Here is a 288,358-nt window from a genome sequence, read left to right on the forward strand (position 1 = left end):
GAACACCTCTCTTTTGGTGACGCGAGGGTCAAAACGTTCCTGTATGGCAGGGGGGTCGTTTCCACACCAGCCCAGAAGTTATAGAATGCGCTTCCTCTCAACCTACGAGCAAGCACACCTCTCTCTGTTTTTGAATGGGGCTTGAAAGCAGCTCTCTTTTGCCGAGTCCCATTTGCCTTACAATGATCGCGGCTGTTTCTCGTCCTTCTTTTTCTTGTTATGTATGTACATCCTGTTTAGCGCCCCAATTCCTACGGGCTCGGTCTTTATGTGCTATATAAATAAAATAAATACATAAATAAACCAGGACACCGCGGGCTGCAGACAGACCCGCTGCAACCCAATCCATTCTAGATCCTGAACAGGAGGCCATGGTTTTCAACCTCCTCCACAGCTTCCACCAAAAGCACAGCAGCCCCCCGTAGACAGAGACAGCTGGTGGGATAGTCTCGTGTTGATGCTCCCTCGGCCGTTCTCCTGTAACCTGCCCCCACCAACGGATGCAAAACGTTAATGCCTGGGCCATTGTACTTGGCCCCTCTCCGCTCCTGCCAGCAAGTCACAGAATACAGATTGAAACCCTTGCACAGTGATGGAGAAAGACAGCTGGCCCGCTGGCTGGCGACCCGGATGGATGGTCCGTTGGGGACAGTGATGACACAACGCTGATAGCCTTCACAGCTCCAGCTCCTCGTTGCCAAAATGTTGTAGGGTCCTTCCCAGTCCCTAAGAACTACACCCAGGGATGTCATTTAGGGGTTGCGACCCCTGAGTTCTCCCTTGCTACCCCTATTGTCTCTCTTGCTACCCCTGAAAAATCTTTTTCTTTTTTACTTTTTTTGTGTGTAATGCAAGCTCCTGGGCTATGGCCAGCGCCATGTGGCTCTTTGCTTCTGGAGTGGCTGGCTTTCTTGTTCAGGTATCTTAAAAAAATTGAAAAAATACAAAAAACAGGGGTTCCACAAGTGTAACACTTTCAGCACTGACCCTAAATAAGAAAGAATAGGATTACCAAATAATGGCCCTCATTACGATACTGGCGCTAAACCATGGCGCTATTAGCACCATGGTTGGTGCCGGTATCGTAACGAGTCCGCCAATGTTCAATGGGGAATTACCACCCCATTCCAAGGTTGGTGGGGCGGTAATTCCCCATGGAATATTGGCCATTCCCATTTTTGCCCCATAGGGCTCAATGGGACTGGGGAAGGCGCTAAGTACGGTACCGCAAATTGCGGTACCGTACTTAGCACCAAGGTCCCTTTGCGGGTCCCTACTTTAACGGCTGGTCTAGACCAGCCGTTCAGGTCGGGTCCCGCAAAGGGACCTCGTAGTAAGGCGCTAAGTGTTTAACGGCGCCGCAGCCTTTTACAGCGCCGTTAAACACTTAGCGCCAGGGTCCTAATGAGGGCCAATGTGTCTTTCTGGAATTCTATACAATAATTGCTAGACTCATTAAAGGTTTATTTCAGGTACACTTCAGGGGGTGAGTCACTGATTTAGTCTGTTCTTAAACACCTCAACTCAGCCTTCCATCCTTCTGAGGTCTATAAATGAGTACCGATACAGGTTGGGTGATATTGGATGTACATTTATTCTATATAAAGCTCTTAAGCGTAAGTGCTCTCTAATAACACATCATTATCATTTGGCCCTGAACATCTTCTTGCATTCACAGGGCCTCATTACGACCCCGGCGCTAAACCATGGTGCTATTAGCACCATGGTCCATGCCGGGGTCCGCCATGGTGAATATCGGAATTACCGCCCCATTCCAAGGTTGGCGGGGCGGTTATTACCCATTCACCATGGCTCCTTTTCCCATTCCCATTTTTGGCCCATAGGGCTCAATGGGAATGGGGAAGGCGCTAATTACGGCACCGTAAATTACGATGCCGTAATTAGCTCGTAGGTCCCTTTGCAGGATGGTTTTTTAACGCCTGCTAAAAGCCTTCTACAACCTCAAATCTTTAGCCCAACTTTGGCCCTCTTTGGACAGCACTACCTGTGCCATGATTGCCTGCGCTATCATTGGGGCCAAACTGGACTATTGTGCTAGCGTTCTGCTGGGGGTAGCCAAAGGGGAAAAAAGCAGGCGTTAAAGTGCAACCCGCAAAGGGACCTCATAATCAGGCGTTAAGGGTTTAACGGCGCCGACACCTTTTACGGCGCCGTTAACCCCTTAACGCCTGGGTTGTAATGAGGACCACAGTAATTTGGTAATATGGGCCTACACACTGATCTTAATGATGCATATGGTGATCCATTTTTGTATGAAATGTACATCACATTATACGGATATCGTAACCATATTTTTCGTAGTGTACTTAGGAACAATGCTATGTGATGCCACTTCCTGTTTTGTCAAGGAGTGAAAGGTCGTGTTCCATCGGTTCTGGTGAAATCACTTCAGGGTGGGGTCAAATGACATCACTTCTTGTGATGTTATCAGAGGTCAAGAGTCGTGTCCTGTCACTTCTGCTACCCCTGAAATGTTGGTGAAATGACACCCCTGACTAAGCCTGGGCAAGTAAGTATAATTTGTGCCTGTATTGTGCCAGGTACAGGTAAGTAAGTACCTATGTGAGAAACCTCTGGCATCCAGCACCAAGCCAGCTACAAGACTGTCAGTCTGGGGAATCCAGACGTGGGCCCCTTGCTCACAATTCTTGGAGAGGCACAGCTCCACCCTACTGATGAGGTCCAACCAGACCGAAACACGTGGCTGGGGATGCTGTTGGTACTCTTGGTCAGAGGAGAATTGACAAGCATTTCGGTGCTGGACTGCCCCAGGGCAGGACAAAGACTGATATGTTTTGTATATTTCTCCTCTGTGAAAGATAGTGAGCTAAAGAATCTGGGTAAGGCTCTCGTAACCAGGACTAATGTCTGGCAGACGGACTCCCAGGACCCTCCTTGTTAATATGCATAATTTAAGTAACTTTGGGTCTCACCCTAAGTTACTAGGGCAATCCGGACCTGGACTCCTTGCTCACTATTCTTGGAGAGGCACAGCTCCACCCTACTGATGAGGTCAAACCAGACCGAAAAACGTGTCTGGGGTTGCTGTGGTGCTCTTGTTCAGAGGAGAATTGCCCAGCATTTTGGTGCTGGACTGCCCCAGTGCAGGACAAAGACTGATATGTTTTGGATATTTCTCCTCTGTGAAAGATAGTGTGCTAAAGAATCTGGGTAAGGCTCTCGTAACCAATGTCTGGCAGAGGGACTCCCAGGACTCCCCTTGTTAATTTGCATAGTTTAAGTAACTTTGGGTCTCACTCTAAGTTACTAGGGGAATCCTGACTTGGACCCCTTGCTCACTATTCTTAGAGAGACACAGCTCCACCCTACTGATGAGGTCCAACCAGACTGAAATGTGTTTCTGGGGTTGCTGTTGGAACTCTTGTTCAGAGGTGAATTGCCTAGCATTTAGGTGCTGGACTGCCACAGGGCAGGACAAATACTGATATGTTTTGGATATTTCTCCTCTGTGAAAGATAGTGACCTAAAGAATCTGGGTAAGGCTCTCATTACCAGGACTAATGTCGGGCAGAAGGACTCCCTGGACCCCCTTGTTAATTTGCATAATTTAAGTAACGTTGGGTCTCACCCTAAGTTCTAGGGGAATCCAGACGTGGACCCCTTGCTCACTATTCTCAGTGAGACACAGCTGCACCCTACTGATGAGGTCCAACCAGACTGAAACGTGTGTCTGGGGTTGCTGTTTGTACTTTTGTTCAGAGGAGAATTGCCTAGCATTTCGGTGCTGGGCTACCCCAGGGCAGGACAAATACTGATATGTTTTGGATATTTCACCTCTGTGAGAGAAAGTGAGCTAAAGACTCTGGGTAAGGCTCTCGTAACCAGGACTAATATCTGGCAGAGGGACTCCCAGGAGCCCCCTTGTTAATTTGCACTCTGTGGAACACCCCAGAGGCCAACACTCCACATTCCAGCCACACACCAACATTCCAGCATTCTTACATACAGAAGACCAGTCAGCTGCAAAGCAGAATACTACATGCTTCACCTGACCTGGTCACCTAAGTTCAATAGTTTAGGTGCATTTTTTCCAATTAGAGTGACTAGTTGTGTTATGAGTCAGAGTCTGTTCTATCACAGACGTCCTTTCAAAACGTGTTAAAGCTTCAGAATTCCAGAAACTGCATCCAGCAACACCCACAAAAGCTCCTGAAGGTTTGTGGAAATAGTAACCATTCACATGAACAAAGAAAGTACTTATTTGGATTATTTCAATGAAATGCATACTATACATTCTAAAAATACATTTAAGTCTGTACAAAGGATAATTCCCTCAAGATATGTGCAATAAACATGCACATTTTCTCTTTTACCAATGTCCACTGAAGTGCCAGTCTATTGGCACATGAATATCACGCAGGCACGTTTTCCTAATTCACAAGGCTCACAATAGCCCAGTCACTGGGCCTCATTACGAGGTTGGAGGTAGCTTTGCCGGTTTTACCGGCAAGACTACCTCCAAACTCGCATCCGAGTCGGTCACCCGCAAATGGGCAATTACCGGGCTATTCCGGCCCAGCCAGACCCAGTAATTGCCCTTTCGCGGGTGCCGGGCCCGGTACATCTCCATTCCCATTTGAGGCCCAAAGGGCTCAATGGGAATGGGGAGTATGGTAGCACCGGTACCGTTAATAACGGTACCGGTGCTACTATCATGTTCTGCTCACGGGTGCCGGTACGGCCACCAGGTCAGACCTGCAGAACTCCTAGTATGGCGGTACAGTAGCAATGGTGCCGGTAGCAATACTGGCGCCGTTGTTGCCTTACCGCCGAACGTTCAACTTCTACTCTGATAAAAAGCCACTAATTAGTACTCAGCACCTCAGCACCTCAGCACCAAATAATTAGTTGGAAGAACATGACTTCGCGCCATTGCCAAAGATCTCTGGAATACCCCGCCCCCATCACCCTGCACATTGGACAAAATCAGAATTTGAGGAAATTCGAATCAAATCTGAACCATGGCTTCTTGGCAAAGTCAGCCGCTGAATTAATTATTCTCAACAGAGATTGGCAGAGTCTTCCCCCTGACACTCCTCTGCATTGTTACTCACTGTGTGGAGTGCCCTTGAAGGCCACCTGCGAGATTACCATAATTGATAAAATGCCCTCCTTGTCTCCCCTTTCTCCACCCTTCGCCCCCAATCACCTGAGCTTTGAAGCAGCTTGCTCTCCATGAAGCAAATTACAAAGCCCCAATAAAAAAAAATAAAAAAAATACTAATTGACTATAATATAAATATCGTTCGAGTTTTATTTAGAAAAATAATGACAAACTATCTGAACCTTTGCTTAGAAATGTTGCTTTTATTCAATGTCTTTGATTTTTTTTGTATTCTCATGTATATTGATCAAAAAAACTGATTACATTCAGAATCATGAAACATTTTACAGAATAAAAAAAAAACATTGTGTTCACAGTGAGGGAAGTGCAACTACACAAGTTCACATACAGAAAATAGGTCATAGATCCAGGAATCTATCCCAGATATCCTCATACAGGTCACGTTTTTTCTTCCTAAATGAGATCACTCTTTCCATTTTAGACATCTTCACCAAATCTGTCATCCATTCCGATATTGAGGGTGTATGCTCACTTTTCCAATTCCTCAGAACAATTTTCTTTGCAGAGAGCGAAGCTCTAAAGAACCAATATCTCTGCGGAAATGACAAATCTGCGATCAGATCCTCCTCCCCTAGAATAACACTCTAATAATCAAAGTCCACTTCAATCAATGCACACATAAAAAGTACAAATCTTCTGTTTTCTTCTAAAGTTTGTCGAAAGCCACCCCTAAAGTACTAGAAGTGTTTGGGGAGTTGCTAGAGCCGGCAACAGGTTACAAAGAGGTGATCTAAAATGTGAGTGTGTTTTTGACATACCAAATGAAGACACAGCAGGGTATTTCAATGATAGATTTTCTCATTTTAAATACCATTGATATTTAATTGAATACATTCATATTTAATGTTCATTTCACAAAGCAATGTTAATACCATAAAAACAATTTCTGTTAAAAGAACAGCAGCATTTCTATTGAAAATCCCTTTTAATAAAAACATGTTTCTCACATTTAAGCAGATCTAGAAATTAATAGTGAGTACGCAGTGCGGCCTGAAGCTGAGTATTGATGATGCTATGCTTTTAGTGGTATGAGGGCAGGCAGCTATTGAGGGAGCAGCAGCACTGTAAATGATTCAAGGTTGGTTTTCGCTGGGGAACATTTTCAGTGAAGATTCATAAACAACTCTTTTTAGTGGGATATTTGGAGGTGATTTGGGGGGTTCACCCCCACGAAAAGGTTTAAAAAATGTTTTGGAATTTACAGCACGTTTGATGACATGGGGTTAAAAGCCGTACAATTTATAACGGCTGCTCTCAGGTAACACATGAAAATCCTACAGATATCAAGTCACCAACAGTGCACAGAAGCATTTTACATATTTGCCTAATCCCTGTGTCCACAATATATTCCAGCATTGCCACTGTAAATCACTTTCTAGGTGCTATGCTCAAAATATATGCCGCCATTGCCGTTGCAAATCAGTTTCACGATCCTGTGCCGTAACATATAGTAGCATTTCTACTTTAAATGTTAGCAATGCTAGGGTATATCATTTTCATGAAGATCGACCCACCCCCACGATGTAGACCAGCAACCATACTAAAATTCACTTCCGCGAGGCTTCACCCACAATATATACCAGTATTGCCAAGGTAAATATCTTTCAGTGGAGAAGTAACCAAAGTACAGACACCCCTTTAGCAGATTGCTTATGTCGTCTTTGCTTCAAAGATATTAAAGCAGTCCGGCATATCCTTACTAGTTGCCCAGTACTGAAGAGCCAATATTTGAGAAGCTGTAAGTAATTGGTAGGCTGGTTTAACTGCATTGAATTGGAACATTTTTGGAGTACACTAATTGGTGTAGAATCAGTGGTGATCACTGCAGCAGCCTTCCATGTTTGGAAGGTAGAGCTGAAGCAAATTGACTCCACATAAATCCTTTTAATGCCAAGAAGATGGAAATGCCAGATGCTGCTCTTAACCGTTATTTATTTTTATAGTAATGCACTATGTTGGCAATGAGAAGATGAAATGTTAAAGCAATGAATATTATTGTGAGTATTTTCATTTGTTTTCTTTTATCCTCTTTATTTTTTCTTCTTTTTGATTTGTATATATATATATATATATATATATATGTATACTACAAAAAAAACTTTGTAGAGGGGACGTTATGGTTAAGTTGCCCTACCAAAAACCTGTGCAGGTCACTAAAAAAATAATTTCAACCTACCCTTTATGGTTCAAATTAACACCGAAAACCCCCTGAAATTCGACAGTTATGGAAACCTAAGCCCCCAAACCTGCCACCGCCCCTGTGCACTGCAAACACTAACACCCAGACCCTGAAAGATGTCATCTCAAATGTCACTGATGACATCACTGACGACATCACATGTTTAGTCCGTTTGTTTTCATTCCCTGCCATATATATATATATATATGTGTACATTCAGTAAAAAAACTTTGTTAAAGGAATGTTATACTTCACAGTGAAACCAAAAAACACTGCTCATTCCCCCATTATGGTAAGCTAAGCAACCATAACTCACACCATCTACGCACATTGCTAAGACCAACACCCAGGACATTAAAGATGACATCACAAACATCAAATGTTTTCATTGTGGAAGGAGGACATGCCAACATCTCTTAAAAAGGCACAAACATCCTTATTCACATTGCATCTCGATTCCTCCATTTGTGGACCAAAAGCAGAAGAACGCAGCCATATTTGTCTTTGTGCAATACAGGAAAAAAGTATTTGACAATTTGGAAACATGTCCATGAGCTTCGCAAGGCCTTCCTTCATTGCAAATTGAAAGAAATTCCAGAGACATGGCCTAAACTGTTTCCTCCGAAATGAATGATAAGTATAATTGGAGGACGCTCTGTCAGTAAAGTAACACAGAGAGGTACCAAGTCCAGCAACCTCATACCACGCACGCCATGCCAGTGCACTTCCACATGAGGAAATCCGAGATCTGCAGAATAACTGCAGCTTTCTGCATGCACCTTAAACCAATGTATCCATGAGTCTCCTAAAATCCAGATAATCTGTTTTTGAGCATGGCTGTGTGGTCTCCTGTCAGGGAGAAGACGGTCTTACTAAAGTGCGCTGTTCAGAACACACCTACTGAACTTTATCGACCAATCCCTAGCTCCGCTCATTCTCATTTGCATGCGTCTCCACCCCTGAATCCCTGTTGGTGATATGCGCTGGCGGCAAAGTACCGCCATGTTCGCGGACATGTATAGGATCAGAGCGTGACAACGGTACATTAAAGTGTTATTCCCCTTTTTCCCCTTTAAGGTGGGCTCTGAAAAGAGCCATTTTTTTTATTTTTGGCCAGTTACCGTACAGCCATCTGTTATTTTATTTATTTTTTTGTATTTTTGTATTTTTGTCCTTGCTTTACTCCTACAACCATTACAGAAACTTCTCTAAAGCAAGCCTTACGTTCCAAAATAACATCGCATTTCCCAAAGAAGATAGCACAACACCATCTGCTTCAAAATAATCTGCATTGCTTGAAGCAATGTTATCGTTGCTGCAGAAAAACATACCAGCTCGTAACATGAATGCACACATGCTGCGATTGATGATACACCTCCCAATACTTTGATCTGGACAGAAAACAGAATTGTTGTCCCATTTTACTCTAGTAAAGGAGTAAAGCAGAAAAAATTACTTTCGTTGTTGGGAAGATGGTTATGAGTGCTTCAACCAACTGTGCCATAGCTGCCAACAAAGTACGTGAACTCACGTATCCCAAATGGGAAGCACTGTAGAGCAAAATTACCACAAGAGAAGTGGTCATTGTATGGATGTCTCTGCAAACTTGCAGAATTGCCGCAGCATTGGCATCAGAGTCAGCGCTCCACACCACCTCCACTCCTCTCACATCGAAATGGTGTGCCACATGCCTACTCTCGGCATAGTGTTGTAAGCCATGCACAAAAATGTTTCCAAGCACCAAAACCCTGACCCTCTCCACCTCTGCCATCTTCAGTGTACGCACCGTCTTTCGACACAAAAGAGTAATGTGAACATCTGATTGGCTGATGCCTACAGTCCCCTTTCCATGCAGGATTTGCTGTAGAAACCCGTATGTGACACGCCCTACCTGTGGACAAGCATTGCCTACTTGCGGCACGTAACTCTTGCCCAGTCCTTCCACCATTTCCACAGCGGTAGCAAGTCGAGTCCCTCATTGGACACAACCAAGCAGTCACACAACCATCCACCAATCATATTGAACATCGCTAATTCTAACTCCGTCATCAACATTGCGCACTTCAAAATTACTGTCGATGATTCTGAATGGAAGTTGCATATCATTGCAAAGCACCTACTTCACAAGCTACTGTGCAAGTATTGCGAATTTCTATGTACAGCTCCATGCATGCGCACATGCATGAGTATAAAATACAGGTATGTATATTGTAATCAGAGAACATGTGCAACCCTTATGATTTAATTTAGACAAATTAATGCTGCTAAATGTGCATAGGCAATACATACCAACGTTCCCCCTTTTAAGTGCAAGATGTCCAATTTATCATTGACAAACCGCACAACTGCTTACTGTCTTCCGCATAACCTATACATACGTTGCAAGCATACCTATTTAGGGCGGAACTCAATTTTGTATGTGAAAATGTCGGAGTTGTGTGCTGTGTACGGGCTACAGTAATGCTACTTGCAATGTAATCGTATGAGAAAAGTAAGCGCTCCCGATTGCTGTGGTGACATCTCCCTCTGAGGGTCTCCCAATTTCTCAGCATCGTTCTTTTAATTTGCAAGTAGAACATTTTTCCCCATTACTACTGTGCCCTATCGCTTACAAACCTCTCTCCTATACATATACACAATGTAGAAAACAAGGCATTTCCATAAACTTAAAATTGTTAGCAATTTTGAAGGACTTTCAAGTACCATATTGCAAATACCATGCAAAGACTGCACAGGGTGAAGTGAAATGCACACATATACTGGGTTGAAATATGAAAGTAGACTGCTGTGACGAAAGAAGCACAATTAATGTGTGCAGGATCATCACTGCTGTAAACACACAAAGTAATTGATTTTGTTTTTTTGCACAGCAGTGAAGACTACTCTCCTGAGAATCAACAGCATCTACACTGCGGACGACATATCCGAAGAAATCGGGTTATTTTGCAAAAAAAAGTAAGTACAGTACTACCTTTATATTGTAACTACTCCTCAAAGAGGCTGTGTGGGTTATTTGTTTATTTTAGGCGCCAAAGCAAACATTGATTTCTAAACCATTCCACCTACAAATATCCATTTATTGAACAAAGAATAACAGGCAGACTGGCTCACAAATCCATGTGTGTTTGGAACTCAAATAACATATTTAATCCTTAGAAGGTTAGATTTAGAAAAGAAGTTGCTGTTGCAAGTTTATGGCATTTCGTTTATTAATAATGGTTCTCGTCACAAGTAGCTAACTTTGTACTCTCATCTGAAGCACATTGTAGTAGTATACAAACAATAAAGTAGCCTTACCAAATCATTGCAAGAGTCCAATGCACATCGACACACCATGACAAAGAGCGTCCCCATCAGACTCATGCACACATGCACACAGCACACAGACATTGGACAACAGACCAAAGTATACTTTTTTTTTTTCAACAGACACCAAAGAATGCCTACCAAAAAGCAACTCCGTAGAAAGGAATGCAAAAGTAGAGCAAATAAAAATAAAAGTGCCCAATGTAAGCATCTACCTGTTGTAGAATTTGTAGAGAATGTTGGAACAAACCAGCTAATGCAGTTGGTTAGCAAAACAAAGGAAGTCTCAACTACCGAAACTTTACCTCCTCCATCAAAATGTGTCACAAAACACAAAAATGTTGTCAAAAAACGACTACCAGTACAGCTAACAATGCTCCTAATAATCCTGATAGTGTAACAAGAACGCATAGTAAAAAAAGTATTTTATCAAAAATGTTTCGTCACAGAGTCCTTCAGAATCTACTAAGAAGAGGACCAAAATCATTCTCACCCCTTAAAACCTACCGTAGAAAGTTAATCCTACAAGCTCTCGTGGACAGGGCAATCCTTCTCAAAAGGAAGTTGTTTATATTAGTGTTAAATAGGATGAAAGCACTAACAAAACTAAGTACTAAACTACAAAAGAAACTCAGCAATAAACGGAATGTGAACAAAAATAATTTCTTACATGTTTGTGGTGGTGAATGGAGTCACACAACAACTACAGAACCATATTTTAATGAAGAAGCATACAAACAAAATCAAACAAACACAATTGCCATCCATAGCAGTGGACGAGGGCATGAGAAAATCAATACTACCATCATGGAACAAGAAACACTGCTTACACATGTATTCCCTGAAAGCTCAGAATTACCTCTCGATTCAGCAGAACCACACGGTCCAGTATACAAATGGCCATGCACATCAATGTTTACCATTCCAAACAAAGCATTCAAATCTTTACGTCAGTTCCTCAATCGATATGTAAAAAGTAAAGACAAAAGTAGAATGAAAGTGCTGCAAAATATGGATATTTGTCCAGTGCGGAAATACACAGCACTAAAAGGACGTTCATTAGCCTGCATTTCTGGGCCTATTTGCAAAAGCACCTTCCATGATATCAAAAGGATATCAATACATCATTCCAGTGTAAGAAATCTAGTGTATAAAATATACTATGCAAAACGTCCAGCTTCAGAATTAGGCAATTTAAATACCACTCTTCTGCATGGTACACCCAAATACTCACAAGAAGAAATTGACTGTATTCAGAGAAAGTATTTGAGTGAGAGCCACTTACAAAATGCAACAGTTTTAGAACATAGTAGCAACAATTCTGCACATAGCAACCTTCTATTACACACATACAGAAAAGAAATAGTAACATTTAAAAGGTCATCGTCTGAAGTACCAAACCGTGTGTGTGTGTGTGTGTGTGTGTGTGTGTGTGTGTGTGTGTGTGTGTGTGTGTGTGTGTGTGTGTGTGTGTGTGTGTGTGTGTGTGTGTGTGTTGCCGCAGAACGTTTTACAAAAGGAACACAAAAATGTGAACATAGCATACAAAATAGAAGAAAATGAATATTCTAAATGGTTTGAATTAGCTCTCTACCTTTTAGCAGAAAACAAATATGAACTAACTGAACGCCTAATATGTTGCAGTTACTGTACTACAAAATTAGACAACAACCACACTCCTTCACGTGCTATTACAAATAATTTGGAATTGTTTCCATTACCAAAAGTCCTGCAACAGCTCTATTTGTATGAGAGCATAATAATTCAATCAGTTCACCCATTTCAAGCAATTATACACCTTAATCCAAAAACAGCAAAATTACCTTCCTCTGAATTGGTGAATGGCATTTGTGGCAAGTAGTTTATTTGCCATTCAATCTAATGGAAAATGTACACACTCTAGGAGTGGAACGTTCAATAGAACATTCTTTAATAGTCTTGGTAAATGGAGTACCAATAAAGGACAAAAAAATTTGGCAACAATTAGTGGACTTACACAAAGTTAGACAAGCATTGCAATACCTAAAAGACAATAATGAATACTACAAGGAAATAAATATTGATGAAAGCTTAAGGGAAACAACTGAAATAATTCAAGAGCCATCAGAAACTGGACAATTCGAACTTCTGGATCCTGCTACAGTATCCACTTTTTTGGACCATTAGATAATTCACCCATTGCATTCCAATGAAAGCATAGATGATGCACTAGAAACTTACCAAATGCGACAAACCAAAGGGTCACCAATGAGTATATGGGAAAAAAGTATAGAAGCACGTGCTTTTCCACTGCTATTTCCTACTGGCAAAGGTGGAAGATACGATGATAGACCCACTCAGATTGGGGCATCAGAATACCGTTCATTACGAATGTATTCGCAAGATTACAGATTTAGACAAAATGTGGAATACATATTGCACCTACTCTACGAAAGTGAATTAGCACACATTCTTAAATCTGGTACCCACTTTCAAAATATGTCAGCTATGCAGTTAATACAAAAAGTACAGGAAAAAGATGATGTTTTACAATCAAGTATAACAAATGTGTTTGCAAACATGCGTGGTACAAAGGAATACTGGTTCTGATGGCACGGAGACGTGCGTTGCATGATCAGAAACCTTGGACCACCGACTTGGTTTGTTAAGCTAAGACGCGCCGAATATGCATGGGAAGATTTACATGAGTTCCTACGCATGGCAAACAGCAACAAAAACAACATAGATATATTAACACCTGGAGAACTTTGCTCTCTAGATCCAGTTAAGGTGTCAAGATATTTTCATCATCGTTTCATTGCCATGCTACACCTTATTTGCAATAAAACTGTTCCTCCCCTTGGAGAAGTGCACCACTTCTTTTGGAGAAAAGAATATCAAGGGAGAGGAGCACCACATATTCACATGCTTTTATAAATCAAAGGTGCACCGAAATTTGGTCACAACAGTGACAGCACTATTTTGCAGTTTATCCAAAAATATGTCACTTGTGAAATCCCTTCTCAACAGACACATAGTGAGCTGCATTCACAGATTTGACAATTTCAAAGACACAAATGTGGCAAATATTGTTGCAGCAAATAAAAAACAAAGGTAAATACTACACCAAATGCCGCTTTGGTTTCCCTAGACCAGTTACAGAAACAGGTGAAGTAAACAACTTCATGTCTTCAGTTCGACATAGTGTTAAAGGTAAATCACATAAGAACACGTATTACATAAAAAGAAGGAAAGAAATAAAATATATCAATGATTACAATGCAATAATTGCCCTCTTATGTAATGCAAACATAGTTGTGCAGTACATTGCAAACAATTCAACTGCTGTTGCACGATATGTTACAGCCTACTTAACAAAAGCACAAAAAACAGAGCTTCAAGACCTCTGGGATGACCTAGCATCAGACAAAACATTATCACAGAAATTGTACAGCCTAGGCATAAAAATGTTCTCTCATAGAGAATGTGGCTCCTATGAAGCAGCAGATCGTTTAACCGGTACTGCTTTGTATGGACAATCAGACAACATAGTATGGCTCAGTATTGGTCCTGCAAAATCTACATCTTTTGAGGACATAGAAACAATTGCCAGAAATGATCCCAACAGCCAAGACATTCTAAAAAACTATTTACTGGACACATACTATCCGAACAGGAGTAGAACTCTGGAAAGCTTGTGTCTATACCACATAGCTCAAAACTTTGCATACAAAAATAATGTAAAACCCAATGAAAGCAAACGTAGATATAGAGTGACCGATTGTGAAGGAAGCTTAGTGAAACTTACCAAACAACGCTTAATTAATCATGTAAAATTGTCATTAAAAACGCCTCAACAGAAAGAACTATATTACATGTCGCTGTTACAACTTTTCAAACCATGGAGAAAAGAAGAAGACATACTAGAAAACTATGACTGCTATGAAGATGCTTTCAAAGGAAATGAAAGAGCTATCAAGGATGTGAACTTTACGCAGTACAAAACAATGTTACACAATGAGCAGCAATAGGAAGAAGAACTTCAGGCCCAACTAGATAAGGACTCTTCTGACAGTTGTCAACTTTCTGTAACAGGAAGTCAAGAACCACTAGGACAACCACTAATAGCAAATGAGGCTGAAGTAGCTATACAACAAGCAAAACCTAACAACGATCGGTGCACCATTTTTGAAGACTTAACAAAACAAATTGTACATGGTGTACAACACAAAAATAAAGAATTAATGTACGTGCCAAAATTACAAACATATACTGCTGTATGTCAGTGGTGAAGCTGGATCAGGGAAATCATTCTTAATCAAAATCATCAGCAAGTTCCTCCAACAATTGACAAACAACAAACTGTCAGCTGTTGTAATGGCCCCCACCGGTTTAGCTGCCTACAACATAGGCGGTGTCACTTTACACCAATTACTACTACTTCCGTAGAGCATCAAAACAAATTAGACTATTACAAACCTTCTGCAGAAGCTGCAATGGAACTACACAGAGTATTGAAACAAATGAAAATGCTACTAATAGATGAAGTGAGCATGGTCTCCAACCTAATGTTGGCCTTGATTCATCTCAGATTGCAAGAAGTACTTAAAAGTAACAACGAAGAACTCTTTGCAGGGAAACACATTATCGTTTTCGGAGATCTTCTACAATTGACACCAGTGAAAGGTGAACCGATTTTAAAAACCTTAGGCCACAAACTCTGCCGGAAAACTGTTGGTAACATAGGTAATGTTAACCTTTGGCAACATTTCCAATATAGAGAATTAACTGAGAACATGCAGCAATCTGCAGATCTCACTTATACCAACATCTTAAAAAGTTAGAGTTGGTGTATTATCGCAAGAAGCACAAGTTGTATTGAAAAACCGGCACATACATGCACTTTATGGCGACAATGCATGTGCAACTGATGTTATGGAACAAATAGCGCACAAAAATATCAATTGTATGGCCTTAATGCCAACTCTTGCAAGCTGTTTCAAATTCAATGAAACAATGTTAAATAAAGAAATGCAAACAATACTGGAAATTAGCGCCAAAGACAAACTAGACGTACATGGTATAACAGTACCCATGTGTGAGCAAGCCACAACAAGACTAAATAGTTTAGAAAATTCAATCTCCAACACAGCTGGGTTGGAAAAAATATTGAAATTATCCTTAAATTGTAGACTAATGCTTAAACGTAACCTTGACGTAGAGCAAGGGCTAGTTAATGGAGCACTGAGCACAGTTGTTGGCTTTCAATCATACCCACATGATAGCAACATTCAGTTTGTCAATATTCGCTTTGATAAAGTTTCAGAAGTGAAAAGGATAGGGCGCTCAATTGCTCGATTCCTTCTCTCCAAAGACATGTATGTACGTAGAGACCAATTTTCTCTAACTCTTGCATATGCAGTTACCATTCATAAATCCCAAGGTCTTACCCTAGACAAAGCATTGATAGATATAGGAAACACAGCCTTTAAGGAAGGCATGAGCTATGTAGGATTATCACGCTTACGTACACTTGACGGTCTATTGCTAATGAACTTTGATGCAAGTAAAGTCAAAGCTGATATTCCTTGCATTCTAAAATACAATAGATTGCGTTCACTGTACACCCCTCATCTGAAACAATACCCTGTTCCAGATAAAGTAAAACGTGTTAAAAGAAAACTAAATGAAACAGAAATACAACAGAATCCAACAGCAAATTCTGGAAAGAAAAGAAAAGAAGCTAAAGTTTCATCAATCACCGCAAACATAGAAGAACCTATTAGGGAATGTAAACCAGGGACGTCGGCAAAGAAGCAACAGAAATTCCGAAAAATGCACTTAGATACAGAACTTGCAGGACCATTCAAATTTGCAAATGAAAGTGGGTTACGTTGCTATGCAAATGTAGCAATTAATATTCTATTTCAATTGCCACCAATTGTTAACAATATTTACCTGCACAGTACAGACCAATTGTGTTTGCAAATGTTAGTGCTGCATAGAAATGCAACAAGCAATCCTGACAAGACATACAGTGTTCATGGAGTAAGGCAACAATTGGACGACTGTGCTGGAATGGTGAGATTCACTATGAACTCACAAGAAGATCCACAAGAATTTCTAATGTACATACTATTAGTATTGGAAAACAAAAGCATACCTGTAAATGAAATCTTCCAGATTTCGTACATGTGGAAACATACATGCACTCTCTGTAGCAAAGTGATACAGGAAGAAATCCCAAATGAGCGATTTGTGTATGTTTCCATACCAAATTGTGAGAGCATTCCATTTCAGCAACTTGTACAAAATGCAAACCATGGCAGATTATGTACTATTTGCAATTCAGAAAACCACACCACCTTACTGATACAATCACATAATGCCTACATAATACTTATGCGTCTACGTTATAATGCAGATGGCACCAAAAACAACCGCAAACTGACTGGATTCACACACGGTCAAGTGTCACTTGGAAAGAAAACCTTTACAACAGTAGGTATAATCTACCATGCAGGAGCTACAACCGATGCAGGTCACTACACTGCATACATTAAAAAGAATTGTGGATGGTTTGAATTTAATGATAGCACCATTACTCTAAAGCAGAGATTGCCAGCTAATCTTAAAAATTGCGTATTTAATGTTCTTAAAGACAAAATTTACGAAATAATGTGTACTTCATGATTTAAAAAAAAAATTATGTGAAAGACTACAAACAGTTAGAATACGCCAACAGGTATCTAACTACCCAAGAGGATGTCGGAATGACACAAATAAATGAATATCACAGATCGTTGGGAACAAATGCACAGGTAGAATACGCCTACAGGTATCTAACTGTTGTTAAAAATCAGCAGGAAGGCAACAAACATAACATTAATCAGAAAGATGAAGGAAACACTCAAAGGAAACAAGGAAGTAGTTAGTACCATAGTAAATGAAGGTTTTTTTTATCGGACAAGGATTTTTTTTCCCCAGACCCAAGGATTAGAAAAGCAAACACAGAAACTGAGCGCAATGCACAGTACACTGGTTTGTAAACTAAATATGAGGGTAAAAAAAAATGTAAACTGTCTATTAAGCAATGTAGTAAATTTTCAAATAATGCAAAGACCAACATACCTGTTTCTTTTATCACAGAAATGGAAGAAGGGATACTTACGCCAAGTACGATAACCATTTAAAAATTGTATGTGAATTCTGAACAAAGTAAGGAGTAAGTATATTGGCAGTCATTTTCTACACATGCAAATCTACACGTCTAATCTATGGTACTAATATGCTGCAGTGCCTGTAGGCTGGCCCTTGCATCTTCGGTGTGTAACCTACCATCTAACCCTTACGACCAAGGTACAAGGAGTATAGGTCCTAGCCACAACCATCGCTGCATATCAAACCCATGGTCCTTGTAAATTAGCTACTTATAAATTTACTTTTTCGGACCATCGTCTGCAGCCATGCAGCCAAGACTCTAGGGCGTCCACACAACTAGCGCATTACACCACACCCATATTCACTTGTAACTCCACTGCTTATGACTTCAGTCTTGGGTGCATGACCTTTGGGCATGCAGTCAAGAGTCTGGGTCCTGGCTAGAAACACCACAGCATATCGGAACCATTGTGCCTTGTCATTTTACTATGTACAAACCTGGTTTTGGGAGCATGGCCTTTGGCGTTTCGCGGCGTTACTTGCCGCTTGCCCACAACACCCATGTTCCACCACCATAGTGTTTAAATACATAGAGCATGCCTGCAGACATCGAAATGGGACATGGGGATCGAACAACCATGAACATAGAAGAACTGACTTAATTGTATTAGTAATGCCGGCGGCCATCTTTGAAAAGGGCTTAGTCCCTACATAATAGAGCTACTTAATCCGTGATTAAATAATCATGTCAGAGTCTTCTCTTCACTCAATATGAATTAACCACACAGCTAATACATTACATTAGTTCTAATGTGGTCCCTTCATTGAAACACGGTCCAATCGCTATAATGCCTTGTGGCTAGCAGCAACAATTGCACATTCTCTTTAATTAAAGTGCCCCATGCCGTCACACATAAAGTGCATTGTGCATAATAAAGTGACTAGTGCTAGCAGCTTGCTAAAGTGCCTAATGCTTCAGTGCATATCAGCCTCTGATTTTCATAAAGTGCTTAGTGCTTTCAACTTCAATTCAGTATGAAGATCTATTTTTACTATTGGACCAAGTTACAACCCCAATTCTTTGTCTTCAATGTCAGTAGTCTGCGGTAATGTCAATTCACAATAATAAAAATAGTAAAGAACAAACCCTACATGGTGACTTCTAAAAAGTGCATAAAAACCCAAAACACAACAACATATTATCAAAATGCAGTTAAAAATACGCAACAATAATGGATTTTCACTTATTAAAACCCAATTATGAAATCACTTTATATCAGTCAGTCCTTATTGGTAAGAAGTGCCAGATTCTTTTATAATAGTGCTGATGCTAGTGCCCTAAGAAAGTATATAATTCTTCGTCAATATTGTGACCTTTCGGTTGTTTCGTTTCAAAGTCTAAGATGCAACGGGTTTCTTGTTGTCAGAGCTTTTTTTCTCAGTCTCTCCCTCTCGGGCCATTTTCAATTGCATGGATTCCGATGAAAGCAAAACTGTCCATGTTGCTTTCGTGGCATTCAGTAAAATGTTTTGCCATGGGATAGTTTGCATCTTTATTTTGTATAGCTCTTACATGTTGTTGTACCCTTATTTTTAATTTACATTTGGTGCTCCCCACGTACCACTTTTTGCATTTGCACATCAGAATATACACTACGTATTTAGTGTCACACGTGATTTTTTCATTAATATACTCAGTTAATCTTGTTATTGGATGCTCAAAAGTGGCACAGTTCTTAGCAAATTTGCACATATTGCACCTTGTGCATTTGTGAAAACCTTTCTTCCGATTGGTCAATCAGGCACTGGCATTCTTGGCTTCTTCTTTATCCATAAAGCTGTGGACCAATTTGTCTTTAATTGAAGTATTTCTTCTGAAACTGATATATGGATGTTTTTTCAGCAAGCCACCGATATCCTTATCAATGGTTAAAACTTTCCAATGTCTCTATAACACACGTTTCACCTCTGTTGTTTGGCTGTCATACGTTAGTATGAGACGCACTTCCTCATTCTCGTTACTCATTGCTTTTTCTTTGTCTGCCAAGAGAATTTGTCTATCATGACTTCTGGCTTTTAAATTCGCTCTTTCGATTACTTTTTTAGGGTAACACTGTTGTCGAAATCCTCTTGCTGTGATTTTGCTTTCTGCATCGTATGTTTCTAGAGTTGTGCTGTTCCTTCTTATCCTTACAAACTCACCATATGGTACACTCCAGAGTAAGCTCTTTGGTTGCCCACTCTTGGCATGTAGTGGTGTGTTCGATCCTGTGGGTTTTCTGTGTAGTTCACACGTTAAAGTTTGCTCCACTATTCTTAAATTAACATCCACGAAGGTTATAAACGAATAACTGTGGGTTTCCGTGAATCTTAGATTATTATTATTTTGGTTCAGTAGCTTTACAAAATCCAACCAGCCATCCTCAGTCCCTTTCCAAATTACAAATAAGTCATTTATATATCGAAGCCACATTAACCACATTTAAGTCAATTCATGACAATTCATGATTCTGTTCTGTCCATACTTCTGCAGCTTCCCAGGCACCCATAGTCAAGTTGGCATAAAATGGGGCAAATGTTGTGCCCATAGCCGTGCCCTGTATTTGCCTGAAATACTCTTCATTGAAGACAAAGATGTTATTGGTGAGGCAGAGATCAATCATTTCTACAATCATTTGCATGTGTTCCAGGTAATTGAGAGACCTGGTGTTCAGATATCTCTCACATGCTTTTTTGCCATAGTTATGTCCAATTGACGTGTACAAAGACACCACGTCCATTGTCGCCATCATGAAGTTGGATTCCCAGGGTATATTGTTTACTCGTGTTAGAAAGTCCTTTGTATCTTTGAGATAGGAAGGTAACGAGGAGACGAAAGACAAAAGAGTTTCATCTATGAATTTCAACATGTTCTCCAACACTGACCCCACTAGGGAAACAATCGGTCTTCCCGGTTGTTTTTTGCTGTTCTATGTATTTTTGGAAGAAAATATATGGTTGGTGTGACAGAGTTAGTCGTTTGTAGAAATTTGCAATTTTCTTCAGTAAGAATGCCTTTTTGTTCCCAAACTGCTACAAATTTCTTTACCTTTTCTTCTAATGCTTTTGTTGGATTTTTTTCCCATCTTTCATAGCATTGTATTTTGAAATGTTGGTTTTAAATCAGATATTAATGTTGGTGTTTATATGTGCTTAAGGTTTGTTTTAATAACCAGACGCACAATAAATAATAAAAAAAAATATTTGCTAACAAGGCAAGGGTACATCACTTCCATGTAGCTGCATCCACAGTCTGTGTCAACAATGGAAGGGTAAATCATTTTCATGAAGCTGCACCCACAAAATATGTCAGTTTTGCCCATAATGGCAAGAATGTCACTGTAAGAAACCATGGCCCTCATTACGAGTATGGCGGTCCGGAAATAAGGGCGCTGGTAGCAATGTACCAGTACTCTTTCCGTTCTGCCAAACTACAACAATGCTGATAGGGGCCATGGATCCCCCCGCTGGATTTTCAGGCCACTACCAGCATGGTTGTCTGGGAAGCACTGGTACCGTTGTTGAACGGAAAATCATATTGTGCCTCCTTTACTGTATATATTGGCCTAAGCCCAGTCGCTCTGCGAAGAAATCCACGTTGCAAGGTTCTGACCTTAGATCGATTAAGCCGCCATTTTTAGGTTCATCCGCCATTTTGATTCTCGCTCCAAAGTCACCCTGTGTTATAAAATGGTGGACAGTGTTCTTCTGTTAGTAACATGGCCGTCTTGACCTCTGTATGCAAGTTAATGCCTAAACTGCTCGTAGGCCAAATGTTAGGGTCATGTAATAAGACCTTGTCCTTCGTTGACCTATAGATCGAGTATTACCTGTGCCAACATAACTGATCCGCGAGCATATATTAAGCACAATGTTGTGTAAATACTAAACGAGAACACTTGTTGAACTGCATTGTATTAAAATATGTACTAAGGCTTATGTTAAATCCGAGAATATACTGTTGCTATTGTGATTTGTTGATCATATAAACTGAAGGTGATCCATATGCATATAGCTGGGTGAGTCAGAGGTGAACTCGGCACAAACCCTAGATTCGAAATTATTAACGTACAGAGGGACTGAACATCATGTTACAAAACTGTATAAAAGAGCGAATATTCTGATGTACAGTCCCGCTCACTTCTCACATCGAAAGGGCTGGTATTCGTTGTGGTGTACTGAGGGCCAGATAGCTATCTGATTACTTTGTTCCTTTGAAAACTGTTCAGTTACTTTGAATAAAGATCTGTGTATCTTTGTAAACCCGCGTTTGGTGTATTTCCTTTTGTGGTACTCAGCCTCGATATTTCCTTTTGTTTTTACAGATGGCGCCCGAATAGGGACCCACAAGATTGATGCCAGCTCGTTGAAGGTTAACACGGCTATCGGACCGGGATCGGATGGTGTAAAGGGGGCCCCTTTCTTGGATGAGAAGCAACACCTCAGCAGCGCTGCACGACCCGATCCCCGGACGGTGAGCACGTGGTCCGAGTCGGCATCTTGACGAGGGTCCATATATCGAGACGGGCAGATTTGCCGAAAAGGATTGATCAGGTGAGTCGTGACCCGATTCTTAAGTATCCTGATAATTTGTTTTGGCGTATTGCACTCGCAAGTTCAATTATTGACCAGGTAACACCAATATTCTGATATGCCTGGGAAATTGTCTGCCTGCTTCAGGGCATTATTCCGCAAGGACAGACAATCTTTGGAATTTGGCCAACCGGCACCAATGGAGGGTTCGCCGGCGTGTACTATGTACTGTAAGCACGGCATTGGTAGTATAGTATTTAAGGATATTGGCACAGACAAACTAGACATGCTTCCGAACTTCAGTGGCCAATCAATGGTAGTTTTGAAATCCCTCGTATTGAATACTTAGAATCTATATTATTGAAGAAAAAGGCTAGACCTGCAGCATTTGACGTATTACAGAATTGGAAGAAAGAAGCTTTGCAGCAGCTTAAAAGTAGAGAAAGTAATGCGCGCCCGCCGTCATATGACAAACGCCGAAAAAGCGTTGTTGTATGACCAAAATAAACAGTCTGAGTCAGTTAGGAATATGGATAGGGCTTTTTCACTTGGTATCCAAAAGATCTATCCTTCTAAAGACTTTCATGTTTCTGATGAACTTATCGATAAATTGTTAAATGAACGAAGGCCTGGTGCCACTGCGCCACCTTCGTATGTTGCTCTCTCTGCCGCTTTGCCTCTCCCTGCTGTTATTCCTCCTATTGTTCCACCTGCTGTTCATTTTCATCCAGTTGTTGTTCCTCCTCTTGTCGTTGCTCCTCCATCTGTTCCTCCACCTTTGCCTGCTGTGCCAGTAATAGTACCTCCGTTCCTCAATGTTCAAAATTTGCCTACTCTCCCTCTTCCAAGTGGTTTGACACCGCTTGTAGTAGATCGGGGAGCGGGATCAAGGGTTGTTACTCGTAATACTGTCTCTCCAGAGAAGAAACGTGAGTTAACTGTGTGGGCTAAGCATTGTATGGAGAAGGGTGAACAAGCTAGTGTTCTTGCCACACTTTCTAATATAGACAATTTTCCTGAGAAAAACGTTTTTATTAAAGGATTAGGAATTCATGTATGTGTAATGTTGAACAGGCTACATGATATAGATCTCCCACAAGGGTTGAGGGATCTGAATAATTTAGCATTTTCTAGAGATACTGCGGAGAAGGTGCAAGAGCATGTTGAGAGGATTCTTGAGTATAGATGGGAGCTGGAAAGGTTACAGTATGATGATGAAGATGGAGATAGTTTGGACGTTATGTTCGTGCAGAAACGGTTCCTTCCTTGTCGTAAATCGATAACTGAGGAAACGCAAATTTGATTAGGTGGATCTCAGATACGTCGATAACTCCCGTTGAAGTATATGACACGTAAAGTCAGTATACGCCAGAAATGCAGAGGAAAGTGATACATGTAATGGTAGAGTACCTACAGGATGACTGTGTAAAAAGAAAGGTTTGTTGTCCCGCAGAGTTATTGAGTATTTATAAGAGAGCTTTTACGGTTGACACTTCTTCAGCTGCTTTAGCGCTTGATATGGCTCTGTTGCTTAGTAAGTGTTCGGAGTTGCCTACTTCTCAGTTGCCTATGAGAGAGGTTCCTCCGACACTTGTCCCAAAAGTCGAGGTTCCAGCGGATGTCGGAACGGGTGCGCAAGCCTATGAAATTCCTGCCCATTATGTATCACAGTTTGTTCACGTCCCGTTCTCAAGACAGGAAGTGTACACCATTAAACAATACATTCCCAACATTAGGAAAAATCCGACAGGGTTTTATAAAGAAATAGAGTCTGTCTTGCAATCATCGGTATTCACTTTAAGTGATATCGACTTGTTATTTCCCGTACTTCTGCCTGTCGACTTGTGGAAACAGATTAGAACTGTAGATGATGTGCCAGGGTTAGCAGATACATGGACTAACATGATAAGACTCGATGGAGAAAGGCCAGCTGGCGAAAGACCGCCTCAGGTAATATTAACTTTGCCTGATAGGATAGTTACGAAAATTGAAAACTATAATTCCTGTGAAGAGAATTATTTGGGACAAGCTTACTGCCTGTGTCCAAGGGAAGTCTGAGGGTGCTACCGAGTTCTTCAATCTGTTCGAACAGGTATTTTCAGATTTCAGTGGACAAGATTTAGGCACAGAGTCTGGGAAAAGATTATTCGTGGACAAATTTGTGTGTGGATTGCTGCCTGACACCCAGTCGGCCATTATGTCCTCCGAGAGTGCTTGGCAAGCGAAATCTCAGTCAGAAGTATTGCACATGGCTAAGTACTGCGAGAATCGTGTCAATAATGAAAAAGAAAGAGTCAAGAAGAGAAATGGAGACTTAAAGACGAAAGTATTATTACAGCAAATTGCTAGAGGCCCTAGAGGGGGTAATTCGCAATTTAGAGGTGATTACGTTCCACAAGGAAATGCGCCCCTGGGTCCTGTAAACATTAACCAGTGTGCTTATTTTAGACAAGAGGGTCATTGGCGTACACAATGCCCGATCCTCCAGCAGAGGTCAAATAACACATTTGGAAATATGGGTAGAAGATCCAGAGGTTGCCCAGGTGTAGGGGGTCCTAGTAGAGGTCAGTTTTCACATGATTCACAGCAACCTTTTTTGCAGGACAATCAGGCATCAAGTGTGGATGATAGAAACATTTTTGATCATCCTTCTGCTGCTTACGTCTCTGATGAACTTCCTTTTGACAACATTCTGTTCCGTTAGGATTGCCCAAAGCAGGGTTTGGAACCAACGCCTATTCCCGTTAATCAGAAAGGTCCCTACGTTGAGATGTTAGTGAGAAATAGGAAACATCTATTCTTGATAGATACGGGGGAACAGAAGTGTTCCATTGATCATTCACAGGTTCCAAACATTCCACTGTCAGGGCAAACCAATGTTTCTGTAGGGTTTTCTGGCACACCAGTTGTCTGTCCGGTTTCTTCGCCGGTACCTATTACTTTGGGTCCATTCATGGACCACTGTTCATTTCTTTTGACTACGAATTGTGGGGAGAATTTGTTGGGGTTGAATCTGTTGAAGGAATTAAATGCGGTAATTCATTGTTCTTCTGATGAAGTGCATTTGACGATTTCACCACAGCAACTTTCTGTCTCCCAATTCTTGACCAGACCTTTGCCGCCGGAATTCAGTGATGTTCCGGAGTGTTTATGGGCAATAGACGACAATGATGTCGGTGTTTTGCAAATTTAACCTGTTCAAATTGTCTTGAAACATGGAGTAAAGCTGCCACGTATTCCACAGTATAAGATTTCAGTCGATGGTGAGCAAGCTTTGAAATGCATCGTCTCCGATTCTGTGCATCGAGGGGTGATTGGGGAAATGCAGGTAGTTTGTCCAATAGTCCGATTTTGACCGTTTACAAGAAAGGTGATAATGCAATTCTTTTTTGTTTCATAATTGATTTATGTGCCATCAACAAGATCGTTGCTCCACAATTTCCAATTGTGCCTGATATGACGACAATAATAACTATGATCCCGGCTTCAGCCACATATTTTAGTGTCGTGGATCTAAAGAACGCTTTCTTTAGCATTCCAATACACAAAGACAGTAGATACCTGTTCACGTTCACCTTAGGGGGGACGTTCATTTACCTTCACTCGTGCACTACAAGGTTACATGGAAAGCCTGAGCATTTATAGTAGGGCTTTGAAAGAGCAGCTCGATACTCTTGAGTTGCCCTCTACTTGTACACTACTTCAATATGTTGATGACTTGCTTTTAGCTGCTGACTCAGAGAGCGCTTGTAAGGAGGGCACTGTGTTGTTGCTTATTCACTTGGCTAAACAGGGACACAAAGCTTTGCTTAAAAATGTCAATACTGGTGTCAGGAGGTCGCCTATTTTGGCTATCTCCTGTCAAAGGAGGGGAGACGGCTGAACGGATAAAACTTATTTCTAGCATGTCTGTCCCAAATACGCAGAAGGAAGTTAGAGCTTGATAGGAATGGCTTCTTAATGTAAGCAGTGAATCCCCAACTTCTCACTAGTGATTAAACCAATGTTGGCCTTGACGAAGAAGGGCATTTCTTCGCCATTACCGTGGAAATTGGTACACCAGCATGCATTTGATTTGCTCAAGACTGCATTGTGCTCGGCACCAGTTTTGGGCACACCAAACTATGAAAAGGCCTTTGTGTTGTATGTGCACGAATGTGATGGATGTGCTTTTGCTGAATTAATGCAGGAACATTGAGGGAAGAATAGGCCGTGCGGCTACTTTTCTTCTGCCGTTGATCCTGTAGCATGTGCTTTGCCAAGATGTTTGCGAGCTGTCGCTGCTGCGTATGTAAAACAGAGTGAGAGAATGGTCCTAGGCCATGCTTTAACCCTGATGGTACCTCACTCTGTAGATGTTCTACTGAACAGAACTCAAACGCAACACCTCACCTCGGCACGATTAACGAGATATGAATTAATCTTGTTTGCACCGCACATACAAATTAAAAGGTGCTGTGTTCTTAATGTGGCTGAACTTTTACCTTTCCCACAAGGTACTGCTTGCAGTGATGAGGAGCAACATGACTGCCTTTACACTACCGAACAAGAAACAAAGGGTAGAATCGATCTGAAAGATAGTCCTTTTAGCAATCCACAAAGGGTGCTGTTTTGCGATGGCTCCTGCTTCAAACTTCCGGATGGTACATCCACAGCTGCTTATGCAATCACTACATTGAGCACGATTGTGGAAACCAAGAGAATTACGTATAACTCTGCGCAGGCCGCAGAGATTATAGCATTGACCCGAGTTTATGAACTTTCCGAAGGGCTTACAGTAAACATATATACTGACAGTCAGTACGCTTTTGGGGTGGTTCATGACTTCGGTAGACTTTGGCCAAAAAGAGGTTTCTTGACCTCACAAGGTACTAAAATCCAACATGGCTCCTTGATAGTACAGCTACTCTCAGCACTTGCACTCCCTACTCAGCTAGCTATCATAAAATGCGCAGCGCATCAGTAAATTGTAGATCATGTAGGAAAAGGGAAAGCTTTTGCTGATAGCCAAACAGACTGCCACTGATCTCTCTTCAGAAATGTATACTTTAAGGGAAGCCACAAATGCCTGTACAATGGATGAGGTTATTGATTCCGTAAGGGATATCCAAGCCGATGCCACACTAGAAGTGTCTGAGAAATGGGCTGAGGGCTTGGGGAAACTGGATGATGATGGGTGTTGGGTGGACAAAGTTGAAGGGAAATGGTTACTGCCTGATGCATACATTATGATGGGTTGTTATGGCTCATGGTCCCACACACATATGTGCTCATAAGATTACTGAAATGTTGCAAAAAGTATGGGTAAATGACAAAATCCCTAAAATAGCTGAACGCTTTGTTCATGGATGCATGATTTGTTTGAAGCATAATGTGGGAAAGGGCACATCAACTCCTAGAGGTAGCTTTGGTCCACCTTCTGTTCCCTTTGAGGTTATTTATTTTGATTTTATTGAGATGGAGCGTTGTAATAGTTTTAAATATGTGTTAGTCGTAATCTGTGCGTTTAGCAAATGGGTTGAGGCTTATCCTGTCAAAGATGCCACAGCTATGACCACGGCAAAGTCTATGTTAAAGGAATATTTTCCAAGGTTTGGGTTACCGAGAGTCATCTGGTCGGATAATGGTCCATATTTTATCGCTGCTGTAATTCTGCAGATATGCGCGGGATTACAGATCAATAAACGGTTCCATTCGGCTAGACACGCTCAGAGTGCGGGACTAGTGGAAAGACACAACAGCATCATCAAGAACAAGCTTGCTAAAACGTGTGCCGGCACCAAACTAAAATGGCTGGACGCCTTAGCGATCGTGTTATTATCTATGCGAACAACCCCTCAAACTAAGACTGGGCTCTCTCCTTTTGAGGTGGTTATGGGGAGGCCAGCTAATATTTGGAATGTTCCGAAGTCTCGCTCTTTACTAGATGTCGAAAACGTACTTCTCTCTGATTACTGTGGCCAGTTAACTAAACATCTGTATTTGATTTATCATCAGGTGCGAGAGGCTTTACCTGTACGGTACGAAGGTCCCGGTCACAGCATACGACCAGGGGAGTTGGTCCTCGTGAAATCATTTGAGCGATCTTCTTTCCTCGCACCACGTTGGCGGGCCCCTTCCAAGTCCTGCTGGTCACACAGACGGCGGTGCGGGTAGCAGGCCGGAAACACTGGATCCACGCGACGCACACCAAGAGGATTCCACACCCAGTGCCACATGCTACAGAAGACACAGAACCCCTTACCAGTACTGCAACCAATGATTTTGAAGCAGTAAATAGCATCGAGAGTGTATCGGAGACTCTCCCTGAGTCTGTGAGGCCTGGGGAAACAGCAACTTCGTCTCCACATTCTCCGACAGTTTTGTCTTGTGAATTTGTTCCGGATCTTGCATCCGATCCTGCTTTGGATTCGTCGCTTCCAGCGGGAAATGACGACACGTTGTTAACAGATCACTCAGTACCAGGAAGCACAAGGTACGATCTACGTCCGAGGAAATAGACTTACTGCATGGTTCGGGTATCGAAGGAAATCATCAAAGGGCTTGTCCTTTTAGGGCCGATCATTTGCATAGAAAGGGGATTCTGTTGGCTAGTGTTTGTGGAAGGACTAAGAAAACGCTCGGCCTGGAGGTCGCCAGCAAACTAACATTGGTGCTTTCGTTTGAAGATTACAATGCCTGCAACCGCTTCCGCTCGTACAGGACTGTTAAGAGAACGTGTGACCAGCTGCCAGAATGGACAATACACTGTGTGGGCCCCGAAAACGTATTGCTGTCTTGTGATAATGTTAATTGGTTTCGCAATAATCATTGTTTTAGGTTGCTGGTATTTAGAAGAAGTACATCCGTTTGAGAATTTGTTGCCTACTGAAAATGTACCTACTGTTTCTACTCCTTTTTTGTATCTGCATACTTTATCTCCTAGAGACTCTCAGCACAGTCAGAATTATCACAACAACACACTTTTTCTCATCATGAATGCTACACATGCCATTTTTAACAAATCTAATTGCTGGGTCTGCTCACATTTACCGCAACATGGGGATAAGGGGCTAGGTTGGTATATTCATCCTCTACCTTTGACAACTGCATGTTATGCTTCTCTTAGAGCACTATTCTTTGGCCGATGGAACTATAGCATCTCGGGGAACTTTGATGGGATTAACTTGAACGATTTCGAAAAAAGTGTTATGACGCCTCTGGGATGCTTGCTTTTTGCAAATAGGAGTAAGCTTAATGTTGCTTCTATTAGGCCATCTGATAGACTGTCCATCCTTTTCAATCTTTGATTTCCTTTAAGATGGCTCCTATAGGCAATAGGGATGCCACACCTCCTTCCTACACTGTTAATCATAGCCCCGATTCAGTTTCTTTCTGTATACAAAGGAATGGTACTCAGTTAATTGTTGATTTTAAAGGTTGCGCCAATATTGTGAATTTGACTGGTGAGGACCGACCTTTGTATGTAGGCGAACCTGTCTACTTTCCTGGGAGATGTAGCTGAATCCTTTGTGCCATTTTGGGGTCAAATAATGAACTCTGAAGATATCAGGAGACTAGCGAGAGTACTGCAGAAGACCATCAACCGGACCGCTGACATACTCTATAATATGACTCTAGAACAGAAAGCAATAAGGTTAGTAGCCGGATCAGAACCGGATGGCACTAAATATCATCCTGGCTGAACGTGGTGGAGTATGTAAATTAGTGGGGTCTGCTTGCTGTGTTTTTGTGCCAGATTCCTCCCCAACTATCATCAAGGCAATACCGAATCTGCATGTCCTACGTTCAGAAATGCATGTTCCCGGGGGAAACTGGGATCTTAGCGCTTTGTTCTGGGACTTCTTGCGATCTTGGGGATGGAAATTACTTTCGGTCTTGCTGATCATTTTAGGTATTTTATTGTGTCTTTGTTGTTGTATACAATGTCTTCCGGGTATATGTTCAATGCTAGGAGGATGTTGTGCACAGGCGACGGGTTCATTAGGACGCAAGGTATATGCTCCAGATAAGAGCTCCAACGAATATGTGCTGAAATTTTAGTATCTGATCTTATGGCAATTGACATCTCCAAAGTGATTCAGTATGTATGGACATTGAGACGTGGAGTTACTCGTGAAGTGACTAGAAGTAGTATAGCGCTTGGCTTAGGCCAAAAGAAGGGTTTGTTGAACGGAAAATCATATTGTGCCTCCTTTACTGTATATATTGGCCTAAGCCCAGTCGCTCTGCGAAGAAATCCCTGTTGCAAGGTTCTGACCTTAGATCGATTAAGCTGCCATTTTTAGGTTCATCTGCCATTTTGATTCTCGCTCCAAAGTCACCTTGTGTTCTAAAATGGTGGACAGTGTTCTTCTGTTAGTAACATGGCCGTCTTGACCTCTGTATGCAAGTTAATGCCTAAACTGCCCATAGGCCAAATGTTAGGGTCATGTAATAAGACCTTGTCCTTCGTTGACCTATAGATCGAGGATTACCTGTGCCAACGTAACTGATCCGCGAGCATATATTAAGCACAATGTTGTGTAAATACTAAACGAGAACACTTGTTGAACTGCATTGTATTAAAATATGTACTAAGGCTTATGTTAAATCCGAGAATATACTGTTGCTATTGTGATTTGTTGATCATATAAACTGAAGGTGATCCATATGCATATAGCTGGGCGAGTCAGAGGTGAACTCGGCACGAACCCTAGATTCGGAATTATTAACGTACAGAGGGGCTGATATAAAAAAACTGTATAAAAGAGCGAATATTTTTATGTACAGTCCCACTCACCTCTCACATCGAACGGGCTGGTATTTGTTGTGGTGTACTGAGGGCCAGATAGCTATCTGATTACTTTGTTCCATTGAAAACTGTTCAGTTACTTTGAATAAAGATCTGTGAATCTTTGTAAACCTGCGTTTGGTGTATTTCCTTTTGTGGTACTCAGCCTCGATATTTCCTTTTTCTTTTACACCGTAGCACCGGTGCTGGTGCTTCCATGTCCCCATTTCCATGGAGTTCTATGGGACATGGAAATGGGGAGTAACCATTACCGCCGTCACTTTTGATATTCCAGTGGCACCGGTCATCAGGCAGCAGTATGGCTGTTAAGGGGTTGCCAGAAACCCGCCACCTACCGATGGGTTTTCCGGGCACCTGTTAATGAGTGCCCATGATATGCTAGGCATGCCAGTATGTGCTAGTACTCTCATGTAATTACACACTTATCATGGCTTTTCTCACAATGCCAGTAACAGCACTGTTCAAAATTCCATGCTGTCTGTGCCCATAAAAGCAAGTATCACCATTAAACAGCACATTCATCATGTTGGTATAATGCCAGTAATTCTACTGTAAGAAACATGTCCATATTGGTTTTCCAAATATTGTCAGTAGCTCCATCTAAGAACACACCTATCATGGTTTTGCCTGTAGTGTACGAATGGCACTTTAAAATTACATGTCGATGCTGCCTCCCAGTTTTCATGGCCAGAATCTGGTACCCTCCCTGTTGCAATCATACATCATCTCCTCAACCCCTGACGCAATCATCCACCCTCCTTCCCAACTCCTCCCAAAGACACGTTGCACAAACACACTTCGCTCACATCAGCACACACATGCATGCTGCTGCACTCATTCACACAAGGACACATTCACTTGCAGACACATCCACACACGTTTTCTAACAGACAACACCTCGCATGCAAACATTCGTGCATGAATGCATGCATACACAATGCTATTTCTTAGTACTGATTTCCGGTTTCACTGATGCTGCTTCAGCTTCCTTGCTTCCACATGCTGAACCAGACGGCCTGCTGCCACCTCTCCCAGCCGGCCAAGTGGCCTGTCAATCAGGATATGCTGTCTGCGCACAGATTGAAAGGAGGTATTGCAAGACCTCTGACACCCTACCGGCCTCTAAATCTAAATGCTTGGGACTTCTGCATGGAGCCCTTCACCACACAGCACTACTCACTGATTTTCTCCCAATTGGTTTATTTTCACCTTAGTTTATTGTGTGGGAGCGAGGGTCCAGCAGGCCCCTCTCTGCCTTCACTTGTCAGTACAAAGCTTGGACCAAGTGCCTCCAGTGGTGGGTTCGGCCCTTGCCCTTATGCGAATGTAACTTTCGTTGACTTTCGTGTAGCTGCGACCACTGAGCAGGACACAGGGCATCCTTCTTTTGTGCCCCCTTTCGACTCCATCTTGGTGACCAGGCCTCACTGCGATAGTACAAAACACCTCTCTCCCTCTCCTCACTGCGATCAGGCACACAGAGCACATGGCCCCCACCTTCGTTCCCACTCTGACTGGAAAACTCTGCGGCTCCATTCTCACACTGAAGCCGGAGGTATTTGCAACAACTAATAAATGCATCACATCAGTCTTCCTCTGAGATCACTGTCCTGCATGTGAACCAGCATGAACTAAGCACATAGCTCGTTCATCTCCACAAACGTGTCCTTGCCCCCGCACCCTCGCCAATGGAAACTTACTGCCATTCTGACCCTGTGTCCCTGCAAGATATTCCTTTCATGTGCCAGACCGATGACCATGCTATGAGGCCCACCCAACAGACCCCCAACTAACATTAGACCCCTGCTGCAGTATATCGTGCCTAATACTAACAAATGCCACATACCTGAGATTCTTGTGAGACTAACCCCACAGTTCAATGAGAGTATTATAGTGTGAAGACCCTTAAACCTGTGACCTGTATAACCCAAATGTTATAGATGATGTAGACACCTGTGTGATTTGTATAGTGACATGATAAACTACTGAGGGTCTTTTGATCAACCATTATATAGTGCATGCATTATTTAGAATGTATTCATTAGCTTAGATAGTGACCACCCTGCTTCACGGTGACCTGACCTTCGCCCATTTGAAGCACAGATACCTGACGTCCATCCTCCCGCCAAACAAGCAACCAACCAGGAGGAGGAGATGATGCCCACACCTAAGACACCACCCTGGCTGACCAATCCGGGTCCAACGTAGCATCATATGTTATATATGACAATGTGCCTAATGTGCCTATATGTACTGTAACATTAATTTTGCCAGAGCGCTCTCAGAGATCTAGATAAACTTTTCCTTGGACTCTCGCAGCCTGCTCTCTTTGCCTTATTCCCCGCCTGGGGTGTGTCTGTTTTATTTTCTTGCACGTGTAAGTCGGGAAGGGCACAAACATTTGGTGACCCCCTGCGACGTGATTCAGAGAGGTGCCTCGAGGTTCGCACTGTGCAGTGAGATCCGGGATGCCCCCCAGCAAAACCATCGCCTCCGCGGCCGACCAGCCTGTGCGCACTACAAGAAAGGGTCAAGGGTTCCCGGTTGACGAATACCCGACTGAAAAGCTGCTCGCCGAGCCGGGCCACAGCTTGGTTGGGATGCGGATCACCTGACTGAACACGTGAGTGTCGGTTGCGAAGGTTACCAAGGAAAGGTAAGGGGGAATAGGAGGGAACAGGTGGTAATGGGTTATAGGGAGGAGTAGGGCCTGTGTGAGTGATGATGAGACTTTTCTGATCTGTCCTTTATATGGCCATTAGGTTTTGTGAGAAGTGAAAAGAAGAAGAGAAGAGGTATCCTAGCCCGAACGGGGTGGAAGGCGGCGCCGCGTAGCATTGTCTCGTCCAGTGCAGATAAAATAAGAGAAGATAAAGAGAAAATAGTAGGGGTCTCGTATATTGAGTAGACTCGGAGTAGTTATTTAGAATATTCTTTTTCCGTGTAAGATAGAATTCTTGGGGAAGAGTAAAAGGGTGTAAGAGATGGGGAGCGAATGAGAAGAGAAGGTGGAAAGGGGAAAAGTTTGGTAACGGGAACAAAGAGGAATTAAAATCGCGCAGCTAATGCATGTGCATGTTATGTGTTATATGTGTTTCCATGTTCTGTCTATTGTTTTGGTCAAAAGTATCAAAGTATTGTAATTGATTTATTGGTAAAGTGGTACACATGCAAAAGTGAACTGTTGAATTTGGAAATGCAATAATTACAAAAGTAACAGTGAATGTTGGTACATAAAAATTACTAGTAATTGAGAAGCACTTGATATATTGTTGGTCTAAAGGAAAGGACGAGTGGGTGGAACGGTGATTAGGGGGAGAAAACATTGTCATGTGGGAATAACACCACTAGCTCATATTTGTCAACACCTTCCATTCATAGTGAAAAGATACAAAAGTACCATGATCAATGGTTGACAGAGATAAAAGGAGACAGTGTAACGCCAATTTGGCCAGAAGGAGGGTCATTTGATAAGAGAGTGTTAGATTTAGTGTCTACGCACTTGCTAGCAAGATATAAGGGGAAGCATTTACAGAATAGAAGGGAAGTGCTGGATCTATGGCGAATTGCTTGAGGAAGTGACCCCCACAGCAGAGGTAGGTACAGAGAGACCAACTGAAAAACAAAAATCACAGGAAGAGGTAAGCGGGACGCCAAAGGGCGAGTGCACAACAACCACAGCTGAGGGTGATATAACCAAAATATATCCGTTAATGACAAGACCAGCAGTAGGATACAGCGAGCCCCTGTACATACCAGCATGTCCCACCCCCACTCGCTCAAATGGAGCGGTAGCTACAGCACCACCACCCTATGACAAAGGAGGTCTGTATGGCCCAACGAGTGCACCCCCCGTGAATTTAGCACACTTGACATGAGAATTAGACCACCAGCTAGCGCATGCACAAATGGAGATAACACGGCTGAGGGCACTCTGCGATAAGCGCCAAATGCTGCCTGGGGGAGGGGAGGTGCCTCCATTATGCGTAACAGATCTCTCACCCCCACCAAGCACAACAAGAGAACTAGGACCAACAACACCAGAGCCAGTACGATCCATAACGTCCCAAGGGGCACACATACCACAAGGGCGAGAAAAGGAGTGAGGATCAGGGGAGTTCCTGTTTCATCTGAATGACAAACCAGTGAGGATTATATGTCCAGCTACTCCAGAAAGCCAGCAAGGGGAAAGACAGGAGGAGAATGGCGAAGAAAATACAGAAATAGAAGAGATATGGAGTGACTTAGATGAATACGAGGAAGCAGCAGCCGCAGTGGGATCTCCACTACCATTGCAGCTCGACGATTGGGACGAACCATCACCACCACGATGGCAGGGTAGATTAAGACAGCAAACAGGGAACATGTTGGTGAATAAAATCAAGAAAGGGACGGTAAGTAAAACAGGAAAGAAACATAAGTTACAAATGTCACTGATACATAAGGGAGCAGGTAGGCCACACTATATCCCATGGGCCCAAATGGACAAAAATAACTTGTTGAAAGTTCTCCCTCCACTATCGGGAGGGGCCGGGAAATGGATACACGCGTTCGAAAAAAACACAGCAGGGGTGCCACTAGCAATAGGCAATGTAAAAAGTTTGTTAGTGTCGGCAGTTGGCGATCAGGATGACGCAGTATGGGAGAAGACAGGATTCCCAGGAGTAACAATGACTTGTGACCGCCATGACGGATCACCGTTCAACAATGTTCGAGCACAAGTATGGGACGCATTGTGGCGCACGTTTCCAGACATTCCAGATTTACATTTAGTGCAGTGTACAATTCATACTACGGGTGCAAGATTTGTGGAGAAGCGAAACTGGCACGGCGTGGAACCAGTCCACCGCCTTGTTTTATTTTATCATCAAAAAAGGGCTTTCGAAGGAGGTACAGAAGGCCTTGGACAAAATAGCTGGGATAGAAGCCAAGGGTTGGCCTGAGATTCAGAGTATAATTGTACACCACTGCAGGAGGATCAAAGAGAGGGAAAAGGAGATAGCACAGAAAAGGATGGCAGACGAAGCGAAACTGGTGCAGAACAAATTGGTGAAGGTCGCCGCCGTAAACGCCAGCATAGCCGTAGATAGAGAAAACGAGAGGGATGAAGGCGCGGGAAGTAGGCCAGTGACAATAGCGGTGTTGCGGACGGCAGGAGAACAAGGACCGTGGAATGGAGAGGATTCATACAGCGGACCACAGTGGCAAGAAAGACCAGCAAGAGGAAGAGGTGGGTACCGTGGCCAGCAAGGAGGATTTGGGGGTATGGGGAATAGAGGATTTGGTGGGCAGGGAATGAGAGGAGGACCGCAAGGGTCTTGTTGGAACTGTGGGAGATGGGGACATTATTCAAGGGATTGCAGAATGCGGCCTTCAGGGTATTTCCAAGGGCAGCAGCCCATGGAAAATGAACAAGGATGGGGATGCCCACACCCAGGTAGCCCCTATGGGCTACCAATGGGAGGGGGAAGACAACAAGACCAGTGCTATAATGAACCCCAAATGCAGCAAAGACAGCAACCGCCACAACCGCATCACAGCGCACAGCAACCCATGGCGAGAAAAAACGCTGTAGGCAATGCAAATAGTAACTGTTTCACAATGGCTGCAAATGGCGCACCTGTGCTATTCCGCGGCGTGACAGTGGTCGGAGACAATGTCTTTTCAGTACCAGGGCAAGAAAGGTATGCATACTAGGACAGCCCACAGGGAACACTTGCGTGTCCAGTCCTATCCACCACCCTACCTGCAGAAAAGGAACCACTAGTGGGGGCAGAGATAGGAAACAAGCAGTTTATCTTCATGGTAGACTCGGGAGCAGAGAAATCATGTCTTATGGAAGGGCGGTTTCTGCTTTCAGGCAGGAATTTTGAAACGCAGGGGTTCTCTGGGGCTATTTTAAAAGTTCCTTACACTAAAGATCTTGATATAACGGTAGTGGGAAAAACTGTGCGCGCACCCTTACTGTACCATGAAGACGCGCCAATCAATTTACTGGGCAGAGATTTGCTAAGTAAATTGAACATGACCATTTCATTTACTGAGCAGGGAATAGTGTGCTCAACCCCAAGAGTATGCCCAGTACGAGCAATGTTGATGATTAGCACAGTGATGAATGAAGTTGTGGTGCGAGGAATACCCTTAGACATGTTTATTTATGGCATCAAAGTATTAGCCCGAGTGGTACCAGAGATAACGAGAAAGGAATGGAGAACACCATCAGATTTTATATTCCGCCCAATTGCACACACAGATGTTGTGCCAGGCACGATCATGTCCATAGAAATCGAGGCAGTTCAGGTATCAAGCAAATGCATTGTGGTCATAGGATTGGACGCGCATGGGTGTGAGTGGAGAACTGTGTTATGCATAGACCCCAATATAATGCTAAGAGACTTAACTGATGAGGAATTATTCACTGATAACGAAGATGACAGAGAGATAATAATGGAAATAAGCATACCATGTGACATCATGATTCAGTACAGAGAGGTACACAACCCACTTATGGCTAGCATTAATGCCCTGCCGACAATATTTGAGGAAGACATGGCTAAGGTGGCGCCTGAAATTTGGACTACAGGCCCCCACGATGTAGGATTACTCCATGAGGTGACATCAATAAAGATAAAACTAAAACCAGGTGCCATACCGCCACGGGTGAAACAATACCCCATATCCAGAGAAGCAGAAGAAGGGATTAGGGAAACAATAAATGCACTCGTAAAACAAGGTATTATAGTGCCATCAAACTCCCCCTGTAACACGGCTATCTTCCCGATCAAAAAAGCAAAGGGAGGGGTGTGTAGGATGATCCAAGATCTCCGCCCACTCAATTACGTCATCCAAAAATAGTTCTCATTAGTGCCTAACCCGGCATCAATACTGTGCAGCATACCCAAAGAATCTACATGTTTTACTGTGGTGGATTTGAAGAATGCTTTCTTCTCCATACCACTCGACCCAGGCTCGCAGTACCTGACAGCATTCACACTAGGAAACACTAGGAAACAATAGGTATGAACATCGCAGACTCCCACAGGGGTATTGTGAAAGCCCCAGCATTTTCAACAGAGTATTGCGTGAAGATATTGTAAACATAGATTTAGAGAGAACCATTATACAATACGTAGACGATGTACTCGTCTGCAGACCCACAGAAGAAAAGTGCAGAGAAGACTCTATAACACTAGTAAATGTGTTGGCTGCCAAGGGGTTTAAAGTGGACAAAGGAAAATTGCAATACTGCCGGGCTGACGTTGTATACCTCGGACAGCTAATATCAAAAGATGGGAAACGGATACTCCCAGACAGGGCAGCTGCTATACGCAACATGATCATACCTAAAACAGTTAAAGAAATGCAAAAATTCCTCGGTATATGTAATTATTGGCGAGCATGGATCCTTGATTACGCAACATACACATGCCCATTGCTACAAGCATTGAAGGAAGCACAGAAGAGTAAGGCCCCAATAAAATGGACACATGACATGATGGCACAGTACTTTAGATTAAAAGACCTCATTGCAGATGCACCAGTACTCGCGAACGCATATTATGAGAGGGAATTTTTCTTATTTTCACACTGCAATGGAACACTGATGACAGCAGTGCTCACACAGTAAACATCATTAGGACACAAACCATTGGCCTATTACAGCGGAACATTAGATGCAGTGATGCAAGGACACTTCGCGTGCGAACAGTCCCTCGCTGCAGCAGCTTTCGCCATTGAAAAAAGCACACAATTGTGATGGGATGTTCAGTAACACTATATGCAGAACACTCCTTATTTGCAATTCTTGAGAGGTCAAAATCAACATTAACAACACAGAGAGCAACAGCATATGAGATAATAATTTCGAGCCCCAACATACATGTTGTCCGGTGCAAAACAGTAAACCCAGCAACATTTATTACAGAACCATGCACCACAGAGGACATGCAAGAACACGACTGCACCACCTATGAAGGGGAGGGCGATGACATTCCCAAAGCGAGCGAAAACGCCCTGAAGGAAGGAGAGATATATTTCATAGATGGATCAGCATCGATAAACCTTGAAACGGGGGAGAAGCATGTAGGAATGGCCGTAGTACGCATGGAGGAAGATGGCTATGAAACAATTGTCCAGAAGGGCCTCCCGTCCCATTACTACACACAAGCAGCAGAACTAACTGCATTGATTGAGGCACTGCATACAGCCAAAGGATGCACAGTAACAATATACTCAGACTCAGCATATGCAACAACCACAGTCCATTCAGGCCTATCCCGCTGGCGTAGGAGGGGGTTCAGAAGAGCAGATGGCTCACCAGTACAGCACGCCGCACTGTTGGCTGAACTGATAGCAGAACCATCAGTAGTGGCAGTGGTGAAATGCCATGCCCATACCAACAACACAGATGCAGTCTCATTGGGAAACGGGGCAGTCGACGCAGCAGCAAAGGAGGCCTCGTATTTCAATACAACACCAGCAGTCGAGTGCGTTGTAAAATCAGCCATTACAGAGCCATTGGAAGGGGCGTATAGTAACACACCAATAGCGCAGATAATAGAACTACAAAGGAGAGCACCACAGGAGGAGCAAGAGTTGTGGAGCAAACGGGGGTGCAAACAATCAGCCACAGACCTAATTTGGAGACAGGAGACAACAGGAAAGGTAGTGATGCCAGTAGAATTGCTAGAGGTAGCATTCCAACAGCTGCACTTCCCAGCCCAAGTAGCAAAACAACATATTGCCGCAGACATCCAGGAACATTAGTTTGTCCCCAATTTACAGGAACATTTGTCAAAATTTGTAGTAGAATGCACAACATGCCAAACATACACTTCAGGAATGACATTGAGAACACTGCGTGGCACCCTGCCACGACCAGTAGGACCATTTAGAGAACTACACATAGATTACGCTGACATTGGAGAGCGATGTGACGGAGCAAGGTATTTAATTGTAGTGGTATGTCCTTTTTCAAGGTGGGTGGAAGCGGGTCCATGTCCCCAACCAGACGCGAGTTGTGCGGCAAAGTTCTTGGTGCGAGAGGTCTTTTCTCGTTGGGGAATATGTGATGTGATAAGATCAGACAACGGCACACACTTTGTGAATGACCTTTTCAAGGAAGTGACGTCACTCTTGGGGGTGAAACACAAACTGTGTTCCATTTATCATCCGATGGCGAATGGAATGGTGGAAAAGATCAACAGATTACTAAAGAGTAAACTATCAAAATTGTGTAATACGCTGAAAAAGAATTGGGTGTATTGCTTACCCATAGCACTGTTTCAACTCAGAACGCAACCATGCAAGGACCACCATATGAGCCCCCATGAGATTGTGACTGGGAGGCGAATACACACACCGCTCTCCCCGATTAGGAGAGCATCAGACGCGCACAGAGCTGCCACAGTGCTGGGGGAGGAATTTAAGAATACCTGACCCAACTGACACGCGTAGTACGCAGCATAGCACGACAAATTGCACCACTATTTACTGAGAATGCAGGTTAATACTAACATGCCAGCTGCAGACAGCCCAAGCGTGCCACTTATGCCAGGAGCACAAATCTACGTTAGAAGCTATGTGAGGAGATGGAATTCACTGAGGTGCCATGACCCCTACGAGGTCATTTATAGTACGCCCACTGCAGTTAAAGTTAAGGGACTGAAATATTGGGTGCACCTCTCAGATGTGAGGAGGGCACGCGATAGAGCACTCCCTCAGACTGAACAGGAATGCGCAAGCAGCACCGAGGATGAGGTTCAGACACAATGATAATGTGATTTAAGTAAATAGAACATGCAAAGGGCAAAGTGACGACACGCCCTCTGGTTAAAATGAACTATGTCCATGTCATTTTTCTCCTTCCACTTTCTTTTCACCACTATCTCTCTCTCTCATTATTGACATGAAATGCTTAAAGCAAAGGACGTAATTAAGATAACAGTGAACAAAGTGAATAGCAGAAATGAGTGAATAATGAAAAAGTAAATATGTAGATATTCTGGTGACTTAACAACTTTGTATCGCCCTTCCAGGTGGCAAATGGACCAACGCAGCGCAATCACTGAAAACACCATTATGTTAGATAGTGATAGGGATGCCATTAGGGCTAATAGGTTCAGCAATGTTGCATGTGTTTTGAAATGTGCTGCAGTTTTGTTTTCAGTGATGTTGTTTTTCATGGCCTGGTACTATACACTTTTATCTTTGGTTAATGACATGCACAAGGGGGGTAGCGGGGCTAACTTGATACAAGAAGGTTCGCACTTAATATGGACTGGAGTAAAGACAATGTGGAAAGAAACGAATGACATTGATGCTAATGATACAAATGCAATGAAACCTTCAGAACACTCTGCCGCCGATCCAACCAGTGTGTCCTTGTTACATCCGAGTATAAATATAAGTAATGATTATGAATTGAATATATATGATGGCAACTACTCTTGGCCAAGCAACGTAGCTAACACAAGCTCGCATGCACAAATAACAGTAGAGCCTACCTCATATTACGCTGCTGCCACTAATGAATACACACATGATGACATATTTAACTGTACTGACACAGCTTGGGCGGGCATGTTCCCAATACACTACCAAAGAGTGAAGAGCCACAAGGAGGGAGGGAGAAGGAGAAAGAGGAGGGGGGCAGAAGGGAAAAGACATGACATTTATCATGACCTGGGGTTGGATGAGATAGAAGACCCCCGCAACCCAGATCAATCAAACAAGTGGTACTCGGACATGAGTGCCACGGCAAAACAGGCGACACATGAGAGCTGTTACGTTTGTTCGCTCATACCACATGCATCAGGGACACCAAAAATGTTAGTGCCACAGGAAGTGCCCTTGTCGGAGGCCCAGTGTTTGATTCATTTGGTTTTGTGCAGGATAAAAAGCACCTTCCAAGTGCACACCGTCACAATGGAAAAACTGGAAAATGAGAGAACATGCACAAACAGACGCCAAGGAGTAATTTGCCTTAAGGAACCATTTCTTGTTATCAAAGGGACGAGATATGCAGAAAATAAATGGCATGAGGAAACTATCGAATGCAAAGCAGAAGCACTCCGAGGGCTATCCAATGACACCTTCCAATGGATAAAGGAAGTATGTGCCCCCATCTGGTCGCAACATGTCACGAAGCTAACGTTGGTCACAGCGTTGAAAAAACCTATCAAAATACAGAAAGAAGTACCACATGAACTGTGTTTCCATGGGGAAGGAAGAGTGAACAGGGGGGAAATAAAGAAATGCAACAAGACGGTAATCAAACCTGACATGAAGAAAGGCACCGCTGCACTAATGGACATGTACTGGATTTGCAGCAAACAAGCCTATCTACACCTCCCAACAGCATGGAAAGGTACATGTGCCTTGGCCACCCTCCACACAGCCCTGATGGTAATACCAGAGAGTCATATACACGTAAAAGAAGGAGAATCGGCTGGCATATCGGCAGCAGGGCAATAGGCTGAACCATCGACAGCGTCCCAACAACTGATAACAGAAGCTCCAACTTACGAACTATTGTCAGAATATGAACTGAAGAAAAAACTAACACGAAGTAAAAGGTCCTCCAATTACATCTCATCCGAATCATCGAAACTCCTTGCTGAGATCCCACAGAAGTACAAGCTCTTTTCATCAGCAGAGACATTTTTCGCATCACTCCTTGTCCCGGGACTCCAAGCACGAACAAACACCAAATGGTTGCAGATAGTGCGCTGGGAGCTCATCCAACTGGCTAACGACACTGAAGAAGGGTTCAACGTTATAAAAATAGAGCTCCGTTTACTGCGCCTAATGACAATGCAAAACAGATATGTTCTAGATCTCCTCACGGCAATGGACGGTGGTGTTTGCTGAAAAATTGGGGGGGCGTTTGCACGTTCGTGCCAACTGAAGATGCTGATAACGGGACACTCTCACATGTGATAACAGCAGTACACAATTTAGGAGAGAGGATGAGAACAGAAGGAGGCGCAGAAGAAAGCACATGGTTCAACAATCTGTTCAGCTGGATACCATCATGGGTAAACGTGGCAATGAAAATGCTCGTCCCCATCATCGTCTTTGTGCTCCTATTCTTCTGTGTGTGCCAACTGGGTGTTGTGAAAAGACCATGCCTACCTCAACTATGATGATGGTAACAATGGGCCAACCGACAACGGTAGCTACTATGATAGACGCACAAATACAAACAGGGGAATACAACACACCACAATACAGGATGACAGCCATTTACAGGCAATACGGGGACAGGGTTGATAATTTACACCACACAACAATAAAGGAACCAACGGAGCTGTAATGGTACAGAGAGGTATGGGTGGACTTAGATGGAGATGGTGGGATCTACTTAATGTGTACACCAGACGAATATGCCAGAAGAGGGACTAGCCTAAGAAGTGTGTGCAGGGCGTGGATGCCAATAAAAGGCAACCCGCGTGGGACGAAGCAGTCGCAGAGGCTGAGTACTACCGAAGGGAGAATGAAAAGAATAAAAAATAAAATATTTGTTACTTTAGATGTAACGAAAGGGGGGAATGTGTGGGAGTGAGAGGCCAGCAGGCCCCTCTCTGCCTTCACTTCTAAGTACAAAGCTTGGACCAAGTGCCTCCAGTGGTGGGTTCGCCCCTTGCCCTTATGCAAATTTAACTTTTGTTGACTTTCGTGTAGCTGGGACCATTGAGCAGGACACAGGGCATCCATCTTTTGTGCCCCCTTTCGACTGCTTCTTGGTGACCAGGCCTCACTGCGATAGTACAAAACGCCTCTCTCACTCTCCTCACTGCGATCAGGCACACAGAGCACATGGCCCCCACCTTCGTTCCCACTCTGACTGGAAAACTCTGCGGCTCCATTCTCACGCTGAAGCCTGAGGTATTTGCAACAACTAATAAATGTATCACATCAGTCTTCCTCTGACATCACTGTCTTGCATGTGAACCAGCATGAACTAAGCACATAGCTCGTTCATCTCCACAAACGTGTCCTTGCCCCCGCACCCTCACCAATGGAAACTTACTGCCATTCTGACCCTGTGTCCCTGCAAGATATTCCTTTCATGTGCCAGACCGCTGACCATGCTATGAGGCCCACCCAACAGACCCCCAACTAACATTAGACCCCTGCTGCAGTATATCGTGCCTAATACTAATAAAATGCCACATACCTGAGATTCTTGTGAGACTAACCCCACAGTTCAATGAGAGTATTATAGTGGTCAAGACCCTTAAACCTGTGACCTGTATAACCCAAATGTTATAGATGGTGTAGACACCTGTGTGATTTGTATAGTGACATGATAAACTACTGAGGGTCTTTTGATCAACCATTATTTAGTGCATGCATTATTTAGAATGTATTCATTAGCTTAGATAGTGACCACCCTGCTTCACGGCGACCTGACCTTCACCCATTTGGAGCACAGATATCTGACATCAATCCTCCCGCCAACCAAGCAACCAACCAGGAGGAGGAGATGATGCCCACACCTAAGACACCACCCTGGCTGACCAATCCGGGTCCAACATTGCATCATATGTTAGATATGACAATGTGCCTATATAATGTACTGTAACATTAATTTTGCCAGAGCGCTCTCAGAGATCTAGATCAACTTTTCCTTGGACTCTTGCAGCCTGCTCTCTTTGCCTTATTCCCTGCCCGGGGTGTGTCTGTTTTATTTTCTTGCACGTGTAAGTCGGGGAGGGCACAAACATTTGGTGACCCCTGCGACGTGACTAGGAGAGGTGCCTCTCCCAATTGTTATCCAAAATTGTAAAGCACCCAGAAATGGGATCATCACTTGTATTCTTCTTCATATGTACATTAGTATTTTTCAAATCATCTCCTGTTCTGTTCAATAAAATACAAAATGAATACTGACATCCCTATATTGTGGAAATGGACTGTAAAATTAAAATAACGTGATAGACGGTGAATGCATGGCACCACTTAATGTTTAAGATATACCAATGGCTTTCTAGGAGATGAAACAGTCGTATCTGATGTCCTTAATGCACTGAAGTAGAACACTCTTAATGTGAGGTTGACAAACCATTGTGGTAAATGAGGAATAAATGTCCTATACATTTGCATTCAGGTTGTAAATGAGAGTCGTAAAAGAAAACTGCATTGAAAGAATTTAGGTCTTCATCTGCCAGAATATCGCCCAACGCAATTACTGTTACCGCCACTTGGTCCGGCCGTATTACCATTGGATTACAAGTGGCAGTGTAAGTCCCCATTTTGAGTCCATAGGACTCAATGGGGCATTTTTTCCACAATTACTGCAGCGGTAAATGTGCCACAGTAATTGCACTGAAAATGGGCAGAAAGTCCGCAGATTTACCTCCAGCTCAGAGCTCGAGGTGAATCCTCCAGCTTTCCCACAAACTCGTAATTGGGTGGTGCCGTAATTCAGTGCATTTTTATTGCACCGCCCAACTCATGATGAGGCGCATAATTGCATTATTTTTTCAATGAGTCATCAGACCAAGAGTACCAGCAACAGTATCCTGTTTGATGAATGTATTACAGCAAATATAGATTATAGACTATGCTCATAGAATAAAGACTTCAGGCCTCATCACGAGTTTGGAGGAAGCCATGCCCTTAACTCTGGTCCGGGTTCCCTGAATGGCGAAATACCGGGCCATTCCGACCTTGGAGGTCCCGGTATTTCCCCATTCAAGGAAACCAGACCCGGATCATCCCCATTCCCATTTGAGCCCCCATAGGGCTCAATGGGAATGGTAAGCATGCTAGGAATGGGCTCGTTAATGACGGGCCTGTTGTTAGCATGCTGGGCCGCTCGTGGGACCCGCTAAGGACGTCTGGTAAAACCAGACGTCCAGAGCGGGTCCCGCGAGCGGTAAGGGGTTAATGGCTCCGGCACCCTTGCCAGTGCCATTAACCCCTTACCACCCGCCTCGTAATGAGGCCCTTCGTAATGGTTGTCAGTTGTACGAACATGTGATTTGCTAAATAATGTCAACAGAAGGAATGTTAGCTTAGCTCTTAAAAAGATTAGAACTTTTCGAAGAGATGACCCATGTGTGACCAAGCCAGGTAATGTGTAAATAAAGAATCACACAGTTGCTTCTGAACCAGGTTTTCGACTCGTAGTGCACAAGTCAGAAGAATGTCATATCAAATTGAAACCGTCACAAAGCATGAGCATTTCTATTTTGGTACATCAATGCAGCCACATGTCTTTTCAGACTATGTAAACACGTAGCCTTCTCCTGTGCTTGCCCTGCAACATGGGGAGAATAGGCACAGGAACAAGAACAACCAAACCTTTATGGATCAGGATGCCTTGTGTTATGTTGCATATCCACCACTCCATGCATTTTGAATGTGGGGAAAATGCACTTTTTATGAAAGAGCCCATACGCAACATGCATATGCTTTATAAACATATGTACCCTAGGTTGTGTAGATTGTCAAGACGGTGAGTTATATTGGAGACATTGCCATCGTCTGCCCAGCCATTGGCATTGCAACAAAATAAGAAGAGGGCAAACCGAATAGCCACTGGAGCAATCAAGCATGCTGCCTGTGAGAGATATGTAGTACCTTGGGGGTCTGTAAAGAATATTCAGGTGGAGGGTATACATGTGTCAGAGCTCACAGGATGCAGTAATGCTTCAGGATTCATGAGTGGTGCAGGGAGAGTGTATGCACTTCAGCTTATCACAGACTATCACAGCCGCTCCAGCTGCCCATCCTGCCATTCTGTTAATATGAACACATCTGTTGCCTTCAGGCCCTGCTAGAGCTATAGTGGGGCCAACACTAAACTGGAGATCGGTTTCTGTGATAAACAAAACGCCAACATTATGTTTCTCAATGAGAGTAGGCATATACATTGAATTCTTAACTAAAAGCCTGCCATTAATAAGCAAATAGTTGCACAATTGTGCAGGCAGAGGGAAGTGGGTATGTGTTGTGGGCAGTGCAGTGGTGTCAGGCTAGTGCAAATACATGAGGCACAAAGGCTATTTACAGGTGTGCTGAGGCTGGGGGGTGGGGGGGTGGTCTGCCCTGTCCTATACACTTCCAATCCATGGGCAAGCACAGAGGAGCATGCCTTAAGCACACATTCAGCGTGCCTGCTGTCCGTCCTCCCCACAGCTGAAATGAAAAGTGTGTAAGGCCATCTGATCCCCTCGCCCACTCTCAGCAGGCTGTGCCGATGGGATCAGCAGAGAAGCCAAGGCATCCTATACCAATGCAAGCAGGTGAGAGGAGTGGGCCAGTCTAACCACTGTGGTCCCGTAGTACTTGCATACAACTTTAACAAGTTCCCCTGGTGTAACAGCAGCTCAGCTGAGCCAGGCACGGTCAGAGACAGAAACCGGTGCTGGCTTTGCAAAGGCTGCTCCAGCAGAACCTTGGGAAATGAGATATGATTGGTTATTTATAACACGCTTAATACCCAGAGGTTTCTAGACGCAGACCCGGGGATCGAACCTGTGTTGCCCAGTGTAGTCTTGCTTCCACCGTTACCGCCGCTGAGCTATCCCCTCGAGACATGACATGAACAGGGATCTCAAGGAAACAGTAACATGTTGCTGGGACAGTACACCTTAGCACTGCATACATTCGAATGTGGAATCGTTATTTAATGGATTAAACCTTAATGAAGTTATTGGGGGTTTTAAGTGTTTTTATTAAAGTGAAATATGGCTAAAGCTCCTAAAATTCAAAAAGCGTAAGGAAAATCAAGATTAGCTTTGCTGGCACAGGTAACTCCGCATTTTGTCTTTACTTGATCAGTACAATTAGTGCAAATAAACTGAGTGATAAGAGACAACCTTGCCGGTATCCTGGCGGTAGAGTCGCCAGGATACCGGCAAAGGCTATTACCATTTCCGCCACTCGGTCCGGCGGCATTGCCGCCTGATTACGAGTGCCGGCGGTGCGGTGCAAATCCCCATTCATGGAGTCCCATTGGAATCCATGTGGGGATGGTGGCGGTAATGAGGGTTTTTATTGCCAGTAGGGTGCCAGAGTAACCTCCAGCTTTTAGCTAGAGGTAAGCCAAGGTGCCGACCGGCAAACCCGTAGTCGGGCGGTCTGGTAAAGTGCCGGTATTTGCGGATACCGGCACCTTTTTACTGGACCGCACAAATCTGAATGAGCCCCAGTATTATTACAATTAGATAGAGGAAGAGTCCACCATGACGCGCTATCTAAAGTTTGATAATATTGTTATTTTAGAATCCCACATTGTTTGTATGTTGTTGCAGTGTGCTGAAGTACGTTGCTGTGCAGAGATGTGGTCGTCTGAGTTTCTGTAGGAGAAGATTGGCAGAAAAATGAGGTTTTAGTATTGGGTTAGCAGGTTTTTTTCACCTCTTTGCTTTGGTTTCTGTGGTTTCTTTGGTTTCTGAGGTATATATATTCAGGGAAAAAAACATTAGTTGAAGTGCAGTTAAGGTGAGTAAACTTAACGCAACAAAACTCTTGAAATTCAGTGCATTGCGAAACATAGCACCAGCTTAACTCAGCACATTTCAAGGGTTTTGTTATACCATCGTTTTTTTTAATGCCCAATGTATATTTTTCAACTCCACTGCCCATGGCCTGGTTTCATGGCCAGTGACCACAACCTTTGGCTATTCCCACTGTATATTTTTTGCTGCCACTGTCCCTGGCCGTGGCCACCGTATATTTTTCGGTGCCACTGGCCATGGCCTTCGCCACAGTCTTCGGCCATGCCTACTGTATATTTTTCAGCACCACTGTCCATGGCCTTAGTCCATGGCTAACACACATGGCCTTTGGCCGGGCCCACTGTATTTTTCAAATCACTCCCTGCTCGTGCGCACTCTCTATCTTTTGACAGTACGGCCTTCAGCCGTGCCTACTATTTTCTTTAACACTAACAGGCCACTGTATATTTTACAAAACTACCAGGCCTTCAACTGTTTAAAATGCTACCAAGCAATGGGCAGTGATTTTTCTCCCCTAACGTCACTGTAGCTGTACAAAAATATACATTTTTTATTAATAAAATTCTATAGCTGCAGGTCCATTGTAACAAACTACAAATACTGTTGGTTATACCCTTGGTTATTTGTAGTCATTATAGCTGCAGTTATCAGGAAAAAAGGTGGCTCTCCCAGACTCTCACCAAGTGCCCCCCTCATGTGTGCCTGCTCCTCCATTCCCCTGATGCCCTCTCCCATTCCCTCCACAACACTTGTTGTTTCTGTGATGCAGTTTCAATGGAAATGTCGGGTAGCCGCGGTTATACCCCAGGTTATACCCACGGGTATGTGAAAAATGTTTGAGCCTCGTGTTGCAAACCTACCCACTCGCTGACCTCTGACCCCCAAATTTCACTTGGTGTCCTCTTGCATCAGCCCCAACTCTAGTCTGATGGCATTTGCATGTTTCTTGACCTGCAAATTACTTTTTTCTGCATTTCATTTTTCCGATACCTTCGGCTGTAAACTGGAGTATAACCGTGGCTACCTCGTGCAATGAGAATAAAAGATGGCAGCTGCTTCATTTGTAAACATCCGGATAATCACTATATTCAGGCATATATGGTTAGTTGTTTTGCAGAAAAGGACACTCCCTTCTCCATCAAATATTTAAAAAGTACAGGATGCAATAAGCACAAACCACACAAGGATTGCGAGTCAAACCTGGTCCAAATCTGTCCAACAGTTTCGGCTGTGCAGTCGAAAGAAAATCATTTGCTACTGAATTGTAAAGGTTCCCAATACTGCATCTCATCACTTCTTAATGTTTTAGTGTGCCTTCTTGAAGACCTGCTTAGAGACTAAAGTTGTTCGATTACCCAAACTGAGGCAGAAATATATCCATGTGTCTTATTATGGCCATTCTAGGGCTATGTCCCAACCACAATGTAAGCAATTCGATCAGTCGTTAGGAAAAGGCCCACCACTTTCAACAAGCGTTCACTTCTCAGCCCTTGTGCACTGTCCCTCCCTCGCGACCATACCGCACAATGGGCCTAAGTCCACGTTTGGCACTGCGGAAAAAAGAACTGTAGAATTGCCTCCAAATTTACTTCAACTTTGGAGGTAAAGTGGGGATAAATCTACAGCACTTGGCTTGAGGTATTTTCTCCACTGTCCATCCAAATAATATTGAAATGATCACTGGTGGAACTCCTACTGGTGGCAACTCCTTGAACTCCAGTGAAGTCCAATGGACTCCATAATGTAGATTAACACCACTTTGCAGACCCTCCAGCTTATAGCGATTTTGCGATCCCGCAAAATGCCACGAGAACGGCCGTTTAGCGCAAAATGCCGCAAAAACTGCCGTTTTGTGCACAAACAGCATCTTAAAAAAAAAAAAAATTTTTTTTAAATATATTTTTTTAAGTAATCTGCAAAAATTACTGTTTTAAAAAAAATAATGCCCAGGGTGCCAGGTTCTCAACTTTTTTTTTTACACAAGAAATGAAATGCGCTAACACATCTCATCACTTGCGCCCCAAAAAAGTGCAGCCCAATCCACAAGGAACACATGAATGGGCACATTTTATATGCGTGCCGATTCAGATGGCCTTTTTCACCTCCTTGATCAAATAAAGTGGCGTTTCTGTCAATTTAAAAGTGCATCCCTCATTTCCAAGCAGGATGCACTTTTAAATGTGCAGAAATTGTAGGCAACCCTACGCGCACGGGATGTGGGGCTGCCACTGCATGACAGGGGCCCTCATTACAACACCGGCGCTAAACCATGGCACTATTAGCACCATGGTTGCTGCCAGTATTGTAACGAGTCCGCCATGGTGAAATGGGGAAGTACCACCCCATTCCTAGGTTGGCGGGGCGGTACTTTCCCATTTCACCATGGCCCTTCCCCATTCCCATTTTTGCCCCATAGGGCATAATGGGAATGGGGAAGGCGGTAATTACGGTACCGCAAATTGCGGTACCGTAATTAGCACCAAGGTCCCTTTGCGGGTCCATTCCTTAACGGCTGGTAGAACCAGCCGTTAAGGTGGGAACCCGCAAAGGGACCTCGTAATAAGGCGCTAGGGGATTACTGGTACCCTTACCGGTACCGGTAATCCCTTAGCGCCAGGGTCGTAATGAGGCCCAGGGACTTTCCTGACCCTGTCATGCATTTCTTTTAAGGTATGAACTGCTGCTGTCGCTTGCATTTCTGTTCCTCAAACAGGATAAAAATGCATTTTTTGGGTCGCATTTTACAGTGGCACGCACCTGGGGGGCCTTCCCCTGTGAATGGCGCTGGGAGCTTGCAGAACACTGTCGGGAGAGCGATTCTATTCAAAGTACTGGCCATTTTGATGACAAAAATCTGTCGAATGTTACAATTTGACCTATTTCTTCCAGTACTATTCAATAGATTTTGATAAATACTGAACATGTGTTGCGGGGGTGTCACCTGCTCCGCATGTTCAGTATTTTTGGTCTAGGGTGGTTGCAGAAGTGTTTTCCCCTTTTTCCTCAAAATTGGAGGTGGGGACAGAAAAAAAAGAAAATAACGAAAAAGGGACCCTTTAGAGTCGGATCCGACCCGCGTTCGAGGGACGGATCTGGCACCGCAGGGTTGCAGGGGAAGCGGCAGCGACCAAGCAGTTAAGTAGGGGAGGGGGTGGGGTGGTGGTGAAAGGAACATTTTGTGTTCTTTGGGTGAAGTGCAAATCAATTTGCAGCCAAATTGACTACGGGCAATTCCACCGCAAATAATTACACTTCGGTCAAACAACCCAGAACACCATTCAAGGCAGCTGGCCAGCGCACAATTTGCGCACCAGCTCAAGCCTGTGGAAATGCGCCGGTCACCTTTGAGAATAAGGTGACCTGCTCATTTCCAAAAATGGGTTGTCTAAAAATAGCATATCCTCCGTTCTAATGCCCCATTATTTGAGGAACTGGGTCAAAATCTACATTTAAAGAAAATAAAAAAATGGTTACACTATGAGAGAGAGGGAGAGTGATGGGTGAGATGTGAAGTGATGGGCAAGAAAGCAGAGGGAGAGCAGTGGGTCAGAGGAGGAAGCGCTGCACAAGAGAGCACAGGAAGCAGTGATGCGGTGGGCGAGAAATCTGAGAGTGAGCAGAGGTACAGAAAGTAGAGGGAGCGTGTGGTCAGTGAGCCAGAAAGCAGAGAGGAAGCGGTTGGCCAGAAAGAGGCAGTGAGCTGCAGATTGGGAAAAAGGATGAGGGAAGAGTGCGATAGCATGGGAGAAAGGATGCAAGATGCAGAAGCAGCACAAAAGAATGAAGGACTGTATATTGCGGGAGGAATTGTAGAGTGTAAGGTGTGAGTTGGGAGTATGATTTGGAGTGGGGCAGGGGCTGGGCAGTGCACATTGTGGCTTGACAGTGTGACCTAGCACGTGAGTATTTGTATGACAGAGTGAGAGGTTAAGTATTGTAAGTTGTAATAGAGAGTTGGTGAGATGTGTGTTGGTGAGAGAGGCGTGTGGGTGTTTGGGGGATTGGAGCACATAGAAGGGGAATATTACCCTGGCTCTCTTGTAGCCTTGCACTCTGCCTATTTCTTGCAATGTGGCAACCTTACACCCTCCAGTTAATACAAAATGTCCCGCAAAAATGCCGCAATAAATAAAGGTTTGTGCCGCAAAATTTGCCATTTCATGCCGCAAAATCCTGGAAGGTCTGACTTTGGAAACTGGAGGATTTGCCTTTAGTTCAGAGGTGTTAACATGCTGGAAATGGTTGATCCATAAACATACCAAAGATCAATCCAGCAAAGCAGAGAAGTCTAAGCATCTTGATGACTCAAAGTATTGACGGCACAGATGCAGATAGACTAAACAAATTGGAAAGTTTCAGCGATTGAAGAATTGGGCCAGGCCAAATTTATCAATTCATGCAAATATAAAAGGGGGACAGTGTAAACAGTTCACAGAGGAGACCAGGGCAGAGCAATGTGTTTTAAGACTCAGGCACTTATGGACTAGGGAAAAGGTTTCAAATAAAGTTGGCTGCATGACGACCCGGTTAACATATACATGTGTGCCACTTTTTCTGTGCCCTGACGCTTGGACACAGTAGTTCAATGCCATCTGATCCTGCGTGCTTTCCTAGGAAGGGTCTCAAAGCCAAACACTGTCAAGCATAGGATAACTGTCATTGCAAACAGTATTTCAACACTTTGGGGCTGATTCATGGAATTATTTGCGCCGGAAAACGGGGATTTGTGCGCCATTCTGCTTGCAAATCCCCATTTGTTAAACACGGATGATTCAGCCCCGTTTAAATCGTCCTACCGGTTAGCGGCATGCTGCAGCAAGGAGTATAGATACGGAACTTTTTCCAGGCGCTCATTGGCAGAAACTATACACCTGTGCTGTGTACAGTTTTAGCACTAGTGCAAACATGCCTCTAGTGCAAAAAAACACATTCTTTGAATGCATGTTTGCCACAGGGCACTGTTAGAACTAGCGCTTATTAGCACGAGGGCAAACTGCTAATGGTGTGCAAAATTGAACTTGCACTAGTGCAATGCTTCTGTAATGAGGCCCCAGATGACCCTATGCAGTAGAGTTTAAAAATAAAAAAAAAAGCAGAAATAGCTATTTCCCCCAAACTTCACAGTTTTAGCACTTGACAAAGCGTTCAATATATCTATTTAAATATCCCATGGTGGAAATTTGCCAGCGTGTCCTTATTGCAAAGTCTTCTCGTCCTCTCGCAGGTGTGGAGCCGGCTGCGGTCCTTCAGAAATTCACTCTGATGTTTGTGAAACTTGCGAAAGATGGATTGGGCCTCATTCCGAGTACGGCGCTAACCAATGGCGCTATTAACGCCTTGGTTGACGCCGAACCCGGACCGGCAGCGCCTTGGTGGATGGCGGAATCACCGCCCCATTCCAAGGTTGGCGGGGCGGTAATTCCCCATTCACCAAGGCTCTTCCCCACTCCCAAATGAGCCCCCATAGGGCTCAATGTGAATGGGGAAGAGGCAAATAACGGTGACCGTTCATTACGGTCACCGTTATTGGCTTGGAGGCCCCTTTGCGCCCTCGACTTTAACACCTGCTCACAGCAGGCGTTAAGGGCGAGGGCGCAGAGGGAACTCGGAGTATGGTGGTAAGGGAATACCGCCATCGGTCTCGTTACCGGTCGCCGCTATCCCTTACCGCCATACTCGGAATGAGGCCCATTGTGTCAAAAGTATCCTGGGAGAGGGGGTGAGGCTGAAGCATGCTCCTGACCCGGACCCCTCCTTCCTCTAAGGAGACTCGGAAATGAATGTATCCCTTTAACAGGCAGTGAGTCTCCCCAGCAAACGATGAGCTGAGCCGAGCTGGGAGGAGAGTCATGGTCCGGGAGCAAAGCAACAAGGGGAATGAAGGGGAGAGGATGACAAATTGGGCTAGAAAAATGGCCTTGAAAATCGCACCTGGGAGAACAGAACATTACTCCATTTAATTTTAGCTCCTGGAGGGTGAGGGCCTTGGAAAGTGATTGATTTATTCTAATTTGCTGTCCTAATCTTTAGGGGAACACAGAGAGCGTGCTGCTCTCAAGCTGTAGACCGAATGCAAGATCACTTTTTTTCTGAGCTCGCACCAGGGATATACAATATTTTTCTTTTAATTGTTTCAGGACAGGTGGTGGCAGAATTTCTGCGTGTATCTTGCATTTCTTTGCAATATCATGGAACATTAAATAGGACTATATATATGCAATACCAAACTTTTAACAATCAATAAAATAGGCAACTTGGTACAACATCTCTACATATATATGTTATGGTTAAGTTGCTAAATCCATAGGAAGACCACTTTTACGGCGGTTTATAACTTTGAGGAATCCTCAACAAACTCTGCAATAAAAGTATGTGGCTGGCTGTACATTTTTACTGCAAGTTTGGTGAGGTTTTGTGAAGGGAGGGCAAAGTTATAGGGGGTCCCAATTTTTTTTTTTCCATAGACTGAATGGGCAAAAACTTTGCGCACGGCCACAGCCCAAACGGCTGGACAGATTTTAACCAAATTTGCGGCAGGAGCCGGGGCTTGGTTTCAAAAGCATGCCTTTGTGTGTTTGGTGGAAATATGACTACTACTTTTGTTGCAAAGAACTGAACTGCATGTCTAAACAAATTAGTGATATCTGGTTCCGCTCAGCGGACCCATTTCCCTGTTCACTCCGTGGACAAACGTCTTATTGGCTTGGAGTACGCTGTGATGTCGGCGAACATTGGGCGCGACCAGTGGTTGGCTGGAGGGAAGTGTGCTGTGCGTCAAAGTTTTTGGGACACGCTGCCATGGTGTATCGGAGGATAGTGTGGCACCGAAAGGGACTGACAAACATAATGTACAGCGTGTTGTGGCGGGAAGAAGGGATGGAAAGGGTGGGGGACAAAGAAGTGGTTCATTTGAGATGTTTGATTATTAGGTGGACTAAGACGGTGGTGTGCCTGCAGTATCTGTGCATACTGCTCCAATTTGCTGGTCCCTGCACAGGTGACTACCATATGTGGTGATTGCAGGCAGCCTTCGTTACGGCACAATAGCTCTTACCGTGGTGACTGGTGGGAGCTGAATTGCAGAAGCAGAGTGCATTGCAAAACATATATTACCCCATATGGTGGGAAGAAGGGATAGAAAGGTTAGGAGAGCGAGAAGTGGTTCATCTGAGACATGTCAATAGGTGGACGAAGACTTTGTTGTGCCTGCACTATCCGTACATACAGCACAAATTTGCGGGTCACTAAAGAGGCCGCTACCATCTGTGCAGCATGCAGGCAGGCTTTGTTACTTGACAATAGCTGGTGCAGAGATCTCTTTCCGTGGGGACTTGTGGGAGCGCAATTGCAGAAGGGGAGTGCATTGCACATGACATGCACATTGTAAGATAGCATGTACTCTGGTGTATTGCATGGGGTAAGCCTGTAGGCCCCCTTCGCTTCACGGATGGAGGCCGTGCCCCGCCAACTATGTGCCATGGAAGCAATAGGTTTGACATTGTTGCCTTCTGTGTGAGGTTCGTCAGCATTGCATACATTGTTCATTCCATGGGTGTGGCGTTTGGTAGCACATCCTACAGTGTTTACTCCAAGGCTGAAGCTAATGGAGTGAACAGTTCTGCAGTGTGTGCACTGAGTGCAGTGTTGGAATACTGTCAGTTTAGACGAGGGTAGGGTTGAAGTGCATCTTCCATGTGCTTGGATACTGCAGTGTGTGAAGTGGGTGCAATATGTAAATAGTGTATGCATAGATTTGGATAGGGGTGAACTGCATATGTCATAGGATTGTGTAGTGTCCATTGCACGGAGTGCTGACTGCTGTACTGCACTATGAGGCATTGCTTTTGTGTACGAAATACAGTGCTGGGAGCAGGGCCACTGTTGTGAACATTTTTTTTGTTTGGTTGGCAGTAACATCATACTACGTGAATGAAAGTGGGTATGGGTGCCGGAGGCTGTGTTATGTTTGTTTATAGATTCTGCTAACTGTTGCATGTTGCCATGCATAGCTGTATTACGGTGCAGAGGTTGGGTAGAAGTGGCGGTGGCTGTGGTATGTGTGTGGAGTATGGTACTTGGTCAAATGGTGCCATGCATTGCTACATTACATTGCAGTGGGTGTGGGCAAGTCCTAGACTATTGGGTACATGGCCAAAGGCGAAGCCATGCACCCAATAGTCTAGGCCTTGCCCACACCCACCGCTGCAATGCAGTTTAGACTGCATCTGTCAGAGGGTGCTCACCTTTACCGAATGGTTGTGTAGCACATTGTAGACTTCCTAGAGCAGCAGAAGTCAGCTGACATGCATATATTGTTAGTTGGTTCGGTTGGCAGTAACACCATCGTATGTGAATGAAAGTGGGTAGGGGTGCCGGAGGCTGTGTAAAGTTTGTAGTTTTTGCTAAAAAGGTACATGTTTTTATGCATAGCTGTATAACGGTGCAGAGGTTGGGTAGGAGTGCCGGTGGCTCTGGTATGTGTGTGGAATGTGGTACTTGGTGACATGCTGCCATGAATGGCTGGATTACATTGCGGTGGGTGTGGACAAATCCTAGACTATTGGGTGCATGGCCAAAGGCCGTAGGTGGTAAGCCATGCACCCAAAAGCCAGCGCCTTGGCCACACCCACCACAGCAATGCTGTTTTGACTGCATCTCTCAGAGGGTGGTCACCTTTACAGAATGGTTGTGGAGCACATCTTACTCTTCATTGCGCACCTGAAGTGTGCTGGCATGCTTATATTGTTGGTTCCATGGGTGGGGTCATTGTTAGAACATCCTACGGTTTTCGGTGTATGGCTGGATATTGTGCAGTGAAAAGCCCTGCACTGTGGCCAATGGGCACAGTTTGGAACACTGTCAGTATAGAAGAGGGTAAGGTTGAAGTGAATCTTCTTTGTGCTTGGATATTCTGGTCTGTGTAGCTTCCTGGGAGTAGGCACAATGTTGTGAAGATTGTGTGGTTTAGTTGGTAGTGACACAATACTTTGGGAATGGAAGTGGGTAGGGGTGGCAGAGGCAGTGGTATGTTTGTGGAATCTGCCAACTGTTACATGTTTGCATGCATCGCTGTGTTATGGTACTGGGGTTGAATAGAAGTGCCGCTGGCGATGTTACGTTTGTGGATTCGGTGCAACATCACTTACAGGGAAAACCAATGTGGCCTGCTATTCTGTTCTGTAAAACTACAAACTGATTGCGGATGTGGCCTTTTGTAGGGCTGCTGTTGAGAACTTGCACCCGGAAAAGAGGCCTACATTGTTGAAAAACAAATATACATGTGCAATGGCACATTTTGGTGTGTTTGTAAGCATGTCATTTCCAGAAAACACCCAGTACATTGCACAACACTGTAATTTTCCGCTGTCACAGCGTGGGTGCGGTCGCATGGTGTGGTTGCAACTTTTATAGCTACCTGTAGGACCTGGGTGGGCAGCTCCAACTAATTAAAGTTTGTTTGCATATGCTGCACAATGGTGGTGTTATCAGGACACAGAGGAACAGATACACATGCATGTACTTGCACAACGAACAAACGTTCGCTCCCACACGTAATTATAGGTGGTGCACAACATGCAGAAATGCGGGTCATGCTGGCGTCATACGGATGCCTCCATTGCCATTGCGGCTAGGCCGTGCAGGTGCGGTGTCCATAGGACACCTACCTTTTTCTTAATTGCTTAGTCATAATAGCATTTAAAAAAAATAAAATACTGCATATGCACTGAGCAACACTTTAAATATCAACATCAATATCAATGTTTACTTGCACACATTGATACACACCAATAGGAAAGGGAAGGGGTAGCAGAAGTGGATGCTTATTGTGGGGAATTGGGAATTTGCACAAGTTGGTTGTGAGGGGAAGAAGGGATTGAGGTATCATCGTCACGTATCCCATCACATGGATTTTGAGGGGCTGGCGGGCTGTGACATGGGAAAGGGGTACATGTGCAGGTCTAGCAGTGCTGTTTTAGGGGGAAGGGGAGTGCATTGCACATGACATGCACATTGTAAGATAGCATGTACTCTGGTGTGTTGCATGGGGTAAGCCTGTAGGCCCCCTTCGCTTCACGGATGGAGGCCGTGCCCCGCCAACTATGTGCCATGGAAGCAATAGGTTTGACATTGTTGCCTTCTGTGTGAGGTTCGTCAGCATTGCATACATTGTTCATTCCATGGGTGTGGCGTTTGGTAGCACATCCTACAGTGTTTACTCCAAGGCTGAAGCTAATGGAGTGAACAGTTCTGCAGTGTGTGCACTGAGTGCAGTGTTGGAATACTGTCAGTTTAGACGAGGGTAGGGTTGAAGTGCATCTTCCATGTGCTTGGATACTGCAGTGTGTGAAGTGGGTGCAATATGTAAATAGTGTATGCATAGATTTGGATAGGGGTGAACTGCATATGTCATAGGATTGTGTAGTGTCCATTGCACGGAGTGCTGACTGCTGTACTGCACTATGAGGCATTGCTTTTGTGTACGAAATACAGTGCTGGGAGCAGGGCCACTGTTGTGAACATTTTTTTTGTTTGGTTGGCAGTAACATCATACTACGTGAATGAAAGTGGGTATGGGTGCCGGAGGCTGTGTTATGTTTGTTTATAGATTCTGCTAACTGTTGCATGTTGCCATGCATAGCTGTATTACGGTGCAGAGGTTGGGTAGAAGTGGCGGTGGCTGTGGTACGTGTGTGGAGTATGGTACTTGGTCAAATGGTGCCATGCATTGCTACATTACATTGCAGTGGGTGTGGGCAAGTCCTAGACTATTGGGTACATGGCCAAAGGCGAAGCCATGCACCCAATAGTCTAGGCCTTGCCCACACCCACCGCTGCAATGCAGTTTAGACTGCATCTGTCAGAGGGTGCTCACCTTTACCGAATGGTTGTGTAGCACATTGTAGACTTCCTAGAGCAGCAGAAGTCAGCTGACATGCATATATTGTTAGTTGGTTCGGTTGGCAGTAACACCATCGTATGTGAATGAAAGTGGGTAGGGGTGCCGGAGGCTGTGTAAAGTTTGTAGTTTTTGCTAAAAAGGTACATGTTTTTATGCATAGCTGTATAACGGTGCAGAGGTTGGGTAGGAGTGCCGGTGGCTCTGGTATGTGTGTGGAATGTGGTACTTGGTGACATGCTGCCATGAATGGCTGGATTACATTGCGGTGGGTGTGGACAAATCCTAGACTATTGGGTGCATGGCCAAAGGCCGTAGGTGGTAAGCCATGCACCCAAAAGCCAGCGCCTTGGCCACACCCACCACAGCAATGCTGTTTTGACTGCATCTCTCAGAGGGTGGTCACCTTTACAGAATGGTTGTGGAGCACATCTTACTCTTCATTGCGCACCTGAAGTGTGCTGGCATGCTTATATTGTTGGTTCCATGGGTGGGGTCATTGTTAGAACATCCTACGGTTTTCGGTGTATGGCTGGATATTGTGCAGTGAAAAGCCCTGCACTGTGGCCAATGGGCACAGTGTTGGAACACTGTCAGTATAGAAGAGGGTAAGGTTGAAGTGAATCTTCTTTGTGCTTGGATATTCTGGTCTGTGTAGCTTCCTGGGAGTAGGCACAATGTTGTGAAGATTGTGTGGTTTAGTTGGTAGTGACACAATACTTTGGGAATAGAAGTGGGTAGGGGTGGCAGAGGCAGTGGTATGTTTGTGGAATCTGCCAACTGTTACATGTTTGCATGCATCGCTGTGTTATGGTACTGGGGTTGAATAGAAGTGCCGCTGGCGATGTTACGTTTCTGGATTCGGTGCAACATCACTTACAGGGAAAACCAATGTGGCCTGCTATTCTGTTCTGTAAAACTACAAACTGATTGCGGATGTGGCCTTTTGTAGGGCTGCTGTTGAGAACTTGCACCCGGAAAAGAGGCCTACATTGTTGAAAAACAAATATACATGTGCAATGGCACATTTTGGTGTGTTTGTAAGCATGTAATTTCCAGAAAACACCCAGTACATTGCACAACACTGTAATTTTCCGCTGTCACAGCGTGGGTGCGGTCGCATGGTGTGGTTGCAACTTTTATAGCTACCTGTAGGACCTGGGTGGGCAGCTCCAACTAATTAAAGTTTGTTTGCATATGCTGCACAATGGTGGTGTTATCAGGACACAGAGGAACAGATACACATGCATGTACTTGCACAACGAACAAACGTTCGCTCCCACACGTAATTATAGGTGGTGCACAACATGCAGAAATGCGGGTCATGCTGGCGTCATACGGATGCCTCCATTGTCATTGCGGCTAGGCCGTGCAGGTGCGGTGTCCATAGGACACCTACCTTTTTCTTAATTGCTTAGTCATAATAGCATTTAAAAAAAAAAAAATACTGCATTTACACTGAGCAACACTTTAAATATCAACATCAATATCAATGTTTACTTGCACACATTGATACACACCAATAGGAAAGGGAAGGGGTAGCAGAAGTGGATGCTTATTGTGGGGAATTGGGAATTTGCACAAGTTGGTTGTGAGGGGAAGAAGGGATTGAGGTATCATCGTCACGTATCCCATCACATGGATTTTGAGGGGCTGGCGGGCTGTGACATGGGAAAGGGGTACATGTGCAGGTCTAGCAGTGCTGTTTTATTTTGTGCATAATAAACCCTTGTACGCAATCTTTTAAGGCAGCACCTTTGTTCACCAATTCTTCCATTTTGGCTTCCAGGCTGTCCATTTTGGTATACTGCTTACCTTCATGCACAGAAATGTTTGCTGTGTTTTAGACTTCCTTCATCCCCTATGTATATGTATCAAATGATGTGACTGTACCCTAAGGAAAGTAGTGCAAGAACATATGAAAAGGGTAACATCTACAATATAGTACCGTTTGATTTTTTATTTCCTGACTGTCAGTGAAGAAAACCACCTAGCCTAGATATGTTAGTGAACAAAAAAGAGGGAGCCAGACATGTGATGTCATCCGTGATGTCATCAATGACATGTGTGATGTCTTGTTTGATGTCATGGGTGTTAGTCTTAGCAGTGCACAATGGTGGCGCGAGTTATGGTTCCTTAAGTTACCATAATTGGTGAATTTCTGGTTTGTTTGGGGTTTTACTTGGAACCATAATATGGATAGGTTGTTATTGGTGCAAAGTAAGTGTAATGTTCCTTTCAAGTACTTGTTGCACTGAATTTAATAGGTTTTTCTTAGGGCAACTGAAACATATCGTCCCTTTAACAACAATGTTTGTCTGTGAATGTCATAGCTTTTTAGTAGTGTAACTTACCCATAATGTCACTTTAACAACGTTTTTGTCAGTGTGTATATATTTACATATATATATATATATGTATATACACACACACACAAGCAAATATATATACTGTACCAAGTTGCTTATATATATTAATATCTATATATGTATTATTAATATTATTTGAATTATTATGTTTTTTATACTATGGCAGCTCACCTCTGGTTCCATCTGATGTTACCGAACACTGTTATACAAAACACTGGTATACCAAGTAGATTTACCAAAATGTTTTTTTGGTTATTTTTGTTTTTATTTTTGGGCCCCCCAAGCCACTGTTTTTTTCCTTGTTGTATCCTAACCACCACTCTACCTGTTTTACCCCTTTACCCCAAACCCCTATCTATTTAAAAAAAAATGCTGAAACTTTTTTTTCTGTAATATATATTCGGTATTACAGTGTTCTGTAAAACCTATTTGGTAACATCACTGGATACCCTCACCACTGTAGTAGACTCAAAGCGCATAAACTGTGTCTGAGATAAGGTGCATTACGTTCTACCCAGGGACACCAGGACCTTAGTCTGCTTAGGATCTATTGACTGGAAAATATGTGTAATATGAGAAGAGATGCCCTCAGCTTGGTGCGCTTTTATAAATGCCTAAAAAAAGTTTTGGGTTGGGGAAATAAAAAGAGAGAGATCTGTTGAAGTACAGTCTAGTGTGGAGCATCATAAGTTGTCTGAGTGTGTCAAATATATGTTTATAAGCACCATGTTTTATAGATATATGTATATATGTATTCAGTGAAAAAACTTTGTTAAAGAGAAGTTATGGTTGCAAGTAAAACCGAAAAACCCTTGAAATTCGCCAGTTATGGTAAGCTAAGCAACCATAACTCGCGCCACCACCGTGCACTGCTAAGACTAACACCCAGGACATCAAAGATGACATCACAACTGTCATTGATGACATCACTAATGACATCACATGTCTGGCTCCCCCTTTTTTCCTTTACTGACATTCTGGCTCCCCCTTTTTTCCTTTACTGACATTTCTAGGCCACATGGTTTTCTTCAGTAACAGTCAGGAATTAAAAGTGGAAAAGGTAGTATATTTGTATACTTATCCATCAAGTATGTTCTTACAACAATTCCCTTAGCATCCAGTCATATCATATGAAACATATACATAGGGGAAGACACAAGCTTGAAAGACAGCAATCCTTTCTGTGCATTAAAATCAGTAGAGTTGTCAGCACTTTCTGATAGTTCTGTTGTTTTTTATTACTGTACTTTCCCTGTATATGTTCCTATTTTTATATCTTGTATTCACACTACTTTCCTTAGAGTCCAGGCACATCATGTGATATATATACATAGGGTAAGTAGCAGGTTTGAAACAGAGCAATCATTTCTCTGCATAAAGGTAATCAGTTAGGTTATGAACACTTTTTGCTACTACTGCTGTTTTTTTTCTTACTTTAATTTCCTTGTATATACTCATATTTGTATGTGGTGTTGTCTCTTTGTGTTTTGTCTATAATAATGCAATTATGTAGTAAGTGGGTTTTATTATCTACTTATCACATGTTTCACAGTATGCAAAAGTCTAATAAGAAAACAGTTATCATTTCACTATTCATCATGGCAAGTTTATGAATATTGCACCTCCATCATGTATGCTGCACACAATGCCTATGTTTCTACATGAGCACCTTAGTATACTGGAAGGACGAATTAGCACTTGATATTTATTCCAATAATCCTTGACATATTTTTATTAAAATTACAATAAGAAACCCTTGTACAGACTTTTCATGAAAGATACATGCACATGTGATGTCATCAGTGATGTCATCAATGACATTTGTGATGTCATCTTTGATGTCCTGGGTGTTAGTCTTAGCAGTGCACGGTGGTGGCGCGAGTTATGGTTGCTTAGCTTACCATAACTGGCGAATTTCAAGGGTTTTTCGGTTTTACTTGCAACCATAACGTCCCTTTAACAACGTTTTTTCACTGAATTTCATAGGTTTTTAGTAGCACAACTTAACCATAACGTCCCTTTAACAAAGTTTTTTCACAGAATTTCATAGGTTTTTAGTAGCAAAGCTTAACAATAGTAACTTTGACTTTATGTACATGTAATATGGAACATACTGAACCACTTCTACTGAATGTAAGGTCCGCAAACATTTTTGATGTCCGCGGACATATTCGGACAACAGTACCACTACCTAAAAAGTCTTGGGGGGGGGTATGTTTAATTGTTATATTACAACATGATAACATTTAAAAAATTCACAAAGTAGTACACATACATATTATATGTAGTAATGCATAAGAAATGTAACCCATACATATACCGCACTAACCATTCATTTAAATACAATATATTCTAAAATGGAATATACCAAGATAAGATAAATAGGCTTCCAACATAATTACCTCACAGACACTCCACAACTAAGACCAAGACCAGACCTACAGAGTACTCAGAACATATTTTACCTGAAATAGAAAGTGTACATCATTTTACTCATATCTTTATAAACGTTCTGTATTAGATTAAAAAAAAAATATTATATTTTTTTTTTCTCACAGAAATGTCTAGTACTCTGAAATGGCTAGAGGAGCACTTCCCACATGACGAAATGTCAGAAAATAGTGAAGCTAATGGTACACACTTTACAATATAAACCATTTAATTGTTATTATTTTATATATATTTAACATATATATTTCTTTTTGTACAGAGCATACCAAAATAGAAAATATGTCTGAAGAAACTGTTATGGAAAACACGCTTGACAGCTTAAAAGAAAAAATGGATTTATTATTGAGCAATTTTAATAATTTGAAAACTTTTGTTGAGGATCATTTTAAAACAAAAACCTCATACCATTGTCCCACATGTACTTGTCCCCCCTCACCATATCCCAGTCAATTATCCCCAAACCCTCTCCATAATCCAAAATGTTTTGATGAGACTTCCATCCCTTCTTCACCTGATACCAATCATGTTGAAACCCCTGATTCTCCTGTTTTTGTTTCTGTTTCTGCCTCACCTTCTCTGTCATAAATTATTAATATATGTGAAATAAAGTTAAATTTTTATATTGTGTTGTAATTACTTCCCATTTTTTATTTTTTTAAAAACAGTGTAGATGTCCGCAGACAGCGCGGGTGTTCTGAAATGTTCGTAAATAAACAAAAATGGAGGGGTCCTGAAGAACACAATACCTGTCTGTATTGTTCGCTAGAAAGTTGAAACTGTTCTTCGAACCCAATTGGTGTCCTAAAATGTTCGTAATTAAACGAAAATGGAGGTGTCCTAAAGAACACTATACCTGTCCGTACTATTCGCTAGCAAGTTGAAACTGTTCTAAGAACACAAGCGATGTCCTGAAATGTTCGTAATTAAACGAAAATGGAGGTGTCCTAAAGAACACTATACCTGTCCGTACTGTTCGCTAGCAAGTTGAAACTGTTCTAAGAACACAAGCGGTGTCCTGAAATGTTCGTAATTAAACGAAAATGGAGGTGTCCTAAAGAACACTATACCTGTCCGTACTGTTCGCTAGCAAGTTCAAACTGTTCTAAGAACCCAATTGGTGTCCTGAAATGTTCGTAATTAAACGAAAATCGAGGTGTCTTAAAGAACACTATACCTGTCCGTAATGTTCACTAGCAAGTTAAACTGTTCTAAGAACACAAATGATGTCCTGAAAAGTTTGTAATCAAACGAAAATGGAAGTGTCTTAAAGAACACTATATCTGTCCGTTGTGTTCGCTAGCAAGTTTAAACTGTTCTAGAACATACGCAATGTCCAGGAATGTTTGTTTGATGTGTGATGCACTTTTAATTAATTCAGGACCCGAACACTGTCTGTAGAACATCAACGCGCATGCGCAAACCAATGTCCGTGCATTTGGTGTCCTGCAGACAGGAGCTTCATTCGCAGACCTGTTCGCGAAGGGATCATGTGACCGCGCCCATGCTGATCGCGTGTTCTGAATGCGGACACTTTTCGTGTCCCCGAACAATTTAAAAGTACATTTTCGAGTAATCCACAATATTTTTCCATAAAAACTCATCATGGCACAAGTCCTGAGTTTCTACATATCTTTTGAAACTTTTTGAACCCTTTTTTGTGTTCGATATGTCCGCGGACAGCACGCATGTCCGCGAACCACGTACAAGAACCCCTATAAAAGACCACACCCTAGAGCTTATTCTAATTGTGTTTCTGGCTATTCTTCAGAGCACAGCTTTTTCTCCAGCAACTTGCTGATTACACCATCGAGATGGCATCCCTGGCTGCAGAACTGTCACCTGGTGCTGCACCTGCTTCAGCACCACCCCACCCCCTCCACCACCACCACCTTCCCAAGGGCCTGAAGAGCGGAACAGGAGTGAGGATGCAGAGGAGGAAGAAGAGCATGATGAGAATGAGGTAGAGGAAATCCCTACTACGCGCACTAGACGTGAGTCTTGGGTGTGGCGGTTATTTTCCATTTATGGGAATGGTCCTAAGGCTTGTGCGAACCATGTTATCTGCAATGAGTGCAAAATGATACTCAGTCGCAGGAAGCACGGTTCGTACAGCTTTGGGACCATGACCATGAAGCGACACCTGAGGTCATTTCACTCTGGGGCTATTCGTAAGGTTGTACCTTGCGAAGAACGTAGTAGGTTGATTTCCTCTACTTCATCCTCCGTTTCTGATCCTGTCACCACAAGGACCACCTCTGTGGGACAGCGTCTTCCTCAAGCTGCCTCACAGGCCATACAGAATTCTGATGACCCTTACCTTTCGAGGGTCACAGTTGTATGTATGTACTGTGACACTGTACTCTGCAGGGGGGAGCGACTTTGGAGTGCTTTTGAGACTATCGTCTCAGAGCACAAGAAGAACTGCTCACTACCCAAATAAAAACCACTCTACATCTTCCTCTCTCAGCTCGCCCTTTCTTATCCCTGTGGTTGGCGTCCCCCCTTTTACCTTCCTTTCCCCTCCTCTCCTAGTGTGTCGTGTCTAAAAACCCCCCAAAAAAATACAAAATTACAAAAATCAAAATAAATAAGGCTCTTTTCAGAGCCAGCTTTCACAGTTAAAAAATAGAAGTGAAGATAAATAAAGCAGGGCCCTTTGTATTTCTTAAAAGTCCATGGACAGTCGCGAGCATTAAAAAATTGGGGTGCTACCCTATTGTTACCATTGCATTTTTCTCTGGGAGGAAGTGGTGGCTCTGAAAAGAGCCTTTGGGAGGTGTTTGTATGTCAAAAATAAAAACACTTAACACCTACTTCAAAATGGATGCTGTATTTCTAAAAAAGGTCGCAATGCATTTTGTACATTTCTCAGAAAAATCTGATTGCCAGCATAAGTAAGATGGACTCCATCTCTGCGAAAAATGTATGTACTACGAAACATAATATTTTCATTGTGAAAAGAGGACATGCCAAAATCTCTTAGAAATGCACAAACAGCCTTATTAACATTGCGCCTTGCTTTTTCCATTTGTGAACCAAATGAAGAAGAACGAAGCCACATTTGTCTCTGCGTAATCCGTGAAAATATTACTTGAGAATTAGGAAACATGTCCATGACTTTCCCAAGTCCTTCTTTCATAGCAAATTGCAAAGAAATTCCAGACACATGTCCTAAACTGTTCCCTCCACAATGAATTACAATTATGTCTGGATGTTGCTTTGTTTCCAAAGTAGCACAGAGAGGTAGCAAGTCCAACCACTTCATTCCACGTACTCCATGCCAGTGTACATCCACATGTGGAAATCCAAGATCTACAGCTACTCCATAGCTTTCTGCATGCACCTTCAACCAATGCATCCACGAATCTCCCAAAATCCAAACAATCTGTTTTCTGAAACACACAGCCATAGCTATCTGTTGTTCTCTCAGCAAAAAGAGTATCTGAGAAACTCTCTCCTGGCACAACATACCTACTAAACTTTCCTGACCAATCCCTTTCACTGCTCATTCTCATTTGCATGACTTCTGAACCCAAAAATCCCCGGATGTAACTCCCGATGTCCGCGAACTGCCGCCATGTCCGCGGACATATCGTAACATGAACAGCCCTTCTACCATTTCCACTTCACTCTCTGTGCCATTCCCTCATTGGATGTAGCTAAGAAATCATATGACCATGCACAAATCACATTCAAGACCTCTACATCTAACTACAACATCATAGATCAGCAATGCAAATGTACTGTGAATCTCTCTGAGTACAAGTGTCATATCATTGGCAAGCACCATCTACAAGAAATACTGTACAAGTCTCCAAGATTTCTACTTGCAGCTCCATGCATATCCATATGCATGAACACAAACTACAGGTATGCATATTTTCTGTACAGTACATGAACACATTTTCAAACTGACTTTTAGCTTGTGTAATCTGTAAAACGAATCTACTGTCTTTTTTCCAATTTCCTAAAATCAACTATCACTTATAAACCTTTATACTATTTACTTTCTTTATACACACACTATCAAATCATGTTAAACTAACATTTTTTAAATGAAATTTATAGACTACATATATTCAAACAAAATTGCATGCATGCACACTCTATGTTCAAATCTCAAAAAATAATACTTATACAATTACATTTATTTATTTATTTATTTATTTATTTATTTATTTATTTATTTGATTACTTTAATTTAAGCATGACATTAAGGCACTATTACCTAGAACAGCTTAGTTACAGAAATGGTGGTATTCAGTGGTACATTATGAATTTCACAAGAAATACTAAAGATATTTTGTTTGTTACAGTTACTCATTACAATACAATTTGTTAATTAAGAACATATATGTATTGAACTGGTGCGACGTATCTTATGTGAATAAGATAGTTTTAATGGTTTTAAGGAAGGCGCTGAGGATTTCAATTAAAAAAATCAATATCTAAATTAAAAACAATACTATATACAAACAAAATTACTAATTTGTTTCTTTTACAATTGCAGTGAAGACCATTCTCCTGAAAAGAAGCAGCGAATTTCAAGAACAAAGAAGAACTAAGAATTAAACTGCTCATTTTAGAAAAAAAGTAAGTAGAATATCACCATAATATTTGTATTATTACTCAAACATACTGTAAAGTTAATTCATGCTATTTCTGTGCCTAAAAATAGAGATTGTGCACCATTCTGTCCAAAAATCCCCATGTCTTAAAAAGCAATTTACAGCCAGAATGGCACACAAATTCCGACTTTTGGACAGACAAATTACCCAACTCAACCTCTAGAATTTTCATATTATAGAACAAACAGCTGTTTTTATTGTATACATTAGATTTACTATTTGTACTTCTCCACACCACTAGCTTATTATTTTCTGTCATCTGAATCTGAGTTTAGTAACATATTAATTGAAGAATACACATCCCTAGTTGTAGTTCCCAATGCACAATCAGACACCATTACATACATCATCTTACTCAAACACTCATGCACACAGCACACATACATTGCAGAACACCCCAACCCATACCTTCTTTATTTTTTTCAACAGACCCTAAAGAATGCCTACCAAAAGTCAAGTCCGTAAAAAGCAACGCAGAAGTAGAGCAAATGAAAATAAAAGTGTCCAACATAAGCATCCATCTCTAGCAAAATTTGTAAAAAAAAAGTTGAAACAAAACAGCTAATACAGTCATTTAGTGAAACACAAGAAGTTTCAAGTACAAACACTTTGCCTCCTCTATCAAAATGTAAAACAAACCAAAAAACAATTAACAGAAAATCAGCTATCACTACAGATAAAGCTACTTCTTTAAATTTCAATATAGTGCAAAGTAAGCATACCAAGAAAAGTATTTTAGCCAAAATGTTCCGTCACAAAGTCCTTCAAAATCTTATAAAAACAGGAGAGAAATCAGGTTCAATGCTTAAAACCTATCGTAGGAAATTAATTTTAGAAGCGTTGATAGATAGTGCAATTCTTCTCAAAAGAAAGTTATTTATTTTAGTGTTAAACAAAACGAAACCACTAACAAAACTAATAACCAAATTACAAAAAAGACTTCTCAATAAACGAAATGTCAACAGAAAGAACTTCTTAAGTATCTGCGGAGGTGAATGGAGTCACACTACGAGCACAGAACCATACTTTAATGAAGAAGCGTACAAACAAAAGCAAACAAATACAATTGCCATACATAGCAGTAGTCGAGGTTATGAAAAAGTTAATACCATAATGGAACAAGAAGTACTCCTTACAAAAATATGCCCTGAAAACTTAGAATTACCCCTCCATTCAACTGAATCAGAACGTCTAGTGTACAAATGGCCATGCTATGTAACATTCCCAAACAATTTTTCAAGTCTTTACGCCAATTCCTCAATCAATATGTAAAAAGCAAAGACAAAATCAAAATTAAACTACTGCAAAATATGGATACCTGCCCAGTGCGCAAATACACAGGACTACACGGACATTCATTGGCCTGCCTTACAGGACCTACTTGTAAAACCACCTTCCATGATATCAAAAGAATATCAACACATCATTCAACTATAAGAAATCTAGTCTATAAACTGTACTATGCTAAAAGACCTGCTTTAGCACTAGCAAATTTAAATAACATTCTTCTGCATAGTACAGCGAAAGACCTACTTCAAGGAATTGACTATATCCAGAAAAAATATTTTGGAAGTGAAACCCATTTACAGAATGAAATAGCTTTAAACCAAATTATCAACAATTCTACACATGGCAACCTTTTGCTAAACACATACAAAAAAGAAATACTAAAATTTAAAAGTACATCAGCTGAAGTACCAAACCATGTATGTGTATGTTGCCACAGAACTTTTTATAAAAGTAACACGAAAACTGTAGACCTATCATATAAAATAGAAGACATTGAAGATTCTAAATGGTTTGAATTAGCTCTCTACCTTGTAGCAGAAAACAAATACAAAATAAGTGACCCCTTAATACTTTGCAGTTACTACACTACAAAACTTGACAACAACCAAACTCCTTCACGTGCTATCACAAATAATTTGGAATTATACCCACTACCAAAACCCCTACAACAACTTAATTTATATGAGAGCATCATAATTCAAACAGTACACCCATTTCAAGCAATAATACGCCTTCATCCAAAAACAGCAAAATTACCTCCCTCTGAATTGGTAAAAGGCATTCGTGGAAAAGTAGTTTATTTACCATTAGATCTAAAAGAAAATGTGCATACTCTAGGAGTGCAACGTCCAATGCAGCATCCTTTAATTATCTTAGTAAATGGAGTACCTACAAAAGACAAAAAAATACGGCAACAGCTGGTAGATTTACATAAAGTTAGACAAGCCTTACAATATCTTAAAGAGAATAATGAATATTACAAAGAAATTAATATTGAAGAAAACTTGAAAGATACAACTGAAATAATTCAAGAAACACAAGAAGCTGGTCAATTTGAGCTACTAGATCCTGCTACAATATCAAATACTTTAGACCATTATACAATTTATCCTTTGCACTCTAATGGCACCATAGAAGATGCACTGGAAACATACCAAATGCGTCAAACAAAAGGATCACCAATCAGCATATGGGAAAAAAGTATAGAAGCACGTGCTTTTCCTCTACTCTTTCCTACTGGCAAAGGAGGAAAGTATGATGATAGACCTATTCAAATATCAGCTTCGGAATACCGCTCATTACGGATGTATTCTGAAGATCCCAGATTTAGAAAAAATGTGGAATACATATTCCACCTACTCTTTGAAAGTGAACTAGCAACTTTATGTTACGGAGTTGCACACATATTAAAATCAGGATCACACTTTCAAAATATGACAGCTACACAATTATTACAAAAAGTGCAACAAAAGGATGAGGTTTTACAATCAAATATTACAAATCTATTAGCAAATATGCGTGGTACTAAAGAGTACTGGTTTTGACGTCATGGAGATGTACGTTGTATGATCAGAAACCACCCACCCACTTGGTTTGTTACATTAAGTTGTGCAGAATATGCATGGCAAGATTTACATGATTTCCTACGCAAATCAAATAAAAACAAAACAAACATAGATATACTAATACCAGGAGAACTTTGTTCTTTGGATCCTGTTAATGTTTCAAGATATTTTCACCATCGCTTCATTGCTATGCTACATTTTATTTGTAATAAAACTGTTACTCCCCTTGGAGAAGTGCAACACTTCTTTTGGAGAAAAGAATACCAAGCCAGAGGAGCACCACATATCCACATGCTTTTATGGATTAAAGATGCTCCTAAATTTGGTCAAGACAGTGATGCCACTGTTTTACAGTTTATTGAAAAATATCTCACTTGTGAAATTCCATCAGAATCCACAAATCTTCATGCACAAATTTTACAATTTCAAAGATATAAATGTGGCAAATATTGTCGTCACAAATACAAAAACAAAGGGAAATACTACACCAAATGCTGATTTGGTTTCCCTAGACCAGTTACAAATACAGGTCAAGTGAACAACCTCATGTCTTCAGTTAGACATAGTGTTAAAGTTAAGTCACCTAAAAATACATATTACATAAAAAGAAAAGAAGAAGAAAAATATATCAATGATTATAATGCAATCATTGCCCACTTATGGAATGCAAACATAGATGTGCAGTACATTGCAGACAATTCTACTGCAGTTGCACGATATGTCACAGCATACTTAACCAAAGCAGAAAAGACAGAGCTCCAAGACCTCTGGAATGACCTGTCATCAGATAAAACAGTGTCTCAGAAATTATACAGCTTGGGCATAAAAATGCTCTCCCATAGAGAATGTGGATCATATGAAGCAGCTGATCGTTTAACTGGTACTGCATTGTATGGTAAATCTGAAAATATAGTATGGCTAAGTCTTAGTCCAGCTAAATCTAGAAAAAGAGTTCTAAAAACATACGAAGATATAGAAACAATAGCCAAACATGATCCCAACAGCCAAGACATTTTAAAAAACAATTTATTGGACACATACTACCCAAACAGAAGTAATACTTTGGAAACCATGTGTCTATACAACATAGACCAAAACTACACATACAAAAATAATATAAAACCTGATGAAAAAAAAGGTAAATACAAAGTGACAAACTGTGAAGGCAGCTTAGTTAAACTCACTAAACCAAATTTAATTAATCATATCAAATTGTCATTGGAGACTCCTCAACATAAAGGAATATATTACATGTCCCTGCTACAACTCTTTAAACCATGGAGAAAAGAAGAAGAAATACTAGAAAACTATGACTCATATGAAGATGCTTTCAAAGCAAATGAAAGCACTATAACTGATGTAAACTTTACACAATACAAAACAAGTTAACCTTCTGTAACAGGAAGCCAAGAACCACTTGGAGAACCACTAATGATAAATGAGGCAGAATTAGCTATGATAGAAGTAGAAAACACCATGTGTCAGCATGAAGATAAAGAAGACTTAACTATACTACAATCAAAACTAAACAACGAACAACGTAGCATTTTTGAAGAAGTAACAAAACAAATTGCATATGGTGTACAACATGAAAATAAAGAATGTTCCTGCCATAATTATAAACCTATACTACTGTACGTCAGTGGGGAAGCTGGTTCTGGCAAAACATTCCTAATCAAAATCATCAGTAAATTCCTTCAACAATTGACAAACAACAAACTGTCAGCTGTTGTCACTGCCCCCACAGGTTTAGCTGCCTACAACATAGGTGGTGTCACTTTACACCGATTACTACTATTGCCAGTAGAACACCAGAACAAATTAGACTATTACAAACTTTCTGCAGAAGCTGCAATTGAACTAGGCAGAGTATTGAAACAAATGAAAATGCTACTAATAGATGAAGGGAGCATGGTCTCCAAACTAATGTTGGCTTTGATTCACCTCAGATTACAAGAAGTACTGAAAACAAACTATGAAGAGCTCTTTGCAGGAAAACACATTATTGTTTTCGGAGATCTTCTTAAATTGACACCAGTAAAAGGTGAGCCTATTTTTAAAACATTAGGACACAAACTCTGCCGTAAAACTGTTGGCAGCATTGGAAATGTCAACCTTTGGCAACATTTCCAATACAGAGAATTAAAAGAAAACATGCGGCAATCTGCAGATCTCACTTATGCTAACATCTTTAAAAGTATCAGAGTTGGTATACTCTCTAAAGAAGCAGAAACAATATTGAAAACCAGGCAAATTAATGCACTTTATGGCGATAATGCATGTGCTACAGATGTTATGGAACAATTAGCCCACAAAATGTCAATTGTCAAATGGCCATGCACCGAACACTCTATGCTCTGGCCACAACCACCGCAGCATATCACACCCATAGAGTAAAACATTTCAACTATGGCCTATGGAAACGTTTAATGCCAGCGGACATCACCAGTGTTCTTAGAACACTTTCAATTTGCCAGCGAAAAATACGGACAGCGTCTTCAGAACACCCCCTACAAACATTTCAGGACAACGCAAGAGTTCTTAGAACACTTTCAACTTGCCATCGAACAATACGGACAGCGTCTTCAGGACACCCCCTATGAACATTTCAGGACACCGCGAGAATTCTTAGAACACTTTCAACTCGACAACGAACAATCCGGACAGCGTCCTCAGGAGACCCCCTAAGAACATTTCAGGACAACGCGTGTGTTCTTAGAACACACCCCCATTTTGTTTATGTGCGAACATTTCAGGACCACGCGAGAGTTCTTAGAACACTTTCAACTTGACAACGAACAATACCGACAGCATCCTCAGAACACCCCCATTTTGTTTATTTGCGAACATTTCAGGACACCCGAGTGTTCTTAGAACACTTTCAACTTGCTATCGAACAATACAGACAGCGTCTTCAGGACACCCCCTGCGAACATTTCAGGACACCACGAGAGTTCTTAGAACACTTTCAACTCGACAACGAACAATACGGACAACGTCCTCAGGACACCCCCTACGAACATTTCAGGACAACGCCTGTGTTCTTAGAACACACCCCCATTTTGTTTATTTACGAACATTTCAGGACACCGAGACAGTTCTTAGAACACTTTCAACTTGCCATCGAACAATACGGACAGCGTCTTCAGGACACCCCCTACGAACATTTCAGGACACCGCGAGAGTTCTTAGAACACTTCAGGACAACACGTGTGTTCTTAGAACACACCCCCATTTTGTTTATGTGCGAACATTTCAGGACAACACAAGAGTTCTTAGAACACTTTCAACTTGACAATGAACAATACGGACAGCGTCCTCAGAACACCCGCATTTTGTTTATTTGCGAACATTTCAGGACACCCTGAGTGTTCTTAGAACACTTTTAACTTGCCATCGAACAATATGGACAGCGTCTTCAGGACACCCCCTGCAAACATTTCAGGACACCTAGACAGTTCTCAGAACACTTTCAACTTGCCGTCGAACAATACGGACAGCGTCTTCAGGACACCCCCATCGAACATTTCAGGACAACGCGAGAGTTCTTAGAACACTTTCAACTTGACAACGAACAATACGGACAGCGTCATCAGAACACCCCCATTTTGTTTATTTGAGAACATTTCAGAACACCCCGAGTGTTCTTAGAACACATTCAACTTGCCACAGAACAATACAGACAGTGTCCCCAGAACACCCCATTTTGTTTATTTGCGAACATTTCAGGACACCCCGAGTGTTCTTAGAACACATTCAACTTGCCACAGAACAATACGGACAGTGTCCCCAGAACACCCCCATTTTGTTTATTTGCAAACATTTCAGGACACTGTGAGTGTTCTTAGAACAGTTTCAGCTTGCTTGCGAACAAAACGGACACATATTGAGTCCTCAGAACACCCCCCATTTAGTTTATTTAGAACATTTCAGAACACCCGTGATGTCCGCAGACAAATCGAACACAAAAAGAATGTCTACCACATAAAAAAGCACAACATTTAACCTATCACATACCCTTCCATCCTCCCCAAACACTTCTACACACCAACACACTCTACTAAATACACATTTTGAACAAACTTTCACCGCGCTGTCCGCGGACGTCCGCGAATCCAAGATGGCGGGCGCTACCGAAAATCTGACACGCTTCACGCTTAACACCGTCCAATCAGCGAACACGGTGCTTGTCCGCGGACATCACGCAAGCCGATTGGCCAATCAGGACACTGTCCGCGGAGCGAACAGGGAAGTGTGTCCACGGACCGAACACAGATATCACTTATTTTTGTTTACCTACTTTTTGGTCATTTTTTAAAAAACTACTGGATGGATTTTCACCAAATTTGCAAAAGCACGCTTTCGGGACCAAGCCGCTGCTCCTGGTCCAAATTTGGTGAAAATCCGTCCAGCGGTTTGGGCTGTAGGCGCGAGCAAACATTTTTTCCCATTCAGTCTATGGGAAAAAAAGACATTTTGGAACCCCCCCTATAACTTTCCCCCCCCTGGACGAATCCTCACCAAACTTCGCAAACAAATTCGGAGTGGGCCATATACTTTATTTGCAAAGTTTGGTGTAGATTCGTCCAGGGGGAGAGAAGTTATAAGCCGCCCAAAAGTGCTCTTCCTATGGAAACAGCAACTTAACCATAACTACATGGCCACTACTGTGGCCATGTAATATTTATATATATATTTTACAGGGAATGCTTTAGCAGCCCTGTAGTTATGGTTAAGTTGCTCATAGAAAGAACACATTTTGAGTGGCTTATAACTTTGCCCGGCCAGGATAAATCATCACCAACCTTTTAAAAATAAAGTATATTGCCCCCTTGGAATGATTCTGCGAAGTGTGGTGCAGTTTCATTAAGGGGGGCAAAGTTATAGGGGGTCCCAAAATGAGTGGAAATCCTCATAGATTTAATAGAGAAAAATGATTTGCTCACGCTTACAGTCCAAACCACTGGACACATTTTCAAAAAATGTGCACCAGCAATGGTACTTTGGTCTCGAAAGCATGCTTTTGTAAATGTGGTGTATATCCGTCCAGTAGTTTATTTTTCTTTAATGGCCAATAAGTAGGTAAAAATTGATTTGTGATATCTGGGTCCAGTCCACAGACTCACTTCCCTATTCGGGTCCGCAAACAGCCTCTGGGCCAATTAGGGGGCAGCATGATGTCCGCAGACATCGTACGCGCCCGTTGATTGAATGCTCTAACAACCCAACAATTCTGTTGTATGCTTTTGTCACCAATGGACATTTTTAGCATACACCTGCTAGGCAGGAGATATTTGGAATTTCGGGTTTCCAGGGCTACTTCTCATTTTTCAATTAGTTTAAGTGTGGGAATGGTCTGATCCTTTTGGAGTTTCTGGAATAATGCTTCGCTGATGAAGCTTCTTCTATTTTTCAGGCATACTCTGGCGAGAACAGGCTCCTCCCCCTCATTTTTCTGAATGGGGAAAAAAAGCTGCCCACCCTTTATCTGGATGTAGGTCAAACTTTGAGCTGGTGTTTCACCTTTTTTCATAATGGGATTTGGGTTTTCCTCTGATTTTGGACTGGTATATCATTTCAAAGTATTCCCTTCCAGTGTGGAATGCTACTTAAAATGGGGAGGGAGGTTGATTTTCAAGAATGGAGAAGGGTTCCCATCACCAGTTTGTTCTCCTGCAGAGATGACAGTGATGTCTGAGACTTGATTGTTCCTGAAATGAAATTCTATTTTGTCAGACTGTTGTTCAATCATGTGGCATGTGCCATTCAAACTCACATAATGTGTGCCTTGTTTTAGTTTGATTGGCTAGTTAGTCTGGGTCCAGAGTCATTCAGGGGTGATAACCTCCGGAGGTCATTCCCAAATAGAAAAGGTGTGCCCTCTGGAGTCACAACTATCACTGGGTGTTACACCCTGCATTGCCTAATTTTTATTTCCAGATCTGCAATCCCTTAGACGGAAATATCATTCCCATCGAAGTTTTGGAGGTGTCCGGGAAGAGGTGTGAGGGGAATTTAATGACTCTCCCCCTTCCTGAATTTAGTTAGTTAGTTAGTTATTTGTATTTTGAAAGCGCTCACACAGTCCGCGGGCATCGAGGCGCTGTTAGAGGAATTGTTTGTTGTTTAGTTGCGTATTTATAATGCGCTTAAATACACGGAGGTTTGTAAGCGCGGACTCAGGGATCGAACCTGTGTTGCTTTGTGTCGTTTTGCTTCCAAGGCGAACACGTTGCCGCTGAGCTAGTTGGTCAAAGGCCTTTTTGGACAGGAGGGTAGCTTGGGATCCAGTATCCACCAGCGCTGATAATGCACAGTGACCCTGTACCTTGACAGAAGCATAACATCTTCCTTCTCTCTCCTCAACGGGGCAAATCAAATTTGCATTATGCGCCAGCTTGACAGTTAACTTTTTTATATTGAACTCCGACACTGTGTGATCTTGGACATTTTTCAGTGTCGGAATCCGGGAATCTGTATGCATTTATTTTACATCCAGACAAACCTGGAGTTGGGGGATCCTCTTTCTCCCCTGATTTTTTGCTGCCTGGAGACAGTATCCAGAACCTATTTAGAGGGAGGATAGCTCAGTGATTTCTGGGTCCTCTGGGTGAAATTGTTTGGGTTTAAGAGCTTCTTGCTCTGGGTCAGTTGCCTTACTTACCCCATCAAGATCAGGGTCTTTTGGGACACATTTTTCCTTGGGAGTGATACCTCCATCCGTGAAAGAGAAGATTTTCTTCCCTGAATCCTCCAAGGATTCTTCGCCTTTGAAAGGAATGATGCAGACTTCCTCCACAAAGTGGGTCTTCTGTTTCTTTCTCCTACTTACTCTCTGTTCTTTAGGTACCAGCTTTTCGGGGGTAGAAGGTTCATGTTCAGGATCAGGGGTTTCCAGGGGTTTTGTTTCAGTGGGAAACGAAGCTTCCTCTAGGGCTTGGCATCTCCCTTCCACCCAGGCCCCCTCCTCTGGAACCTGTTGGTTGTCAGAGTTTTCTTCCTGTCATTGCTCCACGTGGGAATCAGACCCGGGTATTGAGTTATTCTGGGCAGCAGTTTCCAGTTGAGGGTTCTGCTGAACCTTCAACATGCAACCCAGGTCTTGTTTTAATTGTTGGACTTGTTGCTCCAGTTGTGAAATTTGTTCTGGTTGCTAGGGAGGTTTGGATTCATACCTTTGCTGTTCCCGGAAACGGTAGCTGTCCCTTCTTCTGCAGTAGCTTGGGTATCCCTTCTCCCGGGTTTGCGAATCTGTTGTCCTGAAAGCAGGGAGAGAGAGGAGGATGATTCTGGAAATTAGGGTTTAAAGGGTATCTGGGAAAAAAGCTTAGGTTGGGGGGTGGAGTATTACGTCCCTCCCGAGGGAAGTTTTCTGGGAAGTTTTCCGGGGCAGTGCTTACTTGGTCGGGCCCCACTTTCTGTGCTTGGGGAGTATAGATATACCCCAGGATCGGTATGTTACCTTGTATCTCAGACTGATGTTTGTGGCAGGGTCAGATAGAGCATTGGTCTGGCATCCTGCCTGGCTACCACCCATTTGGTTTTGATGTAAGGGTCTCCTTTGCCTCTCGTTCTGCTTATTGGTAGAAGCAGTATTTTTAGACCTCCCCGTCTCCAAGTCCAATGGGGGAGTATTTTTCACCTCCACTACCTTTGCTGCGACAGGTGTGTTTGAAGTTTTTATTTTTTGGTTATTCTTATATTCAGAGGACTTTTGGACCTCATAAATCCTGGTGGCCTGTTCAATCACCCAATCCAGGGTCCTGCGCTCATAGCAATCCCTTACTAGTTGGGTCATTATGTATTTTGGGAGCGCATGAAAACATGTGTTGATGAATTCCTGGCTATTGGTGCTCACCCACCTGGAGGTCTGGGCAAATGCTTGTGTCAGCTACCGCACAAACTCTCTAGGTGCTTGGCCTTCCCCACACTGCAGGTTGTATGCCGCCTTGCGGGCCTCCTGCAGGTACCTATGAATTGAGAAATGTTTAAGAATGGCCGCCTTACAGGGGGATGCTTTTTGGTGATCTTTTTCCTCCAGCCATGCAAAGAAGAGAAATCAGGGGAGAATGTCCACTTAGCAAATTCCATGCAATTTCTATCATTTGTAATACCAAATGATCTCATCATTCATATGTACATGGTACTGACGGGCTTCTTATCCCCTTTAATATGATTCTGGTATGGGCTCACTGGGACACACAATGCTCTATTTATTAAGGAAAATGAAATCCTATGTTAATCAGTCAATGCTTCACATGTGCCCCTCAGTTTCACAATAACGCCCACATTTTTTTCAAGTTTCATTTCTCTTCTGTTCTGTGACCTGACTCGAACATCTGTCCATCAGCAGGGTCTGTTTCTACACAGTGTTTGAAAATCCATTAGTAGCTTTGAAGGCCATTTCTTGAGTTCGAGTCAGCCCTAAAAGGGTCATTTCTGTTGGCTACTAATGCACAGTTAATGGTGAGGCTTGGCCTTAAAGGTCATTTCTGCTGGCGGTGTTATCTACAGCCTCCTCAATTCTGATCTAATTCTCTGTAATTCTTAGCATTTAAACTTAAAACCGGGCCTGCTTTTCCTGGTGGGCCCAGCCCAAAGGTCTTGAGGTCACAGTTTCATTTCAGTGGAAAGACACAAGCTGCATCCATACTTCTGAAAGTGCAGCTTTTAAATCAACAAGATGTGTTTAAATGCAGCCTTTAGCATTGTATCTGGACAAGTTGTTTAATAATCTTTACAGTCCTGCTCTGGCTATATCCAATGGCAATTTATTTTTAAATGGACACCAAATTTGTTGAGAGAGCTACATTTCCATCGAAGTTGAATACCCTTCAGACATCTTAAACCCCAAACTAATACATTCAAAAGGTTTATACATAGTGTGAAAACAGAAATGAAATATCGAGGCTGAGTACCCCAAAAGGAAATACACCGAACACGGGTTACAAAGGAACATACAAAGTACTTTATTTTATACTGAATCCAGTTACAAAAACAGAGCAAAATCAGATAGCTATCGGCCCTCAGTACAACACAACGAACTCCAGCGTGGTTCAATGTGTTCAGTGAGAGACGTTGTACATTAGAATGCATTTGCTTTTTATATATTTGGTGGGCGCGATGTCCAGCCCCACTTCGGGTTAATATTCCTTTGATTACATCACCTGATCTAGAGTTCGTGCCAAGTCTCAAATAACCGATTATAACTGGTTTGCCTTTAATACATGTATCAACAAGCGTATGCAATAACTGTGTATTCTAAAGTTTTCCATGCAGGCCTTCTTAAACATTAATACAATGTAGTTAACAGATGTTCTTCGTTCAGTATTTGAATACATTGTCTCAACATATGCTCGTGGATTAGTTTCATTGCACGAGTAATCCTTCTACACATAGGTCAACAAAGGACAAGGTCTCAGTTCACGACCTCAACAAGTGGCCTGCAGGCAAATTACACATTAGCTATGTACAGAGGTCAAGACGGCCATGTTGTATTCTAGAATGACATCGTCCACCATTTTAGCTCACAGGGTGACTTTTACACAACGAATCCTAAAATGGCGATTTGACCTAAAATGGCGGCTTACATGGATTTAAGGTCAGGACCTTGCAACACAGATTTCTTTCGCAAGCGACTTTCGAGCAGCTTGGCGTAGGCCAATATCAATATATTTATTACAATAGGAGGCACGATATACTTTCTATTTCGACAAACCCTCCTTTTGACCTATGCCAAGTGCTAAAACTACTTTGGATCTCCTTGCAAATAACTCCATGCATCATTGTCCATGCACCCTGAATCACTATCGGAAATATCTATTGCCATTAGGTCTTTTGCTAAAATATCATTCAATACATATTCTTTGGAAGTCTTATCTGGGGCATACACTTTATGTCCTATGGAACCTATCGCTTGTGCGCAACATCCCCCTAGCATTGAACACATACCAGGCAGACACTGAATACAGCAACAAAGAAACAGCAGGATTCCCAAAATGATTAATAAGACCGAAAGTACCTTCCAACCCCAAGATCGCAAGAAGTCCCAGAACCAAGCGCTCAGATCCCAGTTTCCCTCGGGAACATGCACTTCAGAACTAAGGACGTGCAGATTCTGTATTGCCTTGAAGATAGTTGGGGAGGAATCTGGTGCAAAAACACAGCAAGCGGACCCCACTAATTTGCATACTCCACCACGCTCAGCTAGAATGACATCTAATGCCATTCGATTTTAAAGTGCTACTAATCTTATCACCTTTTGTTCTAACGTCATATTATAGAGTATGTCCGTGGTCCGGTTGATGGTTCTCTCCAGTACTCTCGCTAGTTTTCTGATATCTTCTGAATTCGCTATCTGCCCCCAAAATGGCACAACTGATTTAGCAATATCTCCCAAGACTCGTGCTGTGGTGTCGCCATTCCCATCCCGCCGTGGACGAGCCTTCGAAACTTCTTTTGTACTAGCTATAAACACCCCAGGTAACAGGATCCCTAAATAACACTTTTACAAAGGTAGCGGGCGCCCCTCTCTCGCAAGAACAGACATGATAACCTGTTCAGTGGTTATTAACCACTTGAGAGTTCGCAGCCACTGCTTTTACTCACTGTGCCTTTCACAGATGGGAAATATCCATTTGCATATCAGTCTTTGTCCTGCCCAGGGGCAGTCCAGCACCGAAATACAATGGCAACTCCAATCTGAACGAGAGTACCACCAGCAACCCCATACACGTGTTTCACCCTTGTTGGGGATCATCAGTGAGGTGAAGCTGATGCCTCTCTAAGCACAGTGAGAGGGAGACCACGTCTGGTTGCCCCCAGGAGACCTAGGGTTACCAATCCCAGGTTCCTTAACAAATAGTTTTACAAAGGTAGCGGGCGCCCCTCTCTCGCAAGAACAGACATGATAACCTGTTCAGTGGTTATTAACCACTTGAGAGTTCGCAGCCACTGCTTTTACTCACTGTGCCTTTCACAGATGGGAAATATCCATTTGCATATCAGTCTTTGTCCTGCCCAGGGGCAGTCCAGCACCGAAATACAATGGCAACTCCAATCTGAACGAGAGTACCACCAGCAACCCCATACACGTGTTTCACCCTTGTTGGGGATCATCAGTGAGGTGAAGCTGATGCCTCTCTAAGCACAGTGAGAGGGAGACCACGTCTGGTTGCCCCCAGGAGACCTAGGGTTACCAATCCCAGGTTCCTTAACAAATAGTTTTACAAAGGTAGCGGGCGCCCCTCTCTCGCAAGAACAGACATGATAACCTGTTCAGTGGTTATTAACCACTTGAGAGTTCGCAGCCACTGCTTTTACTCACTGTGCCTTTCACAGATGGGAAATATCCATTTGCATATCAGTCTTTGTCCTGCCCAGGGGCAGTCCAGCACCGAAATACAATGGCAACTCCAATCTGAACGAGAGTACCACCAGCAACCCCATACACGTGTTTCACCCTTGTTGGGGATCATCAGTGAGGTGAAGCTGATGCCTCTCTAAGCACAGTGAGAGGGAGACCACGTCTGGTTGCCCCCAGGAGACCTAGGGTTACCAATCCCAGGTTCCTTAACAAATAGTTTTACAAAGGTAGCGGGCGCCCCTCTCTCGCAAGAACAGACATGATAACCTGTTCAGTGGTTATTAACCACTTGAGAGTTCGCAGCCACTGCTTTTACTCACTGTGCCTTTCACAGATGGGAAATATCCATTTGCATATCAGTCTTTGTCCTGCCCAGGGGCAGTCCAGCACCGAAATACAATGGCAACTCCAATCTGAACGAGAGTACCACCAGCAACCCCATACACGTGTTTCACCCTTGTTGGGGATCATCAGTGAGGTGAAGCTGATGCCTCTCTAAGCACAGTGAGAGGGAGACCACGTCTGGTTGCCCCCAGGAGACCTAGGGTTACCAATCCCAGGTTCCTTAACAAATAGTTTTACAAAGGTAGCGGGCGCCCCTCTCTCGCAAGAACAGACATGATAACCTGTTCAGTGGTTATTAACCACTTGAGAGTTCGCAGCCACTGCTTTTACTCACTGTGCCTTTCACAGATGGGAAATATCCATTTGCATATCAGTCTTTGTCCTGCCCAGGGGCAGTCCAGCACCGAAATACAATGGCAACTCCAATCTGAACGAGAGTACCACCAGCAACCCCATACACGTGTTTCACCCTTGTTGGGGATCATCAGTGAGGTGAAGCTGATGCCTCTCTAAGCACAGTGAGAGGGAGACCACGTCTGGTTGCCCCCAGGAGACCTAGGGTTACCAATCCCAGGTTCCTTAACAAATAGTTTTACAAAGGTAGCGGGCGCCCCTCTCTCGCAAGAACAGACATGATAACCTGTTCAGTGGTTATTAACCACTTGAGAGTTCGCAGCCACTGCTTTTACTCACTGTGCCTTTCACAGATGGGAAATATCCATTTGCATATCAGTCTTTGTCCTGCCCAGGGGCAGTCCAGCACCGAAATACAATGGCAACTCCAATCTGAACGAGAGTACCACCAGCAACCCCATACACGTGTTTCACCCTTGTTGGGGATCATCAGTGAGGTGAAGCTGATGCCTCTCTAAGCACAGTGAGAGGGAGACCACGTCTGGTTGCCCCCAGGAGACCTAGGGTTACCAATCCCAGGTTCCTTAACAAATAGTTTTACAAAGGTAGCGGGCGCCCCTCTCTCGCAAGAACAGACATGATAACCTGTTCAGTGGTTATTAACCACTTGAGAGTTCGCAGCCACTGCTTTTACTCACTGTGCCTTTCACAGATGGGAAATATCCATTTGCATATCAGTCTTTGTCCTGCCCAGGGGCAGTCCAGCACCGAAATACAATGGCAACTCCAATCTGAACGAGAGTACCACCAGCAACCCCATACACGTGTTTCACCCTTGTTGGGGATCATCAGTGAGGTGAAGCTGATGCCTCTCTAAGCACAGTGAGAGGGAGACCACGTCTGGTTGCCCCCAGGAGACCTAGGGTTACCAATCCCAGGTTCCTTAACAAATAGTTTTACAAAGGTAGCGGGCGCCCCTCTCTCGCAAGAACAGACATGATAACCTGTTCAGTGGTTATTAACCACTTGAGAGTTCGCAGCCACTGCTTTTACTCACTGTGCCTTTCACAGATGGGAAATATCCATTTGCATATCAGTCTTTGTCCTGCCCAGGGGCAGTCCAGCACCGAAATACAATGGCAACTCCAATCTGAACGAGAGTACCACCAGCAACCCCATACACGTGTTTCACCCTTGTTGGGGATCATCAGTGAGGTGAAGCTGATGCCTCTCTAAGCACAGTGAGAGGGAGACCACGTCTGGTTGCCCCCAGGAGACCTAGGGTTACCAATCCCAGGTTCCTTAACAAATAGTTTTACAAAGGTAGCGGGCGCCCCTCTCTCGCAAGAACAGACATGATAACCTGTTCAGTGGTTATTAACCACTTGAGAGTTCACAGCCACTGCTTTTACTCACTGTGCCTTTCACAGATGGGAAATATCCATTTGCATATCAGTCTTTGTCCTGCCCAGGGGCAGTCCAGCACCGAAATACAATGGCAACTCCAATCTGAACGAGAGTACCACCAGCAACCCCATACACGTGTTTCACCCTTGTTGGGGATCATCAGTGAGGTGAAGCTGATGCCTCTCTAAGCACAGTGAGAGGGAGACCACGTCTGGTTGCCCCCAGGAGACCTAGGGTTACCAATCCCAGGTTCCTTAACAAATAGTTTTACAAAGGTAGCGGGCGCCCCTCTCTCGCAAGAACAGACATGATAACCTGTTCAGTGGTTATTAACCACTTGAGAGTTCGCAGCCACTGCTTTTACTCACTGTGCCTTTCACAGATGGGAAATATCCATTTGCATATCAGTCTTTGTCCTGCCCAGGGGCAGTCCAGCACCGAAATACAATGGCAACTCCAATCTGAACGAGAGTACCACCAGCAACCCCATACACGTGTTTCACCCTTGTTGGGGATCATCAGTGAGGTGAAGCTGATGCCTCTCTAAGCACAGTGAGAGGGAGACCACGTCTGGTTGCCCCCAGGAGACCTAGGGTTACCAATCCCAGGTTCCTTAACAAATAGTTTTACAAAGGTAGCGGGCGCCCCTCTCTCGCAAGAACAGACATGATAACCTGTTCAGTGGTTATTAACCACTTGAGAGTTCGCAGCCACTGCTTTTACTCACTGTGCCTTTCACAGATGGGAAATATCCATTTGCATATCAGTCTTTGTCCTGCCCAGGGGCAGTCCAGCACCGAAATACAATGGCAACTCCAATCTGAACGAGAGTACCACCAGCAACCCCATACACGTGTTTCACCCTTGTTGGGGATCATCAGTGAGGTGAAGCTGATGCCTCTCTAAGCACAGTGAGAGGGAGACCACGTCTGGTTGCCCCCAGGAGACCTAGGGTTACCAATCCCAGGTTCCTTAACAAATAGTTTTACAAAGGTAGCGGGCGCCCCTCTCTCGCAAGAACAGACATGATAACCTGTTCAGTGGTTATTAACCACTTGAGAGTTCGCAGCCACTGCTTTTACTCACTGTGCCTTTCACAGATGGGAAATATCCATTTGCATATCAGTCTTTGTCCTGCCCAGGGGCAGTCCAGCACCGAAATACAATGGCAACTCCAATCTGAACGAGAGTACCACCAGCAACCCCATACACGTGTTTCACCCTTGTTGGGGATCATCAGTGAGGTGAAGCTGATGCCTCTCTAAGCACAGTGAGAGGGAGACCACGTCTGGTTGCCCCCAGGAGACCTAGGGTTACCAATCCCAGGTTCCTTAACAAATAGTTTTACAAAGGTAGCGGGCGCCCCTCTCTCGCAAGAACAGACATGATAACCTGTTCAGTGGTTATTAACCACTTGAGAGTTCGCAGCCACTGCTTTTACTCACTGTGCCTTTCACAGATGGGAAATATCCATTTGCATATCAGTCTTTGTCCTGCCCAGGGGCAGTCCAGCACCGAAATACAATGGCAACTCCAATCTGAACGAGAGTACCACCAGCAACCCCATACACGTGTTTCACCCTTGTTGGGGATCATCAGTGAGGTGAAGCTGATGCCTCTCTAAGCACAGTGACCCTAGGTCTCCTGGGGGCAACCAGACGTGGTCTCCCTCTCACTGTGTTTAGAGAGGCATCAGCTTCACCTCACTGATGATCCCCAACAAGGGTGAAACACGTGTATGGGGTTGCTGGTGGTACTCTCGTTCAGATTGGAGTTGCCATTGTATTTCGGTGCTGGACTGCCCCTGGGCAGGACAAAGACTGATATGCAAATGGATATTTCCCATCTGTGAAAGGCACAGTGAGTAAAAGCAGTGGCTGCGAACTCTCAAGTGGTTAATAACCACTGAACAGGTTATCATGTCTGTTCTTGCGAGAGAGGGGCGCCCGCTACCTTTGTATAACTATTTTTTAAGGAACCTGGGATTGGTAACCCTAGGTCTCCTGGGGGCAACCAGACGTGGTCTCCCTCTCACTGTGTTTAGAGAGGCATCAGCTTCACCTCACTGATGATCCCCAACAAGGGTGAAACACGTGTATGGGGTTGCTGGTGGTACTCTCGTTCAGATTGGAGTTGCCATTGTATTTCGGTGCTGGACTGCCCCTGGGCAGGACAAAGACTGATATGCAAATGGATATTTCCCATCTGTGAAAGGCACAGTGAGTAAAAGCAGTGGCTGCGAACTCTCAAGTGGTTAATAACCACTGAACAGGTTATCATGTCTGTTCTTGCGAGAGAGGGGCGCCCGCTACCTTTGTATAACTATTTTTTAAGGAACCTGGGATTGGTAACCCTAGGTCTCCTGGGGGCAACCAGACGTGGTCTCCCTCTCACTGTGTTTAGAGAGGCATCAGCTTCACCTCACTGATGATCCCCAACAAGGGTGAAACACGTGTATGGGGTTGCTGGTGGTACTCTCGTTCAGATTGGAGTTGCCATTGTATTTCGGTGCTGGACTGCCCCTGGGCAGGACAAAGACTGATATGCAAATGGATATTTCCCATCTGTGAAAGGCACAGTGAGTAAAAGCAGTGGCTGCGAACTCTCAAGTGGTTAATAACCACTGAACAGGTTATCATGTCTGTTCTTGCGAGAGAGGGGCGCCCGCTACCTTTGTATAACTATTTTTTAAGGAACCTGGGATTGGTAACCCTAGGTCTCCTGGGGGCAACCAGACGTGGTCTCCCTCTCACTGTGTTTAGAGAGGCATCAGCTTCACCTCACTGATGATCCCCAACAAGGGTGAAACACGTGTATGGGGTTGCTGGTGGTACTCTCGTTCAGATTGGAGTTGCCATTGTATTTCGGTGCTGGACTGCCCCTGGGCAGGACAAAGACTGATATGCAAATGGATATTTCCCATCTGTGAAAGGCACAGTGAGTAAAAGCAGTGGCTGCGAACTCTCAAGTGGTTAATAACCACTGAACAGGTTATCATGTCTGTTCTTGCGAGAGAGGGGCGCCCGCTACCTTTGTATAACTATTTTTTAAGGAACCTGGGATTGGTAACCCTAGGTCTCCTGGGGGCAACCAGACGTGGTCTCCCTCTCACTGTGTTTAGAGAGGCATCAGCTTCACCTCACTGATGATCCCCAACAAGGGTGAAACACGTGTATGGGGTTGCTGGTGGTACTCTCGTTCAGATTGGAGTTGCCATTGTATTTCGGTGCTGGACTGCCCCTGGGCAGGACAAAGACTGATATGCAAATGGATATTTCCCATCTGTGAAAGGCACAGTGAGTAAAAGCAGTGGCTGCGAACTCTCAAGTGGTTAATAACCACTGAACAGGTTATCATGTCTGTTCTTGCGAGAGAGGGGCGCCCGCTACCTTTGTATAACTATTTTTTAAGGAACCTGGGATTGGTAACCCTAGGTCTCCTGGGGGCAACCAGACGTGGTCTCCCTCTCACTGTGTTTAGAGAGGCATCAGCTTCACCTCACTGATGATCCCCAACAAGGGTGAAACACGTGTATGGGGTTGCTGGTGGTACTCTCGTTCAGATTGGAGTTGCCATTGTATTTCGGTGCTGGACTGCCCCTGGGCAGGACAAAGACTGATATGCAAATGGATATTTCCCATCTGTGAAAGGCACAGTGAGTAAAAGCAGTGGCTGCGAACTCTCAAGTGGTTAATAACCACTGAACAGGTTATCATGTCTGTTCTTGCGAGAGAGGGGCGCCCGCTACCTTTGTATAACTATTTTTTAAGGAACCTGGGATTGGTAACCCTAGGTCTCCTGGGGGCAACCAGACGTGGTCTCCCTCTCACTGTGTTTAGAGAGGCATCAGCTTCACCTCACTGATGATCCCCAACAAGGGTGAAACACGTGTATGGGGTTGCTGGTGGTACTCTCGTTCAGATTGGAGTTGCCATTGTATTTCGGTGCTGGACTGCCCCTGGGCAGGACAAAGACTGATATGCAAATGGATATTTCCCATCTGTGAAAGGCACAGTGAGTAAAAGCAGTGGCTGCGAACTCTCAAGTGGTTAATAACCACTGAACAGGTTATCATGTCTGTTCTTGCGAGAGAGGGGCGCCCGCTACCTTTGTATAACTATTTTTTAAGGAACCTGGGATTGGTAACCCTAGGTCTCCTGGGGGCAACCAGACGTGGTCTCCCTCTCACTGTGTTTAGAGAGGCATCAGCTTCACCTCACTGATGATCCCCAACAAGGGTGAAACACGTGTATGGGGTTGCTGGTGGTACTCTCGTTCAGATTGGAGTTGCCATTGTATTTCGGTGCTGGACTGCCCCTGGGCAGGACAAAGACTGATATGCAAATGGATATTTCCCATCTGTGAAAGGCACAGTGAGTAAAAGCAGTGGCTGCGAACTCTCAAGTGGTTAATAACCACTGAACAGGTTATCATGTCTGTTCTTGCGAGAGAGGGGCGCCCGCTACCTTTGTATAACTATTTTTTAAGGAACCTGGGATTGGTAACCCTAGGTCTCCTGGGGGCAACCAGACGTGGTCTCCCTCTCACTGTGTTTAGAGAGGCATCAGCTTCACCTCACTGATGATCCCCAACAAGGGTGAAACACGTGTATGGGGTTGCTGGTGGTACTCTCGTTCAGATTGGAGTTGCCATTGTATTTCGGTGCTGGACTGCCCCTGGGCAGGACAAAGACTGATATGCAAATGGATATTTCCCATCTGTGAAAGGCACAGTGAGTAAAAGCAGTGGCTGCGAACTCTCAAGTGGTTAATAACCACTGAACAGGTTATCATGTCTGTTCTTGCGAGAGAGGGGCGCCCGCTACCTTTGTATAACTATTTTTTAAGGAACCTGGGATTGGTAACCCTAGGTCTCCTGGGGGCAACCAGACGTGGTCTCCCTCTCACTGTGTTTAGAGAGGCATCAGCTTCACCTCACTGATGATCCCCAACAAGGGTGAAACACGTGTATGGGGTTGCTGGTGGTACTCTCGTTCAGATTGGAGTTGCCATTGTATTTCGGTGCTGGACTGCCCCTGGGCAGGACAAAGACTGATATGCAAATGGATATTTCCCATCTGTGAAAGGCACAGTGAGTAAAAGCAGTGGCTGCGAACTCTCAAGTGGTTAATAACCACTGAACAGGTTATCATGTCTGTTCTTGCGAGAGAGGGGCGCCCGCTACCTTTGTATAACTATTTTTTAAGGAACCTGGGATTGGTAACCCTAGGTCTCCTGGGGGCAACCAGACGTGGTCTCCCTCTCACTGTGTTTAGAGAGGCATCAGCTTCACCTCACTGATGATCCCCAACAAGGGTGAAACACGTGTATGGGGTTGCTGGTGGTACTCTCGTTCAGATTGGAGTTGCCATTGTATTTCGGTGCTGGACTGCCCCTGGGCAGGACAAAGACTGATATGCAAATGGATATTTCCCATCTGTGAAAGGCACAGTGAGTAAAAGCAGTGGCTGCGAACTCTCAAGTGGTTAATAACCACTGAACAGGTTATCATGTCTGTTCTTGCGAGAGAGGGGCGCCCGCTACCTTTGTATAACTATTTTTTAAGGAACCTGGGATTGGTAACCCTAGGTCTCCTGGGGGCAACCAGACGTGGTCTCCCTCTCACTGTGTTTAGAGAGGCATCAGCTTCACCTCACTGATGATCCCCAACAAGGGTGAAACACGTGTATGGGGTTGCTGGTGGTACTCTCGTTCAGATTGGAGTTGCCATTGTATTTCGGTGCTGGACTGCCCCTGGGCAGGACAAAGACTGATATGCAAATGGATATTTCCCATCTGTGAAAGGCACAGTGAGTAAAAGCAGTGGCTGCGAACTCTCAAGTGGTTAATAACCACTGAACAGGTTATCATGTCTGTTCTTGCGAGAGAGGGGCGCCCGCTACCTTTGTATATCCCTAAATAACAGGTTCCCTGCCAATCCCTGGGCAACCATGGGAATGCTACATTACCGCAGACAAAGTAGACAGGTTTGCCTACATACAGAGGTCTGTTCTCCCCAGTCAAATTTGCAACGTTGGCACAACCTAGAAAATTTCCCATTGACTGAATTCCATTCCTCTGTATGTAAAAAGAAACTGAATCAGGGCTATGGTTAACAGTGTAAGAAGGAGGCATGGCATCCTTATTGCCTATCAGAGCCATTTTAAAGAAAATCAAAGATTGGAAAGGACGAGACAGTTTATCAGAAGGCCTAATAAAAGCAACATTCGGTTTACTCCTATTTGCAAAAAGCGAGCATCCCAGGGGAGTCAAAACACGTTTCTCAAAACTATTAATCCCTGAGATGCTATCATTCCATCGGCCAAAGAACAGTGCTGTAAGAGAAGCATAGCAGGCAGTTGTCAACGGTAAAGGATGAATATACCAACCTAGCCCCTTATCCCCGTGTTGCGGTAAATGTGAGCAGACCCAGCAGTTGGATTTATTAAAAATGGCCTGTGTAGCATTCATGATAATTAGTAGAGTGTTATTGTGGTACCTTCGTCTGTGCTGGGAATCCCAAGGGGATAAAGTATGCAAATGTACAAAGGGAGTAGGAACAATAGGTACACTTTCAGTAGGCAACAAAAGTTCTAAAGAGTGAGTTTCCTCGAGGTACCACAATCCTAAAGCAGCGACTATTAAAAAACCAAATATCATTATAAGAATACAGAAATACGTTTTCGGGGCCTGGGCATTTTGTCCATTGTCCCGGTTGGTCACCCCCTTATTTACAAGTCCCATACGAGCGGTGGCGGGCATCGTAGTCTTCAAACAAACACTCCAAAGTTTGTTGCTGGCGACCTCCCGGTCGAGCGACTTCTTAGTCCTTCCACCACCCCAGCCAACAGAATCCCCTTTCTCAAATTTGGGCAAAAAGCAAGCCCTCGATGACTCTTTTCCTTCTCCGAATGCACAGCTGAACCGTGCCGTAAATCTATCTTCGTGGTCATAGGTTATATCGTACTTTTCCTGGTACTGATTGATCCGGAAACAATATGTCGTCACTTCCTGCTGGAAGCAACGTGTCGGAGCCAAGTGAAGAGGCTGAATTGGAAACAGCCATTTCCGGGTGAAAAATGTGTGGAGAGTGCGGAGACAAAATGGCAACTTCCCCAAGCCTCCCAGGCTCAGAGATATTCTCCGACACACTCTCAGTGCTGCTTACTGATTTGGGATCATTGGTTGCAGTATCAGCAAGGGGTTCTGTGTCTTCTGTAACGTGGGGCACAGGGTGAGGAAGTTTCTTGATGTGCGACGCGTGGATCCAGTTCTTTCGTCCAGCGACCCGCACCGCTGTCTGGGTGACCAACAGGACTTGGAATGGCCCACGCCAGCGAGGCACGAGGCAGGAGGTGCGCTCAAATGATTTGACGAGCACCCAACTCCCAGGCCGTATGCCGTGGCCCAGGCCCTCGTATCGCCCAGGTAAAGCTTCTCGTACCTGGAGATAAATCAAATACAGGTTTTTAGTCAATTGGCTACAATAATCTGAAAGTAGTACATTTTCAACATTCTTTAAAGTTCGACATTTTGGAAGGTTCCAGATATTGGCAGGTCTCCCCATTACCACCTCAAATGGAGAGAGCCAAGTCTTAGTTTGAGGGGTTGTACGCATGGCTAGTAACACGATCGGTAAGGCGTCCGGCCAGTTTAGTTTGGTGCCGGCACACGTCTTACCGAGCTTGTTCTTGATGATACTGTTGTGTCTTTCTACTAGTCCGGCGCTCTGAGCATGTATGGCCGAATGGAACCATTTGTCAATTCGTAATGCTGTATATATCTGTAGAATTACAGCGGCGACAAAATGTGGACCATTGTCCAACCAGATAACTCTCGGCAAACCGAACCGGGGGAAGTATTCTGTTAACATGGTTTTCGCAGTGGTCATGGCTGTAGCATCTTTAACAGGGAAAGCCTCAACCCATTTACTAAAGGCACAAATGACCACGAGGACATACTTTAGATTGTTGCATCGTTCCATTTCAATGAAATCAAAGTGAATAACTTCGAAGGGGTCAGAAGGTGGCCCAAAACTTCCCCTTGGAGTTGATGTCCCCTTTCCCACATTGTGTTGTAGGCAAATCATGCAGTTCTGGACATAGCGTTGGGCAATTTTCGAAATCTTGTCATTTGCCCAAACTTTTTCTAACATTTTCGTAACCTGCTGGGCACAAACATGTGTAGGGCCGTGTGCCATGACAACCATCATCATGACATAGGCATCAGGTAACAGCCATTTTCCTTCGACCATGTCCACCCAACACCCATCATCATCAAGTTTCCCCAAGCCTTCAGCCCACCTCTTAGACTCTTCCATTGTGGCATCAGCTTGGATATCCCGTACAGACCCAACACCATCATCCATTACATAGGCATCTACAGTCTCCCTTGAAACATACATCTCCGTGAAGACATCTGTGGCAGTTTGTCTAGCTATCTGATCAGTGAAAGCATTCCCTTTTCCGATATCATCTACAATCTTTCGATGTGCTGCACATTTCATAACTGCTAACTGAGTAGGGAGCGCAAGCGCTGAGAGTAGTTGTACTATTAGGGAGCCATGTTGAATTTTGGTGCCATGCGAAGTTAGGAACCCTCTCTCCGACCAAAGTCTCCCAAAGTTGTTAACCACCCCAAAGGCATACTGACTATCAGTATATATATTTACTGCAAGCCCATCGGAAAGTTCACAAGCTCGGGTCAATGCTATAATCTCTGTGGCCTGCGCAGAATTATGCGTGATTCTCTTAGTTTCCACAACCGTGCTCAATGTAGTGATTGCATAAGCGGCTGTGGATGTACCATCCAGAAGTTTAAAGCAGGAGCCGTCACGAAAAGCCAACATCGGTTTGATCACTAGTGAAAAATTTGGGATCCATAACCTACAGTAAGAAGCCATACCTATCAAGGCCCTAACTTCCTTCTATGTATTTGGGACAGACATGCCAGAAATGTGTTTTATTCTTTCAGGTGTCAATCTTCTTCCTTCCTTTGACAGGAGATAGCCTAAATAGGCGACCTCCTGACAACAATATTGACATTTTTAAACAAAGCTTTCTGACCATGCTTAGCTAGATGAATAAGTAATAACACAGTGCCCTCCTTACAGGCACTCTCAGAGTCAGCAGCTAGAAGCAAATCGTCAACGTACTGAAGCAAAGTACAGGTAGAGGGCAATTCAAGGATATCAAGTTGTTCTTTCAAAGCCCTACTATAAATACTAGGACTCTCTGTGTACCCTTGAGGTGCACGAGTAAAGGTAAACGAGCGTCCCCCTAAGGTGAACGCGAACAAATATCTACTATCCTTGTGTATAGGAATACTAAAGAACGCATTCTTTAAGTCCACAACACTAAAGTAAGTAGCTGTAGCTGGAATCATGGTTAGGATTGTCGTTACATCAGGCACAATTGGAAATTGTGGTGCCACAACTTTATTAATGGCACGTAAATCAATTATAAAACGGAATGTAATTACATTATCGCCTTTCTTTTACACGGGTAAAATTGGACTATTACACAAACTTCCTGGAATTTCTTCAATCACCCCGCGATGCACAAAATCGGAAACAATACATTTCAAAGGTCGCTCACCCTCAACCGAAATCTTATACTGGGGAATGCGTGGCAGCTCAATTCCATGTTTCAAAACTATTTTGACAGGCTCAATCTGTAAAACACCAACATCATTGTCGTCGACAGCCCACAAGCTCTCTGGTACATTAATGAATTCTGGAGGCGAAGGTCTAGTCAAGAATTGCGAGGCAGAAAATTGCTGTGGTGAAATCGTCAAGCGCACTCCATCAGAAGAACAATAAATCGCTGCATTCAATTCTTTTAACAAATTCAACCCCAGCAAGTTCTTTCCGCAATCCGAAGTCAACAGGAATGGACACTGGTCCGTAAAGGGACCCAAAGAGATAGATACCGGCATAGAAACCGGACAAACAACTGGTGTACCAGAAAACCCTACAGAAACATTGGTTTGCCCTGACAGTGGAATGTTTGGAACCCGCAAATGATCAATGGAATACTTCTGTGCTCCAGTATCTATCAAAAACTGATGTTTCCTATTTCCTACCACCATTTCAACGTAGGGACCTTTCTGATTGACGGGAATAGGTGTAGGTTCCAAACCCTGCTTCGGGCAATCCTAACGAAACAGAATATCATCAAAAGGAAGCTCTTCAGATAAATATGCAGCAGAAGGATGATCAAATATGTTCCTGGTGTCCACACTCGGAGTCTGATTGTCCTGCGAAAAAGGTTGCTGAGGGTCCTGTGTAAACTGACCTCTACCAGGGCCCCATACGCCCGGGCGACCTCTGGATCGCCTACCCATATTACCAAATGTATTATTCGACCTTTATTGAAGGACGGGGCATTGTGCTCGCCAATGACCCTCTCGATGACAATAAGCGCACTGGTTAATGTTCACAGGACCCAAGGGCACATTCCCCTGCGGGACATACTGACCTCTAACCTGAGAACTACCCCCTCTGGGGCCCCTAACAATTTGCTGCAATAGCACTTTAGTTTTTAAATCGCCTTTCCGTTTTTTCAATCCTATCTTTTTCATTATTGACACGATTCTCATAGTACTGAGCCATGTGCAGTACTTCTGATTGTGATTTCGCCTGCCAAGCGCTCTCAGAAGACATACAGGCCGATTCATGGAATAATTAGCGCGGCGCAAGTGGGCAAAAACGTGCGATTCGCAGTGGAATAGCGAAAATCACAGTGCAATTGTGAAAATCGCACGAAAAGCAGCGCACGTCGATTCATGGAAGGCCGTGCGCGAGAAAACCAGCGGATGTGCGATAAAAAAGTGCGCGGCGCACGTTGGCGCACAGGCCATCTAACAGCGTGCGCCAGGTCACAGCGAAAATCGCACAGGCCACAGCGAAATTCGCACATAGCGCGGCGCACGCAACAAAAGTAGGCGGAACACGGGCGTAACACTCGGAATGGGGAACAACTTGCCAAAACGTGGGCGTCACGGGGGAAGTACAGGGCACAAGTGCGCGGAACGCCCACACGCTCGCCTACAACACGTATTCATGGAATAGAATAGGGCAAAAAAGCGCACGCTCAAACCAGCGCAGAGGCACAAACACGACCGCCACAAGAAAGCAGGCGGTAGCGTCTCTGCGGCTGTAAGAAATGTGCTCCAAAAGGTGCGCCAACAAATAGCACCTATATACTGCCATGATGAATGTCCCATACTGTGGCCCTCCAGGAAAAATGACGTGCAAAGGGGTACCCACAAACACGGACACCCGCTGACAAAAAATACGTGTGCGTGTATACCGGGGTGCGCGGGAAGTCTAACACGCGATTTCAGCAGGGTACGTGCATCACAGGGGTTCGCGTGAAGTTATTCACGCGATCGGGCCTGGGGGAGCGGGCTACGTGTATTTCAGGGGTTCGCGTGAAGTTTCACACGCGATCGGGTCTGGGGGAGCGGGCTATGTGTATTACAGGGGTTCGCGTGAAGTTCCTCACGCGATCGGGCCTGGGGGAGCGTGCTACGTGTATATCAGGGGTGCCCGGGAAGTTCCACACGCGAATAGCCTGGGGGCGCGTGTATTCCAGGGGTGCGCGTGAAGTTCCACACGCGAATAGCCTGGGCGGGTGTATTTCAGGGGTGCGCGGGAAGTTCCACACGCGAATAGCCTGGGCGGGTGTATTTCAGGGGTGCGCGGGAAGTTCCACACGCGAATAGCCTGGGGGCGCGTGTATTCCAGGGGTGCGCGTGAAGTTCCACATGCGAATAGCCTGGGCGCGTGTATTTCAGGGGTGCGCGGGAAGTTCCACACGCGAATAGCCTGGGCGCGTGTATTTCAGGGGTGCGCGGGAAGTTCCACACGCGAATAGCCTGGGCGCGTGTATTTCAGGGGTGCGCGGGAAGTTCCACACGCGAATAGCCTGGGCGCGTGTATTTCAGGGGTGCGCGGGAAGTTCCACACGCGAATAGCCTGGGGGCGCGTGTATTTCAGGGGTGCGCGGGAAGTTCCACACGCGAATAGCCTGGGCGCGTGTATTTCAGGGGTGCGCGGGAAGTTCCACACGCGAATAGCCTGGGGGCGCGTGTATTTCAGGGGTGCCCGGGAAGTTCCACACGCGAATAGCCTGGGCGCGTGTATTTCAGGGGTGCGCGGGAAGTTCCACACGCGAATAGCCTGGGCGCGTGTATTTCAGGGGTGCGCGGGAAGTTCCACACGCGAATAGCCTGGGCGCGTGTATTTCAGGGGTGCGTGGGAAGTTCCACATGCGAATAGCCTGGGCGCGTGTATTTCAGGGGTGCGCGGGAAGTTCCACACGCGAATAGCCTGGATGCTTGTATTTCAGGGGTGCGCGGGAAGTTCCACACGCGAATAGCCTGGGCGCGTGTATATCAGGGGTGCGCGGGAAGTTCCACATGTGATTTGACAGTGTGGGTCCTCCCAGGTGTACCCTGTACACCCCCCACGGGCCCTGCAGGCAGCCCACACCACAGGGGACTACCCTGCATCCCTGGTCATGTCCCGCAGGCAGCCTACCCACCATGGGCATGCCCCCCAGCAAAGGCACATATCTCCTTGAACTAATGAACACCAACTCATGTCCCCTTGCACCCCCACCCCCCAGCACTGTGGGGCACCTGCCAGCAGGCCCCCACCCATGTCCAACTCATGTCCCCCACCACCCCCACCCCCCAGCACTGTGGGGCACCTGCCAGCAGGCCCCCACCCATGTCCAACTCATGTCTCCCACCACCCCCACCCCCCAGCCACCAGGGTCACCCTCCACCAGGCCCCCACTCATGTCTCCCACCACCCCCACCCCCCAGCCACCAGGGGCACCCTCCACCAGGCCCCCACTCATGTCTCCCATCACCCCCACACCCCAGCAGTGCAGGGTCACCCTCCACCAGGCCCCCACTCATGTCTCCCACCACCCCCACCCCCCAGCCACCAGGGGCACCCTCCTCCAGGCCCCCACTCATGTCACCCACCACCCCCACACCCCAGCAGTGCAGGGTCACCCTCCACCAGGCCCCCACTCATGTCTCCCACCACCCCCAAGCCACCAGGGGCACCCTCCACCAGGCCCCCACTCATGTCTCCCACCACCCCCAAACCCCAGCAGTGCAGGGTCACCCTCCACCAGGCCCCCACTCATGTCTCCCACCACCCCCACCCCCCAGCCACCAGGGGCACCCTCCACCAGGCCCCCACTCATGTCTCCCACCACCCCCAAACCCCAGCAGTGCAGGGTCACCCTCCACCAGGCCCCCACTCATGTCTCCCACCACCCCCACCCCCCAGCCACCAGGGGCACCCTCCACCAGGCCCCCACTCATGTCACCCACCACCCCCACCCCCCAGCCACCAGGGGCACCCTCCACCAGGCCCCCACTCATGTCTCCCACCACCCCCAAACCCCAGCAGTGCAGGGTCACCCTCCACCAGGCCCCCACTCATGTCACCCACCACCCCCACCCCCCAGCCACCAGGGGCACCCTCCACCAGGCCCCCACTCATGTCTCCCACCACCCCCAGCCACCAGGGTCACCCTCCACCAGGCCCCCACTCATGTCTCCCACCACCCCCACACCCCAGCAGTGCAGGGTCACCCTCCACCAGGCCCCCACTCATGTCACCCACCACCCCACCCCCCAGACACCAGGGGCACCCTCCACCAGGCCCCCACTCATGTCTCCCACCACCCCCAAACCCCAGCAGTGCAGGGTGACCCTCCACCAGGCCCCCACTCATGTCTCCCACCACCCCCACCCCCCAGCCACCAGGGGCACCCTCCACCAGGCCCCCACTCATGTCTCCCACCACCCCCAAACCCCAGCAGTGCAGGGTCACCCTCCACCAGGCCCCCACTCATGTCACCCACCACCCCCACCCCCCAGCCACCAGGGGCACCCTCCACCAGGCCCCCACTCATGTCTCCCACCACCCCCACCCCCCAGCCACCAGGGTCAGCCTCCACCAGGCCCCCACTCATGTCTCCCACCACCCCCACACCCCAGCAGTGCAGGGTCACCCTCCACCAGGCCCCCACTCATGTCTCCCACCACCCCCACCCCCCAGCCACCAGGGGCACCCTCCACCAGGCCCCCACTCATGTCTCCCACCACCCCCACCCCCCAGCCACCAGGGTCAGCCTCCACCAGGCCCCCACTCATGTCTCCCACCACCCCCACACCCCAGCAGTGCAGGGTCACCCTCCACCAGGCCCCCACTCATGTCACCCACCACCCCCACCCCCCAGCCACCAGGGGCACCCTCCACCAGGCCCCCACTCATGTCTCCCACCACCCCCAAACCCCAGCAGTGCAGGGTCACCCTCCACCAGGCCCCCACTCATGTCTCCCACCACCCCCACCCCCCAGCCACCAGGGGCACCCTCCACCAGGCCCCCACTCATGTCTCCCACCACCCCCAAACCCCAGCAGTGCAGGGTCACCCTCCACCAGGCCCCCACTCATGTCTCCCACCACCCCCACCCCCCAGCCACCAGGGGCACCCTCCACCATGCCCCCACTCATGTCTCCCACCACCCCCAAACCCCAGCAGTGCAGGGTCACCCTCCACCAGGCCCCCACTCATGTCTCCCACCACCCCCACCCCCCAGCCACCAGGGGCACCCTCCACCAGGCCCCCACTCATGTCTCCCACCACCCCCACCCCCCCAGCACTGTGGGGCACCTGCCAGCAGGCCCCCACCCATGTCCAATCCATGCCCCCCTGCACCTGGGTCCCAACATTCCCCAATCATGTCCGTAATGCCCATCCTCCCCTGCCAAAAGGCCCAACCAACTATCACACCCACCCACATATCAAAGGCAATTAAATGTTACACCCCCAATTTAAATAATGCAATTGAACACATGTCTGTCACACACAATGGCTGCAAGTGAATGACAAAACACCCAACATGACATGCCTGAAAGCAATGAGATGATACGACACATTGAAGATTAAAAAAATAATATGTATTGAACAGCAAGTAGAATGGAAATGAAATAAGAAAAAACACAAAGCAAATCAAACAAAACAAGATGAATGTCCAAGAAAATAATCTGAAAAATTAAAATAAGCCAATGAAGAACCATGAAGAAGATCATCCTGGGTCCATGAGCCCAACCAAATTAAACCTAACTATGACTACTAACTAAAAACTGAACTATATACAAAAAAGTGGTGCATTGTCCAATCGCAACCAAAAAAAAATCAAAAAAACAGGAAACCTAACCCTAACTATACAACTATATACAAAGGCAGCGGGCTATTCGGACGGCTCACTGGTTGTTGTCATGGGCCAGGGCATCATCGAACTCCTGGTCAATGGCTTGGAGGCGGGCATGTTCCCTGGCCCCGAGGTCCCGCAGGGATAACGCAGTGTCAGCCGCCTCAGCGCCCTCCGCATGGAGTCCTCCGCCCTGACCATCGTGAGCCGTTCCTCCTCTGCCCGCTGCCGCTCCGCACCTATCCGCTGGCACAACCGCTCCCACACGGAAGCCACTCCCATTCCAGGGTTCTCCTGATGTTGATGGCCCCGAGCCATGATGCCTCCCACGTTGAGCCTGCTGCTGCCTTCGACGCAACTGCCTGTGCCAGCACGACGGCATCCAGGCTGATGGAAACCACCGACGCCGTCGTTCACGTGCCCTGCCCGATGATGCCGTCACATCCTCCATCTGCTGGGGTCCAGTTGCTCTGGTGTCCACCCCTGCTGGATCTCTGACTCCCGTCTGTGGCAGGGATGGGATCCCCACCAAGCTGGCTGCATTGGTCGGGGCAGGTCCACAGGGGGCCCTGGTGGCATCTGGGCTGGAAGACGGCAAGGAGAACGACTGGTGGATAGCCTGCACAGAGGAGGAGAGGGCCGCCACATTGGCCAACACATGCAGGAAACCCCCGAACATGGCCGATCCCAATTGGGCCACGTCGGCACGGTGCACTTCGTGATGACGTGCGTGCTCCTCCCGGGAAGCACGCACGGCATCACGAATCACAGCCGTGCGCATCGCGACCCCAATCAGGACCTTCTCCGCACGGCCAGGGGTTCCCACGTCCGCAGGTGGAGGGGAGTCAGGTGACATGGACATCCCCTCTACCTGCGGACAGGCCTGGGACGGGGCATCCCTGCTGGTGCATGGTGGTGCACTCACAGGGTCAGGGACAGCGACATGCACAGGCCCCTCCACGGTGACCTGTGCTGCCTCCTGCCCCTGGCCCTGGACTGCACCACTTGCACCAGCAGGGATGCCCCCACCAGGCCCCATGTGTGCCCCAGTGGCGGCCTCCTCCTCCTCTGTGCAAACCACCAACCTGGATGGCTCCTCACCGTCTCCCACCGTAGCAGGCCCCTGTGGGGGCTCACCCACCCCTTCCGCTGCAGCCGTGGGGGCATCCCCGCCGCCTTGCTCCACAGCGCCGTCTCCGCCCTCTTCTTCACTAGCCGCTGCGTAGAGGGAGACAAAGAACACAAGCATCAGGGCACTGTACAATGGTCCCCTAGACAGGAAGCAATAGCAGATGAGCACCACTGTCAAAGTACACTTCCATCATGTCCCTCCACAACACATGGGTCAGTCCAGGCAAAACACACACAGTAACAGGCATGGTGCATGCCATGGACATTTCCATGCATGTCCAATGGACTCTTGAAACATTCAATGATATGTAACTCACATGCATCATGGCTCATGCCTATCACATGCACACACTTCACCTCAGTCACATCCATCTGGCCCCAAACACACCAAACACAGCGGATACAAGGGTAATTTGGCTGCTTTACTGAATCTGTGCATTGTCACACACATGTGTCATGCATCCATGGCATGCACAAGTCACAGACACGCAGGTCAGGCACACAGACATGGCTACCATATATGTACCTGGCATCAGCACCCATCCCTCACCCCCACCCATGTCCAGGTACAGAGACTGGCATGCTCTCATGTTCAAAATCTGCATAGGGCTCCCCATGCAGCATTTCAACACATGCAACAACCATGTGCATCACACATCACTGGTCGCACATGCATTACCATGATGTCCCTGCACACATACATGCATACATGGCCTATGGCACACATACAGGCAAGTATCATAGAACCAGCACACCGCAACATGCCCTGTCTCACACAGTAATGCATGGACACTTACCGCTCAACTCCAGACGGGCCTCCCTCTCAAGGATCTGGGCGTGGAGCGCTGGGCGTACGCGTTCCAGGACCCTCATCTGGATGGAACTCATGCGGCCCCGGCCCCCCTCCACGAGGCGCCGGGCCTTCACAAGGGTCCTGGACCTCAAGTCCTCCCAGCGCTTCTTGATCTTCAGGATGTCGCGGGTTGCCACCCCCTCCGCGTTGATGGCAACCGCACAGTCGGCCCAGATCCTCTGCCGTCCTTCCTTGCTGGCGCGGGACGATCCAAAGAGGGCATCATACTGCCCCAGGACATGCTCCACCAGGACACCAAATTCGGTGACAGTGAAGCTGGTGCCCCTCTGCCCCTCTGGCCTGGGGTTGCCACTGGTGCCAGATGTGGAAGTGCCCGACATGGCAACCCCAGAGGCAGGTGTGGGTGGGCAACTGGGTCCTGGGGCTGGGCTGTGGAGCGATGTAATCCCAGTCGGGAGTCTTCAGTTCCAGCAGGGGTGGACACAGCAACTGGACCCCTGCAGATGGCTGATGTGCAGGCACCAAATGGCAGGGCACGGTGGCAGCAGGCAGGCAGGCAGGCAGGCAGGCAGCAGCAGATGGCACGTGGGAGGCTGCTCGGGGCACTGGGGGGCAGTAACTCGGCCTTCTGGGCAGGCGCGTGGTCTTCCGTGTGTTTTCGCGTGGCCAGCTTGATACGGAGTGATTTGGCACGTGAAAATCCTGCACGTCAGCGTGAAATCCGAGGAAAGGCCCTTAGCGCGTAAGCGCGTCAGCACGCATACGCGATTCTATTGGACCAGAGTCCCTCAGCGCGTAAGCGCGTCTGTGACGTGACCCGCACGGGTGTTCCCCACTCAGCACGCGATGACGGGGCACACGTGGAGATACTGCACGTCAGAGTGTCATCGTGTGTAATTGGACAAAAGTGCGCGTACACGCGATTGGCCTATGTACGTGTATTTAATGGGTGCGCGGGCACTTACACACGCAAGTACGTCAGCGAACCTGTATCCCGTGGTGCGTGTGAATTTCCACACGCTATTGGACTGGGAACTGGATTCCAGGGGTGCGCGGGTCACACGCTGTATCCCGTGGTGCGTGTGAATTTCCACACGCTATTGGACTGGGAACTGGATTCCAGGGGTGCGCGGGTCACACGCTGTATCCCGTGGTGCGTGTGAATTTCCACACGCTATTGGACTGGGAACTGGATTCCAGGGGTGCGCGGGTCACACGCTCGCCTAGAACACGCGCAAAGCATACATTTGCGGACTTTAACAATAACAAGCTCAGACGCCAGGATGAACATACCGTTCCTAGCAGCAGTGGCAGTGGGCTACCAAAGGAGGAGGAGGAGGATAGTCAGGGCCAGAATATTCACACCCAGAACCAGCCTTTTCGGGATGCCTGATGACCAGGTGTATGGGAGGTACAGGTTTCCACCACACATCATACTGGACCTGGTGAGTGAGTGGGAGGATGACCTCACATCACCCACCCTGTGCTCCCAAGCACTCAGCCCCCTGGAGAAGGTCCTCAATGTACTGCACTTCTTAGCCACTGGATCATTTCAGCGGACAAGTGCCATAGTGGGTGGGGTGTCACAGGCCACCCAGTCACGCTGCCTACACCAGGTCTTGAACATCATCACTGCACGCCCATCAGTCCGCAGGCACATATACCTGCCCAGAACACCTGCAGAAAGGCATGCTGCCGCCCTGGATTTTTACGCTGTGGCACGATTCCCCAAAGTGCTAGGTGCCATCGACTGCACCCATGTGGCTCTACGTCCCCCCAGGGCATCTGAGCACATCTATAGGAACCGCAAGCACTGGCATTCCATCAACGTGCAGGTAGCATGTAATGCCAAGGGAATCATCACCTCAGTATATGCCAACTATCCCGGCTCCACCCACGACAGCTTCATTTACCGAATGTCCACCCTAAGCCGGGACCTAGAAGCTGGGCGGCATGGCGATACATGGCTGCTTGGTGAGTATGTATGCCACTGCACATGCATGCATGTTGGATACTGAGCAAGGTCACAACCCCACCAATGATACAAATCACCACTTCCACAGGGGACAGTGCCTACCCTCTCAGCCCCCACATGATGATGCCAATTCGGAACCCCACCACGCCACCCCAGGTAAGATATAACACAGCCCACATTACAACCAGGGGCATAGTGGAGCGCACATTCGGAGTGCTAAAGTCACGCTTTCGCTCCCTTGACCGTTCTGGCGGGCAGCTGTTATACGCTCCCCCAGTAGTGTGCAGGATCATAGTGGCAGCATGTGTCCTGCACAACGTTGCAACACGCCGGGGCCTGGCCGTGGACATGGTGGTGGCCCCACATCCCCAACCACATGCACAGCCGCTGCGCATGGGAGGGGAAAGGGCACGGGGGGAGGCAGCCCGTACACAGCTAGTGGCTAATTACTTCACATAGAAATCACACCCCTGTGGAGTGCACACTGCCCTGGCACATTCCATCTGACAATCAATGATGACTCAACCTGACACTGATCCTGAATGTCTGGAGAATGAACCGGGAATACCATGTCAGCCTGAGATTGTTCACCTGGAAGTGTCACAATGTGTGCATCCCTACCCACACAGACACCACCAATGCAGTTTTGTGAAGTTACACATTGAAGCAGCTAAAATGAATACCCACTTGCAAAATGCAACAAGAGGACAGTGCCATGTCAGACAACCCAACCCCAGCACCGCCACACGACACACCGTGCCATGTCATGCTAATTGCAGGTAAACAAAGTAATCCCCACAACATGACATCATTCTCACTATGTACAGTGGCACTATTAGAAACCTGCAACACCTGAAATGCTCACAGCAATGCCGGACCAACAACATACTTGAGCACGTAGTACCATTGACATGACATCACAAATGTTACATATTAGTAGTCTCACCACCTGGAAATGCCTGCACTCCCACCACTACCAACTGTGCAGTGTTGTCGCCATGTAGAGTTGTAGGTGCACTGCTGCCAACATGGACCCCATCTCCAGACTAGAGGTCCTTGTGTGGACATGAGGAAGGGACCTGCAAATTGGGAGGTAGACACAGAAGAAGAGTTACACATCAATGCAACATGCAGTGTACAACACAACAGCAATATGCACTAGGAATGTATACACAGTATTGACTACAGACTGCCCACACAGCTCATGGGAGTCCAACGTCACTGTGTAATTCACTGTCACTTGGGCACACCCTTTGCAAGCCCATGGAAACGGGAAGCAGGAGGGGTGTGTGTGACTCAAACCCAAGCATCTGAACCAAATACATTACAAGCCTGCATGTGCCCAGCCACAATGCAGCGTATGCCCACAGGAACCACGGAAGCCAACAGATCGTCCCAAAAAAATTGGGAATAAAAGAAATCAAAATAAAAATAAAAATAAGAAACAATCAAAAATGGCCATTGATGGGCCCGGGGGGGTTGGGGAGGCCACCCAGGAGGTCCGAGGACAGGATGCACACCAGAACCCACCTGCGTGGATCCTGGGAAGATAAAACACATCCATGGGCTCATGGCCCACACGGCTACCCTATTGTGGGAGTATCACTGCTGTCGCTATTATCACCCTGTGCAGCTGCATCCGGAGGTGGTTGCACTATGGGAGGCAGCCCACGCAAGGCCCTAGTCTGCTCCTCCATGGCTGCAAGCATGCGGGTGTGGTAGGTCTGGTTCTGGAGGATGAGTGTGCGGAGGTCCCCATGCAACAACTCACGGGATGCCCGGACCTCCGCCCTCGTTGCCTGCATCTCAGCTGAGAGCGTACGGGTGAGACGCTCCAGCTGCTGTTCTGTCCTTTGGTGTGTTGAAGCCTCAAGCTCAACAAGAGTCGTCCTGAGGTGAAGGAGCTCCTGCCTCAGGGCTTCCCTGTGGCCCTGGGACTCAATGGAGATGGCCTCCTGCAGAGTCGCCAGTGCCGCCCGCCTGTCCCTGTTGGACCCCAACATGTCCTCCCTGTGTGACTGGCAGATGGAGTCGGTTGCCTGCTCTAGTCGCTCCATCAGCCTTTCTGGGGGGACAATGGAAGTGGCCACCCTATCAATGGCCTGAGCCATCATCTCGGATGATGCAGCCTGTTGGGTAGCCATACCGTAAATGGATTGCTCCCATGCGGTATTGCCGGGTGGCGTACGGCCACCACGTCGGCGGGCACCACACCTGTCTGGGGCAAGGCGAACTGCGCCTTGCTGTGCCGGCACTGCCTGAGGCTGCAGGACTGCATTCCCCCTCTGATCTGCTGGCCCAGGAACAGGATCAGATGTTGCGGAGTGTGACCCTGCATCCGTAACCACCGAAGGCGTAGCTGCCAACACTGACATCCCCATGGAGGGTTCTGACCCTGGTGCAGGTGGGTGAGACAGAACAGAATCCCTCCCTGGAACACTCACCTGCGACGGCACGTAGGTCTCATCCGAATCAACACCTGAGTACAGCTCGGGGGAGGTGCAGCCAGAGACACCCCTTGAGAGCACGACCTGCAGCACTTGTGGGTTCTCCCCCACCACCACACCACGTCCCTCACTGGTGGTTGGTCGGCCCTCGGACCCCTCCTGGGTCTGCACCATCTCCACAACCCCAGCAGTATCAGGTGCGTCTTCCCCTGCAAAGACATGAAAACAAAGAAATGGAAACAGGCATTAGCACCATGGCACACATTGAGGGCTGAGAAGCAAGAGAACCAGTACTTGATTGACACATGTCCCACATGACTAAAACCCTCCCATGCATGCACCCTCACTGCGTATGAAGTGCAGGCAAATGGCACACACTGATGACACCAAGATGGAAGATGAACACATTTTCTGCATGCTGCCTGGCAGTGGCATCACACATTGGCCTGTGATTGGCAGGTGAAACACACATGCCATCACACAGATGGCATGTACCATTGCTATTGAGTGAAGATGGAGAGGAGGGCAGCACCTATTCATTCAGTCCAGTTCCCGCATGTAATTGCTTTTCTAATTCTAACAGGTCAGATTTTTCACCTGGAGCTGCCAGTCTGAAATGGTCAAATTGCACAGGGACATGTGTGTACAAATGATATCCAGGTAACAAAGTCACTCCACTTTACCATACCCATGTCAGACATGTGACTAGTGGACAGCGACATGCCTAGTGAAAGTGGTGGAATGCAAACAAACGGACTGAATGAACAGTGAAAAAGAAGCAAATATGTTGTGGCAAGGTGACACTTCAAGGGCAACTGGCGTGCAGTTGTTCTAGATGTCTACTGTTGGCAGAAGGGATACTGCTATGGCCAAATGCAGCTGCGCAGGAAGGATTGCATGAAGCACATGGCTGACCCATACGACTCAGGCGCACACACTCTCACCTGGCACCCGAACAGAAGCCCTCACACACACACCATGCACATGGATGACACACACATGCATGTGCACTCACCGGACAATGCCTCGTAATCAGCCAGATCTCCCACGCCTTGGATCTGTTCCTCCGTGACGTAGGTCCCAGCGACTGACTCATGTGGAGTGAGTTCCATGTCTACTACTGGAGACCCACCTCCAGTCACTAGAGTTGCGGCACGACTTGAGGCCAGCTTACTCTTTGCCCTGCGCTTTAGGTCATTCCAGCGCTTATAGCAATCATTGGCTGTGCGCCTCACGATTCCAAGGGCACTTACGATGTCCGCAACGGTCTGCCAGTGTGCCTGGCGTTGTGCAGGTGTGGTCTTGGATCCTGCAACAATGACCATCTCGTTGTCATGTCCGGACACATACTCGACAAGTGCATTCAGTTCGTCATCCGTGAAGCTGGGCTTCCTGGACGGGCCGGACTGTGTAGCCGTGTCTGGGGCATCAGCCTGTGCCGGACGAGCACTCTTCCTCTTCCGCTTGGAAGGTGGTGGTGATCCTGAGTGTCCTGCGCCGCTGCGGACACTAGGGGCAGGAGCCCTGGTGGACTCTGTATCAGGAGTGTGGGATTGCACACTCAGCATGGGAGTTGGTGCAGGCATTGGCTCTAGTGTGATGGTGTCAGGGGGAATGTCAGCAGCATGGACTAGGACCGACACTGTCCTGGCTGGGTGTGTGAGGGCTGGGGTGGATGGAGCCGCAGCTGCCCCTGCAGCCTCTCCGCCCTGCCTCCTTGGTGCAGCAGATGACCTTGCTGCCCCAGATCCACGTGGCATGATGGCATCAACGTGCACCAGCGCACGTGTCGTAGCCCTGCTGACCTGGAAGTCAGCCATGGAGTCAGCCAGGTCTGGTGCCACAATGGGCTGGTCCAACAAGGGCTGAGCATGGATGGTGTCAGCCACATCAGCCTCAATGGGAGGAGGGGAAGGGGGGGGGATTATGGGTGCCCGTGACTGGTCCTCCACACATGGGGGGACAGGCTCACCCTGCAAGTTACGACCACGTCCCCTACCGGATCCACCACAGCCACCACTTGTGGCTCTTCCACCTTTGCCACCCTTACGGAATCCTCGCCTCCCAGCCATGGCACTGATGTTAATGTGCGTATGGGAGTGGATGTAGACTATTGTCCTGGGCAATTGGGGGTCAAAGGGGTTGGGTACCAGATGGTAATTGTACCCTAGTGCTCTAGCAAGGCTGAATGTAACCCCTGGGGAAAGATGACGGGTCACGCAACGCACAGGAGGCCCAAAAAAGGGAGATGACGTGCACGCAACCCCTCCTAGACCACGTGTGCAGAAAGAAAAACCTGCACTACGCTGTGGCACCCAGAAACACAAGAATGAACGTATGCGTGTCACACGCAGCCTAGAATGACCTCTGAAGGGGTAGGCTACACACGGGGCAAGCACAGATGTTAGATACGTGCGTGACTCACCGTCTGCCTGGTAAACGAGCGTGTAAAAGGAGCACGTTTGGTTGGCAACACCCCCGCCAAAAGAAGATTTGTCCGCTGTCTGAGGAGACAGGACAACAGTAGAAGGGAACACTGTTTGAGGGAACAGGCCCAGGTAAACCAGTAAAAGAGAAAAAAGAGAAAAAGCTGTCAGAGGTAACAGGGAATACGAACTTGAAACGCCGTGAAGTAAATCGCGTGTGAAACGACAAGAAGTACAGAATTCACCCACTCGCTCTCCACGAAAAGCACGTACAAGGAAAACGTGTTCTACACGTACCTTTTATACAGGCCCACACGTCCAGCGTCACTTATGCGGCGTGTACGCGCTAGGGCCATTTCCACCTATTACATGCTTTGTCACTTCTGCGTGTAGGGCCATTTCCACCAATTACACGCTTTGTCACTTCTGCGTGTAGGGCCATTTCCACCAATCACACGCTTTGTCACTTCTGCGTGTAGGGCCATTTCCACCAATCACACGCTTTGTCACTTCTGCGTGTAGGGCCATTTCCACCAATCACACGCGATTACACTCTGACGTGCAGTCTTTCCACGTGTGCTCTGTCATCACGTGCTGTGTGGGAAACACCTGTGCGGGTCACGTCACAGACGCGCTTACGCGCTGAGGGCCTTTCCTCTGTTTTCACGCTGACGTGCAGGATTTTCACGTGCAAAATCACTCCGTACCAAGCTGGCCACGCGTACGCACACGGAATACCACGCTCCTGCCCGGAAGGCCGAACTACTGCCCCCCAGAGCCCGAGCACGCTCCCACCTGCTGCTGCCTGACTGCCTGCTGCCCCTGCACTGCTGGGGGGTGGGGGTGATAGGGGACATGAGTGGGGGCCTGGTGGGGGCTGCCCCTGGTGACTGGGGGGGTGGGGGTGATAGGGGACATGAGTGGGGGCCTGGTGGGTGCTGCCCCTGGAGACTGGGGGGTGGGGGTGATAGGGGACATGAGTGGGGGCCTGGTGGGGGCTGCCCCTGCACTGCTGGGGGGTGGGGGTGGTGGGAGACATGGGTGGGGGCCTGGTGGAGGCTGCCCCTGCACTGCTGGGGGGTGGGGGTGGTGGGAGACATGAGTGGGGGCCTGGTGGAGGCTGCCCCTGGTGGCTGGGGGGTGGGGGTGGTGGGAGACATGAGTGGGGGCCTGGTGGAGGCTGCCCCTGGTGGCTGGGGTATGGGGGTGCAGGGAGACATGAGTGGGTGCCTTGTGAGGGTGCCCCTGGTGGCTGGGGGGTGGGGGTGATAGGGGACATGAGTGGGGGCCTGGTGGGGGCTGCCCCTGCACTGCTGGGGGGTGGGGGTGGTGGGAGACATGGGTGGGGGCCTGGTGGAGGGTGCCCCTGGTGGCTGGGGGGTGGGGGTGGTGGGAGACATGAGTGGGGGCCTGGTGGAGGGTGCCCCTGGTGGCTGGGGGGTGGGGGTGGTGGGTGACATGAGTGGGGGCCTGGTGGAGGGTGACCCTGCACTGCTGGGGTGTGGGGGTGGTGGGTGACATGAGTGGGGGCCTGGTGGAGGGTGACCCTGCACTGCTGGGGTGTGGGGGTGGTGGGAGACATGAGTGGGGGCCTGGTGGAGGGTGACCCTGGTGGCTGGGGGGTGGGGGTGGTGGGAGACATGAGTGGGGGCCTGGTGGAGGGTGCCCCTGGTGGCTGGGGGGTGGGGGTGGTGGGTGACATGAGTGGGGGCCTGGTGGAGGGTGACCCTGCACTGCTGGGGTTTGGGGGTGGTGGGAGACATGAGTGGGGGCCTGGTGGAGGGTGCCCCTGGTGGCTGGGGGGTGGGGGTGGTGGGAGACATGAGTGGGGGCCTGGTGGAGGCTGACCCTGGTAGCTGGGGGTGGTGGGAGACATGAGTGGGGGCCTGGTGGAGGGTGCCCCTGGTGGCTGGGGGGTGGGGGTGGTGGGTGACATGAGTGGGGGCCTGGTGGAGGGTGACCCTGCACTGCTGGGGTTTGGGGGTGGTGGGAGACATGAGTGGGGGCCTGGTGGAGGGTGCCCCTGGTGGCTGGGGGGTGGGGGTGGTGGGAGACATGAGTGGGGGCCTGGTGGAGGCTGACCCTGGTGGCTGGGGGGTGGGGGTGGTGGGAGACATGAGTGGGGGCCTGGTGGAGGGTGCCCCTGGTGGCTGGGGGGTGGGGGTGGTGGGTGACATGAGTGGGGGCCTGGTGGAGGGTGACCCTGCACTGCTGGGGTTTGGGGGTGGTGGGAGACATGAGTGGGGGCCTGGTGGAGGGTGCCCCTGGTGGCTGGGGGGTGGGGGTGGTGGGAGACATGAGTGGGGGCCTGGTGGAGGGTGACCCTGCACTGCTGGGGTTTGGGGGTGGTGGGAGACATGAGTGGGAGCCTGGTGGAGGGTGCCCCTGGTGGCTGGGGGGTGGGGGTGGTGGGAGACATGAGTGGGGGCCTGGTGGAGGGTGACCCTGCACTGCTGTGGTGTGGGGGTGGTGGGAGACATGAGTGGGGGCCTGGTGGAGGCTGACCCTGGTGGCTGGGGGGTGGGGGTGGTGGGTGACATGAGTGGGGGCCTGGTGGAGGGTGCCCCTGGTGGCTTGGGGGTGGTGGGAGACATGAGTGGGGGCCTGGTGGAGGGTGACCCTGCACTGCTGGGGTGTGGGGGTGGTGGGTGACATGAGTGGGGGCCTGGTGGAGGGTGCCCCTGGTGGCGGGTGCCCCTGGTGGCTGGGGGGTGGGGGTGGTGGTAGACATGAGTGGGGGCCTGGTGGAGGGTGACCCTGCACTGCTGGGGTGTGGGGGTGGTGGGTGACATGAGTGGGGGCCTGGTGGAGGGTGCCCCTGGTGGCTGGGGGGTGGGGGTGGTGGGAGACATGAGTGGGGGCCTGGTGGAGGGTGCCCCTGGTGGCTGGGGGGTGGGGGTGGTGGGTGACATGAGTGGGGGCCTGGTGGAGGGTGCCCCTGGTGGCTGGGGGGTGGGGGTGGTGGTAGACATGAGTGGGGGCCTGGTGGAGGGTGCCCCTGGTGGCTGGGGGGTGGGGGTGGTGGGTGACATGAGTGGGGGCCTGGTGGAGGGTGACCCTGCACTGCTGGGGGGTGGGGGTGGTGGGAGACATGGGTGGGGGCCTGGTGGAGGCTGCTCCTGCACTGCTGGGGGGTGGGGGTGGTGGGAGACATGAGTGGGGGCCTGGTGGAGGCTGCCCCTGGTGGCTGGGGGCTGGGGGTGGTGGGAGACATGAGTGGGGGCCTGGTGGAGGCTGCCCCTGGTGGCTGGGGTATGGGGGTGCAGGGAGACATGAGTGGGGGCCTGGTGGAGGGTGCCCCTGGTGGCTGGGGGGTGGGGGTGGTGGGTGACATGAGTGGGGGCCTGGTGGAGGGTGACCCTGCACTGCTGGGGTTTGGGGGTGGTGGGAGACATGAGTGGGGGCCTGGTGGAGGGTGCCCCTGGTGGCTGGGGGGTGGGGGTGGTGGGAGACATGAGTGGGGGCCTGGTGGAGGCTGACCCTGGTGGCTGGGGGGTGGGGGTGGTGGGAGACATGAGTGGGGGCCTGGTGGAGGGTGCCCCTGGTGGCTGGGGGGTGGGGGTGGTGGGTGACATGAGTGGGGGCCTGGTGGAGGGTGACCCTGCACTGCTGGGGTTTGGGGGTGGTGGGAGACATGAGTGGGGGCCTGGTGGAGGGTGCCCCCGGTGGCTGGGGGGTGGGGGTGGTGGGAGACATGAGTGGGGGCCTGGTGGAGGCTGACCCTGGTGGCTGGGGGGTGGGGGTGGTGGGAGACATGAGTGGGGGCCTGGTGGAGGGTGCCCCTGGTGGCTGGGGGGTGGGGGTGGTGGGTGACATGAGTGGGGGCCTGGTGGAGGGTGACCCTGCACTGCTGGGGTTTGGGGGTGGTGGGAGACATGAGTGGGGGCCTGGTGGAGGGTGCCCCTGGTGGCTGGGGGGTGGGGGTGGTGGGAGACATGAGTGGGGGCCTGGTGGAGGGTGACCCTGCACTGCTGGGGTTTGGGGGTGGTGGGAGACATGAGTGGGAGCCTGGTGGAGGGTGGCCCTGGTGGCTGGGGGGTGGGGGTGGTGGGAGACATGAGTGGGGGCCTGGTGGAGGGTGACCCTGCACTGCTGGGGTGTGGGGGTGGTGGGAGACATGAGTGGGGGCCTGGTGGAGGCTGACCCTGGTGGCTGGGGGGTGGGGGTGGTGGTAGACATGAGTGGGGGCCTGGTGGAGGGTGCCCCTGGTGGCTGGGGGGTGGGGGTGGTGGGTGACATGAGTGGGGGCCTGGTGGAGGGTGCCCCTGGTGGCTTGGGGGTGGTGGGAGACATGAGTGGGGGCCTGGTGGAGGGTGACCCTGCACTGCTGGGGTGTGGGGGTGGTGGGTGACATGTGTGGGGGCCTGGTGGAGGGTGCCCCTGGTGGCTGGGGGGTGGGGGTGGTGGTAGACATGGGTGGGGGCCTGGTGGAGGGTGACCCTGGTGGCTGGGGGGTGGGGGTGGTGGTAGACATGGGTGGGGGCCTGGTGGAGGGTGCCCCTGGTGGCTGGGGGGTGGGGGTGCAGGGGGACATGAGCAGGTGTGCAGGGTAGTCCCCTGTTTTGTGGGCTGCCTGCAGGGGCCGTGGAGGGTGTACAGGGAACACCTGTGAGGACCCACCCAGCCTAATCGCGTGTGTAACTTCCCACGCACCCCTGTAATACACGTACCCAGCCAAATCGCGTGTGATAATTCCCGCGCACCCCTGTAATACACGTACCCAGCCAAATCGCGTGTGATAATTCCCGCGCACCCCTGTAATACACGTACCTGGCCAAATCGCGTGTGATAATTCCAGCGCACCCCTGTAATACACGTACCCAGCCAAATTGTGTGTAAAACTTCCCGTGTACCCCTGTAATACACCTACCCAGCCAAATCGCGTGTGATAATTCCCGCGTACCCCTGTAATACACGTGCCCTGGCTAATCGCGTGTAAAACTTCACGTGTACCCCTCTAATACACGTACCCTGGCCAATCGCGTGTTAAACTTCCCGCGTACCCCTGTAATACACGTACCCTGGCTAATCGCGTGTAAAACTTCCCGCGTACCCCTGATATGAACGTTACCCGCTTTGCGTTCCTTGTTTGGCAGCCCTGTAAACTGGTCCAGGGTTAGCGCAGCCCTTTGCGATGATTTAGCGATTTTGATGGCGTTTCCTTGCGCGAGGGCGTTCTTGGGGGCGTTACTGGCGCTGCTGCAGGGTCGCTGCGATACTCTGCGCCACGGCTGGTTTGGGAGCCTAAAATCCATGAATACGCTGTGCGCGGAAATCGGTTTTAGCGCACGTGCCTGGTGCAGACAATCGCACGCGGACACTCTGCGCCAGCCGCTTGCGACACTTTTCTGCGAAATTCTATGAATTACCCTGATAATTTGTGACTGGATGTCAGGCAGCAATCCACGTACAAATTTGTCCATAAATAATCTTTTCCCAGACTCTGTGCCTAAGTCTTGTCCACTGAAATCCGAGAATACCTGTTTGAACCGATTAAAGAACTCGGTAGCACCTTCAGACTTTCCTTGGACACAGTCCGTAAGCTTGTCCCAAATAATTCTCTTTTCGGGAATTATGGTTTTTAATTTAGCAATGATTCTATCAGGCAGAGTTAATATCACCTGTTGCGGTCTTTCGCCAGCTGGCCTTTCCCCATCGAGTCTAGTTATATTCGCCCATGTATCTCCCAACCCGGGTACATCGTCAATAGTTCTAACTTGTTTCCATAAATCTACGGGCAGGAGTACAGGAAACAACAATTCAATGGGCCTCATTACGACTCAGGCGGTAAGGGTTTTACGGCGGCGTAAACAGCGCCGACCCTTACCGCCTGAGTACGAGGTCCCTTAGCGCCATGGCGGACTTAACACCTGCTTTTAGCAGGTGTTAAAATCCATGGCGCTAAGGGACCATGGAGTTAATTACGCCACCGTAATTTACGGTGGCGTAATTAACGCCTTCCCCACTCCCATTATGCCCTATGGGGCAAAAATGGGAATGGGGAAGGGTAAATGGGGATTGGGGACTTACCGCCCCGCCAAACTCGGAATGGGGCGGTAAGTCCGCCAACCACCATGGCGTAAACGTAGTTTACGCCATGGTGGTAAAGTCACGGCCCAGGCGGTAAGTTACCGCCTGGGTCGTAATGAGGCCCAATGTCACCTAAGGTGAACACTGAGGACTGCAAAATGGATTCTATCTCTTTATAGAACCCTGTCGGATTTTTCCTAATATCAGGAATAGATTGCCTAATAGTATTCACTTCCTGTCTTGAGAACGGAACATGAACGAACTGTGATACATAATGAGCAGAAATGTTCAAATCGACTATATTATTTACAGCATCGGCCGCAACCTCAACCTTTGGGACAAATGTCGGAGGAACCTCTCTCATAGGCAACTGAGAAATAGGTGACTCCAAACGCTTACTAAGCAACAGAGCCAAGTCGAGCGCTAAAGCAGTCGAATAAGTGTTAAGTGAAAAAGCTCTCTTATAAATGCTCAATAACTCTGTGGGACAACTAATCTTCCTTTTTACGCATTCATCCTGCAGGTATTCTACCATTACCTGTATCACTTTCCTCTGCATTTCTAACATATATTGGCTATATGTGTCATATACCTCAACTGGAGTTATCGATATGTCTGAAATCCATCTAATCGTGTCCTTCTTACAAATTCGCATTTCCTCCGATATCGGTTTACGACATGGAAGGAATCGTTTCTGTGCATACATATTTTCCTCTTCATCATCCTCATTCTGTAACTTTTCTAACTCCTTTCTATACCCAAATAACCTCTCTACATGCTCATTTACCTTCTCCACAGTGTCTCTAGAAAGCGCTAGAGTGTTTAGATCCCGTAACCCTTGCGGAACATCCGCATTATTTAATCTTCCCCAAATTATACATAACTGAATCCCTAAACCTTCAATAAAAACATTTTTCTCCGGAAAATGATCCGTATTACAAAGTGTGGCAAAAACGCTAGCTTGATCATCCTTCTCCATACAATGCTTAGCCCATGCAATTAACTCACGTTTCTTCTCCGGCGGTACAGTATTACGAGTGACAACCTTTGTTCCTGTACCTCGATCGATTGCAAACGGCTCAGGACCACTTGGAAGAGAGGGAGCAGGCAAATTCGATGGAGGTACTATAACTGGTGCGATAAAAAGAGGCGGAGGAGCAGGTGGAGGGACAACAACCGGAGGAATAGGAACAGCAGGTTGAGCAGGAAGAGCAGGAATACCAGCAGGAAGAGGTACCTCAGTGGGAAGAGGAACATACGGAGGTGGCACAGAGGCACCAGGCCTTCGTTCATTTAATATTTTGTCAATAAACTCATCAGAAATATGAAGATCTTAAGAAGGATAGATTTTCTGAATTCCAAGTGAGAAAGCCCTATCCATATTTTTAGTCGCCTCAGACTGTTTGTCTTGGTCATATAACAACGCTTTTTCAGCATTCGTTTTATGACGGCGTGCATGTTTCTCTCTACCTTTAAGTTGTTGCAACGCTTCTTTTTTCCAATTCTGCAAAACATCAAATGCTACAGGTCTAGCCTTTTCTTTAACAAGACTGACTCCAAATATTCTATACGAGGGATCTCAAAACTACCATTGATTGGCTACTGAAGCTCGGAGGCATGTCTGGTTTGTCTGTGCCAAATATCATTAAATACTATACTTCCAATGCCATGCTTACAGTACATAGTACATGCCGGTGACCCCTCCTGTGGTGCGGGACGGCTAAATTCCAAAGATTGTCTATCACTGCGGAATAATGCCCTAAAGTAGGTAGACAATTTCCCAGGCATATCTCAATTTCTTGGTGTTACCTGGTCAATAATTGTGTCTGCAGATACAATGCGCCAAAATTCAAATAGTCAGGGTTAAATTAAGAATCGGGTCACGACTCCTAAACCTAAGGAGGACCGATCGGTACTTCTAAGAATCTTACCTAACTAATCTTACCTCGTGTATGGTGATTTCAGCAAATCTGCCTGCCTCGACAGGTGGACCCTCGTCAATATGCCGTCTCGGACCACACGCTTATCGTCCAAGGATCGGGTTGTGCAGCGCTGCTGAGGTGTTGCGTCTCGTTCAGGGGGCCCCTTATGTCAAACCGTCCGATCCCGGTCTGATAGCGTGCGTCAACCTTCAACAATCCGGCATCAATCTTGAGGGTCCCTATTCGGGCGCCAACTGTGAAAACAGAAATGAAATATCGAGGCCGAGTACACCAAAAGGAAATACACCGAACACGGGTTACAAAGGAACATACAATGTACTTTATTTTATACTGAATCCAGTTACAAAAACAGATCAAAATCAGATAGCTATCGTCCCTCAGTAAAAACACAACGAACTCCAGCGTGGTTCAGTGTGTTCATTGAGAGACGTTGTACATTAGAATGCATTCGCTTTTTATACATTTGGTGGGTGCGATGTCCAGCCCCACTTCGGGTTAATATACCTTTTAATACATCACCAATCTAGGGTTCGTGCCAAGTCTCAAATAACCACATATAACTGTTTGTTTGTTTGTTTGTTTATTTTATTTGTATGGCGCTCCAAACCCGGAGGTAGAAGGGCGCTTAAGAATATGGTTACAGTGTGCATACTTCGTACAGGTTTATAATATATACATATATATACAGTGGTTAATAAACAGAACATATGCAGTGCGTACAATATACAATTTTAGAATAAGTACAGTGTCTAAGCCAGTATCCGCACGGGTCTAGAGTTAGTGGTGTTATTCTTTGTTTAGCAGCCATCTGATGACCTGCTTCCTAAAGATCTGGAAGGATTCGACAGTTTTGATGTTAAGCGGTAGGGAGTTCCAGAGTTGGGGGGCCAGCACTGAGAAGCTTACCCCTCCCGCTCTTTTTAGGTGGAACCTGGGCACTAGTAGGCAAAGAGTGTTGGAGGATCTGGTGAGTCTGGTGGCAGGTTTCAGGGTGAGTTTATTAGCTAGATAAGGTGGTGCTAGGTGGTTGAGGGCTTTGTACGTGAGGCAGATGATTTTTAGATCAATTTTTTGGCGTATGGAAAGCCATTTGCAGGCTTTCCTAGTGGCAGAGATATGCTCTTGTCTGGGTATGTTGAGGGCTGCGCGTAAGGCGTTATTTTGTATTACCTGCAATTTATTGAGTACGGATTGATTAGCGCCTAGGTACAGGCTGTTACAGTAATCCAGTTTGGATTGTATTAGGGCCCTGGCAAGGGTGACGCAGCTGTTGGGTGATAGGAAGGGTCTGCTGGCCCTAATGAGCTTGCCGGTATAGGCAGCAGCTGAGGCGATCATATTGGTGTGTTTGCTGAAGTTGGAGTTGGCATCTAGATAGAAACCCAGGGTTTTTACGCTTTTGGCTATGGGAATGGGATGACCATCGATGGTGATGTTATTATAGCAAGGGTCAAGTTTGGTTAGAGTGTTGGGGGAGCCGACAATTAGGAGCTCTGTTTTCTCATCATTCAGGCAGAGACCATGGGAGGCCATTCATGCCTGAATGATGGAGAATATTTTGTTGATCCGGGAGGAGTCTTCTTGGTAATTACCGGAGATAGTGAGGAGTATCTGGGTGTCATCTGCGTAGTTTGTGTAGGTGACACCCAGATGATCCAGTTGGTCAAATAGGGGCTTTGTAAATATGTTATACAAAGTGGGGGATACACAGGAACCTTGTGGGACCCCGCATGTGATGGGGGTGGGGTCTGCTGCAGCTGTGGTGGAAAAGACTTGTATGGTTCTGTTAGCCAGGAAGGATTGTATCTATGTGATGGCAGGGGAGGAGAAGTGGGCTGCGGTGGCAAGGTGATTACAAGGACCTCATGGCTGACCAGGTCAAAGGCCGCTGAGAGATCAAGGAGGAGTAGGATAGCGACATTGCCTTTGTCTTTAATTTCATCAATCTGGCTTTTGAGATCAACAAGGGCGGTTTCAGTTCCGTGTTGAGGTCTGAAGCCAGATTGACGTATTCCTAGCAGTTGGTTGGATTCTAGGTATTCCTGAATTTGGATGTAGGCGACTCTGTCCAGGATTTTCAGTAGGAAGGGGACTGTGGTGATGGGCCTGTAGTTTGTGGGTGTGGCCGGGTCGAGGGATTGTTTTTTCAGGAGGGGGAGAACCCATGATTGTTTTAAGTTGCTGGGGATGGAGCTACTGGTGAAGGATAGGTTGATGAGTTTGGTGATGAAGGGGGAGAGCTCTCTGGCTGCATCTTTTATGATTTGAGCCGGGCAGCTGTCTCCTTTACAGTTAGAGGATTTCAGGGATGTGATGATTTTTTGAACTTCCGGTATGGTGACTTTTTTGAACGAGAAGCCTGCGCTACTGTAGTTAGGTGTGGGTGGGCTAAGGTTGGTGACATTGTTGTTGAGTTGTTGCCGTTTGTTTTCGATTTTAGTTTGGAGTCCTAAAATTTTATTGATGAGGGCGTTCTGGATGTTGGTGCACCAGGGTTTGTCTTTCAGGCAGGTTTCCGGGGGTGAAATAGGGTTTTCTAGTTCCTTCAGAATTTTGAATAATTCTTTAGTGGAGGATCCTGCCAGAGTGATCCTGGTGTTGTAATTATCTTTTTTGGTCCGGATTATCTCGCTTTTGTAAAGTGAGGATAAGTTAGTGAGGTTGGATTTGTTTACTGCAGTGGGGTTAGTCTTCCAGGTGAGGTGAGCCTTAGCTTTCTTTTTTCTAAGTAGTTTGAGCTCAGGGGTGTACCATGAGTTCAGATGAGCTGTGGGTTTAGCTTTGCGTATTTTCAAGGGGGCAACGGTGTCCATTGCTTTGGCCATGGAATCATTGAAGGTGTCAATCAGCAGGTTTAAGTCAGCGTTAGCTGGGAGGGCATTGAGGGTAGGTAAGACCAGTGGTAGTAGGGCTTCAGCAGTGATGTTGCGTTTATTCCTGGTGGGGTATGCTGGTGCCATGGGGTGCTTATTGGGCAGTACCTGATTGGTGTTAACCTCAAGGGGGATCATGTGGTGATCGGTCCATGCCAGAGGTTGGGGGTCTTTGCAGGTTGTGTTGCAATTGTGGGTTGCTACCCAATCAAGGGTTCTGCCTTTTTGGTGGGTAGGGAGTACAATGAGTTGAGTGAGACCGTGATCGGTTAGGGCATTGGCCAGGGATGCAGCAGGTGCGTCGTTTGGGTCTTGGTAGCCGAGGTTGAAGTCTCCGAGGATCATGAATTGTGCTGTTGGTTTGGAAATTTTGGTGATGAGGGATGTGATGTCTTCTTCGAAGGTCCCAGGGGGACCTGGGGGTCTGTATATGAGGTGGATAGTTATCGTGGATGTGGGGGAGGTTTGTAGTTTGGTTGTGAGTAACTCGCAGGAAGTGAATGCGACTGTGTCGGTTAGTCTGAGGCCTAGAGCGGATTTGGAAATGATTGCTACGCCTCCACCTCTGGCGTTAGGTCTGTCCGCTCTGAGGATAGTGTATTTGTCTGGGATGGCTAGCGATAAATGAGGTCCGGACGCCTCATGAAGCCAAGTTTCTGTTAGGGCTAAGAAGTCAAGGTCATTGGTAAGGATGATGTCTGCAATTTCTGTGGGGTGGGCAGCCAGGGATCTGACGTTGAGAAGGGCGCCTTTTAGTGGGGGAGGAGTGGGTTTGCTTGGTGCAATGTGCTTTGTATTAGTTTTGGTGTAAGGTCTGGAGAAAGGTTTAGAGTTTGTGGTCGGGAGCCTGGAGCCTAATCTTTCGTTGCGGGTTGTGATGTTGGGAATAAGGGAGAGGGGGGTTGGTCCGGGCGGCTTAAAGCGGGTGAGAGGTTTGGTGGTCGATTTGGTTTTGTTAGGCTTAGCAGAGGGACTGTGGTGGCTGTTGGTGGGTAGGCAATGGATGGCGATGGATGTGGAGGTGAGGGGGTGGTGGTAAGTGGAGGGGAAAGGGGGTGTGGAGGGTAGGACCGGAGTGGGGCAGGGGATGGGGTGGTGTCTGGGGCACCCTAGTTTAGCCAGGCCGTCCTGATGGGCTATGTAGCTATTGTTGCTACAGGGTACATTGTCCTGTATTAAGCAGAAAGGGAACATGGTTAGGGCGAGCCAGAAGATCATGGTCTCTGGATAGCGGTGGAGTCTGGTGGTGTTGGAGGGGAGCAGGTCAGACTAAGATAGATGGTGGCTGGTTGGAATCGGGTAGAATCGGTCAGGTACAGCCTGTGCACTATAGTATCTAGGTTGGATACAACTAGTTGTGAGGTTGGAGCATACAACAGGGCACCTAGATGTGACAATTCCTGACATTGACCAAAATGCATATATCAGAGGGTCTGTTAGCGACCATAGGGCACAACTCAGTTCTGGTGGTCTGTGTATATCTGCATTGCATCACAGTATGGTTCGAGAGAGGTGTGCAGTTGTGAGCAGTGTGTGCGGAGGATTAGTTCTGAGTACAATTGTCATAGTGGTTGGGCAGCTGCAGTGACTAAGGCAGTGACCATAGGGCACAACACATTCTAGATGTGGACAGTTATTGACCATAAGGCACAACACAGTCTAAAAGTGGTCAGTTATTGACCATAAGGCACAACACATTCTAAATGTGGACAGTTATTGACCATAAGGCACAACACAGTCTGAATGTGGTCTTCTATTGACCATAAGGCACAACACAGTCTAAAAGTGGTCATTTATTGACCATAAGGCACAACACAGTCTAAAAGTGGTCAGTTATTGACCATAGGGCACAACACATTCTAAATGTGGACAGTTATTGACCATAAGGCACAACACAGTCTAAAAGTGGTCAGTTATTGACCATAAGGCACAACACATTCTAAATGTGGACGGTTATTGACCATAAGGCACAACACAGTCTGAATGTGGTCTGCTATTGACCATTGGGCACAACACAGTCTAAAAGTGGTCAGTTATTGACCATAAGGCACAACACAGTCTAAAAGTGGTCAGTTATTGACCATAAGGCACAACACAGTCTGAATGTGGTCTGCTAGCGACCATAAAGCACAGCACAGACAGTGAGGACAGTTAGTATTCATAGCCAAGCAGGTATTAGGCTCTATAGAAGGACCAACACTTGCCACCGGAGTAAGCGGGCGAGTGGAGAGCGAGGCAGCAAAAGGAAACAGAGTGGAAGATTGAGTGATATATTGTGCGTCTTAGCAACCAAGGCCAGGTAGGCTGCAGTCTATGGCTAGAACGCCTGCTAGATTCAGGGTCTATAGCACTTAAGATTAGTTTACTCACATGGCCAGGTGGGTATAAGGAGGCTTGAGAACATTGGTACATCAGTGACGCCACTTTGGTCGAAGAAGCAATTAATGGAGTCCCAGGATAGTTCTGCAGACGAGGTGGCGAGTGTTCCAGAGCCTTTACTTGCCAAAACTAAGGGTCAGCATCTGTGGCCCAGGCTCACAGTGCTACGAACAGGCGCAGGAACAGGCCTTTGTATGGCCTTCGGACTGGCCGCCGGCGATTCCGCCTGCCGGCGGATCCAGCTGATGGAATTGAGGCTCAGCCTCGGTTTCGCCTTTAATGCATGTATCAACAAGCGTATGCAATAACTGTGTATTCTAAAGTTTTCCATGCAGACCTTCTTAAACATTAATACAATGTAGTTAAACAGATGTTCTTCGTTCAGTATTTGGTAACATTGTCTCAACATATGCTCGTGGATTAGTTTAATTGCACGAGTAATCCTTCTACACATAGGTCAACAAAGGACAAGGTCTCAGTTCACGACCTCAACAAGTGGCCTGCAGGCAAATTACAGCGACTTTCGAGCAGCTTGGTGTAGGCCAATATCAATATATTTATTACAATAGGAGGAACAATATACTTTCTATTTCGACAATAGCTGCCTTGCAATTCTATAAGACATGAATTCCCTGTGCTCCTCGATCATTATCAAGGCATCTGCATGCATATGACTATGAGATACATAACAGGAGAATTGTCTATCTTTCAGCCAAGAGAGCCTTAGCTAATCTTCCGCTTTCAATCAAACTCATCAAAATGAAACAACTTAAAAACAAGTATAAGAATTGGATAAGATCAAGAAAAGCCCTAATAATCCAACACGATACAGAACAAATGCTGCAAGCCCTTGCCTCCAAAAATTCAGCTGTAACATGGGTTCTCTTAAAAAGGGTGAATAATGTCACACAAACACCCGTCCAAATAAATGCTGTCCCTGAAGGAATCTGGGACAGATACTATCACACTCTATATTCTTCTACACCTCTTTGTAGCTTCGAAGTGGGAATGATATCTAATGGCAGGACCGAAATAAGCTTTAATGTGGAAGACATTATTTTTTATATCTCTAAACTTAGCTCTTTTTAGAGCTCCAGGACCAGATGGCCTTAGCAATGCAATGCTTAAGTGCCATCCTGAATCATGGGCCAAGATCTTGTTCAGCATCTTCACTAGAGTAATATAAACTCACCAAATCCCTCCATCATGCTGCAAATCCATAGTCGTCCACATTTATAAAAAAGGAGATAGGCAGTCACCAGAAAATGACAGACCGATTGCACTCCTTCATGCACCAGGCAAACTATTCGCCCATCTAATCCTTAGAGATTTCACTTGTTGAATGCAATCAATGCAGACACACAATCCTTTCTAGATGGGATTTGTTGCTGGGTTGGGCATGTCAATCAACCTTCAAACTCTTCATCCAATCAAAGCAAATGAGTTCCAACTAAAACTACCTGTTTACATGGTGTTTATAGATTTTAAAACAGCTTTTGACTCTGTGTCTAGTAAGTTATTGATGACGAAATTAAGAGATGATGTTTGCCCGGCCAGCATCCAATTCTGGATCTTGCAATTTCATGTTAACACCACTATCCACATACGCTTAACTTTGGATGGCAGATTATTGGCTCCCATCCCAACCTTCAGACGCATAAAACAAGGTTGTGTTTTGGCCTCCGCTAAAAAAAAAAAAAATCGGATATGTGATATCACTTTGAGAGGATTATATCTGACTCGCCTAAATTGGGTCGACAAGCAATCCCCTGGGATATTATGCTGACAATCTTGTTCTACTTGCTAAAACTCCCAGGGGCTTGCAACAACTCCTCACTAAATTGGGAAAGTAGGCTGATCTAAATTTGCTCACAGTTAATCTCAATAAATCAAAGATTTTCATATGTGCGACCAAACATCTCATTAAAAAAAAAACTTCCTTTACTTGGATTTTACAAGGAGAACCATTGCAAATAGTTGATGAACATCGATACTTGGGCTTAAATACAAACAATCATGTATCAGATTGCCCATATCCTCTCAAGTTGAACAGAAAAGTTTGAACTGCTGCCGCCCAAGCTTGCATCTTAAATGCAAAATATGGCAGATTTTATTTTGCCCCTCTTTTAACATTTTATAATCAGAAAGCCGTCCCACATATTGTATATGGGGCTGAAGCCAGAGCCTGCCGTGCAGAATCCTTTTGGCTATGAATAGAAGGATATTTTTGGAGTCAAGTTTTATCTATCCTGCGTAGCCAGCCGATTTGCATTCTGTGCCATGAATTGGGTTTACGAAACCTAAACAGTCTATACATGTGGAAATTACTTTCATTGTATAGCAAGTGCTTGTTGCCCTCGAATTCAGGTTCTTTGATGAACATGTTATCCACATAGGTTAAAACTGCGGACCACAAATTGATGTCGATCTGGAAACAAAAGATTCTTGAGTATATGACTCTGGCAGTTAGATCATCTGACCTTTTGCAATGGAATTTTATCAGAGCTAAAGAAAAACTTTGGATTTCCACTAAGGAACAGTGTATGAAGTATCAAAACTTCAAAGAAGACCTATTTCATCCAAAATGTTTTCATACCTTAGAATCATACTGTGTGTAATGTGTTTTCAGCGCTTCTCTTATGATTACCTAATTGCAACATACGAATCCCTGTGGAATAGACTATTCAACTCCCAGCAGACATCTGTTAGAATTACATATTATGCATTTTTTAATATCTCTTAATGTAGATTAGATTAATCCTTTTTAGTGAACCATGTAATCAGGAATTTTATAAAGTTATTGTTTTCAGAAGATGTATGTAATGTGATATCTAATCAGTTAACTTTTCTTATTCGATTCCTGAAGACTATTTTTTTTGTCAATGATAAATTGTGAAAAATGCAATAATTTTCTTTGTTACTTATTGAAAGCTTGATTTTACTTCAACTATATCAATAAAAATAAATACAAACATTTTAAAAAAATATTTTTATTTACATACTGTTTGAACAGATATAAGTTCACTTCTGGTATTATTCACACATAGGACCACAGTTGAATAGAAACCAGTGTTCATGTGTATACAAAACAAATAGGCCTTTCCCTTTAAAGGTTGTCATTTTATATGATGAAAATAAGTCTTTTAATTATGAAGAAATGCAAAATGCTTGGCTTCACTTGGAATTTCTGGATTACCGTCTTGTGCTGTATAGAAGTCAATGCCCCATGCTGCTATCTGTCTCTATAAGTCGAAATTGTAACTTTTCATATTTTACGAAAAGCAGCATTTCCAGCCACACATGCCTTTTCCCATTCATTGGGCATATTCAGCAGTTTTAATCTTTCTGGTACATTCCCTTTCACTTGAGCGCCTGTCCATGTTAACACAGTGGAAGTAGACCAATTTCTCTCATTTCACTAGGCCTTATGTTGGAAATCACTGTTTGTACTGGCTTTTATATTTCAATGGGACTCTACATTAGCCAGCTTCACTCTCACAATAGGGGCCTAGCATGGCCTCTTAGTCTCCGTCGCTCTGGGGCTGTATTTTCCACCCCAAAGCCCTATAGTTAAGATGTGTCAGAGTTACCTAGGATAACTTTTGACATGTGTGACGGATTTGGCCGAAACCTTGCAGACAATGTTGTACATACAAACATAGACAGGTGCAAATCACTATTTTTTACAGTTTCCAATGCAATCAATGTGTTCCCTAACACTATCACTAACCAGAAGCACACCCTATCCCTGTAGAGTGTGCTGTCCCTAGGCTTGAGGTGGTGAACCGCCTATCTAATAGTATAGGAGAAGAGAGAAGCTATCCCTACCGCAACATTGAATATTGAAAAATGACTAAGAATTAGCAGATATCCTGTCCCATAGCTAAACGCACGGCTGGACATTTAACGTGGGAATATTCAGTGAGTGGCAGAATACCATGATTTATTCACCCTCAGTGAAGTATGTTCATCCTGTGCAGGAGGAGTTATTTATTCCTCTAAAAATAAAAGGTAAGACCCTAGAATCTCTTTGTTCATGTTTTTTTTAGGTCTTCCTCATAATAAAAATGTGAACATCATTGCATTTCTCCAACAAATGAAAATGTCACCAATCACGTGTCATCTAGACACTGGGCATTTACAGGTGTTACTTATACTCTGTATCTCAAAGGTGACTCAGAGATATCAGCAAAATGTAGTGGTCGACCGGTTTCGATGACTTTATTGCTATAGTCGTCTTCTTCAGGACCAATTTCTTTTCAAAATGCAGCCAGTCATCTACCCATCAGATGAGGTGGGGCATCCAACCCAGCCTGAGAAATAAAATCAGAAATTACAATTTTTAGCCAGGTTTTGCATTATGAACACATTTTCAAACAAGCACTATATGCTGGTGTAACTGTTCAGAGACAGTAATCATTCAATTAATTTTGCCCTGCTCCAACATGCTGGGTTCATATCAGACAGAATTACTCTCTCCCACGTTCCTTCCAGGAGAAAAGATCAATATACGCCCCAAAAGGGTCCTCACTTTCGATTTTATATTTTTTATTGAACCCTTCGCGTAACAACACATTTTCAAAGAAGGCATATTTGTTTACTAAGCGGTCACTGTCAAATAATTACCTTATCTCCCATCCCGCGTTTCTTGCGGGCATTTTGTGCAGGTGGTCATGGCGGTCCCTTTTGCAGATCTGTCTTTTTTGGCTAGATGTAGTTACAGGAATACATCCACACACAGAAGCAAAGGAATAATATATCTTTTATCATGTTGCAGTTCTCCGTTTTTGCTGCAAAAATTTGCTATTGCTAGTAACCAATTCATGTGTCCCAAAGTACAGTTTTGTGAACACGCTAAACTTTGTGATAGTCTAACATGGGCCCTATCTCTAAAAGGCTTTCTAGAATTTAAAGCGCTTAAACAGCAATTACGCTAACTTTTCGTCACATCTTTGCCGTATAACGTCTGACCGCCTAGCGGTCTCTATCCCATTTGCGTCGTTTAAATGCCTGAGTGCGGCACCCCAATTCGATGTATGTTTATGGGATTACTGCATGTGGACCGGGTTCATAGTCTCATACTCGCTTTTACTTTGTAGCTGTTCAGAGGAACGTGTATAATGCAGAGAGGCTCCAATAGGAATCTTGTGCGTACACCACACAAAGTGTTACCCCAGTAACCGGCTCACGTATTTATCGTGTCCCAGCTCGTATGTGGCTTGATGCTTCTCAAGTACCTCTATGGCGGCCATCTTACGAGGCATTCTATATTGCAAAACACTGACGGGTCTTTCATCGTTCGGTATGGCATTCCATGAACACCATTGGAGCTAGTTGTGAACTTTCATGATTATTACAGTTAATCTCCTTACTATTTAGTTTTCATAGGGAGTTAGTCTCTTAGCAGTCATTTGTAATACCGTCAGTCCATGGGATGCACTCCGCATAGCTAATATAGGCAGAGCGCTTCCATACTACGATGTAGAGGTATGTGTAGGGTCATTATGATGTTTTTTGATGTATCACGGGCCAAGACACGCAAAATCTACCTTGATCAATGAAATTATACCAAAATAGCCAATGTGTACAAAAATGCATACAAATTACTGGCATCTACTATTCTACATTTTTTTTAAAGAATTTGCATGGCCCATCCGTTATTTAAAAAAGACGGGAAGGCGCATCTACTGCTTCAATACGCATCCAAGCCAGGTCCTAAGGTTGTCCCTGTTTACTCCATGTTTACTCCATCGTTTGTGGGAATACCAAAAGCGAGTGACTCGTGTACTTCTCGATTCTAGCCTTTGCACGCAGTTGCCCAATAGATAAAGATCCTTGGGCCCCAGGCGGGGATTGTGGGATTACTGTCAGTGTCCCCTATTCTCAGCAATACGTACACAATGGAAGTTGATTGATCACAGTCACTTCATCAGAACTAAATCATTCCACCGCATTTCTTCGTTCGGACCCTTATTCATGGTAATTACCCCCTCTGTGAGGTGGAATAATCTTCTCGAGTATTGTCCATTTAAGACATTCTGCTGTATGTCCCAATGATATGAAATGGGCTACCAAAGGTGCAGTCAATCTCATGGCCCTGATGCAACATCTCCCACCTATTGTAAAACTAGAGCTACTTGTACACTGTCTCGGCCGCTTATTCTGTGTTTTGAATTTGGCTGGGTTTTAAAATGCACTTGGAGTACTCAACTATTGAGTATTGTTTTTGATGCTATTGTTTTTGATGCTATTGCTGTAAATGGGGCCCTCCTCAACAAATGGTCATGATCAACGAATGTGTGAGTTCACTCTGTTAAGGTCAATACGAGGACGCTAAGCTCCCCATATCCTTCAATTCTATGAACTCTTGTTTGGAAATGCCAGCAAGAGTGTAGTGGACATGAGAAAAATGTAGGAATGGATTGACTCAACAAAACAAAGCACAGGGTAAAAATATTTGTATTATGGATAAATGTGCCTCAAGGCTATGCCTAAGGCTAAAATATTCGAACTCGGGGACATCATGCAGTCCTATTAAGTACTAAACTAGCAAACAAAGAGCACATATTTGGGTTTACTTTGTATACCACAGATCACAAACTAAATTGCCAATCACCAGGCGACAAACAGCGAAGTTGCACAGACTTGGGAGTGTTTTTTTAAAAGGTAGCAGAAAAGCTGAATCTTGGTTCACCTGGTTACATTATAGCACAGCTTCATAGTCAAGTCACATGTCTCTCAGGGGACTATTGGGTGAATTATCTGATGGAAGAAATGGCTGAATATTTTTCAACAGTTATTTCAAGTGCATGGAGAATTAGACCACTGCACAACCAAGGGTGATGTCAGCATCCCAGAGTACCTTTCGCTTCTTTCTTGTATCTGATGGGCACTTGTTCTCCAATGCAAGAGCTCAAGTTGTCTTTCCTGTTTAAAGAAAGCCACTTATTATTCAGTTCATTTCTGAGTCTCTGCATTTTCCAATTAGATTAGACACCAGAAGTTGTAGAGCCATTATTAAAAATGGCCTCTTAAGCACTTCTTCTAGCACTTCTTCTGAGAGTTGGTCAAAGAATCCTTAAGCTGCCCCATGCTAGTGTACAGGTGGTTCGAGTCCTTATTGCAGTTGGGGAGATTGCATCTGACCTCAGGAGAAGCCTGGAAGCATCCCAAGTTTAACCATTAGCATTAATTAAAAAGAATTAGAGCTACATAGCACATTACAAACTTAAATGTGGCATGGTATTATTTAGTAGCGAGCTAAGCGCTGGCCCCTGATATCTGTGTGCAGCCTGCTGAGGCAAGTTTGAACCCTGGCAGGGCCAACTCAGCCTTTCATCCTTCCGATGTCAATAAAATGAGTACCACTTTGTGGGATACTAATGTCTTCTGTCATTTGAGAGCTCTGAGACCTATGGGTGGTTAGTGCTATATAAGAAATACATTTTTATTGTTGGCGGCACTGGTGGTTGTGAACCAGATAACACTAGTGATTGACTCCTTGTATTGGTGAAGTGTGGCTGTCAAATCATGATGAGATGTCATTAGCATTTGTGCTACTACTATTCTGCTCTCAAGTCCTGCTCCTACTATTATAAAACCACAGTGGATTATGGGAGAGCTACATTTCAACATGGCTGAGAGCTGCCAACCTGGCAATATTGTGGTTCCCCCCCCACTACAATAGAACAGACACCATGAGTATTCTTTGGAATTTCTCTGCTACCTGAGAGGTGCAATTATCAGAAGTTGGCATTCACCTTATCTTCCCACCAAGCTAGCACTGGGGAACTCCTTTCCCTCCTCCCACCAGGATTAGTGCATGTTCCTGTGCTACCCCCACCCACCCCATACTCATCTCTACTACAGTTATGCAGAGTGCATGCATAGGAAAGGGGCACCGCCGAGATAGAAAGCCATCATCAAGCCATGGAAGGGTCTGGTGGCACTAAAATAATTAGGTGGTAATGCCCCATCGCAGGTCTGCAGTGACAGAGAGTGACCAATGTGAGTTATGTAAGGTGTTGTGTTAAAGAGAAGGAGTTGTGGCATGCATGCTTTATGCTTCAGTGTGTATGGCCTGTCTCATGGAAACCGGTGTGGGATGCCTATGCGACTAAGCAGTGCATAGCCTGTGAGCGGGGTGCCACCTTCAAGCATGTCGGTGATTGTGCATGCTTAGCATGTATTTTATTTGTGAGGCTAGCCTGTATCTCCTGTCTGTGTGGATGCTAGGCTTTGTCGATGGAGTCTGCCATGCCATGTGTCATAAGTGAGAAACAGGGGTGATGCTACAAGTGAGTCATGTGCTGACTCCTCCAAAATTGTCCCATGCATTTTCATCGGACAGAGTCAAAAGTTCAATTTTCTGAACATTTCTATGGGACAATTCAGCCCACCTGGATGTCTTAAAGGCACCTTATTCTTCTCAACGACCCAACTTCTCCTGATGGTCTCCCCCACAGCACCATGAGAATAAATGAACCCTTTGTTCAAGTTTCAGCACAAAAGCACTGGAAAATGTTTAACATGACACAATGCCGTGGAAGCGGAGGTGGGTGGGTGGTGGTGGCTGTCAGGCCCCAGTAAGGCAGTGAAGCATGCTCCAGTGTTCTGTGAGGTCTAGCCGTAGCCCACCCTCCATTAAAGCCCCAAAATATGTATCCCTGGGTGACCACAAACATTTTCAGACAAATCTCAGGAAAAGCTGGAATTTCCACAGGACTTCAATGACCCACAGTTCAAGGTGGGTAGAGTTTTTCCAACACTAGTTCACCCATCCCCTAATACTTACCTGTACCTGTTAACTGATGTTTTAGTTGAGCATCTAGGAAGTGATAATACAATTTTGCAAAGGGAGCCTTAGGTGCTGAACTGGGGATAAAGAGTTTTTTAAAACTACTTTATGGAATGGAAAGTGGACTTAGGCATTCCAGACTTAATATGGAAGAAAATGGCAGGGTTTGGCAGTTTATGCTAAGAATCAGGCACCACCCTAAGGTTTGACACACTGGCCCTACATTCTTTTCAAGCTGCATCTCTACACCCCTCGAGCCCACATGATGCACCTGACTCCCTGAACAGGTTCCAACAGGACCCAAAGGCTTGGATGTATGGCAAGGTGCACACAATCAAGTATTTTACTAACTACAGCTGTTCCTTCTGGCAGACCCATTCTGATAAGCCTAGCGGAAACACTGGGATATTGATCCATCCCTATGCCTGGAGAAAGCAAATCGAAGATTTACCACATGCATACGCCAAAATGCTGGAAAGAACCACAATTTTGGTGGTACTAGAGGGTCATAATGATGACCGCCCACAAAGCGTGATCAGTTCCTACCTGGTGTAGGAACCCCATGTGCCCCTGTGGCATACCTCTCAAGTGGTCTTCCCACACAGCATTCCGAAACCATGCCACAACCTTTCTCAAACACCGCTGGCAGGACAATGAGGCAGATGCAGAGAAAAAGCATGGAAGGCTAAGAGTATTTAGAAATGCAGTCTATCTCATTAAAACTATCTGACAATGTAGTTTCCCCAGGCACGTTTTAGCAATTTATAAGAATCCTTGAAGAGAAAAGATCAGGAACTTTCAGCTCATTGCCTCTGCTGTAGAACATGCCCTCCCACCTATTATGCTTTTTTCTGCATCCCAAGACGTCTTGAAGGACTGCATAAGATGATGGTAATTATATGAATGTGGAACTAGTGCCCTTCAAATTAGTAGGACACTTAATGTTGTTCTCAGTAAATTAATCTTAGCGCTGTAAAATGTGCTCCAGATATTAGAAGTCAGTAGAGCCCGGAACAAGAAAAAGAAAATATCCTTTATCAAGGTAAACTTGGGTGCATTTGTGGCAGAATGGGCATGTTAGAAGGCAGTAATTTTGCGGGTAGTTCTGCCTCTGAGCAGGAAGCCTGCCAATCGGATCCTCCTGTCACAAAGCTTCATGCCAGAAGCATAGTACATTCATGTGCCTTTTCTTTGCCATTCTAATATAAAACAAAAAATGCCTGCAGTGGCAACAGAGCAGGTTCAAAGGACACATGTTTAAAAATTGGTAAGGCAGGCGCTCTGTTGCCAGTCAAGTTTAGCTTCTCCTCCAAACGCACGTTTTCATGACTCCATCAATCTTCAGGGAGGCTGTGTTACTTTGCTTTTTCAGGCGTGTCTTCATTTCCTTTTCAGGTGTGACAGGTTAATTGACTCTAAGGATTCTGGTACTTGTATTTTTCGCACTTTATTTTTCTTTCAGGTGACTGGAAACAACTCCCTCCATAGCACAAATCTTCCCCTGGATAGGGGGAGGGGGAAAGCCATGGTTGTGGCTCTCCATTGTAAGGCATAATGGCCCTGCTTCTGCTGCCTTTTGAACCCGACCTCCTGGAACAATGTTTAAAAATTGGTAAGGCAGGCGCTCTGTTGCCAGTCAAGTTTAGCTTCTCCTCCAAACACACATTTTCATGACTCTATCAATCTTCAGGGAGGCTGTGATACTTTGCTTTTTCAGGCATGTCTTCATTTCCTTTTCAGGTGTGACAGGTTAATTGACTCTAAGGATTCTGGTACCTGTATTTTTTCGCACTTTATTTTTCTTTCAGGTGACTGGAAACAACTCCCTCCATAGCACAAATCATCCCCTTGATGGGGGGAGGGAGAAAGCCATGGTTGTGGCTCCCCATTGCAAGGCATGATGGCCCTGGGGCTGCTGCCTTTTGAGGCGCTCTGTTGCCAGTCAAGTTTAGCTTCTCCTCCAAACGCACGTTTTCATGACTCCATCAATCTTCAGGGAGGCTGCGTTACTTTGCTTTTTCAGGCGTGTCTTCATTTCCTTTCAGGTGTCAAAGGACACATGTGCATTCCTGAGTACAGCCTGCTGGGGACAAATTGCAAGCAGGCGGGGGAGAGGGGTGGCCTTTGTATTCAAAGACTACCTTTTGAACAAAAGAATACCAATGAGTCTCAAAAGGACCTGGTGGTACGATCAACTGTAGAGATAAGCCCTGCTTCATTTAGCAGGGTGGCACTTGAGGTCACACAGTTATACAGCCACAAAGCAATTTGGTGTCTTATAGTTATCAACCTGGACCAGAGCCTTATCCATGGCAGGGGTATGTGAATTACACTTGGCTGGCCTGCATCCCAAACAGGCATCCCTGGGTGGAGGCCAGGAAGCTTCCACATTTGTGATGCTTCTTTGACTAGATATCTCTTTTCCAAGGCAGGAATTTCCATGATGGGGTTGGCTGAGGACCTCAAGACACAATAGGTTGTACACTAGGGTGCTGACCACCAGATTCCCCTTTAAAGTCAGTAGACAAATGAAGTGGGCAGAGGCAGAGAAGCCAGCAAAGAGAGGTAGTGTGAGGTAGGGGTTCCACCATTTTGGTTTCTGCCAGTGTTCTCTACAACTTCCTGCCCACCCAATTCCAACAGACGAGTCACTCTGGGTATACTGTCAGATGGAAAAGGACACTTGCTACAACAGCCGTAATTGAACCTCCTAGTACAGGCCTGCTTTGGACCAATCTCCTGTGCCAGTTTGCCTTTATAAGCAGGTGAAACTCTCTCCTTAATTGATTCATCTTTGGATTCCTGCAAGAAGAAGAATGATTCACTGGACCACTCTTAGGAATAGAACCTATTTCTTAGTCTTCAGTCATAGAGGTGACCACAGAAGGCACCCAAGACAGAGGCAAGCTCTGCTCCCTAACAATTCCCAGATAACAGTGCGGTGACACTGCCTGTGGACAAAGGCCTCTGCTGCCTGTGCACTGGGACCAGCATCCTGCTAACTGGAAACCATGTACCTCCTGTCGGTGCCAGATACATTCCTGCTGTGAAAGTGCAGAACTTAGCTTGTCCCTGAAGACCCTGAGTTGGGCCTCCCAGCAACCCAGAAGCAGTTGGAACCCTGTTCCATTGCCTTGAGGCACCTTCAACCCTGTTCCCTGGTCCATTGACGCAGACCTCCTCTGCTTGACCGTATCACCAGCTCGACACCTTGAAAGCAACTGAATCGAATGCTGAGTGCCAACGTGACCTGCTGGAAGCCATTGACTCACATGTCTTGAACGCTGAATTGACCCAGCAGAAACATTTTTAATCGTTGATTTGACTGCCACCTGGAACCATTGGAATTTTTTCACTTGGTGTATGATATCATAGGTTATTTATAGCGTGCTTAATACCCAGAGGTTTCTAAGCGCAGACCGGGGATCGAACCTGTGGTGCTCCGTGTCATCTTACTTCCGAGGCAGCACGTTGCCCCTGAGCTATCCTCCCGAGACAACTGGAATGACCAACTCGAATGCCAACTTGACCCAACAGGAGCCTGCACATTGAACTGACTTGATGCCATCTCACCAGTGGGACCGTAAAAATTCAAACTTCTCGATGCTGACTCAATTGCAGTAAAAGTGCAGTAAAAGTGCCTAGAAGCCGGGCTCAACACTGTTGAGCCCAAAAGACAAGACATGATGGTACTGTTGCGGGCTTTGCTCCACAGCCCACCTTTGAGGGCCCTATTGACTGATTATAACCCACTTTCTACCTTTTTGAGAAGACATATCAATGGCATTGCCACTGAGCATTGTCTGTCCTACACCCCTGCCTTCACCCAGAATCTGCATTCTCATGCTTTCCTTTACAGGGTTGGGTGTTGAGCTTTTTTGTTTGGTTTTATGCATGTTTAGTTTGATCAAAGGATCCTAACTTTATATAACTTTGATTGGACATTCTTTTATTTTGGACCCTCTGCACTAATGCTGGTTGGGTTGCTACTACTGCCGCAAGCTGACACCCATTCTAAGAGTATAGTTTGCCCTCAGCCTACGCTACCCTAAGAGGCAAAGGCGGTATACTGTTTTGCTGCTCATTGTTTGCCCTTATGAATGGGGTCACTGTTGCATTGGTAGTAGTGTGGGGCTTAGTAGGGGATTTAATCAATACTCATTCCTGTACTCCTGCACAGCATCAGTCACTCTGTCACAGCATTCAACTTTTGCCAACAAACAACTCAGATCTGGGTACACAAACAAAACAAACTACTGAAGTCTAGATGTCACACTAGTAGGGTTTTAAAACAGGCAGTAATAAAGCGCCAAATAACGCAAGTCAATAGTCCGAGTGAAATAGCTTTTTTTTTTTGCCAGAGCCAAAAATGCAGAGCTGTGTTTTATTCCTAAAGAGGTTGATTGACCCTTCATGTTTCCGATCTTCTGCCTTTCCCATTAGTCCCACCATATGTGGGGTTCACAGGAGCACCCCAGGTTTTCTTCTTTATTCTGTTGCAGGTGGAGTAAAAAAGCCAGCAAACAAGCATACGGCCTGATTCACAAAATGTTTTGTCAATTGGATGCACCAATTGAAAACGCCTTGTGAATCAGGCCCCTCGAACAAAATCGACATTTATTCGATTGAGCAAGACTTCCAATTTGACACCAATTTCAATGGCAGGAAGCGATGGGCATCAGGGGCCAGATTACAGAAACTTTGCACCGGTTCAAGTGCAAACTTGCACGGTATTAGCACTAGGGCCAAGTTTGCCCTATTTTTAAAAACACTGGGACACATTAGAAAACTATCACACCATGACTGGTGCAGTTTGGCATATTAAAAGCACCAGGGCAAAAATCTTTGTATATAGTAAGCCACATTCTAACTAAAGCCAGCCATAAGCGACACGTTTGTACAGTCCAAGCAGCGTGTCCAAAATTGGTTCTCTTGTATGCGCTCCTTAGAGTACACAAAATGTTCCAAGTGCATTTCCTACTGGTTGCTCAAAGAGTGGCATTACGCCAAGATGTAGTCTCCAGGTAACTCCTGTTTTTACATAGCCGGAAATGAAGTTTTGGTTACTGCAATATCATACCAGGGGTCAACCACTGCCAAAGTAGGCAACCTGTCCCTTCTCATAAGCAATACTATTCTTCTATGAGAAGGTGATGTGAACAACAGCAAGTATCTCGGTGGAGGGCTTAGAAATGTATGGTGCAAGCGAGCAAAATCACAAAGACTATGCAACGAATCACATATTCCTGGTTACAGACCCCCCTCCGTCCCATTCCTGGGCTCTGAGCAAGTCCCCAGCTAGGCTTCCAGTTAACCGCCTGGAAGTATTTTTCACAATCTTTTTTATAACTAGCCCTTACTGTTCATGACCTCACCCAATTTATTTAACACACAACATGCTGGTTGGGTCGTTGCTTTTATATACAGTAAGCCTTTTTTGCTAAGCACACAGGTATTAATGGTATTACCCAAATTGACCTTTTACAATTGACCTTTTGTCCTAATTGACCTAATAATAGTGGTCCTATTTGACCTTCTGCACAATTGACCTTTACCTTTATTTTACTTTTTATATATATATATATGTGGGTTGGGTTTGGGGTAATAACTAATATAATGGGATTGGGTAGGGGGTTGTGAATCACTGTACAATACTTTTGGTCAAACTTTGTTTTTGATAATATGTATATTTGTTTATAGTCTGTTTAGGCCTAAGAAGAAGAGGAGTCCATCCTCGATACGCGTCGCCAATTGAAAGCAGACTACTGGCAACATTTCCTCAATTTATTTTCTTTCTCTGTAACAACATTGTGATTATTTTTGTCTTTGTATCCAATACACTTTTGTGTTTTTACAAAATTGGTTTTGTTTGAAATTCATTATTTATTCATGGACATTATTACCGTAATGTTATAGTAGTTGGTTTAGCCAACACATAATAGTGTGCAGGGGACGCGAGGGTTCAAAAGCTTGAATCTTCTCTTTCTCTATTTTCACTCAGGATACATGCCCCAGAAGGTAATCGCTGAGGTAAGCGGGTTTCCCTCACCCAGCCCTCTGGGGATACCTCCCGCTTACCTCCAGCACGGGGAGTCCATCCGATGGCAATCCCCGGGCGGGGGACACGGGTGTTGATGATGGGTCTTTGCAGAGGGGAGGCTGCCTGATACCAGACACAGGCAGCCACAAAGTCATCAACCCTGTTTTCCAGTTTGGCAACCACACTTTGAGCCGCAGTCTGGCCTTTGTTTTCGCAGTGCCCTGGTGTCCATGGTGGGCCAGGGAGATCACCTCTTTGACCTTCGACTGGGGCACAACAATCCGGTCACTTTTCAGCAGCAGGCTGGAGGCCGAAAACAACAGCTCCTCCCTCACCCTCCAGAGTTGCTCGAGTTCCGATCTTAGTCTCCTGGGTGCGCCCGGTCAGGGATTTCAGCACAGTTTTCCATGAACCCTGCTGCATAGCCTGCTTCAGGATCCGGAAACATTCGTCCTGCGCCGCTTCCAGATCTTCAAGGGGCATGGCATTCGGGGTGGACGCTTCCACCACCAAGCGAACATGGTCGTCCGCTTCTTCGGCACATGTGTCCTGGTTCTCCCCTCCACGCCGGTGGCCTGGATGATGACCCAGCCAAGTTTGGAAGCAGAGGTTTGTGGTCTGTCACGAACATCACGGGTGGCCCAGGACATAGAGTCTGAAATGCCTGCAGCCCAACAACACCGCCAGTGCCTCCCATTCGATTTGAGAGTACCGCTGTTTTGTATTGGACAGCGCCTTACTGGCATAGGCCACCGGACGGACGCCTCCGTCCCGATCCACTTGTGTTAGAGCAGCCCCCAGGCCAAAAGAACTAGCGTCCACAACGATCTCCGACGGCAGAGCTGGATCGAAAAAAGCCATGGTGTCGTCAGCCGTCAGCAAACTCCTGATATCATCAAAAGCCGCTTGTTCAAGTGGGCCCCAGTTCCAGCTTGTGTCCTTCTTTGTAAGGGCCCTCAGTGGCTTCGATCTTGAGGCAAGGTTTTGGATGAAACGGCCACAGTAAGTCACCATGCCAAGAAAGCTCCTCACATCGGACACAGATTCCGGTGGTTGAGCGTTCTTAATGTCCTGGACTTTCCTTGGATTCGGAGACACGCCCCCCTCCTTGAAAACAAATCCAAAGAACTCAATGGACGGGCGCAGAAATTCACATTTCTCCCTGTGGAGAGTGAGGCCAAGCGACTGCATTCTTTCAAATGTCCTTGCTAGCCTGCGCAGGTGGTCGGCCTCAGTCCTGGCAAACACTAGAATATCATCACTAATGTTTAATACGCCCCCCAGATCAGCGAGGGCGCCCCGGATGATATTCTGAAATGCCTCTGCCGCTGATGTTACACCAAACCTGAGCCTCTTATAGGGATAGAGCCCCCGGTGGGTGGTGAATGTAGTAATGTACCTTGACTCCGGGAGTAGGACTACCTGATGGTAGCCGGCCCGGAGATCGAGTTTGAAAAAAAACCGAGCACCCTACACCTCCGCAATGATGTCATCAATCGTTGGAGTGAGGTGGCTCTCCCCCTTGATGGCCTTGTTGGTTAGCCTCATATCAACACAAATGTGGACAGAATAAGGTTGCTTCGGCTTCCTTGCCACCACAATTGGGGAGACCCACGGAGTTGGACCCTCCAGCTTCTCGATGATGTCCAAGTTCACGAGATTGTCCAACTCTTTATCCACCTGCTCTCGAAGATGAAAAGGCACCCTCCGATGTTTGAGGGCAATGGGCTGCACAGACTCATCTATGTGAAGCCTCACAGGGTCACCAGCCATCTGTCCAATTCCATTGAACAACGCAGCGTACTTGTCCAGGTCGTTGATGTCCTCCAGATACACCGAATATGTGAAGCTGACAATGCCGAGGACCTCCGCTGCAGCGCAACTCAGGAGAGTGTTTGTGCTCACCGGCGTTACATAGAAGCGTGCTGTGATCTGCAAGCCATCATGCTCTACTTTTGCTACAAAAGCACCATCCAGCGGGAGAGGTTCCAACTCTCCGAAGGCAAAGATGCGGGCCTTCGGGCTTGGGTGGCATGTACATGGCGTCATAATGTCCACGGGCCATCATATTAACTGACACACCCATATCCACGAGGACCGGGACCGATGATTTGTTGACCTTCACCATACGTCTTGGCTGCCGCCTGGCCTTCGATTGGAGGACACCCACACTTGATACAAAGAAGATGATCTCTTCGTCTTCCTCCTCTTCTTCTTCCACTGGAGGACACTCTTCGCTCTGGCCAACCTGAACTACACTCGGTGGGCGATTCTGACGAAAGAATCCAGACCAAACCGGGCCTCTGGCACCATCACAGGCAGGGCCGCCTTGCACACCCGGGAGAAGTGATCCGCCAGGCCACACCGGCGCATGTTTTACCAGCCGCCGGACACTCAGCAGGGTGGGGTAAGTCATACCCACACTTCTGGCACGACTCCCCTGCTCTTCCACCTCTGTCACAGAGGCCAGATCCAGTTCTTTTGGAGCCTCTTCCACCTCCCCACATGGCACACACCTCCTCAGTCTTGACTGGACATTTGCCAGCCTCGATCCTGGACGCCCATGCTTCGGACACTTCGTGGCATCGTCCCAGCTCAAGGATATGGGCCAGCGTGGTACCGGGCTCCCTCAGCACCTGCCGCCTTAGTTTGCCTGAAGAGCACGCTTGTATGAGCATCGTACAGATCATGTCATCCGCATCACCCCATGCACATGCCAACGACAGGCGCCTGAGGTGGTCATAAAAAGTGTCCAGGGTCTCATCCTCCTTCTGCTTTGCGGACAACATTACAAATCTTTCGTAGTCTGCATTGGCCAGGGGCAGAGAATGAGCCTGGAGGGCAGTCTTCGCACCCGCATAGGAACCATCGCCCGGTGGTAAGGACTCAAAAATCTCCTGAACTGCAGGTCCGGCCAAATAAAGCATGGTGGCCAGCTTGCTGTCGTCGTCCGTCTCCATCGTAGCCCTGAAACACATATCGAGGCGGTCCACCCACTTCTTCCATCTGGCCCCCAGACTGGATGACGGGCCAGATACATCGAATTCGGGGATCGGCTGCAGAGCCGCTGGGGCCCGTGCTTGGGCCACGACAGGAGGCGGCGGCTGAACAACAGGTTGTGCCGCTGGTAGAGCTTGAGGCAGTGGAGCCTGAGGTGTTGGGGCCTGAGGCTGCACCGGAAGTTGGGGCTGGGCTGGAGGCTTCTGTTGGTACATAGGTTGCCCACCGTCCTGATAACCAGGGTCGTTCATGGGTTAGAGCGCACAGGCACCCCAGCATGGATCTTGGGGCCGCAACTCACTCTCACCACCACAGCACAGTCTTGACACCCACACAGGCAAAGAAAAGTCCAACCTGGGAGTGAAAATGATGATGGTAAGGCTGTCACCCCCACAGAACACCCCATGCACTTCTACAGCAGCTGGACATGATGATGAAGAGGATGATGAGATGTAGAAGTCCTCAGCAGCAGCAGCTTGGAATGATGATGAAGTGGATGAAGAAAGACGAATCCTCAGCTGCACAGATAGTGCTTGCATGTACAAATGCCCCAAAAATTGAGCCAAGGAGACAATGGGCTAAGCAGGCCCAGCCATTTCAGCCCTTCACCTCACTTACACTCGACGTAGGAAGCTCAAAACTCAAGAAAAGTCCAAAGTTCTAGCATAGAATTGCAGGCATAACTGCCTGCTAGCAGTAAGTCCAAAAATTAAACCTGGATGCCTCTCACCGTTCGCCCTAGAGCTCAGCGAGTATCCACGGCCAAAAATCTATAATTGCCACCAGCCGCGTGGTCGATGCACGGCCTACGGCATGAAACGAAATTCAATTGAAATTCCGCTCTGAGAAAAAAATTGATATTTCAATCACTGCCGGGCCCAGGCATTATCCCCACCTCATCGCCACTGTTGGGAGATTTCCAGAGCCCCCTCTTGCGGTCCCCGTAAGTCCCCAAGCAGATGACAGAGACACGGAGACATCCGTACTGCTTGGGCTTCCCGTTCGCACTGCCGCGGCCGGGAACGCCCCCTTTATTTATACTGCACGCGGCGGCGTGCAACATCACACCGCCGCGTGCGCTTCCCTTAAAGGGGCAGTGCCACAACCCTGGTGTCTGTATGCAGTCGAGTTATGTAATGAAGCAAATGTTCACGGGATCGCGTTTCTCCATTAATTTATCCCACAATCTCTCTCTAATAAAAGTGCTGAAAGCGACTCGATAAATCATCAAACAACGCCAAAAGCAGAGGTGTGTTCTTGGTACTGGCGTCCTGAGTCCAAGTATTTAGCGCCAGTATATAATGAACTGTAGAAAAACTTGCTCTAAAGCTTGCCTGATACAGACTTAGTAGCCTTTCTTTGCCAGCCCGGACCATGATTTCTTTTAACATGAATGATGCAAATATTTTGCTTGGTATAACCAATAGTGCTAACAACCTGTAGCTAACAGGATCATTCCTCATACCATTTTCAAACACAGGGATGAATAGGACATTCTCCAATGAATCAGATATACTTTTGTGCACCACAGTTAAGTACCAAGGATGAGTATGCTCCTCTTTCTTGCATAGACTTGCACAATAGCCTGGAACTTAAGGGGTAATCAAGATAAATAAGAGTGAGCCCCAATAGTCAGGATTTCTCTTCAATACCACATTGGCCAGCCCGACAGGCCTCAGGGCTCGCAAGTTCTTTAATCAATGTATAGAGGCTAAAATATCATCTTTGTCAAAGTTCATACAATGAATCATGGCACTTGTCTCAGGAGGATAGCTCAGGGGCAACGTGCTTGCCTTGGAAGGAAGAGGACACGGAGCGATATGCTTTATGAATAACCAATATCACTGTTTGTAGCCCTCACCTGCGCTGCACTCTTCCCATGCTTCAGGTTTAAAAATTGAATCCACTCTACTACTTTTATGGGGCCAGGTAGATAGCACAGGGGCAATGCGCTCACCTTAGAAGCAAGACGACGCAGATAACATAGGTTGTAATTACCAATTACAATGACTATTCATAATTCATTGTGATTTGCTTCCCTTTACACTAGTTAACCGCGGGCAGACTATTTTTTGTGTCTGCTGTTCTTCGGGCTTAGATCATTCTCACTTTATACAGTTGCTGTATTTGCTCTTTAAGTGTTTGGACTCTACGATCCCCTCCATGCCTCCACCAGACTGTTTATGTATCTGTCTGATTTGGAATTTTAATTGCCTCTTGGCATCACGAATTGCACTATCAAATATGCCACCACAAGGTTTTCCTTCTTTAAAAGTATAGTTTCTCCCCATAGGAAGAAAATGCGCCGATAAATGAGTAATCCCTTTGATTAAGTCATTAGGTTCCTCGCATACTGGCATACACCTGTTTTTAACAAGCTTTCCTGTTATGTAGATGTTCATGGCCCTTGACTGATGCTCTGACCAACCAATATGATTACCCTTTTCATTATTTATGTATGTAAGTATGTATGCATTTATTTATTTATTTATTTATTTATAACACACCTAATACCATACCTGAGCTTGGTTTCTAAGCACGGATCCGGGATTCAAACCCCTGTTGCTCTGTGTGGTCTTGCTACCAAGGCCAGTGCGCTGCCCCTGTTCCATCCTCCGTTCTTTAACTTTCATATGTCCAATGTTCATTCTGTGTTCGCCATCTATTTGCAGATCGATAGTCAACTTCATCTCTGCATGATCGCAATAGGCATTGAAGTTGCTATCCAAACCATACAGCAAAGGGAGTGCTTGGGTGTTGGTGAAAAGGTAGCCATAGGCTACCACCATCTAGTAAGCCATTCAACATAACTGGTTCCCAGTCAGTTATATTACTATCTTTTTTCAAGAAGAACAGTGTCTACCGCTTGGCATAATCTGACTGCAGCCATGATCACCCAAGTTTAACACTCAACTAACTTGATCTGCTTGACCACAACCTAAATCTCCATACACCCCTAAATTCCTTGTACACACATCGCTCCGGGCAGAATAATACAATACCAAAAGTGTCATGGTTTTAATGTGCTTTGTCCTGCACGCTCTAAATGTTCTGTTAGACTGCATCATCTTAGCCGAAGAACCCAATACTTCCAAAGTTGGTAATACATTGAATTTCAATCAAATATTGTAGCTCTTAGCATTTTGATGTAGAAATTCATCATATGATGTAATATTATAATCTTCAATGATGTCATACAGAGCTCAGCATGAGGATGTTGCATGGGTAGGCATTGCAGGAGGCCAAACCAAGTCTTGACATATTTACTTTCAAGCTTGTGCAGTGCTTTGTGGTTTTTTGACCCCAGATTTCAATGGCATATAACGCAATAGCAGTACATTTTCGATTATCAATTGCAATCAAAGGTTTCAAACTAGAGCCACCATTAGTAAAGGCAGGCAGCTTCATGGGGAACATCTGCTGCGAGTTCTTGGTATAAACACAATAGATGAGATCTTTCTAGGTTACCTATTCATCAATGACTTCCCATAGGTATGTGTGCTGGTATTAGCATAATTGACCTAAAAACATTTGACCTAAAACATTTGATCGAATTTTTCTGACCTTTTATTTCGGTCAAATCTAATTAAATATATATACGAGGGTGAGTAAGAGTATAGATTAGGTTGAGGGGAAGTGGGGAGAAGGTTGCAGGGGGTCTCCCACTGCATTTTAGACTGAAAAAAAGGTCAAATACATTCAATCAAATGTGATTAGGTCAACATTTTAAGGTCAAATAGACCCAAACAATGGCCCTCATTCTGACTCCGGCGTTAAGGGGTTTACGGTGAACAGTGATTAAGACCCTTAACGCCTGATTACAAGGTTCCCTTTGCGGGATGGCTTTTAACGGCTGCTTTTTTGCAGCCGTTAAAATCCATGCCGCAAAGGGACCTTGGCGATAATTACGGCACCGTAATTTACCGTGCCGTAATTATCGCCTTTCCCCATTCCCATTATGCCCTATGGAGCGAAAATGGGAATGGGGAAGGGTAAAATGGGAAATGGGGATTTACCGCCCCACTCACCTTGGAATGGGGCGGTAAATCCGCCAACCACCATGGCGTAAACGTAGTTTACGCCATGGTGGTAAGGGTACGACCCAGGCGGTAACTTACCGCCTGGGTCGTAATGAGGGCCAATGCGTGCTTAGTCACTACCTCCAGTTGTGTGTCGTCCAAACACCACCAATATTTATTTTGTGAATCAAGCTGTCTGACATTTTATTGCATGAAAAATCTGCACACTTGGCCGGGAAAATGTACAAAAGCAACAAAATAAATGGATACATTTAAAGATAAATCAATAAAAACTTCATCGGCCAGAAAGCTGCCATGGAATCCTGTAAATCCTAAGATTGCCACACAATTTTCCCATTGGGATGACCTGTAACTTGACAAAGATCAATTCTCACGGTGCAAATTTCCTTTTAGATGCAATCACAAGGCCCTTCTTGTCGTCCTCAAAGATTGATCAGCCGTACCGCCTGCGGTAAGTTATTAAAAATAAAATGGCATAGAGCAACAATTCACAAGAAATAGCACCCGATGGCCTGACCATAAAGCCAGCAGGTGGTGCAAATGTATAAGTTTGGATAATCATGCCCTTTATAGTATAATTCTTGGGGAAAGGAATACACAGCATACTTTTATTTTTTGTACAAAGAGAAGAGCAGATAATTGTTCACTGTTCTACAGTTTAAAGACATCTTTCAACATCTCCTAAAAGTGAATTTTTTCAAATCTTCCTTCCCCCTATCAGAGCACGTGACGAGTCTTTGGCGTGTACGCGCTCCTAAAGCACTCTCATCTTTATACAGAAATTGATGCTTTTGGAAGAAGAGCTACTTCAGATGTTCTAAAATGCACATAATAGCTCGCCAGGCAGAACATGATATCTCTCATGCCAACCAGTCCCATTTACATAAAAAGGACATTTTCTGAAATAACCAATCCTCTGAAATCTCTGTGCAGTTTACATAGGTGTGTGCAGCATTGCTCTTTTCACATAGTTAAATGGACAGTCACTCCTAAAAGACCTGCATGTGTGGTCATAGGCAATGCTGTTATTACAGATTAACCCATTGTCAATTGCATGCAGTCTTTATATCGAATATTTTATAAAGAATTAACATATATTAAATATTGTATAACAAAACATTTTTTTATAGAAAATGCATTTAAGGGTGGGTTAAATGGTAAAATATTTTTGGGAAACAATTGGGGTGGGTTTTTAGGGGTTGGAAACAGAGGTTTGGGGCCCCCGAACTACCCCCAAAAAAGTGCATTTTCTATAAAATGTTTGTTATAAAATATTCGACATATGTTCATTCTTTATGAAATATTCCGGTATAAAGACATGTAACCTTTGGAAATGTGGGAGTAGAGATTTGGTGCCGGGGGGGGGGGGTGTCAAGGGCGTCTGAGCTGGAATAGTTCCATACCCTTTCAATACTTTGCTCTTGGCAGTTAAAGGAGGGATGGGCATTGGAAAGAAGCTGGGGCGTGCAGGCCGTGGGGTCGGGGGTGGCATCCCTAGCCCCTCCCCTAGCTCTGACACGGACCCACTCCGACACCAAGATGGCGGACGCCTTAAAATGCTCAGACCTCGAGGGTCCTGTTTGTGATCTAATATCTGTGGAGTCAAGTTTCAATAATCGCCAAATCAGTATGAGGCCCATTTGTAGGAAAAACCCCACATTTTAAGGGGAACGTTGTGGGGAATTGAAATCCAGTGGGGGTTTTCCTACTGACACATCCCACATTAACCCAAACCAAACTTCGTTATTGCTGAGGTTCCTACAAGGTCATTTAAACAGGTATAGATATATTTATTGGAGAGAAAAAAACACAAAATGCTTGCCAGCTTTGAAAACACAGTTACATTATGGGTTGTACTTTATTTGCATACAACGTTGCTCAGTCTGTGAAGGGGATTTTATACAAATGTTTCTTTCTTGCAAATATGTTCAGTTATACTCAACGTGCAGAGTTGTCCCTGCTCGAGGCCATCTTTGCATTTGTGGTCTATTGGCAGCAGTGTCACCCAGGCAGGAAATGGCCAGCAGGCTCTTGACTGCAGAGAGAGCCAATTTGCTGCCAATAGGTATCTCTGGTGGAGCCCCCGCCTACACCCCTTTCTGAGTCCCCTCCCTTCCCAATGATAATCAAGATTTCCTAACCAAATAATAGGGGTAGATATCAACTGTGGCTGTTTCCCTGTGTCTCTGGCACAATTAGGTTATATTATGGTATGTTATTGGGACTTATACTGTGGGCCATTGACATTTGCTTGGTCGCGAGGTGCTCTGGCATATCAGAAAGAAAATGGGTAAAGAAAAGAAAACCAGTGGGCCCCTCTGCCCTGCACCCCCTTCTCAGCCCCACTAATATGCCCTGGTTGCTACGCCCTTGGCTCCTGTATTAGAATAAACTCAGTCATTTAAAAACAAGCACCCAATTATGTGTAGGATGATTGAGAAAGCTTGGCTCTGTGTTGTCTAGCACAATTAATGCAGATTATTTCACGCCGGTTATAGGTCAAAGGATCAAAAACAAAGGATCGAAAGACAAAAGGGTCGAAACCGAAGGATCGAAAGTCAAAGGGTCGACAGCCCAAAGACATAATGGGCCTCATTACGAGTCCGGCGGTAACCGCGGCGGTAAAACTGCCTGGTTACCGCCGGACTCGTATTACCATTCCGCCTCCGTGATTCCCGGAATTACCGGGACATTACAACCCCAGTTTTCTGGGAATCACGGAGGCGGAATGGTGTAAATCCCCATTCCCTTTGAGTCCTATGGGACTCAATGGGAATCGGGATCATGGAAACACCGGCAGCATCTCGTAATGCTGCCGGTGTTTCCTCATCCGCCTGCATGCGGGAGGTGTTAAACCCACCAGGTCAGACCTGGCGGGAACATCACCTCCCGCCTGCAGGGGTCGGGATCAGGCGGTCTGGAAACAACGGTGGCGGCGGGTTTACCGCCACCGTTATTTCCGGACCGCCAGGGTCCTAATGAGGTCCAATGTAAACAGGTCATTCGATCGAAACAAAAGGATCGAAAGTCAAAGGGTCGACAAACCACACAAATAATATACACAGGTCATTTGATCGAAAGAAAGTGCAAGCCCATTGAAATAGCAATGAAAATAAAAAAGGGTCAAAGGACATGATAGTAAATGAAGAGTAAAGCACCTTGTATTAGACCAATAAACACAGCTGACGGTTGAAAACAAACTGTCATTGCGTCAGGAAAGTGACAGGGAGAACAGCTGACCAAAACAACCGAGTGAACAGAGTATACGTGACTGAAAGAACGGTAAATTACACACACTAAATAAGCGAATTAAAGAGTCGTTCACACAGCTTTATATTAGAACTGGGGGGGTTCCCCCCACCCCCCATTTTTTTTTAAATCTTTTTTTATAAATGCGAAACCTCCAACAAATTAAATTATATCAATAAAAACATAAGAAATTCAATCATTTTTTCCCCATTTAAATATTCCATATGATAACAGCAGAGTGGGTGAATTAATTTATAAAATTTTATATTTCAGATACAAATCGATAAAGAAATGGAATTCATAAAATCGCAAATGGGCGCTTCACAATTGTCATATGAAGGATATATGTACAACAAGGAATACACAAGAAATGAAAAAAGCTATTGGAAATGTAAGGAGTACAAAAAATTTAAATGCAACGGCAGAGCAATAACTGAAGGAGAAAACACACGTTTAACTGGTGAGCATAACCAAATGCCGGACAATACCACAGTTTTAATAAAGAAAACGCTTAATGAATTGAAACAAAATGTAGAAATGAATAAAGGTGAAGCAACAACTTCACTCGTAGCCAAAGCTTATGAGAGGTTACCATTGCATATAGCAGCGCAAATGCCAAATACAAATTAGTGAAACGGAATGTAAACAGACAAAAACAACGCAAAGAAAACTTACCCATAGCACCACAAAGTTATGTAAACATGATTGTACCAGACGTATTACAAAAAACAGAAAATGGAGAGCAATTTCTGTGGAAATCATTAGAAATAAACAGTGAGAAAATGTTAATTTTTACAACTTTTCAAAATATAACACACTTGGGGGATTCAAACACTTGGCATGGAGACGCTACTTTTAAAACCTGTCCAGCACCATTTCTTCAGTTTTACAGCATTCATGGGACAATAAATGGGACAGTGATACCTTTAATTTTCGTTTTAATGCCAGGAAAATCAGAAGAACTGTACAGCTGTATATATAAATTCATTAAAGAATCATTGCCGGAAAAAAAAAAAAACAATAATCATGGACTTTGAACAAGGACAAATAAAAGCATTTTCAAAAATATATCCAGAGACACATATTCAAGGGTGTTTTTTTCATTTCGGACAATCATTATGGAAACAAATTCAAAAATTAGGATTACGGACAATGTACATAGAGGACACAGAATTCCAGCACCAGATCAAGAGATTATATGTGTTAGCTTTTGTAAAAGAGACATGGTTGTTAAATATTATGACACTTTGATTGCATCTGAATACTACACAAATCACGCGGAACAATTAGGTAATTTAATGGACTATATGGAGTGCATGTGGATTGGGGAACTAACAAGACATGGGACCAGAAGAAAGGGAAAATATGAAATACAAATATGGAATTGCTATACATCGGTGAAAGAAAAGTGGCCTAGAACAAACAACGTACAAGAAGGTTGGCACAGCAAGATAAATAAGGAATTCAACACCAACAACCCGAAGTTATGGCACTTCATCAACAGTCTCAAATGTGAACAAAATAGACAAGAAATAAAACTATCACAAACATTATCGCTGGAAAACCAATCAATAACCAAAAACAAATACAGAGATTATGAAGAAAGAATCGCAAGCATTGTAAACAATTTTGAAAGTACAGAACCTATGCAATTCCTAGAAGCAGTAGCCTACAATTTAAAATGTTAATAACTAAAAAAAAGCCAACTCACCGAAAAAACGCCAGCTCCAGGCACCGAAAACATGCACCAACTGCTGGAAACCAAATCCAAATAGCGACTCCATGCTGAATCCATCCGTGGGAGAAAAAACCCAAATCCAAGCCAAAAAATCCATAAAAGTGAAATCCATCCATGCAGAAAAAAACAGGAAAAACAGAAATCCTCAGTCAAAAAAAAATCAGCCATCCGTTGAAGTCAAAAACCCAAATCCATGAACATGTTATCCAAGCAAAACAACCCAAGACACAATCCGGTAAAAAAAGCATCCAAGCAGGAGAAAAAATCCACAAAAAGCAAAAATCCATCTGACAATCCATGAAAAGGAAAAAATTCATCAGAAAATCCATGAAAAGAGGGAGCGCGAGCAACAGGCATCCGAAACGCGAGCAAAGGACTTCAAAAATGGCGTCTACGTCGACGTACGAAATGTAATACGTCATACGTTACAAACATTAAAGTTATGTTAATATGCATTTCAAAAATGATACAATAGCATCATCTAGTGTTCAAAAAGTAATACATTATTATAAACTTTTTTCCTTGACCAAAAACATTTCTTATATTTAATTATTTAGTAAATAAAAGCACATTAATAATATATTTATTTAAAAAGTTACCTATTAAAAAATGTACAATGTTGAAATTACAAATATTACAACAAATATATGTTAAATATTAAATGAACAATAAAAATAAAAAAGATATATTAAATACATACCATTGTAAAGTGTATTTTTGAATCCATTTCGACCAAAATGAATGCTTTTCGTGCATTCGACCCTATTGCAATTCGACCAAATTGAGTCGATCCATTGCCTGTCGACCCTTTGTCTGTCGACCCTTTGACTGCACACCCTTCACGCCCACTATGTAGGCTCTGCGTCAAAGATGACATCCTTCGAAAAGAGAAGATCACGTTTGACATCCTTTTATTGTGTTTGACCAAAACCAGTAATTTTTCAAGAACCTCAGCAGCACTGGGCATTAAAGAATTGTCATGAACTAAAAAAAAATAAAAAAATAAAATAAACAGAACTAGACACCCTTTAACCTTTCGTGAATACTTTGTGCAATGTCAGAAAGCCGTGAACTGATTTTTTAAGTGGACATAGGGGTGTGGTCTGTAACAACGTTCAATAGAACGGGACCCTACACAGGGGAAATTTAATAACCCTCTTCTCCCCCTAACAAGATTCACAAAAATCATTATTTTGAGTAATTTTAGACAACCCAAGTCTAAAAGTGTTGTGCACGACAATCTCTTTCTCACTATCTAGGACAAGAAACAGACAGTACTAGTTTACATTCCCCCCCACACACACTTAATTGTAGTGTATTGTATTGTACCATTTGTATAGCGCCTTTCAGCATTGGTATGGTTCCAACGCGCTGTAGGTTGAATGCCCTCGGTGGACCGACGTCCAGGTATGGGAAAAATCCTAGTCCGCGAGTGTGCATAGCGGTCCGTACGAAGCTTTGGAGGGGAGGGCAAATCCCTACTAGCCACCCGTGCCAAGCAGGCATGTGGATGGGTGGTGAGAGGCTGCCTAAAAGGAGTATGTGAGAGCGGGATCGTTTTAATGTGTGCTGCTATATATCGAATTTTTGTCATTAACAATAGCTTCATTCTTTTGGCAGAGGTGTTCTGCAAAGTGTTTTTGAGTGGTGTATGATGGCAGATGCATGCGGGTCAATTTACTTTACTTTAAAAATGTATACTGCGCACCTCAGAACCCAGAGGCTTATGGGCGCAACTACAAACAGAACAAATAACATAGAGGTCAACTCAATGGAAGGGGGGATTCCAAGTTACTGGGGAAGACGGCCACCCAATGTATTTGAATAGAAATGTTTTCTTTTTTTTTTTAAATGTTCCATCAAGTTAATCTTTCTCATATCTTCTGGGAGCAAATTAAAAATCTTCGGGTCCGCTGCATAGAAGGCACCTTGTTCGACTTCTTGTGTAAGAGAACATCTAGGCTCTCTTAGCTGTAGTGTATCATATCATCTCAGCGTTCTTATGTTGAACTTCACTTGTACGGCCTCAGACAAATAGACTGGACTCGTACGCATGATGCCCTTGTGTATCATGACTATAATGCAAAATGTGACCGTCTCTTCTATTGGCAACCAGTGCAAAGCCTTTCTTGCTTTGGTGACATGGTGAAACCTCCTCAGGCCAGTAATTGCTCTAACTCTGCTGTTTTGTATGACCTGAAGTCTTCCAAACACTGATTTTGTTATCTCTACTAGGAGACTACTACAATAGTTCATCGTAGACCCAATGATTACTCTTGCAATATGTTCACTGTTGGGTTGTGAAATGAATGGGCGTATTTGTGTGAGCAGTTTTATATGTTATGCTGAAGAGGACACCAAATAGCTCACTTGTGCCTTCATGTTAAGATGTTCGTTCAGGACGATATCTAAGGTTTTGACCTTTGTTTTGGCCTCGAGAAGGTGCCCAGCAAGTGTGAAATGTTTATGATCCTCCCTTAGCTTTTCTATTCTATTTGGTGTACTAACAACCATGAGTTCCATCTTTTCCTTGTTTAGAGCAAACCCATTTTCTACCATCCATGCTTGAAGAATATCATAGACCTCATTCAAACTGGCAGTATCTTGCGCATAATTTCCTGATAGCGGGACGACACATTGTGTGTCATCAGGATAGTTAGTAAATTCAACATTATGCCTGTCCAACAGATGGAAGAGAGGGATGGTAAAAATATTATAAACGAAGGGCGACAAACAAGCACCCTCGGAACTCCAAAAAGCAAAGTACTCTGCTGAGCTTCTGCAGTGTCACTACACACTCTCAGTGTTCTATTACTAAGAAATGATTGTCCCCATGCTGAGGCAGCCTCTGAAAACTTGTCTTCCTCCTTCAACCTTGTGACCAATAGATGGTGTTCCACCAAGTTGAAGGCTGCTGAGAGGTCTAATAACATTAATATTCATGTTTCACCCTTATCCATGGTACGAAATAGGTTAGACTTCAAGTACAACAGCGCTGTCTCTGTCCCATCGCCTTTTCTAAAGCCAGATTGTCTTCGTGTAACACCTTATAATTGTTAAGAAACTCTGGTATCTTGATGTATGCCACCCAATCTAAGATTTTAAGCAAGAAAGGGGAGTTAATATGGGCCTGTAGTTGAGTGCATCAAAAGGACACAGGCCAGACCTTTATAATAGCAGACTGATCCACGCTGTCTGTTTTTAGATGATCTGGGACATGGCTTTCTAGAAATGGGGTATTGATAAATTTAGTTAGGGTGTTGATCACGAAAGCAGAACATACTTTAAAAATCTCCACCGGACAAGAGTCTCCCTTGCAGCTGGTTGGCCTCAGCTTATCAATAATTGCAGTTAATTCTATCTGCATTATGGGGTGGAAGTTAAAAGCAGGTAAAATTGTTTCATCAGGCGCTTTCTCAATATATGCTTCAAGAGGGACAACTTCTCCCCTTTTTGCTTCAATCTTGTGTTTAATCTTGTCTAATTTGTTTAGTATCACTTCTTGATTAGAGATACACCATTCAACATTCTTAGTTGACAAGTTCTCCGTGGGTAGACACTGTGCTTCCAGTTCTTTTAAGATTTTGAACAATTCTCTAGATTCATGTTGTGCTTCATGAATTCTATGATCCAACATGTTTCGTTCGGCTTCACCCGTGCCATTTTTAAAGACTTTAGAGGCTTATTTAAAAGTATGTCTATCACTCTCTGATTTAGATTGTTTCCATTTATAGAAACATTTATTTTTCTTTGATTTAAGACTGCAATTCTGGTGTAAACCAGCAATTAGATTTTCTAATGGGTAATAATGTGGTTGTTTTAGGTGCTAAGGCGTCTGTCGCTTTTTGTAGGGTGCTATGTATTTCTTCATTCATTTTATTGGCACTGTCTAACAGTTCACACTTTGTAACTAATGGCTGCAGTCATTTATTCATGGTCTCTCGGGTGAGTTTACTAATATTGTGTGTTAGTTTGTGCTGTTTAGTGATTTTAATATATTCTATTGAAGCTTCACATATAATATTCATGTGAATAAAAAAATGATCTGACCAAGGACACTGACTTACCTCTGGAACAGTCGTAGGTAGATTATGTTTGGCGATCCAATCCGGCACAACGCCCTTAATATATGTTGGCTCTTTAACCAGCTGTAGATAACCAATATCACCCAGGGCTTTTTTCAAGTTTTTGGATGCTAAATCTTATTTGCATCCTAACCACAAATTCATGTCTCCCATGACAGCTTTGGTGTTCGGTTTAAGGAAGGAGAGCAAACGATTGCTCAAATGTTCTGAGAAATCCTTCATGTGATTAGGTGGTCTATATAATAGTATCATGTTCAAGGTATTTTCTGGGTTAGTTCTAATCTTGAGGTGCAGTGTTTCACAGCCACCAATGCAATCCATATCCATTTTCCAAACATCTAGTGTGGATTTAAAGATGGCAGCCACACCCCTCCTTCACCTTTTTCTCTATCCTGCCTAAAGATATTATATCCACTAGGGTTTGTCAGCGGTAAGGTGGGCCCGGCTGCTTTAAAAAGCCAGGTTGCAGTAATATCACGGATGTCTAGATCCTGGTTAGATATATATGAAGCAATATTAGTAGCATGCTTTAGTAATTATCTTGCATTAAGTAGCATGATTTTAAGCATTGAACTGTCTGCTGGACCATTAGTCTGTGTAGGGTGGGAAAGGAGAGGTTTGTTGTACATACTAGTCTTTTCCCGATCACCAACAACACTAAGTATCATAGGTGGCATACTGTCCCTTTCCTAACCTTGTGGTTCTAATAATATCCTGTCAGGGGTTTCCTCATTCAAGCTATCCGGCTGAGTGAGAGAACTATTAGAAGTGAGGCTATGTATAATTTCCCCTATGTGATTAACAGCACTGCTTAAAGGGTTTGAAACCTGTAAACAAGGCACGACCGTCTCTGCTCATTTCATATGAGCCATTGAAGCAGGTTTCGTGAAACTTGGCAGAGAATGGAGTCGATCTGAGGCTACTAATATCCATGCCGCTATTCGAGTACGCAGAGAGTATTTGACCTAATCTGTCCCCAAGTCGACCAGCCAGCAGGGACCCAGAACGGAACGGAACAGGCCGCCTGACTCACGCACCTGGTTGCGAAATTAATGAGGCAAAGAACTATAAAGCTGATGAGGGAAAGATTAAAAAGAAGACAGGCAGCAATTAATCTAAGATTTATCTAGCAGCAGTAGATTATTTCTAAAAATGAAAGTGGCAACAAAGTTACAATACTAAATAATACTAGGAACTATGGCTGTGCCTTCGGCTAAAGTCCCATGAGCACGGAGTGCAACAGGTTTAAAAGCTTTGGTTATCACTTAATGGAAGCCCCACGTGCTCTAGCTTCAATAAACTTTCACCTAGGATCTGTGCACAAGCTACATTTTACCCGCTTGGCTAAACTGCAGTGTTCTTCCCAATGTGACACCTGGCTAATCTTCACAATTCTATCAAGAAGCGACACACAGCTAATCTTCACAATTATATCAAGAAGCAATGCATGGCTAATCTTCACAATTGTATCAAGAAGCGAGGCATGGTTAGTCTTCACAGTTCTTCCTAAATGTGACACATGGCTAATCTTCACAATTCTATCAAGAAGCGACGCATGGTTAGTCTTCACAGTTCTTCCTAAATGTGACGCATGGCTAATCTTCACAATTCTATCAAGAAGCGACGCATGGCTAGTCTTCACAATTCTTCATAAATGTGACACATGGCTAATCTTCAGAATTCTATATAAATGTGATACATGGCTGATCTTCACAATTCTTTCTAAATCTGACGCATGGCTAACCTTCACAATTCTTTCTAAATGTGACGTAGGTCTAATCTTCACAATTTTATCAGGAAACAACGCATTACTAGTCTTCACAATTCTTCCTAAATGTGACGCATGGCTAGTCTTCACAATTCTTTCTCAATCTGACGTTGGTCTAATCTTCACAATTCTTCCCAAATGTGACGCATTGCTAATCTTCACAATTCTTTCTAAATGTGACGTAGGTCTAATCTTCACAATTCTATCAGGTAACAACGCATTACTAGTCTTCACAATTCTTCCTAAATGTGACGCATGGCTAGTCTTCACAATTCTTTCTCAATCTGACGTTGGTCTAATCTTCACAATTCTTCCCAAATGTGATGCATGGCTAATCTTCACAATTCCTTCTGAATCTGACGCATGGCTAATCTTCACAATATTTCTAAATGTGACGTAGGTCTAATCTTCACAATTCTATCAGGAAACAATGCATTGCTAGTCTTCACAATTCTTCCTAAATGTGACGAATGGCTAATCTTCACAAGTATTTCTTAAGGTGATGCATGGCTAAACAAACGAGAGGCTCTATTAGAGTACAAGACCAAAACAACTTCTAACACAGAGATAGTGTTTGTGAGTACTTTTACTTCCCAATCCAATGAGATCACTAAGATCATTAAAAGGAATTGGCACATTCTTGAATGTGAAGGCCACATTCAATGACAACGTTAAATGCCCATTATCTGCGCCATTATGCGCTTTCAAAAGGGCCCAGAACCTCAAAGAACTGCTCACGAAGAACGACATTTCACAAAGGACTGACCTACAGAAAAGCGTCACTGAGCTGTGGGGTGCGTCAAAGCTGACTGGTCACTCACTATCTGGCCAATGTGTCAATTGCAAATTCACCAGTCGCACCAAGGAAGTTGACTTAGGTCTCACGAGACCAAGGGCACAGACTCGCTTCACCAATTAAAATTCAACCAATGTCATCTATGCAATTTGGTGCCCTTGTCCTAAACTTTATATAGGTATGACGGAACGCAAGGTAAAACAAAGAATTAGCGAGCACAGAAGTTGCATTTAGAGAAAGGTCCTGACAGCCCCATTGGTCAATCACTTTTTGATGATGAAGCACAAAAATGAGACTTCAAAATGGATAGTATTATGGCAATTGGAGAAAACCCACAACAGTGAGGCAGAGGCCAAGAAACATTTTTACAAAGAGCAATGGTTGGTTTTATTGACCAATGCATCCTAGCTCGGTTTGAATGAACAAGTTCAATGGAATAACTTTTGAAACTGAGTGCATTTGAGCAGGATCCAGTTCTGGACAAGCAAGACGGTCACTCCCAGTGCATATTCAATATAGGGTTGTATGAATCAGTGTGGTACATGTAATATTAAGCATAAACTTCTATCATTACTTACACCCCTTTTTTGAGTCCACTCTTTATCCATGGAATGGATTTGGTTCATCTCCATCCGTAGTTGGGGTTTTTTCGTTTGCTGCATACAGTGCCTGTTTTGAGATGCAGGGTGCCTATGTACCACCAGACGAGCACAAGACGTATTGGTGAAGTGTGGGTCAGGATGCCGACATCAGAGGTTTTGTGTTTGGCAGTCATGCCGCTCACCTCCGTGCTTGCCCGAAATCCCGTTTGTGGGATCATGGATTAAATACGTATATCTGACCTACCTTCGCCAAATACTAAGTGAAGGTATCACGGCTTCCCATACCCACGAGACAGGACATAAACAGGTTCCTGTCCTCTTCGTCCTGAAGAAGGTTGCTGTATTGAAGGACTGACATTATAGTCCAGAGACAACTGAAGCATATGTAGACGCTTTAACTCTGTGAGATTAAACTTCCACAGATGTTTTGAAGAGACAATAGATCTAAACCACATGAAATTGTGTAAACAGCAATATCTAGCCTATTTGTGCTAGAAGGAGATAGTATGAATGAAAATCAGTATGAAAGTGAATGAATGGTAGAATAAAAATACAGGGAGCTGTGTTTCATCTTTGTATTTAGTCCTGGTATAAGTACAGGAGTACAAGATAAAATTGATACAAAATGTATGTTTTTTATGTATTTTTATGCATTTTAAAATGTGTGTTTCTTATTAAAACTGAAAGTCTTATTTTGTTTAACAAATCAGTAGTCTGTATTTTATAAAAAGACAACGCACATTGATATGAATAATCCCTCTCTTCCGCTGGTCCATCCTGTTGGGTTTTGTTGAACTATGGTTAGGGGCGAGAGTCCGGTGGAATGCACGCGACAGATCACTTTTTTATTCTGTGAGGGCACCATTACTTAGTACTTGTGCATTGCAGGTCGGTGCGCGGCCTATTCCAGCTTCAGAAATGTACTACGGTGGCACATCGAGTGACACAGTGCTTAGCCGCGTACTTCTGGAAGAGTTTGCATATCCTCGAGAAATGTTGGGTTCCATTTCGGGACGCTCCAGCCTCGAAATTTCAACTATTGGAGGTAATCAGGATGCACCTGTGTTTTCATTATTTCACATGGTTACTTTTAGAGCAGTTAGTTTACATTTGAATTCTGACTTGCCGCTCTCAACAATGTTCTGGCCTTTGATATGAGGCATACTTCTAGGTAACCACGTGTGGCCTTAATGAAACCAGACTCCACATTCAGAGTTAACTGGAATATACAAAAATAAAGATGACGTAACTCACCAATTGTTAGTACTAGCTGTGCAGACGCTAGATAACAAATGTTGTTTTTGGTTGGGATTTCCTTGTGTGGTGCTGATCCATGTGTTCCCTTGGCTAGCCTGCACCACCATTTTAAATTCCAGTTTCTATGTATTGGAAAATAATTCTAACTTCCCTTGCCTATTACGAATACCCTATAGCTTTTTTTCCCATGGCTGTTACAAATACACTGGCTCCAGGAGAGTTTTGCTTTCAATGTCTAGTATAATTACTTTTATATCTGTAATCCAGGTTGTAGTTTGTTTCCCAAGGTATTAGGCCCTACAGTTAGTACCAGTGTGCGTTATAACGTTGCTTTCTTTTGATTCCTGACTGTTCTGCCCTTCCTTGATGTCTTCTGCTTTCCTTTGTCCAATAGCTAACCCCATGATTTTGCTCCCTTTGTCCCAGTCTTGAATATCTATAAACCCATTTCAGAGATTCCCTGCCAGCCTTTCCTCTGATTTATGAGAGCAGTCAGTCTTTCTGATCATGTAAATTGCATCTGTTTATCTATAGAGTCTTATAGACTCTGGGAAGGAGTCATTATCGCTGATAATGACCTGCCACTAAATTATTACTGGAGCCAAAGCCGAGCCCAATAAGTTGGGGAAGGGTAATTATCCTAAGCAATATCCTCAAGTTCTAAAATGTTATTAGCACATAATGGTAGTAGCAATACATGCTTTGGAGATTTGATGCTGAAAGAAAAACGTCAGTTGAAGCATAATAAAAGTAAATTGTCAAACTGAGGAAGTAAATTAAATGTGGTTTAATGTTGTAGTATTTAAGTCACAGGCTTGTCATCATACATTAAGAATTTAAATTGCAAACTTGGGTGAACTGGAGCGGGTTTAACATGAGCATGCATTAGGGGTTGTTTAAAATTAAATTGTTTCACTACAAGAAAGAGAAAGCATTTTACCATGCTTTAGCAAGCTCTTTGATGTGCTAAATAGGATGCTGAAGTGAAAAAAAAGTTCTCTTACAGAGAAAGTGTCTTGCTGAAAGACATCTATTATGGAAATTGCATTATTTCCCTGTATGATTTCGAAGTCAGAATATTCAGAATGCAATTAATACCCATAGTTATTGACTGCATTCTGAGCATTCTGATTGGCTGAGAGAAGGTCAATAACGATTTGCATGTGCTAATATGTATCCTTTCTTCAACGTGTCTCTGAGTCCACTGTGAGAGGCTATAACCCGACTGGCTGCACCTTTATAGCCAATCCCGAATCGCCGGCAGGCGAGCGCCGGCCTACGGAAGAAGGCCGAGAATAAGGCTGCTGACTGAGCTGACCGAGCGTGCCCTGCTGCGGTCTGCTCCTGAGCTCTGCCTTTTTTTCACCTCGCTACACCCACATCAGCTGGAACCTCCTCTGACTTTATGAACTCTCACACGGTGAGGTCCTTATGTACTTTTAATGTACACATGTACCCCCGTAGTATTCACAGCATTGTTTCATGCTTAAGACTTTCTATCCACTCACATCTGAAACAGCGATTTCTCTCGGAGGGACGGTTTACCTCCTACTTCCCCTTCCCATCTCTCGACTAAGCGTGCGCGGCTTGCACACCTGTCCTAGCCTAGACCCACCTCCGTGCTACCTACCCAGCAGCACCTTTCTCTGACTCGTTACACAACCGGCTATACAGTACTCCATTTATGCTTACCACCTATTACTATGCTGCGCTTGCATGCTGTGCTATATAACGTATTAGCACCTGTGCTCCGCATCACCAGATCCACCACAACGCAACTCAGTACTTAATGCAAACCCCGTGCCACTGAAAGGGTAACTTCACTTAGCACCTTCTGCATATGGTCCTCCCCACAGCTCTCATCCGGGGCGATCGCCATTTTTTAGCCTACCCAGTTGACTCTGCACCGGAAATTCGTTACTGTATTCCTATGTGCACACCCTGCCAGGCCTGTCTGTAGTGCGCATGTAGCCATATGCTTGTCTTACTTATTCTGCTGTTATTGCACTGAGCCCGCTACTGTACACCCATGTGCCCGGCCCTGCCCCACAGCCTGTATTTAATGAAATGTAGTCCAGATTATCCAGCTGACGCTGCACTCAAGTCCTGTCACCATATTCCTATGTGCACACCCTGCCAGGCCTACCTTTTAGTATGTATTTAGCGAAACGTTTATTTTGTATACTTAGACATACACATTTGCGAATTGTACAATGAGCCTATCGAGCTGATACTGCATTCGAGGAACACTACTGAATCCCCACTAGCCCACCCTGCTGCGACTGCTCGGTGGAATTCTCCTCAGCCCAACTGCATCCACTGCCCATTCACTCGAAATTGCAATCATTGTCATACTATAGCAGCCGCATTCACCCTTTTATGCGAGCTGCCATTATGCCCCAGCCTCAGGCAGTCAATCACTCCCTCAAACGTCCTCTCCCCAAGCTATTTGCACTAGCTATTGCTTCCATACTCTATCTCACCATCCACACAGCCTCCTTGCACAACCTTAGTACTGCCCCGTTGCCCATCTCTCTTCATTACAATAAGATAATCATGACCACCAATCCATACCTTAACAACCCTGCCTTATGCCACTAGACCCACTTCGAACCAACCATGCTCACTCTCTATGAGAAACACCAGACTTGGCTCCAGACTATCCCATGCTTCTCATCACCACATGACACCCTTTTCGTCAGTATAAACACTATCAGCTTACCGCTAGGACTGCTTCCCTTCCATACACACCCACACCCCAAGTCGACAATACCACTACAAATATGATCAAAGAGGCATTAATGAATGCCAGATCCCTTACAGCCCACGCACTTGATGTTGCCGATATCATCCTAACTCACAACCTCGACTTCTTGGCTGTCACTGAAACGTGGCTCCATGCTGCCTCTGGGCCTCTACTCTCGCTAGCCATTCCCACCGATTATAAATCATCAGGCATGACCGTAACACCAATCAAGCCAAAGGTGGTGGCATTGCCATCATCTATAAAAACTCCCTGAACCTCCATCTCTCATCGGTGCAACAGATCTCCTCGATGTAAGCGCTTACAGCCAAACTTGCCCTTACTCCAAACCTTACCATCACACTCCACTTACTATATAGGCCCCCTGGGCCTTTATCCACCTTCTCTGAAGACCTATCCAACATCCTGGTAAACAATACTAAAATCAGCTCCAAAATAATCGTACTAGGCGATTTCAACCTGGGCCTCACCAACCCTAATGACTCGGCTGTCCTGCTGATTGACATTATGCTCACTAACTCAGGCTTCACTCAGCATATTAACAATACTACACACACCAAGGGGAGAACCCTTGACTGGATAGACGTGCATAACTGCGAAATCAATGTTGAATCTAACCAACCATGTGCCTGGACTGACCATCAGTTCATCACTTTTAACTTCTTCGCCAAAACTTCTAGTTCCACCCCAGATGTTGCACCTACTATTCCCACTAGAAACAAGCGCAACATAACTTTTGATAAACTTCTCCCTCTCATCCTTCCAGCCCTCAATGAACAGGCTCTCTCATGTACCGATCCTACTGCTTTGGTTGACATTTACAACCATTCTATGTTTAAAGCCCTTGACCTTATTGCCACATCTAAACTAAGAAGACCCAAACCTCGAACTCACCTTAACTCTTGGTTCACACCTCAACTCAGAACCCTACGTAAAGAAAAACTAATCTCTGAATCACATTGGAAAAGCAACCCCACGGAAGCTAATGAAGCCAGCATCACTCTAGCAACGTTAAACTACAAGGAAGCCATACTCAAGGCAAAAAAAGAAACTATAATAAACACATCGAACAAGCCAAATCCAATACGAAAGAACAGTTCCGAATTTGAAAAGAACTGGAAACCCCTGTCTCTGCACCCGAAACCTGCACCAAAGATAGCACTTGATGCACCAATATTCAAAACGCTCTACTTGGCAAGATAGCCTCCCTCCAAGCCAAAATTAATGACAAACTAGTCTACAACTTAACCCACAACCGAACTCTCAACCAACAATAAATAATCCTATCCCGGAATCATTGATTCCCTTCAGCTTCACTCCTCTTTCCGTTCCTGAAGTGGAAAATATTATCAATAGCCCTCCAATTGGGGACCTGTGCCTTGCGCCAGTCATCAAGGAGGCCGCCTTTCTAGCTCCATTCATTAACTCATCTTTCAGTACTGGGATTGTACCAGATAACCTTAAGGACGCCTGGGTTATCCCGCTCCTAAAAAAACCTACCCTGGACCCCAACATTCCTACCAATTACAGGCCCATCACCGTTTCTACTAAAAATCGTGGATCGAGCTGCCTATTTACAGATTCAACAATATCTTGAATCCAACAAACTCCTGGGACTAAGGCAATCTGGGTTTCAACCCCGTCACAGCACTGAAACGGCCCTTATCGACCTTAAGACCCAGATCGAAGATTTACGTGACAAGGGTAAACTTGCACTACTACTCCTCCTAGACCTCTGTGCGACATTTGATTTCGTAAACCACCAAATACTGTGCAGACACCTTAAACAAGCAGCACACTTCTCAGACAAAGCAACAGCTTGGATCAGCTCATTCCTGGACAATAGATCAATGCGTGTCTTTTCTCCCCTAGCAGCAGCCTCACCCTCACCTGCGGAGTACCACAAGGATCTTGCGTCTCTCCCACTCTGTACAGCGTGTTTACAAAACCTCTATTCGATATCTTGGACTATCTGGGTGTCACCTACACTAACTATGCTGATGACACCCAGATACTCATCCCTATCACAGGAGATTTCACAGCCAACTCTCTCTCTGTAAATGCCATCTACCAAGTCATCCAAGCCTGGATGGCACAGCATGGACTTTATCTGAATGACAAAAAGACAGAGATCCTCATCCTCGGCTCCTCCGGAAAACTTACCAAATTAGATCCCGCATTAAAATCCTTCACCATAGATGGCAATACCATCAAGGGCTCCAAAGACACCAAAACCCTAGGGATTTACATCGATTCCACTCTATCCTTGGCCAGACAAACTAATGCAGTCGCTTCTGCAGCTGCTTTCACTTGTAAGCTTATCACAGCTAGCCGCCCTTTTTTATCACCATCCAACTGCATTACACTTGCCAGGACTCTTGTGTTGTCGAAAATTGATTATTGCAATGCCCTCAACTTAGGCACTAACCAATGTAACCTAAACAAGTTACAAATTATCCAAAATAATGCCATAAGAGCAGCTCTTAACATCCCAAGGAACCAAAACATTTCAGAAACCAGACGCAATATTCGCTGGCTCTCAGTCTCTTAACGAATTTCCCTAAAAACACTTGCTTTCACCCACAAATGCCTCGCCAGCCAGGCACCTTGCTACCTAGCTAACAGATTCACCTTACTAAACTCCAAGAGACCCCGCAGAATTGCCCAGACCAACTGCCTTGCTATACCACGATACAACCAGCAAAGATCAGGCGGCACCAGTTTCCCAGTCCTGGCGGCTAAACTTTGAAACTCACTCCCTAATTTGCTAAGAGTGGGACCCTCCTTTCACAGATTCAAAAACCTGACCAAAGCTTGACTATCTACCCATGACTCACCCCGCACTACTGGCCAACTTCTTTCCATGCAATAACCATCAGCCTCACTTTATGTACATAGCTTCCTGATTAGTTTTGCTTATCCTGCTTTGTGCCTTATGTATAGAACTGTAATTTATACTGTAAATGTATTGTACTGTTCTCCTTTTACCATGTTGTAACTAAGGTATGCGCCCGGAAGCCCTCGGGCCTGGTGCGCTTTACAAATAAACTAAATATGAATACTTCAGATGGCTTCACACACGTTATGTTATGTCGATGTATATTGTGCAGCGCTACCACTGTGGGGCAGTCTCCAGTTCTACAAGAAAAGAGAGTGGGCTGTGTTAGTGCATATAGGATGATAGCGTAGGTTCAGAACGAGGAGAAACTGGTGTCTGTGTGTGTTGTCTAAGGTGTGGGTTGGTTGTGCGGCCCGGCTTGTTGTAACCGTAAGGGTAAGAATGAGTACCTCGGATGTGTACTAGTGTTTATGTTGGGTGTGTAGGCCATATGCCATCAGGGTGGATGTCAATCATATGCATTGGTTTGTTTTGTCCATAAGGGGGAACTAGTGTTGCAGTTGTTTGTTAGAAGTTTGATGGAATGCTGTTGGTGTACGTTTGTTTAGTGTAGATTGTTTTATGGATTATGTGCACTGGTATGTTCCATCTAAGGTTATGTCCAAAGTTGTTGAGTGCGAGAGTTAATTAATGCTAAGTGTGTCTGTGTAGTATGGCTAGCCCATAGTCGTGTATAGTGGCATGGGTAATGTTGACGGGAGAGATTGGTTAGTACACTGGTTAATCTCGATAGGGCCTCAAAAGTATGTCTTCAGCGCAGATCTGGTTGCTACTCAGTGGTACCCTCCAACACATCGTGGTTGTGGTCCATTGGCCAGCCCTGTAACCTCTCCGAGCATAGAGGCTAACTTCCCCCACTGAGTCCTCTGTGTGTAATGGATAGGTTGCTCCAGGTACTCGGCAGGGATTATTCTGAATAATTGTGCTTTGGCTTGTTGTGAGGTTGGCTGCTAAATGGACACATGGCTGGTTTCCATAAAACCTGAGGAAGTGATGCGCGACTGAGCTACCCTTATTATCTGGGTGACACATGGTTAGTCTAATTCTTCAATTGAATGTGTACATGGCTGGTCTTTCCTGAATGCATAAATGGTGCACGTGGGGTGTCTTTCCCTGAAAGTGTCTGATGTGGGGGAGGCTACACTTGGTATGTTCCACCTTGATTTTGGCGCTGTTGCTCTTTTATCTGTGACATTGTACCTTTGTGTGTTTCTTTTGGTCCTCTATGCTTTGCTGCCATTGTCCTTTTATGTTGGTCATTGGCAGTTGAATATGTATAAAATCAGTGTGGTTCTGTCAAATATTGCTGCTACTCACCTTCCTTTTGAGGCTGATATTGGGTCATATGCTTCTCTGCGTACCGCCTCTTGGTCTGTGTTGACTACTTTCTCTGTTTTGGAAGAGACCACTGCTGTTATTAAGCTTCGGTCATCATCCCCTCTTGATCCTATTGCTCTTCATTTTATTAAGGATATACTTCCTCAAGTTGCTCATCTGCTGACAGAAGCAGTTAGCACAACCTTTTTTGTGGGAGTGATCACGGCCTCCGTTAAACTGGCCACTGTGATCCCACTATTAAAGAAACCCTTGATGGATCCAATGATCTCTTATCATTTCCGTCCTATCTCTCTTTTACCTTTTCCTATGACTCCTCTTGAATCTCTACTTTACACTTTTCTTCAGGTATACACTTTCTTTCACCCTTCATAGTCGGGGTTTCACCCAGGGTGTATGACCGAGAGTTTCCTGGTCTCTGTCATGGTTAACTTGGCGTGGACTCATGATGGGGTGACGTCAGTGCTCTGATTTTATTGGACCTGTCAGCCGCCTTTGACTCCATCGATCAGAGAGTCCTGCTAGGCTGCCACTTATTCCTACGCTGAAGACACGCAGATACTGGTTCGTCTGGATCTTTCCAGCCGTGAGTCAGCTGCCAGATTTCATGCCTATCTGGAGGCTGTGGGGGAATGGATGAATTCTAACTGGCTTAAGCTGAATGGTGATATGACCAAGGTTTTGGTGATGGCCTCCCCGAAGCAGCTTCTTTTTAGATGCCGGCTTTCTGGCCTGCCTCTCTGGCCCCTTTCCTCAGCCAGTCGCAATGGTCAAGGACCTTAGGGTTAAACTCACGGCATCCTTGTCAATGGAGGCACAAGTTAGCTCTGTGTGCCAGCAGGGACATTTTCAGTGGAGGCTTTTGCGTCGGGTCATTGACTATAACCTGGAGCATCTCTGTGTCTTTGTCATCTCTGCTCTGGTTATGTCCTTATTGGACTATTGCAACTCTCTGTATTTAGGCCAACCTGCTACATACCTCAAAGCCTGCAAGTCCTCCAGAATGCTGCTGCGTGGCTGCTGATGTCTACTCCTCGTGGTTGTCACATTTCCCCTGTCCTCTGCAAACTCCATTGAGTGCGGGTGGCCAAACGTATTCAATTCAAGATCCTTTGCCTGGTTCACCGAGCTTTTTATGGCCAGGGACGGAATACCTCATGGTGAAATTTCAGCCTACATCCTGAGCCGAGCTCTGCGGTCAGCTAAGCTTGTTTGCTGACTGTTCCACCGGTCAGGTACAGCCACATTGGTGGCTGCTCTTTCTCACTGGATGCAGCAAGTCTCTGGAACTCTCTACTCCTTTCTCTCAGAGCTACCTCTATTCATTTGGCTTTTCACAAAGCTCTGAAAACATTCCTTTTCTAGGTTATTTCTCTCGCAGCTCTGTAGGGAGCGCCAAGATGCCCTGAGGCGAATGTTGCACTTTACAAAGTTCATTCTAGTCCATTACCATGTTTTTAGTCATTTTCTGAAGGTGCAGTGCTCTTCTGTGGTTCTAATGTCCTTGGGCATTGTGTTCCATAGGTTAGCAATTAGGCATGAGAATGCTTTTCCTCCGAAACTTGTCTTTTTTTAGTGTTTTGTCTCCATTTGTAAGTCGTTAGTTGATTTTAGGTCCCTTCTTGGTTGGTAGCAGCTGATCTTGGCAGGGAGGAATTGGGCTCCTTGTCTGTGCAAGGATGTATTGGCAATGCAGAGGGCCTTCAAATTAATGTGCTTTTTTACTGGTAGCCAATGTAGGCTTATCAGAGCTGGAGTGATGTGGTCCCTTCTGTTTAATCTCAGGAGAATTTTAGCTGCAGTGTTCTCTATGCATTGAAGTTTTTTGGTGAGTCTTTCTGGCATTCCTAGGTAAAGACTGTTAGCATAGGCGATTCTTGTTAATATCAGCAATACGATTGTAAGGGTTCTGTGTGGAAAAGAGAGGTATGGGAGCAGACCCTGAGGAGTCTGAGGTGATAGAAATACTTTTTTGTTATTGCATTAACTTGCAGTTCCAGCGATAGTCAGTTGTCCATGAGTAATTTCACAAATGAGAGGGTTCCAGTTGGGTTCCCATGCATGGCCGCCAGTCCATTTAAGGGTCAGTTCCGTTGCTTTCTGGGGATGGGACCATTATTTCCGCTTTTGCTGGGTTCAATTTGAGATTGTTTATTGTTATCCAGTAATAGATGTCTGGTAGACAGTTGTTGAGGCTGTTGTTTGGTTCTTGAGTCGTGGTTATCTTCATAATCAGTTGTGTGTCATCAGTGTAGTTGCAGGCGGTCACTACGTGGATTTGAATGATTTTCGTCAAGAGGGGCATGTAGATGTTGAAGAGTAGGCGGAAGAGGCTAGATCGTTGTGGAACTCCACAGGAGATGTTTTTGGTGTTTGAGCTGAAAGGTGGTAACAGGTCACCCTATCCTTAGGAGCGGGAGGCCATCTTAGATTAATTCCTAAACCTCGCAAAATCAACATGCCCTTCAGAAAACATTTGCCCAATCTATTATGAGAACTGCTTAAAAACATAAGCCATCTGGACAACCTACACTGGTTTTGGCATCCACAACTGCCCAATATCCACTCATTAATTCTCTACATGGCACCATTGGAGACACACTTGCTTTGTACATCAAGGGGTTCAAGAATTACAGCTGTATATAACTGATGAAGATAAACCTTCAAATGTTTAGGGAAGATGTAAGAGAAACAAGTTCTCATGTTTCACCCTTTTGACGTGCCCAAATCTTTTTGCATCCATATACTTAGTAAGCTTGAGAGTGAATGCCAAGTAGGAAATGCATAGTTTGAATAGAGAGGAACGCAGACAGAAGTTTAGGAGGGAAGTTGGTTCTGAACACCACCCGCCTCAACCGAAGATTTTATTTTGTTTTTTACACTGCAGACGACACACATTTTACACAATACTGCTGAAGTAATTTCCCCAAGAAACCCATTTGTAAACCTCTCTTCTCTGTGCACGGGCTCACAATGCCCCAATTACATCATATGACCCTGAACCATGTTTAAAATACAATGAAAAGGGTAGTCATAGCATAGTCTACAGTCGACCCAAAATAAAATGGAGAATCACTAGTCCCTTAAACTTACAGCAGGCTGATGCAGATAAATAAACCCTTTAGGTGGAAAACAAAGGCTAGTTCTCACCAACTATATAAAAGCCCCCCCAAAAAAACAGGTTAGGCATCGGAGGTTACCAGAAATTAACAGTGATAGTACCGGATTGTACCCCCTGCCCTGATGAACACCTTCAGTTCCTGAGTGGGCAAAGTCCCAGCAGGCCACAGCACCAGAGCATGTTAGAGTGAGGTTTGAGGGCATTCAGCCTACCAACCAACATGCTCAGGAAGGTGAAATGGGTGACGGCAGCCCTCAAATGGACAGCAGCCCTTTCAACCAAAGGGTTGTAGTTATAATGTAAAAGAGCTTCCAAACTGACCCTTTCCCTCATCTTCCAGCACGCAGATGCTTGTCTTTGTTCCTCATGGGATACAATGTAAATATTTGAGGCCGGGCAAGAGAGGAGATTGCCAGGCAGCAATGTGAGCTAGAGAAATAGGCTGTGTCTGCAAATGGCCTGGGGTTGGAGTGCAGGTTGTTTTGCCTTCTAAGGCTTACTCCCCCATCTCCTGCCCAGGCTAATTGCAAAGATAATGTATATGTACAAGGGGGTCTTATAATATCAACCATTGGTGTCCTGCGCTAAGGGGTGGGTGTCTGCCACCCAGTGGAGTAACGGAGAAAATCCCCCTGCTGCGGTAGACTATGAAACATGATCAGAGCCCTGATCATGTTTCATAATTGCAAAGATATCCTAGCACCATAACCCCCCCCACACACACACACCACCCCTCCCCCATATACACACCAAACGGACTGCCGCCACAGGCCTACAAATTAGCACATCAACGCTAATATTAACCACAATAACATGCTCCTCTTTAGGCCTATCACACACACATCAGCAGCTAGCCAGACCCAAAGCGCTGTAGATCTTGGTTTACGGGTAACACTCTGCCAATAGAATGCATATTGGCATACAGGCACCAGGCACTTCTGACCTGTGCCCATCTGCCTCCTCTCACAATAACATTGCCCCCCTAGCCCCATTCTTACAGAGCCACACACAGCAAGGCAAAAATATTGGCATAACGGTTGCAATATAATCCCACCCAGAAGTCCTGAAGCTACTTTCCAATAACTACCATGCAGGATCCCCTGGAGACCCTTGCTCCTCCCCCCTTGCACTCCTAAAAAACATCCCCTCCTGTACCTGCACAGCCAGCATCACCAGATCAATAATTAACCATTCACTAACAGGTGTTTTCCTGGAAGGTTTCAAAACATCTCACGTCAAACCTCAACTCATAAATGTCCTCCGTCAACCCCCTACCTCCCTCAAACTACCACCCAATCTCCAACAACCATTTCACTGCAAACTCCTAGATCGCATAGCATACTCAAAACTCTTCACAGAATCCTATGGCCTCCTCGACCCTGCCCTATCTGGCTTCAGACCACTCCATGGAACCGAATTCTCCTTTGTCTCTATCTGGAATGACATAAAAAGAACAGCAGACTCATAAGGATGTACTGCCCTCATCCTCCTTGACCTCTCGGCAGCATTTGACACAATTGTCCATGTCACTCTCACAGACAGACTCCACTCTCTAGGCATCAGGGACGCTTCACTAAGATGGATCTACTCATTCCACTCTAACTGCTCACAAATCACCATCCTCCCACCTTTCTCTCCACCCGCCACTCACCACAGGCTCCTACAGGGAGCATCCCTCTCCCCCCTCCACTTGAACCTCTAACTTAGCCCCATTCATGCACTCCTCCACTCCCACAACCTTACCTGCTACATCTGTGCCAATAACACCTACATCATTTCAAGACTCCCAATTCCCCGGCCTCTCCCTACCCAGACATCGCATCCTACCGCTCAGATATCGACCACCGGATGACTGCCAACCACCTCCTCCTCAATACTGTCAAAACTGAAATCCTATTTTGCGACAAGACTGCACTCGTCACCCAAGTCACCCCCTGGCCAGCCTCCTTAGGCCTCCCTCCTGCAGCATCCATCTCAGTAAAGGAACTAGGATGCACCCTCAGCTTCGACCTCACTCTCTCACGCCACATTAGCGTCTTCTACAGAGCATGCCACTTTCAGCTCGGTATTCTCAGGTGAATCTTCCCCTATCTCTCCTACGCCACAGAATCTCAGCAATTCTGGCCATCATCCTCTCTCACCTACATTATGCCAACTCCTTCTACCTCAGTGCCTCTAACTTCCAGCTCAGAAAGCTCCAATAGATCCAGGACTCTGCAGCAAGGCTTTATTTTCATGGCCCTCTCCACAAGAGGACTCATAACTCCTGCACTCAGAGTGCTCGACTGGCTTACAATTAGCCAACAAGGCTGTTTCAAAGCCTTATGCATCACCTGCTGCGCCCTCCACAATTAATGCCCTGAATTCCTCCAAAACAAACTTTCTTATGACCCTTCCAACAGAAACCTCAGCTCATTCCCGGTTTGCCCCTGCTCTCGCCAGTGGATGCCTGATGGAACAACATATGGTGACAATCTGGCATGGTGGTACAGGTGGGGAGCTCCGGTAGAACCCTGTCACTCCTAATTCATCACCACCTGCTCTTATCCTTCTGTTTATTCACACATGCCCTTGGTTCTGCCAAAACACTGCACTTAGAAGAATGTGTTAGAATGTCCAAGGTGTTGTGGCACTTTGGGGAACTGTGAGAGTATGTAATGTTGCACTTAGCGATTGCTGTGAATTTAGGCGAGAACCCTTTTCCTCTCTTTCCCTATAGAGAGATTATAAGGGCAATCTGCTGCCATATGGTTCTTGAGCTCTCTTCAAGTTCCATGGTTATGTCCCGATAACACAGTGAGCTAACCCTAAAATATTGCCATTGATTTCCTAAAAATACACTGTAGTTACAAGAGTACAAAATCAGTACTTTAATTTTCAGTCAGTTGTGGTCAAAGGAAATGAAGACAGCAGGTAGGTACATACTATTAGACAACTTCTGGTGCATCCTCTCCCAAGCAGCTTCACCACTCACATGACACAGCCATAACTTTCAAATTGCATGTTATATGCTGCATGCATATTTGTATTTTATTTGTATTTCTAAAGCGCTTTACGCCAAAGCGCCTAACACACTAATAAAAATGGTGCAAAATTGAAAAATGAATAAGAAAAAGGCTGCACAAATTTTAGGAAGATAGTCAATGAGACATGCACAGAGGGGGCGAGGAACAGTAAGAATAACCAAAGATTCAGAACGTAAAGAACATGTAGGAGAATAGAATAATAAAAGTGAAGAAAGATATAGAGGAGCACGATTGTGGAGAGATTTGATGACAAGACAAAGGGCCTCATTACGAGGCTGGCGGTAACCGTGCCTGTAATAGAGGCACGGCTAACGCCAGTATTTATTTTTTTTTGATGCCCAGAAATGGGTAATTACCGGGTCCTTACAGTCTTGCCGGAACTGGTATTTGTCCATTCCTGGGAGCCGGTAAGAATTCTTCCCCATAGGGCTCAATGGGAATGGGGAAGCCGGATACACCGGCTCCGTTAGAAACCTGGCGGCCACAATGCCACCCATGAGCAGAACTCGTAGTTTGCCGGTCTGGGAATTACGGTACCAGCATGCTTACCGGTACCGTAGTTCCCGGACCGGAAAACTTATAATGAGGCCCAGAGGAAATTGAAGAGCAAGCAATAATGTAAAGGGTGCCAGAAGTCAGAGCTGGAGAGATAGAGTCAGGTGAAGTAAGGAGAAAAGAAGACGAATAGAAGAATTGTAGACGGAAAGGAGAGGGGCCACATGAGTAGCTGGAAGGCCAAGAAGAAAACTTGAGCAATAGAAGAGACAAGAGAAGATACAAGAAGCTTAGTCGAGTGAAATGAAAGAAAGGGTGAGTAATAGAAGAATCAATAAGAATGCCAAAATTGCAGGCAGAAGAAGAAATGGGTAGGGCATTAGGGGGGAAGAAAATAGAAATAGGAGGTGATGGAGGAGGAATAGTAGTGGCGGGAAAGAAAAGAACCTCCGCATTTGGATGGATTAAGATGAAGAAATTGAGCAGACATCCAGGACTGGATAGCGAGGTGACAAGAAGTAATGGTGTTATGAAAAGCGGGGTTTAATGCAGAGAAGGAAAGTAATAGTTGTGAATCATCAGCATAAAAGTGATGGGATAGCCCGAACAAAGTGATAATAGAAGCAGAGTCTTGCACACAATTGCTCAGTCGGGGTTGCAGGCGTCTTGATGGGCACGCAAGCCTGCAGAGGTAAACAATGGAGTTCCTTGATTGAAGGGGTGATGTCGATCAAATATCTTCAGCCCCAAAATTGGGAAGGATGCAGTGTGCTGTATAGCATTTATTGGGGCTAGCGTGGTGGCCTAGTAAATCTCAAAGGATGGTAATACCACTATCCAGGTGGGAAAACATAAGGGCTAGATTGACGTTTCTGAAGTCTGAGTTCATTATGAAGGGCTTAAGTCTACAGAGTAGTCATAACTGGTGCCAGGTTTTTTGCATCTACTTTATAATATGTGTCGCGAAGGAGTGGTGAAACTAAGGGACTTTGTGCTGTAGTGATTTGTAGGGAGCAGCTGTTAATTGTTATCCACCTCTGTCCACCAGGTTTGGACATGTGTACATTTGGTGTCACTTCTGAGATGGATGAATGTTTGGCTTTCCTAGGTTGAGGTTCAGGTAGGCAATGAACATCCATGCTGGATGGAGGGTGGGTGAGTATTTCAGCTGATGTATTCCATCAATGCACTTAAGCTTCAAGGAAAACTTAGGATAATGTGTGTACTTGTGGATCTTAATGTTTGGTTTGTAAGGAGTGCCCCAGTTTCATCATGTATAGGGTAAAGGTGACTGGGGAGAGGATGCATTGTTGCGTTACTCTGCCGGTCATAGTCCATTGTAGGCATCTGCAAGCACCCATCCGGAAGAGATAGTTTTAATGTAGACTGGGAGGATAGCTTATGGGCAACACTTTTGTCTTGGAAGCAAGACAACGCACAGCAACACATGTTTGAATCCCAGTCTTGCTCTTAGAAACTGATCTCTGGTATTAAGTGTGTTATTAAAAAACAATTATAATGATAAATTAGTGAGGCAGGGGTCAAACCAGCAAATAACGAGACTGTCGCAAACACGCATACACGCAGTACAAACACAGTGCGGGTGAACAAACAAAGCAGGAGTAATGGTTGTGCAAAGAGTGACCTTGGCTGGAAAGACAATACGGAGTGCAGAATAACACTGCAGGGGAAAGTCATGGATCGGGCAACTGATATTCTGTTCTGTGACTTTCGCCCACTGGTTCTGTCCCTTGTATTTCCTACTTCCCTATTTCCAAGCACCTTAAAAATAACCAATAAATAAATAAATAAAAATACTCCTTCCTCCTCCCAGGGGAAATGGAAACATGTGAACCTTTCTCTTTCCCTGTGGTATGCAAGAATGTCTCAATGATGCTGAATCTGTTTGTGTCTGAGTAGTGTCTTGTGGAATGTGTCATAGATGGACTCCCAGAGGAGGTTCAAGAGTTTTTATTGTCAATTTAGAAGTGGGCCCTGTAGCCGTCGCTCTCTCTATAACCTAGGGTTGGGAAATCCTTCCCTCCTTAAGGCTTCCTTAGACCCCAGACTGGTACTAGTGATCAGTAACCCCTACTATCTTAAAGATATATGTCTATAAGTGATTGCATAAAGGCAAATACCTTCTCTATCAAGACTTCTTCTGGGGACAATCTAAGTGGCTCATACCAGGGAACCCAGTTGGATGGTGACTTCCAATCACTCTAGGCACTCCGCTAGACGACTGCACGTTTCTACTCCTTCCCCTGGATCTTGCTGTCCCTCTCCTTTCCTTGTTCTATACCCTCCACATCCCTTCCTATTCTACCCACCTTCTTCCTTCTCTCTATCTTCCTATTATTTTTTCTCTTGTCCCACTGATGGTCCTCCTCCAACTACTCGCCCCCACCCTCCGATCGTATACACTTCTACTCTCTCTCCTCTCTACCGCCTACTCTCCTTACAACATACTACTATTCTTTCTGCTCTCACCTCTAAACTGTCACTCCTCCCACCTCCACGTTGCTAATACTACACCTCCACACCTTCTACTCTACCACTATCCCAACCTCCACACCACTACTTCTCCACCCCATCTTCTCCACAATCACACTTCTTTCACTCCCTCAAGACCCTTCACTCACACCCTTCTCTCTCACTGTCATGATCACAACAAAGGCCCATTGGTTGGGACACTCACCATAGTGTAGAAAGTCTCCCTTGAGTAACCATGTAGGGGCTAGATGGGTCCTGGCCTGACGTGCCAGGCATTCCTTGAGCTTATCATCACACAAACTTTAGTGAGACTCATAGGAGATACAAGGGTTTGGTGTTCCCCCAAGATGGTAGCATAATCAGCCTCTGGCTTATCAGAGAAGGAACAGGGACTGGGGCCCTTCCAGCTGCCACCTTCCCTCTTTGGGGTAGGATTGCCTCGGGCGTACACCCTGGTATGCCTCCCACCCATAAAATGAGAGGTATGCCCATCCCTCTTTGACCTGAGTCAGACAACTGACCCTGTGACAAATGTTATGCCTGGAAACAGGGTGAATGTTCTGCCAGTGACTGAGCTGTGGTGGCTGAGGAGTGGACGTGCAAGTTGAAGTCTCCCCCTTATGATGCCAAACTGCCTCAGTTGTATCTGAAGACCTTAAGTGAAGTTATATGGAAGGCTCAGCAATAAATAAGCATCCATCCTGTCATTACCAGAATCCTGTGTCATCTTTGACTCACGTCTTCCTTCATGGAACTGTTTATTTTGGGCAGCCTAACTCCAGATTCAATTATTCCTCGAAGCTAACAACATTCTAAGATCACCTCAATCTGTCTTCAGGCCGGGCACGGAAATTGCATAGCTGGATCTAAAAAACAATATGGATGAGATCAAAGATGCAGGCAAATCAGCCTTCTTTCTTCGGCTTGAACGTTCTGCAGCCATTGACCTTGTGGACCACCAAATACTCTGACAGCACCTCACATCGGCAGCACTTTTTTTGCCAGAAGCCATCTCCTGGATCGCCTCCTTCCTGGCCGACAGATCCATGTGAGTTTTCGCAGTTATTGCCTCGACCCTTCCCGTCTGTCCCTGTCACCTGCAGCATTCCCCAGGCTCCTGCGACTCCCCTACCCTTTACAATATCTTTACTAAACCAGTATTTGACCTCCTTGACAACCTGGGCATTCTGTACACCAATTATGTTGACGATACACAGATCCTCCTCCCTCTATCTGGCAATTATGCCACTGCCTCTAACATTCTACACACAGTCTATCGAACCATCCAGGCCTGGATGGCATCTAATCTCCTTTGCTTCAAATACGACAAGACAGAAAATCTCCTGGTTGGTTCCCAAGCCCTATTCAACAAGCTTGACCAAGCTTACAGCTCCTTCACCATTAATGGCATCACTATCCCAGTATCCAGTGTTGTAAAGACCTTGGGTGTTCACTTAGACGCTACACTGTCTCTAACGCGGCAAGTCAATGCTATCGCATCCTCTGCCGCTTACACCACCAAATTAATCAACACTAGTAGACCTTTCCTGTCCCCTGACAGCTGCTTTGCCTTCACCGGGCGCTCATTGGATCCATACTGGACTATTGTAATTCCCTATTTGCGGGTGCAAAACATCAACAAACTCCAGGACATTCAGAATAATGCTCTTAGGACTGCCCTTAACATTCTGAGGTGAGCTCACATCACGGTTGCCAGAAGAAATGCTCATTCTCTACCTATATACAAGCGTATTATCTTCAAAACATTAGCCATCACCCACCCATGCCTCTCAAACACAGCCCCCATATCTCTTTCCCAAAAACTCAAAAAAGCTCATTCCTCAAGACCCACTTGCTCCCTTCACTGTCACCGCCTGGTAACGCCAAGATTCAGATTAAAGAGAATTGGCGAACTGAGCTTCCCTGTCATTGCATCCAAGAACCGGAATGCATTATCCCCCTGCACTAAGATCAGAACAATCATACTGGCCCTTTCGGAAACACCTCACAACATTGCTATTCTCCCAGGGCCCCCTCCCAAGCGTGATCTACTCTCCTGTGACCATGTAATGTATGACTCCTGTTTTTTCAATGTAACCAGCTTTTGTGGTTTTAATTCTGTAACCAGTGCCTTGAAGCCCCTGGATTTCGAACGCTTTATAATGCAAAAAATACAATTAAAATGAATACATTTGTGGAAGCCTTCATAAAGGGACTGCTGATACTTTTGAGCATTTGGAGTTGATTGTGGGAAATGTAAAAAGTCTTCCCACGAGATACTGTATTGCAGCAACTGAGAAGCCACATCTAAGGACTTGTTTCTACAAATGAACATTATGGAATGCAGAGTTTAATTAAATCCTATTCGGGCCAAAAGAAAAAAGGGGAGCAAAGGCTGCTATATGGTAATGTGTGCCTCAACGTTGTTCAGTGGTGCTTCAATCATACATTTTAAACTGCAAAAGTAGATTCATCTCATCCTTAGATAGCAGTGGCAAGGCCATGCTTTATCTCCAGGGAAGTAGGTTAGCAGAGGATTCATCCAAACAATCAGAGTGTGGTGAGTACTTAAATGAGGAATGCACAAGCAAGTTCATATACTATTAACATGATTTTTTATAAACATAACTACTACTCAAACATTAACAAAGCACCCCAGCTAAGAAAAACACAGTATACACCGACTGAATACATCCAAAAGGAAGTCTGGACTACTAGCAATTTTATTGCAGGAAGGATGTCAAAAGTAGCTTTTTTCTTGTAGTTAAGGAAGTGATAGGGAAATTAGCAGGTCTCCTAGGCTTAATGTAAACCCTGGTGTTCTGGGTTCTTAGTGAGTCTGGGACTGGCACAAAGCCCACTAGTTTACTACCTTAATCCTTAGGTGGCTCTACAGCATTGAGACTCATTTACAGGTGCTTCTGGGGGATCAAGTGTGGATTTGATGCCCATGCCACTTACTCATTGCATTGTCTGCAAGCATTTGGCCCGATGGGCTCACTGGTTCCTGGGTATACAGTGCTATCTTCTAGATGTGAGGCTTGTAGGACTCGATCAGCACCTTGATTTTGACTACATAGTTTTAAGTGTGTGAGTGTACTCAATGCTGCACTGTGGTCCGGCAAAGTCTTTGAAGTGGTTCACTTCACTTGTTTGATCCGTCAATTTGATGGTGTGAAGCAGGGCTTGATGGTTGTGGATGAAGTCCTTACATGAAAAAGCACTGGTTAGACCATGCCTTGATGGTGGTTCAACAGCTGCATGACTGATGGATGCTGGCTTGAATGACCTTATTTCTGATGAGCAGCATCAGCTGCCAGGAATGCCACTTTGTCAATTTTGGGAAGCTGTGGGCTCTTCTCTTAGGAACCACTGGAGCTCTCCCCTTCTCCTCCCTCAGAGGCTGGCAACTTCTGAAGAACACGGTCTACCTCTCGGTGTCTGGGTTCGTGGGACATTGCTCCTTAGCTGCAGACAAGCCTATTGGCGCTCCCAGCAAGTGTCTCCTCTGTTCCCTAGGGACATTGAGGGGTGGCTCTCTTTCCCTGATTGACTTCTCTGTTTTCACACCTATGAAAATAGGATTTTAGTCCTGAAAACTCCAACACACATACCAAAAGAGTGGGTATTTCCAACTCTAATTATTGCATACAAATCCTAGTAGTTAATTGGTGGTTTCCAGGCACTCCTTTAGGGTGAAATGGTCAAATCTCCATTGTGGACGCCCCTCCCACTTTTGCATTAACTTCCAGGGCACCTTGTTTCCAGTGGAGTTACCTGTGGCAGATGAAAAGCATAGCAGGAGATCCAAAGTAGTGAAACCATTCCCACTGTCCCTGAGCTCCCAAGCATCCTTAACTCTCTCCATGTCCTGCCTTTCCAATAACAAAGGGCCCTGGATGCAATGTCTAATACATAGTCCTAAACACCCTTGTGTGTTCAGGCTCTAAGGGCCTGTTTTGTGTTCAGCCAAATCTTTAAAAGTCGACCCATTCCTACACAAGTGAAGTGTGAAAATGTCACTTGATATCAATAAAGGGATACACCTAGGCTGGTCCAAAACTGTCTGCTGTTCATTTTTGCATAGGGGGCTCCAGAATTAATAATTTCAACTGTTATGTGGGGATTTCCAACCTACATTCTTATGCATCTCCAATCACAAACACGCACATGTTGTTACTTTTAAACCTTTTTAGTCCATTACTTAAATGCTGCCCTTATGTAAATCATTTGGGACTATGCTGTGTTATTTTTATGAGCACTACCATTAAAATCTTGATATGGTAGTGCTAAGTCACCATATATGACCGAATATTTAAACATGCCAAGGGTGTATTAGCATGGGGCTTAAATTAAAAAAAATAAACTCCATTCTGTCTAGGAACAATTTGGACCTAGCGGTCATCTGGATTAATATATTACTTTGTCTGAAAATGTCCTTTTGTGCAAATACCAATGCGTGTTATTAGCAGTTTGTGGCAGATTCCTCCTATTCTAAGAACTCTAGAAATATGTTTTTCTTTATTAACCAACTTTATGGACTCAATTTCTCAACCTCGGAAGGATAAGGGCTTGGTTGGCCCAGCCTATAGATTTGAACTTGTAAAATGCTGGGCCCATGTTAGAGGCAAACACTTAACTTGTGAACTATCCACCAAAACAAATAAAGTCAAAGTTGGTAATTGACAACTGTATAGTATGTCCTCACTTTCCTAATGTAAGTTGGCTTTTACAAGTAGTTACAAGGAAGCTGTTATCTAGTGTTCCATGAGCTCATGTGGCCTCTGCATGTGGCCTCTGAAAGGGGTTTGGCACTATGGTATGTTATGTAATGTAATGTTATATACATTTATACAGTGCACTTACAATCATAAATCAGTTTCCTGATTCTAAGAGGTAAAAAATAATGGATTAACTGGCTAAGAGGAGAACTAGAGCAAAGTAAAAGTAATAAATACCACAGTGGTCGACAATAAATTTGAAGTGGCATGCAGATGGATGGAAAGAGTGTTCCAAAGAGACTATGCCAAGAAGGAAAAGGATGTACCTCCAAGTCAGGAGCACTTGAAAGGAGAACTCAAGATCAATTAGGTGGTAGAGCAACGGGTCCTGGGAGGAGTGTAGGGTGCCAAACGTAACCATTGAAAGCTGGGAGCAGTGACTTAGGAACAGCAAGGGTCCAAGTATAAAAATACATCTGCTGCTTGATGGGAAGACAGTATCAGTCATGAGGTATTATTGAGATATGTGCACAATGGTGTGAGGAGGACATGGGCCTAGTGGAAGCATTTTGAATAATATTCAAATGCAATATGTGGGAAGGCCAGGATTTAGAACTTTGTGATAGGTAAGTTTTGGACCAGAGCTGCTGGCTCCAGAGATACGCTTCTCCACCTCAGTTTCATGTTCAGTCCGTTTGGACCTATTAGCAGACATCCATTTAGAAATGGAGGTCATGCAAAGTTGAAATTCCTTAGAGTTGGTGGCAAAATCACCATGAGGTTGTCTCATCTTGGTATCATGAGCAAAGTTAAAGAAAATCAAATGAAATGAGTGGATAAGATCAACCAAACAACGGATTTAAAGATTAAACAAAAGAGGAGAAGAAGATGGGCACTGAGGAATACCGCAAGGCAGCAGAAAACATTGAGAAGTGAAAGTGGCAACAGATATAGGCCGTCATTACAACCCTGGTGTTAAGGGGTTAATGGCGCCGCAAAATGTGGCGGTGCCGTTAACCCCTTAACGCCTTATTACGAGGTCCCTTTGCGGGTTGGCGATTTTAACGGCTGATTTTTGCAGGTGTTAAAATCCAACCCGCAAAGGGACCTTGGTGCTAAGTACGGTGCCGCAATTTGCGGCACCGTACTTAGCGCCTTCCCCATTTCCTTTGAGCCCTATAGGGCAAAAATGGGAATGGAGAAGGGCAATGGCGGCATGGGGAATTACCGCCCCGCCAACCCCGGAATGGGGCGGTAATTCCTCATTCCGCCATGGCGGAGTCAGTAAGTTACCGGCATGGACCATGGTGCTATTAGCACCATGGTCCAACGCCAGGGTTGTAATGAGGGCCATAGACTGTGTCCTATCCGAAAAGCCATAATACATTTGCTGCAGGTTAGCACCTGAGATCCGTCAAGGAAGGAAGATGGTCGACAATAGTCATCTCTTTTGTACTGTGTTTGGCCAGCAACTGGGTTGAGGAGGGTGGTTCAGAGAATATTCATAGAAAGCTGAATGTGGGAGGTGACAAAAAAATGTAAGCATTTTTGCTAGAGCAGAGAGCAAAGAGAAGGGGTGATCATTTGCTGGACTCTAGGGGTAGAAAGATGGCTTTTTCTGAGAAAGGAGAAGGAGTAGCCATCATATAGAATTGAGGAACAATGCCTTTGACAAGAAAATAGTTGAAACGAGAACAAAGAGTGGAGCAGACAAGTTCAGGAATGCATTTTGGAATTTGGAAGATGAGCCGTGCGTCACATTTAGATAGAATTGTGAAGATTAGCATTGCGTCACATTTAGATAGAATTGTGAAGATTAGTCATGCGTCGCACTTAGATAGAATTGTGAAGATTAGCCATGCATCAAATTTAGATAGAATTGTGAAGATTAGCCATGCGTCACATTTAGATGGAATTGTGAAGATTAGCCGTGCGTCACACTTAGATAGAATTGTGAAGATGAGCCATGTGTCACATTAGATTTGTAAAGATCAGCCATGCGTCACATTTAGATAGAATTGTGAAGATTAGCCATGCGTCACATTTAGATAGAATTGTGAAGATGAGCCGTGCGTCACACTTAGATAGAATTGTGAAGATGAGTCATGTGTCACATTAGATTTGTAAAGATTAGCCATCCGTCACATTTTGATACATTTGTAAAGATCAGCCATGCGTCACACTTGGATAGAATTGTGAAGATTAGCAACCGAAAAAAAAACTTTGAGAGTACTCAATGTACTAGCCCCCCACTCTTGCCCCCCTCCTACACGCATCCATTGTACTATACATGCCCATGGGCTAGCAAAACTGCACACAAATATACATCTAACATAACTAACACTCGCATACAAGAACAATCCCAGTTACTGGACCATACCCCTATGGACACAATAAGCCAGTATGCACTACCATATCCTCAAACACCAGCCAATGTACACATAAAACACACAAACACACATCCAAGATAAAAGACATTCACATACAACAAATAACCCAGGCAGTGGGCCTAACCCTTACGGATATACAAGCCAGTGTGCTCAACCACAACCTTAAATACCAGCCAATTTACACATAAAACACACACACACCCAACATACCATTCACATACATCAAACAACCCAGGCATTGAGCCTCGCCCATATGGACACAACAAGCCAGTGCACGCAAACAATCCATCTGCAACCCAACACACACAGACCAACCAACCCCGTTCTCTTTCTTGCAGAGCTACGTGAGCACCTGGAAACTGCCACTGGGTGGTATTGGTGCACAGTATAAATCAACATAACATAACATAACATATATAAATAAGGGGGCTGTAGAAAAAGATAATCAATAGATGAGATAAAATGGGGAAAACACCAATTGAGCTTTGTTGAAAATTAAGCAAGTACATTTTCACACATTTCACCAGACGCTGCCTTACATTTTGAGATCGCCTTAGCTATAGAAAAAATGGATTTTGTTTATTAGATTAACTGGCAATCCAACTGTAGAAAAAGTTCTTAGACATCTTTGCCTGAGCTAAATAGAGAGTATATGGCTCGGTCTCAAAAGTAAGTCTCCACTAATGCCCAAGGGCTTTAGTCTGAAATGTCACGGCCCTCAAGTGCCAGGGAAAATCAGTTAGTAAGGGAATGATTTGGAGGGTAATACAGCTCTTAAGCAGGGTGAGGGAGTCAAGAGCATCGGCTACCCACTTTTTGAGGCAGATTCTGTATCAATCAGAGTATCAGATGGGAGGAAAGATCAGGGCTTTTATTATTATGTTTATTATTATTATTATTATTATTATTATTATTATTATTATTATTATTATTAGATCCAGGAAACAATAGAGCACTTTACAAATCATAGGGTGAAGGACACAGGGAGGGAAGCAGAGATACAAGGGAGCAGGATGCTACAAACGGGGAAGCGGGAGGGCAAGTTGGCAGCAAGGCATCAACAAGAAACCAGGGAAAGGAATGGGGGGACCAGATCGCCCAGTATCGGGTTTGCAGGGGGTGTGGACCTAGGTTTTAGGGAGGAGCCATTCCTTGAAGAGGAGGCTCTTCAGCCACTTCCTGAACTGTAGAAAGCGACTGGGTGAGTCTGGTGTTGACAGGGAGGAGTCCTGTTCTCTGGTTCTTTCTTTCCGGCACCGGTGGAGTTCCAGTCTGCACATGTCTTTATTAGAGTACTGCGGCAAGGGCTGAAGGGTTAATTTCATGGGTGAGCAAAAATGATCTGGCCAGATTAGTTGGCTGGATGAAGAGATGGAGAAAGATGTATGAAATGAATAGCAAAATGAACAGTCCGTGGGATAGGTAGAGTCGCAGGTGTACTAGAACATGAACAGTAGCAAGGATTAGGTCAAGACAATGTCCGGCAATATGGGTTTGTTCAAGAAACCTTTCAAGCAAATCAAAAAGTGGCAAATTATCTCAAAGTGTCTTGGTAGGAAGGTGGAAAGGGCAGTCGAGCCTAAGGTTAAAATTGGCAAGATTAATTAGAGTTAAGGTTGAAAGAGCGGTGCCACTGATATGCCCCCCCGCTCCAATGCATGGGCTAGCGTGCCAGTTACTCATATGGTGTGCCATTCATCAGGTGATAGGGTGGAACCAATCGGATCCCAAGGATGACTCCAACAAAGGTGGACAGGCAATGAAGAACAACAAGGGGGGAAGATTGCAGGAGGCGCCCAGGCACACTCCGGTCTCCAATGTGAATACAAGAAGGAATTAAGTAAAGAAAGAAGAAAAATAGGGGCTATACAACCGTGCATCAATTAGCTGTGCTAACAACCAAAGGAGAAAAAGTTGCAATATCACAAAAGGAGAAATATAAACAAGTTAAAATGTAGCTACATGGAAAAAAGACACCTCTGAAGGCACAAGCCTTAGCTGCATGGGGAGAGCGTCAGTGACTCAAAAGGAGTATCATAAATCCTGTGGCATCGCTACAGGGGATTTGGGGGGGCCAGGCCCCCCCTGTGAAACTCTGTGCCCCCCCTTGTGCCCCGCTACCTAAGATGAGCAGTGACCATGTTCTCCCCCTACTTTGTCTGTGCCCCCCTACTTTTGTCTTTGGGTCCCTCTGTGCCCCTCCTAAATTTGATTCCTGGCGACGCCACTGCATAAATCAGGTGGCATGGAGTAACCAATCAGACCTCAATCATTATTCACATTTCTAGGTGGACATGTATGTCTAGTATATGGATGTGACTAGTGCAGTTACACGGCCATAGGCCAGCAAGCCCTCAAAGGTAGAAATCACTTACACCAGTATTTGGACACAGAGAATGTCATGGAATTTAGCAGGTTTTCAGAGCTGACTTCGTGCAGAAAACATTCAGTTAGAGCTCCTAAAATCTGAACATTGTCAAAAAAGGAAGTGTTCACCTTGCACATGTCTCCACAACCTCCGCCTCCCCAGATGCAGGAGGCATTGATAGACAGCAAAGATTTCTAACATTGGAGAGGAACCTTCCTGGGCACTAAACACACTCTCAGAGATATTCCTTCCAACATCTGGCCCCACTGCAAGAGAGATGGGTATTGCGGTTGGTGCTTCATCTGGGGGGCATTCATCCTTGAACTAGTCCCTTTTACTTACTGGAAAATGTCCTGCTCTGCCTTCCATTTTGCTCTCAGACATCAAAAACACAAGGCAGAAGATTCCCTTCTGACCCTTCAACTTACAATTTACTTCCAAAATGTTTTGCATCAAGCTAGTTAGAGATCTACTTAAGAAGGACTTCTTAATTTCTTGTCCCAAGATGTCAACTGAACCTTTGCCCTTTACTAAAAGTGGATGATTAGCAGATGTAAAATGGCCTGATTGAGAAAGGCAAGTGGGCTCCAGCACAGCCAGATAGGCCATGTGTTTGGCTCATTCTGTATGTTCTCTTGAACAATGTTCTCCAATGTTCTTCATTTTCTGTGCCTAGTCTTTAAATCTCTTTATGGGCTAGCTCCGGACTATCTTGCTGCTCTTCTGTCTTTTTACACTCCTTCTCGTTCTCTTCCTCAACCTGTTTCTTTATGTTGACTGTCCTCCGTCCCCCATGTGGTCAGTCTCGTTTTCGTTCCTTCCAGCTTCTTTCTCCTCTTCATTGGAACATTCTTCCTCTATCTCTTTGGTCTATCATGGTCTATTTTCTGTTTCGGGTCTCTTTGAAACATCTTCTTCACTCTCCATGATTCTTTGCTTTCAGAATTGATATTTGAATTACTTTTTACTCATTATTTTTGTACCGTTGGTTTTAACTTTGTGCAGCGCTTTGGACAAAAGCGCAATTGCAGGCACAGAATAAAACATTGTATGCTAAATACACAGAGGGGAAATAGGTTGCTGGGATAAATAGATCGATAGAGACTGACACAGGAGAATTCAATATTGTTGAACACGCATTTGCGGGAGTGAATTGGAGAGTGCTCGGTCTCACACTGCTGTACAGAGAGAACTGCTGCCTCATTCATTCTATTGGCCATCAACTGGGAAGTCCCGCCTTCTTTCACAGAAGGAGCATATAGCGAGAGTGCACATGCATTAGCGCACATGCTTTTGCGAGAGTGCATTGGAGAGTGCTGACACGCTGACCTGAACGCTGACCTGAATGCTGACATGAACGCTAATTTGAACGTCGTATTGCTCGTTCTCACACGGCGGTACCGAGAGAACTGCAGCCTCATTCATTCTATTGCCCATCAACTGGGAAGTCCCACCTTCTCTCACGGCAAAAGCATATAGTGAGAGGGCGCTCGCATTAGCGGGAGTGCATTGGAGAGCGCTGATTCGCAGAGAGCAGGAGGAGTGGAATGATTGTGCCTATTGTTGAAATATCAAGTGAGCAACTTGATTTATTACACCTTGAAAAAGAGTGTTCACTTCGTCCCTGCTGTTTGGTATAAATCATGCCTAGCAAGTAAAAAGTAAATACAACCTGCGTAAGGGACAGCAGGAGCAATATGCCCAACAGTCAATTTGGGCGATGAGTGACACACAAAGCGTGCACTCAGAGATTGGAAATGGGACGGCAGCCAAACCACAGCCTAAAGGTAAAATAACTGCCTTCTTTAAAAGGGGTGCTGCACTCACTTTTGGACTTCTGTTACTCCTTGCAGCAAAGCATTGTAAATGCAGGGAATGTTGTATCAGATACCCCCAGAGATGGTAATGATCCCTCCCAGTGAATCTGTAAAAGAGAGTGATCAGGCGGTTAAAGATACTGCCAGATTATCCGCCTGACCTAGTGTAATAATCCATACGGATTCAGATGGATCTTTGGATATCGAGGACTTTCATATGGACAGATGGGAAGAAATGCATTCCTATATAATTAGAACTGACTCTGCCATGTTAGAATTATGTGGCAACATTTCTGACAATATTAATTCGTTGTTTGAATAGATTGACTTGAGTAAGAAGCTGAATGTATCCATTAAGAGCCTGGGAAAATGCAAACAAGCTGTTGTTGTCGAAGAGAGCCATGAGGGGGATCCACAGCTATCGCGCTGTATGGAAGGGGAGGAATCTGTGAGCCAAATGGTAGTGAATAGAATTGTGCCTCCCACCGCCACTCCTGAATGCAGTATGACCAGAAAGCAGAGGAGATAGGTGGTGCAATGACAATTTGCACATAAGAAAAAAACTTCGAGCCCTCAATTAAGAATGGTAACCTGTAAACCTCCAAACGAGCAAAAAAAAAGGCGGCTCCGACTAAGCGTAGACAGAGTAAACAAGGAGCAACTTTAACAGGTTGGTTAATCAATGATGTAACAACACAACAGAATCGTACCATAATTTTGCCATGATTGTGGCGACATTACTACAACTGCACCAAAGCGCAGTACGAAAATTCCAACCCCCATTTTTTTAAAAGGACCCTGCAGCATCAGCACCGACCCACGTAAGTGGGAGGAGCTGACACCGCAGGGGTGCACGGGTGTTGGGGACGCACACAGGAGTGGGCCGCAGTAAAGGCAATTGAGGGAGTGGGGGATTGCAGACCGGGGCAGGCACAGGCGGCCAGAAGTCATCTATCTGATCACTGCGCCACGCCGTAATTGCAGTTGACATTTTCGTCGGCGGAATTACGGGCGGCGCCGTGATCGCATAGATATGTAACAACTAATGAAAGTGTATCAGTGATCGATGACACAGGGTTGCCTGTATACGCGAAGGGATGGGTGGAAGAACCTGGTACTAAGGTGGCTAATGGCAGCTCCACACCTGATCATAATAAGTCTAAACGGTTTAATTCTCTCACAACAAATGAGGGAGCCAGGGGAGGAGTGGGACCTATTAGTGCGATGGACAGCGACATGAAGAGCTTTAACATGAAGAATTTAAACCAAAGGGCTAGGAACACATGGATATATCATTCAGGACTCTTAGGAGTATGAAAATCAATACCTCAACTGAGAGTACTAAATTCGGAAGATGTTGCCTTTGTAGAGCCCTTGGAATGTGCTAACCCTAATGTGAACTTGCTGCATTGCCGCTGTTCTGCAACTGTGGTATTAAAACAAAGCCAACACATGCAATTATTGTCGGCAGGCATTGAATTGGATGTGGATTAAGTGAAAGAGGACCCTGACCTCATAAGTGAAAGAGGACCCTGACCTCATAAGTGAAAGAGGACCCTGACCTCACTCAGGTGGTTACTAGCACTAATATATGAAATACTAAACTGGGCCATATTATGACACAGCAAAGTATTGGTGAAACAGGAGTGGTAGGAGTTCAGTTGGTGTTGAAATGGTTGGCTGATGTTTTACCTACATTTACTTTGCCTGACCAATGATTGGCTTCGATTGTGTCATGAAACACGCAGGGTTTTGATCATCTGATTGGTTATGTGGATTCTTTGGCCTCTTTATTGACTAACCAGATTTTTTGTCCTACAGCAAACCTGGTTAAGAGACAGATTTCTTGTTGATGGGTATGTTATATGTCAAACAATGGCAAAAAAGGGAGAAAAAGGAAAGCTGTTTGGGGGCCCTGTCACTGGTGTGGAACAAACGATTAACTCGTGACAGGTTATAAGTGGGCAATATCAAGTATTCTTCCACGCAATCGATGTAGAGCATTTTCTTTTGCAGGACAACAGTCCTACATTGATTGTCAAAATATACAATCCCCTCGCGATAGGTCTAGGGAGATCATCTAAGATGTCTTGGCGGAGGTCTTTGCTAAATGGTTGAGGGGCTTACATGCAGAGCCTATAATCTTGAATTGCTACTGTTTTTCAGCGTGGATGCCGGTTATGAAGAAGAAATGCGGTGAGTAAGCGTGGTATGCGGCGCCTCTAGATGTTTCCTCGCTAACCTGGAATGTCTTTTCCCTCTAGCAGATGGATGAGAAGTTCCGGAGACAGAGTTCCCCCAGAGCGGCTGGGATTCAGGTAAGCGTTTGAAGCTCGTACAGTCTTTAAAAATAAGCAAAGATTTGCTGAATGCTTACTAATACCTTTTTCAGTTCTTTTCCCTTTTCCTTAGGAAGCGGCGTGCCGGTATGGGAATGACACCGCCGAAGATGCCCGCAGAACAGAAGAAGCATTGAATGATGGGCAGAAGCGCCGCAAGGTATAGCTGTTCCTAGTGGTGTATTTGTTCTTGCAGGAGCTGAGCGCAGAAGAAAGATGCAGGCCTCCTGGAGACAGATCCGAACATGGTGAGTGTCATGCTGCACGTGCCGAAAACACAAAGCATGTTTCTCAGCCTGGGCGTGGCTTAAATAGTCTCTGGGTATCCCAGGTGTGAACCACACCCAAAAGACTAGACTGCACATGCAGTTCTGGGAACCAAAATATGTGGGGGCATCCATCTTGTCCCCATCAATGCACTACAAGTCCAATCCCCAATGTTATCCTATGGGAGTGAGTGAGACTGGTGCCACAAGCACCAAGTCTGACTCCAAGTGGGTCTTTGGAGGGAGGGAGAGGCCCTTGAGGGCCATGTAGGTGATCGTGGCCTGGCTCCAGCCTGACATCTTGGAGGGATGGGGACATGAGGGGCAGGAATCATGACAGCTTTATAAATCTGCATTGATATGAAAGGAGAATAAGACAGCAGTGCGGTTAGACAGGCAGATAGAGGATCAAAAAAGGGAGAGGGATTCCACAGATTCAGAATAGCTATCTATCCCAAGCAGTTAAGCTGAAGGCTCGTAGGACAATGAAGAATAAGTATAGGAACTGGATACGCTAGTGAAGAATTAAAGGTAGGAATAATGAGAGGCAGCGTATGATAACAGATCTAAGTTCTAAAAATACTCGAAATATATGGCATATGCTGGGGGAAGCTAAAGGTTCTAGAAGAAAAAATGTTTGCCCGATTAGCGAGGCTAACTGAAGTGAATATATCTATTTTTTAATTTTTATATATTTGTATATGGTTCAATACATTCAACCTTTACAAAAATGTATCTCACAATACAGTTATGCAAGCATTTTAAAGTTAATAGTAAAAAAACCAAAAAGAATACCGAATAAAAAAGAAAAAAGAAAGAAAAAGTCCTTTGAAAAACATGAGCCCGGAATGAGATCTGGACAGAGTAATGTATAGTATAATCATAATCCAGCCCTAAAAATTGAACATGATGACATTGGGGGCATAATAAGGAAATTAAAAGCTTCTAAAGCGGCTGGTACGAATTGGCTGGCAAATGTTATATTAAAACAAGAGCCTGAACTATGGGCTACAATCCTGGGCATTCTATTTGGGAACATTTTAAGAAATTGCCTTTTTCCAACTTCCTGACGAATGGCGATATTGATTCCAGTTTATAAAAAAGAGGATTTGTTAAATCTTGGAAATGACTGCTTGTTATCTATGCTAAATACTACGGGTAAGATTTGTGCTTCTTTTATTCTTAAGCATTTACAGAAATAGGTTGATTCAATTAGATTGTTAAAATATTTCCAAATGGGCTTTCGGCCGGGGGCAGGGGGGTAATAATATGGTCACTATAAGAATGATGGACTTATTGACGAAGAAAGAGTTTATATGCTATTTTCATTGATTTTTAAGCTGCATTTGACTCAGTGAGCCCAGAAAGACCGCAGACGAAGTTGGAGCAATATAACTGTCCAGGATATCTTCTGCATTTTTTTTTTTTAAATGTTGCATTTGAGTAATACAAGTCAGGTGAGGCTGGACAGTGAAGGGGCCTTGACCAGCCAGATAAGTATTGAATGTGGGGTTAAACAGGACTGTGTCCTGGCCCCTTTACTGTTTAACATATATCTGGCTGATTTGTCTCAGTCACTAACGGAGGCAAATGCTGCCCTCCTTAGATAAATGATCAGCATTGCCTGTGCCTCGCCTATGCCGACGATTTAGTACTCCTTGATCATACAATAACGGGCCTAATTAGATCTGTCAGGATACTGCTGAAATTTGCATTAAATAATCATTTAAAAATAAATATGAATAAAACCCAAGGCGTATTAATTAGCGGGGGAAAAGTTGCAAGACAGAGTATCAATTGTGATGAAGTAACAACTATGTATGCAGATTCCTACAGATAACTTGGAGTTGAATTAGAGCTCAAGATGGGTTATTTGGAAAGTATTGGTATAAGGATGAGTAAGGCAAAACAGATCATAGCTTTGATCTCACAGTTTGTTAACTGTACGGGTGAATTTACATTTGTGGCGGCCAGGGCCTTGTATAACCAATGCCTGGTTCCTGCAGTAATGTATGGATTAGATTGCATTAGCACCGATAAATGGGATTGGCTACAGAAATTGAAGGCATAGTATTGGAGGAGAGTTTTGGGCTTGCTGGATGCCGTTCCCATGGCAATCATTCGATTAGAGTTGGGGTTAATTTCATTGGAGGCTACTGTATTGAAGAGACAAGCTTTGCTATTTCTAAAAGCTAGATATGCAGAACACGGACAGCTCCAACACTCGCTGGGTAATATGATGATGGCCGATCAGAAGTCCAAATCTATGGGCAAAATGAGTACTTTTTTGAGGAGATTGAGTGGTGCCCCAAGTGGCAAGAGAACTATTATGATAATGAATGAATTTTAGAAAAGAGATTGGGATTATGGGACTGTGGACATCATTTTTCTCATCTTGCTACATTAAAATCAAGTGGCTCTCTGACCAATTTGAACTATATATATAAACAAGCCCAACTTTATTTTCAATGATGTCCCTCAAAAAATCTGCGAAGATTCATACCACTGTTACGCTTAAATCGCCATTCGACTCTAACAACTATGGGGCCGGCCACAAATGTACTAAAAACTGAGAGATTCTGTAGTTTGCGTCTGAATACTGCAATGCTTGAAACTCCCAGACACATTTTCATGAAGTGTAGAATAATGGGTACTGAATATGTTTGTTTATTGGGAGATTTGGTCCATGACCTGGACTTCATTAAAGACATGGGGCCTCATTACATGTAGGGCGGTAAGGGTTAACGGTCACCGGTAACAAGACCGGTGCCGTTAAACCCTTACCGACCTACTACGAGCTCCCTTTGCAGGTCCTTCCTTAACGCCTGCTTTTAGCAGGCGTTAAGGACGGGACCCGCAAAGGGACTTAAGAGCTAATAACGGTACCGTAATTTACGGTACCGTTATTAGCACCTTCCCCATTCCCATTTGAGCCCTTGGGCTCAAATGGGAATGGGGAAGGGCCCTGGTGAATGGGGAATTACCGGTCCCGCCAACCTTGGAATGGACCGGTAATTGCTCCATTCACCAGGGCGGAATCGGAACGAGTTTGGAGGCAGCCATGCCGCAAATAGCGGCGTGGTTACCTCCAAACTCGGAATGAGGCCCATGGTGTTCTGGTCACGCTGTCTAAACTCACCCAGCTTGTCATTGAAAATGGTGTTATATAGGGTTTGGTTAATGTTTATACAGAAATTACGAAATAAGTGATTTAAATATGGTAATTTTAATTTAAGGAATGTAGTTTTAAGTAGGATGATTGTAAAATGATAGGAATGTTATGAATTTACTGAGAATATGATTATGAATTATGTCTCTTAAATTATTATATATTTATGAATGTATGTGTAAAGTTTTTGTATAACAGAAGCACATGAATAAATAAATACCATTGAAAGCATGCCTTGTGAACCTTCAGCGAACATCTTTATTTCTTTATTTTATTGTTAATTTATAACGCTCTTAATACCAGCTAGTGGTTTCTAAGTGCAGGATTGGGAAGCAAATCTGTGTTGCAACGCATGTGTCTTGCTTCCAAGACAAACGCCTTGCCCCTGAGCTAACCTTCCTTCTTGATGAAAGAGCAAGGCTGGTATTACAAAAATATAGGGACGCCCCCGTGGGCAAGCATGGATGGGAGCAACATACAATAATCAACAAAGGAGATGCCCACGCTGCTGACAGCACTATGTGTTGTTTACAATTATAGTTATTTCTGACAATTTTTTCACGCCGTGTATCTCAAAATAGAATAGATTTTAATGTAAAAAGGTGAAAAATGCATATTTGCATTGTGTATATTTATTAAAGAACAAAACCTAAACCAATGCTGTAGGGCATGGGTGCACAACATACGGCCCGCGGGCCAGTTGCGGCCTGCCATGCTCTTTTGTCCGGCCTGCGAGGCACAAACACTTTCCTAATGGAGGGCAGCCCGCAAGCAGCATCGGCCGCCCTCCATTAGGAAAGTCTTTGTTGTCTTCCGGGCCGGACAAAACACTGGCCCTCATTGGCTCAGCACACACGCACCATGTAGCACTACGGCTGGCGTGGCCAGTAAGGCATTTCAGCCTTGCTTGCCACGCCAGCCGTAGTACGATTCCACTTACCTCGCCAGCGTTCCAGCTTACCTGCCTTCCAGCACGTCTCCAGTAAGTGGTCTGTGTCTGTTTGTTTGTGTTTGTGTGTCGGGTCTGTTCTGCTGTATGTTTGTGTTGTGTATGTTGAGATGGGGGGGGTCGGATGTGTATGAATGTTTGTTTTTGAGTGTTTGTGTTGTGAATGTTGAGATTGGGGGGTGGGGGGCGTGTCGGATGTGTATGAATGTTTGTTTTTGAGTGTTTGTGTTGTGTATGTTGAGATGGGGGGGTCGGATGTGTATGAATGTTTGTTTTTGAGTGTTTGTGTTGTGAATGTTGAGATTGGGGGGTGGGGGGCGTGTCTGATGTGTATGAATGTTTGTTTTTGAGTGTTTGTTTTGTGTATGTTGAGATGGGGGGGTGTCGGGTGTGTGTGAATGTTTGTTTTTGAGTGTTTGTGTTGTGAATGTTGAGATTGGAGGGTGGGGGGCGTGTCGGATGTGTATGAATGTTTGTTTTTGAGTGTTTGTGTTGTGTATGTTGAGATGCATGTATGGGTGCATGCTTCAGAGTTTGAGTGCTGAGTTGGGGGGTTCGGGTCTGTATGGGTGCATGGTGTATGCTTGAGAGTGTGTGCTGAGTTGGGGGATGGGAGTTCGGGTCTGTATGGATGCATGTTTGAGTGTGTGTGCTGAGTTGGGGGTGGGGGCTTCGGGTCTGTATGGGTGCATGGTGTATGCTTGAGTGTGTGTGCTGAGTTGGGGCGTGGGGGGTTCGGGTCTGTATGGGTGCATGTTTGAGAGTGCTGATTTGGGGGGTGGGGGTTTGGGTCTGTATGGGTGCATGCTAGAGAATGTGTGTGGTGAGTTGGGGGGTGGGGGGTTCGGGTCTGTATGGGTGCATGGTGTATGCTTGAGAGTGTGTGCTGAGTTGGGGTGTGGGGGGTTCGGGTCTGTATGGGTGCATGCTTGAGAGTGTGTTTGGGGCATAGTGTTTGGTTGGGGGTGAGGGGAGCCATGGGGCATAGTGTTTACTTGGGGGTGAGGGGGCCATGGGGCATAGTGTTTGGTTGTGGGTGGGAGCCATGGGGCATAGTGTTTGGTTGGGGGTGAGGGGGCCATGGGGCATAGTGTTTGGTTGTGGGTGAGGGACAGGGGGCATAGTGTTTGGTTGGGGGTGGGAGCCATGGGGCACAGTGTTTGGTTGGGGGTGAGGGACAGTGGGCATAATGTTTGCTTGAGGCGTGGGGGCCATGGGGCATAGTGTTTGGTTGGGGGTGGGAGCCATTGGGCATAGTGTTTGGTTGGGGGTGAGGAGGCCATGGGGCATAGTGTTTGGTTGGGGGTGAGGGACAGGGGGCATAGTGTTTGCTTGAGGCGTGGGGGCCATGGGGCATAGTGTTTGGTTGGGGGTGGGAGCCATTGGGCATAGTGTTTGGTTGGGGGTGAGGGGGCCATGGGGCATAGTGTTTGGTTGGGGGTGATATATATAATTTCATTAAACAGACGATATACAATAACTAAATCAAAATAAATGATAACAATGGAAAATGTATAGTACAAAATGTAAGTTTGAAATGCAATAAAAATCGTTACCCCTCAAAAACATATTCTTTTTCCATGTGTTTAATACAAATTGGGGGTTGAAAAAGCCTCCTGACATGTCCCGCCTACCGCCCCGCCCACTTTTACTTTTCGGCCCACTATAGCCCTCATGTAAGGTACTTTCGGCCCTCTGTCAAAATCAGGTGTGCACCCTTGCTGTAGGGGAATACATATAGTCAAATGACACAAATGAGAAATGGAAAAACGAAGCCAAAATTCAAAACAAAACCAAAATCATAATGGACAGACGTTGGTTAATAACAATTCATTAGTGTGAACTACTGCAAGGTCTATTAAATAATACCCTGGAGAGTTTGGACATGATTAGTTGATAATCATGCCATAAATCTTCCTACGTGAACGTGAAATATCTCAAGTTTGTACAATGCTCCTTTCTAGTTACTGGGCATTGAAGCATGTTTCGGCGCAACACTAGGCACCAATAATGAAACACAAGGCCCACCTGCCATGCCGAGAAAGCAATTAGCGATCAGAATAAGATGAGCACCTCTACCAATTTTCCCTCACTACGTTGAAAGAACAGTCAGACAACAAGAGGCAGAACTTGTTTTTCACCTGAACACCCAACAAGAAAAAGACAATCCCCCTCTCATGGTTAGTGGTCTCACCCTCTGATGCTTTTGGACGCAGGTGTGGCTTCCTGGAATTCCTGTCTTGGGAGCAGCATCCAGTGTTTCCACTTTGAGCAGCGCAACAAGAATCTTGATGAGAGGCTTATCAGAGGGATATGCAGATTTTGGATCTCCTGAAGTTTTAGACAACAACTACTATCAGCTGTATCCAGAATAGTGAGGGATCATGGAAGTTGTAGTCCAAAAACATGTCCAGAGCTACATGATGATCCGTGCAACACTTGCTTACTGTAAACCCCCAGTGGAAACGTCCACAGTGTGTATTTGATCTGGGTTTTATCTTCCTAGTAGAAGTTGGGGACGAAACAGCTAGGAATTGGCCCTCTGGGCACACGTGGACGATCAGTAATCAGTCTGGTCAGAGCAGCATGTACTTGAACAAGGGTGCATGGAAAGGTCATCATTGACATTTCACACAAAACTATGTCCTACCCCAGAGGTCTGCAACCTTTGGTTCACAAGAATTTTTAAGACTACAAATCCCTTCAGCTCTAGCCATCTTAGTCAATGGTGAGGGATAACAGGAATTGTAGTCCAGATCTTCTACAGACCCTCAGATTGCAGAACTCTGACCTACTCTATGGAATACTTTATGAAGGGTGAACGTATTACACATACAGATCGGCTGACATCTCATACTATGGATGTTGCAACTGGAGGAGTGTCACCAGGCAATCAGAGGGATAGGGACAAAGGTTATATTCCTTCCCAACCCCCTGCAACACTCCCCCAGCCTCCATGTTCGTTCCTTAAACCGGTGCCCCAGGTTACCTTTACTCCCATGCCCAGCAGTACTCTGACCCTCTAAATGCCACTCCTTCACCCCCTCTAATTCCTCCCTCAACCAGGTTGTCCCACTTACCTGCCAATTGCTGCCGCCACTCCATAGAAATAGAAAAGGCACAGTGTCCATCTTCTGTTTACCTTGCATCCATTTTTGTTTGTAGTTTCATATGGGAAAACAAAAATGACTGTCTGTGTGCTAATAGCCTTAACTACCTCTCTCTAGGGTAGGCATTCATGGTAATGGCCATGATCCCCTGCTGAAACAAAAGATCAAGCTGAGGATCTGCGGTGGCAATAGAAATCACCCCTTTGGGGACGTACAGGGGCAGTAACGTGCCAGAGCCCTCGCCAACGCCCTTATTTCGCTTGGGTCTACCTTAGGTTCAGGATAATTGGCCATTATTGCTCTAATGTTCTCCCCAATGATGGGATGATCGCTATATTTTTAGCCCATTTTAGATTCTCTATAAAAGTGACACTTTTTTAATAACAAAAGTACAAAAAAACATACTTCTGCATGCTTTTGTTTTATTTTCGCAGTTTTCGGTATGGGTAACCTTACTTTACTCCTTTTTTATGGGGAAAAGATGTATTTGTTTTAGGTGAGATTATTTTTAGTCCCCCAATTGCATTTTCTCATTTTGTTTGAGTGATCATAATTATTTAATTATTGGAGATCATGTTTGTAGTGCAATGAAGTATAAGGTGTGTTTGCCTTTATTTGGCATGTCTGCAAACAACATGATGAGCCCAAAATAAAACAGGTAGCTTTTCAAGCAGTCTTACCACTCGTTGAATGTTTGTTACTTAAAAAGTTATGCAATATCATCCGAGCACGGGCGGCATTACCAGGCCCGGTACTGCCCCCCACCCCCTGCTCGGGAAATATTGGTATTACTGCCTCGGCACTAATAGTGGGTTTTTAAGTTGTGAAATTACACATAGTCCTTTCTCCATTTCCATGGTGGCCCTTGCCAGTTCACTGACGTGCCGGGAACACTGGAGAGGGACCAGGCCACGCAAGGTAAGTAGGGTGGGGTTGGGGGTTGAGAGGAGATGTGAAAAAGGGACGTGGGGATAAGGTGAAGGGGACGCGGGCAACACTCACTCTGTGATCCAGCGTGGGAAGATGGCGGCCTCCTCATCTGAGGAGGTTCGGAGCGCGGGCGGTACCATGTGGTAAAGCCCCCGTTCTGAGCCTCCTCATTGGCTGGGAGACCTAAGCAATGTGCCCATCGGGCACTCATTTTTTATAATGTGCCAAATTGTCACCATGGAAGTCCCAGAGCACTTAGAATTGTCCGAGACTTGGCGTATTGTGCCCCACCTGAGGAATCCAGAGCTCGCTCTGTGGAATGAAAAGGAGCAAACTAAGGATAAGAGGATGGAAAAAAGTAGAAAGTGTCACAGCCAAGAATGATGCAGAAGGTGGGAGAATGTTTGGGTGATTTATGATGTAGAAATGATGGGTTTATTCAAATATTTTTGTTGTGTTTATTATTTCATGGCGGTTTTATTTTGTCCCTTAAAATTGTACTGCTTTCAGGAAATTAGTAAGGAGGAAGTGAAAACATGTGAAATGTTAGCATTAGTTATTTACAACAGTAAAGTCAATGAATGAAACTTTCAAATCACTTGTGAGCCTTGGCCCACTGAATGTGGTTGTTTCCCGGAGATTAACCTGCCACAAGGTTAGGCTTCACATTATTTTTCCTCTGTGCCTACTGAGGGTTTAACCTGGAAATATTCACCATAATAGCAGCAACACAAGCCATTAACTTATAGGGGCATTGACATAGGTATACACATATGTCGATGTGCACTAACCTGGCAATGTACATAAAAAAGACACTGGGCTTCACTACGAGGAAGGCGGTAGAGGGTTAACGGTGCCGGTAGAGCTGCCGGACCCATTTACCCTCTACCACCTCATTACGAGGTCTGCACGCGGGACCCGCAAAGGACGCCTGGTGAAACCAGGCGTCCTTAGCAGCACCCGGGAGCAGACCAGGGTGCTTACAACGGGCCCCTCATTAACGGGCCCGTTGTTAGCATCCTCCCCATTCCCATTGAGCCCTATGGGGGCTGAAATGGGAATGGGGATGGACTGGGTCCAGGTTCATTGAATGGGGAAATACCAGGCCCTCCAAGGTCGGAATGGCCCGGTGTTTCCTCATTCAATGAACCTGCACCTTGTTCCCGGTATGGGGGTACCTCCATACCTGTAATGAGGCCCACTGTGTCACAAGCACATTTTAAGTGTCTTTCAACATCTGGGATGCTGTCCCATGTACTGTAAAATGCAGAGGTGATGGGGAGGGAACAGGCGGGCAGGCTGTGATATGCACACCCACCGCTGCAACGAGAGAAGGAGGGGGACCACCATGGCGAATGGCCCGAAATAGGTAATATTGGTGTCTTCTTTATCTCCCTCCCTCATCTGCGGTGGCTGGGTAAGCCTTGTTCTATCACTCAACCCCCAGAATACTGAAAAGCCCTGATGGTCATTGCTACCCACTTCTGAATTAGAAACTGCCCGCTTGCAGACACCGCCCTCAAAGTTCACCAGTGTTACGGTTCATGAAGCAAGTTCCAGGCCCACTTTCTGAGTGAGCAGATGCCCAGCTTGTGCCACTCTCTGGAATAATTCTTCTGCCGACTGACACCATGGTTCTATGTATTACTCTATCACACTTCAGGGAGGTCATTCCGGCCAATGTAAAAAGCAAAACGAATATCCAGTACACTTTTGTGTCTCCTTTGAGATTGTGTGGACGCTGTTGTACTGTTGTGTTCTTGTGTACCCTTTAATGAATGAGTTGACCCTTAGGATGGCACTTTTCCCAGCCCCCCGACCCCTCTCGGTATCACAGTCTCCCCCGTACTTAACCCCACTGAAGTAACTGTGTTTTGTGCTCTCAGTCATTGCCTCCGGCACTGGGGCTTCTGCTGTTGGTAACCTGCCGGCCCTGCAGTTTCCTCCACTTACCTTTGTACTTACCTGTTGGACTTCCGGGAGCTCTACGCTGAATCTGCTCTGTATCTGCTGCACATTGTTAATGTGATGTGGGTGCCTTCGGGTACCAGCACACTTTACCACTGGTGTTGATGTTTTTGTGGATACCTGCATATACCACTGCACCCCCACCTCCCCCTTCCACTTGTGGCACTACTAAGTGACAGTGTTCACAGAGGGCGCCTTACAAATCAACAATACATATGGAGAGAGTTCATGAAATGTTGGGTGCAGTAAATGCTTCGCTCCAAGGGTTTGCTTTTCTCAAATACTGCTTTGCTAACTTCAATATGTGTCAAGTAACGAGGAGAATGTTTGCTCTCTGATGACGTGAGCTAAGAATCATTCCTTACTGTAGCAGTTTTACATCACGCCAAAGCAGACAGAGACAATGTTTGAACAGAGAGTGGCAGACTTGCATCTTCCTGTTGTGATGTCACTTCCTGTGACATTGAAGCAAATTGTTTAAGCTAATTAACCCCTGGCAAGATTAAGACTTTTAAGCTTATGCTTCTCTTTGGAAAATGTGCAACATGATCCATATCACAAGCACTTCCCATGTATTGTCCTTTTCCTTCCTGCTTATGTTGTTCGCCATCCAAACATGGAAAAAGGTTATTTTCTTTCCATTACCGCCGCAGGCAAGAAATGATCTCAAAACCTTCTATGAAATAGAAGCTTTCCTCCTAAAGGCTAGCATGTTGACGAATATGCATTTGGGGTGTTGGCAGGAGTGGCAGTCCTCACAGCTGGTTAGCTCCCAAAATGGCTGCTCTTCTTCTTACTCCCAAAATGGCTGCTTTTTCTTCTTGTTCACTACCAATATGGCTGCTTTTTTTCTTACTCCCAAAATGGCTGCTTTTTGTTCTTGCTCACTACCAATATGGCTACTTTTCTTCTCACTCACAAAGTGCCTGCTTTTTCTTCTTGCTCTCTGTACCTCAAAGTATATTTTAATAGGAAGTGAAAAGTTTATAGGTTAAGCAAGTGTTTCCGCTCACAGAGATACTGGCACTGTGTCTGAAGCATGTTGATGCATGCAAGCTACTCTTCTCGGCATTGCTTGGCTGAAGTGTGTATTTATGCATCAGGGGCAATGCTTTACTTCCTAAACTGTTGTCCAGGCTCCTGATGTGTGTGGTTGTTCTGCCGAGGCATCTCATGGTAGAGGTTGATCTTAGCAGACCACGTATTCTGGAGTAAGAGGAGCTCTGGAGAGTGGGCACCAGGATAGAGGAGTGTCTACCACCTCAAAAGGGAGCACGAAAGTAACACATTTATTTATTTATTTATTAACAAGCATTTGAAAGCGCTCCAACGCAGGGAGTAGTTAAACAACAAAATGACATTCTTAATAGGCATTGGAACATTCAGAATGGGCAAGTGTTAAGCATTTAGTGGTTCAACATAGGACAGGAGGAATATAAACTTATGATGTAGTTACTGAACGTGACTGACAGTCGTTTCAATAATGCAAGAGCTATGCATGAAGAAGGGGGTGAGGGGACGGGGTAGGGCAACACGAACAGAGAATATAGGTGCAAGAGACGCATAGTATGACGGGGGTAAGATGGGGCGGTAGGGAGAGGCACATTAGGCACACCAAGAACCAAAGCGGCTGCAGATGTAAAAATGCCTAAATTCGATTTTGTTCACAATGTTCACCCTGGTCCAATTGGGGCATTTCTTATTGATATTTGAATAGTTGGAACATAGGACTAAGAAGCAGTGCATCATTGGACAAACTCTCAAGAAGTTGCACCAAAAACAGGCATTACTAGCCGTAGCAGGGGCACAATCCCAAAATCCTTTGTCAGATTATCAGCCAACGTTCACTAGAGTCAAAATGGTAGGCTACAGTCAGACTTCAAGAGTATAACTTAAGAAGAGAAATGGATGTTTGCCTTTATCCTAATAGTCTTAGCTGAGTATAGCCCACATGCTGGGTTGTGCGTCACCCAGATATCATTGCACCATTCACGTGAGTTAGCCAATCCCCATCCGTAGCACGCCATCCTGAATTTGGTTGACAGCAATTTGTGTGGCATCCGAGGACCACTTTGCATTAAACCCAGCGGTTTCTCCTTCTCATAAGTGGAGTGGGGCCTATGGACACTGCCTGTGAACCACTGCATGTCAGGGAATCACTTCCTGCACCAGGTGCACTGCACTTCACAATCTTGCTGTGTCATTTAATGGCATTCCTATATGAGGTGAGTTCAGAAACAGCTCTAATTTCACCTCTGGGTGTACTCATTCCTCCAATTGTCGGTGTACTTAGATCGCCAAATGAGATCTAGGATTTTTGACCAGTTGTTTAATTGGGATTACCTAGGCTGGTGACATGGGGGTCAATACAACTTTCCCGGTATCCCACCTCCAATTCTGGCGGGATACCGGGAAAGCTGCATTACCGTCTCTGCCGCCCGACATCCCGGTATTACTGGGATATTACAGATTGCGGAGTGTGAGATGTATTGACAAAGTCTCTTATTACTTCATCAGTCAGGTCCTTGGGCTTCCATTCTGACTCGACATTAGTCATGATCTTCATCCCTATGGCCTTTTTTTGGCACAATGGCAGCAAAACCCTTGTGCGCGTCAAATACCTACAAAAACCGTGTGCTTCAGCACACAAAAATAGGGATGCACAACCAGCCACCCATGGTGCATGTGCGGTGTAATAGAGCACATCCTGCAGAAATGTGCCAGTGGGCCCCATAACCAGCAAACATGATGCAGAGAGAAAAGCAGCACTTTGCAAATTAAATCCAAAAATGTGCCTACAAATGACATTTGCTTTGTTGCCAAAAACTCCTAAATGCCTATAACACAACCCTTTTCAACATTCACAACCTTGCCTGCTGCTAAATTTCATGTATCAAATGAATCAATGTGAAACATACAAAGTCTGAAAAACTGACAGCCTCTATGTCAAAAGCTGGGTGCAGTACCCTGAATGACAGCTGTCAGAGGAGGACTAAGACAGCTTTAAAATGACCTAAAACTCAAAAGTCTGCTGAATTTACAATCATAAAAAGTATTGTTGCCAAAAAGGAATACAGATTTTAGTTGTTTTTGATTCCACAGATTTTAAGGCCAAGGAAGAAATGTATGTGTATGTGATGCAACAAATGTGGGTTTTGTTATGTTTAAGAAGTAATTAGCTTGGCTGAAGTTGAAAAAAACTGGGGAAGCCAGTTTCTTCCCAGAATGAGGGTCTTCCCCTCAGCAGAAACTCAAGGTGGAGGTGTGAATTGCAGGGTAGGACAGAATCTGGTCTACAGAGAGCAAAGGAACAATGACCAAGCTGCAGCACAGGAAATTGGAAGTGTGAAGAGGGTCGTAAATGGCCTCTGAAAGGAACAAACAAGGAGGAGCATACTCTTGGACTGCAGGGAGGCAACAAGAAGCAAAGCCAAGCGACCATCTGTTGCTGAACATGAACAAAGAACACTTTTTAAAAGACTTATAACTTGCTATTCAAAATGGTGAAAAATATAAAAATGACAGAGTTGTTCATTTAATTTCTGGCTGCACGTGAGAAGAGGTGGCATAACTCTGTGACATGTTCGGGACAGGAATGGCAAGATATGTGATTTTACGCAAAATGTATTACTGTTAGAATTGTGAAAATCTACACGCATATCCCTATGTTAAACACGCACACTTGTGGAAATTTGCAGAAAAATAGGAAGGTGTGTTCATAGTGAAAAGGTCAAAATTCTGTAGAAAGCGGAGACAAGATACCACAGCTACGGGGTTTTGAGAAATAGCTGCTATGTAAAATATGCAATCTGTGTATGTGATGTTTATAGAGGTTGCACATGTGTAAATATGTATTTTGCCAAAATTAGACTTTGTGTCCCAGTAGCTAGGGGTGGATTCTCAGCATCATAAAATGATACCATAAAGATGACACTCAGTTTCTCTCCTCCTATCAAGGCAGAGAGTAGACTCTGACCCAATCACCTTCCACAGGGGCAAGCTTAGCTAAGCCGGCCCATACACCCCTTTGTGAGGTCATTTTTAAGGCATAAATAGAGACAGCTGAGAGCACATAGGGACTCTCTGATCCAGCCACTTTCCTGATTCTGGCTAAGCACTCTGATCCAGCTTCCTACATCCAGCTTAATATTATTCCAGATCCAGATGCCAATATCTCTTGCCAGCAACAGAGTCTATTGATTTCCAGCAAGGCCCCAATCCCCAAATTTATTCTTTCCACTCAGTAAAGCGCTGTGTGGTGTGAGAAGGCCATTTTGAACTCATATCCAGAAATTTTCTGGCCTGCCACCACTAGGATTGCCTGAGGAACCCACCATCTAGCTGATCCAAATACCCACAGACCAGGAGAGCAAATCCTGTGCCAATCCGGCGACCGGCCTAGAGGATCCAGTCCTGTGCCTGATGTGCTGTTTTTCCTAGACCAGACCCAATCCTGACCAGAGCTGACGGTCCCATTTAACTTATCCAGTGAGTATAAATAGGAAGAATTGTGTCCCATAGCGTATGTATTTTGCATAGTCTTGTCCCTAGTTTATACCCATCCTATCTTTCATCTACAACCAGTATAGTTAGAATTCTCTTTGCACGGACTCTTCTCTCATATGTGTTTCTAAACCCTAACTTCCTATTGATTGATTAAGAAAGTAATTCCCAAACCAAACAGAAAGCAGAGCATCACACCTGAACTGTTATGAGCGGCCGTGAATGACCTTCCTTTGTGGCATTCTACTTTTTGGTCGTCTTTAATATAGCATAAGAAAACCTATCTGTCAATTCAAAGTGCTTTCCCGTTTTCCATTCTCGCACCGATCTCGAAAAACCAACCTTTACTTAAACCTCTGTAACTCCCTAAGTTTTTGTGATAGAAATGGAATTTCAACTCCTACTTGTAGCCAACACCCATAGCTATCCATAGAGCCCAGAACCGCACTGCAACTCTCCCGTTATCGCGAATATCACGCAATGAAAAATTTGCCACAAATTTAAAGATTTGAAAGATTTTACACGTGTAAAATAGCTCAAACTGCTTTCAACTTGGATTTTAAGATTTCAAATGTTTTCTTTGGACTAAATCATTGCTTGTGTTTGTGTGCAACTATTCAAAGCGGCTCCCATAAGAATTTAGAGCAATTTAAGTGTTTTTGATCACTTTTGGTGTTTTTGCCCAGTCAATTCTATAGACAATTTTAAAAGCCATTCTGACAGCTGGACAGTCAATTCCGTTATTCTCTTGTGTTTGATGGGGGAAAGTGGGATTGATATTCTGTTTGATTGGTGCCATTCCTGAATACCTGCTCTCTCCTCCTATCTCCTTAAATTGCCTATTGGGGGGTTGAGGGGTGTTGCAGGGGGAACCTCTAACCATAGTGCTATCTGATCTGAACCAACACAAAATTATTATTTTCTGTGCTGCATTTGTTTTACTTATTACTAATTCCTAGTGTATTAAAGACATTAATCAGTGTTCTGTCACCCCATTGGTGATTGTTGTTTATATATTAAAACATATTGTGATTACATTTTCCATACATAAATAAATATTTACCTTTGCAAACCAGCCGGATTCCTGGTTCAATGTGACCGGGGGGGGTGGGGTTCCAGGAGAAGGGTGGGATATGAGTGGTATATCGTTCAGAATATTGAACTTTTAGACAAAAATAAATAAGGATTTCAGTTGTGCACTACATGCTGAGCTTTGACTTGGGTGTGTGCCTGATTGAAATCACTTACAGGACTGACAGTAAGTTCTCAGACTCCATGGGAGGGGGTCTACTGAATCACTGGAACCGGCATTACTGGTGCCGGTAATTCAGTCATGTATATGCCGGTGGGTGCCTGATCTACCGAAGTTTAGGCCTTCCGGGAGATCTGTGGCCTGCACCGGCAGACTTATACTTTTCCTGTCTGGAACAAATCCTGGTGCTGGAATTAGGCATTTTTCCAGACTGGCAAAGTTGTAATGAAAGGGAAAAGATGATTCATGTATCGTCTCAATTAACCTTCTTAAAACATTTGCCGGTGTTATGCTTTCTTCAATCCTCAAAACATTCTGCAGCGAATCTCTAGGTCCCGGGGTAGCCATTGAATCATTTGTTTTGAAAGTGGGTTCAAATAGGGCCACAGCATTTTTCTTACTTAAAATTGCCTTTCAGTGACTTCTAGGGCTGTTAGAAGTGTGTTATTGAAATTAATCCACTGCCTGAACAATGCTATTCTCCCCAACCTGCATTGCTTGAGATGTGGAATTTTAAAAATACATGGCGCTGGTAGATGTTCCCCGTGCAAAAATCATCAAGCAAAAGACTTCTTGAATTTGAATCAACCATTGTTATGAAAATCAGATATTCAACCAGGTCGTGGTCCTGAAGTTCTCCAACTTCACAGTTTATGCAATCCCACACATAGTGGGTACTATGTCTTTGGAGGGAAGTATGGTGAGGTTGGAAGATATTTGCTGTTTACTGTGAAATTGTGTAGGCTTTTGGCATCAAGATTGATGGGAATGTTGGAATGGTATTCAATATGCTGCTGATCCTAGAACATTGATGACAAAATAAGACCAATACAAGGGAACCTACCCCAGATACCCAAGGATGTCTCATAGTTAGATGCGTGCAGTGTTGATAGATTTCTTAATGAGCATGCTCTTCTTGGTGGGAAACCTTTGCATTGTTTTCACAGAATTTTAAAAAATGGTCTAAAATTGTCCCAGATTGAATATTGTCCAACAACCCCCCCCCCCGCCCACCATTCAGTAGCTGTTATGAATCCACACATGTGGTGTCTTTTGCACTGGAAAAAGCCTGTGCATTTAGGATCCCGGTGACGTTCTCTTTAGAAACAGTTTGTAGAATGTTTTCAGGTGTAATAATAATAATAATCTTGGAGCGTTAACAAAGTTCTCCCATTGGTCAATGATCAGGCTATACAGGACCTGTAGCTCGTAGCGTGCAAATCTTGTATAGCTTGCGGATTGATCAATGTGGGAATGCTGCGTCACTTACCTGCAGCTGCGTCCGCTCTCCCTAGCTGCCATTTCCCCACCACATTCATCCACCCCTCCTTCTTTTCAGTGCTTGGTCCGTTGTCCCTGTGTCCCCTCCCTGCATTGCTCCTCAGCCCTCGGTCCCATCAGCTAGCTTGCAACCTCTTTCCGTGTCCACCATCCACTTCTTCGTCACATAGCCGTCCAACGCCTTTGTCTGTATCTTCAGCCTGATCCCTGCGACACCCAGGCAGATACCTATATTCCCAAATCCCCTTTTCTTACATATATACCATGGTTATTCATTCATTCATTATGTGACCCGACCCTCCAGATGTGTTGGATTACAACTCTCCTGATCCTTCACCGCTGAATATGCGACCGACCAATAATGGGTGTTGAATTGCTGGTTCACTTAAAGGGAGTTATTGACCCTGGGGTGAGGTCTATAAAGATTAATTAAACCAGTGGCGTAACAGGGGCTCCCTCAGCCCCCGCGGTGCGGGGGGCCCTGCCAGCACATGTCCTGGGAGGGGCCCCCACTTGTAGAAAAAAACAAATTTTTTTGTTGTTGCAAAAAACAATATATTTTTTTTCTTTTCGAATTCCCTCTGCATTTACAAAGACATTATTTCTGTAACAGAAATCATTTCTTTATGAAGTCAGAGTGACTTCAAAAAGAAACGATGGGCCTCATTATGGGTTTGGCGGCAACGTGCCATTGCTACCAGCAGGTTGCCGCCAGACCCGTAATGATTTACCGGCGCCCGACTTCCCGGTAACACCAGGGGATTACAACCCCGGCGGTCTGGGAAGTCAGGCACCGGCAAATGGTAAGTCCCCATTTCCATATAGTCCTATCGGACTCTATGGGAATGGGGACCATAGAAGCACCGGCACCGTTAAGAACGGTGCCAGTGCTTCCGTGAAAACTATGCGGGTGGGTGCCATTCTGCCCGGCAGGACTGTAATATGCCGGGCCCCAAAACAACAGTGCCGGTGAGCTTACCAGCAAAGTTGTTTACAGTCCAGCATAGTTGTAATGAGGCCTAATTTCTTTTTTAAGTGTTAGGGCTCCCCCCCAACCCCATGATGTGTGCGTGTGTGAGTGTATGTTGAAAGGGTTCACATTTAATGTATAGGTGGCTGCCTGTGTGAGTGTATGGTGAAAGGGTGCACACTTAAATGTATGGGTGAGTGTGCCTGTATGGTGAAAGGGTGCACACGTAATGTTATGGGTGGCTGCCTGGGTGTGCCTGTATGGTGAAAGGGCGCACACTTAAATGTATGGATGGCTGCCTGGGTGTGCCAGTATGGTGAAAGAATGCACACTTAAATTTATGGATGGCTGGGTGTGCATGTGAGTATATGGTGAATGGTGTGTGTGCTAGCATTCAGGGGCGCAACAAAACCTACATTTCGGGGGCTAACCCTTCAAATGTTGGGAGGGGTGCCAACTTCATGGGTGGTGGGGGAGGGGCAAAATTATTTGTTTGGGTCATCTAATTTCTTTATGCCTTTTTACGAGACTATTCTAGTGCAGCTTCAATGTTACAAGCAGTTAACTCTCTCCTTTAAGGTTTAAAGCAGTACCCACTTATGGACTGCTGTGAGAATGAGTGGTCTCCTGTTCCCTCTCTACCCTTCCAATCACTCCCCTGGCATGCAAGTATTAAACCCACATCACGATTTCAATTGCCTAAAGAATTTGGCATTTGAATGCAGGTACTAACAGTGAATTGCTTTATGTTAGTAATTGGTGGGTTCTTGTTAACAGAGAAACCCAGGTGCCGTTTAACATCTGTGTCCTTTTCTGTCTGGCAACTGCTCTGAAGGTCAGCCAGGTCTGGTCAACATAGCCCAACATTTCAGAGGTGTGGGGAGGGGAGTGCTGAATCCCAGCCAACTCAATGGTGTTGCACCAATACTTGTGTTTAATGCCTGGATTTTTTATTGGTAATCTTCATTACTCCTAGCTCTATTCTTCCTCGTCCCAGTGTGTATGAGACAGTACTTGTGTATAAGGCACTCTGCCTCATACACAAGTACTGGGATGAGGTAGAGGTACATGGAAGTAATGCTTGATTTAGCTACCTGCAATCCTCATTACTTCTAGTCTCACTCTTCCTCATCCCAGTACTAACCTATGAGGCAAGGAGCCTCAACCGTAAGCTCTGGGGCAAGGAAGAGGGACGTGGAGGTAATTCTGGGCCAAGGAGCTGATTTTGGAGGTTGGGGTGGGAGGGAGAGGGGATGTGTGAGGAGGGCAGGATTATACGACAAAATATAATGGCTGTCCATGTCCAGGCTAAGCAGGCATGATATGTGGTATTAGTGGCTAGAGAGGCATTTTGGTGCAGCCAGTCTAGTCAATCCTCAGTTTGGTATGACTTTTTTTTTAATGAGGCATTTATGATAAAGCAGTCCTGCTAAGTGAATTACCTGGATAGACTGCCATTTGGGAGCTGCCAGTCAGCCGTTTCTTACTGCAGCATTGTATATTTTTCTGGGCATCTGTTATCAAATGATATAAGTCATTTATAACGCACCTGCACACAAGTGTTTCTAGGCGCGACAAGACAAGGGATGGAAGATAGAGGGAGGACAAGACAAGCGATCTTACTAGGCCTTGTGTCATTCAGATCGTGCAAGTGTGATAACGAGAAGCGCAAGGGGAAAGGGACGGGGAAGTGCAAGGGAGAGGGGAGGGGAAAAACAGGGCAGCAATGCTCTGAGTAAGTGCTGTCAGGGCAGCACAGCTCTGGGTAGTGCAAGGAGAACAAGGGACTGTAGGGTTACAGTTACAGCCCCTAAGTGCATGGTAGGACCAGAGGCAGTGCAATGGTGACTGATCAAGAAAGGGTCTCGACTCAGTGAGACTCTGAGGGTATCCAAGCAACCAGTCGGTACAGCAGACAGGTAGGTCAGGTAGGCCAGCAGGGGAGGGAGAGAGAGAAAGCAGAGGAGAAGAGGAAAGTTTTGAGCTGCTTCCAGAACTTCAGGTGGTCTGCTAAAGCTTGAGAGGGGCAGGGAGGCTATTACAGAGGGAGGCACCTGTAGAGGAGAGAGATCTACCCCCACTCTCTTCCTGGAGAAGCGTCTAACCCTTAGAGAGTTGTAGGTAGCTGAGTGAAGGGCTTGAGAAGGAAGATGTTTTGGAAGAGAGCGTTGGATGTAGTGCGGGCCCCAGGCCCTGAAAGCCTTGTGGACAATGCAAAGGGTCTTGAACTTGATACTTGCAGCAACTGGGAGCCAGTGGAGAGATTTCAGGGCTGGAGAGATACGATCCCTGTGCTTGAGGCCAAGCATAAGTCTTGCAGTCCTTTTCTGGATTAGTTGCAGGGCTGGATAGTAGAGGAAGGCAGATTGAGAAAGAGGCTGCTGCAGTAGTCCAGTCTAGAGAGAACCAGGGCTCTGCAGACAGTGAGCTTCTGGGGGAAAGTGAGAAAGGGAAGAGTCCCTTTGAGGAGGAGCAGCTGGTAGTGGGACTTCTTGGCAACGTCTGAGATGTGAGGAGAGAAAGAGAGTGGAGTCAAAGATGACACCAGTGTTGTTTGCCGCACAGGAAGGTGAAGGAAGAGGGCCCAATGCGGGCGGCCAGAGTGAGAGAGGGAAAGCAGGGGCAGGAGTCCAAATGAGAAGGATCTCCATCTTACTGACATTAAGGCACACCAATCCTGAATCGCGGATAGACAGTCGGGAATGAGCGAGAGATGAGAGGAGTCTGAGGGGAGCCTGAAGGAAAGCGAAGTGTCATCCGCATAACACTGAAAGTTAGAGGAGAATGTAGAGATCAGGTGGGTCAAAGGGGCCACATAGAGGTTGAAAAAGCAGAGTGAGAGGATGGAGCGGGGAGAAAGGGACCAAGTTGGACCTGGGAGGGGCAGTCCAAGAGGAAGGAGGTCAGCCACTCAAGGGCCTGATCCGTGATGCCCAGTTTCTCATGGAGTCAATTGATCAGGATTGATCAGGATGGCATGATTGACCGTGTCGAAAGTACAGGAAAGATTAAGGAGGATGAGGACAGAAGGAATGCTGGAATCAAGGTTAGAGAGCAGAACTTCACAGGTGTTCAGGACAGGAGTTTCCGTGTCTCTGGCACTGAAGCCAGACTGATGGTCATGGAGACAGCCAACAGAATCCGTGTGGAGAGTAAGCTGGGAGATGGCCAGCTTTTTCAACAGTTTGCTCAGGAAAGGGGTGATGGAGATTGGGTGATAGTTTGCCGGGCAGGCAGGATCGCAGAAAGCTTCTTGCGGAGTGGGTGCATAAGGGAGTGCTTAACGGGAGAGGGGAAAGAGTGATTACAGAAATCGGTCAAGGCTGGAGTGAGGGTGTCAATATGGTTGTTGATGGTTCTGGTGGAGCAGGAGAGCACCTGTTTGGATGACACTTTCATAGATCCGATTTGTCTAGAAACCTCATCAGGTGTTGTCAGAGGGAAAGAGGAGAAAGGAGGAAGAGAGGTAGAGATGGGCAAATGGGGACCGAGAGAGGAAGAGGGAGAGGAAGAGGAGATGGAGGACAGGATGTCCTGAGTTTTAGCATAGAAGTGAGATGACAGAGCCATACAGAGGGCCTGGGAGGGAACAGGAGATGTAAAGACCTCAACAGGATTGACCAGTTCTTTTCAGATTTTAAAGAGTTTGGCCGTGTTGTTAGAGGCCACAGAGACACAGGCTTGAATGTGTGTTCTATTCTTGATGAGTGTTATTGCTTCGACTGCCATTTTGGTGCAACCAGTCTAGATATGTCTAAATGTGGCCTGGCAAGCTTTACTATATTGTTATTACATGTCGACACTGGTCTACCTTGTGCAGCCAGTTGGACATGTTTTCATTGTGGCATGGCATTTTTAATAGCAAAGCTTTAATGTTCCTGTGCTCTGTTGGTGACTTGCATCTATTGGATTGGTGTTACCCTACAAAACAATTGCAAACACTCTGGCTTTTTAGCCAATTTTTCTCAGACAGCGTGCTGTATGTTATATTAAAACACATATATATATCTTTCTCCTAGTGCAGTGTGCGGCATACCCGTTCAGCAGCACGTTTGTGCATATTGCGCAAGTGAGATAATCTAGGCTGGCCCAGAGTGTGGCGCGACCCTTGATTTGTTGCTGAGTTGGGGGGGCCCCTCAGCATGGCTCACAGGGGGGCCCCCCACATGTTGTGTTACGCCACTGAATTAAACATGCATTTGATATAACACACTACACCGCTTGCTCTGCTATGCGTAGTGTCAAGGGTCAGTCAAAGCAACTACTGTTGAGATTTCCAAGGGTGTGTACGTTCTGTAATTTCCTTTTTGTGGGGGTAGTACTCGTTGCAAGACTCTGCTGAGTGATACACAGTAGCCATGCCCCCTGAAGAATTCAAAATGGAAAACATGGCATCATCAAAACTTGAAATAGCTACTATAATGACTTTGCCTCCAACTTTATAAACCCAAAGTGCGGGCTGCCCTTTTCTTTTCAAAGTCTGCTAAGACATCCTGCTTAATCAATGTAGTCCTGTATAGTTCTAAATAATTCTGTAGGTATTTCTGTGTTGAAAGACGAATACATCGGTAAATTATATAAATGATTTGCAATTCATTGCAGTTGATCGTTAAAAAACGCGTGGGTGGCACAAAATGCTTGGTGTATTTTTTTCGAAGTTTTTAAAAGAACATTTCAAATATCACTAATCCCTGATATTCACGAACATGTGTCTTTTGCTTTGTTTCGGGGGTCAGTTTCTTAAAAGTGTGAATTGCATGCTGGGAACTGCCAACAGTAGCATTTGATAACGCTTTTCAGGAAAGCGCTCAAGTCCCTCCTCTTCTAGCCATGGATCCTCCCTAACACCTAGGTCGACACACCCTCCACTCTCCACCTTGCCTAAGACCCACTCCCCACCCTACCTAAGACGAGGTGATTTGCTCCCCACTGTTTCCTCTACCTTGTAGCTCTGCTTCCCTCACAGTGTGCTTGCCTCTATAATGTGTAAAGCGCCCCATTGCTTCCCAAAGCTGAGAATACACTCAATAAACTAATACAAATAATTTAAAAAACCTGATTCTCCCTCCCATCTACACTTTGATTGATACAGAATCTGCTTTCCACATCTTTAAAAAGTGGGTCACTGATGCTCTTGATTCCCTCACCCCGCTTATGAGTTGTATTACCCCTCCAAATCGATCCCTTGCTAAATGGTTTTCCCTGGCACATCATGCCGTGAAACCTCAGACTCTAGGCCCGGGTGGGTGAGGGAGGCACGCATGCAATCAGCAGCATCAGAGGACTGGTGGTGGTGGCAAGAGCCAGGGCAGGATAGCAGAGGGCCACCAAAGTTCTTCCTGCATTTTTTGGCTAAGTGTGGAGTGCTTGGCTCAGTCTCAGGCCTCTGTCAGCCCCACAGTCAACCTCACAGCGCAGGCCGCTTTTGCTACAATTGTATACAGCTCTGCACTGGAGCACAGCCATTGCATATGGGAGAATATATGTATCCTTCCCCAAAGAAAAGAGGCCCTATGAGCCCAGGCCTACCAGGGAAACTCCCAGTGTCCCGGTGGGCCAGTCCAGGCCTGTTCAGCATTAACATAGACTTACTTATGAGACTGAGCCATGTACTCTTTATATAGCTAAGACAAACATTTCTACAAAAGCCATAGCATGCAAAAACAGGGACTTTTTGCAGTCAGATTGGCAGTTCATCTGATAAACAAAATAACCTTTTGCAGGCGAAAATGCAAAGTGGATCCATTGGCTTTACGCCGGCATGAAATAAATTCTCAGCCAGGCATGAAACCTGGTGCTCTTTTAAGATGGGAGACAACTTAAAAAGCATCCAGAGGACTCTATTCAGAATTTATGTATCAAAATATTTGTTTGACTTGATACAAACATTTACAAAAATGAATCAATCATGTATGACTCCACACTCTAAATCACATTTAAGTTGCAGGAAGAACAAAATATTTTAAAACAAAGCAGATGACAAAACTAATTTCTGCAGTGAGCAATTCAATCATTCATCAACATACATTCTCATACGCACATACACATACAAAGATACAGACACAAAAATTAGGTCTGTATGTAAAAGGGCATTCAAATGACAACATGAAAGAATTTTAACAATTTAGTTTAAGAACATGTCATCTAATATTGGAGTAGATCTGGGTAATCATTTTGAGAATCAGTCTTTTTCATTTGATCGTTGAGAGCGCATGGTCAATTACTGTGACATTGCAAAATCGTAATGTGCTAAATCGTAATGATTTTGCACAGGAAGTGGCCATTTTGGGGAAAGTGAAATTACCCAAAGTGAGTGAATTTCCCATAAAGTCCCACAAAGTTTTAATGGCGCCAATTCACCCACCCACCCTTACTTGGGGAGTTTTCCTTCAGTGGTTTGGCTCTAGTAGCAGGCAAATAAATATTTGGAGATTTTGCAGTAAGTGTGCATTTTTGCAACTTATCACCACCCTTCATAAACTTTCATTGATCCCTTCTTGTCCGTATCACAGTAAAAGGAGTATTGTAGTGGCCCATACATGTTTTGGTATGTTCGGTGATGATTGGTCCAAATTAGATGAAGGCCACATACTACCAAAGATGAACCAGTGCTGCGAGGTCTGAGCCATGTTTTATGTAAAAGTAGATTGGGAAAGTATATGGTAAATGTTCATGGTTAAAAAGTGTCAACGCTATGTAGCTTTTGTTTTTTTTTAATGCATGGTCACGCTGAGCATCAACAGCACATTTTTGAAACAAAATGAAAACAAGTAGACAGAACACAGAGAAGGATATACCACCTGGTGCAATTTGCCCCGCAGTGTAGTACCACTGACACATATATCTGGTTTACAGGTGTATTAGTATTGCTAGGCATTTTTAACCTGTGTCAATCCGGCTTCCGTCCTTCAATAGGCACATAGTCTGTCCTGGTCTCAATGCTAGATGGTCTCACCATGATTGTAGACTAGGGTGGAGTGGGCATTTGGATCCTCTTGGATCTCTCTGCGGCTTTTGATACCATCGCCAACTCAACCCTGTGTCTGCCTCTTGAGGAAGCTGGAGTCATTGGCAGCGTACTCCTTCTGTTTAAGTCAATTCTTTCAGAACATGCACAAATGCTCGCCCTACCTCCTCTTTGATCTGATCCTGCTTCTCAGACTTGAGGGATCCAGCAGGGCTCAGCCATTTCACCTTTGTTGTTTAATATTTATTTTCGCCCTTGGGCAAAACGTACTTGCGGGCGTCGTTTCTATTCCTACGCAGAAGATACCTAGCTAATTTCTTCAGTGGATCGGGAGAAGGGGTTAGTCCCTAACCGTTTGAGGCATTGCCTGGTTGATTTTGGCGAGTGCATGCAATGCAACTGGCTCAAGCTTGATGCAAAGAAAACTGAAGTGCTGGTTGTGGGCTCTTTGGCTGAACAGTTTTCTTGGTGTACTGATTGTTGGCCCTCGTCCCTTAGCCCTTTGCCTACTCCAGTAGACTCAGTCAAGAGTTTGGCAGCCAAAAGATCGGCCTCCCTTGCACCAGAGCCCCAAATTAAAGCTAGATGTCACTCGGTCCACCTCAAGCTCAAGATATTGAAAAAGATTTAGCCATTTCTCCCAACTGGTCTTCGTGGGTCTGTTGTTTCTTTGGCATTCTCAGGGATCATGGACTATTGTAATGCCACTTTGCTTGCTCAACCTAAATACTACATCAAGAGGGTTCACATTTTGCAATATTCTGCCGCTCATTTAGTAGCGGTCTTACCCAAGTTTTCTCATATTCCTCCAGTGTTGTGAGACCTCCATTGGCTGCCTGTTGACAGCGGATTAATTCAAGTCTCTTTGCATGTATTGGGGGCTTCTTATCTAAGGGACAACTTTAACTTCTATGTCCCTTCGAGAAATCTCCAGTCTGTGAACCTTTATTTCCTACAGGTTTGTTGGTGCTGCAGAACTAGGGGGCATAGCCTTCTCTGTGGTGGCCGTCACCCTATGGAATTATCTTCCCCTTTACCTTTGCAGGACTGAGGATCAACTCCTCTTTAGGAAAACTTTAAAAACTCACCTTTTTCGTATTATGATTTAGGGCCTTGTTTTATTTCTGTACTTGTTGCCTTTTTAAATCTTTTAGTTGGTTCATGCCCCCGGATGGATCCTTTCTAGACCAGGATACCTTCGGAGCGCAGCTGCGCACTACAATAATTCTTCACATAGCATAACAATAGTAGATGAATGCAATTTCTTTCTACACTCTTAATTTTCACCACCTCCTGGTGTTTATGTAGTTCATCCCTTTTCATTTTGAGGCACATGGATACGCCTACACTATTTTAAAATACGGTTTTGAGATTGCAATAAACACCTGAATAACGGATGGCATGCCTCGCACAAGACAGCAGAGGATATAGTGTATTTAAAATGAAATCCAGCACAGAGTCCTCCCTCTTTATAGAATTGTTGGTGAGCAACTCTCGCTTCCAAGCTATCACTTCCCTGCACTTGGCCACATGCCAGCAACGGCAGTAGAACACAGCAGGCATCCTCAGGGGTTCTGTAAACTAAAGCAATACCTACCCTCAGTGTTTTATCATTGAAAGCCTTTACTCGATTGCATTAACGATGGGATTCCTGAGAAAACAATTGCATGTATTTCCTGTTGGTGTAGGAATTCCACATGAAAATAATATCCCTGAAATAGGATATTTTGCTGTGCTTTCGCTCTATCTCTTTCCTCACAGAGCCAACCTCATCCCTGAACCTCTTGAAACGTATATATCTAATTCAATTGTTTTCACATGCCTGTATTGCCAAATATCAATAAGAAGGAAAAAGCCCACCGGCGTGTTCCAGGCAGTGGGTCATTTGGAATGTTCTGTAGGGATGCTAGCCCAGGCAACGTGGAGTGCAATGCTGAAAGCATTGTTGGTGCTTTCCTAATACATAGAAGAGAAAACTAAATGTTGTTCCCTTTTCATAAATATTGAACTATTTGTATATATGTATTTGGGTTTTATATAGTACACGCTCAGTTCGGAAGCAAAAGTGCTGTAAAGGTCATTCTGGTTACCATATGTGGTTAAGAGGGGTGGTTTCAATATGTGGCATGGAATGTTCTGGCCATGGTGGTGGATTGTGATCTGGGAACCCTACATGCATACTGACTGAAGAGTAATATCCTGAGTTCTTTCCTTAACTGTATTCCGGATTGCCAACAGGATGGTGTTCCAGTAGGCAGGGGCATAGCATGAGAAGGCCTGTTGCCTGTTTTTTCCTTGTATGTCAGTTTTGTCTCGAGCCTAGTGATGGTCTGGCTCTTTTTTAGTTAAGTTGTCTCTGCTGTGGCATAATTTCACTGCAATCATAGGCATTGATGGTTTTGTCAACCCACCCTGCGCGCAAGCATGCCTAGATGGCTAGCGACTTGCAATGGTGCTTTAGAGAGGGTAACACATTCTGAAAAATCGAAATAATTGGGTGCATTTTAGATCACATTTTCCAAAACATACTGGCACACAAGACATATGTTTTTAGAGAAGGGCTTTGTGACAAATCAACTTCTGGGGCACCAGGGGTCCAGGGATGTATATTGGTTTCTAAACCATCAATCAGCCCCACACCTCTAGTACACCAGAAAAGATCCGGACAGATCGGAATACAAGTGAATTAGAAGACCTCCTTGTCCAATTTTTGGTAACGTCGACTGAATGGCAGGCTTATCTCCACGAGACCGCGGATCGTTGGTTAGCTGCAACACAGCCAAAATACAATTATTACCCAATGATAAAGGACTGTCCAGTAAAGGTTGTGTAAAAATATCTGCGTTATTATTACTACAACAGATAGTTATAGCACACTACAAAATACAACCCACCCTGTAAAGGAACACAGAGGACAGACAGTTTCACAAAGGAATGGGATGCACTCTGGATACTGACAGGAGGGTAGTTGGAAAAGCAATCAGTCTGACTGTTCAAGGTTATTTGGTTCCTGCGCCAAGGGGGCAAAGTGTCAAAACTGTCTTTAGGGACCTTCAGAGAAGGACCACAGGGGCAGAACCACAATGTACCTGGCACTGAAGAAGTTCTTGGTGCTCGACAGCATTGAGGCAGTTCCAGGGCACTTTGCAGCCCTTGAGACAGAGTTAGTGGTGGGAGACAGCTGTGGGTATCAGGCGGCAGGCAGTTCAGCAAGCGAGGCTGGATGGATGTCTGCAGGCTGTCCGGCTTGGTGACTCGGGCCAAGAATTGTTGTCTCTGTGCTGGTTGGCGGATCTGGAATCTGGTCAAGGCATCTCAGACAGCTCTGGTGACTGCAGCGTGACAATAGTCAGCAGTGCGGCTGGATGCGGTTTGAGGACTCCACTGTCTTGAAAATGTCCTTAAAAGATGGACACTGGATGATGCTTGTGTGGCACTCATCCTAGCTTCTCCGCAGAGCTCATGTCATCCTTTCAAGGCAGACTGCCCAAAGTTCAGGAGAGTGATTGCAGGCAACGGCCTTGTACTTTGTCCAGAGACTCTCTGGCACTTCCCACCTAGGAAGCTTGCTGGAAGAACATAGCAGGGCACGCTGTGCGCTGGCTGGGTACCAGTTCTGGAGCTGCTGGACGGGTCCTCTGAGTCCAGTCTCTCCGTCTGTTCCCTGGGAGATGTTTAAAGGAGGGATCTCGCTTCCCTCTTGGAACTCCTGGCCTTCCTTCACTGGAGGAAGATGGAAGGTAGACTGTACCTACAGCTCGGGTCCAAATGAGTCCTTCTTCTTACACCTTTCAAGTCATCAGATGATCTGTCAAGTGAGGGGTTCAGCCCTCTCTTAAAGCCAAGTTGGACCCAGTGATTGGTGCAGGCTAAGCCTACCTTAATGAACCAATCCTAGGTCCCCACCGACAATCTTCTGTTATGCATGAGGTCAGGACCAGAGTGCTCTGCAACAGGACAGACATGGGGTGACAACATATACCTAAGTCCCATCCATCTCCCTGTCTGCTGTAGTTCACAAAGTGTGGTGTTAGCCCTACCTTCCTATTGTCTCTTCCGGGAACCAAGTCTCTTCTCCAGGCTTGCCTACATTATTCCTCATTACTATGCACTGTCACCAGCCGGATTAGACAAAGGGAAAGCAGATCCATGCAACCTTTGATATTTAAATTAGGCTGCCCATGGTTGGAGTAAGGTGGGCGTTCCCCCTTCTTGGGATGCTTTGATGTACCTGTGGCTATCTCATTCTAGCTGAATATGAACGGGGAAGATGGCGCCTGTAGGCTGCGTCTTCCCGGAGTAGATGTGACTGTGAGTTTTGTGCAGGAAGCCGATGAAATGTGTGCGGAATTGCCTCACACATTTCTCGGAGGTTGATCTCCCATCATTCATTTTCATTTATCAAAAAATCAAAAAGCCCAGGCGAGTGAACTCTCCCCGTACGGATGTTCGAATTCCTCCCAGGACTTGATGGGGGTTCCTAAATGTATTTATTGCTGAAAGGTTTACAACATTAATTAAAGGTACATATTCAGCATCACACACACATTCAGCATATCAGAAAATGAAGTAACATTCCGGTGTAGCCAACCTGCACCATCCATATGTTTTGACAGATAACTCCCATGATCCCTCACCACTGATGATGCAGGTTGGGCTGATGGAGTTGTAGGCCAAAGCATCTGGTAGGTGTCAGTATTGCTTTCCCTGCAATAGACAGACTGCATGCACAGATAAAGTAAATGGTGGTCCTTTTCCAAGTCAAACAAATCTCAAGAAATGGCGGTAAATGTGTTTGCTGCCATTTTTTACAATCCACCTTATTTTGCTCAGTTTCTAAGTAGAAGTTGAGAGCGTGGCAGACATAACATGTCTGCCTTCAATTTCCACTCTGCATTACAAATGCAGGTGCATAAATGCCAGCGTGGACTTTCATGCAGGTGTTATGGCATTGGATTTCTATACAATCTGCCTGAAATTACGACCTAGTAAAAGCAGGCAGATTCTATAGGAATATCTTGTAAATAAAGTTTACTTTACAGGCAGCATTTACACTTTTCCACCGCTTAGTGCAAGCGTGAAGATTAAAGGCAGAAATGTCCTTTGGTTGCTCCTTACATTTCCACTACCTGGTGGAAAGGAGGAATATTGCATGGATGGGATATTTTGCCCAAATGTGCATATGGAGGCGGTCTCATCTGTGCAGTTAATGTGAGGGGAGAACATCACCCTTACTGTGTGCACCAGAAACAATTTGGAACACATGTCAATTTTATCAAAGCAGTAAAAATGTCTGCCAAAATGACACCAGTTGTAAATGTTGTGCTGTATAGGTAGTCCAGCAATCATGCAGTGAGCCTCATCACAAGTTGGGGCCAGTAGCCCTTAAATGCATCAGTAACGGTATTATCACTGCATGTAAGTGTTGGCCCTATCACGAGTTGGGCGCTAAATGGGCTGTTTTACCTCCAACGTTTTTCTGGAGGTGAAAATCCCATTTAGCGCTCTGTTTTCGGCATAATTACCAATGGTTGTATTAGCGTGCAGTATTTATGGCAAAAATTCCATCGGGAATGGGGACTTACCATTAATGCCCAACCTGTGATCCGGCGGTAATACCGCTGGACCGTTTGGTGCTAACGCTATTACAGTTGGGCGGTATTGCAGCCGGGATAGCACCCAACTGGTGATGAGGCCCAGTGTCATTGACTACCCTATTAGAGTTCCTGCTAAAGAAAATGATACCACTAGAATTTCTGCCATTTTTTGACAGCATGCTGATATTAAATGCCAAGGTGTTGCTACAGATACATATCTAAACGTTGATTAAATATTCCGCTGTTCTGCCAGTGATATCAGGATGCAGCCAAAACATTCAGGTTGTTGACAGAAAAAAATCTGCTGTCCAAAATGATAGTGGAATTCCCAGAATGCCACAGGCTAGCCAATACTGCACATTACGGTGTTTCCAGAAAAACCAGAGCACTCTTCAATATGCTAGGGTGCCGCCCAGTATGCCAGAAGCCTTCTAGAATTGTCATGTTTCTACTGGCACTCAACATAACAGTAGGGATTGATCAACACAATGCCGCTCAGTATTTCTGGGTGCTCATGAGTGTACTACTAGTGTGCCACTTACCATGTCATAGTTCTGCTCAATTTTTCATGATTCCGTTTTATATGCTTGACTTCTACTACATAGGCAAGGCGGCCTGCTGTGTATAGCAGTGTTACCCTTAATATGTCAAAGTGCAACTCCATGTGCCAGGGTGAGACTCAGTATGCCAGTATGCTCAGTATGCCAGATGGCGCTCTACGTGTCAGAGGGGCTGTTCTACATGCTACTTTGCTACTCTATATGACTCAATGAATATCAATATGCATGGGTAACGCCCATTATTACAGGTTGGATTTTATATATCGAGATAGCATGAAGATGCTCAGCTTGCTGCTCAGTTTTCAGTATAAACCCAATAGATTCCCAAATGTATATTTCCTTTTCTTCATACTCTGATACAATTCCTTCAGCTCTGTCTGCTTGTCTTCTGTCTATCCAGTCTTGGATTTCTGAATATTATCTTCATCTCTATTAATCTTCTTTCCCGCTACCGCTACCCCTCTGCCACTTCCTCGTCGGTTCCTCCTTCTCTTCCTATTTCTTCTACAGCCCGCAGTCTTGTAGTCCTCTTTGACTCCTCACTCTCTTTTTTCTCTCACATTTCTTCAGGGGCCCGTTCCTGCCGTTTCGTTCATCATATTTAAAAAATATATAATATAAGGTCAAATGGAAAACCATTAGCCGTGAAGATAAACAATGTCACAGCCCAACCCGTATATATCATGATCTTCACCCGCACAGGGTGTGAATAGAAATAATACAAAGGAAACATGATGCCACAATTAAGAATGTATCAAAGTGCAGTGTTGAAGGACCCATTTCCAAATATAAAAGGAGGCAGCCATGATCACCAGAGATTCTCTGAGAAGATGGCCACCCAGAGCTGGTCTGAGCAGATACTGCTCAAGAAGGTAACACATTTGCTGTCACCTTTAACGTATTGCTTGTAAGACATACACAGTTAGTCAGAATGTGCCGTGGAGTCTCAATTTCTTGTCCACATATTCGACAAAGCAGCTTCTCCATTGGCAGACCAATCCAGACACCACAGTATTCTAATACTAGCAAACGTGCAAGGCCAATGGGGAAGCTCTACGTTGCATATTGCTCATATCTTCTTTGTATGACCAGTTGCGATAGTGATTGTGCATGATCCCACATATGCATTTTATCCTTTAATCTGGGACAGAATGTGTGATCTGCATCCCCAACTGGAAGAGCCATTACTAAAGCCACTTAATGAGAGCTCACAGTCTCCAACAACTCACTGAAAGCCCAGTTTCCAGGCTTGAGGGGTTCATTCTTGTTTGTGAAGCTTAACAAGGAAAATTCCTTACCTTTAGCCCATGATATTTTTGTGGAAAGGATACATCTGGAAATCTTCCAGAGAGAAACGATCGAAGGAAGGCCTAACTTCAGTCGCAATGCCTCAACTGGGACCGCACTAGGCAAACCCACCAGAGAGAATAACATTTTCCCTTCCACTAATTCCAGCCACAGTATATGATGATAAGGCTAAACCTCTAGGCCATAGAGGATTCCGGGTATGACACATTTGGTATCCACCTCCAATAATCCCTCCACTGACTAGCCCCCCAACACCCACTTCCTCAGAATAACTAAGCCATTTTTCACAGTTTTAGGTGGTAGAACTTCTGCATAGAAGAAAATTGGGTGAAGGTTCTTAGTAGGTTGGTTTTCAGAGGGATTTCTTTGGTGTTTTCCTTTGACTCCCAACCCGTTCCTGAGCTGGTCTGCTTCGTAAGCGCCCTACCTTTGTCTGTAGTCCTTTGTTTCTGGCTTTTTCTGTTCCCCACCCAACTCCTTAGCAATTGGTTTAGGCAGTCAGGTGTCTCTGCCTCTGTCCTGGGGGCCATCCCTCTGTGCTATCCCCTCGCTTCCTGAATGTAATCTGTAGCCACCCTGCAAAGAGACCACTTGGTATGCAGTTTTAGGGCATGTCTGGTGGTTTGTGAGTGCTTTACTTTGATTCTAATCCGTTTTCTGGCTTGGTTTTGGGTACCTTTTGGAGGGATTTGTGTGTATTTTGCAATGTTTTTTGAGCTAGTTGTTTGTTTTCTGAGGGGTATATTTGGTGTTTTCCTTTGACTCCCATCCAATATTTTGAGCTGGTCTGCATCTAGAGTGCCTGGCCTTTGTTTTGTAGTCCTTTGTTTGTTTCTGACCTTTTTACTTTCCCCACAAGCCCCATTTGGTTCAGGTAGTCTGGTGTCTTTCTGCCTCTGTACTGGCAGCCATCTCTTCCTGCTTCCCCCTCCCCTCCTGAATGTAATCTGTAGCCATCCCTGACGGAGACCACTTGGTAAGCAGTCTTAGGGCCTGGCCAGTGGTTTGTGAGTGCTTTACTTTGCTTTTAATCAATTTTTAGCATGAAAAGTCGTGGAGGAATAACGAAAGACGCTAGGAAACGTGGTCAAGTTCCAAGATGCCTGACAAAGTTTCCCTGTCCCACTATCAGACTGGAGTTCATGAGGTTCCGCTTTAACCTGTTCCCTACAAAAGAAGTTCTCGAGAGACGCAAAGTAGCCTCAATGAGAAACTACACGTGCCGGCTCTGCAAGGGTTCGCTCGAAACCCTAGAACATTTAACAACTGAATGCGAGTCACTGAAGGATTTAAGAACAACATATTTGGGACATTTGCTTCAGAAGCCAACAACATCACTTCCGAAATTCACTTTGGTCAGCCTGTGTCAAGGGAGAAGAAATACAGAGATTTTAGCCCTGATGGCCTGTGTTAAAAAAATCTTTGAGAGACTGATTATAGAAGAAGACGGAGAAAGAGCTTCACTGAGACGAGAGGAAAGAAATTGATGATGTTGGAGCGATATTAGACTTTTGGGATGGGAACTGGGGCTCCCTTTCACTACTATTTTTTTTCTTCTATTCCTCTGTTTTAACGAGATTTTACACAACTTTTTTTCCTTCTTTTTTTTATTTTTTTTGATTTATTTTTTACTCTTTCTTCTCTTCCAGCAATTTTATGAAAGTTTGTTTTGTTTTAGTAAATAGCATAAAAAAGTTTAAATGTAAACTCTAAACATGCTGCTAATAAAAAAAAAACATCAATTTTTCGGCTTGGCTTTGGGTGCTTTTTGGAGGGATGTGTGTGTGAATTTTGCAATCGTTTTTTGTGCTGGTTGATTTTCTGAGGGGTTTATTTGGTGTTTTCCTTTGACTCCCAACCCTTTTTTTGAGCATGTCTGCTTCTAGAGTGCCCTGCCCATGTTCTGTAGTCCTTTGCTTGTTTCTGAATTTTTTGCTTTCACCACTCAACTCCTTAGCACTTGGTTCAGGCAGTCATGTGCCTCTTTGCCTCTGTACTGGTGACAATCTCCCCCTGCTTCCCCATGAATGTAATCTGTAGCCATCCTGCACAGAGACCACTTGGTAAGTAGTCTTCGGGCTTTGCTGGTTGTTTGTGCATGCTTTACTTTGATTCTAATCCATTTTTTGGGTTGGTTTTGGGTGCCTTTTGGAGGGATTTGTGTGTATTTTGCCATCATTGTTTGGGCTGGTTGTTGGTTTTTTGAGGGGTTTATTTGGCGTTTTCCTTTGACTCCCAAACCGTTATTTGACCAGGTCTGCTTCTAGAGTACCCTGCCTTTGTTTTGTGTCCTTTGTTTGTTTCTGACTTTTTTCTTTTCTTCGCGAACTCCTTAGCATTTGGTTCTGGCAGTCAGGTGACTCGTTGCCTCTGTCCTAGCAGCCACCTCTTCCTGCTTCCCCCTCCCTTGCTGAATACAATCTGTAGCCATCCTGCACAGAGAACACTTAGAAAGCAGTATTAGGGCCAGGCCAGTGCTTTACTTTGATTCTAATCCATTTTTTGCCTTGGTTTTGGGTGCCTTTTGGAGGGATTTGTGTATTCTGCAATCGTTTTTTGGGATGATTGTTGGTATACTGAGGGGGTTATTTGGGGTTTTCCTTTCACACCCAATCCGTTTTTTGAGCTGGTCTGCTTCTAGAGGAGTGCCCTGCCTTTGTTTTGTAGTCCTTTGTTTGTTTCTAGCAATTTTCCTTTCCCCACAAGCTCCATAGCATTTGGTTCAGGCAATCAGGTGTCTCTTTGCCTCTGTCCTGGCAGCCATATGTTCCTGCTTCACCCTTCCTTCCTGAATACGATCTGTAGCCATCCTGCACAGAGACCAGTTGGTAAGCAGTCTTACGGCCTGGCCAGTGTTTTACTTTGATTCTAATCCATTTTTTGCCTTGGTTTTGGGTGCATTTTGGAGGGATCTGTGTCTCTTCTGCAATCGTTTTTTGGGCTAGTTGTTGGTTTTTTGAGGGATTTATTTGGTGTTTTCTTTTGACACCCAACCCATTTCGAGCGGGTCTGCTTCTAGAGAGCCCTGCCTTTGTTCAGTAGTCCTTTGTTTGTTTCTGACATTTTTCCTTTCGGCACTCAACGTCTTAGCAATTGGTTCAGGCAGTCAGGTGTCTGTTTGCCTCTGTCACGATGGCCATCTCTCTGTGCTTCCCTCTGTCTTCTCCCACACCTTCATCCATCCTCTGACACTCCGTCCCCACTCCTCCCCTGCCCATCCATTTGGTTTTCACTGGTCCGTGTCCCCACATGACTGAAACAGCTGCATTTCAGTGGCAGTCTTGCCTGGGCAGCCAGTTAGCTAAGGGCCAGAAGGCAATGGGCAGTTCCTGACTAAGCAGCTCCACTCAATGTTTGCCTGTGTACACCTGGGATGCCTGATGCAGACTACCTACAACAACAAATGAGGTAAGTGTGCTGTGGGCAGGGAGCACAGCCACCCACCACTCTTATTACATATTATCATATAGCCTAATTGTATAAGGTACCCAAACATCTAAACTATTTGTATAGGCCGGTTATATTATCCTGGTGTGCTCTGAGATAAAACTGTGCTGCCTCCCTATAAATAGCCATTGTGTTGAACTGTGCTGCACCCTATAGTTAGCCATTGCGTTCCACCCCATAGTTAGCTTGTGTTGAACTGTAATATAGGCAAGGAGCACAGCCATTACTGTGCTCCAGAAAACCTGGCCACTCTCACACTACCCCCATTGTGAACTGTCCTGTGCTCCATAGTTAGCCATTGTACTGAATTGTGGACAAAAATGCATTGCTCCTAGATGTATGTTAGGGGGCATTTTAGTTGTTCTTTGGCAGAAAGGAAATGTGTTGCACCCAGATGAACTTTGGGGGCAGGAAATGTGTTATAATAGACATAATGGGAAGAATAGCCACGCATCACATTAGATAGAATTGTGTAGATTAGCCATCCGTCACACTTAGGTAGATTTGTGTACATTAGCCAGGCGTCACAGATAGATCTGTGAATATTAGCCATGCGTCACATTAGATAGAATTGTGAAGATTAGTCATGAATCACACTGAGACAGAATTGGGAATGTTAACCACAAGTCACACTCAGATTGTTTGTGAAGGTTAGCCATGTGTCAAATTTAGATACAATTGCAAAGATTAGCCATGCATCACTTAGATAGATTTGTGAAGACTGGCCAGGCCTATCACCAGATAGAATTGTGAAGATTAGCCATGCGTCACATTAGATAAATTGTGAAGACTAGACATGTGTATTACTAGATAGAATTGTCAAGATTAGCCATGCATCACATTTAGATCGAATTGGGAGAATTAGCCAAGTAAAAGAACTTTGAGAGTTCCCAATGTACTAACCACCCCACACCTGCTCCCCTCCAACACACCTCCCAAGTATGATACACACACTGTGGGCTAGCCAAACTACACCCAAACACACACCCAACATAAGAAACACTTGCATACAACAAACAACCCAAGACACTGAACCTTACCCCGGATACAACAAGCCAGTGTTCACAGCCACAACCTCAATTACCAGCCAGTCTACCCACAAAACACACAAACATGCACCCAACATAACTAGAAATTCACATACAATAAACAACCCAGGAATTGGGCCTTGCCCTTACGGATACAACAAGCCACTGCCCGCAATCAGCCCATCTGCAATCCAACACACACAGACACCCGTTTCCCATGGTTCTGGACCTATCCTATCACTTCATCCTCACTAACCCACCCTGTCTACATTCTTGGAGAGCAACGTGAGCACCTGGAGACCGCTTCTGTGGTGGCAGCAGTGCACGTATAAGTCAAGATAAAATAACATAACATATGGAGCCCTAGGAAAGTGTAGGCATTAATAACCGCTAGATTGACACCCCTCCATTTGCCAGGGAATGTGCTTTTTACGTCTCCTTCTTTTACTAAAGACCATGATTTTGGTTTTGCTCTGGTTAACCTTCAGTGTATTAATAGCGGCATATGCATAGAGAGCATCCATGGAGTGCTCTAGGCCAATAGATGTTTGGTGATTAAGGCTGTGTCGTCGGCTGCGTGATAACCTGGGTATCACCAATCAGGCCCTGGACTGGCTGACCTCCTTTCTCTCTGATCAACCCTCTCAGGTCCAACTTGGGTCCTTCCTCTCTTCTATCTCTATCTCTACCTGTGGTGTTCCCGATAGGTGTAATCTTTCTCCCTGGCTATTCAACCAATACCTGGCACCTCTCGCCCACTGCATAGCTGCTCTCTGCTTCAACTTTCAGTGCTATGTCGATGATACTCAGCTCTCTTTCAGGCTCCCATCAGCCACCTCTTCCCCCTCTCTCATCCCAGATTGTGATTCCGCAATTCTTGAGTGGTATTCCGCCAAAGATCTCTGCCTTAATGCCAGTAAGATGGAAATCCTCCTCATCGGATCACCAGCTCCCTACTTTCCTCTCACTCTGTGGCTACCCACCCTGGGCCCTCTTCCTGCTCCTACCTGTGATGCTAAGAACCTCAGGGTCCTCTTCGACTCCACACTCTCCTGCTCTCCTGATATCTCTGACGTCTCTAAGAAGTCAAACTACCAGCTGCGCCTCCTCAGAGGTATTCTTCCTTTCTTCACTTTCCGCAAGAGGCTCACTGTCTCCGGAGCTCTGGTCCTCTCTAGGTTGGACTACTGCAATAGCCTCTTTCTAGATCTACCTGCCTCTAATCTCTGTCCTTTACAACTCATCCAGAACAGGACTGCAAGACTTGTTCTGGGCCTCAAACCCAGGGATCATATCTCTCTAGAGCTGAAATCTCTTCATTGGCTCCCAGTGGCGGCAAGGATCAAGTTCAAGACCCTCTGCATTGTCCATAAGGCTTTCTGGGGACCGGGACCGCAATACCTCCAACTCTCTCTACCTAAATATCTTCCTACTTGAGCCCTCCGCTCCTCCACCTCCAACTCTTTGAGGGTCAATCACTTCTCCAAGCAAAGAGTTGAGGGCAGATCTCTTTCTTCGGCTGGTCCCTACCTCTGCAACAGCATCCCTGCCTCTCTGAAACTTGGGCAGAATCATCTCTGGTTCCTGAAGCACCTCAATACCTTTCTATTTGCTTCTGCCTTCTCTCTTCCTCTCTCCCGCTGATCTCCTGCCTGATCCACGCACTGGGCACCTAGCTACCCTCTGAATTCGGGCCCAGGTCACTACCTGTCCAGTTGCAACCCACACTGCCTCTTGGCACCCCCTGCACTTGTGGTCTGCATGTGTCACCCTACAGCTCCCACTCTTGAACTTATTAGCCACCCGTTGGCTGCACTTACATGCACCCGCACTTGCCATCCGTTGGCTGTACTCTCTGCTGTTTACTTTGTCTCACACTTCTCCATCCCCCGCCCCTCGGCACTTCTCCACTCCCCCTGCACTAGTGCGATCTGAGATTCACAAGGGCCTAGAACTATCGTTGTTTTTGTCCTCGCTCTGTTTCCCCCTTGTCTCGTCTCACCTTGAAACACTTGTGTATAGGCACGTTATAAATGCCATATCATATCAAATATGAGAGCCAACCAATACTCTCGCCTCCAAATTTGGGAGGGAAATTTCAGATAGTACATAGCACCTCATCCATGTCAGCTACATATAAATTAAAAAGTGTGAGGGCAAGTACACACCCTTGCTTGAGCCCGATGTTGGTAGAGAAGGGTTTGTATGTGTGTCCTTCCTGCGATCGTTTGATCGTCACGCAGGTGGCGGTGTATATTTCTCGTATGTAATGTAATAAGTAAGGATTAATCCCCCAGCAAGCTAATTTCGCCTAAAGCCTAGGCTGTGAGACACAGTCAAAAGTGGCTAAATAGTTCAAAAAAACACAGGTAAAATTGTCGATTCCCTTTATAATAAGAGTCAGCTTTGAGACATTGTAGCGTCCACATACTATGTATAGTACTGCAACCCATCCTGAAGCTCGTTTGTTGGCATTTAAGCAGATAAGCAGTTTCAAGCCATATGTTTACACATTTTAGCAAGAGGATACAAAATATTTTCCCGCTGGATTCCGGAATAGCCAGAAGGCGGTAATTGCTGGGCAACAAGCGCGATCCCTTCTTGAAGACCGGGATGAGTATTCACTTAGGCCAACTTCTCGGGACTATACCTCATTTTATGACAGACAAATACATTTCATACGGAAGAGCTGCCCATAAATTAGAATTACTTCTGATGACGATGTTAGCTATGCCATGCGGCCCAGTGGTTTGAGGGGCTTTAAGTTTGAGAATAGCAGCCAGAATGTCATCTACATCAAAAGTCCAAGTTGGCTGGATCAAGATAGAGATACCATCACAATCAGCAGTAGGAGTCAAAGATGCATCCCAGTACAGATTCTGAATATGCTTGGCCGAGTCATCCCTAGAAATACCGTTGATTTCCTTCGGGCTCTCATCCTTTAAGAAGGTGTGGTAAAAGTACCAACATTTCTGGCACGAGAAATGCTTAAGACAGGGTGCTGTAACGTTTGGCTCTGCTGAGGTTTTGGACTACAACTCGCATCAGCCATAGCCAGCATGGTCAATGGTGGGTGATCATGGGAATTGTAGTCTGTAACATCTGGAGAGTCACAGGTTGCCTATCCCTGGCTTAAGAAGAAACTTGAAGGGCTCTGTTTAAAGATCCATTGTCTTTTCTTTTCCTGGCTTTCCATTTTAAACGTGTAGGAATAGTAAGGGGTGAATACCAATTTAGATCTCGGATGTGCCCATGTTGCTGATTTTCTGCATTGAAAGAATGTTGTCTCAACTTGTTGGTACATCTTTACAGGGTTATTGATAAATAAGTATTAGCAAAATGTTATATTGTTTGAAGTTCATAGCTAAACACCTAGTTACATAATGTGCAACCCTGGGACCAGCTATTATGACTACAATGGATGGTTTTGTGCATGATTACGATTCCATAAAGCTGGACGCATTCTAAAATAGTTGCCTTAAAACAGAGAGCCAAAGGGTACAGTTAGCCTTGTATAGACTTTGGTGTATTATCAAGAAACTGCTACCCACGAATAATTAATAGATTGTCCCTTGCGGCCACTTATAATTAAAGATATTGATGTCATTGATTCACGACACTGTATTAAAATGTATTCTTAATTTTTGATTGTGTAGTTTTTGACGACTGGTAAATGTTAGTACATTTTAGTATTTATAGTCTTAAAGATTGTAAAGATATTAAGGAATATGCACTGAGAATCATGCTCAATACTCAACACGATAATTTCGCCTGAGATTATCAATACATCGGAACCATTAAGTGTTGTTATACAATCGAATGAGACCTGGTTGCCTAGTGCTTGTAAGAGCGAATGGGTGGATTTTTTGAATTGGGTGGAGCACACAGCATGCTGTTTGTAATGTGCAAAACCTGATGTTAATAATGTGCATTGTTTGCTTTTAGTCCTAAATTTCAAAGTTTCTAAGTTTGTAAAAGTTTTCGAACTATATACAAATAAATAAATAAATAAATAAATAAATAAATAAATAAAATTCATATTGCGAAGCCTCCAATCCATCTTGGGAGCCATTATAAAATTAGAGAAAAGACTGTCAAAGCAAAAATGTCTCCTATAATGGTGGCCATTCTAAATTGGGAACCTCATTATATTCTCAAACCACATGAGGTTGGTAGGTACTTCATTTGTATGGGAACCTCATTATATTCTCAAACCACATGAGGTTGGTAGGTACTTCATTTGTAGGGCGCACTGCTCGCCTTGAAAGGAACAGTGTTAGCCATTATAAACAGTAATGAGAATATCAGCACAGATACAAACACACAATTTAAATGTAGCTGCATGAAAGTAGAAATCGCATCAAGAGTTCAGAAATTCCATATGGGGAAAGCTATGTGAATATCAGCTTGGCATGTCTGTGGCTTTGGATTTTCCCCTTTCATCTGACACAACTATTTACATCATATGTGTTATCTGGTACACCTCATAATGGGGAATATTCCATTTTATGTAGAGTGCCTTTCAGTAGATATTCGAATCTCAATGAGATGAAAAACAACCATGTTTAAGGCACATGCTTTGTAGTCATTAAGTTACACCCTAAACCAGGGTTGGTTTCTAAGCCCCTGTAAAAGCAATTATACGGCAGATCTTATCACAGCATATTTATTTATTTATTTATTTATTTATTTATTTATTCACATTTATAGAGCGCACTGCAGCCCATAGACATCGAGGCGCTATTACATGAAGGCGTAAGCAGCAAGATTGTGTAAACATAGGAAACAAAGGTACTTAGTTACAGAGAGAGGAGCGGAACATAGTTACAAATGATGTTCGTGAGCCTGTAGATATAAAGGCAGGAAGGTTTAGACAAACAGCCTGGTTTTTAAGGCTTTTCGGAAGGCTAGGTGAGAGTCAATCCCCCTGAGGAGCGAAGGTAGGGCGTTCCAATGTGAGGCTGCTAGGGCTGAGAAGCTCGAACCGCCCGCACGTACTCTACAGGTTTTGGGAGTAGAAATCAGGTTGGTGTAGGCAGATCTGGTGGGCCTGGCCGAGGAGGGTCGTGAAATTCTCTGGGCAAGGTAGGGGGGAGCAAGGTCATGGAGGCATTTATGGGTGAGGGAGAGGATTTTAAAGATGATCCTCTGCCTAATGGGCAGCCAGTGGACCTGCCTCCTAAGGTCAGAAATGTGGTCTTTCCTGGAAAAACCTGTAGCGGCCCTGAGGGCGTTGTTCTGGGCAAGCTGGAGTTTGGCGATGTTTTTTCCAGAGGTCCCACCAAGGAGTGCGTTGCAGTAGTCCAACCTAGATCCTATGATGGCCCTAGCAATAGTGAGGCCATTTTGAGAGGATAGGAAGGGTCTTGCTGCGTAGATGAGTTTGGAGTAGTATGCTGAAGAGGAGGCTATGGAGGCTGTGCTGTGCAATATTGCAAAATATACAAATCACAATAATCACATTACAAAACAGCGAAAATCGAGTATAAAAACATGTATTACAAATACACAAGACTCTATAGGGCCAATTTGAGCCATTCTCCCATGCCCTGAAGCCCTGGGTACAATACACTCTTTTTTACTGGGAAATATTATTATGTTCCAAATGAGCCAGATTGATACATAAAATCTATAGAAAACTGTGAAGGAAGCTCTGTAGCCATCAAGATTTGTCATGCACTTACCCATGCACTTGCCACATGCTGGCCGCTACTTACCTATTGTTATCATCTTGTACTGCACTGTCCCTGCCCCCTTCCCATGCACTCGCGCGATCTGAATGACACCTGGCCTAGTAGGATCGTTGTCTGTCCTCCCTCTGTTCCCCCTCCCTTGCCTCGTTGCGCCTTGAAGCACTTGTGCATAGGCGCGTTATAAATGCCATATCATATATCATGTCGTTTTTTTAACCCTCCTCCAAGATGTATGTTACTCCTACACCTTGGTCCCCAAATGTTAAATATTGGGATGCACTCTCTTTATAAGTTGCCTCTCCAGTCTTGCCTGTAGGGCATATTTTCATTTTTATTTTATTTATTTGTGTGTGTCCCAAAGGAACTTTTACAAAAAGAAAGCATGTGTTTATGTTCAAGGTGACTTAGCAAGGCGGGACTCTGGTCATGTTAGCAATTTCATTTTGTGCTCCAGGATTTTTACTGTTGTTAAAAGCCTGGTTGTTCGATCGCCTCCTATCAATCTGTGCCACCGTTTTTCTTCGTCCCACCCGCGTTCTTCGGCTCGTAGGTGATTGAGGTACGTGTGTCTGAGTAGGACACGCCATAAGTAGGGCATATGCGTTATAACTATATTTCCATAGGACTGCTCAGAATCCTGCAAATCCATCCTTGGAAATGTACAGGCTGGTAAACAGCCTGGCAGAAGGACCCGAAGCTGAGATGGGGGATAACAGACGACCACCCAACGCATGAATGATATCCATGCAAGACTTATCAATGCACTCCCTTCCTTTTTTTTCCAACCAATTTATTCACATTTCAAAAACAATACAAAGTTGTCGTTATAACACCTCAATAGCTAACATCAATGAAAGCGAGAAAAATTCAAAATTTTAAAATGATATATAGAAAAACACACAGATAATAGAAAAATATCTATATAAAATGCAGATGTATCTTAATTTCTTGGAATTGTCCCTCGTCTAATTCATCTTCTAAAATAGTCGTTTTTAAACCATATTTAAGAAGCCATTCCAGACTTTATCAAACAACTGTCAATTTTTTTGCATGTTCAACATAACTCTTTCAATATTGCAGATTGAGTACATTTCTGACAACCACAAGGCACTCCCCTCCTTGACCACCCCCCTGCTCGTGTGCCAACATTAATTAGTGATTGCATCATTTGTAGTCGCTTGATGGAGAATTTTGAGAGATCTAGGCTTTGGTGAAATAGTGACAGTGGGCCCCATTAGGAGTATGGTGGTATGGTAACAATGGTGCCAGGAAGGCACCGGCACTGTTGCTACTGCACCGCCATACTCCGAGTTGGGCTCGCGGGTGCCTGACAGCCCACCAGGTCTGACCTAGCGAGCTGTCAGGCACCCGTGAGCACAACATTCGGATGCACCGGCACCGTTATAACCCTATGGGGCCGAATGGGGATGGGGAGTGCGTCCACACTGACACCCGCGAATGGGCAATTAACGGACCGGTAATTGCCCATTCACGTGTGCCGGTGTCAGATGCGGGTTTGGCGGTAGCCCTGCTTTTCTTACATTACGCCTAACTCGTAATGAGGTCCAGTGAAAACCTTTGCCCTTGGGCATTGCATGGCATGGGCGGCACCCAGATATGCGACCTGTGGCAGGTGGAACGGAGCATGCTATGGTTGGCTTGCACGCGGCTTCACACCGTAGTCTATGCGAAAACACGAATCCGCTTTTTACAAAACTCCAACACATTGTCAAAGATGCATTCGAGCCACATGAACAGACATCCATTACCAGAGCAGTCTGTCTGTATGGCATGAAACATGGATCAGACCCACCACGTCCATGCAAAGCCATCAGGCAGCCGTGGCCGTTCCGCTAGCAAAATGGATGCCGGGAGCCAGTGTGCTGTACCAGTAACCACACAAAAGGTCTGTTAATAAAGAGAGGGACAAAAAGACAGATGGGCCACCCATGGCCATCACTTACAGGCAACCCTGTTTTGTCACCTGTGCGAAAGACCATTAAAGATTTACAGCCTGTGCTCATTAAGGGCGATGTTCTGGAGAAGTGCTCCAGTCTGCCATCTATCACAGCCTACACACAATCCCCTTGCCTCTCAGGCCGACGGACGTGGAACAGGCTGCCATCATAAAGCCAGTATCAAAACTCATGGGGGTGAACATTATATAGAAATAGGCCTGCCGGCGTGCATGCAGACAGGGTACAACCAGGCGACCGTGTAAGACATGTGTAGTCCCAAGACGAGAGTGGCAGGCCGGCGCAGTCCGCTATGTTCCTGCTTGCCTGCTGCACGCCGTCATCTTTCACACGCTTGGCAAACTGTCCATCACTGCCTTCCTGTTCCCAGTACTGGAACTGCCCCTGGTCTGTGCCAGACCTCTTGTAATTTGGTAAATGCGTTTTGTCTCCACTATAATGCAAAAGACGAATGAAGCAATTCGCAGGCAAACAGGGCACTTTGAGAGGCTGTAAATTACTTGAAGGCCCTGGTTCACCTCTTGCTTCAACCAAGACTAGGCCACATGTATGCACCCAGGCCTCAATGCCGTCCCAGAACATGCATTGGCAAAGCCACCCGTTTGGGATTTTATATAGTGAAATTATTTTTTGTGGTGCCTTACTGCTACTGTATGGCGAGTAACTCACATTGTGGAAGGTAGGCCCAGCAAAGGCCAGGTGATGCACGACATATGCAGGCTCGAACTGGCCTATAGGGCAATGCTGTAACCAAAAAATGCAAAATGCTAGTGTGGGCCACATTCTTTGGTCAAAATTTGCCACTTTTTTGGACAATATGGGTCCGTTTGATAAGTTACTCCACCATGTCGCTAGTAATTTTGACCAGTGTTACTTAATACATTGGGCCTCATTACAAGGTTACCAGTCTGGTAACAACGGTACTGGTAAGCTTGCCGGTACCGTTGTTACCGGACCAGCAAACTACGAGGTCTGTTTGCGGGGACCTGTCAGCCCTGCAGGTCTGACTTGCCAAGCAGAATGGTACCCGCGAGCAGACCTACACGTCAGCACTGGCACCATTATAAATAGTGCCAGCGCTACCGGCCTCCCCATTCCCATTGAGTCCTAGGGGACTCAAATGGGAATGGGGAGTAATTTGTACCGGCACCCGGCAAAGGGGAATTACCGGGTACGTCAGAGCTCGAATGCCCTGGTACATCCCCATTGCCGGGTGGCAGTAAAAAAATGTCTCCGGCTGCAGCCATGCCCGTATTTACCAGCACGGCTACCACCAACCTTATAATGACCCCCATTGTCTTTAAAATGCACAATTTACATCACATTTGATCAAAAACCTCCCCCTTGGGTACTACTCAAACAGTCTGTGACAAAAGGAATGAATTGCCATTTCCAACTGTGGGCCACTTTTTCATTGGTGCTCGAGAAAATGTTATGACCCAGTCCTACCCTGGACATATGTCATTCATTCCATAAAAATGCCAAGTGCTCACAATATTCTGGGTCTTCCCATGGAATGCAAAGTACTCCAGCTTAAGAGTATAGATATTAGTTGCTTTCTATGCTTTGCTTTGATACAACTTCCCATTATGAGTGTGCCGTTCCGGTAAAAATGCTGGTAAAATGGCTGGTAATACCAGATGCAGCATTTTTACCGGACTGACCCACTCTGAGTTTGCCAGTAGGGGCAGTGAACTACCGGCAGGCCAGACCTGCCAGGAGTTCAGGCCCCTAACGGCAAAGAATTGCCCCAGTCTCCAGCACCGGTAGTACCGGTGCCGGTGCCGGTGATTGGGGCAATCCCATTCCATGGAGTCCTCTGGGACTCCACAGAATGGGAACTTAACACCGTTGCCGGCACCCATAATATTGTGGTAACACTGGGATATCGGGCACCAGTAAAAGTAACCCGGCAGGTTACCGGAAAACTTGTAATGAGGGCCATTGTTTCATTGCCAAGTATTGTCAACCATTGCCATCAACAACCCAGGTTATCCTCCCATCCCCATAGACAAAGTTTACTATAAATGCAATGCAAGTGTTGTCTTATTGTCAAGGAATGCTATTATCTGTCTAGGTACTCGATCAATTGTCAATTATTGCATCAGAATTACTGGCAACCCAGCCATTGCCAAGGATTGACGCCAAATCCGAAGAATTTGCCTTCTTGCTAATTATTGCCACAGCTAACCTGGGGCATGCGCCATTGCCAGGGATTCCCATCAATTGTCCAAAAACATGGCCCATTGCCAAGAAATGCCATCACATTCTGGAAACATGCATATTTGCTAGGAATTGCCATTATCAACCAAGGCACCTGCCACATTGATAAACAATGCAATCAAATATCCATGAAATCTCCCTGATGTCGTGCAGACATTTCCCACAAATGACCATGTAATAGTCTCAATAACAAAGATTGTGAACAATTTCTAAGATATCTACTGCACTGCCAACTATTGCCATAAAATGCCTTGGTACGTGATGCCCCTGTTTGCAAGTAATGTCATCAACTGACAACAGGAATATCCCAGTGCCAAGTATTGATATTCAGTACCCAGTTACTTGTCCCCATTGCCAAGAATTTCTAACCCCTGCCCAGACACTTGCCCTGCTACCAAGGATTGACATCAAAATGCCCATGTACCCACCCCCGTACCCACCCCGCTGCCAACTATTGCTATCTAATGCCAGGTACTTAACACATTGCTAAGGAATGCCATCGTGAGAACAGGAACAGGTCCCATTGGCAGGTATTGACATCAGCTGGCATAATTTTTTGCCAGGCATTTGTCACATTCCCAACTATTGGCATCAGACAGCTCTTTTAGCAGGGATTACCATGAACTGATCTGCTTCTATCCTAATTGCAAAGAATTGCCATGAAATACGTAGGGACTTTCCCGTTTGGCATGTGTTGCCCTCAAACGCTCAGGCAATTGCCTCTTTGATAAGGATTGCTATCAATCAATTGCCAACTAGTGTGTCCCATTGCCAATGATACCAAGAAAAAGTTGGGGCACATGCAGAATTACCGGGAATTGCCATCAACAGTCAGGCACCTGCCACATTGCTAAGGATTGATATGAAGATCCCTCACACTGCCAAGGATTCTTATCAAATGCCGGTAAGATGACTCAGTGGGTTAAACGCTGGTTGATTTCATCTGTGTTTGATCTGCAGGTCACAGGTTCGAATCCCGGCAAAACCAACACAGCCTTTCATCCTTCCGAGGTCACTACATGAGTACCAATTTCGATTGGGTAATGTATGTAACTATGTCCTATGTAAAGGGTTTGCATTAAAGCGCAATATAAAAAACGAATTATAATTATTAAATGCCCAGTTTCTGGCCTCAATGGAAAGATTGTTAACAAATGCCGAACTACTTGCACCATTGTAAAACATTTCCATCAACTGCCCAGGTATTTGCCCCATTGAAATCAAATACTAAGCAAATTGCTTATTGCGAGCGTAAATGGGTGATATGCAGACCTCTTATAGGATCAGTATAGCGTGGCGCAAGGAGCGTCTATCTTATTCAGTCTAGATAGATTGAGGGTGCAGGGGAGAAATTGCAGCTCTGGCACAATTAGCTGCTACTGTATCCTTTGAAACATGTGTATAGGCGCTATACAAATAAACTATCAAAGTATACCAAGAAATTAGTAGTGTCCTAATTGGTGGACATTCCCGTCCAATGCACACCCTTAATACTGAGACAATTCAGTCAAAACTTGTATAAAGCCATGAACAGTTCTAAACATGTAAATACAAGGGATATTCAGTTATTCCTGACAAGTGTCAGTGTTTAGTTGTTAATACAAAAACAAATAGTGATAAACAATAATCACAAACAAAGGGTTGAGCTCTAGGTGTTTCGGGATCTAAGTCCCTTCATCAGGAGCGACACATATCTTACATGTGTGATAGTATATCTTCATACTTCATGTGTCTACAAAAAGTAACTAAAGAGCATGATTTAGTCTGGGGATCATTAACTCAAAGGAGCTTATTAGATACTTTTGTTTATGTATTTATTTAATTAATTTTAACATTTATAAAGTGCACTAAGCCCTAGGGCATCAAGGCACTATATAGAATAGCTCAACTTGTCATAATATCAATCATTAACATTTCTTAACTTGACATAATAACTTCATAATAACTTGACATAATAAGCGCATTAACACTTCACCCTCATAAGTGCTTGAGCACTGGTGCAATAGTCAGTTCTTCATAGAGTTCTACCGTTAAAGGATTTGTGCGTATGCTGAGGACTGAGGCGCCACCTTTTATCCTACGTATATAGAGATTAAACTATGTTTTCTACAGGGTTCATGTGGAAGTTTCTGTTTAGGAACTGACTGGTGTCAGGCCTACCTTTCGATATAGGAAATTTGACACAATGATGCAAATTTAAGAGGTCCCCCAGGGACATTTTAGTAATCTATGGCGAGTCAACTATAAATATCTGTGGATACCAACAGCAAGCATTCTTGGTTAAGTTGCACTACTAAAAAACCTATGCAATGCAATGGAAAAACTTTACTACAGGGATGTTATGGTGACAGGTAAAACCGAAAACCCTCAAAATTCGTCAGTTATGGTAAGGTACGCAACCATCGCGCTATCACTGTGCAATGCAAGGACTAACACCCATGACCTCAAAGATGACATCACAAATGCTACATAGTATAATGATGAATGCTTTATTTTCAGAGTTTCGCATACTGTGAAACATGTAATACGTTGCTAATACCCCCTCACTTACTACAGATTTGTACTACTACACACAAACCATAAAGAGACCACAATGCTCACAAATATGCCCATATACCGGGAAAGTAAAGTAAGCAAAAAAGCAGCAGTATTACCAGAAAGTGTTCATAGCCTAACTGATTATCTTCAAGCACACAAATGATTGCTGTGTTTGAGGTCTGCTTCTTCCCCTATGTACATGTATTAGATGATGTGACAGAACCCTTAGGGAAAGAGTGTAAGGACATGTGAGAAGGGTAAGGTCTACAAACATAGTACCTTTTGAATGTTCACTTCCTGCCTGTCAGTGAAGAAAACCACCTGCCCTACATATCTCAGTGAAGAAAAAAAGAGGGAGCCAGACATGTGATGGCATCAATGATTTCATCAATGACATTTGTGATGTCATCTTGGAGGTCATGGGTCTTAGTCCTTGCAGTGCACAGTGGTAGCGCGAGTTATGGTTGCGTACCTTACCATAACTGGTGAATTTCTGGGGTTTTCCGGTTTTACCTGTAATCATAACGTCCCTGTAGCAACGTTTTTCTGTTGAATTTCATAGGTTTTTTAGTAGTGCACCTCAACCATAATGTCCCTTTAACCACAAGCACATTGCACAATGCCTTAGCCTCCACAGTGCCAATGCCATAGCTGCCATTATGAAAAGAGCTGGATGTGGCACGTCTAATCCTAAAAGTACCACGGAAACGTGGAGTTACCAGGCTAGGAACAGGAGGGGGAGGGGACCTTGGGGTTTTGGGAGGGGATGTAAAACAGGGTAGAGGAGTGTGTCTTTAGTACTGGCCCTCATTACGACCCAGGCGGTAAGTATTCAACATTACCGGCATGGCGTAATTAACGTTTACGCCCTGGTCCGATGCCGTAAAGTCCGGAACATTCCGACCCATCACGCATGAGCATTACGCCATGCCGGTCATGTAAACTATGCCATGCCGTAAAAGACCCCAAAAGGGCCCCTACCGGCATCGTACGCCGCGCAAGGTGCACTACCGCCATCCATCACAGCGGAGACTGTAATTAGCGGTCACCGTAATTTGCGGACCCGGAAGTAGCGTCATCGCGGAGGGAAAGAGCACGGCAGCCATCTTTAAAAAACACAATCCATTGGCATCCTCCCCAAACAGTCTACATCCGACCCTGAGACCTGTCAAAACCCATTACCCACCCATTTCCCACTACAAAATGCCAAAAGTTGTCAAAAAAGCCTGCGATCGGCAGCGGCAGGACCGCTTCACTCGGGAGGAACTCACTATGCTGGCGGAGACCCTCCAGGAGAATGCAGCGGTGGTCTTCTCCACACAAATGACCAGGCCGGCAATTGCCAAGAAGAAGGCCATATGGGCCCTGGTGGCACAGCGGGTCAGTGCGGTGGGAACCGTACCCCGCAACGCACAGTAGTGTCGAAAGCGGTGGGACGACCTGAGGCTCTGCGTCAGGAGCATCCTCTCCGCAAACCGCAACCTGGGCCTGGCAACCGGGGGAGGATCAGATTCCCTAATTAAACTCTAGCCATGGGAGGAAATCTGTGCCTCCACAATCGGCATGGAGAGCATAGAAGGGGTAGGAGGGATGGAGAGAGGAGCACCGACATCAGGCGATGCAGGTAGGTGCCTCAAATCAAGCCATGCAATAGTCACTGAAGTCCATTCATGTGTAGCAACCCAATGTTGCCCTAAAGTGTAAATGCAACACATCAGCAGGAGACTGCGCACAGCCACATCCAACCTCCACCCTGTACACATGTAGTATGCACACCCTAACTGCAGGCACCCACATACTTCCATGCTAAAGCCACGCAAAAAGGAGACAACCTGCATGCCCCTGCCTCAAATGTGCTGCATCTAGTAACCAAAATGATGTCAGTCATCGCGATTCCAATGTCCGCAGACCCATCAATAACACTCTCCCTCCTTTGCTCCACCACAGGCTCCAATTCCAACCCCGAGGATGAGGACACCCCTGCCACAACACCAGCCAAGAGGGCCAAGACCACTGTACCAACACCCTCCACCTCAGCTGTATTGACCAAGACACCGCAGCAGCGAAATCCGTTGACAGTACACAGGACGGGCCACTGACAGGCACCCCAGCAGGCAGCATGGCAGCAGCAGCAGCACCACACATCCCCACAATGTTCGCCACAGAAGACACAGGTTCTGCAGGAAGCAGTACCATAGGCGAAACTGCTGCCATTGCAGCATGCTCTGAAAGTGACACAGAGGAGCCCGATGTCGGACCCCCCACTGACCACCATCATTCCCCCTGTCTGTCCCAGAGTAGCCCCCATGAGGATACCACACAGGGGCATTCAGAAGATGAGGACTGGCCATCCACCCCATGCCCTGTCGAAAATCAGCAGGAGGGGAGCAGCCCCTTCGTAACACCATCTGCAATAGGCATGGGCCAGCAGAGCCAACATTCCCTGGAGGAGATAATCACGCGCCAGCAACAACTCTCCTCCCTTCTGAATGAGCATGCTGCAGAATGTGGGGGGGGGCAAGGGCAGCTATGAAACAATGTACAGAGACCCTGAGGGCAGCAATGGAGCGGAGCACTGAGACCCTGAGGGCTGAAATGGAGCGGAGCACAGAGACCCTGAGGGCTGAAATGCAGTCCTCCTCAAAGGACATGTGTGCGGAACTTGCCGCCGTGCGGCGCGTGCTCTCAGAGCTAGCCAACTCCATTCGGGACATGTGTGCACATGAGCAGGCAGGGACCTCCTCCGCTGCCAGTTCCACCCAAAGCAGCCCCATCCGCCGATCGGGAAGGAACCTGCGCAGCACAGGCAGGGGTGCCCCAGGGGCCGGGAGAGGGGGCTTGCAATAGCGGCTGCCCACCGTTATCATGCAACATTAGCCACTTAGTCACAGGGTGTGTTTTGGGGAGTCCAGGGGGGAGGGGGGAGGGGGGAGTGGGTGTGTTGGGGTGTTCATGGGGGAGGGGGGAGTGGGTGTGTTGGGTTGTTCAGGGGGGAGGGGGGAGGGGGGAGTGGGTGTGTCACAACAATTCACATTTAAAATACACATTTTCCTTTTGCACAAATCAAATGTGTGGACATTATTCATTGCGTATGTGTGCTTTATTGCTGTACAGTCCACAGTGTGCATGTCCCCGACACACACAGTGCCCCAGGTGCCGTCTCCATGTCACACACACCAGCCGTGTGTGCTAGAAGCATTGGTTGATGATATTTTGACGCATTTCACGCCCCTCCTGTTCATCATCTCCTCCATGAGGTGCGGCCCCATCTGCACCCTCCTCATCCTCATCGTCAGGTGGTTGCAGTTCTCCATCAGGGGGCAGGGGCACATTTCGTCTGACGCACATATTGTGTAGCATGACACATGCCATGACGATCTTTGCCACCTTCTCATGGCGGTACAGGAGTGCCCCACCAGACCTGCTGAGGCAGCGAAACCGTGCCTTCAATAGGCCGAATGCCTGCTCAATGACCACACGGGTACGTGTATGTGCACGGTTGAAGTCCTCCTCGTGCTGGTTCTGTGGGTTCCGGACTGGTGTAAGGAGCCACCTCTTCAGGGGATAGCCTGCATCACCTGTATGTGGGCGAGAATGTATGTGTCAGTCATGACGTCTAATTCGAAACATGATGTGCCACCATGGCTTGCATCCAACTGTTACTTTGGACCACTTCTAAATGCACTAATTGATTCACACTATGCGACCGGTATATGCTCATGGCTCTCATGGCCTGTTTTGCATGCCATCAACCAATGTATGCAGGGGGGTTAAGTGCCTTGTGAGTGCCCATCCACTGTGTTCGTTCATGCCGTTTGTTTTGGTGGCCTGGCACGTGTCCTGTGATGTCAATGCTCACATCATTGCAACATTGGTGTCGGCCTCATCATGACCCCAATGAGCAATACTGATGTTTGTAGGGGCATTTTGGGGGCCCTGCTGTCTGTGTGATGGTGTGTTGATGTTTCTGTCCGTCATGTGCCTCCTTCGTGCGCAGTTATGGGGGACAGGCCTTTCAGTTGATGGTGTTTGGTGATGTGCATGTAGGTACATTTTGTTGTAGTCAATGTGGTTTGAATTGGTACAATGCACTTGCAGATGGTTGTGTCATGGTTGGGACACAACCTCATTCACATGGTAGGGCTGCATACATCAGGCATTGGGTTTACTGGTGTTGGGTGAAGTTTGTGTTGCTTTAGGGTATGATCTGGCTCCTTTGTCTCTGCTACTCACAGCCAGGTGGAGTGAGCATCAATACCCCCCCTTTCAGCCATGTGGAGTATGCATCATTCCCCCCCCCTTTCAGCCAGGTGGAGTATGCATTGGTACATCGTTCACCTACCCACTTCACATTTCCATGGTCATGACATTAGCCTCACCGAGTAGCCAGGATCTTGGACCTGCATGTCGCACCATGTAGCGTGGTATTGTGGAGTTCCTCAGGACCATTGAATCATGGGTTGCTCCGGGGAATCGGGCACAACAATGTGTGATGATCCTGTTGGAGTCACAGACCATTTGCACGTTGATTGAGTGAAATAGTTTACGGTTGCGGTACGGTACCTCCATGGCATGTGGAACCACCAATTCCACATGGGTGCAGTCGATGGCACCAATGCAACCAGGTATGCCGGCTAGTGCATGGAAACCCACTTTGGTGTTTGCAATCTCCTGGGCAGTCCGTGGTAATGAGATATGGTCGTCTGTGTGCTTGAGGAGGGCATCGAGCACTTGGATCAGTGTACGTGAAAATAATGGTTGTGAAATGCCATGCAAGTGCCCCACTGTGTGCTGTTAGGTGCCTGTGGCCAGGAAGTGGAGTACAGACACTACCTTCAGTAGGGGTGGGATGGCGGTTGGTGTTTCTATCATGCTGACGATGTCGTTGTGTGTCATGTCTATGATGGCAGTGATGGTGTCCCGGTCCAAACGGTACAAGGTGTGGATCTGCTCAGCAGTGAGGTTGAATGGACTGGCTCTGATGCGTGGGATTGGGGGCTGCCTGTGTGGTGGCACTTGCTGTGCTGGTGGGGCTTGCTGGCCCTGCCTTGCCCTCCTTCTCCTCCTGCGTCTCCTCTGTGCTGCCTGTTGTCGTTGTTGTTGTTGTTGTAGCACTTGCATTGCTATCAGGTCCTCCAGCCCCAACATTGCTAGTCCTATTGGTATCATTGTGGAGTGTGACTGGGTGTGGGAAGGGGTGGGGTGTGCTCTTTTTGTACTTCCTGAGTCTGTATTGCCTCCACCTGTGCTGATTCTGTGCACCTGTGGCAGCTGGGTTCACTTTACATGGCCATTTACGGTTGGTTCGCGATGGCGTAATTAGCACCATGGTGGTAAGGTACTTAACGGGCTTTGTGATGGCGTTAGGTGCATGTCCGCTTGGGTCGTGATCCGCTTAGCTTTGCGCCATGCCGGTATTTACGGCGTGGCAGGTCGCATGCACGCGACCTTGGTGCAGTTAGCGGGAGCGTTAACTACGATGCCGCTAATGGCATCGTAGTTAACGGTCACGGGTCATGATCGGACTTAGCGGAAAACGATGCCGGTAATCATTTACCGGCATCGTTTTTCGCTTACCGCCAGGGTCGTGATGAAAAGACTTATTTTTTCTTTTATTTTATTTTTTTGTCGTGTTTCTCTTATGTACGTGCAGGCGCATACATTTTTTTGTGTTTTCTCTCTTTCGCTGACTGCCTGTTTGCTTCTCCTCTTGACATTTCTATCGACTGAAGGTCAACGCTTGTCTTACTTTTCTACAGGATTCTCTGCAACGCTTCGTGCAAAGTGGCAAACAAAACAGCATTGCCAATGGAGGTGAAAAAAATGCCATTTCCTTGGAACCACTGGAAATCTTGCTGGTTATTAATGCTTTCATAGGCGGTGCAGAACATCCCAGTACTGCACATAAAGTCACACATGCTTCTGTTTATCCAACACCTCTGGCTGTGGGCAAATTACACCGGCATGGTCCCATGCGCCTCTTGGTGTTATCTATGAGAAAATCACCTTGGCAGTGGGAAACATCTGCATCACTGCTGTCATCAACTTCTTTAGGTGAGCGAACAAATGTGAGCACGACATGTACCCCAAATGTAGTGCTCCAAAATGCACGACCACCACATCAACAGTACCGACAGAGGCCAGACATGTGCAAAGGAGATCCATGCGTCCGAAACCCCACTCATAGACTGTGCCCTAAAAAGCCTCCACTCCTTCCAACTGAAAGTTAGCAGCAAAGCCTCTTTCCATGGCGTACATGTGCAGATCTTGCACAAAGGTATCACCCACGATTAGCACTCTGCATCTCGCCATCTCTGCCAACGTCACTGCATTGAGTTTTGGGTGAATATTGTACCGCCAATTCCTGTGAACCACACCCTCCACACCTGATTGGATAATCCCCCGAGTTCCATTTGCAAGGTCACCATGCTCAGAAGGGCAGATTGTACCATGTGCCTCTTCCCAGCTACAGCGAGGGCCGCACCCCAGAAAACCAGACACAGTCCTTCTTCCGTTTCCACTATTATATTTGACACATTCCCTCATTATATAGTATGAAATAGGCACATTCACAGTACAGGTGCACTTAGTGATGCTTACGAGTTCTGCTCATGGCGCAATGTGTTAAGACACTTCTTCAAGCAAGTGCCCTGTACAGGGCAACCCATAGCAAAAGAAATATTAAGAAATTGGTCCCTAATGTACAACGTATTCACTGACCTACACCATGTGCTAGTGAACGCATATTACCTCCCTTTGCTTTTTCCACCAAGCGTAAAATGTTTTCAGCAACCACTGTTCAAAGGTCACCATCCACACCCTTCACACCTGATTGGATAATCCCCACAGTTCCATTTGCAAAGCTACCATGTTTAGAAGGGCAGAATGTACCATCTGCCTCTTCCCAGCTACAATGAGGGACGCAGCCCAGAAAAGCAGACACAGTCCTTCTTCCATTTCCACTTTTACATTTGCAACACTCCCTCATTAGGTAGAATGAAAAAGGCACCCAAGGATGTAGCAATCGCATGCAAGACCACAGCATTGAACACTGTAATTTCTATACAGCACTCCAGACGTACCGTTACACACTCACAATACAAATGTACTTAGTGATGCTGATGAGTTTTTCTCATGGTGCAATGTGTTAAGACACTTCTTCAAGCAAGTGTCCTGTACAGGGCAACCAATAGCAAAAGGAAATATTTAGAAATCGGTCCCTAATGTACAACGTGTTGCCTGACCTACAACATGTGCTAGTGAATGCATATTATCTCCCTTTGCTTTTTCCACCAAGTGCAAAATGTTCTCGACACCCACTCTTCAAAGGTCACCATCCACACCCTCCACACCTGATTGGATAATCCACACAGTTCCATTTGCAAGGCCACCATGCTCAGAAGGACAGATTATACCACATGACTCTTCCCAGCTACAGTGAGGGCCGCACCCCAGAAAAGCAGACACAGTCCTTCTTCCGTTTCCACTATTATATTTGACACATTCCCCATTATATAGTATGAAATAGGCACATTCACAGTACAGGTGCACTTAGTGATGCTGACGAGTTCTTCTCATGGCGCAATGTGTTAAGACACTTCTTCAAGCAAGTGTCCTGTACAGGGCAACCCATAGCAAACGGAAATATTAAGAAATTAGTCCCTAATGTACAACGCATTCACTGACCTACACTGTGTGCTAGTGAACGCATATTACCTCCCTTTGCTTTTTCCACCAAGTGTAAAATGTTCTCGACAACCACTCTTCAAAGGTCACCATCCACACCCTCCACAACTGATTAGATAATCGCCACAGTTCCATTTGCAAGGCCACCATGCTCAGAAGGACAGATTGTACCACATGACTCTTCCCAGCTACAGCGAGGGCCGCACCCCAGAAAAGCAGACACAGTCCTTCTTCCGTTTCCACTATTACATTTGCAACACTCCCTCATTAGATAGTATGAAATAGGCACACAAGCATGTAGCTATCATATGCAAGACCACTGCATTGAACACTTTCATTTCTGTTCTGCACTCAAGACGTACCGTTACACACCCACAATACACGGGTACTTAGTGATGCTGACAAGTTCTTCTCATGGCACAATGTATTAAGACACTTCTTCAAGCAAGCATCCAGTACAGGGCAACCCATAGCAAACAGAAATATTAAGAAATTGGTCCCTAATGTACAACGTGTTCACTGACCTACAACGTGTGCTAGTAAACGCATATTACCTCCCTTTGCTTTTTCCACCAAGTGTAAAATGTTCTCGACAACCACTCTTCAAAGGTCACCATCCTCAGAGAGATGCATAGTTAACCCTGTATGGCAGCTTTATGTGGTGCTGGGTGTGCCCAAGGCCTACTTTCTTGGGTGCATGGCCAATGGCATACGGCCTTTGGCCATGTACCCAAAAGTGTACGCCTTGGCCAGACCCCGCACAACACCAGGAATGGGAACATTTGCCGCATGCCGCAATCCACAATTGTACCATACGATGGGTGGTATAAGGGGCAACCCATACCAAAGGCAAATGGCGACATGTGGCTACCTACTGTGCAATACGCACAATAATGTACACCATATGGTACTGTATGCATATCAGTTTCCTTGTGCTCTTCTACCACGTTTACAATTTCATGTCCCACCATTCTTTAAACGCCACCTCCTTCGGAGACATGCTTACTTTAAACGCATGCCTGCATTATGGTGCTGTGGCTACCGTGCAGGCCTAGTCTCTTCAGTGCCTGGCCTATGGCCTTTCGCCATGCACCCACCAGTGTAGGTCTTGCCCACACCCAGCGGAACATAACATAGTCATGCAGGTGAACAAGTGGCCAGGTACATACCATGCAACCATACCACTTCTAAGCAGCCAGTACTTCACCACTGCACCCAGTGGACACACTACATGACGGGTCACTCCATGAGGTCCAGGCATGCAGTAGACCAATCCCCACACCCATGGGACCAACATTGTACACATTGCTGTGACATCAGTGACCACGGAAACATGTCGCAACACCAGCTACGGTGCTGTAATGAAAACTGCCTGCAGTCCCCACACAAAGTAGTCGCCTGTGGAGGCAGCCGCAAATTGCCACAATACACACGGATACTACAGACACACGACTGTCTACTTCCACCTACTGACAAATATCACATGAACCACTGTCCTCCAATACACCATGGCAGCGTTTCCCAAAACCTTTGAAGCACAGCACGCTTCCCTCCAGCCAACAACCGCGTCAAATGTTCACTGACATCACTTACCACAGGCCAATGAGACTTCGGTCCAAGGAGTGAACAGATATCACTATTTCTTTGGAATGTACATTTCAGTTCTTTGCAAAAGTACTGGTTGGATTTCCACCAAACACACAAAGCATGCTTTCTGACTCAAGCCCCCGCTCCTGCCGAAAATTTGGTGAAAATCCATCCAGCCGTTCGGACTGTAGCCGTGCGCAAGGTTTTTGCCCATTCAGTCTATGGAAAAAAAGTTATTCGGGGACCCCCTATAACTTTTCCCCCTACACGAAACCTCACCCAACTTGGTGAAAAAAATTGGAGCCGGCCATATACCTCCTTTGCAAAGTTTGGTGAGGATTCCTCCAGGGGGAGTGAAGTTATAAGCTGCCTAAAAAGTGCTTTTACTATGAGTTTAGCAACTTAACCATAACTACACGGCCGCTACCGTGGGCCGTGTAATATATATGCTTATGTCGAATATTGAAAGTATATCCAGTATTTCACGATCATCAGTGGATCTACCCACTGAACATTATGATCTCAGTTAGATGAGGAAGTGAGGGTTATTGTTGAAGATTGCCATCACATGCTTAGGAATATGATCCATGCCAACGGCTGCTAATAATCACCCAGGTACCTGCCCAAATGTTAAGCATAACAAGCAACAGTCTAATGGCATCTCCTGTTGCCAAGGATCGGCATGAATTCCCTGGGCACATGTTCTATCACGCTATAACAAGCTCAGGAACCTACCACACTACCAAGAATTCCAAACAATATGAACAGGAACGTGCCATAGTGTCCAGGGTTTCTATGAACAGCCCTTGTACTGGCCCCACTGCCAACGATTGCACCCAGCTGCCCAGTTAATTGGCTCACTGGCAAGAATTGTCAACAACTCCCAAGGATTTCTATGAATGACCTAAGCAATTGCCATACTGCAAATGATGGCTTTTAGCTCCCAATTAATTTGCCTCTGTGGCAATGACTGCCAATAACTGGCCAGGTAACTGCTCTGTTACAATGGCTTGACATTATATGCAGGGCACACACCCATTGCCAAGCTGAAAATTCCAACATGGAAAGTTGTGTTGGGATTCCCCTGCTTTCCAGAATATCATAAGGTTTTGATCATGCATCTCTGGAAGTATTGGGTAATTCAATCTCGCCCTGAAATCCCAATGTGACTGGTTATGGAAATAATAATAGTATGTTAAAATCAGAACATACTGGCTTTTTTGGAAGAAGTACCAAACATGTTTCCTCCTCCCTAAGATCAATCTTAACACTTGCACAGCATTCTTTACTACAAAGGGCCATCCTAGCATCAACTACAATCTTTTACCACACTTGCCGCTGTGAGTCCCAGATCAGAATCAATAACAAAATGCTACTTTTAGATTCTTGGACCCCAATACCAGATGGCTATTCCATCTACAGAAAAGACAGACTCCTAGCCAAAGGAAGAGGTGTGGCGTTCATCGCCAAAACGCATATGGCCAACAGAAAACTGCCCAACCAAACTCTCAAGTCCGACAAACTGCTCTTGATCAAACTATCACTTTACAACACTGCCTGACTAACTATTCACATCATCTATTGGCCACAAGGTCCCCTACTCACAGTCAATGAAGACATCGCTCTTCTTCTCACTCTTCTTCTCTCCAACAACACCAAACTCTCCTCTAGAATCATCCTAATGGGCTACATCAACCAAGGCCTCAATGACGCCGCAGAAGATAAAGCCCAGGTGTTAACCAACACAATAGAATCTCTTGGATTCACCCAGAGCATCACCAGTCCTACACACGACAAAGGTTGCACATTAGACTGGCTGGCAGATATGAATGGTAAGACCAACATCATCTCTAATACCCCATGCCCCTGGACAGATCACAACTTCATCACCTTCTCCGTCACCAAATTTACACCAACCAACAGCACACTACAATTGGCCTCAGCCGCGCCGTCAAGAAATACCTGCAACATCACACCTAAGAACATGCTCCCACTGGTGCTTCCCATTGTGGACCATCAACACTCAGTCTGTGAACCCAACCTAATGGTATAGCTCTACGACCAAATGCCCCTACGAGCCATAGATAAGGTAGCTCCACCGAGCACATGCAAACCTAAACCAATAGCTCACCTGAACTCCTGGTACACCCCCAACCTCAAAGCTCTATGCTCCACCAAAAGAACGGCAGAGACCTTGTGGAAAACAACGCCATCAAATGCCAACAAAACCCAATAAATGTCCTCAGCCAAAACCTATGAACAAGCCATCCTCCAAGCCAAAGGCAACTCTTACAATGAGCGAATAATTATAGCTAAAACGGGCACCAAGAAATTATCTGCCATTTTACGGGAACTCGAATCCCCAAACAGCCCTCCAGACAGCTGTTTCAAAGACATCACCTGGTGCACGAATATGTAAAAAGTATTACTGGATAAAATCCTCCTACTCCAAAATAAAATTGCCTCAAAATAAACTAAACTACTTTCACCAGATACTCCTTGTAGCACCTGTCTACACCAACCACTCAACCAATTTGAATTCAGACCTGTCTCTATACCAGAAGTTACCAAATTCATTGATGGCCGAAGCCATGGACATGCCAAGGAGACATATGCCATGCGCCCTTCATTAAAGACTGTGTAGCAGAACTCGCCCCCTTCATCACATCGCTCATCAACAACTCGTTTGCACTTGGTACCGTCCTCAAAAACCTAAAAGATGCCTGGGTCCTCCCACTCTTTAAAAAAACACACTGGACCCTAACATACCTACGAATTACCAACCCATCACTACTGTACCTTTCCTCCTCAAAATTCTAGACAGAGCAGCATATCTTCAAATACAGAAATATCTCAAACTAAACAACCTCCTCGGCCTATGGCAATTGGGTTTCTGGCCAGGATACAAACTGAATCAGTGCTACTAGACTTAAAAATTCAAATGGACGAGATCATCCACAATGGGAATTTAGCCATCCTCCTCCAGCATGATCTCTCTGCTGCGTTCGACCTAGTGAACCACAACATTCTATGCCAACTCCTTTCATCAGCAGTCCACTTCTCCACAAAAGCTATAGCATGGATTGAATCTTTCTTATCCAACCGCGCTATGACGGTCTTTTCGAACTCAGCTGCTGCCATCCCAGCATCAGTCCTGTGAGGAGTGCTTCAAGGCTCTTGCAGCTTACAAACACTTTACAACATCTTTAGAAAGACCCTGTTTGAGCACTTGGATGCCCAAGGCGTCTCCTACACCAACTATGCGGACAATACCAACTATATGGACGATACCCATATCCTCTTCCCTATCTCTGGGAATTACAAGACTGACAAAACCTATCAAATCATCCAATCCTGGATGGTGCAACATGATCTCAGCCTAAATGATGAGAAAACAGAGCTGCTCCTAGTTGGGGCCCAAACTCATCTAAAGAAACTGGATGATGAATACAAATCCTTCACCGTAGACAGGAACACCATCCATGTCATGAAGGAAGTAAAAACCCTAGGTGTCTACTTAGACTCCTCTCTCCCGTTAACAAGACAGGTTAAAACAACCGCCTCTGCGGCAGCCTACACTGCCAAACTCATTGACACCTGCAGACCATTCCTAACTCCGGAAAGCTGCATCACACTAGCCAGAGCACTTATCCTGTCAAGACTAGATTACTGTACTGACTTATTTGCTGGTTCCACTGTGGGCAACATCAATAAATTACAAGTCAATATGAAAAATGCAGCTGCTTGGAATAGCCCACAAAAGGAGTACATAACATCAGCCAGACATAATGCCCATTTGCTGCTGCTGCGAGAGCACATCATTTTCAAAATTCTCTCCATTTTGCACAAATGTCTAGCAAACATTGCACCCAAATACCTTTCCAACAAATTCAAAACCCCAATACAACAGACCCACCCAGTCCACCCAATCACACCTCCTGGCCATACTGAAATACAAACGTGAGAAAAAGCAGGAGGCCGTAGCTTTCCAGTCATGGCTGCTAAACACTGGAATGCCCTCTCTCTGGCCCTAACATCAGATGCCTCCTACTAGTCCTTCCGCAAGAACCTCAAATCATGGCTCTTCACGCAAGACCCTTAGTTCACAAGGCCAGCACGCTTCCCCTTAACACGCATTATGGCTTATCTCACTTAGGGTAGGGGCGCCATCTGCCCCATTCAGGCTCCGATACCTACCGTCTGCATATACTATACTTATGTCTGTAATGTAACCAGCGCCCATATGCCCTTGGGTTCAGAACGCTTTACAAATGTCAAAATAAATAAATAATTAAATAAGCCTCCTCAGAGTTTGAGGCCGCCATCTTTCTCCCCTCTGTCTCAGATAAGTGCTCCCTGGGCTCTTGCTTGCCGATCGCCCACCACCCAACCCCCCTTTTCACATGTTTAGCCCCCCCGTTCCCCAATTACCTGCTGCTACCATGTCCCTCGTCTGCGTCGGGAACAGTAGTGTTGCTAGCGCTTGCCCGACGCGCAAATGGCCACCATGGAAAGGGTGAAGGTACTACGTGTAGTTCCCTTCTTCCAGATCCATGGTGGCCATCTTTTTTGTAGTTTTTTTTAAGTTGAGAAACGACAAACACGTAGTTTCTCGACTTTAAAAAAACACTATTAGTACAACATGCCTTGAGAACTACATTTCCCTGCGAGTGTGGGGTATTTATTTACATTTTTGGCACGTTTTCTCTGGCGCATTTGGGCTGGTCTGCACTGGTCCATGTTCTACACGGTAAAGAGGTGCAAGGCTCCCTGCCCATTTCTTCTTTCTCGTATCCAAGGTAATGTCAGGCAATTGCAGGAATTTTCCACCCAGGGCAGATGTAAACCTTTCCTTCAATTGGCGAAAGGCTTATTTCTGTTCTTGATTAAAGGCAAATACTACCCCCTTCTTTAGAAGAGCTGTGATGGGTTGGACCAGCATGGAGAAAAAATGTGGGATGAATTGTCTGTAAAAATGTGCTAACCCAAGGAACCTCTGTATGTCCTTAATGTTTTGTGGTTCCTTCCAGTTGAGTACTGCCTGGATCTTGCTGGGGTCCATCTGTAGTCCCTCTTTAGAGAGGATGAAACCCAGGTAGGATATGGACTCAGCTTCAAACGAACACTTTTCGGGTTTCACTAGGAGTTGGTTTATCTGGAGCCTATGTAATACTTCTCGAACTTGTCTACGATGTTCTTGTAGGGTGCGAGAGAAGTTCAGGATGTCATCCAAATATACCACTACAGACATAAATAGTAGATTTGAAAATATCTTGTCCATAAACCTTTAAAAAACGGCCAGGGCGTTGACCAGCCCAAACGGCATCACCCTATATTCAAAAAGCCCTAAGGGTATTCTAAAAGCCGTCTTCCACTCATCGCCCTTGCGAATCCTCAAGAGATGGTAGGCTCCTCGGAGGTCCAGTTTGGTGAAAATTCTTGATCCTTGTACTGCCTCTAATATGTCTCTGATCAAGGGTATGGGATACCTGTCCTTAATGGTTATCTGATTGAGACCTCAGTAGTCGATACAGGGCCTCAATTTAGAGGAATCCTTACTGGGGATGAAAAATAAGTATGCACCACATGAGGATCTAGATTCACGAATAAGCCCGTTCTGCAAGTTGGCATTTAGGTACTCACTCAATGCCTTCCTTTCGGGCAAAGATAAAGGGTACATGCAACCATAAGGCACTGGGGCTTCTGGGATCAAGTCGATGGCACAATCTTCTTCCCGGTGCGGTGGTAAACATCTGGGCAATATGTCTTCGAACACCTTTGTGTAGTCCTGATACTGAACGGGAACTGAGGAGACTGTGTTCTTCTTACTGGGTATCAATGATTCCTCCCCCTGATTCCTACAACAGGATTCTTCCATACAGTGAGTCTGGCAGTAGGAAGAGTTGAAGCTTACTCTGTTGGACACCCAATCAATGAGAGGGTTGTGTTTTCCCAACCATGGAATGCCAATAACCATTGGGAAGTGTGCAGCTCTAATGAAGTCGAATACTACGAGTTCCTGATTTCTTCCCAATTGCATCCGTAAGGGAATGGATTCCTTAGTAATAGGACCAGAAGAAAGAGGATGGCCATCCACTCCTTCAACAGGAATTGGCCTTGGTTTAAGTCTCTCTGGGATTTGTTGTTCTCGAGCCCGTTCAACATCAAGGAAGTTGCCTGCAGCTCCGCAATCTAACATCGCCTATTGGTTCAGATTCCGACACCACAATTGGATCTTGAACACTATGAGATGATTGTCTTCCTCCTCATCTATTGATCTTGTAACATAGCAAGGGCTACTGGCAGTTCCCCCGACACTTCCCTTGCATAAGTTTGTGGGCTGGAATTTTCCTTCCGTCGAGGCGGGATTTCTGGCCAGTTTCAAAGGAGATGCTTAGATGAGCCACAATACATGCACAGTCCCAAATCTCTGCGTCTCTTTCAACCCTCTGGTGTCAGTGGACCACGGGTGGTACCTATCTGCATAGGTTCTTCATTAACCGGTACTTCTTTGGGAGGAGGATGGGTGAAGCCTGAAGGAAGAACTGGTCTGGGCCTTCTCTTCTCTTGGCATTTCTCTAATAATCGGAACTCGATCTGTAGTGCCAAAGTCATGAGATCTTGGAACGAAGTTGGTCTAGCCACCCTAGCCAACTTGTCCTTTAAATCTTTGTGTAATCCCCTTCTAAAGATAGTTTGTTTGGCCGAATCTGGCCAGTCCGCCTTGGCAGCCAGTCTCAAAAATCGAGAAATGTAGGTTTGGACATCTGTAGTACCCTGTCTGACATCCAAAATGGCTTCAAACGAGGTGTACAACACCTCTGGGCGATAAAGCCGCTCCTTTAATAGTCCCGTAAAGCAGTCAAAATCATTCAAAGATGGATCATTGCTAGTCACCAGTGGAGTGGCCCAAGCTAGTGCATTTCCCATAAAGTTCGCAATGATGAAACCCACTCTGAATCTGGCCGTGTCATAAGTGTGTGGTCGGAAGGCAAAATGAACTTGACAGGCGTCTAGGAAGTCCTTCAATCCTCCTGGATGGCCATCATATTTTCCATAGGACAGGGCCATAGGTGGGAGATCTCCTCTGTCATCTCTGTGCAATACTTCTAATGGACCTCACACTAAAAACAACCGGGAAAACTTCTTAGGAGTTCCCAACATAAAGACACAGACAGCAATTAGTAAACTAGCCCCTGACACCCTCAAACTCTCCTTGCTTAATACAAGGTCCTTACCCAAACATTCCCTGGAAATAAACAACTATATCCTAGAGAATGTGATTGATATCGTATGCCTCACTGAAACATGCTTGCAAGAGAGCAGTGGCTCTAGTATTGAGCTATCGACTACAGAAGGATATAAAATGCTACACAAGAAACATTTAAAAGGAAAGGGCGGACAGAGTTGCTATTATTAACAGAAAGGGAATAGGAATTTTTGAATCACAAATTGAATGCTCAGGGTGTGAAGCCCTTTGTGCTAAAATAACACCGACAGCAAACTGTTCCATTACTTTTTGTCTATTTTATAGACCTCCCATTGATATGCCTACATTTAATGGAGACCTCTTATCCATTCTTAATGCCTCAAATCGCCCTAATAACGCAACTATATTATTAGGCAATTTAAACTGTTGGCAGGGAGACACCAAGGACAAAGAAGCCGTAGAGTTGGAAGAATATCTCATTAATTCAGGAATTACCATTCAAAACGATAAACCAACACACATTGGTGGCCACATACTTGATTGGGTGGCAACTTGTAATATTGAAATCTGAAATCTTTCCACATGTGTCTGGTCCTACCATAGCAAAATAGAATATACCATTGTACTGCCCTTACACAAGGAGTTGTCTCGTGGACCACCTAAGAAAATCTCAAACCGAAACTACAATAAAATCAAGGCAGGGATTTTGGAAACATGTGTGCAAACCATCATGATAGAATCCTCAGAATCAGACTCCCCAGATATATTAGCGGAAAGGTACAAACTCTGAATATCCCAACTGGTAGAAGAGGTTGCGCCAATTAAAACAAGGATAATTAGAGACCGCCCACACCAGCAAAAATGGTTTATGGAATATTTAAAAACACTCAAACAGGACAAAAGGAAAGCAGAGCGAGCTGTGTGTGTTTTAAACTTCCTGGCATTATTTACAACTTTCCAAAGACTAGAATGCAGCGTTTGCCTACGGCTTCTGGTCATTGTGAGAAACCTGAAGGTGTCTCACCTGCTAGTCCACAGTGATCTGTCATCCAGGTGGCCAGGACACGGCCATCACTTTTTAATCTAGTCCCTGGGGGTGGACCAGTGTGGGAGGATCACCTGGGTGAGGGGTCTTCGGGGAGTGGGACACCGAACTGTATAGATCTTTGGAGAGGCCTGGTGCTCTTACCCAAGACATTAATCCCCACAAGGAAGACTGCGAGAATGTACAGAAGGCTTTTTAAAAAAAGTCCTTTTAGCCCGTGAAAAAATTCACTATGCACAAGGGGTCACAAAGAAATCCTTAAAACCAGAAAGAGAGACCTGTAAAAAGGAAGATAGTACCATACCAAAAGTTTAACTTTCAAAAGATAACTACGGGGGTTACCTTGTTCATGCTTGCTAATATCAGACCCACCACATGCATCAGGGACACCCCTCCTTCGAAAACCATTCTCAAGCATAATAATATCTTTGCGCCATTTTACACATGCTTTATAAATGCTTATTTTGCACATAACAGTGTGTCAACTTCCCTCAGTGAAGTGGTGGCTACTCCCATTGTCAAAAAACCTGGGCTTAGTGAGAAGGATCCCTTAAGCCTACGCCCAATAACAAGCACCCCTTTCCTTTTAAAGATACTAGATAAAACGGCACTAAACAACTGCAGACCCAATTTGAATCTACTTCAGCGTTTCACCATAAACAATCTGGGCCAGCTTGTATTACTGGATCTCTCGGCGGCGTTTGATCTTCTTGATCACGCCAGACTATCGCAAACCTTAGCAAAAGTTGGAAACTAACACTCAATGACATCTACTAGGTCATCCAGGAGTGGATGCCACAAAACTGGATGTGCTTAAACAGTTCTAAGACTGAGTTTATGGTCTTCTGATTTAGCCAGTCTAGGAAGAAACTTGACCCATCCTACACAAGCTTTACGATCGACTCCTGCGACATAAAAGTGGTTGAAAGGGTAAAAACAATGGGTACCATTTTTGAAGCCTGTTTAAATGCAGATGCTCATGTCAAATATGTAACTAAAAATGCACATTACCATCTAAAAATGTTACGACAGATCAATTCTTTAGTATCTTGCAGAAATTGCGAGACCTTCGTCCGGGCCATAATTATAACCCGCTTTGATTACTGCAACGCCTTATTGAATGGTGCAGGCAAAGAGAACATCCAAAAGTTGCAGATAATCCAGAACGATGCGGTTAGAATAATTTTCAATGCAACAAAAAGAGAGCACATCACACAGTATCGCAAGAAACTTCACTGGCTACCGATATAGAAAATAATTCAATTCAAGACACTGACCCTTACGCATAAATGTGTGCATGTAGAGGCCCCACTATATCTGAAGCAAACAGTAAGAACATGTTCACCAAGCAGTTCCCTGCGCTCTGATGTTTTACACCCTCTGGTCATACCACAGATCAAAAGAGCTAGATGATCTGGCAGATCCTTCCCCTCTTCTGCTGCAAAAAACAGGAATAAACTCTCCATACTAATGCGAACAGAAGCAAACTATGAGCTATGAGGTCTTCAGGAAAATCCTGAAAACAGCCCTGTTTGAGTAAACAAGCCATTAAATTTTAAAGGTCTATATGTTGTAAGTTTTGCGCCCTGGTGCCTGTGGGCTATGGTGCAGTATAAATAAATAAATAAAATAAATAAATAAATAATACTAATAGCAATATAACCTTCACGGGGGGCATTACCAGGGCAGGTAATGCCCCGGGTCACTTAGAAGCGCGAGCGTAGTCTAATGTCCCTCCGCTTGGGATATATATCTTTTAGGTACCGATCTATGAAACACGAACCACTCTGCAGTTGTGGCTTCAGTGAAATCATACATGAACTCTTTCGAGACTATACACGGTACTGCGTTAATAAATTATAAAATGCGTCTATTGACATTTAAAGCTTTGGCAAACAGAACTGGAAATATCCAACAAAGGATGTATTGGACCCCCAAAAACACTCTTTGTTGCTCTCCAAACAGAGCAGGCATTGGTGATGTGGTTGCACTGATGTCGATTATGAAAAAATTATAATACATTGTGCCGAAATCAATCAGTGTAGAGGTGTACGGAGCTACAAAGAAGATACATGCTAGCATTCACCATCGGCACTTTTATTTTGACATGTAAAATCATAATCTTCAACAATTGTCTCGAGATTGATCATCAGTTGAGAATATGACTGGAGAAGGACCTAACACTGGTAAGAAGAGTCCTACTCCGACATCAAAAACACCTTTTACTGCCAAGTAGAAACTAGGTTAGTGAAGATGTATCTTGATTCACAGGTAGAAAGAGCGTCCTTTAGGTAACGTGAAAATGGAGAAGATTTTACAAAAGTCTGGAAATAGCTTTTGTACATATTTGAGTGGTGCACTTTCTGTTATAGCGTGCAGTTACTGCTGCTTGACTTGTTATTCTATCATAGGCTTGCTCATAGGCTTGCTCTATTAAAACACATGTGAAATTCTTATAGCATTGCCAGTCTAATACCTGCTCCTAACCTTTTTTCTGTTTTATCACAATACATTACATTGTACACTGTTGTATTTGTTGTTGTATAAGATGATCTCGAAACAAAACAAAGAAATCAATCCTTGGTGCTGGGTTCTTCCATACAGTATATGCTGCTGAAATTATAACTTTAAAACAGTTTCTTGATGCAAATATAAGACTCTGTAATCATGCAATTGTTCATGAATTCTTCAATATGTCAGATCCAAAACTAGTGTGGTAATGGAGAGACAAGATAGTGTCCAATGCATTTCTGACTGGTCAGACTCTTTATCAGAAAAAGCGTCTGTCTTGAAAGCATAGAGCACAACTACCAAAATTGGTCTCACAGTCAAGAACAAATAATGCCGTCCGCATGGTTTATTATGTTTACTAGATATATTTACTACATTCCATATTATTTAAGCAGCAACGTAGTCTTTTAATTTGCTCAATTTATTTTCACAAAGGAAAGGTTTTTATAATCTGGCCCCAGGTATATTGCGAGGCAACAGAAAAACACTATAAGCATCATTACGAGTTTGGCGGTAATTCAGCAAATATACCACCAAACTTGATTACTGTTACCACTACTTGGTCCTGTGGTGTTACCATGGAATTACAAGTGGTGTTAACTCCCCATTTTTGGAGTCCATTTGTGGATGCAAAGTGGAGGACTTGCCTCCAGCAACAAGCTGGAGGTCAATCTAACACTTTTCCTACAAATATCGGCAGATTTACTGCACAGTAATTCCGTCACTGGTAAATCTGACAAAAATCATAATTACTGTTAATAATTAATTGGAATTACTGCCACTTTTTTGCAACACTGTCTCACTTGTGATTAGGCCCTATGAGTGACACAACATTACAGGAAGTGTCACAAGATGTTTGAGGGAGAGCACACAAAATCAGAGATAATTATACTAGACTTCCTCTGAGGCATTAGAATACTACATAAGGGGACAAATTTGAATGTTTGCATGAGGCAATGCTTAATTCCAGAAGGTTACAGGTGATTTTTGCCAGGAAAATATAATCACAAGAAGTTATATCATATTTTCTGTGAAGCAATATGAGTTTTGCACAAAACAACACAAAATCATGGAGAGTAATAGCTGCATTTTGATTCAGAGAACACAATATCACAGAGAGTGATTACACACTTTATGTGGGGACATATGATTTTTCTGGTGGGAACACAACTCCAGAGTAACACTTGACGTTTGTCGGAGGTAACAGAAAACCTCAATGAGTAGAATGTATTTTTATTTATTTATTTGCATTTGTATTGCACACTTACAGCCCAGGGGCGTCGAGGCGCTGTTACATGAAGTGTGTAAGACATTTTGATTAAGTGGTTACAGATGACTAAGGTGGTCTCTTGGGTACAGATGCAATAAAAGGAGGTGACTTTATACGTGACAGGTGAGCAATCAATCATTATCACAGCAGTTATAATAGAGCATATAACAATTAGACAAACAATTAGACAAAAAGCATGGTTTTGATTGCTTTGCAGAATGCTTGGTGGGACTCGATCAATGATTTATTTTTAGGAAGCAACACAAAACATAGACTGCCAGGTGATGTATGTATTAGAGTAGACACAATTACACTGAGTGATATATATAATAACATAATACATGATTATTGTGACATAAATACAAAATACTCCAGTCTGGGTCCAAAGAATGCAGACTATGTGCCTCACCGGGCGAGCTCGAAAATCTAAGACACCTACTGCTGCACTGTGAAGCACTGAAACTGGAGAGGTTGGTCTACTTGTCAGCCCTCGGGATGGACACTCGATCTGGGAAGAAAATATCTGGTGGAACAGACTACTGTCTGGAGAAAAGGCCAACTGGACCAACACTACAGCAAAACCTTTTGACATTGCCTTCAAAATAATCAACTCCAAGGTCGAACACGGGACCTGTTGACTGCTAAATGTACAAAAAAAGTGATTATACACAATAAAAAAAAAATACAAAATATGAGATTAACATATTTTTTGTGGGAGAAAATTTGCTATCACAGAGAGAGATTGAATATTTCATGTTAAGCAACGAAATATCACTGAATGTGACATGATTTTTGAAGATGGCAAAAAAAAACTCAAGAGATAGATATATGAGAATTGCAGGACGAAATACGAATTCACGTAGGTCCTTATAAGATTTTTATATGAGAGAAAAGAAAATCAGAATGGTGTGAGTTTAGTGAGACATCATATTTATTTTTATTTATTTATTTGTGTTTGGTTTGTTAAACACCTTTGCCAATAGGACACGAATAATCTCAACATACATACAATGAATTATTTAGCAATAACAGATTTACACAAATTACAAAAATAAAATTCATATATAAGTGACATTGTAGGCTAGTAAAACACAAATTAAACATCTTAAAACATACTTATATAACTTCAGGATTTTGCAAAAAAAAATGTTTTTAAATCATTCTTTATGCGTTGATGTTTCCCATAATTTGATAAATGATGCAACTGCTACTCCTTCAGCTGTCGAAGTTGGGTAAATCATTTGTTTCCACAATTCTATCAGGTCATGGTTATGACCTACAGTGATTAGATTTTTTGAAATAAATCATCATTTCAAAATGTAATGTGGGACAGTCCATGAACAATTGTTTAGCATTTTCTATAACCTCCTTATCATTGCAATGTCTGCAGGCCGTTTCAGCGACATCAATGAGGCCCCTCCTTAATATGATCTCCTTTGTGTAGAGTAAATTCCATCAAAGGTATAGAATCATGGAGCGTTGGTGTCTATTAGGAAAGATCACAAGGTAAGGTATTTGCTATTCAAATAAGTACCCGACCAGATCACAAACTCTAGCACCCCACAGAACTGACTTATATTTGTGATTATTCGTTGTCCCGTCTTCTGTCCGTACATGTTCTGTCTTACTGGAACGCGCTCTGATGCCTGCGGGCTTTGGCACTATACAAACAAAATAAATAAATAAGGAGCTACCAGGCCTCTATGCTTATATTCGCAGGACAGGTGGAATAGTGAAGCGAAGTCATGCAGGGCATCAATCATCTTTATCTAATCAAGTTCATATAGTGTGGTTTTCACCTTATCCGGAGTCGCTTTCAGGGAGTCTATATCCATTGAGAGCTCAGATAGGATTAGGTCGCATTGAGATTTCAAATTGCCTAAGAATCCCTCCAAGGGTGCCTCAAACTGTCGCTCACAGGTTTCTCTGGCTGTGAGAAATAAGGTGTCATGGTCAGCAGTAGGTATTTTATGATATAAGAGAAGGGCCTGCCATTGAACTTGAACTTTAATTGAGGCAAGACCTCATTGATATCTCATCGCAGTTACGGGCACCACATTGGGCACCCACAAAATGTCTCTCCAGATTTTTCCCTCAATTAAGTCAAGCCAAGATTGAGCTTTTTTTGGCCAGAGCTCCAATCCATAGATGAGCTTCGGAATAACCCTCCCCTCATAGAATTGGAGGGTTGCCTTGAGACATCATATAAAAGTATCATTGTGTGATTCCCAAATTTCTGTGAGGATACAGAATAATACAAAGAATGACAAAAAACTAATTTGAGTGATATCTTTTTTGTGGGAGGAAACACATCAAAGAGAGTGATACATGATTTGGTGTTAGAGTGCACACAATCACATAAATCACACAATCACATAAAGAAGAACCTCATATTTTCTTCTGTGGACATAAAATCACTCAAAGCAAACAATTTTCTGAGAAGAAAGCAAAAACGCAGAGAGTGGCAGATATAAGGATGCACACAAATAATAGAGACTGACGTGATCTTTACACAAAAGAAATATATAATCATAGGAGAGATCACAAAATCAGAAATAATGTCATGGTTTTAATAAGCCAGAACAAAAAATGATACATAGCAACTCATAATTTCGGTGGTATTGAACACAACATCAGTCAGCGAGTGACATAATTCTTGTGGGAGAGGACACACAACAAGGAGTATGATATACATTTCAGTGAGGTAATAGAAAATAATTGAGACTGACACCTGAATTTAGCCAGATAAAACAGAAACCAAAAGAGATGGGCACATGATTGCTGCAGTACTGAGCACAAAATAAGAGAGTGACCTAGGATATTTGAAGAAGAGAATATGAAATGAAAGAGTGGAATATTATTTGTATGGGAAGCAATACAAAATCATAAAGTGTATTGTGATTTTAACAGGATGTGGCATATGATATTTGCTGCTGAGAACACAACCCCATAGAGAGTGATATCAGATTGTATTTGAAGTAGCAGAAAACCACTTTGAGGTAAATGTGATGTTTGCAGGAGGCAACACAAAACTGCAAAGAATGACACGCAATTTTTTCCAAAGAAAACAAAAAAGTGCAGAGTGTCAATTTGTTTCATAAAAGGCAACATCAAATCACACAATGACATGTAAATGTTGTTTTGATAGACCACAAAGTCGCAGGGAGTGGCCCAGATTGTGAGGCAAGAGAATAATCTCTGTGAGTGCAACATGAGTGAGACATGACTTTTACATGTGTAACACAATACCATGAATTGGGCACATTATTTATGAAGGGGAGAACACAAAATCACAAAAACTGGCAAATACATTTCTCAGGTGGGCACACACAATCATACAATATTTTTGCAGGAAGGCACACAAATGTAAAGCAATTGACAAATTAATTTGAGGGAAGCAACACAAAATCACAGAGTAGCAGCTGATTTTTGTGGAGGGCACCACAATAGCACAGAGGATGATACTAGATCCACAGTAAGTCTACAGAAAAGCTCTGCGAGAGGTCTATGACGTTTGCATTGTGGAGTACCAAATTGACAGACAGTGACACCTGATTTCATAAGTGCGAAAGCCATAACACAAAAATGAACACATGCTTTGTATTTGAAGCAACACAACATTACAGAAATATATAAGAGTTTTGAAGTTGGCAACAAGTAACCACAAAGAGTGACACACGATGTGTGCAGGAGAAAATGTAATCACAGAAATTGACACATAGAGTATCACTTTATCTTTAAGGGAGGAAATGAAAAAAACACAGAATGATATATGACTTTCTGCTGGAAGGAACACAAAACTGCAAAGAACAAAAACAACAGTTAATTACATAATTACAAATTATTTTTTTGTTTGATAAAGTCACAGCGAGTGATACCAGATTGCTTCTGGGGCTATAAAAAACTCCAAAGAAGGACACATGATGTTTGTAGGTGACAACACAACATCTGAGAAATGCTTCTGATTTTTGTGAAAGGGGCAAAAAAACACAGATAGTGACACCAACTGTTCTGTGAGGTAATACAAAAACAGTGAGAGTGAAGGGTGATTTTTGTAGGTGGCATTAAAAAATCACAGATAGTGACACATCATATGTGCATTAAAAAACCTGCAGTGATTGAAAAATGATTGTGGTAAGCAACACAAAATCACATCAGGTGAATTTTATAGGAAGCACCACACAATCACAAAGAGTGTACCAGATCTACAACGAGGCAAGAATTCTGCAGGACAGAACACAGAATCACAGGGTGACATGCTATGTTTTTAGGTGGTAACACACAATCATAGATTGATACCAGATTGTAAGGCAACAGAAAACCAAAGAGTGGGACACATGATTTTTGTGCGATGCAACATAAAATCACAGACAGTGACACACGTGTTTCTCTTGATAACATATCAAATCACAGAGGGTGATAGCAAATTGCCTGTAGGTCAACAGAAAACCCCCAAAAGGAATCAATGCATTTTGAGGGGTACAGCACAAAATCTCATAGTGAAAATATTTGTGCAGGAGAAAACGAAAACAAAGAGTTATACTAGATTTTCAACAGAAAATCTCTGAGCATGGAATGTGATTTTTACAGGTTGGAAAATAAAACGAATGAAAGTGGCACCTAATTGAAAAGAGATAGCATAAAATCATAGCGATTAACACATGATTGTTCTGGAGAAAACACAGAATCGGAGAGTGCCACGTGAATTGTTCATGTGAGAACACAAATTCCCAGAGAGTGATGCTAGTTTTTAGGAGAGGCAACAGAAAACCTGTGATATTGGCAAAAACAGCAGATACTGAAAAGACATGTTTGCAGAAGAAATCACAAAATCCCAAGACTGACTCGCAATTTTGGAAAGAAGCACCACAAAATCACGGAAATTCACAAGTGATTTTTGAATGAGAGAATACTGAGCCAAAGAGAGAGTGGCACATGCTTTCTGCAGTAGAGTACCCAAAAATAGAGATTGGTATGTGATGTTTGCTGGTTAAATCACACAATCTCAAAGTGGTGCAATACTTACTTCCAGTAAATCACTGAGAATGGGATATGATACTTGCAGGTAGCACAGCAAAACCACATATGACACTTGGTTTTTGTAGAAGTGAACACAACATCACTAAGATTGACAGGTGGCATCACAACAGCACAGAGTACACATGATTTTTACAATGCGAACAGAAAGTCATGAAGATTGGCAAGTGAATTTTACAGGAGGCAGCACATACTCACAGAATGGCATGTTATTTCTGCAGCTGGTAACGTGAGTTCACACAAAAAATGACACATTAACTTTGAAACAGAAAATACAACAATTACAATTATTTATTAATGTTATACAGTTTTGTACAAAATGTAAAAAACTTTACACATAATTACATTAGACAATTAAAATGTAAAAAAGTATTCAATATACAGATTATATAAAATCATTATAAACACAATAAGATTCATCACAAATCAATCGATCAAGGCAGGGAAGGTTAAACAAATCAGATCCTTAATAGGGCCTGATACAAGACATAGGACTATCCTTTCACCCTTTTACTCCTGTCCGTGTGGCTAATTGTCTTCCATATTAGCATTATGGAGCCAATTACTAAAGGTAAGATCCTTTGTGAATATAGGTGGCCACCCTTGTGCTTGCTTTCAGATATATGGTGGCCTCACGCCACACCTGGAAAAGTGCTAAGTGCAATTTGGGGTTTAGGGAGTTAACACACTGATTCCAAAAATCTGAGTGTTTGATATGATCAATGTCATGAACGAACTCCTTCAGATATTTCATGTACTTTGTTTTCAGCCTGCTACATTTCGTTAATACATGACATGCCGTCTCCGGCACAGTCGAAAGTTCACATATTCCACAATACCTTGCTGTTGTGGTCAAGCCCATCGCTGAACCTCGGGCTGTCAAAACTGGTAAATAATTGAAGCGTAAGAGTAGTAAAAAATGCCTCAATTGTTCCGACGGGCATAGATTTAGGTATGGCTGTGGCTTCATATAGGTATAGAGTATAAACGTGATGACACTATAGCTTTTCAGGCATCTGAGGTGGGTGAAGTTACTCTGCCAATCCAACAAATTTAAGCGACTACGCATGCGGGTAATCAGGTGTTCATTTTTCCTACCCCACTCCGGGGACCAACTGATTTCTTCAATCAGAATGTTGGTCTGGGTTTCTAGTTTTACCTGTCTGCATGCAATAGTGTCCTCTTTGATGGTCATGAGGAGCTTATTTGTAGGTCTGTTGTTAAACCTGATGTAGAATTCCATCCTTTTCCTCAGAACCATAGCCTTGAGAGAAAGAATACCTAACTCTAGCCTAATCATGGCCATAGGAATACATTGGGGAAGACCGAGACCTTTTCTCCAGAACTTCCCCTCCACAAGTTGTAGCCATCCTAGGTTCATGTTAATCAAGGACTCTAATCCATACGTAACCATAGGAGCCAGGCATTGCAAATATAGCTGGCGTGCAGCCCAAATAGAAAAGCCACATTGCTCGCACGTAAATTTATGTATTAGTGCTGTGAGTTGGGCGGCTTTTGTTCTATGTTCCTGAATACACATGTGGTAATTTCCTTTATTATCAAACTCTACACCTAGATATTTATATGAAAAAGCGTATTCAATTTCAATTGGGCCCACCATCATACGAGGCCTGGCAACCCTTCCTGCTGTATATAATACTAATTTGGTTTTGCTGTGGTTAATGATAAGTTCATTGGATTCTGCATATCGCCATAACTGGTTTGTTGACTTAAGTATTCCACTAAAAGTGTGGTCTAGTATCACCAGGTCATCCGCATAAGCCAGTATGGGACAATGGTGGGAGCCTATCTTAGGGGGACAGTTGTTAATCACCAAAAAGCTTTTAGGCACATCAGACACAAATAGATTATATAAGATGGGGGCCGTCACACATCCCTGTTTTACCCCTTGCATCAAAGAGATGGGTTTAGTCAGCGCACCCTGATTATCCAACCTAACTTGTACAGTGTTGTTAGTGTGTAGTAGCTCAAGGTAATATAGCAAAGGCGCGGGGCAGCCCAGATTCCTCAATTTTTCCCATAAAAGGGAACGATTAACTGAATCAAAGGCGGCCCTGACATCTACATAAAGTGCATATAGTGGAGGATTGGCGTGTGCCAGGGCCTTATTACTTAGAGTATTCATAATAAATAAATTATGTGAGGTGGAGTGGCCAGCCCTAAAACCACATTGAAATTGGTCCAAGATACCAGCCCCCTCAGTCCATTTTTGTAATTCATTAAGAATGAGAGCAGCAAACATCTTCCCGGTACAGTCCAACATAGATAGTAGCCGATAGTTCTCTGGATCGGTCCTGCTACCTTTTTTAAAAACTGGTATGATAATGGCCGCCTGCCAAGATATTGGAATACGACCTTCAGACATGATTTTATCAAACACAATTTTAAGTAGATTGGCCCAAAAGGAAGGGTTGTTTCTCAAGACCACGTTTGAGAGACCGTTTGGACCTGGAGCTCGCTAGGAGTTTAGTTCCTTAATTCTGCATTGTAGGTCCTCAGTGGAGACATGAAAGGGGGGAGTGGGAGGATTAGAAAGGGTAGAAGAATAGATTTTATTGCTGATCCCAGCATTTCGCTTTTCCAGATGGGAAATCCATTTATCACAGCAAATGGGGTTCACCATATTAATGGTCTTCTTGCCTTTCACCTCCCCTAGTATAGACCAGATTTTGCGGGAGTTCTTACTGCATAAGGATCTAACTGTAAACTGCCATCTCTCCAATTTCCTATGTCTTTTGTGTATTTTTAGCCATTTTTGATAAGCAGCCTTCAGCTTTCTTATTTTGGTGGCTTTGACATCAGAAGGGTGTAGGCCCTTTCTAGTGGCGCGGATATCACCTCTGAGCTTGCGTTTCCTATCTCTGATGGCACGGTCATAGATTGTCTCTTGCGGCAGTTTTCCTGCCATCGACCGTATTTTGCAGGAACCGTGCAAACCAGAGAAGTTGCTGATCCATCCTTCTATTTGTTCAGGCGACATCTGTGTGAATAGCTTAGACTGATCGAACCCCCATTCACCCAATGCCATAGATGCCTTCAGCACATTTTGTGCTGACCAGGATATGCGATTTAAAGAGTGGTTAACTTTGAGCTCGCCTAAATTGACCATTCCCTCCATCGGAATGCAAGATCCCAAATTTAATATCAGGGGTTCGTGATCGCTCCAAATACATTCCATCACCACCATATCTTCGATAATGATTGCAATTTCAGCACTCGTAAAGATATAGTCAAGGGTATTTCCATTCCTCCCATTCTTCCAAGTGAATTTTGTGGGTCTATCACTTCTTGTCCTGCCATTGATTACTTCAAGATCCCAGCATTCGAAGAAACTGCTCCAGCATTCCCCTCATTATCGGTGTTTACCTCTTTCCAGTGGCTGTTGCTGGCTAAATTCCGGTTGTTAGTGGTGCTCCCTTCACAGTTTATCCAGCAATTTAAATCCCCAGCAACAATGACAAAATATTTATCATTTGTTAACCTCCAATTACTGAGAAGATCATGTAGAACGTCTTGTATATGGTCTCTATGTTTTGCCCCCGGGGGATTATAAATGTTTATTAGCAGTGTTTCTTCCCAAGCATCTCTTATTCTATGGGACATAGCTGCAGCGCATATATGATTGCTCTCTACTGGAATCATTTTACTTTTAATTTTATTTGACACACCAATAGCTAAACCCCCATAGTGGCGCCCCCTTAATCCTTTCTTAGCCAGGGTATGGTGGGTTGAATAACCATCCATGGCCGTGGGCTGTAGCAGCCAGGTCTCTTGCAACAAAATAATGGGATGGCTATTGATGAGTGTCAGAGAACCCTTATCAGTAAGAAAATGTTGGTGACCGTGAGTATTCCAGCTTAGTAAGGAATAATCTCATGGTTGTTGTAGGACCATTGGAAGTGAATCAGCCAACCATTTCAATGTATTTTGTATATCCGTCATCTGAACTTTCTTCCCCAATGGTTGGGCAGGTCTGCAACCATTAACCTTGCATGGAACATGATCACCGCTTGGGAGGCGGGGATCCTCCTTCTCTTTACTGGCATCCACCTCTATCCCAACCCGCATAAGGCTTTTTTTGTGAGATCGAATTAGTTTGGCCGATGCCATAACATAGCAATGGAGGGCTGTAACATTAGGGTTACGTACTGTAAGTGGTTCCACAAAAGAAAAGTCTTCCAAGCGTATAACACGTAACTGTGGGATCAGATGAAGTTTTGTCAAGACCTCAGATCTTGTCAGCCACTTGTCCCTTTTCTTCTGATTTAAGTTTTTGATAATACAGATTTTACTTACGTTAGGGTCATCATTATCCGTTACCTCCATGGAATCATGATATTCATCTTCCTCAATTCTCGCATTCCCGGGTAAGGTAGAGCATTTAGAAGAATCATCAATTGAATTAATAGAGAGATCAGATTCTTGGTCTTCCAGGATCGTGCTGGTAGCTTCCTGAGGTATGTCTGGAATAATCCAGCTTGTTAAGGTTCCTGCGTCCTTATTTGCGTGCTTCTTTGTTTTCCGACCCCTTTTTTTCGCTTTTTTGGATCGTACGACAGGAGCATTAGTGGCTGGTAAGGGGGAGGCTATCTCAACCGCCACATTTTTTGCAGCCTCTCTTCTTAATTGTCGACGTTGTTTTTTAGTTAGAGGTGCTTCAACAGCGATCTCCTTAAGTTCCACCTAGTTTACCTCTTCAAGCAGGGCCACTGGGTCCCGGTCCCCCTTCAGTGTTGGCAATTTTTGCGGTATTTGGTCCATACTTTCAATAGGGTTAGATCCCTAGCTGGATTATAGAATTGGTATGGATTCTCCCACACAGCTTTAGAAGGATTTTCAGGGCAAATTGGACGGAAGCCATTGAGGCTTGTAATTCAACGATTGCTGTATTATTTAAACTCTCAGTAACATTGCTCGGTCCTCTATCGGTATGTTCCAATTCTTCAGTGTCGATATAGAGATTTGGAGAAGCCGATAGTCGCCCTGCAGTTGCTACTATGGGTGAAATGGGGGTAGGGTGTATAGAGTGGATTCCGGATAGATTTGAGGTAGAATTGCCTGTTTGTTTAGGGCTAAGTGGGACCAGTTGGTCATTCTGAGCCATTGATTTTTGGATTGACAGACACAGGTCAAGAAGTGAGTTGTTATCGATATCATTAAAATTAGTAGAATCAAGAGCCTCACTGTTGTTATGTGGGGGTGGGGGGGCTGAATTGTAATCATCAATTGTCGATTTATCAGTGGGAGAAGGAACTTTGGTGTTATTTTTGCCAAACAAAGCCGGGATCGTGCCTTTTTCAGGCGCACCATCTGCTCCATTTTGATTGTCCTTCTTGGAACTTTTAGTTGGAAGTTTGTCCGTTTTCCCAGCGTTGCCTTTACGCAAATCGTACTGGGCTTTGGTAGGCTTTGGTTTAGCCATGTTGCTAAGGTTGCCCTTGATCTATACTATTCTTTACTGAAGCAATCAGATTTTTGAGGGATAGTGTATTACACACTATTATACTTTCTCACCTGTGTATGAATCACGCCTACTCAATGCTTCGAAGTGCTCCAAAGGGGTAACAGAGTGATGTGATATTTTTTCATGACACAGCACAAAATCACAGTGTGAAATATTTTTTGTGGGATAAACATGACACCAGAGAGCAAGATTATTTTTGTAGGAGACAACACAAACCACAGGAAATAGCATGTGATTTCTGAGGGAGCAAACACAAAATCATAGCTTGACATATGATTTTGTACAAAGGAACACACCATCACAAAGAGTGATAGCATATTTTAGTGAGGAATAAGAAATGCACTGCGGTTGGCATGAGATTTTAGCAAAATTCACCATGAAATTACAGAGATTGACACATGACGTTTTAATGAGAGAACACTCAATCACAGAGAGTGACACATGCTTGCTGCAGGAGAAATTGGCATGCAATCTTTGCTGGTGAGAACACATCATCAGAAAGCGATACAGTACTTATTGTCAAGCAAACAGAAAATCACTGACAATGGTACATGCTATTTGCAGACATCATGACAAAACCAAAATTGACACATTTTTCTTTTATAAGAGAGAGCACAAAATCATAGAAATAGTCATATGATATTTCGGAAGAGTGGCATGTGTTCTTTCCAGGTGCCATACAAAACCAAACCATAGAGTGCCAAACCAGATTTTTGCAGAAAATAACAAAAAATTGACAATTGAGTTTTAAGTAAAATTACACAAAATAACAATGCAACATGTGATTTGTCCAGGGGACAACAAAAAGACCAAAGATAATGACACACAATCTTTGATGGACAGAGTAGAAAAAAACAAAGTGGTGCAATATATTACAGGCAAGAGCACAAAATCACAGAGCAGTATGTGATTTTGTGGCGGAAGCACAAAGGCACAGTGACACATGATTTTTGAGGAAGAGGACACAACATCATAGATTGACTCATGATTTTTGCATGAAGAAACAAAAAAGATTCAAGCGAATGATTATAGATTTTCAGTGAGGGAACAGAAAGTCACTAATAGTGACAAATGTTTTTGCATTTGGCATCACAAAGCAACATAGAGTGACAGGAGAAGCCTGCAGTAGAGAACACAACATCACAGAGATTAACCTGGGATTTTTGTGAGGCACCGCAAAATGGTAGATTGATGAGTGGTTTTAAATGAGAGAACACTGAATGATAGTTAGTGATACATTATTTCTGAGGGAAAGAATCCATAATTCATTATGTGAGTTTTGATGAAGAGGTCACAAAAGCACAAAATGGTGCATTATATTTGTGGGAGAAACACAAAATCATGCAGTGACACTTGATTCTTGCAGGAGAGAAAATAAAATATATGATTTGTTTGGCTTGCGGAAGGCAATACAAAATCACAGCATGACAGATGGAGCGCTACACAAGATCACACGTGTTGCACATTTTCTAAGGGTGGTAACATAAAATCACAGAATCATACTAGCTCATCTCTGAGGCAACACAAAGAAACTAAGGGGAACACTTGTGCATTTCCATCAGAGACAACATAACATCACAGAGAGTGATGCAAGATTTTAGCAAGAGGAAGTACCCAATCACAGAGGGATACCACATTTTCCGTCAGGCAACATGATTTTTGCAGGAGGCAACATAACATCAGAGGTTGTAACAGATGATTTTTAGTTAAGAGGACACCAAACCACAGACAGTGAGTGGCATGTAATATTTGCCTTGATGGAACACAAAATCAGAGAGTGAGACATGGCAATTGGGGCAAGAACACAAAAGCAAAGATGTTACCAGATTTCCTGTGGGGGAAAAGAACATCACTGGTAATGACACATGTTTATTGAAGAAGTGCATACAAGACCATTGTTTTTGTAGGTAGAAAACACAGGACCAGAAAGTGACAAGTGATTTCTTTCAGAACAAAATCACAAAATGTGAAACTAAATATTCTGTGATGAAATATAAAATCACTGCTAGTAACACATACTTTATTTATTTATGTATTTCTTTATTTATATGCTATAGTTTAAATTTAAACTTTACACAAGCAAAATAAATTATACATATAAGACAGAATAGAAATACACAATTTTAAACTTACAAACATACAAATGTAATAAGTAGAATAGACAGTTGAATAGACTGTTTAAAAATAATTGACATAATGTGGACGTGGAGAAAGACACAACCACAAAGAGTGCAGCATTATCTGTGCAGTAGAGAAAAGAAAAACAAAAAGGCAGTAATCTGATTTTAAAACATGGTAATTGAATGCAGAGGACCACCAGCATTAGTGCATATGTGCTACTGTGTCTCTTGCATGGAATTTCAAACATTTACAAAGCTTAGTGTAAAAGTGAAGAGTGAAACTAGGCGAATTGGCCTTTACTCTTCAGAGTTGCTCTCGGCTATGTGAAAAAGAAAAATGTCACCTGCAAATTATGCTTTTCATGCAGCGTTTACCAATGAACTCCCATGGAATCTGCATGCTGGTCTGAGGTGGATTACCAGGAATCCATTTGTTTTACACCAGCATGAAAATCTCATACAGGCCTAAAACATGGTGCTCTCCCAAGACAAGAGAAGAGCGCACAGTAAAGATGCAAACTGCGCTTTGTGCCCCTCCTATGCCTTTAGAAGGAGGACAAAAGTGAGCTGGTGTATAACATGCAGGTGTTAAAGCAGCCCACTTTGCCTCTACACTTTCGTTTTGCACTTTGCTCACTTTAAATTGACCCCCTAAAGTGTGGTAAAAGGTTTTCTCTGAGGAAATATAAAATCACTTAGTGACATGTGAGCTTCGTAGTAGGCAACACAAACCAGCAGAGAGTGACACATGCATTATGCAGGAGAGAACCCAAGCTCACAGAGAGGGAGACGTGTTTGCAAAATCATGTGTCATTGTCATTTTTGTGTGGGAGAGAACAATCAGTTGCTTAATAGATCCGCCTGATCAGCGTGGGAAATAAGGCAAATGCTTCCATCCGCAACACGTCAGAAGGCCCAAAATAGTTAGGGGCTGGGGCGAGGTGCAGCTAGTGGCCACCTCAAAGCAGCTATTGAATCTGCTGCATGCAGAGCAAAAGCACATATTCTGATACGATAGGTTATTTATTACGCATTCAATACCCAGAGGTTTCTACGGGTGGACTCAGGGATTGAACCTGTGGCGCTCCAGTGTCGCCTTGCTTCCAAGACGAGCGCGTTGCCGCTGAGCTATCCTCCCGAGTGGGTGGCACCATTTGTGTTGTACTGTGTGGCATATCAGCTATTCTGGAATCACACATATCACATTGTCAGCTGATTTGAACTCTGTGGTTTGCAGCAAAATTGAATACGACATGCACAGGTGTTGCAGCCAGAACATTTGATAGAGGACAAGGTCCTGCACGTGCAGGTGGCTCAGCTGACTTCATCTGGAAGATAAGAGGTAGAGGAGCATATCTTATCCAGTCATGCACAGTGGAGACAAAACACATGAAGCCGAGGTGCAGGAAAGCGGAAATGTCCCTTCACCCACCTAGTTCAGCATGTTAATGTTAATGTTAATGTTAAAGGATATTTGTACCACACATTATCACCACCGGAGTGGTCCCCCGGTGCTCTGGCGGCTCTGAAAACGGGAAGGGGTGGGTGAGTTAGTGAGAATAAGCTGGAAAAGGGCAAGAGAGCATTGATGTGCTGTTGGCAGCCTCAGCCCGGTGGGTCCGATGGTTGGGCTTGGGGTGTTTTACGGTCGGTAGTCCTCATGTGCTGTTGTGCGAGTCTATTTGTGGTTTGTTTTGTTGTTGCAGTGTAGTGAAGTTTGTGCGGATTGTTGTGTGGTAGGCTTGTGGTTGAGTTTGGTTAGAGTTTGAGAGGTGTATGCAGAGGGGTGAAATTGTTAGTGGATTGGTTAATTGGCATTGCTGTCCTTGCAGTTCAGTCTAGGTGTGATCCTTGCTATCATTCACTATTCCATCTGAGGGTGGCACTTGCCAATCCTCAACATCCTATCCAGATGTGAGTCGTGCCAGTGATCACGATTCCATCTGAGTGTGGCACTTGCCAATCCTCAACATCCTATCCAGATGTGAGTCGTGCCAGTGATCACGATTCCATCTGAGTGTGGCACTTGCCAATCCTCAACATCCTATCCAGATGTGAGTCGTGCCAGTGATCACGATTCCATCTGAGTGTGGCACTTGCCAATCCTCAACATCCTATCCAGATGTGAGTCATACCAGTGATCACGATTCCATCTGAGTGTGGCACTTGGCAACATTGACAGTTTCATTTAAGAGTGGCACATGCTAACATTCACATTTCTATCTGGATGTGATGTCAAAGACCTATCACAATATGAACGTGATGCTCTGCCCCTTGGGGAAAAGCTACATAACATCTTTGTGAAGGATGCCACTTATACAGACATAGGTCAAGACCTGTCAGATGAACAATTGAACAGACTGATCTCAGGTCAGCGGCCCTGCAGCAAGTCCCTGGATAAAATGTCGTGCTGAAACAGTTTTCCAGCACTCGCACTGCTGGAGCAAGTCCTCGAATGGTTACGGTTAACACAACCAATACCGCTGTTACCACCACAGCAACCTTTGCATAGTACACGCATGGGCATAATTATAGAGGGGGACAGGGCGTTTTGTCCCCCTCAACTTCTGTGGCATGCCTTTTTGCCCCTGCCCCATCTTGTGGAGGGGGGCAGGGGGGCTGCAATCATCAATTATGTAATTGGACAGCGCGAGCCCGGGTTACATAATGCTAAGATACCTGGCAGCTGCGCTGCAACACATTCAGGGCTGGGATGCCCTGTGTGGCTCAGTCCCTGACCCTGGCTGGCCTGACTCAAAGTCAGCAGCCAGGGTGCTGAACTGGGTGTTGCAGGGCCTGGCCCATCTGCTGCCACGCTAGCAGCAGCACTTCCAGTGGCCGCGGAGAAGAGAATCGATTTCCGGCTTTGTGTTCGTGCGACACACAGACAGGAACTAAGAAGCTCATTCAGCTTGCTGGTTTCTGTCTGGAGGTGCGTGAGTGCGAAGGGATTAGGTCGGTGTAACATGAGACGTGGCCCGAGCAGCATTTGAAAGCAGAGCAGAGGTACTTTTTCAAAATAATTATTTGTAATTGTGTTTTTGTATGTTTGTTGGGGTGCTGGGCTGCTGGCTGACCCTAGTGAGGGCGTGTGTCACATTTGGAAAATGTCAGCAGAACTCACAGTACACATTAAGGCCCCAGGTATGAAGACACACTAACAATAACAAATGGTGCATTCTCTGTGGCAAGCCACAGCTCTGCAATGCCTCTAAATTAGTCTTGCCACTTTTCAGATGCTACTAAAGCACCACCATCCTAATTTCAAAATGAAGTTGGCGGAAGGTGCGCCCTCCCCAAGTAGAGTGGAAAGAGTCAAACTGAGAAAATATGTGACCCAAAACTGTTGTACTCTGCAAATTCTGTGAAATGAAGGTGAGTGCTATACGCCTTCCAAATATGGTGAACTTTTGTTAAGCAGTTTTTGCTGTAGGTGCGTAGAAGGAACCGTATGGGATTTTGTGTTAAAAGCACACTTTTAGGAGCCCTGTTCAACTTTTCCCCCTGCCGCCGAAATAATCTTCACCAAACTGGCAAAAAGTATTTCGAGTTTTGCAGACACTTTTTCAGGAGGGTTTGGTGCAAATTAGTAAATGGGTGTCAGGGTTCAGGTTACAGGCCACCAAAAACTGCTTCACTTACCAAACTAAGCAGGGGAGTATCCAGCATTGTAAGATTGGGGCGGGGGGAGCAACGAAATGCAGTGTTGGAATTCCACATGGTCTCATTGGTGCCCCCAAACCGCCCACCCCTGCCCCAATCTACTTCTTTGGTAACGTTAGTGGAATATGGCACACACAACAAAAAAAATAAAACTGCAGGATCATTCCAGATGCAGGAAACACATCTATTAGAGCTCTCTCCAAGCCCTCTGAGGCAAAATACATGCAAACCTCCTTATTATAATATGGATTGCACTAACAGAAGTGACTTCACAGAAAAGGACATTGCAAGGTGCATCATCAGTCTTTGATACTTGGAGGCACCATGAAAGTGACTTTAGAATAAGTTGCCATAAATAAGCCAAGTGAAAAATAACTCTGTGGTGCAAAATACCTAAATTGCACAATTTTATTTGTAGAGCAACTCTATAGTCATTAGGCTTTTCCATTATAATACCATGATACATTAACATACACTTTGAAGTGAATCAGAGTCACTTACAGAGCTGCAGATAAGGCACAATGTGATTAAATGATTTGCTCAGGATCCCATTGTGAAACTGGGATGTGGACAATTTAAGCGACAGTGCATATCTTTCCAGGTTTAGTTGGTATAGATATTTATTAAGGTTTTGCTTTACATTTCACATGCTTAAATATTTATAGCAATGCCTTGGAAGCAAACCACATTACATAATAAACTAGCCTTTCATAGTAAACTAACCATACACTATAGACATTGTCATAGAAATAAGTTGAGCAATAGGAGTAAGGCTTTAGTTTTATTCTCCCCATTCTGCATGCAAAGTCACAATAGCATCATGCAAATGAATGTGAGCCTAACAAATCCTCCTTGGGTTTTAAAGCCATAGTCATTATTTCATAAAGCATGCAACATGATGCACCCTTCTCACTTCTGATCACTCCCTCCCATTCCCATTTCTAAAAGGGGAAAAGTCCCTGCTAATAGTACCCTTCTTTCCTCCCGTCAGTGCCTAAGGGCTCACATTGTAAAACAGAGCAACGTGAGACCCTCTGCTGGCCGGAGCTCCTTGGGACATTGTCCTGGCAGCGGGACACCACTACCATTCGGAACGGGTAAGGTGTCCTGCTGCCAGGACAATGAGCGTGATGAGCAGCAATTGCTCAGCGCACATTTTCCTTCCAGCGGCACACCTTTGTCGTTGGGCGCCCTTCTTGAGGTTCCGAACGGGAGAGGTGTCCCAATGACAAATGTCCCAGTCTGGCTCTTAAAAGAGCCATGGGGGGACAGCCTGCCACCCCCCCCCCGCCTCTCCCACTTGGTACTTCACTGCTTGGAGCCATTTGAACACAGGAAAACAGGCCTTAATTGTTAATCAGTCAGAGTCTTGGAGAAAAATATCCATCAGCACGTACACATACAAGGTGCTGTGCAGAACCCGCGTTTGGAGACATGTGGCATTTACAAATTGATACCAAGTATACTTGGTCACCCACTGCACTGCATTAACCAATGGCTTCTGCCTTTGAATGAAAGGAAAAATCAAGGGAATTGCTGACATTCCAGTGAATCTGTTCCTTTTGGCCATGGCTTTATAGTTCAGCGAGGTCTAGTCAATTTAGCCCAAAATTTCAGGGATCAGGGGGTGATAAAGTCTGGTCTGCTCAATGGATGTTGCGCCACTGTTTCCATGTGTTATTGTATATGTACATATACATGTTGTGTGCACACAGTGTATGTCAATGGAGGTGCTGGGTGCATTTGTGTGTGAGTGAGAGTGTATGTGTGTTGACTTTTCTGTCTGAATGAATTATAAATAATGCATTGTTTGTATGTTCTATTGGAATTAAGTTTGTGAATGTTATGTTGTGTGACTGGGCGCATGGCAGGCCGGCTGAAGATGTGTGGGGCCCAACTGAATTTAAAAAATATGCCACCAGTCTCATGAAAGTTATAACAGAGCGTCAGCAATGGACTCTTGTGGTGTAGTAGTCTAATGTTATCTCTTAGGGATTTAGGTTGTTTGACCGAGATACAAAATCACGCTGTAATTGACCGTAGTAATTTTAGCTGCAAATAAGTTTTTACCTCGGTACAAAAAAACCAAACACAGGTCCTCCCAACCCACCAGTATACCCATAAACCCCCCTAGTTACCTTGTGTCCATCCGTCGCCTCTCCTGTACCCTGCAGCGTCAGATACATCCATCTGACGCATGTCGGATCTGGCGCTGCAGGGTCCCCTTTTCTTCTGTTTTTTTGTTGTTGGGTCCCGTGCCACTAATGCTGAGGAAGTGGGGGACACCCCTGCAACCGCCAAAGCCAAAAATACCGAACATGAGGAGCGGGGGCCACCCCAACAACCCCAGCTCTTCATGTTCAGTATCTTTGGCTTCGAACTAATGGTGGTGACCAAATTCAGTCAAATCTATCATTCAACCAAATTCTTTTGAACAATTTGGCCGAAACGATCCCTATCCAACCATCCGCCCTCCCTCCACCCCACCCAACATTTTCAGCAAAGTTACTCCACTGAGTACACGCCAAGACCAAGTGAGTCACCTGCATTCCGTGTCAGCAGACAGTCTGCTGGGTGAAGGGTATGCCAAATGCCAGTACCTCGCCTCTGTGGGCTAACGTGAGATTACACTGTGTACACGATGTCATGGAGAAGTCCCAGGACGTCAACTGCAATCTTCAAAAACCACCCTCATCCTTCCTCTGGACTCTGAGCAGTCTTGCTTCCTAGCAATCAGTGGCAAGCCCTGCCTCTATCCCACTGATGCAGACTTATACATTCCTGCATTAGAGGGTCCGACCAGTAAGGCATGGTGAATCACAAGGCACACATCAGGCCCGCCCCCTGCATGCCAGATTGGCAGTAATGGTGTGTGCGGAATTATAAATAACAAAACAACACTTCTTTCAGCAAACACTTCACATTATTCCAGATTAATGTTATGAAACAACACCCTCTAGTGGGTACTAATTGTCATTTAAAAATAGTATCTATTACATGTAGTTGACAACAACAATTGAGGTATATCAAATATCTGCACACATAATTTAGCTGCACAACAGCATTCAATTTATTTAAAAGTGACTACATAGGTTTCAGCAGGTGGCGGTGAATTAACTTCTCGCAAATGTCTGTCCTCATCAGGACCGCTCGCTGGTTGTTGATAACGCACAGGTTTCTAAGCGCGGAAGCGGGAATCGAACCTGTGTTGCTCCGCGCCATCTTGCTTCCAGGACGAACCCGTTGCCACTGAACTTTCCTCCCAAGACAACTGGGACATGCATTGTGTGCATCAATGGTACCGCTTTAATTGTCAGACGAGACTTATTAATTTTCCTTTGTTTGGAATTCATAATTCGGTCCAACGAGCCAGGAAACCATCAACACGTGACATCGGGGCTGGTGGCCAGCCCAGGAGGCGCACACGCCCTCCATGTGTAAACGACTCAGCTGCAGCTCGCCTACTATATGCGTGTGTGCAACGATTGCTGCATTCGTCTGCATTCAATCAGTTGATGCAAACCACAGACTTTCGCTGGTAAATTCCCAATCAGTTGTACCTTTTCCAAACCCGCGTCGCTGCATTTGAATAACCCAGCTCCACACGATTGTGATTTGCAGCAGCACGAGTGCATTTTGTGCATGCACTGCATGTGAAATTGCATTAGCAGCAGCAAACATTCCTCTGCACTGTATTTCCACTGGCACTAAAGCAATTGCACATGCGCAGGAACTGCTTACAGTGCCTCAGTTGTATCGTTATGAGTCCTCGGATCGCTGCCACTAGACTAGGGTGAGAGGGAAAAACCTTGTTTTACCATGGATATGTGACCCAGTGATCAAAGCACAGATTAAATGGGCATCACTGCCCACCGGATCACCTCCCCTACCAGCTCTCGCCGGGGCGTGCATGGATTCAATGGCAAACCCCGCCCTGGAAGTTCATTTCTGGGAGATGGCTGATGAGCCACTCGAGCAATGGTGTACTTCCGGGTTGGATAGAGTTGGTATTTCTGACAACTGACAACTAGTCCAATGTCGTCGCGGCACTGAGAATTGCCAACGCCATGCATGGCCCACACTTTTCCACATCTTCCGAGTGGTTTATAGTTACACTTTTCATAAGACATTGCAGGATCTAAATGCTATGGCTAGTGTGGCACAAAGGCTCTGCTCCCATTTAATTTGCTCATATTGCCTCAGGAATCTATTGCGCAACTTTCATGTGCACCATAGTTTACCGTGCCTCCAGATAAAGGGAGCCGGCAAAGCCATTAGAATGTTACCTTTCCCATGCTTAAGCACCTTCATTACAAGAGTACTTCAGTGGGGAGCCTACTTCACACCAACTCAGCAGCAGCTGCTGGGCAATGTCTGTTCTCTGCTACAGTCGTTTGCGGAGTCCACACCCAGTGTGTTAGCATGAACGTTCTGCCACTCATTGATGGTGTACTTATTTGAACTGGACCTATCCAACACAGTGCAAGAATGAATTGTCTGGCCACTTTAGGCAACATCTAAATAGCATAAGTTGTACTTACAAAGTTAACTAATTTCGCACACAGGAACACCTTTTTGTGTACTCTGGCAAGGAAGACGCAGAACAACTGTAGAGATGACTTCTCAAACGTGGCATAGGATTCTGCACTATTATGGAAAGAAAGGGGTTATGGACTACTTTAAATGTAAGGTGGACACTTTTGACCAGCTTGTGGGTGAGGATGGGGTACTGCACTCAGAGCACGAAGAGCTCGCCATTATGAAGAATGCACTGACAAGGCACAAAGAAGAGCAGCTCCATCGAGACCAAAGGCAGCAAGAATGTACACCACCCACCCTGAGCTGCACACTCAACCACAACTAGTGAGAGCATCAAACAGCGCATCCTTCATATGATAGGTTATTTATAATGCGATATGATTGGTTATTTATAACGCGCTTAATACCCAGAGGTTTCTAAGCGCGGACCCCGGGATCGAACCTGTGTTGCTCTGTGTCGTCTTGCTTCCAAGGAGAGCACGTTCCCCTGAGCTATCCTCCCAATATCATGTACATCTGCCTCAAAGTTAAGCGCTTGTGGGGTAAGGCCCACCCCTGTGCATTCGGGGCTGAAACAACATGCAACTATGCATGTACCAAAGCACAGGCGGTGGATGCATATCTGTTTGACTCATGTAAACTAAAAAGGGAGGATCTTACTATTCAGTTTTGGATGTGTAAGTGTGCTGTCCGGCCAGGACTGCTTATCCAACCGGGAAGAGACCTGTGTTTCAGTAAACCTCTGCAAACTCAAAGATTCAGATTAACATTTCACTAAACAATGGTGTTGAATGATATGATGAGTCATTCATAACGCGCCTGTGCACAAGTGTTTCTCGGCACGACAAGACAATGTAGGGAGACAGGGGGAGGACAAAACAAACGATCTTACTAGGCCTTGTGTCATTCAGGTTGTGCAAGGATCTGAATAGAATAGGAAGCAAATGAAGAACAGTGGACAAGGACTCACACCATACATCCAGTTGGACTCGAAATACCTTCAAATCATCCACAGTTCTATACATTCAAAATGGCAGATTTTCAATGTGGCTCTTTCAGAACTTTATGATAATATTCTAATGAAATGAGGAGAGGATTGTGTGAAATGTCTCAGAATCCAGGATGATGTTGGGACCAAAGAAGCCCCACTGTAGATGTTGGGGCTCTGGCATTCTAACACCATTTGCATGGACACGCATAAGCTGCAGGAAGCTCACCTTGAGCCCAAATACTTTCACCAAATGGGATTTTTGCCTAAATCTATGCATTGGTAGGTAGAGGGTAATAGAGAAGAGAGACAAAAAGAAAAGTTGATTTTTTTTTAATTTTGTTTTATTTTTTAAACTAGTTTATTCATTTTACCATCATACAAACATATAATAATAAGCACAATTCAAACAAATAGAGTCTCAACCATGAGCATCATTGTACATTTCAAAACATACAGGAACTATCTCCACCCCCACCCAGCAAACCCCATATTAGTTCTGAATGTCTAATTTAATGGAAGGAAATGAAGGAGAGAGAGAAGAAAGAAGAGAAGAAGGAAAAAAAAGTTCAACTTTTTGTGGCATTGAAAGAGTGGTGATGTCAATGCAGCAGAAAGAGAAGCTTTTTAATAGAATTGGGGCTCGTTTCATGAGTTTTGACCCAGAGTAAGCTGATAATGAAAGATGTGACGCATTTATAATTTGAAGTTTTTGCTTGCTGTTATTCTACGAAAACATAAATTGGAATGAGCATGTGAAATGTTTTAAGTATTTACAATGTTAAAACAAAAGTTGATCTTTAAATGGGAAAGGTTGTTCTGGCAATTCATGTATCACTGTAGGCCTGCCCCTGAAAGCGGTGGCTCGCATTTGCAAAGGCTGACAAGGCAACAGGAGAAGCATGAACCCTTTGGCCTTCTTAGAGATCATACATCTGTCACATAATCCAGGGATGTTATAGTCTGGATCGCGAGTTGGTCCATGCAACCAGGAGGATTCTATGTTGGTTTATGTATCGGATCTGACTACACACCACTGTCTTCTTCATAGTCTTCCTCAGCAGGCCCTTCCTGAAAGTGTGTTCAAGGTATTAGCATAATTGACCTAAAAACATTTGATCAATTTTTTTAACCTTTTTTTCGGTCAAATGTAATTAAATATATATATATTTATTTTATTTGCATTTTTAAAGCACTCACACAGCCTGCGGGCATCAAGGTGCTGTTACAGGAATGCGTTTTTGTTTTGTTGCATAATTGTTTTTGTCTTAGTTGCGTATTTATAACACACTTAAATACCCAGAGGTTTCTAAGCAGGGAGCCGGGTATCGAACCTGTGTTGCTGCGAGTTATCTTGCTTCCAAGGCGAACACGTTGCTGCTGAGCTATCCTCCCAGGACATGAAGTGGGTAAGAGTATAGATTAGGTTGAGTGGAAGTAGCGGGGTCTGCGGGGGGAGGGGGACCAAAAAAAAGATTAAATAGCATTAGATCAAATGTGATTAGGTCAAATGTTTTAGGTCAAATAGACCCAAGCCGTTTTCAAACGTAGGTGTTGCTTAACAGTGAAGAATCTTACCAGGACAATGCATATAATGTAAAAAAGTAATAATACCTGAGCCTACGTGCAGGATCAGCTGGCAACAGTACGGGGATTACATGATAGGCCTGAGCAAAGCATGGGCCTTAATGATGAGCCCCAGTGTCGCTGTCACCCATCCAGCCTGCCAGTGAAAGTGTTGTTGATATTAGATCCCTTGGTGTTTAATCCGGGGTGTTGATAGCAATCCATTTGTTTGAATTATGACACCGCGTGTTTGGGGCATCCTGTTCATTCAAATACATTCTTCCCTAACATGTCCGCCATGGAAATGGAAGGTGGTGGTTCATGCAGAGCCCCTCTTCCATTTCCATTGCAGAGCAGTGGTGCTGCATCTACCAGAGGAAAGAGCTAAGTGTGGTGTAGAGGGGTTGGGGTAGGAAGTGGGGACTGGAGGGATGGGGAAGTGGGGTCAAGATGGAGGGTGGGCACACGCGGCTCCAACTTTGCTTGGAACATGGGCTTGGATTGTGGGATTCAGCACGTGATCTGAGCAAGCTGATTTGCTGTGGTGTCCCCTATGGGTGCTAATGCTCATCGTTAGCCTATCCATCAACACGATTATGAAGTCCAATAAATATAACGCCCAATCAGATAGGACACAGGCCTCAGAATTAACAACTGCTGCAACCTAGACTATACCATGCATGTATATTTGGGAAGTTGAGATATAGCCAGGTCAGGTCCCATTAGTGTAAATGTGAGCTTTATCAAAATGGATGCATCACTGTTGTGGTGATGCTATCTCATATATTAATGTATCGACTGCGTGCAGCACATCTTTGCTAGACAGCACATTACTTAAAAGTATGTAATACAAGCGAGCAGGTGGGGGAAAAAAGGGAAAGTGCAAGGAGGGGAGTGGGGAAAGTAAATGGGTGGGGAAGCTGCACATACAGGTGGTGCTACCTCCCTGATGAAGAAGATGGGTGGATAAAGTTCCTGAGATGTGGGTGGGTACGGCGAAGGGGCAGAACCTTACCCAGTGCTTTGAGAACCTTGTGGTGTCAAGTAATCGGGCCCTGGAGGACTGTAGCTTCCTTGAAGGTTGTCAGAACTGCTTACAATCCCAAGAGTAGGGCAGGTCATATCCATGAATGGTTTGGGTCTATTTGACCTAAAACATTTGACCTAATCACATTTGATCTAATTTATTTGACCTTTTTTTCAGTCTAAAATGTGGGGGGAGACCCCACAAACCCCTACTTCCCCTCAACCTGATCTATGCCCTTACCCACCCCATATATGTGTTTAATTAGATTTGACATCAAAAAAGGTCAAAGAAATGCGATAAAATGTTTTAGGTCAGATGTTTTTAGGTCAATTATGCTAATACCCCATTAACAGCACTCTGGCCAAGGCAAAGGATAGAAAAATATCACTCCATTCCGAGCGCCCACTATGTTCTGCAGCGCAACTCCTCTAACCGCTGATTTTAAATCTCTTTCCTAACTACATCAATGCTCTTTTATCTTAACATCCTTTCCTTCACTTCTTTTGAAGAACCTCTTTACCTCTCCCTCCTATACAGCAAAGGGCACGGACAGAATTACCTTAAATTACCTTAAATGTAGCCGTGGTTACCTCCAATGGGTTCTAAGTGAGGTTAACCTACCAAAACTGTATGCCTGACAAGAAGCTGTGAATATTTCCAATTGTTCGAGGGAGTTAACCCGATGTTTTCCTGGATGAGCTCTCACCCAAGGCTTGCTGAAGACATGTTTCTCTGAGATACGCAAAGCCCCTCATGGCTGGGGTTCCTCAAACCTAAAGTGTTCTTCGTGAGAGTCTCCTCCTGGGATGGGTGCACGCCATTGGGTGGTGACACCATGTTTGTGTACAGTCATCATGGGATGCAGCCTGCAGTAATCCAGGGTTGTCCCTATCGGGAATCGAGCGGTACAATCTGCTACTTAGCCTGCCTCCGCGAGAAGGGGCTGCAGTGGTAGAGCTCGATATAACCAGTTGCTTGAATGGTTTCTGGATTCATCCTTCTCTACATTCCTCAAGTGTAATTCTGGGAACAGGCAGGAAGATTTGACTGTGGTGACCGCCAGTGAGTGTGTTGCAGCAACACAGCTGAAAGAATACATTGAGAGGTTCTGGGCACTCTGTCATTGTAAATTAAGTTGAATTATTTCCAAATTATTCCACAGGCTTACACCCATTCTTTGTCCAACCATGGGCCACAACTCAATGAAAGAAGAAGAGGCAGCTAACCCTAAACAAATCATGCAGAGGTTCTGCTAGATGTACAAAGCTTCAAAGACTTCCTTCGTAGGCCAAAGTTTTGCCAGAATGTGCATCCGCCATCCTTTTTCCAGCAAGCAGAGGAGGACCAGCCTGTGGCATTTGTATCTTGACCTGGCTAGAACATCCCAGGAGCAAGCCTTCAAGAATCCCTGCTTTAAGGCACAGGACCATCACCCTTGTATGGATCCTGACCCAATGGGGCATGAACAATGGATGAGTGACAGCAAAGACAACAAGCATCTTCTGCAGCCTGTGCCTGTGCTATCAATATTCCAAGGAGCCGCAAATTTGCCAACATCATGAGGGTGAATTGTCCAGCTCTTGCTGCTTCCCTGTGGCCTGCTTCATTGCCGTCCTGCAAATGGAGACTATGGGTTCCATGTGATAATGAGCCAGCAAAAAAGCTGTGTGGCAAAAAAGTTGCAGCAAAAAAGCTGTGTGGCAAAAAAGTTGCAGCAAAAAAGCTGTGTGGCAAAAAAGTTGCAGCAAAAAAGCTGTGTGGCAAAAAAGTTGCAGCAAAAAGGCTGTGGTTTGCGGCGACGTTATCACTGTGAACCTGCGGGGGACACCCCTGAAAACCCCCGTTTTTAAATTGTATATTTTCTTTTCCCTATGGCGAGCAGGGGACAGCCTTGCTCCCTTTACAAATGGTCACCATACATAATATTGCAACGGCCTTTGGTTGGACCAAACGTACCTTAAGGGTCCCGTTAGGGGACCAGGGCGCAAATAACGGTCTTGGCACACGCTGGGCCGTTATTTGCACCCTCCCCATTCCCATTGAGTGCTATGGGGGCTCAAATGGGAATGGGGAATGCTTTGGTAAATGGGGACTTACCTGTCCCTCCAAGGTCAGAATGGACCGGTAAGTCCCCATCTCACCAGATAGGAGTCAGAACCGTTATTGGAGGCTAATAGCGCCATGACTGCCTCCAATCTCGGAATGAGGCCCAATGTCTTTCATACTGATATATTCCCCACAGGCAAAACAAGTCACATTTCTCTTCCTCTTTATAATTCACATATGGAGAGCTTTTCTTCTGCCATCCTTGGTTTCCTTCACTGTCACCATTTAACTGCTGGTAATGCAGTTTACAATGTTTCCTTTCCAGGTAACCCTTATTAGGAAAGTGTCCCTTTTCATTTATAATTTCCTTTCTTTAGCTTAGGCAATGTTGATTATTATCTTCCTTTTTGTAAATCACATTCATTTTGTTTGAATATGCTTCTCTCTTGGCTGGGGAAATGATAGTTGCAATATTCTTTAACACTTTGGTTAAATATTGTCCCCTTTTGGCTTTTGACAATGGTAGTTACAATATTCTTTAACTTGATCTCGCTTAAAATAAGAGTTGCACCCAAATTGTTTTAATTCAATAGTTCGGTATTCAAAAGCTTGGTTTGAAGCCAGCTGTCTTTTTCGGAGCGTCCTGGGGTTAATTGACAAAGGCCAACTCATTTCTGGGTGTCTCTGCTGGAACCGCTGCTTCTGTTTCTTCTTTTGCTGGATTTGCACAGGTATCTGACAGCTCTGGTAACGTTCCCGTTGCTCACGCCTCCTATAGTTGGAGCTCTCTCGGCTCTTCTCGTACTGTAGTGAACAACACACACCAGAGCTGCACGCAGGATCAGAAGAACCTCTGTCTCCCTCAGGACAGCTAGTTTCTGTACCGCTTCCCACTGTGTGTTCTTTGCAGTCTACAGGGCTCCCGGCCTCTGCCACTTTCTCGACATGGTGTCCTGCTTCCAACACGGAGGCATCTCTGTCTCCTACTTCTTCTTTCTGCTTCTGCTGCTTACACTGCTTCTTCTTCTTAATAGCCTGCACCTGAAGGGGTTTAAAATGTTTAAAAGTACTGATCAGGTGTGGGTCATTATAACCACTAGACTCCTCACTACAGTTCTGCAACTCTGAGCTCCTCTTCCTCGTCTCAGTACTAAGGGCTTTATGGGACTTGAAGTCCTCAAAGATCTCATTCATTCAACATCAAATATCCTCAAACTTACAATAAAACATTTCGACTGTGGAGTAAAACCTCTGAGTCCTCTCCAAGAAAGGGACATCTTCTATGGCCTCCAAATCCATCAAGGCCTGTATTGCTCCCGTTAACACTGGTGTTACCCTCTGAATTATATGAAGAGAGGAAAGGATGCCAAGCATGAACCACAGATTGTTACGACCAGCCGCGATGACTGGTCATTGTGGCGCCGCTGGCGTAATTATTCCAGAATAGGGATTTGTTCTTCCAACATAGCGCCCACATCGTGGAGTAGCCGTACAGTGCATCGGATAGGATGTGACGGAGAAACCCCTCCTTTTCATCCAGAAGCGGTACATGTTTCCATGGAATCTGTGCAACGGCGCGTTACTACTGTCTTCAGAGGCTACGCTCCGTGAGTTATCGCATGTTAGCAATTCTACCTTTATCCGCTCCTGATCTATTAGGCAACTTACTTGTTTCACTCTGTGTTTCTGTTTAACAAACCTCCCCCCTCACAAAACCTCTCACACAGATCCAGCACTCGCTTTCCAGACTCAGAGCAGAGTTCCGGCGGACTACGTAGGTAGCCAGTCTCGGCTTGCCTCTGGCCCTCCGAATTCTCTTCATTCTCAATAATCTCTCTCCTTTGTCTCCTAGTTGAAATTTCCAACTACTGTCATTCAAATGGCGTCATTCCGCGAGACATACTGTTTCCTACGGACTACTTGCTTGAAGCCACAGTCACTCCATATACTTGATAGGTGTTTCTCCTCTCTCTTAACCTTCCTACCTTCCCATTCTGCTCCCAATTTATTCCCATTGTTTTTCTAATTAGGATTGGGTATTTTTGGCAACAATCGAAGCTCCGCCTCTTAATCCTAAAAGCAGCATGAGCAGGTATTTTCTCATAGAAGTCAAGGGGGTAGAAGACATCCACATTCTCTTGATCGTAATTCTGTCTCTCTGTTTTCAGTTATTCACAAGAGTAGTTTCCTGATCACAACTACCGGCTTGCCTGCCAGAACACACCACGCACAGTATCTACAGAAGCAGTCTCGACCATCTTATCTTCGCTCCCCAGCTCCAACAGGGTTTTCTTCCCCACAAGGGTTTCCCTGGAGCTTTCTCCCTGTGCCTGGTTTAAAGTTACAGGGATATTGTTCCAGGTGGGCTTCTTCATGCTTCATTACAAACTGAAGAACAGGTAGGATACCTTTCCTTCTGCTATTGTCTTTTGATTGTTCAGTGGATTCCCACCAGTGATCTAATCAACATAACAGATAACGTTTAACATAGATGCGATGATGAAACAGACCAATGGTTCCTGCCTGACCTTCTATTACTACCTTGACTAGAAGTTCCTAAAGAAAGCAAATGTACTTTTCAGCAATGGATATCCCAAAGCTAAGGAATATCTTTTCCTGCTTTATTTTGTTAAAGCTAAAGGTCAATTCTTATCTTTGCCGATGGACCTGCAAGACTTAAAAAGCAACTGTCTGCCTAGGCCTGTGCTTCATCTAATTTGGGGTGGAGAATAACTTGGCTGACTGAGATCACATCTTGGGACTTGACACTTGTAGCACTGGCCTTGCACTTCCTGTGCATCGATCATCTCCACTCCGAAAATCTCTGTCCAGTTATGCAGGACACCCAGGTTCTTGCCATGAGCCTCCCCAAGTGTCATGCTCCTGAATCAATTTATCAGGTATCAATATGTTCTATGGCATCTATGAAGAGGGTGATGGAAATCCACTTCCCCTTGTTCGCTATACCAGCAACACCATCTCATGGTGAACAAGGTCTCCACCATCTCCGGCTCTATGTAGGTTTGAGTGGAAGGTTGAACCTCAAGACTGATTGTCACATCTGGTGTCAACCTGCAAGATTCCCATTTATTTAACATAGAAAGAGGCCAGCTTCATCAAGGTTCCAGCCGGCAC

Source organism: Ambystoma mexicanum, chromosome 14 (assembly GCF_040938575.1).
Source record: "Ambystoma mexicanum isolate Mex_15411 chromosome 14, UKY_AmexF1_1, whole genome shotgun sequence".
NCBI lineage: Eukaryota > Metazoa > Chordata > Amphibia > Caudata > Ambystomatidae > Ambystoma > Ambystoma mexicanum.